Source organism: Taudactylus pleione, unplaced genomic scaffold (genome assembly GCF_031769625.1).
Source record: "Taudactylus pleione unplaced genomic scaffold, aTauple2 ptg000707l, whole genome shotgun sequence".
NCBI lineage: Eukaryota > Metazoa > Chordata > Amphibia > Anura > Myobatrachidae > Taudactylus > Taudactylus pleione.
In genome coordinates this window covers 466,644-755,001 of record NW_028285109.1, presented here as the reverse complement: position 1 = coordinate 755,001, position 288,358 = coordinate 466,644, and the positions used below count along the sequence as shown (strand labels likewise).

The following is a 288,358-nucleotide window of genomic DNA, read 5'->3' as shown; positions in this document are numbered from 1 at the left end:
ACCCCTGCAGTCTCTCTCACAGTCCCCTTCTTCACCCCTGCAGTCTCTCTCACAGTCCCCTTCTTCACCCCTGCAGTCTCTATCTCAGTCCCCTTCACCCCTGCAGTCTCTCTCTCAGTCCCCTTCTTCACCCCTGCAGTCTCTCTCTCAGTCCCCTTCTTCACCCCTGCAGTCTCTCTCTCAGTCCCCTTCACCCCTGCAGTCTCTCACAGTCCCCTTCTTCACCCCTGCAGTCTCTCTCACTGCCCCCTTCTTCACCCCTGCAGTCTCTCTCTCAGTCCCCTTCACCCCTGCAGTCTCTCTCACAGTCCCCCTTTTTCTTCCCTGCAGTCTCTCTCACTATCCACTTCTTCACCCCTGCAATCTCATTATGATTTATATGTGACATAATTCAAAAATGACCTCTTACATACAGTAGCCTTCATCCATTTTGTTTTTCATTCTACAATAAATTAATATTGTTGCTCTGTAGTTTTTAGATCTGTGTAAAACAATCATTTCCAATACAGCATGTTGGTTCTAGAAAAAATTGTCTTTATTAAGACACTGTTGGCCCCTTCACACTACCAGTGGCGTACGTTTATCCCAGACGCCCGGAGGCAAGTTATGCCTCCCTCCCCGTCACAGCCGCTGACACTGTAATGTAGCAATTCGCATGCAGACAGGTTATAGATAGACAAAGGCAGCAGCTGATGGTGGAGCTCTCCACTAGTGTATGGTGGCTTCTCAGGTGTCGGAAAGGGGTGCCATGTATTGGGAGGCTGTGACGGTTCACTCCGGGTACATAGTTACAGCCCTAAGGGGGTGAATATGTTGTGGACAATGGAGGAGGTGCCCCTTCAGAGCTGGAGCCCGGCGGCAGGCGCCTCCATTGTCTCCCATAGTTCTGCCCCTGCTCACTACTGTGCGGGCATCTGTCAGTCACCTGCAGAAAAATTACACACCCAGTTGTACTAGACTTTGGAAAACACACACAAGTGTGGTTTTATGCAAATTAATTGAAAAATGATATTGTGGAAAAAGGGGCGGCAATGTGGAGCTTTGCCTAAGGCGCAAAGAAACCTTGTACCGGCCCTGGATAGGTGATGATCTTTACTACGAACTTAGGGCCCGATTCTGAGCCGCTTGTAAAAAGCGAGCGCTCAATCTGAATCAGGGCGGCCACTTTAAAAAAAAAAAAACCTGGCCCCCTGGCCGCTCGCTAAGCTGTGGGTGACCACCCACAGCTTTTGCGAGCGGCCAGGTGATGGTCGCGACCATCGGGCTTGCGACAAGACCCTAGGGGTAGGGTCTTGTCTGCCGCAAGCCCCAGTTAGCTTCCGGCTCTAATAGAGCTGGAAGCTCACTACTGACATCACTGGTGATGTCAGTAGGGCCGCCCACAAACGGCAGACGTTCCTTCAGGAACACCTCCGTTTGTCCAGCCACCCCCCCACCCCGCCTACAAAACAGGGCGAACTGTTGATCAGCATCGACAGCCGCCCCGTTTGTAGCGAGTCCCAGAGCAAGTGATTTTCTCACTCACTATGGGGCTTGCGCACACCACACGTGCGCAATGCACAACCATCGACCCACTTGAAAGCGGGTCTGAATCAGGCCCTTATTGTACTACAGTCTGTTGCTTATTTCTCATTGGAATACATGAGGCACTTAAAAAATGTTATTATTCCTTCACCCACTCAGATATTGTTACATTAAATATAAGTGTTACCTATGGCAACAGTGGCTGTTAAATTCGTTGCGGTTTTGAATTTACTCAATATTAGCAAACTGTGTAAAGGTGCCCATACACTGTGCTATGAAGCAGCCGATCCAACGGATTGGTACGATTTAGCTGCTATATCGTACCATGTATGGGCATGATATCAGCCAGTGCGCACACCCGTGGGGTCGTACCTCGCACCCCCAGACCTTACTGCAGGTTCAGTCGATCTGGGGATGTGATGTATGATCCCATGCAGCGCTATGAGGGTGGGGGAGGGGGAGCCGGCGTTTCAGGCAATTGGCCACCCGATCACACTGCTGTCCGATATGTCGGATCCCCGGTCCCGTCCCACGGTGCATATCGCACCGTGTATGGCCATCTTTAGGGCCTGATTCAGCAAGGAACACAGTTGCACGCAATCAGTCAATTGTTGCGCTCTTTGTATGCATATGCATCGCAGTTTGCGAACTAGTAATTGCGATGGAAACTGCGTTTTCGGAGGCTACGCAGACCCAGAGCAGAGTGATTGACAGGAAGTGGCGTTTGTGGATGATGACTGGGGGTGGTCGGGCGAACGCAGGTGTGCTGGTGCGTTTTAACGCTGTTACATGGGCGTGCATAAATTAGTCACTGCGATACCAGACGCCTCCTGAGGTCTCATAGTGTGCGCTGAAGTTAGCAATGCCTGTCTGGTCTTCCTTAACTGTGCGTATGGGTCAGATATTACTCGATGTTATGGATTGTTTTGCTATGTTGCCCTAGTATACAGATGTAAGGGGAAGTGAGCGTCCTTATGTCAGGCTGCGTACGCAATGTGAATGCACACATTTACATAGCACCGCTGATATTAGCAATGCAGTTGCGTGCGTATAAGCAGAATAGCGATCCATGCTGGATCAGGCCCTTAGTTTCTTCTATGTGGTATACTATAGTAATAAATAAAGATCAGAATATGTAGTAATCACATTTAAATACTCCAATTCTGATTATACCAATGTTATGCAGCTAAAATCTTGCTTTAATAGCATGATTGAGAAATGGACTCATTATGTGATTGCATATATTTGCACTATAGGCCTTATTCAGCAAGGATCACAAGTGCCAAGACGCACGCAGACGATCGGTTTTCACGAGCTGCACATGCATCGCTGTGCGCGTACTCGAACTAGCCACTGCGATTGGGAATGAGAGTGCAGTGTGTACGCAGACCCATTGCAGAATAATTGACAGGAAGTACTGTTTGGGGGTGATCGGGCAAACGCAGGCGTGCCAGTGCATTGGGATGGCATTGCAGGCCGTGCATAAATTAGTCACTGCAATACCATATGCAGCCTGAGGCCTCATAGCGTACACTGAAGTCAGCAATTCCTGAGTGAGGTCGGACCTATCTTAACTGTGCGTATGGGTCCGATGTTACCGATTGTTTCGCTATGTTGCCCAAGTGTAAGGGGAAGTGGATGTCCTTATGTTAGGCTGAGATCACAATGTGAATACAAACATTTACATATCCCCGCTGATATTAGCAACTGCATTGCGTGCGTATAAGCAGAACAGCAATCCTTGCTGAATCAGTCCCTATATCCTTAATCTCTCCACATACATGCTTTGGAGCAAACGGCAGTTCATATTATGCCCAGTGGCTACACACTGTGATGAAATACATCTGCATAGTGTCAGTAGTCCTATTGCTGGGGTTATTATCTGAGGTTTGCCCTCTATCCAAAATCACATATCCTACTGTGATTTATATTTGCAATCCCTGTCCCTACAATGTTGCACAATTAGTTTTTATATTTAACAACACAACAAAATAGAGGCGAGCTGGACGTCACAGACAACGTACGTTTCACTGAAAATGGTTTTATCAAAGTAGCACAAAAGGTGATATGGTTAGCATTACTGCCTCAAAGCACTGAGGTTGTGGGTTCGATTCCCACCACAACCCTACTAGCAAGGCGTTTGTATATTCTTCCTGTGTTTGCATGGGTTTCCCTTGGGTAATCCGGTTTTCTCCCACACACCAAAAATATACTGGTAGGTTAATTAGCTCCCTATAAAAATTAACCCTAGTGTGTATATGTGCGAGCATGTGATATGGAACATAGATTGTAAGGTCCACTGGGGGCAGGGACTGATTTGAATGGCAGTGGCGTCATAAGGGGGGTGTGGGTCGCACTTGGGTGTCACCCGCCAAGGGCTCCTGACACAGTGAGGGCGCCCACTCTGCTCACAGAGTAGTCCCCAGGGACAGTCCGCACCTCCGGGACCCCCGGAGTGACTAGAAGGCACTCCCTACCCATGAGGCCATGCCCCCTGTCTGTGCAGCCACACCCTTTTTAGCAGGCGCATGACCTTGCACCGGGTGTCACGACATGTACTGATGCCATTGGTGAATGGCCAATTATTCTCTGGAAAGCGCTGCGGAAAATGTGTGTGCTATATAAACAACTGGTAATAAATTATTCACTTTAGTTCCACAGGGTTAATCATTATATAATTGCTATATATTGTACATAATTATATTTGTATGCATCTATGACTGCTCCCATAGGAAGTAGGTGTAGAGGAAGGAACAAGAGACTCCTGTTATAAACTGTAAACTGTCTTCTGCTTTGCAGTGCAGTGAACAATGAATGACAGAGGTGAAACAGTTATCGGAGAGTATAAATATAGAAAGAGGAGATAAGTAAAAAAATATATATCAATAACAATCAGCAGAGTCATCCGTTTGTGACCTGTTTTGAGAATATAAAGTAGTCTACAGTAGTAATTACTAAATCAATGCAGAACCGTGGTCCCGTGGACACAGACTCAAATACAGCTATCCAGTCAAAGGTACAACTAATATATATATATATATATATATATATATATTTTATTTTATTTCAAGATGTATCTTAACACAGTAATTCATACTTTGAAATTGAATAGGAAGAAAAGGTAATGTAAAGTTGCCTGTGTTCTAGTCAGCTTCGCTCTGCTTTCCACCATTTGTGGAACACTGCCTCTCATCCACCGTTCACTGTGCCTCACAAACTTGTTAGTCTTGTTTTGTTTATAGGGAGTAACTTTTAACTCTGCCACGACTAAAGCAATAGTAGTAGTGGTTTAAAAGCCTGGCAAAGATTTAAGTTCCTGCATTAGTCATTTCCCTCCTTAATACGGCCTTAAATCTATTTGCTGGCTCTTTGTCTTAGGCCCTCATTCAGAGCCGTTCGCTATTTGCGGTCGTTCGTTTAAAAACAAGGGGTGGCTATTCAAATGATCCGTACGCACATTGCAGTCTGTTCACACCTCTAAGTCTGAACGAACGAGCAAAACATACGCTCGTTTATTTGTTAAAAACGCCCCCTGGCCGCTCGCACCATACGTCATGTCCGCTATTTATTAGATTAATCGAGTACATCGATCAGCGTATGAACTGCTCGCTATTCTTGTGGTTGGTGTTTGCTACCACAAATTTGCGAGCAGTTCTGGCTCTAAAATAACCCAGTGACGTGGTCATTGACGCTGCTGTTTTAAATATACACACCCATAAAACGCCCGTTTTGACCTTTAAGCACGCCTGCGTTCAGATCTCCACTCCCCGTTTTCAAGCACCTTCCCCTGTTACCACCCACATACGCCTCATTCTGTCACTCAAAATAGCTGGCACTCGCTATATAGCGTACAAACGATTTTCGGCCGCACTGACTGGTTCGCACATGCGTACTAAAAAGCGTACGCATGCGCAGATGTGCAAACATCGCTCGGAACGAGCGTACTGCCGCTAACGAGCGGCTCTGAATGAGGGCCTTAGTGCTAACCGACTGGCACAGATTCACCCAGACTAGGTGAGATAACACACCCTTGACAATAGAAGATGGACAACAGATCTAAATCATGTTCCAAACAAAGACAAACTTTAGTTGTTGATTTTATGATTAGACACAGAAAAAGCCTTTAATAGCATGAGCTGGCTCTTCATGAGGCACACTCCTTTATGGAAGTACTTCCAATTGTCCTCGTTATCTGGCTTGACAAAGCTGTGCTACTGACAACTCAGAATTACTTAATTCCTGAACCTGGAAAAAAACATTTACATTTTGCAAAATGTTATGTACTGTTATTCTCCAAATAAGCAATGGCAATAGTGCTTCAAATGCATATCAGCAGCTCAGAATAGAGCCCATTCCAAGGAGTTAAAAGAGTGTGTGAAATTGTTACATCCAAGTGATAGTGAGGAAATAAGGAGAGTTATGGTAAAACTTAACTTTGTTAACTCTCTTTCTTCGAAGTCCATAGGGCTCCACAAGTAGGCAATGGGGATGTCCCAAAGCAGTTGTTCAAGGGCGGGGACGCTCCTGAGCTGAGAGGAGAACCCTGTGCCCTAAGGAAGCATCATGAGAGGTGAATGTATCAAAGGCATAGATCCTAAGAAAGGTGTAGACAGAGGACCATGTAGCCGCCTTGCATAGTTGTTTAGCAGAGGCGCCATGTCGGGCTGCCCACGAGGGACCCACAGAGCGAGTAGAATGAGTAGATACTGAAGCCAGCACAGGAAGGCCAGTATGCGTGTAAGCTTTTGAGATAGTCATGCAAATCCATCTGGCCAGAGTCTGTTTGTTAGCTGGCCATCCCTTCTTATGTAATCCATAGAGGATGAAGATGAAGTCAGATTTCCTGATGAAAGATCAAAAAGGAGGATCGACATGAAAGCGCCCCTAAATCTGATACCCTACGGGCAGATGATATAGCCAGAAGAAACAGTCTTTGCAGTGAGCCACTTAACATCTACAGATTCCAGGGGTTCGAATGGAGGTTCCTGAAGTGCATGGAGAACCACTGACAAATCCCACGGAGCCACAGGAGGGATGAAGGGGGTTGTATACGTAGAACACCTTGCAGGAAGGTGTGAACATCCGGTAAAGGAGCAATTCTGTGCTTGAACCAGATGGGGAGAGCAGAGACGTGCACTTTCAGAGATGCTAGGCGGAGTCCAAGATCCAGGCCAGCCTGAAGAAAGGCAAGTATTTTAGAAACCTTAAAAACTTGAGGATCGTAGTTTCTAGGAGCACACCACTGAAAATATGTATGCCATATCCGGTGATAAATTCTGTCCTAGACCGGTTTACGTGCTCTGAGCATGGTCTGGACCACAGAGCTAGAAAATCCCTTAGCCCTTAGGAGGGATGTCTCAAGAGCCAAGCTGTTAAAGACAGACGGGTCAGGTCTGGATGTAGACAGGGACCCTGAGACAAAAGGTCTAGTCATAGAGGAAGTTGAAGAGGAATGTCTATTAAGAGACTTTGAAAGTTGGAGTACCACTGGTGTCTGGGCCAAGCCGGAGTTACCAACAGGACTGTGCCCCCTTCCTGTTTGAACTTCTGAAGAACCTGAGGAAAAAGGGATATTGGAGGGAAGAGATACGCCAAATGGAAGGTCCACTTCACAGATAATGCTTCTACGAAGGCCGCATTGGGATCCCATGTCCTGGCTCCATACACTGGAAGTTTGTGGTTGTGTCTTGAGGCCATGAGGTCCACGCCCGGTAGACAGCATTTGTCCACCAGGAGTTGAATGACTCCTGCATGCACGTCATGACGGCTGAGGAAATCAGCTTCCCAATTGAGAATTCCTGGGACGAACATTGCGGAGATGGCTGAGATGGCGTTCGGCCCATGTGAAAATGCGGGACACTTCTGCCATTGCTGTTCGACTTCTAGTGCCTCCTTGGTGCTGTGGCATTGTTGCAAATGATAGGTTAGAACTGCGGTCTGCTGTATGGGCAGATGGAATGTGAGATGTATTGTTCGTGTCGGGGTGCTGCACTTTCCTAAAAGCAGGAGTACCGGGTCCTGTGTAGCAATAGAATGGGGTAGAGGGTGCAGAGGGTGTGCTCGCCCTATGGGTGTAATGCTGGAGTAATAGTATGTCATGGTCTTTTGTGTTCGATGTTGTGTGTGGAGTGATGGGGTGTAGGGAGGGAAGGGGGTCGAATGGACTGGAGGTGGTGGGTGAGAAAATGAAGACAGAGGCAGAAATGGGGGCCAAAAGGTTTATTGGAAAAAACACAAAACTAATCCTGTTCGGTCCCAGGCACCCAGGTGGGGTGAGCGATCCACTTGGGGGTGTGTGTGGGTGGAGACTTGGGAGGTGAGTGGACCCTTTTAGGGGGCTCCTTTCCGTGCAGTTCAATAGACCAGCACGTTACCCCTGCTGGACCTTTGGTCAACAGTCTTAGGATGTCTCGGGGGAGGGGAGTGGTGGGTTGGCAGCGGGTCTGGCGGTTGTGGATGTACACCCTGGCGGCGTCCCACGCAGGGGTATAAGTCTCGAAGTCACTTACCTACCGGTAGGATTTGTTGGTGAAGATAGCTTGGGCTGCTGGTAGCTGGTGTTGGAGTTTCCTTTTGCAGATGCGGTGTTGGATGGCTGCTGCGATTTCAGCGGTTGGAGGAAGCTCTGTGTGTGGTGGTAGCTTGCTGGTGCACTGTGGGGCTTGGTGCACCACGTTGCTGGCGTTCTGCTCCTGCTGCCTGGTAGGTGCCTGTCATACTTGCCTACTCTCCCGGGACTGTCGGGAGCCTCCCAAAAATCGTGTGCCGCTCCCGACACCCCGCAAGACTAGGCAAGTCCCCCGGAATGGATGCCGGCACCCCGCTAACCCCCGCGCCAGCAGCAAAAGTGGACGGTGTGGGGGTGTGATGACGCGATTCGCGCTGAATTGCGTCATCGTAGCCCCGCCCCCTGCCTTATGCCAGTAATACTGGCATTATAAAGCGGGGGGTGGGGCCACTATGACGCGATCGCGTCAGCACGCCCCTGCTCCACCTATTTGACACGCCCCCATCCTCCCTGCTGGACGGACTTGCCAGCCCCCTCCCGGAGTTCCCTGCCGAAATGTCGGCAAGTATGGTGCCTGTTTGTGTGGCTCACTTAGGGATTGCTGCTGGACGAACAGCTGCGAGTGGAGCTGGTGTTGGTTGCTCCCGGGGGGCGGTGCGTGGTCGCCTGGGTCAGGCAGGCGGAGTGGTGATCAGGAGGGCTTTACTAGGTGTGATGCCCGGCGCGGCCCTGCGGGTAGTGGGTAGAGAGGGTTCTGGAAGCAGCAAGGCCTTGCTGCATCCAGAACCGCAAACAATTAGAAAAGTGATAAAAATATCTATTATCATGTAGGAATTAAGTATTTTTTGTTGATTTAGCTAGTGTGCTGGAGGGCAAATTCCTTTTTTTCTGTGTTCAGTGTAAACCCCGCCCTTTACAAGCACCTGTGCTATGTCATTAAGCTGATATGAGCAACCACCATACTGTTTGTATCCATAGTCAGGATAAAGAGCAGAGGGTTTCCATACGAAAACTGGGCACCCTGATAAACTTGTTCAGAGACTTGAGGTTGAGGATAGGCCGATAAGACCAGTTGGACTTCTGAACTAAGAAAAGGGTAGAATAATAGCCCTTCCCTCGCTGTGAGGGGACTGGAATTATTACTCCTGAGAGCTGTAAGGACTGAATGGCCTTTTGGAGCAGCAGGGCCTTGCTTGGGTCCGATGGAGGTCCTGTGCAAAATAACTCCTGGGGGTGTCACCTCAGGAAGGAGAGGGCATATCTCTTACCCAGGCATTTGATGTGGTCTGATGCCAGAACTGGGCAAATTGAAGAAGTTGGCCTCCCACCCTGGGAGAGGCTTGCCCAGTCAGGCTGAAGGCTTGTCCTCAGATTTGGTAGGTTGACGCAGGGGCTGGCTGGCAACTTTCAGCCTGGGGGCAAACAAGGGCAAGTGGCCCAGCTTTTCTACCAGCAAATGCAATTTTAAAATGGGTGTGACAATAATGTTGGGGGTGTGGATTGCGTAATGTGGCGCTGCAGAGCAGAAAATATTGTTTTTTTTTTTGCAGGGGTCCTATCTATATGTGATAGCTATTTATGGGATGGGATGAAATATATTACAGCTGTCCCGTGTGTTTGTTACTTATGTTATCATGCACATTGACATTTATGTAGGGGGCAAATGTAGTCATTATTTAGGTGACATGCACATGTGCAAGTACAACCTATATAAATATCAATGTGCATGATATATAAGTAACAAAGACACCTACACTATATATCATTCCATCACCTAAATAATTACATATAGTATAGGAGGACCCCTGCAATATATAATAGTAGTCCTATGTATTTGTTACTAATATAAAATATGCTGGCAGTGGCACTTACATTGCACTTGCGTGTGTAGTCATTATTTAGGTACATTCACATGTACATGTCACCTAAATAAATACATGTGCAAGTGCAACATAAATGCATATTATATATAAATTAGTAAACACATAGGACCCCAGCAGTATTTATACAGTGTACATACAGTATGCACAGGGCTGGCAACAGAAACCTTGGGGCCCGGTACACTGATATCTCTGGGGCCCCCAACCCCCCCCTTCCTCGGGATCCCGGCGGTCAGAATCCCGACAGGGTTAGTATATCGACACCTGTCAGTCGGTATCCTACCCTCCCCCTTCTCCCTACTCCTCCCTCCCTGATGCCTAAACCTTACCGTCCCCCCTAATGCCTAATCCTAAGTGGTGCCTAAGCCCCCCACTGTGGTTTCTAAAGCTAACCCTCCCTGCCCGCGACTTACAACTAAGGCGCCCTGCTATACCTATAGGATTCCAGCATCGGTATCTAAACTGGCGTCGGAATTTCGACGCCTATGTTTAGCTACAGGTCAGGATTTCGACACTGGGATTTATCAGCTGGCATCCCGTCTGCTGGCAAACTGACTGTATCCTCTCTATCTAGCTCATGTATGGGTTAGTGTAAAAAAAATAAAAAAACACAGTGTATATGTGTGTATATATATATATATATATATATACACACACATATATACATTCACATACATACATGCACACACACACACAGCAAGAAAGAATGGCAGCGTCAGAATAAATTAGAGTATTTCTGAAATCGCTGAGTGCCGTCATTCCTTCTTGCTGTGTGTGTACGTATGTGTGTGTATATATATATATATATATATACACACATACACACACACAGCAAGAATGGTGGCACTCAGTGTCTTCAGAAATACTCATATATATATATATATATACACACACACACACATATGTATATATACACATAATAGCTGATACATATACATACACCTATATATACATATATATATACATACACAAACACATATATATATATGCATACACATAATAGATAATATATATACACACACATATATATATATATATATATATATATATACACACACATACATACGTATATATGATAAAAAAATTACAATGACAATTACTTACCTGGCCTGAGAGACTTTACTTGGAGTGTGTGGGTGGGGGACATCGGGGGAGGTGTAGGTATGCAGCCCATTGCCATTATATAAAATAAATGTGTGACAGTGACACACTCGAGTGCCACTGCCCTTACCTGTTTGCTGGAGTTGTTGCTAAAGTCCACCGGACATGGATGGGGGCGGAGCCGTGAGTTGTGACTCACGAGCTCCGCAAAGGCCCATGGGAGGAGCTGCTGCAGCTGGGCATGCGCGGCAGCCCTCCCGCAGCCATTTTAGTATAGGGAAGCCTGGAGCCAGGACTCTGATGCCCGATCGGAGCTCCGCTCGGGGTAGCTGCGGCGCCATGCGGCCGGGTAGGTAGTGTGGGCTGGCCCGGCATAGGGGGACATGGGACTGGCCGGTGGCCCAATCTTCTCTCTAGCTAGGCAGGGAGCAGGAGCATCCGCTGCCTGCCTGCTGGAGCCTGGCGGCCCGAGAATACTAAAATTGTACCGGCCTGGGGGGCAGATGGCACCCTGCCCCCCAGCCCATCCCGCCACTGGGTTGACGTCTAGTCGCCCAGGTCTGTTTGGTCATAGGCTTGGAGGACTTAGTTGATGCCTAATGCCTTGGAAAGGACTGACCTTTAGCTTTTCCTTGAGGACGAAAGGATGACATTCGAGGTTTCGCTTTATATGCAGAGCGCAGGAACACCATCTTGGAAGCTGCCAAGGTAGTCACAATTTTGTCTAATTCTGGACCAAACAGGATATCCCCAGAATAGGGCAGAGACTCTAATGCCTTTTTAGAGTCCAAATCTGCCTTCCATGAGCAGAGCCAAACAATACGGCGGGCTACCACAGAAGTGGCAGATACCTTGGAAGCTAGAGAGCCGTATCCAGAGCTACTTCACCCAAATAGGTGGCTGTATCTCTAATGTGAGATATGTATGACAGCTGTTCCCTTTGAAGCATCAGAGGGAAATGACTCTTCTAGGGCCTCTACCCAACTCTTAATGGCTTTTGCCACCCAGGCCGTAGCTCTGGCAGGACGAGTAATAGCTCCTGTAGCATAGTATGTAGATTTCAGGCAAGCTTCAATCCCTCTATCCGTAGTCTCCTTTAAGGAGGTTGCAGTATGGATGGGTAAGGTGGCATTCTTAACTAGGCGTGTCACGTGGGAATCCACTGCTGGGGGAACTTCCCATTTAGTGCAATCAGTAGCGGGAAGAGGGTAAAAGGAACCTAAATGTTTAGGCAGCTGAAATCTTTTACTGGGCGTATTCCATGGCTCGCTCTTATGATCAGATAGCTGATCAGAGTGAGGAAACTCTGGCAAAACTACCTTTTGTCGTTTAAAGGATGGCTGTTTTGCCTTAGGAGCAGGTTCTGTCTCTTCTATTTGGAGAATAGATTTTACAGCTCTCACAAGTGCAAGGATGTTCAATTTAGAGAACGGTTCCTCGTCTCCCGTGGGAGAATCAGAGTGAGAGAGATCTGTCTTCTGCCTCCCCAGATGATTATTCAGAATCTGATAGTTGGGTGGACTGACAAGATAACACAGCATGCTTAGTAGGTTTACTAGGTAAGGGTCTTTCATTTTGCAGCATTTGTTGAAAGGCTGTAGAGGTATCCACCAAAGTCTGTGCTGAAGTAGAAAGTACATCTACCCATGGGGGAGGCAAAGGATTTGCAGGGAATACCTGCTGTGGCCATCCTAGAGGGGGAGCTACCACAGGGACTGCTAGGTGGTCTGCAATTTTTGCCAGCACCTGTGAAAAAGTAGCCCAGGGTGGGTCCTGAGGAGAGGATACCGGGGCTGATGGGCCCCAGGGCAGTATAATAAGATGCACAAATGCCATCCTGAACTAGGTCCTCTTACAAGACTCCCACTCTGCTCCCACTCTGGGCTGCTGCTCCCAGAGTGGGAGCAGCAGCCTGCTTGTCATTCTTGCCTCTGCCAGAGATAGCTGCAAGAATAATGTAGCACACAATCTGACACAGTGCAGTGAGCAACCCAGATGTATGTGTAACATGGCACAGTGTAGTGCACAACAGCGATAAATAGTATGTGATAGCCCTCACAAATATAGGGAGATGTGAGGTACAATGAACTCCCTATAATCTAGTATGCCAGGGTTATAGTAGAATAAAGAGAAAGGTATAAGCTGACAGTCATAGGAAAGAGACAGCAGTACTAGCACAACTCACATACAAATGCAGAATATACAATATAACTGCAGTGGACACTAAAATCAACTACACAGACCTCAATCGCTGGGTGGATATAGCGCTGTATAAATCTGGGAGAGGTATACAAGCAGACTGGACCCAGCGTTCCCGGAGACCTGAATGCAGAAAATGGCTGCCGAGAGTCTCAAAGGGGACGGAGGGTGAGGTAGGAGCAGCTCAGGGAGCAACAAGACCACAGTGGAATAGCGCTGAGCTGGGGGAGGGGCCGCAGGGAGAGCGCCTTCTCCCCTATGCTGACATTAACCACCGGGTCCCCTGGTTTTAATCGTTACCCTGCACCAGTAATTGTAGTGCCCTGGTGGTCTAGTGGAGTATCAGACGCACTGGTGTCCACATCAGCGCCTCCAGTCTGTCGGAGACCGGAGGCTAGACTGTGCATAGATGTAGGTCCCCGACAGCTGGGATACAACTTACCTGTCCCCTTGAGTACCAGCTGCAGTCTGGGGAGCCCTGCTAGCTAGGTCCCCCTTCGAGCCCCACCGGGAGTACCTAGCCGAGGCTGGTGCCACAGCGCAGTGGAGGGGTGATGGAGCAGCAGTGCAGACATACAAATGACTGTCTCGCGCTGCTGCTCAGTTAGAATAAATGAAAATATTATTAAATCATAAAAATAAGCTTGGGCTGATTAATAGCAGCCTGTTAAAATGGTGATCCAACTCCTGCCGGACAACAACGAAACTGAGTTGCCCTCTGGGTGTGGGCAGGGTATAAAGGGAAGGACCGGAGCATCCTGGGATTGAAAAGCTTTGCTGTCGGTGTCCGGTCCTCCAAGTTCCACCTACACCCCATTGTCACCCTGTGAAGCCCTATGGACCCTGAAGAAGAAAATACTTTTTTAGAGTGAACGGTATCAGTGCTAAACTGGCAATAGAGTAAAGAAATACAGAATTCTAATAGTAGTTAAACCATTAGTCTATCTAATCCAGGCCTGGCCAACCTCTGGCTTTACAGCTGTTGTGAAACTACAAGTCCCAGCACACAATTCCGCCAACCAGCTAGTAATGCATGCTTGTAGTTTTGAAACACCTGGAGAGTCACAGGTTGGCCATGCCTGGTCAACTCTGTTTATAGTACATATTATTGGTTTAGTATCAGAACAGACGTGCTTACTTCAAGTATGTTTAAAATAATGTGATCTCATTTTCCCACTACATTTGCTGGGAACTTGTTCCAAATATGTTTTTATTTAATTAAATCTAGCAGCGCAAAGGCATTTCCCCAACATGCGTAACACAGTGTCACGGTCCTGTGGCCAGACCCTCCAGATATGCCAATCTGAGTATTGCCGCCCGTGACTTTTACAGGTTACCTCAGCACGTGTGGTTAAATAAACTGGGTGACTTCCACCAGCAGAAGGAAATTGTAATGCTAAAGCATGAGGTGAGCTTTTGCTCTCCTTTGCACACACAATTATCAATACTTAGAAAAATAGGTAACATGAGCCATATGATGCCTTGGGTCATAAAAACACAGTTCCAGAACTAGAATTAATGACACATTTGGGTAAGTAAATGGACCGGTGGGCTCGGGACGCCGCCCCTCCAGAGTGTTTCACCCCCACTCATTAACATTGGACTATTTTTTCATAACCTTCCTTATTGGATATCTTCTTTCATTGACTGCCATTCATTTTCCTTATTTTTTCCCTAATTGTATATAAGAGAGTACCATTATGTCTCTTGGTTTGGATCAGTAGCACAATACTATTAATCATCACTTACCTAGGAGCATTGTGAATCCATTCTTAAAGTTATTAAATACACATTACTTTACTCCCACTATTTATGTGAGACCATTATATGTTACACCTGTAGAGTGATTGATAACTTGACACAACATCTTATATAATGGGATACCACTCATGCTAAGCGCACACACATTATAATCCATGTTGTAATTCAAGAACATCTTCGAAGCTTAGTTACAAAAAGTTACAAGAATATAATAATGGTAAAAAAGGAATCACAATTACTTGCAAGTTCAGGAATAAAATAAAATGGAATAAACAAACCACATCAAGTGGTTCTGGGACAAGGCAGTCCCACTGGCGAACTCCGGATTATCTGTACCTTTCGATAGCCTCTCTCAGAATGAACCCTGAACTACCAGTGTATCACATTTTTATGCCTGCTTTTCCAGCATCCCCCTCTCACCCCCCCTCCCTTGTCAGCTCAGAGTGTATTGTCCCTCTAGCTGGAGCTCCAGGGTCTCCCAGTCATTTGGGCAGGGGTTCTTTTATTGTACCCTTCAGCCCTTTGTGAAGCTGAGAGGTTTGGGATCACAGACTTGTGTCAATAAACATACCCATGGACTTAGGGGGGGGGAAAAACACCTTTCTACTTCAGGGTCCATAGGGTATCCACAGGATACCTTGGGGTATAGGTGATGACATCAGTCACGGGCACCACAGAGTTAAGTTTCTCAGCCTCCCAGGATGCACTGGGGTTCCCCTCCTATACCCTGCCCCTGAGCCAAGGCAAATCAGTTTTCGTTGGTGCCCGGCTCGGACTCGGAGCGCCTCAACAGAGTGGGCTGTTATGGCCCCTGAAGTTTTTCTTCCATGCATCTGTGGCTGCACATCTGAGTTGTACAGCATGGACAGTCACTACTGATGTCCATGCTGTCACTCCTACACCCCGCCGGTACCAGAACGCCGGTACTGATCCGGGGATGCTGGTTGGTATCTGGGGGCACAGCTAGCGGTGACCCCAGATACCTGGACTGTGGCTGGATCCAAGGGGGGCAGGTAAGCAGCGGGGTCCTGCATAGGGTCCCCGCCGGACAAGACAGTCCCAAGTCCCCAGGCAGAGGGCTCCCTGGGGACTGGCTGCAGCGTGGAGCCATGTACTAACCTGCACTTCCACTATGCCCCTGGGGCAGCGGGCCACGGCTGTGCGGCAAACGTCCAGCATCCTGGGGGTTAAATGCAAGCCAAAGGAGCGCGCCTTCCCTGTTTACAGCCGGCGCCTCCCCCGCTGCACACGGCCTCTCCACAGCGGTCTGGTCCCTCTGTGCCAGCGCTCCGGTCCCTCTGTGCCAGCGCTCCTCCCCCGGGCCCGCCTCCTCTCTGCTCCTCAGTGGCCATCTTCCTCTGAGTGACTTGGCAAGCGCTGCTGGACACTGATCATCAGTGGCTGTGTGGTCCGGGTCCCCCCGCATACCTCTCCTCCGCTGTAAGGCCAGTGTATGCAGAGCTGTTTCCTACCAGACTCTGTCTGTGTAGTTGAGCTCAACGCTGATAGTCAAATACAATGCAGAAGAAATCCCTGCACTAACTGCTAACGCTGCTGCCTGTACTTTCACTTTCTGTCAGTCATTTTTACTATCCCTGTCCTCCTCTGATAAAGCCCTTGCAGTGCAGTGTTGCCTCAGGTCAAGCTGACCTGAGGAAAGTATTGCCTAAGTTATATAAAAATGTATCGGCTCCAACTAGGGGCATGCGTACCTTGGACCAGGTGTATACAAACCTCAAGTCAGCTTATGAAACTGTTGTTTGCCCCCATATTGGCAGATCCGATCATATGTCCCTGTTTCTCATACCTGTTTACAGGTCATTAGTTAGGAGAGTGCGACCGGTCAGACGTCTGGTAACTATATGGCCGGAGGACGCACTGACTAGATTACAGGATATGTTGGAATTCACAAACTGGGATTTGTTTATTGATGAGAGTAGGGTAAATGGCGATATAGATATTGACTCTCTAGCATCATTGATATTAGGTTACATCGGTTGCTGTACGGATAGTGTTACAGTAACAAAGAGTATTAAAATATTTCCCAACGTGAAGCCTTGGTTGAACGGGGAAGTTCGATCTCTACTCAAGGCTCGTGATAGAGCGTTTAAATCTGGTGATTTAGAAATGTTGAAATCTTCCAGGTGTGAATTGCAGAAAGGTATTAGGAGGGCTAAAATTAGTTACTCCGCAAAGATTGAAGCTAGAAGTCATGATAACAGGAATCCGAGAAGCCTGTGGCAGATGATCCAGGATATTACTGGTTGTAAAATAAAAAAGGAGGTGATTAGCAATGACAATAATCTATTAGCTGAAGATTTGAACCTGTTCTACTCTAGGTTTGATCAAGAGAATAGTTTTTCTGTTACGCCCCAAATTCCCCGGGTGGGGGAGTCTCCTCTTATGTTGGAGGAGTATGATGTGATTAAATGTCTACGTCGGGTTGATTTGTGTAAATCAGCCGGCCCGGATGGGATTAGCGGTAAAGTCCTCAAGGGGTGTGCAGACCAGTTAAGTTGGATATTAACGGTCTTATTTAATTTGTCCCTTTTTAATTGTGTAGTGCCGAGATGTTTTAAGAAGGCAAATATTGTTCCAGTTCCAAAAAAGGGGGTAGTAAAATGCCTTAATAATTATCGCCCAATTGCACTAACTTCATTGATAATGAAATGCTTTGAAAGGCTGGTATTAGGACATATTCAATCTTTTTTCCCAGTAGATTTTGATCCTTTTCAGTTTGCATATAGGAAAAATCGTTGCACTGATGATGCGGTACTTACAGCACTTCACTCTATTTTAGCTCATTTGGAAGTGAGGGATTCTTATGTTCGGATACTCTTTGTTGATTTTAGTTCTGCTTTTAATACGGTTATTCCCATCTCACTAACATCTAAGTTGTTTGACTTGGGGTTAAGTGGGTCTATTTGTAACTGGGTTTTAAACTTTTTAACTGATAGACCACAAGTAGTTAGAATTGGAGGTGCTGTGTCGGGGGAAGTGTTGATTAAGACTGGTGTTCCCCAGGGTTGTGTTCTCAGCCCCCTATTATACTCGCTATTTACCCACGACTGCATGTCGACTTCTGATTCTGTGAAAATCATCAAATTTGCTGATGATATTGCAGTCTTTGGGTTAATTAGCAGGAATGATGAGTCCCATTATAGGAAAGAGATCAAAAATTTGGTTTCTTGGAGTGGTGATAATCACTTGCTCCTAAATGGTGACAAGACAAAAGAACTGGTAATTGATTTTCGTAGGAGATGTTTAGAGCAGAAATTGCCAGTGTCTATTAACAACCAGGATGTTGATATAGTTGAGTCTTTTAAATTTCTGGGTATCCAGGTTGCGGCAGATTTGACATGGTCTTTAAATACACTGTCCCTAATTAAAAAGGCGCAACAGCGTTTGTTTTTCCTAAGACGTTTGAGGGCCTCGGGAGTTAGCAAAGTAACTATGCTAAACTTTTACAGATGCTCAATTGAGAGCATTCTGACGTTTGGTATCATTATCTGGTATGGCAACTGCACAGCGAGTGAAAGAAGTGCACTGGAACGGGTTGTTAGGACCGCCAGCAAAATCATTGGCGTGCAGTTGCCAACTATTCATGATGTTTATGGGCTTAGGGTTCTAAAGAGAACCAAAGGTATCATATCGGATCCAAGCCATCCATTTCATGAATTTTTTGATAAGCTCCCATCTTTAAAGCGGTTTAGAGTACTTCGGGCACGTACGAGTCGCTTGAGGGTTAGTTTTCTTCCATCTGCTGTGCGCATGTTGAATGCTATGATTGTATCTCTTTAGTTAATTTTAATTTTATTATTTTTGTGAAATTGTTTGTGATAACCTTTACCATGGATTGCTATTCACTGTTTTAAAAAAGTGCAATGTAATTTCGTCTGTCAAACTTGTTTTGCTGATGACAACAATAAATACAATACAATACAATGCAGGGTGTTCATTGCCTCACTATACAAGTATTTGTCTGTGAGGTGTGTCACATACACTCCATTACACTCATCATGTCAGAGTGAACGTGATTTTCCTCTCCAACTAAAGTGTACCACATGTAATGTACCAGTAGCGGAGGGTGATGGAAACACTGAGGGGTTATGTAGGGCGTGTTCTTTAATGTCACGCCCGATTTCTGTCACTGCGCCAGTTCAGGAAATGCCCTGGGTTTGTTTTGCTAAGGTACTTACAAACCTTGTGGGCCAGCTAGCGATGTCCCCTGCGTTCTCCCAGATGGGGTTATCGCAGCAGTCAGTGGTGTCGTCACCCCAGACAGTTGATGGTACCCCAGTGTCTCCCCCTGTCACGCCTCCCAGGTCTCACAAGAGCCTGCGTGGGTTAATTCCTTGTCCACTATGGTGCAATACCTGTCGGACATTTTACAGGGGGAGTCATCAATGCGGCCGCATAAGCGACCTTTAGCATCTCAGACAGCTCAATATGATGAGGATGAGCTGTCGTCTGACGATAGTGAGATATTTGACCTTTCTGACCAGGAGCCCCTCCATAATAGAGAGACAGAGTCTAAGTCTAAGGTCTATATACCTGGCCTTATACGTGCAGTCTGTAAGGCCTTGGTTATTGAGGATGACAATCCCCCTGTGGCCAAATCCAAATATGCCTTCTTTAAGGATATTAAGGGTGATACCACTCTATTTCCTCTGTCTGGTTAGCTAGTGGATTATTTAGAGGCGGCGTGGAAAAATCCGGGTAAATGGTACCAGCCTCAGAAACATTTGGCTTTTGCATACCCCTTTGCGGATAATTACTTCTCTAAGTCGGAATCTCCTCCGCAAGTGGATTCTCATGTAACACGCCTAGTGAGGAGTGCTACATTACCCATGCCCTCTATGTCCTCCTTAAAGGATGCTACGGATCGCAAGGTTGAAATATGCCTTAAGTCCATTTATTCCCTTGCTGGAGGGGCATCCAGACCGGCTATGGCCGTGTGTTGGGTGGCCAGAGCCATGGAGTGCTGGGCTGATAGTTTGGAGGCGTCTCTGGACTCTGACTCCTCTGCGGAGCAGGCGTGGTTAGTTGGCAATCTCAGAGACTCAGCCACTTACATCAATGAGGCAGCCTTGGATATTGGTCTCCTCACCTCCAGGATCTTCTCTGTGGCTGTAGCCGCTCGTCGCACCTCATGGTTGCGCTCTTGGAAAGCGGATGCAGATTCCAAGAAGGGCTTGGAATGCCTACCATTTAATGGACAGGTCCTGTTTGGCCCTGATCTAGACAAGATAGTGGCCACTCTGGCAGCAGCCAAGTCTGCGTGTCTCCCATCGGCTACAGTCCTGTCAGGGTCTGGTACTTCGTCCTTTCGGCCCTACAGGGCCAAGGGTAGGTCCAAGTGCAGTCTTTTCCAATACAGGCTGGCCCCAAAAAGTCTACCAAGTCCAAGAAACATGCTTGGAGTACAAGACGCCCTGCCCCCAAGTCAGATGATAACACTGCGGCCTGACGCACCGGGCTTCCCTTTGGAGGATCGCAGAGTGGGAGGCCGTCTGCTTCGGTTCACCCAGTGTTGGTGTCTGGCCACAAAGGACACTTGGGTACATGAGGTGGTCTCTCGGGGGTATGCCCTCTCCTTCCGGCGCAGGCCCCCCAGCAGGTTTTTTACCATAGGTCTTCCATCACATCAGACCAAGGCCCTGGAACTACAGAAAGTGTTGCACTCTATGCTCCAGGCTGGAGTTCTAGTGCCTGTTCCATTCTCCCAAAGTGGCATGGGTTTCTATTCCAATCTCTTTCTGGTGCAGAAACCCAATGAGTCCTACCATCCAATCCTCAACCTCAAATCCCTCAACAAGTCCTCGAGGGTGCCTCGGTTCCGGATGGAGACCCTACATTCCATTGTACTGTCGTTGGACATCCAGGACGCTTACTTGCATGTCCCCATTGTCTTAACACATCAGCAATTCCTCAGGTTTGCAGTGCTCGACAAACATTTCCAGTTCCAAGCCCTGCCCTTTGGTCTGGCAACAGCACCTCGTGTCTTTACCAAGGTCATGGCAGCCCACCTGCGGATGCAGGGGGTCCGCTTGTTGCCTTATCTGGATGACCTTCTGTTAGCAGGGTCTCCAGAGGTTCTCCAGCTTCATCTGCAAATGACAATCTCAGCATTGCAGAATCACGGCTGGTTAATAAACTGGAAGAAGTCCACCCTGGTTCCCTTGCAGAGGATTCTCCATCTCGGGGCCTTGTTGGACTCTCAACAACAGAGGATCTTTGTGACGGAGGAAAAGATCTCTGCATTGCAGTCAAAGGTACGCAGTTGCCTTCAGAGCCACCAAGTGTCTATTCACTCGGCGATGAGGTTACTAGGCTCCATGGTGTCACTCTTCGACATAGTGGAATATGCCCAGTTTCACTCCAGACCTCTGCAGCAGTTGATCTTCTCCAAATGGAATGTGTTGCCTCAGCAGATAAAGATGCAGACCATGGTGCTTTCTCTGCAGGTTCATCTGTCTATGGCCTGGTGGTTGCAAACGACTCACCTGAACAGGGGACATCCCTTTTGGGTAGAGAACTGGGTCCTTTTGACAACGGATGCCAGTCTCAGAGGCTGGGGTGCAGTCACGGGGCCACACTTGTTCCAGGGCAGGTGGACCCCTGCAGAAACCGTGCTTCCAATAAACATCTTGGAACTTTGCGCGGTGTTCAATGCTCTCCAGCAGGCAAAACAGGTTTTGCACGGCAAACCCGTGCAGGTCCAATCGGACAACGCCACCAAGGTGGCTTACATAAACTGCCAAGGAGGAACCCGAAGTCAGGCAGCGCTGCCGGAGGTGTCCCGCATCCTGACTTGGGCAGAGGGCAATCTCCCTGCCATCTCAGCGGTGTTCATCCCAGGAGTCCTCAACTGGGAAGCGGACTTTCTCAGCTGTCAGGACGTACCTCTGGGAGAATGGTCTCTTCACCAGGTGGTGTATCAACTCCTGGTGGACAAGTGGGGCCTTCCAGAAAAAGAACTCATGGCCTCCCGACACAACATTAAACTGCTGGTGTACGGGTCAACAACAAGTTACGTGAAGGCATTTCTGGTAGACACTCTGTCGGTCCGGGGGACCTTCCAGTTTGCGTATCTCTTCCCGCCGTTCTCCCTTCTTCCTCGGGTAATCCAAAAATTCAAGCAAGAAGGCGGTACGCACCTGCTGATAGCTCCAGCGTGGCCCAGACGTCACTGGTTCTCAGACCTTCGGAGTCTCTCCGTAGACACTCCAATGCGGTTGCCTCTATGTCCGGACCTGTTGTCACATGGTCCTTGTCATTACCCGGACCTGAAATCATCTGTCTTTGACGGCTTGGCTGTTGAGACGGCCCTCTTGAGGTCCAGGGGTTTATCCAGCTCTGTGGTGTTGTTACATAATAAAACCTTTGGTACAATCCTTCCTATACCTTCTAAACCTGCCTATACCTTCTAAAATTTATGCTATTTGCGTACGCAGTCATACAGTAAAATAAAAGCCTTCAGACCTTGAACATGTTTTTCCAAAGCACAAAGTATATTATTCAACATAAAACAGTAGGTTACACGCTGTGATCTAAAGACAATTTAGCGCAAAGAAATTATACAGACCCAAGGTACAGTTATTACATATGCAAAAAAACAGTGATTAAACTTCAAACAATGAGCGAGAGGGAGGGAGAGATGTCTGCGAGAGAGAGAGAGATAATACAACCATACAAAGAGAGAGGGAGAGAGAGAGAGATGTCTGCGAGAGAGACAGAGATAATACCATACAAAGAGAAAGGGAGAGAGAGAGATGTCTGAGAGAGAGAGAGAGATAATACAACCATACAAAGAGAGAGGGAGAGAGAGAGAGAGAGGGAGAGAGAGAGGGATGTCTGCGAGAGGAAGAGAGAGAGATGTCTGCGAGAGAGAGAGAGAATACAACCATACAAAGAGAGAGAGAGAGAGAGATGTCTGCGAGAGAGAGAGAGAGAGATGTCTGCGAGAGAGATAATACAACCATACAAAGAGGGACAGAGAGAGAGATAATACAACCATATAAAAAGAGAGGGAGAGAGAGATAATACAACCAAAGAGAGAGAGAGCGAGAGAGAGAGATCAAAATACAATGAGAGAGATATAAATGTCTGCTGAGAGCACATGTCCAAGATGGCTGGTGAGGTTGTGTGTGTGTGGGGGGTTGGGAATGATACATGCCCTATTGTCCAAACCGCATGGTCTCTAGACAAACTCCATTTTGAAAATAAGAAAACTCACATTAAGTTGTAACTCTGCAAATCATTATATCCATTAATGATCACAATTATAATAACTACAACAACCTATTTGACCTATACAACACCAAAACTGGGTAGAATTATAACTATAATAACAAGACTATTAATTCACAACTTCCATGAATCAAGCACATGTTTCAATGGGGGGGAGGGGAGTATCACATGTAATGCCATTGTCTAACCCACTTGCTGGTAGCCATCTTTAAAAAAACTGCAGTGTCTATCTTACACATGATTATTACTTGTACTATTCAAAGCTGTTATTAATTAAACTTCCATAATATAACACTGATACCAGCCTACGATTACATTCATGAGTATACAACACATACTAAGCCTATCTCTCCCAAGCAGTGATATTGTTCAAGCACATGGGAAGGCCCTAACACAGCTCACCAGAGGATCTCAAACAATTATATCAACCAGCATCAATCATTACAAATATTACAAAAAGTCCATAATCAATCCCTTTCCTGCATGCTGCTAAAAAAACCAGTATGAACAGACTATTGTACACTACAGTGTAGATGATAACATTACAGACTAGATCACATTATATCATCCACTGTATGCTAACACAGACTTATGAATTCCCTTACCAAACTTACCATACCCCATGTTCCCGGGGTATAGAGTCCCATTCTTTTGGTTGTCTTGTGAGAGAGAGAACCTTTCTCCTCCAATTCCCTTCTCCAAGTGTGTCTGCCAGCCTGTGTGTTCTCAGAATCCCATACTCCTCCCCTCTCCTGTGAAAAGGGCCTCCCAAACCCCCACTTTGAAACTCCTATCCCAACAGTGTGATACAAATGCTAAACAGGTCACTTTAAATGGACACAGATCAGCCTCCAAAAGCTTGTTGTCTCCTTATTCCTCCCTGCATGCATAACTAAGCTGCTAACATTTTACAAGGTACATTTTGGTGTTTTAACTTTCTACGGTCCATAAGTTGAGAATGCATGTTGCGATCTTCACCCCGATGATACCGGAAAGCTGTTGAGAAAGTGTAGATCAGTACAATATCAAACACTATTTACTTATCATGTATTAAACCTTAGATACTAAATAGTCTCTATTTCACAGCAATAGTAATAAATGAGTAAACTTTGAATATTACACTTTGGAGCTATGGAACCTTTTATGTAAGTGTGCAGTGTATGTATGCGAGGAGAAACAACACTAAATAGCGTTGTGCTTCTGGGGGGTACTTAGCAAGCAGCACTAAGCTGGAAAGGTATCACTGAGTGTATGGGACTAGGGGCCTGATTCAGAGCCGGACGCAATCAGCCGTTCGCCCGCAGTAGGTACGACCGCCTAAATGTCAAACCAAGCGCTCGCACGTGTGGTCGCTCGTAGCGAGTCTTCCGCCCCATATTTCCACAACCCCTCCTCTAGCTAACGAGCGTCCGAAATAGTGAGCGCACTACTCATTTTTGGATGAAGTGTTCGCTCGCACAAGTACGACCGGAAGTAGGCCTGTCATTTGTCGATTGCCTTGTTTCTCCTTCGTCAAACACCCGTGAATCGATTGGTGCCAATCATTACCTTAATTTACTTAATTGTTGGTCGAAAGTTTTCAATCTTGTTTCTTTTTTGAATGTCAATAAACTTTATTGTTTGTTTTGTGTTCATTTTGGTCCGTAGAATCCGTCTGCTTTTAACGGCAAACTTGTTTTTTTTCAATCCAAAGGCTGTTTGTTTGATTTTTTAATAGCTTTTATTTTGGTTTATAATTTAGAAATTGTTTTATTTCCGGCTTGTTGATAACGCATCCAAATGCAGCAAGCCAATCATAAGTCACAATATATTTTTAGGGGTTGTTCACATGACTCACACATTAACCAATAGAATTCTTCATGTTATTTATGAAAGTACATTAGCCAATCAAAATTTAGGGGTCCCTGTAATAAAACTGATTTGTGTAAAAAAAACAAACATTGCCATCATGAGAGCCAGTGCTTTTACACAGCGTGAGCTGCTGGCGCTCACTGAAGTGCTGGATCGCCGGATTACTGACATGCCGCCCCCCATCACCAACCAACGCAAGCGCCGGACGTACGCGGAGGTGCGGCGCAGGCTGCGGGCCTTGGGATTTTGGAGGACCATCGGCCAATTAGAGCGCCGGTGGTCGGATTTACGCCGCCGGGCCCCACACCTGCTTGCGCATCTTCGGATGAGGATCCGTCGGCGTAAGTGGATATTTGAATGTTTATATATCTATGACAATCTGTTGTTACTTTTTGTCTTTGCTAATGTAAATTTGCATTAATGCTTGTGCATGTGTGCAGTATGCGTTTTTTTCGGGCTAAATGAGACCTTGTTAATGTTGTTTTTTTTTAATTAATATTTTCTTTTGGGTTAATGTTTTACATTTTAAATGTTTTTTGGTATACATATTTGCAAATATTACAAACTATACATCATTTAGGTCAGGAGCGGATCCATAGACGGAGACGGAGGCCTGCCCGACCCCTCTCCCCCAACTCCCACCATCTCCTCCCCTGCCCACTCCTCCCAAATTTCTCCACCCTCCCCTGACATCCCTATTTCCCCTCCCTCTCCTGCTCCCCAAATCCAAATAACCCCTCCCTCCCGTCCTACCCATCCACATTCCCACACCTTCCCCTGATGCACCCACTCCTGATTCCAACCCCTCCCCTTTATCCCCCCCGGACGTTTCCCCACCTTCTTCGCCCATCCACTGGCCCACTTCTTCAGAGGAAGAGGATCTGGGCAAACCTGGCCCTGAACCTGCAGGTATTTTGTCTTTCATGTTTGCAATTATTGTGTTAAAATGTGCCCTATATGCATACACTGTGGTATCCCTGCTTACAATCTAAGGGCAGTCCATTGTTTTTATTTTGCGTTATTTTTATTTTTTTTTTTTCTTTTGGGTGTTATTTTTTGAAAAATTTTGGGCAAAATTTATTCTTTATTTATTTTTTAAATCGTTTTTATTTTTTTAAGTTTTTTGGAGTTTGTTTTCCAAAATTTTTCCCAAATTTATTCATGTTTCATTACAAAATAAACTTTACAATAACCACATATGCCAGAGCCAAATACAAGTTTCATTGTGCTTTTGTAAATTTCTACACTAAAATCAATATACAAATTGTGTAAGGATTATTTAAGATCCCAAAGTGATTGTTGAAACCACTATTCTCATGTTCATGTTTTGTTAAGTTTTTTTTGTGCCAATTGGTAATTTAGGCAAATTCATGTTACCACTATATTTTAGCACAAAAATTACCATGGTATGTAAACTTTTTTTAAGTGTAAATCATACTGTTTTTCTTTTGCTTTATTTTAAAAATTCACATTAAAACACATATTTGTCTTTCAACAGACCCAAGGAGGCGGGATCAGGTGATCTTGGGCCATATAATGGCGATGAGGGGCCATTTGGTCCAGCTGCTGGTCTCAATGGACCATTTAATTGTTTTTTTGCGCAATTAATTTTTTATGTTATTTTATTTTGTTAATAAAAGCGGTTTATTTAAACAAATCTCATTTATTGACTCAAACATTAGCTCACAAGGTCAATCAATGTTTTTTTGTTTTTTTTTAAACATTTGGGTTTATGGAATTTGCATATGAAAATGCAAACAATGTGGCAGACTTAATTTTTGGAGTAAGTATTCTTTAAAAATGTAACTTTAAAAAACAAAGAGTGGTTTCCAAGACTTTAAAGACATATTCTGACAATCAACTAATTGGGACAATTGACATTAACTCCATAATGTTTTGCTAAAATACCCTTATGTAATTATTTAATTTATTCAAAATTATCCATGCAACTCCCAAAATAGGAAAATAAAGACGAAAAAAGGTAGGGCAAACTATGCAAACATGTTATTTGTTATTTTGGTTAAAAAAAAAAAAAAAACACTTTGAAATTAAGTTATAAGGTACTGTCCATTTGCTGGATTTTCATGTAAAAAAAAAACGATTAAAAATAAAATTTGTTTATTACACATTCTCACAATACAAAAAAAAATACACACAAATATCTGAATAAAAAAATCAAGAACTGGTTGAAGATGGTGCATGCCAACATGTTGTCCCGAAACACATTTGTCCAGGTGTAAAGGTCATTTGTGAGTCATTAATGTCACAGGCGTTCATTTTCAGGAAGTAAGAAGGTTGTTTTTTGTTTTTTTTGCAAAATCCAAACAAAAAGGTTAAAATTCAAAACATAGGATAGTAAACACACATAATTTTCATTAGTCACAATGTCAACAAATGTAAAAAAAAGGAAATTCAAATACCTGAAAAATCGTGTAACAACCTCATCACGTATGGCCCCCCCTGACACTCTCCTCCGACCAACCTGGGGGGGGCCATCCTCAGGCAAGGCATCCTCTGGCTGCATTGGGACACCACTCCTTATGGCGATGTTATGAAATATCCCACACAGGACCACAATTTTGGAAACCATAGCCGGCAAATACATGAGGTCGCCACCAGAGCGGTGGAGGCATCAAAATCTGCCTTTTAAAAGGCCAATACAATGCTCCACCACCTGCCTGGTGGCAGTAAGTGCGTAATTATATTGACTTTGTAGCCCTGGTGTAGGAACCAAATAAGGAGTGAGCAGCCAGGGCGTGCAAGGGTAACCACTGTCTCATGTGAAAATAAAAAAACATTCAGTATCATTTCTAAGTCAACAGTGTTTGCTTTAAAAATTAGGGGTACCACATACCCAGAAGCCACGCATCACCAGCTTGTAGGTTGTTTAATTTGTGCCAAAGCCCTGATTGCCGGATGACAAATGAATCATGTGCACTTCCTGGAAATTTGGCATTAAGGGACAGGATCTGGAGGGAGGCATCACATACCACCATTACATTCATTGAATGGAAATGTTTACGGTTCCTCAATATTGCCTCCAGCACTGCTGGAGGCTGAAGTGGTATGTGAGTGCCGTCCACAACCCCTATGATGTGTGGGAAGCCTGCAATTTTGACAAATTTCTGATTCACCACATTAAGGGACCCCATATCCAATGGCATATTAATAAAATGATGGAGGTGCTTAAAGAGTGCATCCATTACCGCCCTCATGATCCTTGAAAAGGAGGATTGGGAAATGCCAGCAACGATCCCAACTGTGGTCTGGAAGGATCCTGAGGGCAAAAATGTAACACCGACATTAACAGCGTAAGTGGTGGTATTGCTGTTGGATTGTTAATTTGCCTTTCAAGATCACTCTCTATTAATGAAAGAGTGTCTAGGATTTTGGGGTGGTAGGCGATAACGCCGTAAAACCACATCATCAGGCATTCCAAAAAGGGTGACACATGCTCTAAATATCTGGGGCCTTGCACGCCTACGATGCCTACGCCTAGGAGGATGTTCAGCTTGGTCGGGGTCGTGGACCATCGCCACTATAATTCGCCCAACATCAATCTAAAATGTTAGACAATGTAGTTATTTAAGCATTTAAAAATGTGAAAATATACTTATCTTTTTGACACATTAAGAAGAATCTTACAGGGTCAGGCAGTGACATCTTGAATTAAACCTACGAATTAGATTTACCATAAAAATAATGTTAAAATTAACACAAAATAAAGACAGGCTAAGGCAAAAATATAAAGAATGCATGCACTACACAGATGATGTTGTTCTTCTAGGATTTTCATCGAAAATTAAAATGTACGCTAACGCCACAGACAGGAGATGTGCAAAATATACGCAATACAGGTTACAAAATAACGCTAAATGGTATGCTAACGCCACAGACAGGAGATGTGCAAAATATACGCAATAGAGGTTACAAAATAACGCTAAAGGGTATGCTAACGCCACAGACAGGAGATGTGCAAAATATACACAATACATTTCACATTTTTGATTGCCAAATAATCATTTGGCCCCCCCCAAAAAAAAAAAAATGCATAGTGTGACCCCTTAAAAAAACATGATAAATTGTGAAAAAAAAACAGGGTCTAATGTATGTCAAGAAACACTTACCGCACAAAGACGATCCCCAAGACGAAAGGAGAGAGAAATAAACTAAAAAAAAAGTATTAACATTAAAAAAAAAACAAGTTTAAATCGACCCAAAAAGCGACCCAGCCAAACTTTCCTCAACACAAAAAAAAAGGCTTAGGGAAAAAACGCAAAAATGCTAACAAAAAATAATTAGAAATCAACAACTCGCACCAAATCCAAACAACTACTTCACAAACCACTACTCCGCACCTAACACAACATCCTACCACTTCAATCAACCCACCCCGAAACAAGGCCACAAAAAAGCCTTAAATAGACCGAACTTTTCCGCTCAAAACAATGATGGACAATAGATGCGCCCGTATAATGCACACGCATCTTTAAAAACGTCACGAGAGCACATAATGGGTCTGCTGAATTCAAGGCTTGAATCATGGCCACTGAACAGCAGCAAAGCCAAAATCCTGGACCACAAAGTAAGTAACTCCAAAATGAAAGTTAGCACCCCAAAAAAAATAAAATAAAAAATTATTTCTTTATTTTTGTAAGGTGTTGAGACTGACAATGAGGAGGCTGCGGGGCCTAGTACCCAGGCCAGGGCCAAAAGAAAAAGGCAACCGCAATTCACAAGAAAGGAGATGGAGGCTTTGGTGCAAAAGTGCATTGACAACCTGGCACAGGTGCCACGAAATATGGGTGCAAGCCAGAGATGGAAACTGTGGGAGGAAATAGCCAGTGCTGTCAATGGGTTTGGTGACTTTGTCCGTTCAACCAAAGAGGTCAAACACCGGTACGTAAATGCTCTCACCTAATTCCCAAAATGTGGAGGAACATTTAAAATCTAAACTTACGTTTTTTACCAACAGATGGAGTGACTTCAAATATCGGCTAAAGCAAAAGTTAGCTGATAGGGCTAGGCATGCAGGGGGGACAGGTGGTGGGCCAATCCGTGTCACTGGAGCTGACCGATTTGGAGGAGCTGGCACAGGGGTGTGTGCCGGAAGAGGAGGTGTTTGGCATGTCCAACATGGACACAGACATGCCAGACTTTGCGGCTCCACATGCTCCCGCAGGTAATTGAGATACTACTGTTTAAATTTGTTTTTTGTGAAAACTAAAAAATGTACTAATATTTGTATGATCTCTCTTTTTCACACAGGCACAGAAGAGGACGAGTCTGCTCCAGAACTGAGGTTTGGCCGCAGTAGATCTGCTGGCTCTGCAGGGGAGGAATCAGTATTTCCAGCTGGGGACCCTGTGGCGGACAGTCCAGGGCCTTCCCCCTCGCAGGCAGTGGCCCTTCTCTCAGATCTCAATGAGAAAACTGATAAAAACACAGAGATTCTGATGAGGATGGACGCCAATCTGCTACGGGTGGCGGATGCCCTGGAGGAAAACGCTGCAGCCAATGTCAGAATAGCTAATGCCCTGGAGCAGCTTGTCCGCCTGCGCATGTTGGAGCCGGCCTCCCTTCCTGCCGGAACATCAGGGCCCTCCACCTCTGGCGCAACATCGGCCATCCCTCCAAATGTGCCTAGCCCTATGCCTAGGCCAGAGGAAACACCAGCTACCTTTGGCCAGGCAAGGCATACGACCAGACGGACAAAGTCATGCTCCCTCCAACATGAAGCCAAGCGGGGGAGAAGGCGTTGACAGCACTGGCAAATTTCCCCAAATTCCATCTGTGTTTGCCCCATATTTTTGCACCTCAAAACCTCCCTCTCCTTTCTTTTGAATTGTTTTTTTTTTTTACATTACTTTATATTTTTGAAGCCAAAAAAAATAAAAATTGGACAGAAAAAAAAACAAATTTAATACAAAATGTGATCATTTATTTTTTGAAAAATAAAAAAAAAAGAAACAAAAAATTGTCAAATTCATTTTCAAATGGCAAAAAGGGACTGTAACAAACATACTTAAATACATAACAAAGGTCATATACTTTAAAAAATGTTTATGTAAAAAAAACATAAGGTAACAGGTAAGTAAACAATAAGACAAGCAAAGAAATTAGTAGCTGATTGTATTTCTGTATAGTAACCAAATTTAAAAAAAAAATGGTGTTGGGCTTTTTAAAAACCAAAAAAATCAGACAACAACATGTGTACGGAATATAGCAAAAACATCAAACATTTTTACCTTTATTTAAACATTTATTTTGTGATTGCTGTGATTTCAAAAAACAAACAAATAGGAACAGAACATGTGTTTCAAATTTAGCTAATAAATCATGGCCATTGCAAATCACCTTCTCGCAAGTGATCCAATTATTAGGTGATTGGTCTTGTGCCTTGTAAAGGAGAATAGCAAAACATCGATTCGCTAAGGGAGCTACGAAGAGACCATCGTCTTTGCGAGATCCAATACCCTACCACAAGCTGAACGAGCAGTCATAATGGAAACTGGATCACACAGTGACGTATCCAAAAAACCGTCCAAATTGGACGTTCGCACAAGATAATACATGTACGCCCACAAAACGGCTTGACACGCCTGCATTTTCTCATCTCCACCACCGTTACCACCCATAAACGGAACATTCTGTCAATCAAATTACATAGGTCACTTCCTGTTCGCTGTGTATATGAGCGAACGAAAAATGACCGCAATGATCCAGCCGCACATGCGCAATGAAAACCAGACGCATGCGTGGTTTAAAACAATCAAATGCGTACGAGCGAACGGCTGATTGTGTCCGGCTCTAAGTCGGTATTGGTTGTGTAGGGATCGTTCAAAAGCTGAACGTGCCACTAATTAGCAATTTAGCGCTGTGTTTTGTGTACTATGTGTTTTTTGACAAAATGGCGCTGTGTACTCTATTTCTAAAATGGAGTCTTCTCGCCATTCGCAAGATGGCGTAGTGCAAACCCTGTATGCCAATCATCCGGCTTCGACAGTGGTTACCACCATGGTAAAAGCTCAGAAGCCTATGTCTGCAAGAATTTACCATCAAGTATGGCATACTTTTTTTGAGTGGGGTCGCCCTAGAGGCTATTATCCTCAGGTGTTCCAGATATCCAGAATCTTGGCTTTCCTACAGGCAGGCTTAGATCACAGTCTTCGCCTTGCTTCTCTGAAGGTGCAGGTTTCTGCCCTGTCAGTATGGTTTCAGCGTACGATTGCTACTCTTCCTGATGTCCGAACCTTTATGCAAGGTGTACTCCGTATTCAGCCTCCCTTTGTCCCACCAGTGGCTCCTTGGGATCTAGCTGTGGTCCCAAGGGCTCTCCAAGGACCGCCATTTGAACCACTCAGCTCAGTGGATTTCAAATGGCTTACAGCAAAGACTGTATTCCTTCTGGCCATTGTTTCAGCCAAAAGGGTCTCAGAATTGGGGGCTCATTCATGTAGACCTCCCTTTCTCATTTTTCATAGAGACAGGGCGGTGCTTCGCACTCGCCCTAGTGTCCTCTCGAAGTTGGTATCGAGTTTCCACATCAATGAGGAAATCATGGTGCTGGCCTTTAATTCACCAGACCTCTCGGTTGGTGAGGCCGCCTTGGATGTAGTGCGGGCGCTAAAGATTTACGTTGACCGCACCAATTCTTTTACTAAGTCGTACTTGTTTGTCCTTTATGGCTTCGGAAGGATTGGCCTGCCACTAAGCAAATGTTGGCAGGATGGATTCGGATGGCAATTTTCGGAAGCTTATATTCATGAAGGGCTTGCTGTTCCATCCTCTGTTAGGGCTCATTCCACTAGGTCGGTGGGCCCTTTGTGGGCAGCTCGATGTAGTGCCTCAGCGGTTCAGCTTTGCAAGGCAGCCACGTGGTCTTCTGTCCATACTTTTGTAAGGTATTATGCTTTTGACACCTTCGCCTCTCAGGATGCTTCCTTCAGTCAGCAGATTCTCCTTTCAGCACAGGAGTGTCCCCAACCTTAAAGGATACTGCTTTGGGACATTCCCAAGGTATTCTGTGGATACCCTATGGACCCTGAAGTAGAAAATAAGAGATAACGTAAGAACTTACCCTTGTTATCTCTATTTCTACAAAGTCCATAGGGTTCCACAGGACTCCCGCCCTGTCGCACCTGTACTGCAGATGGGCTTTCATCTGTTTCATCAGTTTTTCCGTCTCCTTCTGGTGAGAATGTGATTCTTGTGTGTTCCAGATCTTTCTTCTCTCGCTTTCCTCTCCTCCTCCTGCCTGGGGCTTGTTACATAACTGATTTGCCTTGGCTCGGGGACGGGGTATAGGAGGGGGACCCCAGTGCATCCTGGGAGGTTGAGAAACTTAACTCTGTGGTGCCCGTGACTGACATAATCACCTATACCCCAAGGGATCCTGTGGAACCCTATGGACTTCGTAGAAATAGAGGTAACAAAGTTAAGTTCTTACCATCTCTCTTATTTTCAAGACTGTCTCTCTCTGATATAAGCAATCCTTCTTTGATCTTTGACCCTAAATAGAACACAGGGCTCTTAAGGACTGGTTATCAAAGGTCTGGGCACATGTCATGTAATTTCCCTGGACATCTTTCTTACATGCTATATACATTTTGACATAATTATGGCTGAGGCAGGAAAGCAGAACCTCCTAAAACTCTCACAACCTTTCTGCCCATCTTCAAAAGGTTTGTCATTTCCTATACACAAATAACATTACATATACATTTACAGGGGAAAGCCACGGGTTTGCCGACGCAATATTATGTGCCGTTATGCCCATGCAGACGCAAATTCGCTTGTTCGCTACACACAGTATGCCAGTGGTTCCCAAAAATTTTTAAGTCATGGCACCCTAGAGTATCAGCATTGTTTTCACTGCATCCCTAAGCCAATTTTTTTATTGAGAAATTCAGAAAAAAAATTGAGTAAAGTGAAGTAAATTGTCATCTTTAGGTTCAGTTATGTGGTGGGGGACAGGTTTGTGCTTCACATATTTACATTACGTTGACCACAAATAATTTGATTTGGTGCTGGACCAACAAGAGGCACCCCTGCATGCGTGACAAGGCATCCCAGGGTGCCACAGCGCAGTTTGGGAACCACTGCAGTATACCCTTATTCTTCAATTCAACCAACTCTGGAATATGTCAAACTAACTTCCGGATTGTCTAAAATGGCATGCATTATGTTCCCTCTTTCTATAATGATAAGTTTTGTGCTAAAGACCCTGAAATATCTTATCTATATTATATCAATATTCTCCTGATCATGGATTCTTCAAAAACAAACCCTATCTTCATAATAAGCTCTTAAACTTAACAGCTGAATCAAGACTGCCTACCTCAGAACTACTATGATAAAATTGTCTCATAAAATTTGAATAGGATACACGTGGCTGTTTTCCACAGTTGTTATAATCTATCTTTATTATTTATATTTTCTGGGTGACATATTCTACAAAGTTTTTTCAATTTGTGTAATTGGAGGTTTTCTCTCTGCAGACATGTGTTTATCCTAGTCCAGTGGTTCCCAAACTTTTTTAAATCATGGCACCCATGCGTATCAGCATTGTTTTCACGGCACCCCTAAGCCAAATGTTTGTTATTGAGAAATTCAGAAAAACATGTAGTGAAGTGAAGTAAATTTTGCTGACCTGTCATTAGGCTCAGTTATGTGGTGGTGGACAAGTTTGCACTTCTGCATATTTACATTACATTGACCATAAATAATTTGACTTGGTGCTGGACCAACAACCTGAGGCAGGGTGTCTAGGTGCACAGTTTGGGAGCCACTGTCCTAGTCTATAAATAAATGGATTGAGGGCATTCCCAGCAAAGCAATTTAAATCAAGCCGGGTGGCACTAGCCAACCAAGTCATATGTTTAAATGAACAGAATCTTAACTGGTTTGTTCATCTCTTATAAAAAAATATTATTTTGTTATTATCATTTATTTATATGGCGCCACAAGTGTTCCACAGCGCCTTACAAAGTACATGAACAAATAAGTAACCAGTGACTTACAATACAATACAAAGCAGGACATGGACATGTATAATAATCATTGCTATATTAGCGACCTTTAAGCCCACATAAGCAGCCGAGTGTTGGTTGCCCTATTGGGGAGTAAGAGATAAATTAAATTACAGTAGGGAGAAGCACAAGAGGGTAGAGGGCCCTGCTCAAAAGAGCTTACATTCTTTAAGGGAGGGGCAGACAAACAGGAGTGACACAGATGGGGTAGGCGGGGAGGAAGGAAGATGTAGCAGCAAGTTAGGATGAGAGCTGGAAGGCTTTAATGAAGTAGTGGGTCTTAAGAGCTCGTTTGAAAGATTGTAGAGAAATGCAGAGTCTGACGGGGAGAGAGATGGTGTTCCAAAGGTGGGGAGCAGCGCGGGCAAAATCTTGGAGGCGGGAGTGGGAGGAAGGAATCAATTGGCATGAAAGGCGGCATGTATTAAGTGAACGAAGAGGGCGGACAGAAGAGTGAAGGGAGAGGAATGGGTGAAGGCTTTGTAAGTGAGTGAGAACCTTGAATTGGGTTCTGAAAGGGAAGGGGAACCAGTGGAGGGCTTGTAAGAGAGGGGAGGCAGATGTAGAGCATTTGGAGAGGAAGATGAGCCGAGAAGCAGCATTGAGCACAGACTGGAGAGGAAAGAGATGGGATTTGTGGAAGCCAGATAGGAGGAGGTTACAGTAGTCCAATCTGGAGATAACCAGTGAATGTATGAGGGTTTTGGTGGCATCCTGGGTGAGAAAGGGTCTGATCTTGGAAATATTTTTGAGATAGAAACGACAGGACTGCAAGAGGTTCTGAATATGTGTTTTGAAGGAGAGGGAAGAGTCCAGGATGACTCCAAGACAACGCACTTTGGGACTAGATATGCCATCTTTGGGAGTTATGCCATCTATTAATAAAGAAATAGTGGGACATGATGTTATGTGGGAGGGTGGGAAGACTATCAGCTCAGTCTTAGACATATTAAGTTTGAGAAATCGCTGGGACATCCAGGAAGAGATAGCAGAGAGACAGTTAGAGATACGAGTCAGTCAGCATAGAGATGATAAGGGAGGACAAAAGAGCGGATGAGTTTACCTAGAGAGGACGTATAGAGAGAGAATAGGAGAGGCTGTGGTGGGGATGAGTTGTCGTGAGAGGAAACAGAGAAGGAGCGGTCAGAAAGCTAAGAGGACAGCCAAGAGAGAGCAGTGTCACACAGACCAAGGGAGTGAAGGATATGCAGCAGTAGAGGGTGGTCCACAGTGTCAAAAGCATCACAGAGGTCAAGGAGAATGAGCAGGGAGTAGTGGCCCTTGGATTTGGCAGCAAGGAGGTCCATGCTGACTTTTGTGAGGGCAGTTTCAGTGGAGTGGAGAGAACGGAAGCCAGACTGAAAAGGGTCAAGAAGGGAGTGGGAGGAAAGAAATGTGGTGAGGCGGTTGTAAACAATACGTTCAAGGAGTTTGGAGGCAAAAGGGAGGAGAGAGATAGGTCGGTAGTTAGAGAGAATGTTAGGATCAAGGTTAGATTTTTTAAGAATGGAGGTGGGCAAGATGGGAGCAGGCAGACGAAGAAAGGTAGCGGAGGAGATGGGAGAGCATAGGGTCGAGGTGGAAGGACTGTATAAGGGCCTTAACTTCCTCTCCAGTCACAGGGGAGAAGGATGTCAGAGTCAGAAAAATCGATGGGGAGGAGAGATCCAGTAAAGGAGGAGGTGGAGAGCTGGGGGACTGGTTGGATATGATGTCCTGACGTATGGAATCAATTTTAGATGTAAAATAGGTAGCAAAGTCAGTGGCAGAGAGCAAGGAGGGGAGATGAGGAGGGGGTGGGCAGAGGAGGGAGTTGAAGGTGGAAAAGAGAGTAGCTGGGGATTTGAGGACTGGGAGGAGATGAGATTCTTGAAATATGACTATTTAGAGAGGGAAAGAGCAGCACTGTAGGATGACAGCATGAATTTGAAATGGAGAAAATCTGCCTGAGAGCGTGATTTTCTCCACTGTCGCTCGGCGGTTCGTGAACATTTTTGCAGGTATCTGGTGCATTTGGAATGCCAGGGTTGAGGTGTGGATTTGCGAGGGCGAGTAGTGATCGCCGGAGCAACAGAGTCACGAGCAGAAGTAAGGGAGGCATTGTATAGGAAAGCAGCTTGTTCAGCGCAGGAGAAAGAGAGGATAGGGGAGAGAAGTGAGTCAAGTAGGGAAGAAAGCAGTGTCGATAGCTTCAATGTTCCGCTTAGTGAAGTGCCTCTCGGATGTAGAGGAGGAGAAGAAGAGAGGGATAGGTTAAAAGAGAGGTGATGGTCAGAGAGGGGGAATTGGGAATTGGAGTAGGCAGAAATATCACAAAGGTGAGTGAATACCAGATCACGCAAAGGCCCACTTGCATGGAAGGGTGAGGTCCATTGGGAGAGGCCAAATGAGGAAGTGAGGGTGAGAAGTGTGGAGGCAGTGGATTCTGTGGGGATATCAATTGGAATATTGAAGTCACCTAGGATAATAGAGGGAAGGTCTGAGGAGAGAAAGGGAGTCAGCCAGGAAGCAAAGTTGTCAAGGAACTTGGAGGGGGGGCCGGGGGGACAGTAGATGACAGCTACTCTGAGGTGTACTGGTTGGAAGAGGCGTATAGCATGAATTTCAAATGTGGAGAATGTAAGGGATTGTTCTGAGGGTAAAAGTTGGTATGAGTAACCAAGGGCTAGAAGGACCCCAGCACCACCCCCATGGTGACCCCCAGGCCTGGGGATGTGGGAGAAGGTGATGTCCCCATAGGAGAGAGCTGCAGGAGAAGTGGTGTCAGAGGGTAAAATCCAGGTTTCAGTAATGGCAAGGAGATTCAGGGAGTTGGAGATGAAAAGGTCATGGATTGGGGCCAGTTTGTTACAGACTGATCTGGCATTCCAGAAGGCACAGGATAGATTGACAGAGTTGATAGGATAAATGTGAATGAGATTGTCAGGGTTGCTATAGCGTGGAGAGGAGATTACTTTGGGAGACCAAGGTGAATAGAGTGTAGGGATCATTCGGGCTCCTGTGCTAGGGGGGGACCCTGTAGAAGGTGGGCAGGGATGGAAATTAAGGAGACATGGATGAGGTGGGGTAAAGTGACAGGGAGAGAAGTGAGGGAGGAGTGATTAGCATTGAGGTAGTAGGATCCTTGGGGGTATAAGATAAAGAAAATTGAGTAATGGGGGAAGAGGGGGAGGAAGGCAGAGAGAGAAGGGGAGATAGGAGGAGGTGGAGACCAGGGGAAAAGGATATAGGTGGAGTCAGAGGGGAGGAGTTGAAGACAACATGGTCATGGTAAGGATGAGGTACAGTATCAGCACATCAAAAATATATTATAGAGTTTAGAAAAAGTGGAGATTTGATGGGAGCAGAAATTGAATATTAGAGTAGACAGTGGTAGTAGTTAAATGATGTAAGACTAGGCAAAAGAGCCAAGGTAAAAATACATTATTAGAGAGATAAGCTGACATTAACAGTGTTCATTAAGATTATCTGTTAAGCACAGAGACAGCACAAATAGTAGAGAGTGACGCACAAAGTTTGTGTAGCAACCAAAACAGAGTCCAGTGATGACAGTCCAGGCTATGCAGTCAGCAGGCTCATGTAGCAGTGTGAATGTGGATTCACCTTTGTTGATGTTATTTTCTTCAAATCTAGATCAAGTTGTTAGAAGTGTAGATAAGTTGTTTCCCTTCCGTTTCCCTTCGGTTCAACGCCGGTCTAACGCCAGTATTAATCTTAAACTGCACTTTTGATTGATTTTGATTTGTGCACTTCTGATACAGGGCAATTCCAGCCTACTAATGACCCATACATAGGAGACCTGCCATGTGAAAATATGTAGGACTACATTTTTATTACCTCTGTTTTAAAGATTCAATACTGTAGCTCATACTTTTTGTTTTAAACTACAAATATAGTACCTTTATAACATGAAACTGAAATCATGTTTCCGAGAAGGTTCCCCAGAAGCAGTATTGCCTCACTCTGTGGGTCACATTTCTATGGATGCCAATGCAAAAATAAAAAAGTTTGCATTTCTCCAGGGAATGTTGAGTTTTGTGTTGTTCCCAGCAGTGTAACATGAGATCTGGTCTAAGCCAGTTATTCATCAAGCTCCACAGTAGTTGCGAGCCTGCAGGTGGTGGAGCTTTACGCTATGAACATCACTGCTGATGGATTCCTCTAGTGTTTTCAACCCAAGTCCTCTGAGCTGTGGTTAATCTCGATGTTCTGTTGATGTGTTTGGGTCTCTGCTTTCTGTGTAGATCATCTCTCCTCTAATAAGACTGGCTAAAATGAGTTACCAGGCCTTTATGGGGCCTGCTAATACACTGGAGTTTGTTAGGACATTTTTGTGGTACGACCTTGTTTCCAGCCAACTATGTCCATTTTCTTGTCTTAGAAAGAAGAAGGCAAAAGGTGGTCCTCATACTCGTCTTGTATATCCTGGTTTTGACGGTTAAGCCTGTGCCTGCATTGACCCAATTTTGTTGCGGTTGTCCCTTGTTTTTCAGTTATGGATACTCCCAAAGGCAAAAGTGGTACTATAGGCCTAGAACTTTAGTAGTAGTCTGCGTGAACAGGTTCTTCTATTCCTTGTATTATTCCTGCCACAGTCTAGCATGCGTGTTTTGTTCTCATTTGACCCTTAGATATATACACATACAGCAAAGGCTCCTACCCTCTTGGATGAGGGGGCTGCCGCCACCCTATTGCCTGCACTGTGCAGCACAAGTCCAAGGAGAGGATTAGACAGTCCCAGGTCGACCGAGTCCCGGCGTCTGCCCAATGGTGGCACTTAGACCAGTGCAAGCGTTGGTGGGGCCATGCCAGTGGAAAACACCGGCTTCTAGAAACTGGATTGTCTGCAGCCCCTAGTAGCCGGGTAGGGCTGCCTGAAAGACAGAGGAGCAGCTTTCCAATGGAAGCACGCTCTCTGTTAATTGCAGGCCGGACTGGCAGTCCAGGGGAAGAAGACACCTCCCCCTGGGACTGCCCGTTCAGTGTGTGATTCGCACATAGCGCTTGCAATGGGATGTCACTGCCAGTCACAGTGTAGCCAGTGTAGTCATGGACTGCAACTTGCTCACTGAAGTGGTGGATTATACTTGGGGGGAGGATGCAGCCCTGAAGCCTCTAGGTAAAATCTGCCACTTTACACATACCCAGTGGTTCCTAAACTGTGCGCCGCGGCACCCTGGGGTGCCTCGGGACACTTGCAGGGGTGCCTCAGGTTGGTGGTCCAGCACCAAATCAAATTCTTTATGGTCAATGTAATTTAAATATGTGCACAAAAAGAAGCACAATCCTGTCCACCACTATATAATCAAACCTAAGGATGACAGGTAAGCACAATTTACATCACTGTACTACTTCACTGCATTTTTTTTCTGAATTTCTCAATAACAAACTTTTGGCTTAGAGGTGCTGTGATAACAATGCTGATGCACTAGGGCGCCGTGATTCAAAAAAGTTTGGGAAGCACTGCACATACATAACCTTTAAAGCAGAATGCTCCTTTCAGGACCACTATTTCTACTGACATTAAATATGAGAAGACACAAGTAAAGAGAATAAGCTGCAGACTATAGTATGTATTAGGGAGCATTCTCACTTAGATGACAATTTCATGTTGATGGTGCAACACATCTAAGATTATTTTGTTTTCAAAATAAGAACTGTATTAAACACAGCAAATGGAATAATTGCAATACTGAACTCAATTGTTTGTATAGCTCTGTCGCCGACTATAAAGACACAGCACAAATTGCACTGTTTGTCTTAATAGCACGTTAAAACACTGGATGTTTTTCCAGAATATTTTTTATTGGAAACAGATTCAATGAAGTACAGTACATTGTAACAGAGGTAAACATTACAGCATAGTGAACATACATTAACTCTTACTGTCAGTTTAAATCCTGACAGTCTCTTTTTAGACCTTAATGCTAACTTGTTAATGCTCTAATGGACTTTGGCTTAACCGTTTTCAGTCAGTTTCAATATACTGTACTAATCTTTTAATATAGATTAGTGTCTTAGAGCCACATTCTGAGCAAAGCTGCATCAATGCTTAAAGATGTGTGTCCTCACTAGTTTTGTTACATTGCACTACAGATATATGCAACCTGCTATGCACTGCAAGGCGCCCAAGCACTCTACAGCTGTCCTAGTCCTTGACTTGATAATAAATTATTTTGAATGCTGTCAGGGACCCCAGTAGGTATGCTTGAGTTTGCATTCTGTCCATGGTCGGAGCAAATAATTCATTCTCTTTGACTGGTATTACACAAGCGTCAAGATTATGATCATGCAGATCCAAAAGATAATACAATGAATATTCTACCGCTCTGCCCGTTATACCATACACCTCTCTACTGCCACCTCCCGTGGTAATTACGAAGGGCCACAGGTCCACTAACACTGACAATTGCGCATGCTCGGCGACACAGATTACCAGGGCCGGATTAATAATGGGGTGGGTGGAGCTACAGCTCCAGGCCCACCTTGAAAATAGGGCCACAGCATCCCCTGCAGTGCAGTGTTGACAGGAAAAAAATAAAATAAATTACCTGTCAAGACTGTCTGCACTGCACTTGAAGGATCCGGAGCACCGATCATTCACTGTCCCCCCTCCCCACATCGGCCTTCCAAAGCTCCGCCCCAGACCGTCTGAAGCTCCGTCCCATGGCCAGCCAAATAGTCTCTGCATGCAGTCCGAAGCCCCGCCCCCATGTAGTACTAAAGCGTCCCTGTGTGTTCCCTAGAAGCTCTGGTCCCCAGGTCATCCCCCAGTGTCCCTACCTGCCTCCCTCGGCAACTGAGTTGTGCACAGACATGATTAGAAAAGTCAGCCCTGCGGGTGAAGCGCAGAGGCTGAGCTGCAGCCACCGCCAGCCATAAGAAAAAACCAGCATGCATGCACAACCAAAGTACCTTCCCACACGTTGGTGTGTAAAGTCTGGCACCTATGTATGTATGTGTATATATATATATATATATACTGTATACGTGTGTGTATGTGTACTGTATATATATATATATATATATATATATATTATACATACACACACACACACACAGTATATATGTGTGTGTATTTGCTTGTATATACATATATATACAGTCAGGTCCATAAATATTGGGACATTGACAGAATTTTCATATTTTGTCCTCTATTCACCACCACAATGGCTTTGAAATGAAACAAACAAGATGTGCTTTAACTGCAGACTTTCAGATTTAATTTGAGGGTAATTACATCCAAATCAGGTGAACGGTGTAGGAATTACAACGGTTTCTATATGTGCCTCCCACTTTTTAAGGGGCCAAAAGTAATGGGACAAACTAAACAATCCTAAATCTAACTTTCACTTTTTAATACTTTGTTGCAAATCCTTTGCAGGCAATTACAGCCTGAAGTCTGGAACGCATAGACACCACCAGACGCTGGGTTTCATCCCTGGTGATGCTCTGCCAGGCCTCTACTGCAAATGCCTTCAGTTCCTGCTTGTTCTTGGGGCATTTTCCCTTCAGTTTTGTCTTCATCAAGTGAAATGCATGCTCAATTGGATTCAGGTCAGGGGATTGACTTGGCCATTGCATAACATTCCACTTGTTTGCCTTAAAAAACTCTTTGGTTGCTTTTGCAGTACGCTTCGGGTCATTGTCCATCTGCACTGTGAAGCACCGTCCAATGAGTTCTGAAGCATTTGACTGAATATGAGCATATAATATTGCCCGAAACACTTCAGAATTCATTCTGCTGCTTTTGTCAGCAGTCACATCATCAATAAATACAAGGGAACCAGTTCCATTGGCAGCCATACATGCCCACGCCATGACACTACCACCACCATGCTTCACTTATGAGGTGGTATGTTTTGGATCATGAGCAGTTCCTTCTCTTCTCTTCCCATCACTCTGGTACAAGTTGATCTTTGTCTCATCTGTTCATAGGATGTTGTTCCAGAACTGTAATGGCTTTTTTAGATGTTGATTGTCAAACTCTAATCTGGTCTTCCTGTTTTTGTGGCTCACCAATGGTTTGCATCTTGTGGTGAACCCTCTATATTCACTCTTGTGAAGTCTTCTCTTGATTGTTGACTTTGACACATATACATCTACCTCCTGGAGAATGTTCTTGATTTGGCCAACTGTTGTGAAGGGGTTTTTCTTCACCAGGGAAATAATTATTTTGTAATCCACCACAGTTGTTTTCCGTGGTCTTCCGGGTCTTTTGGTGGTGCTGAGCTCTCCGGTGCGTTCTTTCTTTTTAAGAATGTTCCAAAGAGTTGATATGGCAACACCTAATGTTTTTGCAATCTTTCTGATGGGTTTGTTTTGATTTTTCAGCCTAATGATGGCTTGCTTCACTGATAGTGACAGCTCTTTGGCCCTCATATTGAGGGTTGACAGCAACTGATTCCAAATGCAAATGTTACACCTAGAATCAACTCCAGACCTTATACCTGCTTAATTGAAAATGAAATAATGCGGGAATAGCCCACACCTGTCCATGAAATAGCTTTTGAGTTGATAGTCCCATTACTTTTGGCCCCTTAAAAAGTGGGAGGCACATATTGAAACTGTTGTAATTCCTACACCGTTCACCCGATTTGGATGTAATTACCCTCAAATTAAATCTGAAAGTCTGCAGTTAAAGCACATCTTGTTTGTTTCAATTCAAAACCATTGTGGTGGTGAATAGAGGCCAAAATCTGAAAATTCTGTCAATGTCCCAATATTTATGGACCTGACTGTATATATATATATATATACACACACACACACACACTGTATATGTGTGTGTGTATGTATGTATGTATATGTATGCATTGCTTGTCCGTAGTTTATTACGTGTGTTCACCACTTATTGCTCTGTCTCCGTCCGTGAGTGCCGCACCATATGCAGTGTATCCATTTGATTTGTGGGGGCACCCGGCAAAGCTAATCATATTGCTTGGAGTGCCGGTCCGATTCTGGACTATATATATATATATATATATATATATATACACACACACTGTTTATGTATGTATGTATGTGTGTGTATATGCATGTATGTATGTGTGTTTATATGTATGCATTGCTTGTCCGTAATAACAGGGTGACTCTCAAAACGTTGGAAACCTAATAAAGGACCATTTTAAATTTATTTGAAAACGGCTTGAATGCCTCCTGATTTTTATCTATCCATGTGTGTGTGTGTATGTATATATATATATATATATATATATACACACACACACACACACTGTATATGGGGATGTAGTCGGGATCGGTTTAGGCACTAGAAGAGGAGGTTAGGATTAGGGTGCGGGGAGGGGAAGGTTAGGGTTAGGCACTAGAGGGAGGGTTAGGTTTAGGCACTGGGGAGGGAGGGTTAGGATTAGGGTGCGGGGAGGTTAGGTTTAGGCATCGGGGAGGGTGGGTTAGGGTAACGGATAGAAAACTACTCACTGTTAGCTTTTATGGGTATTGGGATTCTAGCTGTCGGGATGCTGCTGTCGGTATTCTGACCAGCGGCATGCCGACAGCCGGGATATCATACCCAACACTATATATGTGTTGGATATGATATCCCGGCTGTTATATTATAATATATATATATATATATATATATATACACACACATACATATATATATATATACACATACATACACACCCACACAAAGATCAGTGAAGGGTGGTAATGATGAATAATCATCACCCTTCAGAGGTGTCGCAGACCGTGAACGGCAGCTGTGTCAGCCTCCTAAATCAGCTCTGCTACACTACAGCACAGCCGCAGGCCCAATGTGTCTGTGGTGACACACTGGCTGCGGTACAAACAGTATGGAGGGAGGCGGGAGTGAAGGATGGAGGAGTTAGGCGGAGACAGGGCTTTGCTGCATTATACAGATCTGCTAGCAGCTAGCTATCTGATTTATCCCATTTCAGGGACCATAGTGTATGGCTCTGATGTCCTCTGTATTTTGGGGTGGTCGTTGGTGCGCTCTGTATTATATGGCATTCATGGCAATGTTCTTTGTAGTGTATGGTGGTCGCTTGGACGCTTAGGGGCATATCCAATAAGCCGCGGGGTTTCACACGCGTTTAATTGCCGGGCAAAAGTCCCGCAACGCTGGGATTAGCTATTCAATTAAATAGCTTTTCCCCGCGTCATTAAAACGGGACTCAAGCGTGAGAACACACTGATTCCGCGAGAACTGCGGAATCAGTGTTTTATACCCTCTCGCACGAGGCCGAATAGGCCGGCTTCACATGGATTTTACCTCGCTCCTACATGAGGTGCGAGGTAAAGTCTGATAGCGGGGACTCGCGCACGAGATCTAGGGGACACCCGTGTGTGGAATCCCCGCTAATTGAATCCCGACCAACGCGATCATTAGTCGCGGGTGATACCCCACGGCTAATTGGATATGCCCCTTAGTGTATTATATGACACTCACCGCAATGCTCTCTGTATTATATGGTGGTCACTGTGATGCTCTGTATTATATGGCTGTCACTGTGATATTCATTGTAACAGAGGCCATGAATTATGAGTTATGGCCGATCTGTGTAGTTTATATGTCCCTCATTTTCGTTTGTATGGGTTTCGCCACAGCGCTTGTCACATCCCCTGCTGCGGCACACAATAGGCCCTTCCTAAATTTCAGCTCCAGGCACATGTGGACCTTAATCTGGCACTGCAGATTACCATGCAGTTAGCTGGTTTCCCCGTGCCTCTAGCACTAAATAAATTATAGCATAATCTTAGTGATCTAATAAATTCTTCAAAGATTGGGTACTGGAGCATATATGAAATAGACTAATAAAGGAACACTTTATTTACAAAAGAAAGTACAATGCTTAGTTACTGGAATAATATAAAGAAAAGGGGTTACAGATTAGACAAGCATGTGTTGTAATTTCAAATAAAAAGTAAAATTTACAGAATACAACATGCATCCTATTCTGGCTGGGGTTACAACTGGAAAATGAAGGTGCAGTCATTCTATTAGATTGCTATCCAAAGTCTGACATAAAACAAAAGACTCCATACTCTCCCCCCCCCCCCACCCCCCACCCCAAGTTAGGGCATAACCAAGTCTCTGCTGACTGGATGTCCGGTCAGATAATTAAATCAGGTTCCATAACAGGACTGTCCATGTGAATTAAGCACATAATTTCTCCTGTGTAATAGCTACGTGACATATGGTATGATCACAATAAACTCTATTATTTACGATATCAAATTAATGTAAACATGGCATCATTGCGGTGTGATTTGTTAGATACCCAATTTCTCCCATCCCAGATATTCTCAAATCACACTGGAACTGCATACAGACCTCTGGTATATGTCTACGATTTTAGGAACTAGCTGTCATAGAAATATAAATTTTACATTAAAATAGGTAATATATGGCTTTGGTCTTTGATCCTGTTAGTCAGACTGCTGTTTGTTTACCCCTACCCCACACACACTGTTTTAAGAGAGAGTCAAGCATTCTCACGTCATCTATATATGTAGCCCTATTGTCACAACTCGTGCAGTTTCTCTTCTCTGCCTGGGGTGTCGCTCTCTGCCCTGGTGCTTCAGCACTCTGCTCTGAGTATCTGCAACTGAGTAATTAGTTGATACAGCAGCTGTGAGCTGCACCAAAACTTCCTATTTAGACCAGCCACACAAGCTTCCTGGTTCCAGTTCATCAAGTCAAGACTGCCTCAGTGTCTGCACTGTGGATCATACTTTCAGCTAGTATTCCTTAGATCCAGGTCCCTGCAACCTGCTATACTCGTGCTTCTTATGCAAGTTGTCTGGGACATGAATTCTGCTTCACCAGTGCTCAGCTCTCCAGCTATCAAGGACTTGTCCAGTTATTGCAACCTATCCTCTTGCTTCTCATAAAAGTTGACTGGCACATTAATCTACTACACCAGTGCTCAGCTTTCCAGGACTTGTCCAGTTATTGCAACCTGCTTCTTGGGAATTCTTCCAAGTTAGCTATTTGAGGCACCACACCGCATCTCCAGTATTACCTTTATATACCACTTGGGACTTTATTTATTACATTTATCAGTCATCCGGACTCTGTTTATTTAGTAAATATACAGCATCTGTCTTCTGGGACCTTGTTTTACCCCTGCTTGACAAACCGCACTTACCAATACAATCCAGGACTGTGCTAGTATTGCTCTCTAATGTCTGCCGAGGCATATTCTTAAGAACTACTAGTGCCTTCCAGATTTCCTGCACTACTCTGCAGCATTCTAGACCAGTGCATTCTGGTTAATCAAGTCCATAGTGTACCAGCACTTATCAGTATATTCTGGACCTTTCAGTCAACACCTCAATTTATTAGCCAACCAGGACTTTGTGTATTCATATACTTCATCCACCATTTCTTATCTTCATCCTAAATTCTGTTTCTAGTCCCTAAATTATCCTGGATTGTATTATCAGTATCATTGCATACCAGCTACTCAGAAATGCCTATGTGAACACTGTTACCCGTTTGCTTATCTGCATGCTTAAATATTGGACTACCCTGTATGACAATAAATCGGACTAAATCACCTTAATCAAAGTATTGTCTCATGCAAGTACGATCATACAGGGGAAACCCCACATGAATCCTGCACCAATATGAAAGTCATTGTTTACCAATGTACTGTCCAGGTAATTTCCTGCTGACAGGATTCCATTATTTAATGTACATTTTAATGAAACTACACTAGAACCATTCTGGTTTCTTGAGTGTGATGTAAATGCTAATGAAAAACCTCCCAAAAAGGCATTCAGATTACCTGCCTTTAGCAACTTTATCTTTAAAAAAAAACAGAAAAAAACTGTTAATATATACAGTTATCATTTGAGCAATAGCTGATTATTAATGCAAGAATTTTCCGCTCTACAATGCCCTGACAGGCCTACAAATATCTATATTTAGAATATGATTACAACCACATACATTTAATGTTGAAGGAGCAAAACATTTCTTACATGTTTTTTTTTTATTTAGGAGGCAGTGGCCTACTCCTAGGTTGTAACTTTGATCCAAGTATTCTAAAAAATTTCCAAAGAAATGTTTTCCATTCCATCACCACAAAAGAGCATAGGGTGTACACAATAAAGATCAGCCCATTTGAGTTACATAAGTCTTGTGACATGGGCTGAGCTATTTGGGCAAAGTACCTGGGCCTATCAGGGGGCACAGGCCAGCCAAATAGGCCGCAAGTTTTCTTTTTGTGTGATGCAGATTCTCTATAGCATAGCATCTACCTTGGAGCTCAATATACACAATGTGGTGTGACCAAAAATCCCTCCAAGCATCCTATCCTCCTTGCAATAATGAGCAATGGCAGCCCTGATTATTGGTGATTAGCACTTTAGCAGGCTTAGTTGACACAAAGTAGAAATACAGCTGTAAGCTTAAATAATAGAGATGCGCTTTATTAAATAAAACCATAAACAAATAAAAACATCTCAAAAAGTTTCAAAACTCTACAGCAATACGGTCCAAAGAGAAGCTCTGATTGGTTTTTAGTGGTAAGTAGACATTACAAAGTTGACATTTAATTTTCAGAATGTCAACATGTGAAATGTCGACATTATCAGAATGTCAATATTATGGTTGGACTGTGTGAAGGGAAGGTTAGGCACTAGGGGGGGGGTTAAGGTTAGCCACTAGAGGGAAAGTTAGGCACTAGGGGGAGGTTAAGGTTAGCCACTAGAGGGAGAGTTAGGCACTAGGGGGAGGTTAAGGTTAGCCAATAGAGGGAGAGTTAGGCACTAGGGGGAGGTTAAGGTTAGCCAATAGAGGGAGAGTTAGGCACTAGGGGGAGGTTAAGGTTAGCCAATAGAAGGAGAGTTAGGCACTAGGGGAGGTTAAGGTTAGCCACTAGAGGGAGAGTTAGGCACTAGGGGGAGGTTAAGGTTAGCCAATAGAGGGAGAGTTAGGCACTAGGGGGAGGTTAAGGTTAGCCAATAGAGAGAGGGTTAGAGATTACGGGAAAAATACTTACTGGAACACTGGAGCAGCAGATGACTCTGCCGGGACTGACAATAACAACATGCCCGCCGGGACCTGGAAGCAGCTGCAGAGGATGTCGCTGCTGCCGGGAGAGGGTAAGTAACCGTTGGGCCACAAGGTTAGATAAATCGACATTATAACATGGCGATGTTTCATCAGTGTCTACATGATGAATTTAGGTATTATGACTGTCGACATATTATAACACACCCATTTTAGGAGCCGTTACATTTGCAGACAAATTGTACACACTGCTATTATTATAAGAATTGTTTTTTGTATTCAGCACACAAAAGCAAGCAGCCGTCTTGAAAGCAAATGTTTGGACAGCACATCACAATATAATGAACTGCTTGGGCTTTTCTGCTAGCACAGATCATAATGCCAACAAATTCTATAGGTCACATCCACAAATTAGAAAAATAACTATTTTGTATAACATTACTATACAAGTCAGGGACTTCCTACTACATTAAGTTCTGCAATAATTACAGGCAATAATGGTTACTTCCCCCTCTGCTGGTATATCCAATAACTGACATGATACAAATATATATCCTTCAGATATATGGTTAAAATGTCAAATAGTCGCAAACCTAGTCGTTTAGGTGGCGAGCTGAAAGAACAGATTTCACAATGATTCTTATCAGCCAATCACCGCCCACATGGGCTGATCTGGTCAACGGTTGAATGGATTTAGTGTATTTCCTCAACAAGAATAGATTTAAGTCATTTTAAACAGATTGGGAGGTCAAAGTTTCTGCAAAGTTTAGAAACCAATGATACACTTTAATGTTACCAATGGACCATGCGGGAACAACAGACACTGACCAGCACTATTCACCATTGTTTCTAATATAGAATGCATATAAAAGAGGTTACGAGACTTTTAGGACTGCATAATATGCACAGACATTTTTCACCTTAAATAATACCTAAAACGTCTAATAATGTTCTTAGGAGAATGAGGCCCCAACTTCTCAGCCTGGAGATAACATTGTCCTGTGCCTCGCGCCACATACATCAGATGCTCACTACTTGATGATTAACAGATTATTTCTGTAGCCCTTATACAAATGTCTTCATTTTTATCTGATGTGGATAATTCCCCCCTCCCAATTAGGAGATTCTGCTCATTATTTCTTGTGCAATACTCATGTATATCTTGGCCTGCAAAACAAAAATAGGTCTAGTTAGTCCTTAATAAGCCAATATGCCAAATACACCATTGCAGGCATTTTATGTGCCAGTTCTGCTGCAGTGCCCACCTCATTGCTCTCTGGATCAGACACCACCACGGGCTTGCCTAAGTCACAGGTTTCTCTAATGGTAATATGTAGAGGGATATCGCCTGAAATTCACAAAAGTCAAATATATGAGCTGATGGGACAGACCCGGGGTTCTTGGGTTCTGCCATTTATGTTGCCCAACTCTGTATATGGAGGAATATCTGCATTTATTTATATATTTATATAAAGTATTCATGATCATACAGAGTACTGTAACACTACCCTGGCTGTCTGAAATAAACAATTTATACATACATACATAAGCATGTATGCATGCCTGTATATTGCAATTCGAGCATTAGGAGTATCTCATTAATAGAAATATCTCATACATTTTTGCCAACTCTCCCCTCAGTAGCCATTACAGAGAATTAGATGGGCTAAATAGTGCAGAATTTACTTGCAATCAATCATCATAGTTCAATAAGCATGTGGGTATACCGCACTAATCTGGGCTCGGACGGGGGCTTCTTCCTGTCAAAGTTCATGCAGCTGCTAACAGCGGTTGGTTATGGGTTACAGTTTTCCTACCAAGAATATCCAGCCCCATGGAAGCAGCAAGTTGCCGTGCGCCATCTGCTCCAAAGATATGGCTCTCATGATTGCATTTCGGACAACGGAAAACACTCATGTTCTGCACTAAGCCAAGCACCTGACAAGCAGAAAGGGTATTCAGTTCCAGAAGTACTCATTAACACAGATAAGTTTCATACTCCCATGTAGCCTACATGATGTCTTTATGATCTAATAGTTGCAGCTGTAAGGAGCAAATTTACTGGGTTGCTGAAAAGGTCAACTAAATCTAAAATATAAGCAGATCTGACGTTCTCTTTACCATCCACAAGTGTGTGTAAAAGATTAAACAATACAATAAGAATTTAGATCACAATAGCTTTTGTCTCCCTAGTTGTTGTGGAACTACAGGTCCAAACATGATCTGCAACTTTGGAATTTAAAGCTTGGTTTGTGTTTTAGATGTATGGCACTGTAAGTAACCTTATCAACCTTGCAGTAAACTATTCTATTTCAGATCAGCGAGGAGCCCAGCAGCACTCAAACCCTCACTGATGGGTGCATAAGGTTTAAATGCCTATCCCATGATCACAGTATAAAAAAGAGCCAGTACCCACTCACTTAATTATTTCCCACCCCTCGTCATAATATACCTACCCACTTGATATGCACAATGAGGGGAGATGCATCAGGATTAGGAATATTTTATTTATTAACAATTATTTATATAGCACAGACATATCCCGCAGCACTTTTAGAGAGTATATTTGTCCATTCACATCAATCCCTGCCCCAGTGGAGATTTATAATCTATATTCCCTACTACCACATATACACTAGGGTTAATTTTTCGTCAGGAACCAACTAACCTACCAGTATATTTGGAGTGTGGGTGGAAACCGAAGTACCCAGAGAAAAACCACGCAAACATGGGGAGAACAGACAAACTCCACACAGTTAGAGCAGTGGTGGAAATCAAACTGAAGACCTCAGTACTGCAAGGCAGTGATGCTAACCATTACACCAACCGTACAGCCCATATGACAGAGGGTTAGAGAAAAAACATTAACTTAATATTTACTGTTTCTTTACTAAAACTAATCTTCTTATGTTAGTTCCTTGTTAGTTCCTAAACCTTTCCCATTGACTAAAAACCTTTCAAGGCAAAGAACACCCTAATAAAAACAAAAAATTTCCATAAAAGTCCAGACAGTTTTGGTTTTCTGCAATTATGTGTCAAGACCAATGGGAGCTACAGCTTTGCTTGTCCTACCCATAGAAAAGAAATATCCCCCAAAAATTAAAAGAAAAGTAATCTGAGTGGCCAAACAGCATCATATGATATAAATTATCCTAAAGGTATCCCTCCTTTGCTCAGCATGGAAAAGATCTTTAACTATTTAATTCAGGATAATGCTCTTCTAAGAAATACTACAGCAAGTTTCTGGATAAGAGCAATTATTTGATCCATGAGTATAATGTGTAACTTACAGGAACATTGACTTTCTGAAACATTTCAGCCCCTCTGCGAGCATCCAGCAATGCAATATCCTGAGGAGTTGAGACTATCACAGCCCCTGGGAAGATAAATCATTTAGTTACTGTGCTCCCACTCACTGACTGGAATGAGTTCTTGCTCCCACTGCCTCCTGCTGAGAACATGCAATGACCAACACAGTGGGCCAGGGGAGGGGGAAGTCACAATGGGCTTTTTAACCAAATGAGTACTTTAGTGGTACTGTAGAGAGAACATTTATACATGCCACTTCACCACTAAAGATCACTTCCTAAGTCAATTACACATTTTAACAACATTAAATGAATCGATTAGGCCGCTGGAGAACAATGAGTAGCAATAGGAAGACTTTCAAGCATTGCTACATGGCAGCCCTGTAACTTTTCTAACCTACATCTGCAGACAGATCTGCCCTGGTGCATCAGTGCAGGACAAGTAGTTCACCCGTGGATAAACTTATATAGCTAGATTAATACAACTGCATTTAGTAAATACTATAGTATAACAGGATGATAAATTAAACTCATTCCTGCCAGTGTAGACCTATGAATGGACATAACTGAATAGGGGGAATCATCAACTTAGTCACTCTAAGAGAAGTTAGAAAAGAATCTTCTTAGTTCATATCCTGAGTATATTTTTGTCTACTGACTAATCCAGACAGACACAGTGATTCAGATACTATTCTTTTAGTGTTATAGAATATGCTAATGGGTACTAATGAGCTAACTCCATACCAGAAATTGGGATGTTCTGAGAGATAGACAACTGCACATCTCCAGTTCCAGGTGGCATGTCTATAACAAGGTAATCCAACTCCCCCCAATCTACCTGTACCAAGACAAGAAACATTTCCATAGATTAAAACAAGTAAGTGCAGCAAAACCTTTTTGTCCGTGAATATCAGTGATGAAATAGGGTTTCTTTTTATTTTGTTGTGCATGTAACATTCACCTGTCTTAGTAATCGTTCGATCGCAGACATGACCATCAACCCTCTCCATACAATTGGAGCCGTCTCTTCCACCAGGAATCCCATGGACATGCTGGTATGGAAACACACAAAGGGATCAGCAGACTGACTATGTCACCCCACCAATGGAGCACAATTAGAGACTGTCTAGTCAGTTATTATCTGTGTATATAAAATAATACATCTCTGACTCAGTTTGTGTGTTTGTTTCTGCTAAGATCATACTGAGTGCATCTGTTCAGCAAATGTGTGGGTATGAATTATTGGCTGCTTATAGTGGCCAATGAATCACTGTGTTTATTGGTTTATGTGATGAACTAATGAAATGTGACTTGCTGCATAGGAGAGGGATTCAGAGATATGGAATAGGATCGGCTACCAAAAGTTTAAATATGATGGTTAGGCACCAAATTATTCACTCTTTTGTTACAAGACAAAGGAAAACTCTAAAGGAAAGTTGCTAACTTAGAGCTGACAGTGAAAAAAAAAAAGATTAAAAATGGGATGTATTCTCACCTTCCTCTACCACGTTATCTGACCCTCCAAAGAAGTAGAGAGAGAGAGAGAGATCACTTATTTGGAGATTACTGTCCTTCTCCTTTCATGCCTTTTCTATTTCCCATCTTTCCACTGATATAGCCCACTTTGTCCTTGGGATGAAGTTATGAGACCGGCGGCCGCGATGCCGCTGGTCTCAATCCCGACACTGAAAGTCACACACAGGACTTAAGATAAAAACCGATGCCTATCTTAAGTCCAACGCCGGAACACAGAAGGACGTAGTAAATCTGGGGCGCCCATAGTGCTAGCCGCAGGGTGGGGGTTAGGTTTAGATAGCATATCGGGGTTAGCGTTAGTTATTTGGGGGGAGAGGTTAGGGTTAGGCACTAAGGGGGGACGGTTAGGTTTAGGCACTAACGGGGAGGGTTAGGGTGCAGGATACCAACCATCGGGATGCCACTGTGTGTATTTTGATAGGAGGCATCCCGACAGCCGGCTTTTCATACCGTTTCCTTGTCCTATAGCTCAGAAGTTCCCAAACTCCACCATTACAGTCCAGGGTTTAAAGATATCCATGCTTAAGTCCAGATGGTTAAATCAAATTGACTGATGTACTAATTAAGTCAGCTGTGCTCAAGCATGGATAGCCTTAAAACCTGGACTGTAATGGTGGAGTTTGGGGAACTCTGACTTAATTAATACTTTCAGGGATGCCATCAACCTGAATCTACAGTCATCAAGTTCTGCTTGAAAACAACTAATGAAAAGTGAAAGAGAAAAATATGACACAACGTACATCACGCCACTGAGGAACTAACGTATGCTCTTTGGTAAGGTGTGTCTGTAATCTCATATAACATAAAGAAATAAACTGGTTGAAGAGAATGATGGTGCATTAGTTCGGACTGAAGCATTAGAGCCTTAGCGGCAAACTGCCAAAAGCCATATTTGTCAAACATGTGTACGTAAGTTCTTCCCGTATCCGAAAATGTTTTCTACCAATGTCCAGTTGTTAAGTTAATGAGTTTCTAAATAAAATGTATCAGTGTACTTGCATACTTGTCCAAATAGATTGTCAGGTCCATTGAGCCCAAGATTATTTAATAAACAAACATTTTGGGGTTGATTCCGAGTAGGATCCATCTGCGATCACTTTTCTATACGGCCGTAACAGCCAGTAGGCTTATGCTAATGCGAGAATCCGTCCGTGTATTCTAAACATCCAAGCTTCAGCATGCGGGATGCCATTCCGCCCCCCGTCTTTCCATCTGCAGCAGTCATCATTAGTATCTGGACATGAAAAACATCTGTCCATACAGGCGTCACACCTCCGTCCGCATGCTACTGAAGATGGCTGAAACGCCCACATGACATTCTCACTTGGTTGCTGCCCGGTTACCGCCCAGAAATGCCATTTTACGGAGATATGCAGTCGCAGATTTCTTTCTACAACGCATGCGCAGTATGTGGAAACCTGCAAAATGCATCGGCAAACCTAGCGTCTGACTCAAAATCAGCCCCCCATGTACAGAGCTGTATAATAATGTTATTAATAGGATGCTAACCTAACAATAATGTTAAACTTGAATCAGTAGGCATGTAATAAAGAGCAATCAACTAGTATTGTCATTCATCTCTAATTTATGTGCCATTTAACTAATTGATAATTGTCTCCTTTGATGATATGTGCATTTCTGTATAGTTTCAATAACCACTAATATTGGATATTACCAGTGGGGAATATTACCTAGAAGCTGCAGTCCCCTTAGTCAGATCTGTCACCTCAGTGAACCAGTTGCAGCCCGTGACTGCACTGTGACTGGCAGTGGCTTCCAACTAGAAACGCTACCTGCCATTCACACACAGGACAGGCAGCCTTAGGGGGAGGGGCTTACTCTCCCTGGGACTGCCAGTCCGGGCTGCAATTACCAGAGAACGTGCTTCCAGTGGGAAGCCCTTCCCAGCTTCTATGGGCTGCAGCCAATGCAGTCCCTAGAAGCTGGTGTTATGCGCATGCGCTGTCCCGTTAATACTTGTGTACATGCGCCAGTCCTGGTGCCTGCCAGATCCACTGCACAGACGCCGGGACCAGGCCGCCCGGCCTGGGACTACAGTGTATCTTCTGCATTACCCCCCATCTAAGAGGGTAGGAACCGCTGTTGCATATAACTGTATCAAATGTCTTGGTTTTGTGCTTTTGTACTTTGTTATTTCACATGTCAGACTGCTATGTGTTGCTTCAAGAAAAATATCTAAAGAAAAATACTCTTGGTCGGTGTTTTAGCACTTTGCAAGAAATGTTTATTTCCTCTAAAGCAATTTTAACTTATCCCATGAAAAACTGCGGCAGAAGTCACACTGACAATTAAACTATATGACAGAAAGTCACTCTGCACAGTTAAAACAATAGTTAAAATGCAAACTGAACAAAAACTGTGGAGCTTATTCAGATCCACTCGCTAGATGCGTTAGCTCGCACACTGCCTATGCAAATCTAGCGCACGCCTAGCTAGGTAGGCGATCGCACGGCAAGGCATTAGCACGCCCACTATGTCTTGGCGTGCGATCACTATGTGTATGCAGACGCCCACCAGACATTCACAAGACGCCCACTTGCACAGGTCATCTCCTGGACGTGCTTGACACCAATGGTACATCGAGCACCATCGGATGTGATTGCAGCGCTTGAGGTTGACTATACCCTGCCGCAAGCACTGCGATCACTTCAGAGTGAAATACAACCAAGTGACGTGCCCTATGATGCTGCCTTTCAATTATGCACGGCCCTGAAACGGCGTTGAGACACTCAGGCACCCTTCGTTCGCACCTCCACTCCCCCGTTTCTAGTGACCTGCCCCTGTCACCCCTGCCCCTGTCACCACCCACAAACGGCTTCTCCTGTCACTCATTCAGATGGTCTGTGCATGCTCAGCGAGCAAACGCTTCCTGATCTCTCACACGCACACTGCGATGCATACGCAGATTGCAAATATCGGCCAGCTACGAGCGATCGCATCTTAGTGAGCGGGTCTGACTCAGCTCCTGTATTCATAATTTGTAAAAAAAAAATTATTAATGTAATCAAACATTTACCAAACTATTAAGTGTCTTTTGATAGAAGAAACAGCATATATGTTTAAATGTGTATTACAGCTGTGATTCAGCAGAAAAATCAGCACCAGTGTTTTCAGAATTACATCTAGTGGACATCTAATTTAAAATAAGTTTTGTAAGTATATCTCTTTTATTAAGCTTTATTGACTAAGGGACTGATTCAGCAAAGCACATAAGTGCAATGCTGAACACAGAATCCAGATTATCCATGCAGCCCCTGCTATGCCTCTACTTGATTGACAGGCAGAGGCATTTAAAAGGCAGAGCGGGGGCGGCCGGCATTCCAGGAAACGCGGCCGTGTCGGCCCCATTTCCCGGGAGTGGCAACGGACGCAGTTTCAGGGCCTGGCAAGCTGGCCAGCCTGCATAAACTGAGACCTACTCAGCCGGCCAGCACCGTCCACCATCATGACCGATGGTCGTGATGGTTATCCCAGCCTGCGACCTTATGCTAAGATCGCAAATGCAGGAGAGGGTGTCAGACACCACCCACAGTATTTGCAATTTGCAAGGACGGAAATGAAAAGCTGCCTGCGTGCAACTGTGCAATTCCATCCTCAGCTGAATTAGCCCCTAAATTATGCAACTCCACACAAAGAATAACTGAAAGGGGAGGAACATGAAATTCACATTAACAACAATAGCTTCTAAAGAGTAGAATACCAAATATGCAAAGATTAAAAAAAAGAAGCATAGAAATAAATAAGGACAACATTTTATTATTATACCATCTACAATTTTTATAATAATTGATCTTTAAAAGAAATGCCACATAATGTGTTGCTAGAACATAGGGCTCGATTCAGACCCGCTCACTAGATGCGTATGCAAATTCGGCTAACTAACAGCAAGGCAGACGATCGCACAGCAAGGCATAAGCACATCCACTATGTCTTGGCGTGCGATCGCCCTGTGTAAGATGCCCACTTATAAACGTCATCTCCAGGAAGTGTATGCAACTATCGGGAGTGAACGGAGCGCTTGTGGTTGACCATACCCTACCGCAAGCACTTCAGTGTAAATCCAGCCAGGTGACTGACGCTGGGTCTTTATTATGCACGCCTCTGAAACGGCGTTGAGACGCTCAGGCACAGTTGCATTCGCACCTCCACTCGCCCGTTTTCACAGACCAACCCCTGTTACCACCCACAAACGGCTTCTCCTGTCACTCACTCAGCTGGGTAGTCTATGCGCAGTGAGCGAACGCTTCCCGATCGCTCAGACTGGTTTGCGCATGTGCATTCTATGCGATGCGTACGCATGTAAGCATTGGCAGTCTGCGTGCGAACGCTTCCTAGCGAGCGGGTCTGAATCAGGCCCATAGTGCTATGTAACAACTAGTAAGAGTAATAGGATTTGCACTAGAAGCGTATAAAATGTCTTACCATCGAATTCCATAGTTGTTAAGAGGGAGCATGAAGTTCTCTGGAAAAGCAAAATACATAGCATGATATAGTGTTGTCTACTGCCCTGACCAGTCTAGTGAAAGCACACAGCACATCATCACTCTCAAGCCCTGTTTATCATATTGGTCCTATATCCTTGTAAATTGTCCATTAGAAAGAATGTTACTAAAATCACTTACTGCTCGACACCTCTGGGTTTCCCTTGAGATTCATCATTCTAGGAATGGATGGTCCATACACATCAGCATCCAGAAGACCCACTGCATTTACCTTGATTTAAATATATATATATATATATATTTTATGTCCACTGTTATACTATGCAACTAACATATAATACAAACACAAGAGAGAAGTTTAAGTACATGCTTTTTACATAATGGCAAATTCAGGCGAATGTAAGTGTACACAATGATTATACATTTTATAGAACATCTTTTCCCAAGTGTCCTTTGTGTACGTCCCAGGGCTAACCACAATGGAGGAAGGATAGCTGGGCAATGTAGCATGAGCAGGCCAAATTCACAATGACTTATTTGGCACTGCTACTGCAGCTTCCTACACATTTATATATAAAGAATAAATTGTACTGTGTAACTAATGCTGGCCTTGTGATCTCTACCGGTGTTTATATGAGAACTCTGTTTGTACAATACAGAAACAATGGAGTGCTCCTGATTGCCATAGGAAGTTCCAGTGATGTCACCATGTCAGATCACCAGGGACTTCCCCAACAGCCAGCCCTTCATACTGCATGAAATAACTCTTATGAAAAGCAGTGCTAATAGATCAATGCTGACATGTATTTAGTAGTAACCATTACTAAGTAACAAATCCAGTTTATATTCACCTATTGACAATTAAAATAAAGCGGACCTATGCATGTCTCTAATGGAGGGGATCCCAACCACTGTCCTCAAAGTTTACTAACAGTCCAGGTTTTAAGGATAGCCATACCTGAGCACAGGAGACTTAGGGCCTGATTCAGAGCCACTCGTAAGCGGCCGCTCGTTCGTTCCGAGCGATGTTCACACATCTGCGCATGCGTATGGGTTTTAGTACGCATGTGCGAACCAGTCAGTGCGGTCAGAAATCGTGTGCTCGCAATATAGCGAATGCCTGCTAATTTGAGTGACAGGATGAGGCGTTTGTGGGTGGTAACAGGGGAAGGTGCTTGAAAACGGGGAGTGGAGATTCGAACGGGGTGTGCATAATTAACAAAGCAGCGTCATCGACCACATCACTTGGTTGTCTATTACCCTTTACTGCTCGCATGATTGCGGTAGGAAAATGCTACCACAAGAATAGCGAGTAGTTCATACGCCTTTCGATGCACTCGATTAATCTAATAAATAGCGGAGATGACGTATGATGCGAGCGGCCAGGGGGCGTTTTTTTCAAAATAGCAACCGCATGTTTTGTTCGCTCGTTCAGACATAGAGGCGTCAACAGACCGCAAGGAGCGAGCACTTAATTTAAATATCCGGCCCCTTTTTCAGAACGACCGTCCGCAAATAGCGAAAACACAAAGATCTCGCACCAACCGAATCTATTTATCTTTAGACTACCGTAATGTAATATGGGTTATATTCCCATACCCTAACACTTCATAAATATAGGTTCAAACAAGGTTATATTATATATGAAGGTGCTACCTGACAATCTTAGCATAATTGGACAAAAGCAGAGAAAAAAGAAAAGATCTCCGTCTGGTGCACTAAAGGGATCCCAGTAGTTAGTATCAATAACTAATATCCTTACTAAAACTTTTATTATTAACACTTAAAATTAGGTCCTAGAAAATAAAAGTCGAAATAATTAAAATGATAGAATAAGTATGTGTGATGTGTATATATATGTATGTATACACAAATACAAGTAGAAGGAAAAGTGGTGCTTAAAATAACATCTGTCGTTGGTCTGTTATACACATAGGTAATGTGGATCAGGATGCATATAATGTACTGATTGTCCTTTATTATCTTTATTTATTTCTTCAGTACACTAGATATCATAGGGAATACACTCCCAGGCACTGTTTGTGACAATATGCTGATTAGACTAGTAGCTTTTTATTAGCAGTTCATGTCTCCAACTACTGTAACAATGTAATAGATCTGAAAATTGTTAGTTGGTATCATTCACAGAGTGCAAAATGTGTCAGTTCTCACTTCTTCCCAAGAGTTTAACAATCACGTCTTGGTTCTATCTGTTATGGAGTCACTGTACTGCAGTAATATCTCTGCTTCCAGTTACCAACACATTCCCAGATATTGGCACCCCTTCGATGCTAGGGCAACTATTCTATCTGCGTATTCCTATTGTTACTGTTAAAATGCTTTGATAAAGCCATTCACTGGCGAAACGCGCGTCAGCACCACACGCTGCCGCTGGTCTCAGTAGCGCAATTGTATGCTACGATACACTGAACACATGTTTATGTTTTAGAATGGATGTATAAGTACTGCTTGTGGCTATACGTGGTAATGATAAACGGCACAATGCCAACATGAGATTATAATAACGTATGCACGGAGCCACTTTGGTGATTAGTAGTAGCGAGTAATACAGCCTGTACACGGAGCTAGATGGATAAGTGATAGTAGCTCTTGATATGCAATAATAGAATTTGTGAATTAACATCAATTAATATCTCACTATAAATATAGTAAGTTCCGAAGGGAACCTAAGTACATAACTGCAACGTGTATATGCATGAATTTAGTAACAATAGGAATACGCAGATAGAATAGTTGCCCTAGCATCGAAGGGGTGCCAATATCGGGGAATGTGTTGGTAACTGGAAGCAGAGATATTACTGCAGTACAGTGACTCCATAACAGATAGAACCAAGACGTGATTGTTAAACTCTTGGGAAGAAGTGAGAACTGACACATTTTGCACTCTGTGAATGATACCAACTAACAATTTTCAGATCTATTACATTGTTACAGTAGTTGGAGACATGAACTGCTAATAAAAAGCTACTAGTCTAATCAGCATATTGTCACAAACAGTGCCTGGGAGTGTATTCCCTATGATATCTAGTGTACTGAAGAAATAAATAAAGATAATAAAGGACAATCAGTACATTATATGCATTCTAATCCACATTACCTATGTGTATAACAGACCAACGACAGATGTTATTTTAAGCACCACTTTTCCTTCTACTTGTATTTATGTGTATACATACATATATATACACATCACACATACTTATTCTATCATTTTAATTATTTCGCCTTTTATTCTCTAGGACCTAATTTTAAGTGTTAATAATAAAAGTTTTATTAAGGATATTAGTTATTGATACTAACTACCGGGATCCCTTTAGTGCACCAGACGGAGATCTTTTCTTTTTTCTCTGCTTTCGTCCGCAAATAGTGTTCGGCTCTGAATCAGGCCCTTAATTAGTACCTCAGTTATTTTGATTTAACCATCTGTGCTTAAGCATGGATATCACTAAAACCAGGACTGTTAAGGTGCCTTGAGGACAGAGGTTGGGAATCACTGCTCTAGTGACTTCTAAAAGGTTTCACAGGATAAACATATACATTGTAAAAATCTAATACTGGGACTACTACAGACACAGCTGGATTAGAGGATCGCAGGCATGTTAAGATACTTTTTTACTTTATCTCACATAATTTCACCCAGAACTAGGGAGGCCAATCCCGGGATCGGCGGGACCCCAGGAATGTGGCCTAAAAATGGCCGGGATTGCATCCCAGGATTGAAAGCCTCCTATCCCGATATTGGCCATAAATGTTATTTTTTTAAATGCCGGGCAGTGCTGAGTACCTCCAGCAGAGTGCTCAGACACTGCCTGGCTCCCCCAGGGTGGCCTGGCACTGCGCAGCATGAGGACAGAGGTCATGCAGCACAGCCCGATGCCAGCTGGACTGCCCACGTGACCCATTGCTATACAGCACACAGACAACAACAGAACTCCCGTGTAAGTCATTGTGGGGGCTTGGTGGGGGACATTTTATTTTTTAACCAGGTCAATCCTGGGTATCCCAGGATTGAGTTTTTTTCAATCCCGGGATTGGCCTCCCTACCCAGAACTAAGTATTGCGCTTAGGTGGATATATACTTTGTAGAAGGCAATAAAAATGTGAAAAACTAACCATGGCTGTAAGCTTCTAAGTAGTCAATAGAGGAATGAGCTGAGATGCAAGAGCTCTGACCACTACCCAATGATACTTAACTCATACCTCGCAGTTTTGTCTCTGTAGCAGAATGTAGCTGTGAATGAGCACCTACAGGCATATGTATATACACAGACAACATCGGCGGCACTTGAGTAAACAATCTGGATGCAAATACAGGCAAGTATACCAACATTTCGAAGCTTTAATGCTTCATCAGGGATGAACTATATATACACATACATACACAAATACAGTCAAGTGCATAAATATTGGGACATTGACAGAATTCTCATATTTTGGCCTCTATTCACCACCACAATGGCTTTGAAATGAAACAATCAAGATGTGCTTTAACTGCAGACTTTCAGATTTAATTTGAGGGTAATTACATCCAAATCAGGTGAACGGTGTAGGAATTACAACGGTTTCTATATGTGCCTCACACATTTTAAGGGGCCAAAAGTAATGGGACTATCAACTCAAAAGCTATTTCATGGACAGGTGTGGGTTATTCCCTCATTATTTCATTATCAATTAAGCAGGTAAAAGGTCTGGAGTTGATTCTAGGTGTGACATTTGCATTTGGAATCAGTTGCTGTCGACTCTCAATATGAGATCCAAAGAGCTGTCACTATCAGTGAAGCAAGCCATCATTAGGCTGAAAAATCAAAACAAACCCATCAGAGAGATAGCAAAAACATTAGGTGTGGCCAAATCAACTCTTTGGAACATTCTTAAAAAGAAAGAACGCATCGGAGAGCTCAGCAACACCAAAAGACCCAGAAGACCACGGAAAACAACTGTGGTGGATGACAGAAGAATTATTTCCCTGGTGAAGAAAAACCCCTTCACAACAGTTGGCCAAATTAAGAACACTCTCCAAGAGGGTAGGTGTATATGTGTCAAAGTCAACAATCAAGAGAAGACTTCACAAGAGTGAATATAGAGGGTTCACCACAAGATGTAAACCATTGGTGAGCCTCAAAAACAGGAAGACCAGATTAGAGTTTGCCAAACAACATCTAAAAAAGCCATTACAGTTCTGGAACAACATCCTATGGACAGATGAGACAAAGATCAACTTGAACCAGAGTGATGGGAAGAGAAGAGTATGGAGAAGGAAAGGAACTGCTCATGATCCAAAACATACCACCTCATCAGTGAAGCATGGTGGTGGTAGTGTCATGGTGGGGGCATGTATGGCTGCAAATTAAACTGGTTCCCTTGTATTTATTGATGATGTGACTGCTGACAAAAGCAGCAGAATGAATTCTGAAGTGTTTCGGGCAATATTATATGCTCATATTCAGTCAAATGCTTCAGAACTCATTGGACGGCGCTTCACAGTGCAGATGGACAATGACCCGAAGCATACTGCAAAAGCAACCAAAGAGTTTTTTAAGACAAACAAGTAGAATGTTATGCAATGGCCAAGTCAATCCCCTGACCTGAATCCGATTGAGCATGCTTTTCACTTGATGAAGACAAAACTGAAGGGGAAATGCCCCAAGAACAAGCAGGAACTGAAGACATTTGCAGTAGAGGCCTGGCAGAGCATCACCAGGGATGAAACCCAGCGTCTGGTGAAGTCTATGCGTTCCAGACTTCAGGCTGTAATTGCCTGCAAAGGATTTGCAACAAAGTATTAAAAAGTGAAAGTTAGATTTAGGATTGTTTAGTTTGTCCCATTACTTTTGGCCCCTTAAAAAGTGGGAGACACATAAAGAAACCGTTGTAATTCCTACACCGTTCACCTGATTTGGATGTAATTACCCTCAAATTAAATCTGAAAGTCTGCAGTTAAAGCACATCTTGTTTGTTTCATTGCAAAGCCATTGTGGTGGTGAATAGAGGCCAAAATATAAAAGTTCTGTCAATGTCCCAATATTTATGCACCTGACTGTATGTATGTATGTATGTATGTAAAAAAATATAAATCCAGTGTTTACACATATGATAAGGGAGTGCGGGAAAACTTTTTAGGGTATGTCACCATTATGGTGGCCATCTTGAAGTCGACCATCTTAGATGCAACTCATTTTTTAATTGGGTCGGTAGTCATTTGACATATCAAACATATGCAGAATTTCATAGGAGAAACAATGGTGTTTGTTTTAACATATCTTTATTCATTCTCAAGTTTTAACAAAGTTTATAGGATATATTCGAAGTGCTGTCCACCATGTTGCAGTGGTAAAGGTATTCTCTTTTCCCATTCCTGATGAACCTTGACCTACATGTCTGGCTGAATATGAGAATAAGCATCAACAATTCGTTGTTGCAGATGATAACGATCTTGTATCTTCAAAGCAGAAACACGTTCCTTCCGGTAACACCACAGAAAGAAATTTAACAGAGTTAAATCGTTAAATCAGGGGGATCTTGGTGGCCACTGGACTGGACCTCTATGGCCAATCAGCCTTTGGGGAAACTGCACATCAAGATATTCCCTGACAATGAGTCCATAATGAGGGGGGGCACCATCTTGCTGGAAGAAATTAAAATATGACCCATCCTCTGATAACAAAGAGGGAAAAATCTCTTAATTTAAAAACCTCTTGTAACATGCTGCTGTTAATGTTCCCTTAATGAAGAATGGTCCTACAATAGGCGTACTCCATCGGTACGAGCCGGTGGGAGAGGACCCACGTGGGACGCAGGGGAAATAGTGACACAGCCGCCTGGAGAGATAGGCAGGACGCTGTTATTGGAAATATAGTGAGCAGCGACCGTCAATGAGGCAGGCCATCGGGACCCGCCGCAGAAGATGAGAGGGGACACCGGTATCCCCCGGCATGCCAGAACAAGCTCCTAAGAGGTAAGTGGCGGGGTCTGATACTGGAGTCTCCGGCTAGGATTGTGAAAGTACCCACACCCTATTGCGAGGGGCCTCTGGACTCTTCTTGACCTCGTGAGGATTCTTGGGTTGGAGGTTATTGACCAGCTGAGGAGCATGAACATCTTCGGAGAAGACCCAAGATCTCTCCTCAGGACACATAATCCTTCCAGTATAAGAGGTACTGGACACGACTGTATCGTAAACGAGAGTACAGGATCTTTTTCACCTCAAACTCAACACCTCGTTGGGCTCGTACTTGGAACTTCAGGGAAGCCTGAAACCAATCGAGGATGAGTGGTTTTAACAAGGAAATGTGGAAGACATTTTGGATGCAAAGAGAAGGAGGTAGCTGAAGCCAATATCCAGCCCTGGATTAATTACCTTAATAATCGAGAAGGACCCGTAGTGCATGTGGACAGCCAAACTTTGTCTCCATCTTGGAGATTAGGAATAGCTCTTCTTTTTCTGTCTGCAAAGACTTTATAGTGCATAGAACACTTCTTTAGAGCAGAAAAAAAACCCTCTCCAAATTTTAGTAAAATCCTAAAGGGATGCATTAGCAGCTGAAACATCAAATAATGGTAAGGATTGGAATTCTGGTACCCGAGGATGATGACCAAAGACTGTGAAGTAGGGTATGGAACCAGAAGAGAAGAGGAGCGGTACGTGTTGTTATGAGTGAACTCTGCCCATGGCAGCAGCTCAATCCAATCATCTTGAGAAGAAGAGATGTATAATCGTAGAAATCCTTCCAAATCTTGGTTGACACATTCTATTTGTCCATTGGTCTGGGGTGTTAAGCCGTGGAGAATTTTAGCTTAACTTGGAGTACACAGCAAAGAGTCCTCCAGAATTTGGCAACAAATTGAACCCCTCTGTCACAGATCATCTCTGAAGGGAGACCATGAAAGCGGATTAATTGAGAGATGAACAGTTGAGCCAATTGTGGAGCGGAAGGTAAGCCTACCAGGGGTACAAAATGGGCCATCTTGGAGAATCGACCTATAATTACCCAGATTCTGTTGTATCCCCTGGAAGGTTGGTCACAAAGTCCATTGATAAGTGCATCCATGGACTGGTTGGAATGGACAGGGGACATAGTGTAGCAGAAGGCTGGCGAGAAATTATGTGTTGAGCACATTTCACACAGGAGGCAATGTAGGCCTGTACATCAGACTTCATGGATGGAAACCAGAATGATCTTTTGATGAATTCAAGGGTTTTCTATACTCCTGTATGACCTGAAAATCAAGAGCGTGACCCCAAGAAAATATGAGATATGGTAAGAACTTACCTTTGTTTTCTCTATTTCTACGAAGTCCATAGGGTTCCACAGGATACCTTGGGGTATAGGTGATGATGTCAGGCATCGGGTACCATAGAGTTAAGTTTTCAGCCTCCCAGGATGCACTAGGGTCCCCTTCTATACCCCGCCCCTGAGCCAAGGCATCTCAGTTACGTACCAAGCCATAGGCCGAAGGAGGAGAAGGAAGAGAGAGAAAAAAAAGATCTGGACACACACAAGAATCACATTCTCACCAGAAGGAGACGGAAAAACCGATGAAACAGATGAAAGCCCATCTGCAGCACAGGTGCGACGGGGCAGGAGTCCTGTGGAACCCTATGGACTTCGTAGAAATAGAGACAACAAAGGTAAGTTCTTACCATATCTCATATTTTCTACATCAGGGTCCATAGGGTATCCACAGGATACCTTGGGGATGTCCCAAAGCAGTATCCTTCAAGGGTGGGGACGCTCCTGTGCTGAAAGGAGAATCTGCCGCCCGAAGGAAGCATCCTGAGAGGCAAAGGTGTCAAACGCGTAATACCTCACAAAGGTATGGACAGAGGACCACGTGGCAGCCTGCAGATCTGGACTGCAGAGGCACCACTTCGAGCTGCCCACGAAGGACCCACAGACCTAGTGGAATGAGCCCTCACAGAGGATGGAACCGGAAGGCCTTCATGAAGATAAGCTTCTGAAATTGCCATACGAATCCAACCTGCCAAAGTTTGCTTTGAAGCAGGCCAACACTTTTTACGGAAGCCATAGAGGACAAACAAGGCGTCCGACTTCCTAACGAAGAAGTGCGGTCAACATAAATCCTTAAGGCCCGCACAACGTCCAAAGTGGCCTCACCCACTGAAAGGTCGGGTGAGTTAAAAGCCGGCACAACGATTTCCTCGTTGATATGGAAACGTGAAACAACTTTGGGAAGAAATTCAGGATGAGTGCGCAGCACTGCCCTGTTCCTATGAAAAATCAGGAAAGGGGGTCTACAGGATAGAGCCCCTAAGTCAGAAACACGTCTGGCCGAAGCGATGGCCAAAAGGAAAATTGTTTAAGCTGTCAGCCATTTAAGGTCCACTGAGCCCAGTGGTTCAAACGGCGGTCCCTGAAGAGCCCTCAGTACCACAGCTAAATCCCAAGGCGCCACCGGTGGAACAAATGGCGGCTGAATTCTAAGAACACATTGCATAAAGGTGCGCACATCAGGGATTGTAGCAATCCTATGATGGAACCAGACGGACAGGGCAGACACCTGCACCTTCAGAGAAGCAAGGCGAAGCCCATGGTCTAGTCCCGTCTGTAGGAAAGCTAACACTCTAGACAGACGGAACTCCCGAGGTGCATAACCTCTCGGCCGACACCACTGGAAGAACGTATGCCACACACGATGGTATATTCTTGCAGAAGAAGGCTTCCGAGCTCATAGCATAGTTCGTACTACAGAGCTGGAAAACCCCCTGGACCTTATCATGGCCGTCTCAACAGCCACACCGTCAAAGACAGCTGAGTCAGGTCCGGGTGAAGGCAAGGAACCTGCGACAGAAGGTCCGGTCGTAGCGGCAACCGCAGAGGCCTGTCCACGGACAGACCATGAAGGTCTGAGAACCAGTGTCGCCTGGGCCACGCGGGAGCTATCAACAGGAGCGTCCGTCCTTCCTGTTTGAATTTCCGGATAACCCGTGGAAGAAGGGAAAACGGAGGAAAGAGATAAGCAAACCGGAACGTCCACTGGACGGACAGAGCATCCACCAGAGACGCCTTTTCGTCTCTTGTGCGAGACCCATACACCGGCAACTCGTTGTTGTGCCGTGACGCCATGAGGTTGATCTCTGGAAGACCCCACCTGTCCACCAGAAGTTGAAAGACGTCCTGGTGCAGAGACCATTGCCCCGGATGAACGTCCTGGCGACTGAGAAAGTCCGCCTCCCAGTTGAGAACTCCCGGGATGAATACTGCTGATATAGCCAGGAGATTGCACTCCGCCCAAACCAGGATGCGGGACACCTCTACGAGTGAAGCCCGACTTCGGGTACCTCCTTGCAGATTTATGTAGGCCAAGGTGGTGGCATTGTCCGACTGGACCTGCACGGGGCGACCTTGGAGAACCCGCTGTGCCTGCTGGAGAGCATTGAAAATGGCGCAGAGTTCCAAGATGTTTATCGGAAGCTCCTTTTCCGCCTGAGTCCATCTGCCCTGGAACAAGTGTGGACCCGTGACCGCTCTCCAGCCCCGAAGGCTGGCATCCGTTGTCAATAGGACCCAGTTCGCCACCCAAAACGGACGACTCTTGTTGAGATGGGTCGTCTGCAACCACCAGGCAAGGGACAGGCGAACCTCCGGAGTGAGCACCATCGTCTGGGATTTTAAACTCTGAGGCAGTCCATTCCATTTGGACAGGATCAATTGCTGCAGAGGTCTGGAGTGAAACTGGGCATATTCCACCATGTCGAATACCGACACCATGGAGCCCAGTAACCTCATCGCCGAGTGTAGAGACACACGGCGACTCTGCAGACAACTGCGCACCCTCAACTGCAAGGCAGAGATCTTTTCTCCCGTCACAAAGATCCGCTGCTGACTGGAGTCCAATAAGTCTCCGAGGTGCAGAATCCTCTGAGACGGGATCAGGGTGGACTTTTGCCAGTTTATCAACCAGCCGTGCCGTTGCAGTACTGCAATCGTCAGATCCAAGTGGCGTAGAAGGAGCTCTGGAGACCCTGCTACCAAAAAAAGGTCGTCTAGGTACGGCAACATGCGGACTCCCTGCAGCCGCAGGAACGCCGCCATGACCACCATAATCTTGGTGAACACACGTGGTGCTGTCGCCAGGCCAAAAGGTAACACCCGGAACTGAAAGCAATCGTTGCGAATTGCAAATCTGAGGAACTGTTGGTGACGCAAAAGAATAGAGACATGCAGGTAAGCGTCCTGTATGTCCAACGACACCATGTAATCCCCAGGTTCCAGCGCCAGAATGATGGACCGTAGGGTCTCCATCCGAAACCGCGGCACCCGCAAGGACTTATTGAGGGCCTTGAGGTTGAGAATCGGACGGTACGACCCATTGGGTTTCTGCACCAAAAATAGATTGGAGTAGAAACCCTGGCCCCTCTGGGAGAATGGAACAGGCACTATAACTCCAGCCTGGAGCATAGTGTGCAAAACCTTCCGCAGTTCCATGACTTTGTTCTGGTCTAAGGGAAGACCCATGGTGAAGAATCGGGATGGGGGCCTGTGCCGAAAGGAGAGGGACCACCTCGTGAACCCAAGTGTCTGTCGTAGTTGCCGACCAATACTGGGCGAACTGCAGCAGGCGGCCTCCCACTTTGGGCCCCCCAAAGGGAGGCCCGGACCGTCAGGCCGCAGGCTTGTAATCTGGCTTAGGGGCCGGACGTCTGGTGCTCCAGGCCTGTTTCCTGGGCTTGGCCGATTTCTTGGGGCCAGCCTGTCGGGGAAAGGACTGTGCTTTAGGCCTATCCTGGGCCCTATAAGGCCGAAAGGACGACGTACCTGAACTGGAAGGGACCGCAGCTGACGGGAGACATGCAGACTTGGCTGCCGCCAGCGTGGCCACAATTTTGTCCAGATCCGGACCAAAGAGGACTTCTCCATTAATGGGCAAAGCTTCCAATCCCTTTTTGGAATCAGCGTCCGCCTTCCAGGATCGCAACCATAGGGTGCGACGAGCAGCAACAGCTGCCGAAGAAATCCGAGATGTAAGGGTACTAATATCCAAGGCCACTTCATTGATGTAAGTGGCCGAATCCCGAAGGTTGCCTCCCAACTCGGCTTGTTCAGCCGAACAGTTGGAATCCAAAGACGCCTCCAAACTATCAGCCCAGCGCTCCATAGCTCTGGCTACCCAACATACGGCCATAGCCGGTGTGGATGCCCCCCCCGCGAGGGAATAAATGGACTTTAGGCAGATCTCCACCTTACGGTCTGTAGCATCCTTCAAGGAGGACAATGAGGGCATGGGCAATGTGGCACTTCAGACTAGGCGTGTCACATGAGAATGCACCTGAGAAGGGGATTCCCACTTAGAAAAATCATTGTCCGCAAACGGATAAGCCACCGCTAAACGTCTTTGAGGCTGATACCGTTTACCAGGATGTTTCCACGCCTCCTCTAAATGGTCTACTAACTGACCCGAAAGAGGAAACACTGTGGCGTCACCCTTAATATCCTTGAAAAAGGCATATTTGGATTTGGACACCGGAGGATCATCCTCAATAACTAAAGCTGTGCGGACTGCACGAATAGGGCCAGGAATATCAAGCTTAGACTTAGCGTCCGACTCTTTAGTACGGAGAGGTTCTTGGTCAGAAAGATCTGGAATCTCCCCATAATCGGACGTCACGTCGTCATCCTCATAAGGAGCGGACAGAGACGCCACCGGCCGCTTGTGAGGCCGCAACACAGACTCCCCTTGTAACACATCCGACAAATGCTGTACAGAACTTGGCAGTGAATTAACCCACGCAGGCTCCTGAGAGACCTGAGGAGGGGAACAGGGAGACTGTGGGGTACCATCAGTTGTCTCGGGAAACCCTGCATGGGTGACGACACCACTGACTGCTGGGACAATCCCATCTGTGAGAACGCAGGTTGCGGAGCTAACTGGCCAACTAGGGTTGTAAGTGCTTTGGCGAAACAAGCCCAGGGTGGTTCCTGTACCGGAGCCGTGACAGTAATTGGTCGCGCCAATAAAAAACACTGTCGACACTCCGCGTTACCCTTCCCTTCCGCTCTTGGTACCTTGCACGTAGTACACAGAAGCTGGAGAGGAAAATCACTCTCAGACATGATGGTAAGTATGTGACCCCTCTCACTGATACTCTTAGTATAGTGGGAGAACCACCCTGCAATCACCGCACCGCAAGGGCTTTAGCAGAAGAAGAGCAGGGACAGTGAAATGGCTGACAGTAGAAAGTGAAAGTACAGGCAGCAGACGCTAGCTGCAGTCACATGCAATGCAAAGAAATTAATCCCTGCACTATCAGCGCTGATCCTCAACTACGCAGACACAGATCCTGGTAGGACACAACGCTGCATACACAGATCTGTTCCAACGGAGGAGAGGTATGCCGGGGGACCCAGACCACGATGCCACCGATCAGCAGCTTCCAGCAGCGTTCACCATGCTTTTGCAAAGATGGCCACCAAGGAGCAGAGAGGAGGCCAGCCTGGGGGAGGAGCGCTGACACAGGGCCAATCGGCAGGTGCAGAGAGGGCTGTGTGCAGCAGGGGAGGCGCCGGCTGTGTACAGGGAAGGCGCGCTCCCCTGGCATGCAATTAACCCATGGGACGCCGCAGCACTACCGCTCAGCTGCGGTCCGCTGTCCCAGGGGGGTAGTGGAAGTGCAGGTTGATTACCTGGCTCCACGCTGCAGCCAGTCCCCAGGGAGCCCCCTGCCTGGGGACTCTGGACCATGTTTCAGCGGGGACCCACCACGGAACCCCGCTGCTTACCTGCTGCCCCCATGAATCCGGCCATGGTCCAAAACATCTGGGGTCACCGCTAGCTGTGACCCCAGATGCTTACCAGCATCCCCGGATCATTACCGGCGTTCTGGTACCGGCGGGGGTGTAGTGAAGACAGCATGGACGTCAGTAGTGACTGTCCATGCTGTACTTCCAGATGGGCAGCCACAGCTGCCATGAAGAAAACTTCAGGGGCTATCCTTAGCCCCCCTCTAAACAGGTGCTCCGACTCCGAGCCGGGCACCAACGAAACTGAGATGCCTTGGCTCGGGACGGGGTATAGGAGGGGGACCCTAGTGCATCCTGGGAGGCTGAAAACTTAACTCTATGGTGCCCGATGCCTGACGTCATCACCTATACCCCCAAGGTATCCTGTGGATACCCTATGTACCCTGATGTAGAAAGAAGTTTCTGTCGTAATTTGGTATCCAAAAAGGTTTTCCCTGGCCGAGGATCCATGAAAGGATGAGAAGAAGCAAACACCAGGATTTAGCAAGGGATAATGGTCTGTCACGATTGGGTCTACTTCAGAGCACATTGAGCGAGTCAGAGCATCAGCCTTCCTGTTTTGAGAACCAGGTCTGAAGATCAACTTGACGTTAAAGCGAGAGAAGAATGATGGCCAGCGAGCCTGACGAGGTGATAGGTATTGAGCAGTTTTTAGAAATAGCAGGTTCCGATGATCGGTGTAAACTGAAATGGGAAGATTTGCTCCTTCTAGTAGATATCGCCTCAAAAGCCAGTTTACTGGCTAGAAGAACTTTTCTCCATTGGAGTAATTTTTCTCAGCTGCAGAGAAGTTCTTGGAGAAGTAACTGCATGGAAGAATTTTATTGTCACTTGATTTTTTGTGAAAGAACTGCTCCAACTCCGTCTGAGGATGCATCTACCTCCAAAATAAAAGGACAATCGATCTCTGATGATGTCTAGTGTGTACGACATTGGCAGTGGTGGGACCCGGCATCGACAAGTGCATACACACTTACTGCTGCTGGCAGCGACTGAACGGCGGTGGGGGCCATGCTGCATTCAGCAGCATGGCCCGGACTAATGATATCGCCCAGTGTACCTGCAAATTGCGCAGGTGTTGCGCAAATGACTGAGAACTTCCCTGACTTGCTATCGATGAGAGGAATGAGGGAGAATATAAGAATATTGTCTAGATAGACGATGACTGAATTATAGAGAAGGTCTTGGAAGATTTCATTCATGAAGTGTTGAAATACAGCGGGGGCATTACTTAACCCAAAGGGCATCACTAGATATGCGGATTAAATGATAAACTCCCCGGAGATCTAACTTTGTAAACCCTTGACGCGGTCGAAGAGCTTTGTGATGAGAAGCAACAGATAATGATTCTTCACTGAAATATCGTTTAGGCCCCAATAATCGTTACAAGGGCGAAGTCCGCCATCTTTTTTTTTCACAAAGAAGAAGCCTGCTCCTGCCTTTTATGTGGATGGTCGGAAAAGTCCTTTCTCCAGGTTTTCAATGAAGAATGCAGACATGGCTGCAGTTTCAGGGACAGAAAGAGTATAGGTACGACCTTGTGGAGGTATCTTCCGGGAATCATGATAGGGCAATTCCACTCTAGATGAGGATAGATACGACCTTGTGGAGGTATCTTCCGGGAATCATGATCGGGCAATTCCACTCTAGAAGCTGATCAGCCCCTTGCTTACTAAAAACATCCAGGTAGGAAAGGTATTGGGGCGGAAGTGTCTCCCTTATGGAATTCTCCGTTATATGAAGGGGAAAAACCTTTTGGAGGCAGTTGTCGTGGCAATGCTTACCCCAGGATAAGATTTGCATAATAGACCATTTAATGTGGGGATTATGTTTTTGAAACCATGGGAGTCCCAGGACGACTGAATGAGTAGATTTAGAAATCACCAAGAAGGAAATTTCTTCTGAGTGCAGAGCTGCAACACACAACTTTAAGAGATAAGTTCTGGAGGACACTATATCCTGAGGTATCAGGATGCCATCTACAGCTGCAAAAGAAATAGATTGGGGCTAAATCCACAGTGGGTATTTGAAGTCTGTGGACGTAGTCTGAAGAAATAAAATTCTCTGCGGCACCAGAATCAAGTAAGAGACTGGTATTAACTTCGAGTGTGAACACCCCAGAGAAACCAAAAAGACAGACTCAGATCTTTGAGGAGAGTGGGACAGGACTCCTAATCTGTTCTCTCCATTGCAGACTAGGAACGACCATTTCCTGGCCTCTTAGGACAAGAACTCAAGATGTGGTCGGCAGCACCACAGTAAAGACAGAGGTTCTCTTGGCGGCGTTTAAGATGTTCCTTGGTAGTGAGTCGGAAGCAATTGACTTGCATCGATTCTTCTGCAGGAGGAGAACTTGGACAAAGAGGAGGACAAACCTTATATCGCTCACTCCTGTTCTTTTCAAAGGATCATTCTCGAATCACAAAATCGATTTTATTACAGAGCGAGATTAAGTCATTAAGGTTCTCAGGCTAGTCACCGGTAGTTAACCAGTTTTTGAGCTTGTCTGAAAGACCATTCCAGAAGGTGGCTAGGAGTGCCTCCTGATTTCAAAGCAACTACAAAGTCAAAGTTTGAAACTGGACCACATACTGCGCCACCTATCTAGTGCCTTGCCGAAGTCTCAATCTCTATGGAGGCCATAAAGTCGGCGAAGTTAAAAAGTAGTGGGTCTGACCTTTCCCAGAGAGGTGACACCCAATCAAGAACAGAACCATTGAGCAACGAGACAATGTATGCCATTTTTGTTTTATCTGTGGGAAAATTTGCGGGTTGTAAAGTCAAAATGGACGTCACACTGGTTGAGGAAGCCACGACCCAATTTAGGACTTCCATCAAATGTATTTTGTGTGGGCAGTCAGAGGTTAGAAGCCAGTGGAATCGAAGCAGAAGCTGAATTTTGGAGCTAGATGGTTTGGATAAATTAGGAGCCTGTAGACCTGAAACATTAGTTTGAAGGTTATCTTGATGAGCCGAGATTTCTTGCAGAACCTGTACCAATTGTCGCCGAGATGACTCGAGACCTTTGGAGACGACCCACAATGCTTTGCATGAGGTCCGCTCCACGAGGGTTCAGGAGCAAGAGCTGAGAAACTGGATGGTTTGATGTAATTCCAACTCATGGAATGTGTTACTAAATTGTAGGAAGCTAACCAGTATCAGAGGATTTGGCTGGGACCCAAGTCAGAGGTGCAGAGTCAACACGCTGGTGGTTTTCATCAGTGACCCATGCAAGGGGATTTGGGCTTAGCTGTGCCCGACATCCAGGTCACAGTGCCCTGCTTGCGTTTTCCTGTACTAGCAGCTGACTGACACAGATGTGGAAATCACAAGATGAAATTGACTAGGTTAGGACCGGAGGAGCCAGTGGTGCAGCGAGCTGGGAATCTGCACTGAGGATAAACAGAAGATACTACAGGAGCTCAAATGGTATCTCACAGTTAGGCTGAGAACAACATTGCACTGGCAACTGACTTAGTGCTCAGAACATCCTTAAATACCCCTGGCTAACCAGGGATTGGGTGTTGGGAGTCAGGTGAAGGCAAATAGGGAATCCGTTGGCTGCAAGGTAGTCACCTGATTAAGAACAACATGGCTGCGCCCAGCAAGTGGAGCAGGCAGGAGAGGACCCACGTGGGACTCCGGGGAAATAGTGACACAGCCGCCTGGAGAGAGAGGCAGGACGCTGTCACTGGAAATACAGTAAGCAGTGCTCTGTCCTGCCGCCACACCTGCTAGTGACCGCCAATGAATCAGGCTATCGGGACCCGTCGCGGCCGCAGAAGATGAGTGGGGATGCTGGGATCCCCCGGTATGCCAGAACAACCTCCTAAAAGGTAAGTGGCAGGATCTGATACTAGGGTCTCCATCTAGGGTTGTGACATTATGGAATACTCTGTATATATACATACATATATAACACGTTCAATTAAAGGGCGTTAACACAGGTATCGGGGGGAAAAGGGCAATAAAGCCCATGGTTACCTCCCTTTTTCACCCCCGATAATTTAATTGGAGCTAAATTAATCTACCCCTAATTGCATTTGGAATTTTCTCCACGCGAGACACGAATTACTCTGGCCACTGTTTGATCTAACGAGTTACCAAGATTGAAGAGTATGCATCGTAAGTCCTTAGCGCACTTCACCTACTGAAGCAGCTAATGGTCACTATCTTGGGTATCCCTTCACCCAAACAGTAATGAAATAATAAAAAGTAATGTAGTGCTATCAGCGCTGCTGGTGTGGTAATGAAAACGCTGTCTTGATAAAGAGCAGCTAAAGCTCGAAACGCGTCGGAAGTCTGGATGTGCAGTACCATATCTTATCTATGACTTCAAAGGAACTTGCATGTGAGTGTCCAAAACAGGGTGAATCCGGAACCCCTGTTTACCAAAAACCTGAAGTGACACTCACCACTACCTGATGGTAGGAATTATTTGCAGCACCATTTCTGTACACCTCTGTACACTTGTGTATGTTTTCATTGCTTCCATATGTTTTTATTGCTACCATGTGGAGCTAATTCTATTTACCTGTTTTACACATACTATGTGTAAGAATTGTATGTCTTTTTTGCATTTTATATGTGATTGATGATATATTAAATTTGATTTTTAATCTTTCCTATATCTTTTTTCATTACCACACCACAAGCCCTGATAGTAAATAATAAAAATTAATGTAGTGCTAAGATTATTTTATTATTATATATTTGCCAAATCCTATTTACATCACCTTTAGCCTTCCATTTGTTATTTATATTAACTCATCTACTTATATTCTACACTTATATGATTGTGATTACCTTAGTTATAGAAATATATATTTTTACACAATTTCCTATCCCACTGGTTTCCACATATTCCTCAATCCCACCTCTCTACATTATATTCCTCATCCTCTCTATACTTTTAGCTGTACTAGATGCACAACTTTAGACCGACACCAGCTGCTTTCCCATTATCACCCTTATATATTTATTTTCTATATAGTTTAACAAAAAAAATTTCAAAAATGAATGGTGCCATTAGAGCCACATATCTATACTTCAATTGAACAGATATCGCCGACACAACAGAACTACTCTATTCTATACATCAGTCATATTGCCCTTCCACTCTACATTTTCCCTCCATGCTCTCTCTCACCCTTCCTTCCTTACTCACTGCTCGCTCTCCACAATGCTTCATATATTTACCAAACACCTAACGTTTCATTCGCTTTATTCCATACCCATATACTTTTTCTATTTACATTTGTTAATTTATTCTTATTCTACAGTTATCCATAAAAAAAAAATATTTTATATTATATATTTTGATTCACACAGGCTAACAATCTGTATATGAAATAGTTTATTTTAATTATTTTTTATATTGGACTTTTTAATTTTATATTAAATTTCATATACATGTTCCTTCCTTTCTTAGTATTATTAGCCTACTTCATTATTATTTTATAATGGTCTTAGGGCCTCATTCAGTACGGATCGCAATTGCGATCGCATTTGAGAAATCGCACACAAAGCAGCTGTGAAAATATGCTAATGCCTGCCACAGCTCAGCCAGCATAGAGACGCACACTGCTGCTTTCTCATATCCATTCATATCCATATCGGTATCACCGATGCACATCAGCCCGTCATGAGGCATTTACACCAAGTCTGGCCAGCGCAGACACTGCAAGTCTCTTCGCACGCAGCGAGTACTCAAACTGCGTATGCCATAGCGTGGCTAATTTCCGCACGCCCATTAGTGTTCAAACGGACAGACATGCCTGCATATTTCTGACCACTCCCTCTTCAACACCCCCAAACACTGACAGCCCGTCATTCACTCTGCAATGGATTCCTTTGTGTACGTAATAGCAATGCGATTGGTGCACACGTGCAGTGTGGCTTGTACACATGTACAATGACAAACAATCGCTCGACTGCATCCGTAATCGCTATTGCATGCGCTACTGGATCAGGCCCTTCGTTCTAAAAACTTTTAAATATTTTCACGGCTTTGTGCAATTTTAAATGTATTTTTAATTTCTATTTATAACCTAATTTTCATTCCGATTACTCTTTTCATTTATACCATTATTTGCAGACTCATCTCTGCAGGATAGGTTATTCTCCTTCTATATAATTATGCACAGGTCCATAGAATGCCTGAATTATTAACACTGACTGTTATATTTTCCCCTCAGCACTTACACCTGTTGTTATTCTAATGTACCATGTAAGGGGCAAACTAATTAGCCGCGAGGGGTGCGAATCGGGTGAGTTTTGCTTTTGCCATGGAGTTCAAACGCCAGCAATGCCACCGCATCTCACACCCCTCGTTCAGGGTAAACTCACTCAATTTTGTACGAGTTCAGGCTACCATCAAGTGCGACCATTGTCGCGATGACATGCACCTGCGAGTGCATCGTGTAGAATTGGATTGACCCCTATAACTCCTCTCCTCCTAAACATCAACCATTTGGAGCCCACAGTTCCTGTGCTACACCAGCACAGCGATCTACAAACCGGACATGATAATACCACACACTGTTCTCCACAGGGACAAACAGCTAAACTATCAAAAGAAACCCCCAGCTGCCAAGGATAAACACAATGTGGAATTTAGTAAGGTACACATAGTAAGTAAAAAGTTATTCTGATCTCCTTTTAACTGATACATAGCAAAACTGTATAATGTGGCCTGGTCACAAAGGCATACAATTGTCTTGAAGGGTTAAGTTTTATCAAAGATGAAATATATCTGAAGACAATAACAATATGAGTGTGGATGACAGATATTCAGGATCTAGGTAAACATACCTGCTGGAATTTCACTTACATGATTGTTTGCTGCTAAACTCAAAGCCAGATTAACTGTTGAAAAGAAAATAAAAACATTAGGATATCTGGACTAGATCGATCTGTCTATCTTTTAAAAGTCTGTGCTTCTCCTTTGAAAGTACAGAACTTATACTATAGTAATCTAGTGCAGCTCCCATGTGTCAGTTATCCTTCTGAGTAAGCTGATCTGTAAACGGTATAATCAGGAGTACACAATAGTGAAATAATTTAAAACAAATTAAAAAAAAAACAGATTAAAAACATGTACAATGTGTTTTCTTTGTACAAGTGCATATCACCAACTTAACGGCTCTCTGTGGCTTCCCAGTGTCAACTTCGAGGCCGACCTGCACTCCCAGCTCTCAGACTTCGCCGAGCCTTGGTCTGGCATTGGTTTACTGCGAATGTGCAGTATTTCCGATAGTTATGAAACGCGTTGAAAATTTCCAAGATGGGGGCGCAGGTCGGCCCAGAAGGTGAAGCCGCAGAGAGCTGTTGGCTGTAAGCGCATTTAGAGACCACCAGACTCGCACATTTCTGTTTGCAGCCCTTTGGGAGGGCGGGGGACTGCCTGATCACAACTAATTGGACAGAACCCATAGTACGTGTTCTTAATCTGTGTTTTTTTTGCAAATGTAACAGTTTTAAGCACTTTCATTATTATGCACCCCTGATTATACTGTTTGCATATACACATACACACACACAAAACACAATATATAGTGTGTTCCCAAGATATATTATTACTGATCGTTAAAATTTTATGTAATTGACCATTTGTGAAACATTTAATCCAATATATACCAATAAGTGACTACTTGTAAAGTTTCTATGGAATATGCATGGAAGTATGCAAACATCACTTGAAGAAGCTATGCATACATATATTTACACTAAGTATGTGGGCTACCTAAAAATCCATTTTAGTACAGGATTTCACTAATATGATCAATAAGCATGTAGTAATAACATGTTCTCCTCTGTTCCCATGAAAAACAGACAGTCCTGCACAGGTTGGCTACGGGATGCCGTTGTTCAGAAACCTAACTGGGTTACAATGCCGACACCCACCGGTAAGTAGGCTAACCCTACCCTTAAGATAAATGGAAGAAAAGGAGGCGCAAAAATAGAATTCATGTACATTTAATGCAAATTTAAATAAGAAAATAGTATAGAGATGGAGGACCACATGTAAATAAAATACACATATAAATACACATATAAATAACACAGTAATGATAAAATTCCAACTCAGCCTCAGACAGTTACATGAATGAGGACAGCAACATTTAGATAGTTTGTATAGAGCTGTGCCAGTGATTCAAAGGATAGTAGACACTGTAATTGGTGTCCTTAACAGGAGCGTAATCTGTCCAATAGCAAATGGAAAAATAGTTCAATTGCCCAATTGGGGTCATTCAGACCCGCTCGTGAGCGGCAGTACGCTCGCAAGCGGGTCGATGTTCCCCCACTGCGCATGCGCACGACGGAGGGAGCTCCGTCGTGCGCATGCGCGAGACCCGGCGAGTGACGGGCTCTCCATCGCTCCGGGTCTCGCACCAAAGGGGGCGTGCTGTCGATGTTGATTGACAGCACGCCCCCTTTGGTGGGCGTGCCGGGGGCATGCCTGCCAGACGGAGGTGTTCCCATGGGAACGCCTACCGTCTGAAGCCGGCCATCACTAGTGATGTCAGTGGGAGTGATTTTGGCTCTGATAGAGCCAAAATCACTCCTGGGCTTGCGGCAGCGAGACCCTACCGCAGGGTCTCCGTCGCAAGCCCGATGGTCGCGATGGTCAAGACCATCGCGACCATCATCATGGACGCTCGCATATGCTGTGGATGGTCACCCACAGCTATGCGAGCGTCCAAGAGGACGCTCCATTTTCAGGGAGGAGGGCCCTGATTCAGAGCGAGCGCTCTGGTCAGAGCGTTCAGCTCTGAATCAGGCTCAATGTCCCCCCAACAAAAAAAAAAAAAAAAAAAGGGGGAGTTCAAGTTCATAAACCAGTGCTATCCTGACTGATATCCCTGCATAAGGGTGGAAAAAATGTCCCAAAGAAGACTGGTTAGTAGCAGGGGGTTAACCCAGAAAGGTAAGTGAACCTTAGTGATGAAAAGCAATTGGTGCAGTACTTAGCTGATTCGTGGTATGGCCAGACCGGTCTGTGCACAACCGGTCAGTGTTCTTCCTGGTCCCGGCATTCCGGACACTGCCAGCTTCATGTAAGAGGACCGGACCAGGAGGAACACTGACCGGTTGTGCACAGACCGGTCTGGCCATACCACGAATCAGCTAAGTACTGCACCAATTGCTTTTCATCACTAAGGTTCACTTACCTTTCTGGGTTAACCCCTGCTGATAACCAGTCTTCTTTGGGACATTTTTTTCCACCCTTATGCAGGGAACTCAGTCAGGATAGCACTGGTTTATGAACTTGAACTCCCCCTTTATTTTTGGGGGGGGACATTGGGCAATTGAACTATTTTTACATTTGCTATTGGACAGATTACGCTCCTGTTAAGGACACCAATTACAGTGTCTACAATCCTTTGAATCACTGGCACAGCTCTATACAAAGTATCTAAATGTTGCTGTCCTCATTCACGTAACTGTCTGAGGCTGAGTTGGAATTTTATCATTACTGTGTCATTTATATGTGGTCCTCCATCTCTATACTATTTTCTTATTTAAATTTGCATTAAATGTACATGAATTCTATTTTTGCGCTCAATTTTCTTCCATTTATCTTTCTTCTCGCTAGGGGCTAGCCACCTCTGTAGGTGAGCTGCATTTAGATTTCACTTCATATACCACAGCGCCTGGCAATTTCTCTATTAACCCTACCCTTAAACCTAACCCTCCCCCCCCTGCAGCCTAAACCTCACTCTTCTCTCCCCCTGGAGCCTAACCCTCCTTCCCGTGCCTAACCCTAACTCCAACACTTACCGTCAGGATGTCAGCGGTCAGGAAGCTGGGGCCAGGATTATAACTGGTGTCGGGAGTCCGATGCCGGCATTCTGATTGCCGGCATCCCGACTGCTGGGTTCATAACTACATCCCTTCTGGACTATACGTAACAAATTTTATGTGGACACTACATCACTCCGATCACACAGTATTAAATCTGGTACTTGTGTACATTACGGACTCATTGCAGAGAGAACCCAATGAATGTTTTAAATGGTACTTGTGTACACAAGTACCGAAAGTTGTCCCCACCTAAAGAAGAAAGTTGTCCGCTCGCCACAAATCAGACTCGTGGTTATATTCCCCCTCAATACCCACTTGGATGGTAGGGAATGACGCTGGACACAGGCTGATGATGTCAGGGTCCTCTCCGTGAAGGGGATTTAGACATTACCATGATTGATAATAATAATGAGTGTAGGACACGGGTTCTCTCTGCAGTGAGTCCGTAAAGTACACAAGTACCTTAAATCTGATTGGGGTATGTCACGAGAAGGGTAAGCAGTATACCTGCAGTTGTTGATTTGCCAACACCTCCTTTGCCAGATGCTACCACTAACACATGCTTTACCCCAGGAATTGGCTTCTGCTTTGGCAAACCACGGGACATCACCTGGGCCTGTCTGTCCTTGAGCTTCTCTTCTCGCGATCCTGTTGTCTAAATGAAGAAAGCACCAAATGGTCATGCTTAATGCACACATAAAAACACAAATACTGCACACTGCTAACTGTTAAACAATGCAACAGGTCTAATGTCACGGGCCTATAATAATATCTGTATAAAACAAGAAGAACTTGGGGCCTGATTCAGTAGAGGATGCACTAGCTATTGGGAAGCTGCACAAAAAGCTTCCCTGCGTACTCTGCTGAATCAGGCCTTAGTCTGCAACTAGGACAGTATTTAATGTGCACAATACTGGAAAATGTCTATTTAAATGGATTACCAAATTATTAAGACCATGCTTTGTGCTATATATTCAGAAATGGAAAACGATCTTTAACGCTCATTTTGAACACTATGGGGGGGGGGGGATTTAATTAGCTGCGGGGTTTACCCCACAGCTAATTAAATGCGCTGCCAGATTCAATGAGCTGCGCATTTTTGGGGGGAATTATTTACAACTAGTTTAACGGACCCTGCATATTTGGGTCACATCAGTCCCTTGCCTATGCTTGATCCTGCCCCCACTCTGGCTGGCCCAGTCCTCTATCTGCTGTCCCTCACCCCCTTTCCACCACCACGTAGGACAGCATGTGTGCAATGCCCTTACTGTACTCAGGGTATGCTAGCCTGCCCTATGCCTTCATGTTCACTGCCTCTTTACTGGAGGAGAGGTGCAATGGACAGATACCTCTAAATGGGCCTATCCGGTAGCAGATAAAATTAATGATTGAACGATATATCGTTCATTATATCTGCTAATGTATAGGCCCTGTACAATGACAGATGCGCACTCCCGCGGCCGACAAATTGCATCTATCATCTCTCCAACATGTTGGACAATAATCGCATATAGCTGTACGATATTAGCAATATTGTGCAGTTTCTATGCGGTAAACTACGAATGACGAAAGATATTAGCAGCAGCTACAGAGCGCTGCAGAGAAAAAAATCCACTCCGTGAATGATGCAATCCGATATCGTTCATCGTTTGCCAAAATCTGTCATGTACATGACAGATATCGTTCAGCACAGCCACCGGAATTTTCAAGGGCTATCTTTTGTCTTTCATCGCTCAGAAATACATCTGCTAATGGATAGGCCCCTTTAGTCAACTTAAAAATCTAGACGTACACACTTATTATAAATGGGCAGTGTGGAAAAGCAAATTTGTGCTTAAGAGTTGGTCACAGGTTGAACTTCTCATGAGCCCCTCTATGTGCAGGGCATGCATGACTGACAGCTCTGACAGACTGATAAATGGGCTGTTCTACAGAGTTTCAGTTTGCCTTTGAGGTCATTAACAGGTACTGGGGCAGATGTATGAAGCTCTGGAAAGTGATAAAGTGCAGAGTGATAAACGACCAACCAATCAGCTCACAATTGTGATGTTACAGGCTGTGTTTGAAAAATGACAGGTGGGAGCGGATTGGTTGGTCGTTTATCACTCTCCACAGCTTCATACATCTGCCCCAATGTGTGAAGGAGGAAGAGAGTAGAGATTCCTGAAGAACACCTGGTATGTGATATACATTACATCCACACGTTTGGCATATACATTACAATAATGGGTTTTCATTTATTCATGTTGTAAACATTTTACGGCAAAATAAAGCTTCTCCGTCTAATCACCTGAAGATGCCTCAGGAATTATATTTAGTTACCCTACCAGGTCTTTCATGCTTTTGTTGTTTACCAACAAGTTAGATTATGGCACTGGGCACGCTTGTACATATTGTTGGTTTTTGCATTTTCTATTCATTTGAAACTTAAAAAAATAAACAAAGACAACAACACACTTCACAACTGCAGAAAAAATGCATCACTTATTCTTTTTCCTAAATCCCAGAGAGAGCATTGGCTTCCAACCCAAGTTTCATTTTAATACATTCATTTTAGTAAAAACTAATTTTGTTCATTACAATATGGAATTTGTGGAACTCAAAGTGGCTTTCATAGTAACACCTCCATCCCTTTACTGTCTTCTACCCACCTAGAGAAGGGAGCTTCCTGAAGACTGAACTGTCTATGGACTCTAGGAAATAAAGCTGGGTGCACACTAGGTCGGTCCATCATCCTATCTGACGATTGGTACGTGAATACACACTTACCAATCTTCGGCCCGATGTGTCATGACTGACGTCACAACTGGATGGGCATTTACATGAGCCTACCTAGTTGAGCTGTCAGTCACCGGCGCCCTCTGCAGGCCGTATACACAACCAATGCACCAGTATATCTGCAGATATATTTGGCATCGGCGGTGCTGCACAGCTAATGCGTTATGTCTGCGAACGGCGTCGTTCACAGACATATCGTCTGTACACACTGACCGAAGCACACGCGATATATTAGCCATTCAATTGAACGCTCGATCTATCGGCCAGTGTGTACCCAGCACAAGACTGTCAGGGGTATATTTACGTAGAACACATTAGTATAATGGAAACTAATGATTTGCACCACACTGGTACAAGATGAGTTACCATTACTGTCCCCTCATGAAAGGCCCACTGGTAGAGTGTGAGTTTTCCAGGTTACCCTTTAAAAACAGAAGCAGTACGCATATGCTGTCATCCCCATCATCCCATGTAAGAGAAGCTTAATGTCTGAATTTCAGTGACAATCTAGCTCAGAGCGAAATGTCCTCCTAACACTCCTATCAATACATTACAGAATGCAGAAACCTCCCCCACAACAAGTTGCATGGAATATGGAATTTACAATAGAAATAAGGTAAGCCTTGAGTCCCTCCCCAAATGGGTACCCAATACAAGTGCTGTTTATGGCCTAGCCACAGGATAAATCAGAAAGAGAGACACTGGACCTCTAGCTACCGTGGAACTACAAATCCAACCATGCTCCACTGGCCATAGGCTACCATGGTATGGAGTTGTCACTCCACAGCATCTGCGGTGTGCTGGGAGATGACAAGGAAATTGTGGTTGTCTAGTTTCAAAATAGCTGATGTGACAGGTTGGCAGTTTCTTTTAGGAGGTCATGAAGAGGGAGCTGGTGCGACACTGGGTACCAGGAAACTGAGCTTCGGCGTCTCCTAAGGCTCACAGGGCGGCTCTGCAGTGGATCGGCTGGCATCCTACAAGCCAAATACAGGTGCCACAGGGAAGCAATAGCACCACCCCTCAGCTCTGCGCCCTAGCCAAATGCATTGGTCGCACTTCCTAGGTTAAGACCCTGCTGGCAGAGCATGCTGTACTACAGGCAATGGGGGAGATGTATTAAGCGCTGAAGCGGTATCAGCGCACGTTATGTGCGCTGAAACTGCTTCTCCCCGATGTATGATCAGGGGGGTTGGCGGTAAATGACAGGAGCGCCCTTGTCATTATCGGCGCTACTATCTACAAGTCGGCAGCCACCGCAGCAGGGACAGCGCTGTCCCTGCTGTGGGGATGGGGCATCGCCAAAGTGTAGCTGTCGATATCGAAAGCTACAGCGGGCGGAACGGTGAGGCGATGTGACTGTTCATAAATTGCCCAGGCTATCGGCGCTGCTATCTTATAGATAGCGCCAATAAATACAGGGGCAACTAATAAGAGGACCAAAAACAAATATATAACAGTCATGCTGGATTTTTAACAAATCTCAATACACAGAGGTCACTAACAAAGAAAGAGACAACTTCAGGGGTAGGTAGAACTCTGCCCAGCCCTGATAAACAGCCTCTCATATGCTGGTGTAGAGCAAGCGAAACCTAGTAATACCCTCCAAACATGACCCATTCTATTAGGTACAAAATGCTCTGCTCCTGGACGTCCCTCTTAATGTATTGTTGAAACACCTGTCTCATCAATTACCTAGCTCATCACAGGTGTCTGCAATCATACATTAGGTGGGACGTCCAGGAGCAGAGTGTTTTATACCTAATGGAATGGGTCATGTTGGAGGTAGGTAATACGCCAAACATTGCAAGGTCACAAACACAATTTCACACACTTACCGAGCTAAGGCAGACTGCAGAGACAGGGACATGTCGTCCCTGTTGGAGAAACGTCCGGAGCAGAGCTGCTCTAACCCTAACCCCATGCACGAGGCCTCTGGCGGCGGCCATCACCGTCACTTAGCAACGCGTGCTCGCTGTGCAGTGTGTACTGACTGCAGGGACGTGATCTGACTGCAGACCGAAGGCGGAAGTGTGCGTTCCAAATAATTTCGGAAGTCTCTACATTCCAATGGCGGAAGTGTGCGGTCCACCCCTCCCTGTCACAGATCCAATGAATGAGCTGCGAGTGTATGGTACGTGAAGTGTTCCAACTTTCATGCAAGGTTTGGGTCTGAGTAAATTAAAACCTGTCGGGATCAGTAGGGTAGGCATTTAGCCTGGAGCTCTTCAGGCACTGTTGTACTACAAGTACCAGCATTCCTTGCCAGAGCTTGTCTCTTCTAGGCATTGGTTACCTAGGTGTGTTTTTATAATTTGTAGTAATGTATGGCATTGACACATTTGTGGTCATGTGTGGCACAGCACTGGCATGTCTGTGGTATGTATATCACTGGCACGTCTGTGGTGATGTGTGTTACTGGCATGTCTGTAGTAATGTATAGCACTGGCTCGTCTGTGGTGATGTGTGTTACTGGCATGTCTATGGTAATGTATAGCACTGACATGTCTGTGGTGATGTATGTTACTGGCATGTCTATGGTAATGTATAGCACTGACATGTCTGTGGTGATGTGTGTTACTGGCATGTCTGTGGTAATGTATAGCACTGGCATGTCTGGTGATATGTGGCATTGGCACGTCTGTGGTAATGTTGCCGATATTAAAGACAATAATGTGTACGTTTATATAGACTGTATATTGATATGTTATTCTGTCACACTGTGCCCCCACCCCCCATAAATAATTCTTACTAGAGACACTGGTAAGTATAATATTATAATTATATTTATTTTAGGGATATAAGGTTCACCACACGTATAAGGGGGTCTGTCATATTGCTTTGGATGGGTGAAGTGACTTTACAATTATGATGTTTTGATTATTATTGTGACAAAATGCACACTTGGTATCACCAGGCAATGACTCATTCAAAGCATTCCTGATACGTATGTTTAAGGTGTAATGTCCATTTGCAATGTCTCTTTTTTTTTTTTTTTATGTACATGAACCACAGATGGCAGCACTTGACCGTGAGGTAACTGCCCGCATTCTTCTTCAGCAGTGTTTACATGCCAAGCTGCAGGTCAAACCTAAGGACAAAGACTCTGATGCTGCATGGGTGGAGGTAGGTAGTTCGTGTGTGAAAATCAAAGACTGGAGGGCCTTAAGCTGGCCACACACTAGACCAACTTACATCCAACCTTCCAACTAGTTGATTGGTTGGAATGAAAATCTGGTAAGGAATGAAAGCAAATGACAATCAGCAATTTGCTCCCAAACGCCAGAAAATGGACAAAAACTGTTGTTTGAACAAATTGTTTTGATCAAACATTTAACAAACTTGTCTGACGACCATTCTCATCTGTTTTCTGGCATTTAGGAGCAAATTGCTGATCATCATTTACTCCAATACGTTACCAGATTTTCATTCCAACCAATCAACTAGTTGGCTGGTTGGATGAAAGTTGGTCTAGTGTGTGGCCAGCTTAAATCAGTGTCCTATAGTAACAGGGTATTATATAAATATTTTCTATAAGTGATTTGTGCACAGTTGAACTATACCAATCTTTTTTTTTTTTTCTCTTCAGATACAACAGGGTATGGTTATATATGTATGCTTTTTTAAAGGTTCAAACAAAGATGAAATTCCAAAAATAGGTAAGTAAATAACTTAAATAATGATTTTTATTAACTAGGAAGAAAAGTAACATTTTAATTTGGAGGAGGACAAAAATGATGCATCATGCTTTCTGTATCAGGTTAGATTGCATGCCTTCCTGTACATAGGTGTTTCTTCAGAGTAGGGGCAGTCTCAGTGCAGAACACCTCCTCATGCTGTAGCATGCACTTTGACACTCTGGTACTGTGCCAGAAATCTGGAAAATGGCGCCGGCACCATTTTCACAGTGATTTCTGTGGCGGAAAGGTAAGTATAGCCAATGGATGAATGAGTGGTGTGGGCCTCCATTGACGAAGGGGCATGTGTGCACCGCACAATCTGCATGCAATAGAGCTGTTTCTTGTAGGACAGACCTTGAAAAAATCTGGAGGTATGCCATTTTGTTGAAATAGCTATAGTTAAAATTAATTCACCATAGTTAAAAAAATACAGAAAACTTTTGTTGATTACTTTTTTGGGCAATGCCATATATATCTAAAGGACGAGCAGGGGCTGTTTTTATTTTTATTTTAATTTAACCTACCAACAGAGTGGATGGCGTTAGATTTAGTCAGTGCTATTTTGCTAGAAAAATTGGTACAGAAACAACATGGGGGGGCGGTGCGTTTCTTTGGTTTACAACTAGTTTAATATATCCTTATGCATCTGCTTCAAGTACTGGAATCTGTAACACCTGTCTAAGCAAGATAATAATAAAAATGGTTAAAATTGAGTTAACTTTATTTTAACTAACTTTTGTTTTAAAAATTAAATTAAGCTTCAGAATCCTATTATTTCTCACTGGAATGCTCTCATTTTGGGCGGTTTGCTACGTGACAGATTTTCAGTCCTTGCAACAGTTTCTCAGCTGCCCTAGATCTCTTACAGCCCCAGGAATCAAGGGCTATCTGGACTTGTAGTTCCAAGTTGCTGAACAGCAACCAGAGTGGCGCGATCTCTGGGGTTATAATGTCTGTGTCCGGTGTCCGGTTAAATTCTCAGAGTCTGTTCCTGATTAAGTAATTGTTGAAGAAAACGTCTAGAACGGCATACCTGTACATTCCCCCTGAAAAATAGCAGTGGATTTATTCTGGTTTATTAGATTTGCTGTGCATTCTTTGTGCCCTACACTGATAAGTGTATAAGGTTCTTTTTACTCTACCACACATTAAGCAGGAAACTTACTAAAGTGTGGAGATTGTTTTTATATAAAAGAAATTTATACAGCTGGGATTTCACAAACCACCAGAATAAAAGGTGTTTGTCAGGCGGTATTGCTCAAATCTGATCATAAGAAGAGGCGCACAAAATGTTTCCATTATGAGGGCTATAATTATTTATTGATAAAGGGAGCAAACACAATAATTATCTCCTGTGGGCAAATTTATTCTATGACTATAGTAGGGAGGCCAAGTTATTGCATGATTATAGTAAGAGAGCAGTATTATTTTAAGATATTAAATACTATTTAATTGATAATGGGGGCAATACGGATTTATTTGACATGGACAACACTTATTTCTTGTTGGGGGCACCATTAATAGTGCCCACTTGGGGCACTACAAGTGCCAGAATACATATACTGTAGATATCCAGGCTAAGTAATACTGTATATAATAATGTCACTTAGGGGCTTTTTTTGCTCTTTAATCTCCTTGGATTATCTACTTCATCGGTCTCTTCACCTTCTTTGCATGTGTATAAACATTACTACATTTGCTACATACACAACTATAATATGTTTCTAGAAAAGAAAAGTAGCATACTGTTCACACAGTGAACATTGTACTAATATAGAAGGGTCAATCAAATTATGTTTGAATTGCTCACACATGTGGGACTTAAACATTTCTCTTCACAGTCCCATACGCTGTGAGCAAAAATGTTTAAGTCCGGGGTAAGAGCTGGCCATACCCTTATATCATCTTCTCTGGAGAAATTAAGTATGACTGGTGGTAAAAATGAATTTAAATCTGCTTGGATAAACACAAGTCCGTCCTGGGAATGAACCATTAACTTGTACCCCTTTTACACCAAAGTCCCCGGGTCTGACCCGGGATTTGGAACACGATTCCAACCCGGATTAGACCTGGGACAACCTCCTTTTACACTGTGGCGCCGACCCGGGCTATGCTGATGATGATGTCATCGTGTTATGCTTAGAGATGATGTCATCTCTAAGCGCCACTGAAGCCGGCCAATCAGGCGGCATGCAGCGCAACCCGGGTCATCGTGAGCGGCGCCGTTTGCATTGCAGGGTGACACGGGAACAACCCGTGCTCAACCCTGCAATCAAGCAGGGTCGGGTCCCTGGGTCACTGGACCCGAGTTGATCCGTTTACACTGACTAAAATCCTGGGGTTATGCGCGTTCACGTGCATCAACCCGGGATACTTCAGTCGGTGTAAAAGGGGTATAAGAAAAGAGACCTACTGTATGGGATAGACCAATTGTCTTATATATCTATGTTTCCCTGTCCTATGTAAATGGCACTACGGGCTAAATGTAATAGCCTGCGAGCCAGCGCCACTGTGGGAATACATGCGAGGATGCCCGTATATTTATGATTCCTCAGTGTTCGATCCCCTTTTGTGTAGTCGAGGTTGAATTGGGAGCCTCCTGTGTATATCTTATTTTTATTAATGTGCCCCTTGCCATACTGTAGTAGGTATGATATAGACAAATTTTGATTTCTTTGTCTATTGATTTTATATTCTCTATGTTAAAATAAACAAAGTAGAGATCGAAATAGTTATCGTCTTACGTTTTGATATATAGATTTATACGTGAACTATGGTTATAACCCAGATTAGGGAGATCACATATTGCATAACACAAATAATGTTAGATCTGCATGTATGTATGTTTATGCGGGGTGAACTATCTCGGTTCCTTAGACCAGTGGGTCTCAAACTCGGTCCTCAGGACCCCCACACAGTTCATGTTTTGCAGGTCACCCAGCAGGTGCACAGGTGTTTTCATTACTCACTGACACATTTTAAAAGATCCACAGGTGGAGCTAATTATTTCACTTGTGATTCTGTGAGGAGAAATGGAAAACATGCACTGTTTGGTGTCCTGAGGACCGAGTTTGAGAACATGTGCCTAAAGCTGGCCACACACTAGACCAATTTACATCCAACCAGCCAACTTGTTGATTGGTTGGAATGAAAATCTGGTAAGGAATGGGAGTAAATGATGATCAGCAATTTGCTCCTAAATGCCAGAAAACAGATGAAAATGGTCGTTCAGACAAGTTTGAACAAATTGTTTAGATCAAACATTTAACAAACAACAGTTTTTGTTCATTTTCTGGCATTTGGGAGCAAAGTGCTGATTGTCATTTGCTTTCATTCCTTACCAGATTTTCATTCCAACCAATCAACAAGTTGGCTGGTTGGATGTAAGTTGGTCTAGTGTGTGGTGAGCTTTAAGGTGGCCACACATCTAAAGATTATCTGTCCAACCAGCCAACTAGTTGATTGGTTGGAATGAAAATCTGGTAACGTATGGGAGTAACTGATGATCAGCAATTTGCTCCTAAATGCCAGAAAACAGATGAAAATGGTCGTCAGACAAGTTTGTTAAACGTTTGATCTAAACAATTTGTTCAAACAACAGTTTTTGTTCATTTTCTGGCATTTGGGAGCAAATTGCTAATTGTCATTTGCTTTCATACCTTACCAGATTTTCATTCCAACCGATCAGCTGGTTGGATGTAAAGCTGGCCACACATCTGCAGATTATCTGTCCAACCAGCCAACTAGTTGATTGGTTGGATTGAAAATCTGGTAAGGTATGGGAATAACTGACAATCAGCAATTTGCTCCCAAACGCCGGAAAATGGACAAAAACTGTTTGAACAAATTGTTTAGATCAAACATTTAACAAACTTGTCTGACGACCATTTTCATCTGTTTTCTGGCATTTAGGAGCAAATTGCTGATCATCAGTTACTCCCATACGTTACCAGATTTTCATTCCAACCAATCAACTAGTTGGATGTAAGTTGGTCTAGTGTGTGGCCAGCTTAAGTTGGTCTAGTGTGTGGCCAGCTTTAGACCATTAAATGTTTTTACCAATATTATTAGGCTTTGATCTTTTATTGTTTATTTTTTACCTTTTATTAATTTTTTTTTTTTACATTTTTTTTTTACCTTTTTCATGCTGTATTAATATTCTTATACTGTTCTAGTATGTCTATCTGTATGATATTTCTTTTATATGTGTTCACTGCTAAAGAGCATAATCAAATAGTCAGGTCTATGGGTGCAGTAGAAATCAATCTTCCCAGGTTGCTACACAACTGGTGTTTAATATCAGACTAAAGGTGCGTACACACTGGGCGATTAAAGTGGACGATTGAACGATAACGTTATCGTTCAGTTGTCCACTTTATCGTCCATTTTTAACACCAAAACGATGAACGATACGCGTTCCCGCGGGTCATTCGTCATTATCGTTCATCGGGTAAACATGCAGGCCAACCTGACAATATTGTCAGGTTGCTGCATGTTGGGGAGTGGGGGAGAGAGCCCAACGCTGATTGATATCGGTAATGATATCGTTCAGCGGTTGTGCTTAATGTCATGAACGACATTGAGCACACCCTGCCGGGGACACACTAGACGATATCGCTCAGGGAGCATATCGTCTAGTGTGTACGCACCTTAACAGACACCAGCTAATGTCTGAAGAGAACAAACATACATTGCTTTCTAAGTGCAAAGGATAGAATACAAAGATAATAAAAGAAGAAGCAAAAGGGAGTCAATGAGTTACAACATGCCGTCAACTTTATTTCCCCATAGTGGATATTATAAAAACAGGATCTGATTTTTCTAAAGGATTGCTCCTATACTGTAAATATTAACTATGCAAATCTCGGCACTAAATTGACTTTACTTGATTCTCTGTATACTTTAGCTACCACCTATGCACCTACTGGACATAATGCAGTTTTTTTTCTGACCTTTATGTTACATTGCAAGATTGAGTGGAGGGCTAACTCATTTTGGGAGGTGACTTTAACTGCGTACAATCCTGAGGTTTAGACAGGACAACACCTTCCGTTAAGTGTAGGGGAGTCTAGCCTCCCTTTTTAAGGTTGTTAATAGATTCTCTGCAACTCTGTGATCCCTGGAGGTGCCAACATCCTATATCTTGTGAGTATACCATTTATTCTCACCCTCATCACTCCTCGTCTCGTATTGACTATTGGTTGGTTTCTAATACACTTCTCCAACGGGTATTGAACTTAGGATGGATTCTGATCATGTCCTGGTGTGGTTCACACTTACCTTACATTCACATATATCCTTATCTTACAATTGGAGGTTTCCAGCCCATCTGGAAAAGTGTACTGACTTTCGTACTCATCTGGAAAGGGCCTTCCTTAATTATGTAGATGATAATGTGGAGCATTTGGATGATCTCAATTTATTCTGGGCTGGCTCTAAACCGGTATTACCTGATCAGGGTATGGAATATGTGGTCAGGAGAAGCTCTCTGAGGCTTACGATGCAATCCTATGTAGCTGCAAAGCACTTATATGACTCATTATGCACTGAACTTGCCCAGTTCTCCTACAATATTCAACGTAATACGTTTTTTCATGGTGGTAACAAATCCGGTAAATTTTTGGCAAATTTAGTTCAATCCTATTAAGCTCAATCCCACATTTTGCAACTGAAATCTGATGCTTCGCATTATATTACCGATTCGTTAGTGATCTCCGAGGCATTCTTGCATTACTATTGAACGTTGTATACAGCTCCAGATGCCCCGGCTTTAGGTATGCAATTTATTAGAGATGCTGGTTTACCTATTTTGACTGATGCTGAGAGAGAGTCATTAATGGAACCAGTACCAGAACCTGAACTTCTCTCCTTAATTAAGTCCTTGAAGAAAGGGAAGTCACCAGGTCCAGATGGTTTCAGAGCTGAACATTACCAAATTTTAGCTCCACACCTAATACCTCATGTACTATATTTATTTAATTCATTCCTGGAAGGTAATTCCCCTCCGCCTGATTTAAACGCAGCTAGAATTGTTGTTTTTCCGAAACCGGGTAAGGACGCTAATCTGGTACAATCTTACAGGCCTATATCTCTCTTATATCAAGATTTGAAATTGTTTACTAAGCTCATTGCCCAAAGTCTTCGATGTATTCTTCCTCGTATCCTCCACCCTGCGCAAAATGGGTTTGTTAAAGGTCGGACGTCTGTGCACAATATTCGTGTGTTAATTCGTTCACAACAAATAGCTAATCAGGAGGCTATTATAGTTGTGATGCGGATAAGGCCTTTGACCCTGTCTCCTGGTCCCATATTTTATGAATCCTCCATCTCCAACAGTTTGGCCTGGAATTTATACGTATTTTTCAGATGCTTTATGCTCAGTCGACTGCTTTCCTTACCATCAATGGTCACAATACCTTTCCCTTTACATTACATCGAGGATACAGGCAGGGCTGCCCGCTTTCTCCTTTACTCTTTAATTTTGCTTTAGATCCATTGATTCGAACCTTTGTCCAAGATATATCTTGGAGGGGGGTTTCGATCAGGGCTCATGATATTAAAGTTTATGCTTTTGCAGATGATCTCTTATTGTTCTTTAATGAGCCCCGGGTTGCACTCCCTGATTTAGTTGCTAATCCTCTTCTTTACACACTGTGTCATGTCTGGCGTACACTCCATACACTTGGCTTGGTTTACTTCCAACTCATTCATTATTTTTGCCACTGGTTTCTAACGCGGTTTTTCAGTGTGGTGAGCCTAATGCAGTGATTTGATCTTGGCACCTCCAGGGACTCAGGTTGGTGTATAAATTTTTGGATCTGGAGTGCTCCTCTGTACATTATTATTATTATTATTATTATTATTATTATTATTATTATTATTATTATTATTATCCTTTATTTATATGGCACCACAAGTGTTCTGCAGCGCCTTACAGAGTACATAAACTAATAAGTGAACAAGAAGCAAGTAATTTACAGTACATTACAGTGCAGAACAAGGACATGGTTTATATACATTGCAATAGCGATTAAAACACTCACAATAAGCAGCAGGGAGTTAGCAGTAAGGTGTTAGGTGCCCTTGTGGGGAGTAAGGAGTAGAAGAAAATGTAAAGAGAAGCACATGAGGGAAGAGGTCCCTACTCGTGAGAGCTTACATTCTAGTGGGTTAGAATGAGAGCTGGAAGGTCTTGATGAAGTAGTGCGTCTTGAGAGCCTGTTTGAAGATTTGTAGGGAGGTGGAGAGTCTGATAGGGAGAGAGTTCCAAAGGTAGGGAGCAGCACGGGCAGAATCTTGGAGGCGGGAGTGGGAGGAAGTAAACAGTTGGCAAGAGAGGCGGAATGCATTTGTTGAGCGAAGTGGACTGGGGTGGGAGTGTGATGGGAGATGAGTTCAGAGATGTAAGTGGGAGAGGATTGGGTGAGGGCTTTCTAGGCGAGTGTAAGAACAATGAATTGGCATCTGAAGGGGAAGGGAGCCAGTGTAGGGCTTGAAGGTGAGGGGAAGCAGATGTAGAAGAAGATGGAGAGGAAGATGAGCCAAGCAGCTGCATCAAGGACTGATTGTAGTGGAGAGAGGTGGGAGACTGGGAGACCAGCTAGGAGAAGGATACAATCTGGAGTTGACCAGCGAGTGGATGAGGGTTTTAGTAGCATCCAGGGTGAAGAAAGGTCTAATCCTTGAAATAGTTTTGAGATGGAAACGGCAGGACTGCGAGTGGTGTGGTTTAAAAGAGAGGGAGGAGTCTAGGATAACTCCAAGACAGCGCACTTTGTGGCTTGAGGAGATAGTTGTGCCATCAATAGATAATGAAATTATGGGAAGTGAGGTAATGGAAGATGGTGGGAAGATGATCAGCTCAGTCTTAGACATGTTAAGTTTAATAAGCGCTGGGACATCCAGGAAGGGATAGCAGAGATACAGGTGAGGGGAGAGGTCAGGGGTGGAAACATAGATCTGAGTATCATCAGCATAGCAATGATATTGGAGGTCAAAAGAGTTGATCAGTTCACCTAAAGAGAACGTATATAGGGAGAATAGGAGGGGTCCAAGAACAGAACCTTGGGGAACTCCTACTGTTAGTGGAAGTGGGGGGGGGGGGAGAGGAGTCAAGAGAGGAAACAGAGATGGAATGATCAGAGAGGTAGGAGGACAGCCAGGAGATGGCAGTGCGATGTACCAAGAGAGTGAAGGATTTGCAGGAGGAGAGGGTGATCTACAGTGTCAAATGCAGCAGAGAGGTCAAGGAGAATGTGCAGGGAGTAGTGGCCCTTGGATCTGTCAGTAAGGTGGTCATTGTTTACTTTCGTGAGAGCAGTTTCAATGAAGTGGAAAGAACGGACCCAAGATTGAAGTGATTCAAGGAGAGAGTGGGAGGAAAGAAACGCTGTAGGGCGGTTGTAAACATACGCTCAAGGAGCTTGGAAGCAAAAGGGAGGAGAAAGATGGTTCAGTAGTTGGAGAGTATGTTAGGATCAAGGGTAGGTATTTTAAAAATGGGGAGACAAGTGCATGTTTGAGTGCAGAAGGGACAGTGCCAGATGATAGGGAGAGGGGAGGTGAGCAAGATGGGCACATGCAGAAGGAGACAGATAACAGAGGAGATGGGAAGGGATAGGGTCAAGGGTGGAGGAAGGAGGTAAGAACCGGATGAGGGCCAAGACTTCCTCTCCAGAAACAGCGGAGAAGGATGTCAGAGTTGGTGAGACAGATGGGGAGGGGTGGTCAGGGAAAGGAGGGGCAGGAGTGCTGGGGTCTGATGGGATATGATGTCCTCATGTATGGAGTCAATTTTAGATGTAGGTGGCAAAGTCAAGGGCAGAGGAGAGAGTTGAAAGTGGCAAAGAGACACCGGGGGTTTGAGGATGAGGTTCTTGAAATATGATTGTTTGGAGAGGGACAAGGCAGCATTGTAGGATGAGAGAATACATTTTAAATGTAGGAAGTTTGCCTTATGGAGCATACACACGGTCAGATTTGTCAGATTTGGTGAACGACTTGAACTATGAACGATTTTTGACTGCAATAAAATGAATGGAATTGTCCAAATCTGACTGCAAACACATCAGATGTTAGATATCGTTATCTGACCATCGGGAACGCGCATCGTTCATTGTTCAGACATGTCAGATTTTCCTTCAGATATGAACGATTGAACATTTTTTTAAATCGTTATAGTTCAGATCTGAACTAAAATCTGACCGTGTGTATGCACCATAAGAGCGTGATTTCCTTCACTGACGCTCTGCAATTTGTGAACACTTTGGAGGTATCTGGTGCATTTGGAATGCCAGGGTTGTGGTGTGGATCTACGAGGGTGAATAGTCATTGCCGCAGCAACAGAGTCAAGAGCAGAAGTAAGGGAGGCATTGTACAGGGAATTGGCTTGTTCAGGACAGGAGAGAGAAAGGATAGGGGAAAGAAGTGAGTCCAGCAGGGAGGAAAAAGCAACAGTGTCAATAGCCTCAATGTTGCGCTTAGTAAAGGTAGCTTTAGGAGGTCGAGGAGGGGAAGGAGAGAGGGATAAGTTAAAAGAGAGAAGGTGATGGTCAGAGAGGGGGGATGGGGAAATGGAGTAATCAGAAATATCAGAAAGGTGAGTAAAGACCAGGTTGTCACAAACTCTCGGGCAGATAGTGGACGCAACCCTTATTCAGGGAATTGGCTAGCCCTATTCCTGAGGCGCGGAGTCTAATATGCCGGCGGTATTCACCAGGGACCTTCGCAAGCAGGTATGAACTTGGCTGTGTCCGACACACAGGTCACGGCCCTCAGGTTAGGTTTCCCTATACAGGTGCAGGTGAACTTAGTAGGAGTGCAGTAGACTTTTTAGCGTAGTCGACAAGCCGTGTCAGAACCAAACAGACGAAACGGTACCAGGGAGTTGGCGTAAATGGGTCACGGTGAATAGCCGAGGTCAGAACCAAATAATCAATGCAGAACCAGGGATCAGGCAGAATCAGAGTCACGAACAAGCCGAGGTCAGAACCAATAATTAGGATATACGCAGGAACGCTGGAGTATGGTAATGGAGCCTATACTCCATTACCATGGAGTACTCCCAGGAACTTCCTTATATAGGTCAGGGTTTAACCCAGCCCCAATCAGCAACCCCTTTCCTGACCTGTCTCTATTTCTACTTGCAGAACGGCGCGCGTGCCCCTAGGGGCGCCGCGTCCGTCTGCACACAATCACAGAGGAAGCCCGCAGCAGCAGGCGCTGGGATCTCCCTGCCTGCCGCTCGCCGGAGGACACAACAGGAAGCCTGAGGAGTCGTCATCAGCAGCGGGTGCCATGATCTCCCCCCCCCTTCCCCCGCTGCCCGTCAGAGAACCAGTGCTGCTGGACCCAGTCAGTGATGACCGGTGTCCGGCACACTGTGACATTACCCTCCCCCTTTCTAGGGGTGGGCACCGAACACCCCACAAACGGCTTGTTAGGGAACTTCTGATGGAACTTTCGAAGGAGTTGAGATGCATGCATGGATATCCGGAGCTTTAACCCAACAACGTTCTTCCGGCCCGTATCCCTTACAATCCACCAGGAAGTGAACTGCACCTCGGGACATTCTGGAATCTAAAATCTGTTTGACTTCATACTCCTCTTGGTGATCCACTGGTATTGCAGTGGGAGTGTTGCACTGTCTCGAATATCGATTAAGCACAAATGGTTTCAGAAGAGAGGTATGGAATACGTTGGGAATCCTGAGAGTACCAGGAAGTTTTAAGCGAACAGCCACCGGATTGATGACCTGAAGAATCTGGAAAGGACCAATGAACCTGGGAGCAAACTTCATGGTGGGAACCTTTTAATCATAAGTGCTTAGTGTATAACCATACTTTATTACCAGGGTTCAGTACAGGACTCCCTCCTCTTCTTGTCTGCCATCCACTTATACCTGGAAGAGGCTTTACACAAATTCTTTTTCACCTCCCTCCAATTCCTGAAGAACCGACTCGCTGTGCCACCTACACCTGGGAGAGATTCTGACTGAAGAGTAGGTACTTCTGGTATCACGGGATGTAGCCCATACTGAATGAAGAATGGAGAATACCCCAATGACTCACGGTACAAATTATTGTGAGCAAATTCAGCCCATGGCAACAAGGAAACCCAATCGTCTTGATTAGCTGAGACATATATCCGAATGAATGTCTCTAAATCTTGATTTACATGCTCCATTTGACCATTGCTCTGAGGGTGGTACGCAGATGAGAAACTCAAGTTGATATTAAAGCATTTACATAACGCTTTCCAGAACCTGGAAGTAAATATACCCCACGATCTGAAACAATGTCTTTAGGAAACCCGTGCTAGCTTGAAGATTTCCTTTATAAATGTTTCAGCCAACTTCGGAGCTGACTGTAACCCTTATAATGGGAGAACCTAACCACCCCTACCCAGATAGTATTGAACCCCTAGCAGGAGGGTAGATCTGTTCAAAAGTCCACGGATATATGGGACCAAGGACGATCAGGTACTGGAAGTGGACATAAAGACCCTGTAGGGAGTTGAGAGGGCACTTTATGCTGAGCACAGATGGTACAAGCTGCCACAAAATCCTTGACATCATGACGTACAGTCGGCCACCAATAACTCCTAAGGATTAGTTCCAAGGTTTTCCCCCTTCCTACATGACCTGAAAAACGTGAAGCATGAGCCCACTGGAGTAACTTAGATTGGAGTTCGGGTGCTACCAATGTTTTCCCTGGTGGGATCTTGACTTTAGACACTGCAACAAAGCACCCAGGATTTAAAATTGGTTTATCTTCCTTTACTTCGTCTTTCTGGGCAGAATTGAATGCTCGAGACAGGGCATCAGCTTTAATATTCTTGCAACCTGGACGACAGGTAATAACTAGGTTAAAATAGTCAAAAAACATCTACCATCTGGACAATGAGCAGTTTTGAGATAAGTGAGGTTCTTGTGAACTGTGTAAACTGTCACCGGAAATTTTGCCCCCTCCAGCAGATATCTCCACTCTTGCAATGCCAGCTTAGTAGCTAACAACTCCTTATCCCCAACTGCATAATTCTTCTCTGGAGCAGGAAACTTACGGGAAAAGCAGCCACAAGAGTACCACTTGCCCCACTCGTCCTTCTGTGACAGTACAGCCCCAACTCCAACCGTGAAAGCGTCCACCTCCAAGAAGAAAGGCAGATCGCAGTCAGGTTGTCTTAGAATAGGAGCTGACATAAAGTACTGTGTTAAAAGAACAAAGGCCTCTTCAACTGCAGAAGACCATCTCCGAGTATCTTGTCCTTTTTTGGTAAGCGCAGTGATTGGAGCTGCTATGGTCGAGTAGTCTTTGATGAACTGGCGATAGAAATTGCAGAATTCCAGAAAACGTTCCATTGCCTTTAACCCAACAGGACGAGGCCAGTTAGTAATGGCAGCTAGTTTTGCCGGATCCATCTGAAGGCAGAAACCAGAAATAATGTATCCCAGAAACGTTAGCTCTTTTTGCTCGAAGGAACATTTTTTAAGTTTGCAAAACAGCTGGTTGGCCCGGAGTCGTGTCAGCACGATGACTTGTTACATCCTTTGAGAATATCAGGATGTCATCTAGATATACCACAATGTTTTATAGAGCAAATCCCTGAAGATGTGATTCATATATTTTTGGAAGACAGCTGGAGCGTTGCTTAACCCAAAAGGCATGACTAGGTACTCGAAGTGACCATCATGAGTATTGAAGGCTGTCTTCCACTCATCTCCGGCCCGAATCATGATCAAATTATAGGCCCCGCGAAGATCCAGCTTGGTAAAAATCTTGGCTCCCTTAATTCGGTCGAAAAGTTCAGATATCAGAGGTAATGGAAACCGGTATTTTGATGGTAATAGCATTCAGGCCCCGGTAATCTATGCATGGTCTCAGACCTCCATCCTTCTTTTTGACAAAGAATAGACCGGCACCCACAGGTGATTTGGACTCCCTGATTAACCTGCGCTACAGATTCTCCTGAATATACTCAGACACAGATTGGGACTCAGGAAGTGAAAGAGGGAAGATTCTCCCACAAGGTGGCTCTTTCCCAGGTAATAAGTCAATAGCACAATCACAGTCTCTATGAGCAGGAAGAGTCTTGGCTACTTTCTTACGAAAGACATCTCGGAAGGACTGGTATGAAGCTGGAAGCTGAACTTCCGGAGAAATTACTGAACGCCTAATGGCTCGCTGAGGAGGTTTGACGGATGACAAACAGGAGCCATGGGATTGAGAGCCCCACGACCGAACTTGAGGTTCCTCCCAATCTAGCACAGGAGAATGCTTGCTGAGCCACGGAAGACCCAGGATAACAGGACTCTCGGCTGATGGAAGTCTATAGAATGCTATCGATTCCAGATGGAGAGCCCCTACTTGCATCTTAATCTCAGACGTCCGAGAGTGGATGGTCGCTGTAGGAAGTCTGGGCTTCATTCAGAGCCGCTCGTAAGCGGCCGCTCGTTTCTTTCCGAGCAATGTTCGCACAACTGCGCATGCGTACGGATCGTAATACGCATGCGCGAACCAGTCAGTGTGGCCGAAAATCGTTTGTTCGCTAAATAGCGAATGCCTGCTATTTTGAGTGACAGAATGAGGCGTATGTGGGTGGTAACAGGGGAAGATGCTTGAAAACGGGGAGTAGAATTCAGAACGCAGGCGTGCTTAAAGGTCAAAACGGGCGTTTAAAGGGTGTGCATAATTACTAAAGCAGCGTCATCGACCACGTCACTTGGTTGTTTTATAGCCAGAACTGCTCGCTAGATTGCGGTAGGAAAAACCAACCACAAGAATAGCGAGCAGTTCATACGCTGTTCGATGTACTCAATTAATCTAATAAATAGCGGACATGACGTAGGATGCGAGTGGCCAGGGGGCGTATTTTTCCAAAAAACAACCGCATGTTTTGTTCGCTCGTTCAGACCTAGAGGCGTCAACAAACCGTAAAGAGCGAACGGTTCATTTGAATAGCCACCCCTTTTTTCTGAACGAGCGAGCGCAAATAGCGTCCGGCTCTGAATCAGACCCTCTATTCCCATCTACTCCGATGACACTGAGAGCGTTTGAAGTGGCATAATTAGAATTCCTAGCTCTTGAACTTTTTCAGCCATAATGAAGTTGCCATCGGCACCTGAGTCCAGAAAAGCCCTAACGACTTCAGAGGATTTTCCCAGGATCAGGGTCACATCTATGGAGAACTGGGGAACTACACTTTTTTTGCGGTATGTTGAAATGTACCTAATCTGACCACCCCTCGATCAATTAGGCCTTCCCGTTTCCTGGACGTTTTGGACAGACGGAGAGAAGATGACCTGGTTCACCACAGTATAAGCAAAGTCTGCTCTTATGCCTCCTTTCTCTCTCCGCGACGGGATTTTCCAACCAGCATGGGCTCTTCTGGAGGTTCCACAGGTGCTGTGAAACGAGGAATGTGAGCTTAAAGGAAAACCGACAAGACTTTTTTCCTTTTCTCTTGCTCTGTCCCTATGGCGAAGATCCACCCGGATACACAGGGAGATCAAGTCATCCAGAGAAGTTGGCAATACCCTGGATGCGAGTACATCTTTGATCTGATCGGACAGACCCTGCTTGAATGCGGCAACTAAGGCTTCGTTGTTCCACCCCAATTCTGAGGCAAGGGTTCGGAACTGCACAGCATACTGTCCTGCGGATTGATTGCTTTGTCTCCGTTGTAGAATAGCCGATCCCGCAGAGGATACTCGACCAGGCTCGTCGACCCTTTGGCTTGTGCAGCCACCGTAGGAGGTGGAACCGATTGTACCGGTGTCGGCTGAACGGTGCTGACTTGTTGCATTAAGGTCTGCAGACAATGCATAATCTGAGCTGGATCCTGTTCTTGTTACTCGACTCTAGCAAGTAGATTCTCGAGCAAGTCTCGGGGTGATTAGTTACCAGTAGCGTCCATGTTTTTTGGGCCAGAGTATTCTGTCACAAACTCTCGGGCGGATAGTGGATGCAACCCGTATTCAGGGAATTTGCTAGACCCATTCCTGAGGCGCGGAGTTTAATGTGTCGGCGGTATTCACCAGGGACCCTCGCAAGAAGGTATGGATTTGGCTGCGTTCGACACACATGTCGCGGCCCTTAGGTTAGGTTTACCTATACAGGTGTTGGTGAACTTAGTAGGAGTGCCGGAGACTTTTTAGAGTATGTAGTCGGGAAGCCGGCGGACCTAATCCCGACTGCTTAATCCCATCGAGGGTTAAATGACAGGCGTCTAAATCTAGATGCCTGTCTTTTTACCGATGCTGGGAGACCGAGCGCGGATAGGATTAGGATTAGGCACCCCCCCGGGAGGTTAGGTTTAGGCTAGGGGAAGGGGGGATTAGGGTTAGACATCCCCGGGGGGAGGTTAGGGTTAGGCACCCCCGGGGGGACTTAGGTTTAGGCAGCGGGGAAGGGGGGGTTAGGTTTAGGCACTGGGGGGGTAAGGTTAGGGTTAGGCACCCCCTAAGGGATGGTTAGTGATAGGGGGTGGAATTAGGTTAGACAATACTTACCTTGGACGATCGGGATTTCCTCCTCTGCCGGGATGCCGCTGTCGGGATTCCAACCGCCGGGCATGGGTCCGGCAGTAAATCCTACCGATTCCTTTTTTAGCATAGTCGACAAGTCGGGTCATAACCAAACAGACGAAACGGTACCAGGGAGGAGGCGTAAACGGGTCACGGGGAATAGCCAAGGTCAGAACCAGATAATCAACGCAGAACCGGGGATCAGACAGAATCAGAGTCACGAACAAGCTGAGGTCAGAACCAATAATCAGTTTATACACAGGAACGCTGGAGTATGGTAATGGAGCCTGTACTATGGCACTGAGGTACTCCCAGGAACTTCCTTATATAGGTCAGGGTTCAACCCAGCCCCAATCAGCAATCCCTAATCCTGACCTGTGTCTATTTCTACTTGCAGTACGGCGTGCGCGCCTCTAGGGGCGCCGCGACCGTCTGCACACAATCACATTGGAAGCGCGCAGCAGCAGGCGCTGGGATCTCCCTGCCTGCGCTCGCCGAAGGACACAACAGGGAGCCTGAGGGGACGTCATCAGCAGAGGGCGCCGGGATCTCCCCGCCCGCTGCCCATCAGGGAACCAGTGCTGCCGGACCCGGTAAGTGATGACCGGTGTCCGGCACACTGTGACACAGGTCTAGTGAGTGTCATGGCTCCCGGGGGGAATTAGGGTTAGGCATCCTCCCGGGAGGTTAGGGTTAGGCTAGGGGAAAGGGGGGTTAGGGTTAGGCACCCCCAGGGGGAGGTTAGGGTTAGGCACTCCCCCTGGGAGACTTAGGTTTAGGCTGCGAAGAAGGGGGGGTTAAGTTTAGGCACTTAGAGGGGGGTTAGGGTTAGGCACCCCTAATGGAGGGTTGGGGGGGTTAGGTTAGTTTATACTTACATGGAGCGAGGTTGGTTACCGGGCTATACCCCTACAAACATGTAGTATATGCACATATAGATGAGGTTGTACACAAAAAACAACCTCATCTACAGTCAGGTGCATAAATATTGGGACATTGACAGAATTCTCATATTTTGGCCTCTGTTCACCACCACAATGGCTTTGAAATGAAACAAACAAGATGTGCTTTAACTGCAGACTTTCAGATTTGAGGGTAATTACATCCAAATCAGGTGAACGGTGTAGGAATTACAACGGTTTCTATATGTGCCTCCCACTTTTTAAGGGGCCAAAAGTAATGGGACTATCAACTCAAAAGCTATTTCATGGACAGGAGTGGGCTATTAACTCGTTATTTCATTATCAATTATGCAGGTAAAAGGTCTGGAGTTGATTCTAGGTGTGACATTTGCATTTGGAATCAGTTGCTGTCGACTCTCAATATGAGATCCAAAGAGCTGTCACTATCAGTGAAGCAAGCCATCATTAGGCTGAAAAATCAAAACAAACCCATCAGAGAGATAGCAAAAACATTAGGTGTGGCCAAATCAACTGTTTGGAACATTCTTAAAAAGAAAGAACGCACCGGAGAGCTCAGCAACACCAAAAGACCCGGAAGACCACGGAAAACAACTGGTGGATGACAGAAGAATTATTTCCCTGGTGAAGAAAATCCCCTTCACAACAGTTGGTAAAATCAAGAACACTCTCTAGGAGGTAGGTGCATATGTGTTAAAGTCAACAATCAAGAGAAGACTTCACAAGAGTGAATATAGAGGGTTCACCACAAGATGTAAACCATTGGTGAGCCTCAAAAACAGGAAGACCAGATTAGAGTTTGCCAACCAACATCTAAAAAAGCCATTACAGTTCTGGAACAACATCCTATGGACAGATGAGACAAAGATCAACTTGTACCAGAGTGATGGGAAGAGAAGAGTATGGAGAAGGAAAGGAACTGCTCATGATCCAAAACATACCACCTCATCAGTGAAGCATGGTGGTGGTACTGTCATGGCGTGGGCATGTATGGCTGCCAATGGAACTGGTTCCCTTGTATTTATTGATGATGTGACTGCTGACAAAAGCAGCAGAATGAATTCTGAAGTGTTTCGGGCAATATTATATGCTCATATTCAGTCAAATGCTTCAGAACTCATTGGACGGCACTTCACAGGGAAGATGGACAATGACCCGAAGCATACTGCAAAAGCAACCAAAGAGTTTTTTAAGGCTAAAAAGTGGAATGTTATGCAATGGCCAAGTCAATCCCCTGACCTGAATCCGATTGAGCATGCATTTCACTTGATGAAGACAAAACTGAAGGGAAGATACCCCAAGAACAAGCAGGAACTGAAGACATTTGCAGTAGAGGCCTGGCAGAGCATCACCAGGGATAAAACCCAGCGTCTGGTGATGTCTATGCGTTCCAGACTTCAGGCTGTAATTGCCTGCAAAGGATTTGGAACAAAGTATTAAAAAGTGAAAGTTAGATTTAGGATTGTTTATTGTAATTGTCCCATTACTTTTGGCCCCTTAAAAAGTGGGAGGCACATATAGAAACCGTTGTAATTCCTACACCGTTCACCTGGTTTGGATGTAATTACGCTCAAATTAAATCTGAAAGCCTGCAGTTAAAGCACATCTTGTTTGTTTCATTTCAAAGCCATTGTGGTGGTGAATAGAGGCCAAAATACGAAAATTCTGTAAATGTTCCAATATATATGTACCTGACTGTATATATACATAAACTACATGTTTGTAATATTGTGCTTTAACTTTTACAGTTTCTTATCATAATTATGTGTATAACTTCTTTTACATATATGTGATACAAATCTGTGGTTAACAGTGTGTTTAGCCAATAAATAGATTTTCACTAATATCCATCTCTTTTTTTAGACTTACGTACATACACCACATATAGGGGTATAGTGCGTTAACAAACCTCGCTCCATATTATTAACCAAGAGGTTAGGCACCTCTATCTTACCTGCAGCAAACCCCGCAACCCTTATTATCCAGTGCGCAAGGAACCCGGTACCATTTCCATAGTTAATACTTACCTTAGCTGCGGTCGGGATCTTCACTGGTGCCGGTCTTTGAATCATATCGATTCCGGCTTATTATTATACTCCTAGACTTAGGTTTGTCATTGGAGTCTATGATAATTCTAATTGTTTTAAGTGTTCCACCACTGACGCTGATATCCTACATTGCATATTGGTGTGCTAAGTGGTGCAGACTTTTTGGATGGATGTGCAAAATTACATTAATCAAGAGTTAGGTATACCTTTCAGGGTCCATATGTCCTGGGCATTTTCGTACCAATATACTCTATCAAATACAGTTTCTAAGGGAGTTAAATTACTATTGTCTCACATAGCAGCAGCTTCTAAGAAAACAATCTTATTGTGGTGGAAACCCTCTGCCCCTATATCAATTTCCCTCATGCTACCCCGCTTAGCTTTTTATACCAGATGGATTGGACTGAGTGTTCCATTGATGTAGAATTTTTTTTCATGATTTGGGTCCCCTATTTAGTCACTCTTCCACCATCTACTAGAGATCATGTTAGAAAAGTGGTTAGTTTGTCCACATGGTATAACACAGAAGTGCTTGCTAGAGGGTCTCCCCCATTGCCTGTTGACACAATTTTCTCAAATGTCATTTTCTTCCTACTGATATTTATAATTCTCTTTCTTTTTCTGTTTTGAAATTTCTAATTGGATAATGTATTTTATGTCTATTTTTCTTTTTCTAATTGCCATGTTGTATTTTATATATAATACCAACTGTTATTGTATGATGTGTATTTTCTTCATAATAAAAACACTTAAAAAAAAAAATCATACATTTAGTTAATTGCGCAATATTTTCTAACTTCAAAACTGGAATCTATGCTATGAAATATTCTGTAGATGTATCGTCAGTTACCATTTTAGAGTTAACACGCTTGTTGTACAAAACATCAAAGTACTGTATGGCTAAGCTTAAACTATCTACAGAAAAAAGAGGGATTTTCCCTCCAGCACACTGCAGCAATATCAACAAAAATACTTGAATCTTAAGCTATGCCTAGCAATATAAATGTGTTGTAAACATTACTGTGTGCGCGTACATATCTGTATTATGTGCATTGCTTATCTTGGGATGAGTTTGTATTACATGATAGAAAAACAAAAGTTTATGTGTGTGTGAATATAAGTAATTTAGGAGAATGAAGGAACACACAATTCTGAAGACCAGAGAAAATATTAGTTATGCAGGATCTAGAACATTGTTACATAGCACAGTCACCCAGAGATGGGAAGGGCTGTACTAACTCTTCATAAAGTCGCCTAAGACTGAAACAGATGTTGGGCATTTTAATGTGATATAACATCTACAATAAAATAATTTTTTTTAATGATCGGCAAGAATGTATCTTGTCCATCTCTGTTTAACTGGGTGAGCATGGTATGTGTAAAGCAGCCCAGACATATGCACCTTGTGACGAAACGTGGGATCCAGCTTCCGACATATCGGGGGGTCCCCACACACGGTCACCCGATATGCCGCCACAACCTGCACATCGCAACCCCAGATCAACTGAACCTGTAGTAAGATCTGGAGGTGCGATGTATGACCCCATGGGTACGCACACTGATTTCATGCCCATATATGGTACGATATAGCAGTGATATTGTACCAATCCGTAGGCTGGGCTGCTTTATCGCACCGTGTATGGGCACCTTATGAAATAGATCAGATATTATTTAATATAGTGCTACAAGTTTATCACTAATAGTTACAGACTGAGTATGTCTTCCCTTCCTCTACATCATCATTACCATCTGCACTACCTGGACAGAAAAATGCATAATTCAAAAGTAATGGACAATTTCTAGATATTTATTTTCCTTTAATGGAATGCAGTATATTTTTTACTGCTGTCTGAAAATACATTTTGCAGGCAACAAACTGTTTCTCATACACAGTTATTGTAGCAACGACGACTGCCAGTAATAATGGTAAAATCAGAACACATTGTGCATATGTACTTATAGCATGTAATATGTAGTGTTAGTATTTCAGCAGCTAATGACACATTCAGGATGTTTAATTATATAATATGTCTTTTTTTTTCTTGTTGTTGCAGTGAGTGCCCTCCTGAATGTGAAACTGAGTGAGACAGATACTGGGAAGCATGTGTCCATTGTTGAACTCCCAGGAGATGTCCTTGTTGTCCCGCAGGCTACGCTTGGGGGTAAAGCAAAGGGCCGCTGCATGCAGTACCATTCAAACGCAGGCAAGGAGCTAGGCATGGAGTTGTATGCTCTTTTTATAGCTCAGTGCCAGCAGGAATTAGAGTCTCATCCCAAATGGGCAGAAGCTGGAGCTGTGCTACGCTATGGAACTTATGGAAACAGACAAGTTTTGCAGCTGGACACTAATGGACCTTACACGCACTTGCTGGAGTTCTGAACTCTTCCTATAATTTGCACCATAGGACAGGGACTGCACTTCCATTATTTACCTATTGAGACAGAGGTGATTCATTATTGGTACGGCAATTGGTAAATACATTTAACACATTGGCTTCTTAGTATTTGACTTATCCTACTTGAATCCTCTATGTTGGCTGATTACGTGCCCAGTTCTGGATGCACACTTCTGCTTATCATTGGCTTCAGGCCTGGATTATTTCACCATATAGTTTCTCACAGTGTTACAGAAATGGCAACACTGAGTATAATACCAGTAGTACTACTCTATATAAAATGCACAGAGTTTGTCATAATTCAGCTGCTCTCATCATGAGATTTTGTAAGGGATCTCAGGGAAATAGGTTACTACACCTTAGATGTTTTTAAATTATACACCAAGGGGTAAATTTACTAAAGTGAGAGTTTTTAGAAGTGGAGATGCTGCCCATAGCAGCCAATCAGATTCTAGCTATTATCTTCTAGAAGGTGCTAGGTAAATGTTAAGTAGAATCTGATTGGTTGCTAAGGGCAACATCTCTACTAAAAACTCTCACCTTAGTAAATTTACCTTATCATGTAAATGTTCTGCTATGCCCAGTTTTCTACTATGTGACCGTTTAACACTACCCTGGTAACATTTTATTTTACTCTTAAGGATCATTAAAATTGTGTTTTATGTTTATGCACAGATGTGTTTTGTCTGTATTCAGCAGCATGGACCTCGCTGATGATGTCACCCTTCGGACCTGCAAGCGGGAGCGCACATCGTCAGTGATTTTGGAGGCACACACTAGACGATGTGCCCGATATGTCATCCAATCCGGCCGGATCAGACGCAGACAACATATCGTCTAGTGTGTATCCGGCATTAGCTTGCTACTGTTAATGACATGCAAAATGAAAGTCAACGGATGAATAGCACTTCACTTTCTGAAAGTACAAGCAATGCTCTGAGAGGTAGATTCTGAGTTGGGAGCAAAGAAAAAAAAACATGCAACTTTGCACCAGGAACCAACCATGTTTCAATGCAAGGGGTGCAAATACTTTTTATTTTATTTTTTTAAGCATGCAGGGATAATAATGGCTACTTTTGCATATAGCCCACAAATGCTGGACAGCTTTATTTTTCCACTGCAATTTAGATTTCAGTTTGGACAGTTTTTAATTTGCCTCAGCTGCAGTGCATCATGGTTTTACCCAAGTGCAATATGGCTTGCTTTTTTTTTTAGCTTTGCTGTTACTCAGAATCAGCCCCTGAATCTTAAGAGAAAGCAAGCAAATATGTTTATTAACCACAAGCCTGGCACGGTCGCATCAGATGCGACTACACCAGGCTGGACTTTCTCTGACATAGTCGCATCTGATGCGACCAGTCAGAAACGCCCACTAGGGGGCTGCGGGAAGCTAATCTTCCTGCAGCCATCTACAGTATATCAGAGGGTAGGGATGGTCATCGGTATGGTTACCATCCATGGCAAAATAGAAACACACACACACACCCCCCCCCCCCCCCCTTAGGGATGGCCACTGACCATCGAAGGTTTTCAAACCAACGATGGTCTCACCAAAACTAGTGGTTTTGCCATCGCTGACAGGCACCGATGCTGCACAGCTATGGCAGCCCCCAACCGATGTTAAGGAAACATTGGTGGCTGCGGTTTTAAATAATCAATGAATTTTTTTATGCCCCATTGACCATCGATGGTACAGCTGTCAATAACTATCATTACAGTATACTATTGTGATAAAAAAAATAAAATCATGTTGGATAAGTTTTAAAAAGATTTTCTTGACCTAATACAATCATAAAAAAAAAATGACAATTTCTGAGCGGTTTTGAAAAAAAAATTTGGTCAGTTAAGTGGTTAAAGAATATACCCCTCTTTAGCGTTCATGATAAGCACACCAGTATGAAACTCATATAGAAGAGAGCAAGATAAAGGTTTAACACGATCCTAGAAAAGACCTTTGGTTCAGTCCTCCCAATATCCACATTTCCTTTGTATTATCATTTAATGTACAAAAAGTGAGCACAACCTCCCTTGCTAGCTGTAATTGCCCAGGATATAGGAGATTCTAGTCCTGTGTCTTGGCAGATGCGCTGTTTGAGCCCCTTAATTCATTTCCTTTGGAGGGATAAATTATATTTCCTCTAGCCTTTGTTTTCACATCTCTTGTTTATTTTGTCTACTTGTATGTCGCTGTATTATGTATGCACTGTTTCCCCCATTGTCCAGCACTGTAGAATCCTACAAAACAGTAATTCAGTAACAGTGTTTCTCAAGGTGGTGCTGTAACAAGAACTCTGGGCTCCCTGTACCGCCCCCGGGGGTGAATGACGCCATGATGTCACGCATAGGAGGGCAGGGCCGACCGGAACTGGAGCAGTGCCTGGAGCTACTTGAAGATGCTCTGGACAGCTGTAATTATGGCATGATAACAGGACATTTTGGCCGATATCATCTGGCAAGTCTGGCAAATTAGAGTATTTAAGGAGTTTTGGTGGCGTTTTACCATCTTATCGTTGAAACGCTCATGCCTACACACTACCCGGTAACACAGGCTGATCACCTGATTATTGCCAAATCAGCCCAGTATTTGCATAGTTTGTATGCTTTTGACAGAACCTATTTAAGCTTTCACTTACATTTTAATATGTACCAATGTGATATATAGAAATGTTTGTGTATATAAATATAAATTATAGTTGTCTAAAGGTATAGCAATTTACATTTATCTCCATATAGGTTTCACATTATTATCAGCATATGATACTTGTGGAATTTGCCTTATACAGATGTAAAATCTTCGGAATGAACCCTTATACAGTCATCCGCGGTTCATAGATTATTTTATGAGTCGGTGTGAGTGCTGCCGTATTGAGTCAGGATGTCATATCACTACTTTGGTCATCTCTGAGTATTAATGTGTCATTGTATCATTCACCATGCATTGTGAATCAGAGACTTTGCCCCCGTGATGCAATGTTAGCAAGAAAAATATCCCTTTGTTGAAATAGAGCTGTTTTTGGGGGGGATGGACCTCTTTACTGTTATACCTTAATGGCGAAATGTCCTGTTTCAGACAGTGTCATGTATAAGGCACTACAAGCATGGGCATAAATACCATAGGTGCAAGGGGATCAGTTTCTATGGGGTCCAGAGTTTAGGGGACCCATCTTTGTCAAAGATACATGTGTTATATAAATTTTTCACCATTGGGTGGTGCATAGGGGCCTTAAAATACCTACTTACGCCCCTGACTACAAGAATTCTGTGGCACATATGAAAAAGAGACTTGTAGCCATATGCAATTTGAGGCGAAATGTCGGAATCGGCAATAATTTATCGGCGATTACGTCATTTTTGCCTATTTCAATTATCCCCGTATCCAATTACATTGACTTTTCGCCGGTACGAAAAGTCAATGTAAAAAAACGGGGATAATTTTTCGCCAGCCTATTGCTGCCAAAACAAAAAGCAGAATTGAGGTTTAGGGGTGCAAGCTTAAAAAAAATAGCCTGCACCCCTGCGAATGTCCCTTTAAAATGGTTCTGTGTGGAAAAAAGTTAAAAAAAAAAAAAAAATCAGGACACCCCCCTCCCAAAAAAAATGTTCAATTTTGGGGTGAAAAAAAAAAACATGAAAAAGCACTTGTAAAATAGGTAAATTTAATCCAGAGGGGGTCGGAAGTATCCGGCAGGTGTTTTCTTCAATGCGGGTGATAGCGGCAGGTGCATTTTTAGGGACTTAAAAATATGCTTGCACCCATTTTCATGTACCCCAAAATTGATAGGAATATTTATTTAAAAAAACCAAAAACATCTAAATGCATTTAAATGCTCTTCTGCATCACCTTCTTCAAAGTCGCATTTATGCACCTGCCGCGGCTATTTAAAAACCCGACTTTCTTCTAAAGGCAAAAATGGGGGTACCCATAGTGATCCCCCAGGTCTGGACATCTTTAGGGGGGTCCTACAATTATTTCCTGAAAAATCCCATATTTTTTTGCCGATCCATGTTTCGCCTGATCCCGATTTCGCCTACTTTAAAATTGAATACGGGGAATAGCGGGCACGCGCACAATACTTTTCCACCTGGAAAACAGGCGAAGGAGGCGAAAAGTCCAGCAGGCGAAAAGTCTGGACTTTTTGCCTCAAATTGAAGATGGGCTTTGATGTTGATATTCTTAGTAGAGCACTATAAGATCCGGGCTTCTTCATACAAGATCTATGCAATGTGGTCAGAAATCTGCCTAAACTGGCTTTACTACAGGCTCTTGAAGTTGACAATTACGGAGCAACTCCATTATCCTCAATGTGTGACGGCTGTGCACATCATGGATAATTATGGGAGGCTAACAACACTAATTTCACTGTGCAATAACCTTGGTTTTCAGACGGTCTGAGATGAATCGGGGGGCCAGGGGAAAATGGCTGCCTGAAGAGACCATGAGACAAGATCGCAACATTTAACATAAGGTGGTACTTCAGATTTAAGAAAAATGAACACAGGACATTTGGAATGTGACGTCTTTATGACTAGGATGTTGTACAGTTCTGAAGCGATATGATTTTCCTTTTTTAATGTAACATTAAAGTGAATGGAAATACTGTTCCTGTCACACAGAAGTGTTTTAGTGCTGAGTGCACATTTGTCCACTCTCTCTCTAGTTTCTTTTATTTAATTAGTGATCACAGTATAAAATATTAACATAATAGGTTTACATATAAAAATATACATCAGATGAAATAGCATACATATGAATAAAAGACTAAAGGTGCCCACACACTGGACGATTTTAGGCACGATTTGCACGAAAACGATACATTGTTTAAAAACGTGCAAATCGTGTAGCTTCCAGGAACGATAACGATCCAATGCTCTGTTCTGCGGGTCTTTTGTTGTATCTTTAGATCTTACCTACTGCAGGTAAGATCTGACAATCTCTGTAACGATGCACTGGTAATCATTGAGGACGCACGATAGGTGGTTAGTCACATTGCACAGTTTAGCAAGATACCGTCTGTCCAGGAGTACCGGTGAGTTGCCTGGGGAGTTCAAGGGAAATTGTTGATGACATCGCACTTTAAGATCCAAACTTAATAAAGGACTTTAATGTCCGAAACACCCCGTGCAGATGCCAAGATTATTTTTAACTGAGAAGATTCTATTGGCCCCCTTTGGAAGGACTCTGTAATCCAATGAACCATCCATCTGTGCTGCTGTGTAATTTAAGTATCCAGGACTTATTTTGCAAACCTTTGCGCACTTTAATCGGTATGAGTTTGATGAACCCCCCTCTCTTTTGTCATTTATTCATATGTTTGCTATTTAATTTGATGTATATTTTTATATATATACCTTTTCATGTGAAATTGCTCTTTGTATTAAGAACCTCTTTTTCTATGTAGCCTTCTGAAATCCCAATGATATTTGGTAAAAAAAGGTTATTACTAGGTTCAAGAAAGGACATGGCACTTTAAATTGGTATGCATTATGTTTATCTATTTAATGGTAAGATTTTAAATTAATCTGTACCTCTGCTTCATTCTTTTGAAATATTAGCACCAAATACAATCATCCCCTTTTTTTACTGCATATTATGTTCTCAAGAAAGGTGTTCCTTGAGTCATGAAAGTATAGTCAGCTTTTTTTTTTTTTAATTGCGCGAATTGTGTAAGTTTCCTTTTATATCACTAGTGTCAGCTAATTAGTACCACTTCTCTTTTAATGCAGGGCGCAGTACCCCCTACCTCCCAACATTAGGGCGTAAGTTACTTGGGACCATGGCCACATCGAGGAGGTGGTATGTCTGTGTGACAGCTAGGATGCCCCTTATCTCTGTCTACTTACCCTCCTACTATACTTTCTATGCTGCACGCGCCAGTGGTGGGTGTCTACGGCACCAGTTAACTGCTGCTCTGCTATATTAAATGTTAATGTGTCATGTGGAACCTGTTAGACAGTTGACAGGTATGATATAGACTATCACATCATTGCTATTACAGGCATTGCAAAGCGCATGCAGGGGTATGATGATGTGATTCAGCACGTAATACATCATCACGGTGTCTGGACCAAGCACTTTACTCATGAAGTGGAAGGTTACAAGGGGGCTTTGAGAGACTTACCTACTTTTCCAGGAGAGTAGGCAAGTATAGCCTATATGAAGCATTAATATTTAATGTGTACAAATTATTGGTATCCAGAATATAGATAGGCAGTAAAAAGGTCGACAATGTCTAGATAGACACTAGATGTTATACCCCTTTTACACCAGAGCAAAAACCTGGGTTTTTGCTGGGTCTACCCGGGTTGCAGCTCAGTGTAAAAGGGTCCCTGAAAAATAACCTGGGTCAAGTGACCCTGCAATTCAACCCAGGTAGCTACCAGGGTTGGACCCAGGATGGACCCAGGTAATGGTGCAGTGTAAATGGTGCAACCCAGGTTATCTGATCTGGATCATGCCTAAAACGAGCAGATTGGTGGCTGTGGAGCAGTCACCTCCCACTTTTAATGACCTCACAGGTTTAGCAGGGCAGACCTGAATTCAGTGTGAACAGGGCTGACCTGGGAGTAACCCAGATCAAAGGTGCAGTGTAAATGGGTCTGACCAGGGTTGGAACCATGTCCAAAAACCCAGGTCGGACCTGGGTTTTTGGTGGAAAAGATGTATTAGACAGACAATAGGTCGACAGGGACAACATGTCAACACACTATAGGTCAACATTGAAGAAGGTTGACGGCCAAAATGTCACACAAATGGTCGCTGCATTTTTTCTTTTGTTCTCTTTAGAGTTAGGCACTTACCCCAACGGTTAGCAATAGACACCAGGAGGGAGGGTTAGGCACTTAACCCGACGGTTAGGGTTATGCACCAGGAGGGGAGGGTTACGGTGAAGATTAAGGTAGAAAAAAAAATGTGTCGACCATTTGTGTGTTGACCATATTGGTATTGACCTTTTGTCTCTGTCTAATGGTGCGTACACGATACGACTTTTATGAGCGATTTGAACTATATCGTTATCGTTCACTTTTTTGCAGTCACCAACCTGACAACGACCAACGATGAGCGTTCCTGCATGAACGATAACGATATCTATGGTCTTTCATGCATGCAGGCCAACTTGGACGATTTTGTAAAGATTTGCCTGTAAAAAGATAGCTTCACTGGCATATCTATCATAGATATCTATCGGTGTGTACAACCAAAATCGTTTGACCTGCACTACAGAAAGCTGGAGGGAAATCTAGTTGTTCTGTGTGTATGCAGCATAACATCTGGTGTTTATCTAGACCAGTGATTCCCAACCTCGGTCTTCAAGGCACACAAACAGTCCTGGTTTTAGTGATATCCATGGTTGAGCACAAATGGTTAAATCAAAATAACTGAGGTACTAATTAAGTCACCTGTGCTCAAGTATGGTTATCCTTAAAACCTGGACTGTTAAGGTGCCTACACACTTGGCGATATTTTACCCGATCTCGCCGATTCCGATGCATCGGAACAACAGATCGTGTAAAATATGCCCAAATCATGAGTCCCTACTCGCGATCACGATGCGATGCGCGTCTCCGCTGGTCGTACATCGTATCGTCAGATCTGCTGTGCTGTAGGACAGATCTGCCAATCTGGGACACAATGCACTGGAGAAAGTCTGGATGCACGATAGATCGTTTGTAAATTGGACACTTTAAACACCAAATCGTGTGCAGAGCTGCCGGGGAGGAGTTTCAAGGGAAATCGTACACATCGTGGGATCATGTGCAGATCGCTAAGTGTGTAGGCATCTTAAGGGTGCCTTGAGGACCGTGGTTGGGAACCCCTGATCTAGACATTGCCGACCTTTTAACTGTCTGTGGGGTCTATTTACTAAGCAGTGTTAGGAGACAGAGTGAAAAGTGATAAGGTGCCAGCCAATCAGCTCCTAACTGCCATCTCACAGGCTGTTTGAAAAATGACAGTTGGGAGCTGATTGGCTGGCACCTTATCACTTTTCACTCTGTCTTCTAACACTGCTTATTAAATAGACCTCTCTATCTTTTATTGCCACACCCCAAATTATTATATTTTAAACAGAGCACATTTGTTGCACTGTTTGAAGGTAATGACCAGACAATTGCCACAATCGACTTAAAAAGGGAAAGATTTTTATACACAATCGATTGCAAATTGCACGATTGCTGCAATCAATCTCTGATGTATAGGGGCCTTTAGTTATGCAAAAGAAAGATAAAATAAGCAACCATAAGGACCAATAAGCAATTGTGCAAATACCACTCTGTCTATATCGGCTTAAGGCCCCCATACATCAGCGATTGATTGCAGCAATTTGCAATCGATTGTGTATAAAAATCTTTCCCTTTTTCAATCGATTGCAAATTGCAATCTCTGATATATGGGAGCCTTTATTTTGACCTGACATAGATAGTTCCAAGCTGATTTTCAAACATGAGCTTTCTATATATTAAAAAAGAAAAAAAAAACATGCATTTGGAAAAACTTCTGATGTCTGTTAAAGTTTTATTATTAGATTAGGTCACAGTGCAGCCTGTTAAAAATATTCTCTTGATCAAATCCATTACATCAACGCTCTACAGTCTGTTCTGGCTGCAGCTCTGAGAACAGATTGCCCAGCCTGAGATTGGCACTGGCAGAAACGCCTTCGAGCCGATTGCCGATAGCAAGAAGACTGGCGGCGGCCCCGGCAGACCTGTGCATAGAGCCCAGATGTTGGAGCTACGGTTCGGTTCTTGACCGAGGAATAATGGAGCCGTCCGGTCGGCTGGTCATGCTAAATGTTGCTGGGCTGGAAGAGCCGCAACGGGGTCTGCGTATATTAGAATGGCTCCGTTACCTGAGGATAACACTGCCCGTTACTGCCCGGGTAATGTGACGGATGGTGCCGGGGGCATGAATGTGTATATCAGTCCTGGTATTGGGGGATGAGTGAAGATCAAATGCACAGTAACTGGGTAGTAAATAATAATCACTAGGATGATCTTAGTGCTGAATATTAGTTACGTTATATTCTCGGTGCAAAAGTGTTTCTTGGCTAAGCTGTTATCCACCTACAAGGGTGTATGTATGGGAGGTGATTATCTGCCCCAGGGCATTTATTGACAGATGGTGATTGTAAAGGTCTGTAGTATCCAAAAACTATCTTTGGAAAGAAATAACAATGAGATCACTGGGTCCTGATCTCTGCACCTGCTGGCACGCCTTTCCTGATGAGTGTAATTTACAATTTGAGTCAATTTGACCTGATTCTTTTTAATTATAAAATAATGTCATTGCTATTAGATCATTTTATTTTGTTATTTCCGTCGTCTGATGTAATCCTGACATTGTGGATGGCAGCTCGGTTAGGTGCAATGTCGCCTTCTGGCACATTGTGCGATCCCTACATTGCTGATTTTGCTTCACTGCCATAAAGATGCGCACAGAAATCGTATATAACAAATATATGCATGGTGGATATCCCCGCTAATAGAATTAACATAACACTGGGTACAGTTCATGTATCTATAAATATTTGTACTTTATAAGTTATAGGTAGCACATAGTGCTCAGAATTGTGTTGAGGTGGAATAATTCTGTAATGTAAATGTTAGCTTTGTATATTTAATGTACTATTTCTTTCTGTCTTCAGGCGGAAGTAAAGCTGAATCAGAAGCAGTTGGTTGAGCAGCTGACCTTGGTAATGATGGGCTCTCCTGGTCCCCCAGTTCGCCGATTGCTGGCCCACAATCTTGCTGTTGTTTACAGTTCAGGAGACACTTTTTCAGTTTATGAGACGATTGATCGATGCAATGAGCTGGTCCGCAGCAAGGATGATTCTCCCAGCTACCTCCCTAACAAGCTGTGTGTATTTGTGTTATGTTTTGCCAATTGATGTGTTTTCTCCCCTTGTATGCCTGCTGTTTACTCTTTTCCCTCTGTGGCGTGATGAGTCTTTCCTTATGACCTCCTCTTATTTATTTGAGCTATTTTTGTCATTTAGCTCACCAGCAGCACATTAGCAAAAAAAGTGTCCATAATCTGAAATCTCACTTCTGGCTCTTTGTGCAGCGCTGCTGTTGCGTGTCTTGGAGCTCTGTATCAGAAGATGGGGCGTCTACTTGGAAGCACATTTAGTGACACTGTTGCCAACCTACTAAAAGTTCTCCGTAATGCAGAGGTGAAGTAATGTTTACTGCATACACTGATAACAGAGAGTCCATTTTAACAGACTTTCCCTAAAGAATAAAGCCTCTAGGTTCAAAATCTTAGATTAAAATTTCATCTCCTCACCTAACAATATTTACTGCGTGGGGAAAATACTATATAACTAATGAGCGTGTCCCTGCGGCTAATTGAATTTTCCCATATGGGACAGAATGTTGTGCAATTACTGCGTTCAGAGCATTGTCCCCCTAATACAGATAGGCCAACAAGCTTGATTTCATAATGTAGATATAGAACTAGTCACACATTGTCTGCTTATATATTTCTTTAATTAAATCTACCTGGTATCGGGTAACTGACTGATGTGCAGCAAGACTTTTACATGAGTTAATTGAGTCCAGATTAATTAATAAAATAGGTGATCAATGCTGGATCGGGTCTCATTGATAAATTTTGCCTCGCTGACCCTGTATGTAATGACCATATCGACTTTCAGAATGTCAACACTGCAATGTTGAATGGTTCGTAATTCGTATTGTTGACCTATTTGGTCAGAAAGTCAACATGCTCAAGATGTCGACATTATGCATGTCTACAATATGAATATGTGGGTTAGGCTGTGTTTAGGGTAAAATAGTAATGTCAACATTCTCACTGTCAGCCTGCATAATGTTGACATGTTGAATGTGTCGACATTGTCAGTGTCAACATTCAGAGTGTCGGCATTCAGGTCATGTTGATATTTTCGTGTCGACATCCTGAACGTCAAACTACTGTTGATCTGATTTTGATGCTTTTAAAGCTCAGAAGTTCATAATGCTTGTGAGCACTGAAGTTGCATAGAATGGAATCTGCTCTGGTCACACAGAAATAAGCAACATTTTAGAATTGGTTACAGTTACTTATTTAAAATGCTTAAAATATACATGTATTCGCTCCCCTGGTTTTACTTTAAGTTCCGTTTAATTTCTTCACATTTTATCTAAAAAAGGAATACAATATTTTGATGCCCTATTCCCCACTATCAATCACATAGTTGTCAAATGGAGTAGGTTGATCCCATTTTGGTGTGGATTGTGGGTGTGATCTAATTTGCCCCCAATTTTCAAATGTGGCATGTTGTAGTGTCTTCTTACCGAGTGCGAGTAATCTGTGCTTGCTTTCATAGTGCAAAGGTTACAGGTTCTCCACCTCTTCTAGTTCTTGATGCACGTGACCGTAAAATATATGGCTGCAAGACCCATTTAATTTATTTTATTTTGTAGCTTGTTTTCTCACAGCAATATGTTCTCATTTCTCCCTCTTTATGTGCAGTCTCAGGGACGCTCAGAGATAATGCTGAGCCTGGAAAGCATTGTAGCTGGTCTTGGGCCCTCTGCCTCGCCCTGTCATCGGGACATCTACAAGGCAGCTCGTTCGTGTTTGACGGACCGATCCATGGCTGTGCGCTACGCAACTGCACAGGTGCTTGCTTTCTAAAGTGAAAAGTTAATATTGGAAAACATTGAGGGGCCTATTTGTCAAGCCCTTCAGCCCTAGTAATCATGCGGATAACACATGGATTATTACTAGATTAAGTAAAAAGGCTATTTTATTAAGCCTTGGACACAGAAGACTTTGCAGATATCTCCTGTGTTACTGTAAGCATCAGAGCAGACTCCAGTCCCTGTTATGCTATGTATCAAGTTTTGAAAACTTTGGTGGCTAATACTGTCTTCATATTGCATTATCCCACAATTACCTATTGGGAAAGGGTCTGGGGGACAAAAAGGGATCATATGGACCTCTCCACCTCCTACTGCCCACACAGTGCGCATTTGTGAGCTAAGGGACACAATCAGGCAGTTGAAACTTTTGCAGTTGCTATTAGCAGCAAATGTGTAGCTGTTGTTAAGCTGCCCATACACCTGCACGATTTCGGGCCGATTGCCCGATTTTCGATGAGTCATAAGATGGATCTTGTGAAAATCGTGTATTATTTAGTAAGATAAGATCCGATGCGCGCTCCCGCAGCTCCTATAATTGGATCTTATGATCAGATGTGCAGCACATCTTGTCCATCGTATCGTGTGCAGATCGTGCCGTTTATTTTGTTCATGTGATCCATCGTGTGTAAATTCAAGTCATTTCAATGACTGTTTCCCTTATGAGCCAATGAGACACAGGATCGATCTTACGACAGATCGTGTGCTAAGAAAAACAACAAACATGCTGCCGAGACTGCCAGGGGGGGATGTAGTTTGGAATCCGACGGTCTAAATCCCGACCTCCAGCTTCCAGACGTTCTAATCACAGCGTGGTACTAATGGCAGGCGTCTAAGTCTAGACGCCTGTCATTAACCATATGCCGGAAGACCGACGCCCAGCATCCCGATCGAGGAGATGCCGGGCGCGGACAGCCACGGGGGGAGGGTTAGATTTAGGGCTCCCGGGGGGGACTTAGGGTTAGGCCCCCCCCTGGGAGGTTAGGTTTAGGCTAGGGCAAGGGAAGGTTAGGGTTAGGCACCCACAGGGGGAGGTTAGGGTTAGGCACCCCCCCAGGGGACTTAGGTTTAGGCAGCGGGGAAGGGGGGGTTAGGTTTAGGCATTTAGAGGGGGGATTAGGGTTAGGCACTTGGGGGGGAGGTTAGGCACCCCTAAGGGAGGGTTAGGTGGGGGGGGGGGGAATTAGGTTAGCGATACTTACCTTAGGGATGATCAGGATTTTCACCCTTGCCGGGCTGCCGCTGTCGGGATTTCACCCCTGCGTCCGGCAGTAATACCTACTACACCCCTGCCAGGGTGCTCAAGGGAGTCATAGGGAAATCGTATGATGAATCTGATCTTATGCTGGTCGCGTAGGTGTATGGCCAGCATTAGGCTTATTGGAGGAGCTGTCCTGGCACGCATTCATTAATCCCATAGTTTAAGTTTTCTCCTCGCAAATCGCGGAGAGTTTGACTGAAACGGTACACTGCCAATTTGAATGCCTTGATAAATAGGCCCCAAAAACTCATCCCCATTATTTGACTTATTACTTTATATTACTCAATACCTACTAAAATGTACTGTTCACTTCTTCTGTTACTATCTTTACAGTGTCTTCTGGCCCTTCAAAATGAGGCATCCTTCATGTGGGGCTCTGACCTAGAAAGCCTGGTTTCCCTCTGCTTCAAGGCCTTTGAAGGCAGCAGTTATGACGTACGCCTGGGGGTATCCCGTTTATTGGGGAAAGTACTAGCTAGAGCCGTGCAGGGAACATGTGAGTGTAATGGCTGTAGAAACTGTTCTAAACCTTAAACTGTTTAAACAAGTATATCACCTATTTTAAACCCCTCCATTTTGTTTTTACTAGCAAAGTAGCAAATAAAGAGAATACCAAACATTTAGTATACTATTACAGTTAAAATATAATTCCTAATGACCACTACACAGAAATTCCTATGGAATTCTCTCTTCCTCTGCCATGTTTGATATAGGATTATATAGCCTAACGATAGATTGTATTATTGTATTGTACCGTATTTGTGTTGTGGAGTTTTGCTGCCTTTACATTTATATGTTTATATTGTGCCCGGGTTTCCATGTGGACAGCTCCCGCAAGGCAAAACGTACGTAGACTTTCGCATCAAGACGCTCTTGGCCTGCTGTCTACTGGATTTCTGCGAGGGAATTCTGGGTTTCTGAGAGGGAGTGGAGACCTGCTGGGAGGAAATGGCAGCACAACACGCCATGTGCGGCTTGGAGCTACTCAGGTACATCCTTGGATCAGAAATACTTTTATATCTAGCAGTCTATGATCAACTTCAACAGGACTTCTGTTTGATTATGGATTTTAACGAGAATTATGACTAACTTTGACCATGTCTACTCATCTTATTCCCATAGGCATACATTGTATTTATCAGTACACTTGGAAGCCAGTGGCTTGCCAGAAATGTTCCTGTGCTTTTGTCACATGTATTAGACCTGGTCTCCCATCACAAAACAACACAGAACCCTATAGAGGCTGCCTGTGCTAGACGTTGCACCTCCTACATTCTCAGAGCTACTTTAGGGGAGCTGCTGGGAGAGAAGGCTCAGCTGGAAGCGGCTCGAGAGATTTGCGATGTCATCAAGAAACTCATGAAGTCTGTGGGTATGTAAAAATGTGTATCACCTCCGCCACTCATCACCACATGCTTTGTATTTGTCTAATGTGTAACTAGATCTTTTGCATTTGTTTTCGCTTGAAACAATGTAAAGAAAAAAATCCTACCAAGCAGATGTTATATGTACTGTGTGTACATTTGCATTCATAAGTGAAATGATGGTGATCTTTTTCATGTTCCTCTGATGTGAAGTTACAGGATTGACCAACTTCCACACTTAAATTATCCACTTAGCATATTTTAGTAATTCAGTCCATAACTGCTCTCTCTTACTTGTATATAAGAAGAACCTTATGTAAGCTCCGAACACGGAATTTTGGAACATAATCAAAACCCCACGGTAGGGCTTTTTAAAAACCTACCACAACAACAACCCAAAAAGCTTTCACAGGTATACAGCTGGTGCAGAAAGACTGGAGGGGCAGGAATTGCAGCAAACCTCTTAACTACACCAAGGCAAAATGAGTTGCCAATTAAAAAGTTTTTTTCCCATTGAAAGGATGTGCTAATGGTACTGAGGAACTAATAGCGAAGCAAATACACTAGTGATCATTTAGTAAGTCATTTGACTAATTTAATTGAATAGGAAAGGCCGTTTCCTATATAGTAAAAAAAAAATTCCTTTTCTACTCTAAACTAACTCTGTGTTAGTTGTATATATGTGTCACTATGTATATTTTTCAGGCATATCATAGCTGATATCCCAGACGTGGTATGTACACAGTACATATTAATTTCCTTCCAGCCACTTCTACCTAGATTCTGCTATATATTCATTCAGTGTGGATAGATAATCATGTACACTTGGATACATAATCACATCATAAGGACAGTAATACGTGTATCAGAAAAGAACTCATGCAGATGTATCTTTGAGATAGATATATTTTTGAGAGAAGGAATTGTATGTTAGCTATTGCCAAATAGGCTAGGATATATTTTTATATTTTGAGCTATGAAATAAAACTAGCTGCAGATACTTGTGCTATGCCCATGGCCGCATGTGCTACTAAATACTAAAATAGCAGTAGCTTGCTTCAATTCTTTTAAGGTAAGTCATTCTATACCTCACACACACAACCACTCTCTAATTTTACTGCTTCGACACATTTACATTAATAACGTAAGTGGTACTTCTGTTGTAATGCAATTGTATATATTATGTTCCATTCACACTGTTGGCATTACTTATTTGTTTAATTGAGTGTATGCAAAATACAACATTCTGACACCAGCCTTATGAACCCTCGAGGAAGTTGTTAAAGGTGAAACGCCAAGTGAGTGCTAATTACATTACTGACATTGACCACAAGTGCTGGAAGTCCCTTTCTGGGTGTTTTGGGCTTTTGTAATTGCCATGCAGCAGAAAAGGAGGTGAGAGGAAGCACTAGAGGAGGCGCCTTCCTACCACTTATACTCACACAGGACTGTTTTACCTGTGCATGTTGCTGTATGTTACCACCTACACCATATACTTTAAGTGAGTATTTTTCTCACTGATTTACATGATTGAAAACTTACGATTTTCCCATCTGACAAATTCCAAGAAGGTACCCAAGCTGCCTCAGAGCTGTACCAAAGCTGGGTACACAATTGTCCAATTCTCAGCCAATCCGGCATACATGTTGGTCAGACATTGGTAGAGTGTGTGTGTGTGTGTGTGTGTGTGTGTGTGTGTGTGTGTGTGTGTGTGTGCTCACACAACCTCTGGTTTCAGCCAATCCTGGTCATCTGGTCTTGTCAAAAGATTATTTAAACCTGGTAAAAAATCAGGAGACCAGATCGCCAATCACCTGATCAATATAGAAGTGTGTACGCTGAGGCAACTGGGTTGTCTAATTGTTTTCCCGATTCATAATGAGAATGGCAGCTGGTCTGCCAAAGATTGGAAGTGTGTATGTACATAGATAATCATTTCAGCAGATGGTTTCAGCAGATGCAGATTGGAGATGTATGTAGGCATAGATTGGATGTTGTATCTGCAATCTTGGTCTGCAGTAGGATTGTTTCAAGAGTCTGGTGGGGAGTTGGATCGTCAGGAGGATTAGACAAGTGTGTACCCAGCTTAAATCCTTCTCCCAATCTATATTGGTCTTCCCCGGAAAGATTGACCACGGTCTATATTTTAAACACTGCATCCCCTTCAATACTATTATTTTTTTTTTTCAAACTGGAAAACTATGTTCATTATTTTGTACCCTTATTTCTACTTCAGGGTCCATAGGGTATCCACAGGATACCTTGGGTATAGGTGTGACGTCAGTCATCGGGAACCATAGAGTTAAGCTTTCAGCCTCCCAGGATGCACTAGGGTCCCCCTCCTATAACCCGCCCCCGAGCCAAGGCATCCCAGTTTAGTTCGGTGCCCGGCCGGAGTCGGAGGCACCTGTTAGAGGGGGGCCATGAAGAGCCCCTGAAGTTTTCGTTTTGCAGCTGTGGCTGCACATCTGGAAGTACAGCATGGACAGTCAGTTTTGACGTCCATGCTGTCTTCCCTACACCCCCGCCGGTACCAGAACGCCGGTACCGATCCGGGGATGCTGGTAAGCATCTGGGGTCACAGCTAGCGGTGACCCCAGATGTTTAGGACCATGGCCGGACTTAAGGGGGGCAGCAAGGTAAGCAGCGGGGTCCCGCGGTGGGTCCCCGCTGATACATGGTCCAGAAGTCCCCAGGCAGGGGGCTCCCTAGGGACTGGCTGCAGCGTGGGGCCAGGTACTAACCTGCGCTTCCACTACCCCCTGGGACAGCAGGACCGCGGCAGTGCGGTAGCGCTGCGGCGTCCCAGGGGTTAAATGCATGCCAGGGGAGCGCGCCTTCCCTGTCTCACAGCCGGCGCCTCCCCCGCTGCACACCGCCCTCTCTGCACCACGCCGACTGGCCCTGTGCCAGCGCTCCTCCCCCAGGCCAGCCTCCTTTCTGCTCCTCGGCGGCCATCTTCAGAACGCATGGTGAACGCTGCTGGAAGTCTGGACGGAGGCATCGTGGTCTGGGTCCCCCCGCATACCTCTCCTCCGCTGTGGTCAGGTCTGAGTATGCAGCGCTGTGTCCTACCAGACTCTGTGTCTGTGTAGTTGATTTATCAGCGCTGTTAGTGTTAGTGCAGGAATTGAGTTTCTTTGCATTGTATGTGACTGTGCTAGCGCTGCTGCCTGTACTTTCCTTTCTGACTGTCAGCCTTATTACTGTCCCTGTTCTTTCTGCTAAAGTCCTTGCGGTGCGGTGCGGTGCTGCAGGGTGGTCTTTCGCCTTTTTAAAAAAATTGGTGAGAGGGGTCACATACTTTCTACCATCATGTCTGAAAGTGACTTTCCTCTCCGGCTGCAGTGTACTACGTGTAAGTACCTTTAGCGGAGGGGGTGGGTAGCGCGGAGGGCCTATGCCGGCAGTGTTTGTCGTTGGCGCGGCCTATTACGGTTACAGCACCGGTACAGGAGCCGCCCTGGGCTTGTTTCGCTCAGGCGCTTACAACCTTAGTGGGCCAGTTAGCTCCGCAGCCCGCGTTTACGCAGAGGGGTTTGTCCCAGCAATCAGTGGTGTCACCCATGCAAGGTTTCCCAAGACAATTGGTGGTACCCCGCAGTCTCCCTATTTCCCCTCTCCCGGTTTCTCAGGAGCTGGCGTGGGTTAACTCCCTGACGAGTTCTGTACAGCACTTGTTGGATGTGTTGCAAGGGGAGTCTGTGATGCGGCCACATAAACGGCCGGTGGCGTCTCTGTCGGCTCCTTATGAGGATGACGAAGGGACGTCTGATGATGGGGAGATTCTGGATCTTTCCGATCAGGAACCTCTCCGTACTAAGGAAGCGGATGCTAGGTCCAAGGTGTATATTCCTGGACTTATTCGGGCAGTCCGCACAGCCTTGGTGATTGAGGACGAAGTTCCCCCAGCGGCTAAATCCAAGTATGCCTTTTTTAAGGATGTGAAGGGTGACGCCACAGTCTTTCCTCTTTCGGGTCAGTTGGTGGACCATTTAGAGGAGGCGTGGAAACAGCCTGGCAAGCGATACCAGCCGCAGAGACGTCTGGTGGTGGCTTATCCGTTCGCGGATAATTATTTTGCTAAGTGGGAATCCCCTCCACAGGTGGATTCTCATGTGACACGTCTTGTCCGTAGTGCCACATTACCAATGCCACCCATGTCCTCCCTTAAGGATGCTACGGACCGCAAGGTGGAGATCTGCCTGATGGCCGCTTATTCCCTTGCGGGGGGGGCAGCGCGGCCGGCTATGGCTATTTGCTGGGTTGCCAGAGCTATGGAGTGCTGGGCGGATACGTTGGAGGCGTCCTTCGATTCCGACTGTCCGACTGAGCAGGCGGAGTTGATTGGTAATCTCCGTGATTCGGTCACTTATATCAATGAGGCGACCTTACACATTAGTACCCTGGCGTCTCGAATTTCTTCAGCAGCGGTGTCTGCTCGTCGCACCTTGTGGTTGCGATCCTGGAAGGCGGACGCTGATTCCAAAAAGGGTTTGGAGGCGTTGCCCTTTAACGGAGAAGTTCTCTTCGGTCCAGATCTGGACAAGATCGTAGCCACACTGGCGGCAGCCAAATCGGCATGTCTCCCGACGGCCGCTGTCCCTTCTGGTTCAGGACCATCGTCCTTTCGGTCTTATAGGGCCCAGGGCAGGCCCAAACCACAGTCTTTTCCCCGACAGGCTGGTCCCAAGAAATCGGCCAAGCCCTGGAAGCAGACCTGGAGTACCAGACGTCCGGCCCCTAAACCAGATGACAAGCCTGCGGCCTGACGGTCCGGGCCTTCCTTTGGGGGATCCCAAAGTGGGAGGCCGCCTGCTGCAGTTCGCCCGGTGTTGGTCGGTCACCACGACAGACACTTGGGTTCTCGAGGTTGTCTCCCACGGGTATGCCCTCTCCTTCCGGCACAGACCCCGGCTCGATTTTTCACCACGGGTCTACCATCAGACCGGAACAAGGCCACGGAGCTGCGGAAGGTCTTGCACACTATGCTCCAGACTGGAGTTATAGTGCCTGTTCCATTCTCCCAGAGGGGCCAGGGTTTCTATTCCAATCTCTTTTTGGTGCAGAAACCCAATGGGTCGTATCGTCTGATTCTCAACCTCAAGGCTCTCAACAAGTCTTTGCGGGTGCCGAAGTTTTGGATGGAGACCCTACGGTCCATCAATCTGGCGCTGGAACCTGGGGACTACATGGTGTCATTGGACATACAGGACGCTTACCTGCATCTATTCTTTTGCGCCATCAGCGGTACCTCAGGTTTGCAATCCACAGCGACCACTTTCAGTTCCGGGCGTTACCTTTTGGCCTGGCGACAGCACCACGGGTTTTCACCAAGGTGATGGCGGTCATGGCGGCTTCCCTGCGGCTGCAGGGGGTCCGCATGTTGCCATACTTGGACGACCTTCTATTAGTGGCAGGATCTCCGGAGCTCCTTCTGCGCCACTTGGACCTGACCATTGCGCTACTGCAACGGCACGGCTGGTTAATAAACTGGCAGAATTCCACTCTAATCCCGTCTCAGCGGATTCTGCACCTCGGAGCCTTATTGGACTCGGGACAGCAAAGGATCTTTGTGACGGGGGAAAAGATCTCTGCCTTACAGTCGAGGGTGCGCAGTTGTCTGCACAGCCGCCGGGTGTCTCTACACTCGGCGATGAGGTTACTGGGCTCCATGGTGTCGGTGTTCGACATGGTGGAATATGCCCAGTTTCACTCCAGACCTCTGCAGCACCTGATCCTGTCCAAATGGAACGGACTGCCTCAGTCTCTAAAATCCCAGACGATAGTGCTCACCCCGGAGGTTCGCCTGTCCCTTGCCTGGTGGTTGCAGACGACCCATCTCAACAAGGGACGTCCGTTCTGGGTACCGAATTGGGTCCTGTTGACAACGGATGCCAGTCTTCGGGGCTGGGGAGCAGTTTTGGGTCCACACTTGTTCCAGGGCAGGTGGACTCCGACAGAAGCAGAGCTTCCAATAAACATCTTGGAACTCTGAGCGGTTTTCAATGCTCTCCAGCAGGCACATCGGGTTCTCCAGGGTCGTCCAGTGTAGGTCCAGTCGGACAACGCTACCACCGTGGCCTACATAAACCGGCAAGGAGGAACCCGAAGTCGGGCGGCTCTCGTAGAGGTGTCTCGGATCCTGGTATGGGCGGAGCGCAATCTTCCGGCTATATCAGCTGTCTTCATCCCGGGAGTGCTAAATTGGGAGGCGGACTTTCTCAGTCGCCAGGAAGTTCATCCGGGGGAATGGTCCCTGCATCCGGACGTTTTTCAACTTCTGGTGGACAAGTGGGGTATTCCAGAGATCGACCTCATGGCGTCCCGGCACAACAACAAGTTGCCGGTGTACGGGTCTCGCACAAGAGACGAAAAGGCGTCTCTGGTGGATGCTCTGTCCGTCCGGTGGACGTTCCGGTTCGCTTACCTGTTTCCTCCGGTTTCCCTTCTTCCACGGGTAATCCGGAAATTCAAACATGAAGGAGGGATGCTCCTGTTGATAGCTCCCGCGTGGCCCAGGCGGCACTGGTTCTCAGACCTTCGTGGACAGTCCTCTGCGGTTGCCGCTACGACCGGACCTTCTGTCGCAGGGTCCTTGTCTTCACCCGGACCTGACTCGGCTGTCTTTGACGGCGTGGCTGTTGAGACAGCCATGTTAAGGTCCAGGGGGTTTTCCAGCTCTGTAGTGCGTACCATGTTAAGAGCTCGGAAACCGTCTTCCGCGAGGATATACCATCGCGTGTGGCATACTTTCTTCCAGTGGTGTCGACCGAGAGGTTATGCACCGCGGGAGTTTCGTCTGTCTCGGATACTCGCGGGCCTTGAGGACTTATGTTGACCGCACTTCTTCGTTTAGGAAGTCGGACGCCTTGTTTGTCCTCTATGGCTTCCGTAAAAAGGGTTGGCCTGCTTCAAAACAAACTTTGGCAGCCTGGCTATTTCTGAAGCTTATCTTCATGAAGGCCTGCCGGTTCCTCCTTCTGTGAAGGCTCATTCCACTAGGTCTGTGGGTCCTTCGTGGGCAGCTCGACGTGGTGCCTCTGCAGTCCAGATCTGCAAGGCTGCTACGTGGTCCTCTGTCCATACCTTCGTGAGGTATTACAGGTTTGACACCTTCGCCTCTCAGGATGCTTCCTTCGGGCGGCGGATTCTCCTTTCTGCACAGGAGCGTCCCCACCCTTAAAGGATACTGCTTTGGGACATCCCCAAGGTATCCTGTGGATACCCTATGGACCCTGAAGTAGAAAATATGAGATATGGTAAGAACTTACCTTTGTTATCTCTATTTCTACGAAGTCCATAGGGTTCCACAGGACTCCCGCCCTGTCGCACCTGTGCTGCAGATGGGCTTTGCTCTGGTCACCGCTTTTTCCGTCTCCCTCTGGTGAGAATGTGATTCTTGTGTGTATCCAGATCTTTTTTCTCTCTCTTCCTTCTCCGACGACGACCTATGGCTTGGTACAAAACTGAGATGCCTTGGCTTGGGGGCGGGGTATAGGAGGGGGACCCTAGTGCATCCTGGGAGGCTGAAAGCTTAACTCTATGGTGCCCGATGACTGACGTCACACCTATACCCAAGGAATCCTGTGGAACCCTATGGACTTCGTAGAAATAGAGATAACAAAGGTAAGTTCTTACCATATCTCATATTTTCATGGGCCTCCACTTTTACATGTACTCTTATTACTTTAATTATTGTTAAAATGTTCATTATTTATCTCATACATATTAACATTTGTATTCCTTTATTGTTACTATAACAAATTCATATAGAATTCTTTCATTTATCTATCAGTGTTTTTTTCATCTGTACAATCATTAATCCATGTAGTTTTGAATAATACTCTGCATATTTGTCATATCCCATCAATCCAGCCCATCTTGCCTAAAGATTATATTTACTATTACAGTTAACCATATTTATAGCTATATTATTCATCTAGTATGGAAAATATACCTGCGGTCTACATGCAACCAGCTGGTTAGACTTCACTTGCCACATACCAATTTGAATCGCAAACCTCAACAACATGTTCCACTACGATCAATCTCACCTGCACTACATTTATTTGCATCCAACCACTGTGCGCCAGACACCACACCATCCCTGTCATGAGCTGTATAGGGATGGACATTCCCTGTTAGGGGTTTCTAAGGCAGCAGCTGCTCTCCTGCCCTTACTAGAATTGCTATTTCCTTTTTCTTCTCTATGGATGATATTGTTTTATGTTTTGCACTACAGCTATTTGGGGATTGTTGTGATTAAAAGGCTGTTTTTACTAGTGTCAGTTGATGTGTGACAGATCCAGTCATAAAGACGTTGGAGTTTGATGAGTGTTACTGATGAATGTCTTGAGTCATTTACTACAAAAGCATTAGGTATGTATGTTGTAATATGCTTGGTGTATTTTAAACATCGCAGATGTTAGCAATTTCTTTATATAGATCTTGGTAGTCAATGATGAGTTGAATGTGTACAGCTTTGTTCGAACTCCTGCAACCATTACCTAGTAGAGGGCCTGATTCATCACTGATCGCAATTGCAATCGCGTACGCAGATCGACCAATGGTGTGGACTGCATATGAATTGCAGTGTGCAGGTCAGCATTTCGATCACGTACGCAGATAAAAAGCCATCGCAGAGTGAGTGGCGGGACATCAGCGTTTTTGGGTGGTGACTGGGGAGTGGTTGGAGAAACGCAGCGTGTCTGTCCGTTTGAATGCCGTTTCCTGGGCATGCATAAATTAGCCACTGCGATGGCATACACAGTTTAAGTACTCACTGCATGCGACCTAATTCTGCATGAGGGTCCGATGTTACCGATGTATACGCAGGATGTGAGAGGTCTTATGGATGTGAGAAAGCTGTAGTGGGCGTCTCTATGCTGGGTGAGCAGCTGCAAACATTAGCATATTTTCACAGCCGAACTACGTGCGTAATCGCATCTGCGATTGCAATAGCGATCCGTAGTGAATCTGGCCCAGAGTACATATAGGATTTAGCTATTCTTCCATCTTGTAATTGCTCTTCTAAATGAGCCCTCTCCCTAAGTCTGACTGCTTCCACTCATTGTCAGATTCTACTTGCGCGGCTCACTTCATACATATGAGCTCCCTGTTTTATGATGTGAAGGAGGATACAGGCTGTCAATAAGGTTATTTGTGCACATTTAACACCTAATAAATAACAAAAAATTAATGAATAATTTTATGTTAGGAATTGCAAGGAAGGTATGTTGTGTGATCAGTAAGCTTCGTGTAGTTCATTTAATTAGGATTGTAAATGAGATTTAAAACTTAATGATATAGACCAACGCTGAACATATTCCTGGAGCTTGGTTGCTTACAAATCACTACGGGCTCTTAACATTTTGGGGTAATTTTCTAGAATATGCTCCTATTTTCTGGTTTCTATAATTGTCTGGTTATTTAGCTCTATATTGTTTTATTCTTTACCTGACACAAATAGATCTCTTATTGGAGATGGCGGTGACAGCTTTTCTGATCAATGTGGTCTTCGTTCTGGACAAAATAGTTCCATACATAGCAAACATGAGTTCATATCTCACTAATTAGATTACATTTTTAAGTTCTGGAATTCAGACCAAGTGAGGGATAGCAGGATATTAGTGACCAGGAAGAGCCCTAACACCTGTTGTTCATAATTTGTTTCACAGCTGTTTCTGGTTCTTTTTTCCTCCAAGCTAAAGCTTATTCACTTTGGATGTTGTTTCCTTATGCAGTTAATGTAGTGTAGAAATTAGAAATGAGTGGTTCGGTTTTACTTAGTTATGTTCGGATCTCAAAAACAGCATCATATTGGCTATCCGGCTCTCATGTGTTTTGGATAGACCATAAGATAAATCAGAACTTGTGCTAATTTGTGGAAAATAACCGAGTCATAACCGAACCGCTCATCTCTAGTCTAAATGAGTGAATGGGAAAAAAGTAATGTTCTGTTTTACTGGGTTGTTTTTTTTTTCCATTTCATTCTAAAGTGACAATAAAAAGCTGCTTTCACATAAGATTCCTATTAATTAGCATAAAAATAGTTGCTGTAGACACGTTACCAATGACAATTTTCATAATTGTATTATTCATTTTATTCGCTGGTTTGTGTCCACCATGGTCATCATGCAGTAATCAATAATTCTTGCAGTTTTGCTTGCAAAGATATACTGTGAGCAACAGTGGTATTTCAGCTGCTGCAACATTGTCATTCATGTAGAGTCTTCAGGAGTCACTAGATGCCCCAGGCAGCTAAGCACCACAGCCAAGCTGAAAGAGCTCTGGTTTCTGCAGTAGGTAGACTGATTCCCTGGGGGCCTGGCTACCATCTCTCTGCCACCAATTACCAATTGGAAAGTATGCTAAACCCAGGGCAGGTCACCTAAAATATACTTTAAGTGGTAGAACTTGTGGCTCCAGAGGAAGCTGAGCCTTCCCTCATCCAGCCACCATCTTCCCTGACTGAATGTAATGTTAGAGGTGTGAACAAGGTTAGAGGTGTTACCGATTCACTTGTAAGTGAATTAAATGATGGCTGGATTACCCCGGCAGCTGTGTATTAAGAAATACCTGCATTGAAAGAACAGCAAAGCCATGTAAATGTTCTTCATGTGTTGTGTATGGCACTCCCTTTTTAGTGTTTCACTTCTCATATAAGGGTTTATTATTAAATAAGGTACTCACACTCCTTTTCCCCTTCATTCTGTTTCCTCCCATCTCCTCTACTCTTTTATTCCCCCATGCTTGCTTGCCCTAGCACACCTCTGCAACCTGTCCCTCTCCACTGGCAGTATCATCTTCAGACTTGTGCTCATCTCTTACATCCACAAAAAACCATCTGTTGACCCTAAAGCTAGGTACACACTGTGAGATGGGTGCCGCTGAACTTGTAAACACTCCGATTTGACGTTCCACCAACCTGGAAGTTGCAGGTGCATTTGGAGCCTCATGCTGGCCAAGTCAACTTTAGCAACATTCATTATGGGGGAAGGGGGGTGTGCCGTAGCTTAGGCATGCTTCAGGCACCATAGCTCCACGCTACACCTCTGGCTTCTACCACCATTTTACAGACAACACCGAAATCTTCCACTCATCCTTCTCTTTTATTCTGTGTTACCTAAAGCTCAAATTATTCCCTTATAGTATCACTACCTCTTTAGTCTCACTCCTTGCTGACAGTTCCCCTTTTTCCCAAGCTCGTAGTCTTGGTGTCATCTTTGACTCCTCCCTTGGCTTCAACTAGCACAACCAGCCCCTTGGCATTTCTTATTCTCAGACAATGAGTTCCTAGTGAGTAGCTCTAGTATGATGACTGTAAGAGAAACCCAATAATAAATCTGTAAAATTCCTCTCCTGACAGGGTGGTAAAGTAAGCGCATGCTGTCACAATAGACCACTTGTATTCTTTATTGCCAGGGAATTGGTTTCAGCTGAATTGTTCTATTTGTAGCCAAACTAGGCTGTGTTCTAATTTCTATAATGCTAGTTAATTAGATAATGTACTTTATTTTGCCTAAGCGAGTGTGTTATCCAATAGGGTTGGTTAACAGAGTTGTTCCAACATAGTATAGATATTGTGGATGAGTGCCCATTACATATGTCCTGTGTTCATCTGCCACAGAACCCCTGGCAGATGAGATTGGTGAGTTGACATTGATCTGTCTTGGACAAATCCCAGAATAAATATGCCACTGCACTTATTTTATGACGTCTAATCAAAGGATCTTTTCACTGAACAATATCTACGCGCATGCACGCACACCTGTGGAATGATCTTAATCTGATAAATTTGATCCATAAACCATGAAGAGAGTGCTTATTTATTAGGAATCTGTCTTCCCCAACCCCATAGATGCCTTTTTGTTTTCCAGTAATGTTCAAACTTTGATGATCATATTTCTGAAAGATGTTTTTGAGCAAGATCTTCTTTGTCCTACATGTAACAATAATAATAAAATTATCCTATTGAATATAAATTGTGAATAAAGGTTATAAATAGCCAGACGCCATTCCAAGTGGTCCTTGGATGGGAAGTTTTGGAGAGGACAGTGTTTTGCTGCACATAGAGGGGCTGTTTTGTAATTGGATGCTGCTGTGACCGCGTTAGTGTTTTTGCTGTAATTGCTCAATGCTAATGCTGGTATGAGCCCTTCTCTGGTGTACAGGGGTGCACTTGAATGCGGAAGGGCTGGGGCGCCCACTTTTAGCTGCTGCAGTTGCAACCATTGGAAGCACCATTGAGACTCGCACCAGCCCAATGCTAGTGCAGAAGCTCTGTTAGAGTATGGCCTCCAATGAACGCGATTAAGCACCGGAGTCCAAAAGCACTCCTGTGACACTCCCATAATACGCCATCAGACGGAACATCATTATGTATTTATGTAGGTATGTCCCAGTCACCGCCCAGTACGTTCCAGAGACTGTACGGCTCAATCGTTCCTGCGACTCTGAGTGTACACACCATGGGACGCAAATGCCATACAACTTTTTAGGGATTTAGTTGTAGTTTTAAAAAAAAAAATGCTAATTTACGTGAACTACATCTGAATCAGAATGGGGACATAGCTGGTATAATGTGAGTGGGACTTGGCACAGTGCAATTATGTGGGTATTGCTGAGACCAGTAAAATAATATATAGTCTATAATCTCATGTCTGGTATGCTATGCAGAGGTTAGGGGGCATCAGATTTGTATATTATGTGAGGAAGGGCACTTTTTGGTGTTTGTATATGTATTGGACTTGGAGAAGTCCCTTGTGGATGAAACTCATTGGGAAGCTGCCTCTTGCCTCAACGAACTATTAAGATAAGCGCCTGATGACATATCGCTTTTAAACCTTTGCTTATACTTTTTAAGTGTTATTTGAACATTTTAAATAGTAGTTTCTCCTGTGCCTACTTTAGCAGATACTATTTTATTATACTGTATATCAATTTATTTTTATATGCCTTTTTACTACATTATATGTTTTTACCCTGTAATTATCACATGTGTATAAGGGACATATAGTATATGTATTGTTTGCAAACTTTGCACTTTATTACATGCACTACTTGCACACATGCACTACTTGCCCAAGGGACTAGTGAGACGTATGGGTCACTGACAGAGCCTGTTTGAGCATTTGGAAGCTCAATACTCAATTTGTGTTTGTTTTGTCATTGTTTAAACTGATTAAAAAGATAAACTTATTATGCTATACTGACATTTCATTTCTATGGTAAACCTTCTGCACAAACACTTTCCTGCATATCTTTAAGTTCTTTTTTCTCACATTATTAATGCGTTAGTTGCTAAAGACCTTATACACTCACGTATATATAAATATATATAATATATATATTAAAACATAGTCCAATGCTCCTGTACTCCACCACTCAGTGTAACTGGACATTCAGCCCCAACTTGCTCCGGTGTCCTAAGGGGACAGCACCCCCAAATTAATATCAAAACAATATCAAGGTGGCTCTCGGAGACAGATGAAAACAATACCCTCACCAAAGGGATTTTATTGGTGGGTCAACGTTTCGGGGTCTTCTACCCCTTCCTCAGTTGTCCTGAGGAAGGGGTAGAATACCCCAAAACAGTGACCCACTAATAAAATCCCTCTGGTGTGGGTATTGCTTTCATCTGTCTCCGAGTGTCACTTTGATATTATTTTTATATATTGATGACTTGGGGGTAATTAGCTCGGTAGATGCGGATTGCAGTGTTTAGGTGCTTGAATAAGGATCCACAAACAGACAGCTTCCATGGTAAAATCAAATAAATGGAGCTTTACTCGTCCTCAAGAATCAAAATGGTAAACACCAAACAGCGTAGCCCCTATTTAGGGCATCTAACTCTCTTCTTGTCCCCTGACTACCTTTGGGCAGCTAGTCTGCAAATAAAGTCTCTGCTTGCTTCTCTGCAGGTCTATCATCTGCTCCAGCCTGGCTTGGCTTGGCTGCCACAGCTACACAACACAGTCAGTTTTGGTGTTTTTCCTTGTCTCCTTCAGGTATAGGCTCTGGCTTCCTCAGCCTTCAGCTTAACTACTTCAATGTATACAGTCTTTTGAGTTTTTCGGTCCTCCCTGCCTCCTGCAGGTCTGGACTGGCCCCCAATGGCCTCCAGGCACACTGAGCTATGTAGCTATCAGTCCTCCTTGGACTGCTTCCACATGCAGCCTGACTGTAGGTCTGCCTCGTTAGCCCTCACCTGAGCTCTCTCCACAAGGCAACCATTAGGTGTGACAAAACCCAGTATTTCTACCATGTGGGTGGACCTCTCCTGCCCCAAACAGAATCTGCTGCTCACCAGCGACATCTCTGGTGATATTGCAACATAAACCCCCTCCCCAGCTTGAATCCCCTGAGTTCAGTGACATGGACGAGGCACTTTCATGACGATGTGCTCATTCACTTTCCTCATGAGGGAAATCCACCACATCCATGGTCATACAGACGCTTGTAACCTCTGGGAGTCTCATCCTCCAGCTTCCAGAGTTTATCTCCTCCTATCTTTTTTTTTTTTTCTCCAATTTATGATACCATTTGTACTTTTTGCTTTCTTTATGCAGTACTTGAGGCTCATCCCTGGGTACCACGTCAGGCATTAAGAACTTGAAGTAACTTTTCCCAAAGTGACATACTTCATCTTCATATTTGTCAACTGCAAAAATACCCAGCAAGCTATTTTCCTTGGAATTTTCTGGTTCAGACCAAGCTTTTCCTTTGTTTATTTTTTACCAGATATAGGGCCTGATTCAGACCCACTGGCGAGCGGCTGTCCGCTCGCAAGTGGGTCGATGTTCTGCACCGAGCATGCGCACGACGGAGGGAGCTCCGTCTTGCGCATGCGCCAGACGCGACGAGCGAAGGACTTTCCTTCGCTCGTTGTGTCTGATCAAAGGGGGCGTGCTGTCGATGTTGATTGACAGCACGCCCCCTTTGGTGGGCGTGCCGGGGGCGTTCCTAAGGGAACGCCTACCGTCAGAAGCCGGCCCACTGACATCACTAGTGATGTCAGTGGGAGTGATTTTGGCTCTGATAGAGCCAAAATCACTCCGGGCCTTGCGGTTGAAAACCTCAACCGTAGGCTCCGGCTCGCAGTTTCGATGGTTGCGATGGTCAAGACCATCGCGGCCATCAAACTGCACGCTCGTATAGGCTGTGGGTGGTGACCCACAGCTATACAAGCGTCCAGGAGGACGCTCCATAGTTATGGAGGACGGCCCTCATTCAGAGCGTGCGCTCTGCTCAGAGCGTACGGCTCTGAATGAGGGTCATAGGTTTCTCTTAAATTTCTTAAAGGCACACCTTTTGCCCAACTTCTGTTTGTCACATCTTTAACCTTCAGCCTTGAAATACTGTATTGGCTTTTGGCATACTTCACTGGCATCTCAACTTCTTTCAAAGTGCCACCCTCATCCTGCGAGTCATTAGCATCAGTTTCCAAGCTGTATGTCATCAGAGCATGTACTGCCACTGCCACCATCAGATTCCGGACTCTCATGTCCATGTAAAATACTTGAATATTTATTCCACTGCTCTTATAAACTTCAGGTTGATGTTCACTCTCCACAGAGGTCTTTATTTTCAAATACTGTTTAGCTGGCTTTTTAATGTGAGACCACTCCACTTCCCTACAGACAAATTCAGCAGCATTGCAAGTTCCATCCTGCTTGCATGAAGGCATTGTTTCACGTACATAAGTATTAAGCTGGCCATATACCTACACGACCAGCATAAGATACGGTTCATCATACTATTTCCCTCCGACTCCCTGGCAGTCCCGGCAGCATGTTTGTTGTTTTTCTTGGCACAGAATCTGTCGTAAGATCGATCCTGTGTCTCACAGGCTCATAGGGAATCAATCATTGAAATTACTTGAATTTTCGCACGATGGATCACATGAACAAAATAAACGGCACGATCTGCACAGGATACGATGGACAAGATGTGCTGCACTTCTGATCATAAGATCAGATTATGGGGTCTGCGGGAGCGTGCATCTGATTGATTCTTGATAAAAAAAAATACACAATTTTCACAAGATCTATCTTATGACCCGTCGAAAATCGGGCAATCGGCCCAAAATCGTGCAGGTGTATGGCCAGCATTGCTCTTCACAAGACTTTCAGTATTAGCTTTCTGTAAGGTTCGCTTTGCACTGCAAAACTGTGTGATTGAGTCACTTTCATATCACTCTGAACACACGGCAACAAGAGAATCTAGTCCTTTGAAGCCATTACTATCTCTGTAGACTTCTGTACCTTTGCTTCACAGGATTTGCGATCATCATCTGTATACGTCACTTCTTCATCATCAATTTCAGACACTGTTTTGCAATCTGGACCTGTGTCCCTTTTGGAGGACTTCACACCCTCAGCTATCATTGTAAGCTGAAGGACACTGCAAGGAATCTCATCCACTTTTATAAGACAGTTTTTTAGGGAGTTTCCCACCTTTAATACCTTGTTTCCATCTTGGACACTGTGACATTTAATGGGAACATCTTCAATGGCAAATTGCTGCTGACAAACCTCATTCTCCTGAAACCTCTTACTTTGTTCAAGTACCTCACTGCTCGTCCGCTACTCATCACACAAGACACTCTGTACCGGTAGCATATCACTCTGCGCCCCAGCCTTTTCAGAACCAACTTGTAATAATTGCTGCTTGTGTTTATATACTTCTGTCACACTGGGTTCAGCGAATACATCTGACGCCATTTTGGGTCCAGAATCCAATCTTAGAGTGCCATTCAGCTTCCCCTGCTTTTCTGCTTTTCCTACTACCATGTGGAACTTTTTCTAAGCCGCCGACAGCTGCTTTTCCTGCTGGGCAATTTTCGCCATGGCGCCTTCCAACTTGCGCTCTGACTGCAGAAGATTGCTCTCCACAACTTCAAACTCAGCAAGTCTCAACTTTTGTACAGCTATTTGAGACTCTGCCACGTTTAATTTGGATTGCAACTCCAGTTCTTTGGTATTCCTTTCCATTTGGAATCTTTACAGCTGGTACTGTGTACTTAGCAGACACTTCTCAAGGTTCTCACTCTGTTCTTGCAACTTCCAAGCCCTGCCATGGGCAAGGTTAAGCTCTTTCTCCAAAACTTCAATGTGCTCTACTGTTGAATGCAGCCTTTCCTCCATATATAAATTTCTTTCTGTCAGACCCTCTGAAACTGCTCTGGCAACAGCTAAATTGGATTGGAGAGTTTGTACTTGATCCTTACAGCTAACTTCAAGACTGACAATCTCCATCTCTATTCTTCACAAAACGTTTCAGCCAGAGAACTTTTCTCCCATTCACAATCTTTAAGCTTTACTTATGTGGACACAAAGAGTCTTTTTCTTTTAACAGCAGAGTCAGATCTGCATCACTCTGATGTCTCTGGACACATTCTTTCAATCCCCCACCTCATGCTGAAGGACTACACTTGATTCAATTCAGCAATGTCTTGCTTTAATACTTCATTCTTTGCTAGCAGCATATCATTCTCATACTTTGTAATACATTTAAATGCTTCAGCCTCCTCAAGGTGTTCAAACTTAACCACTAATTTGAGGTCTGTCTCTTTAAGAATTGTAAGTCTTTTTATTTCCTCCTGCTCAAAAGCTATTTTCAAAGAGGACAACTCACTCTAATATTTTTTAAATTTGTGCATGCAAAAGCTTCTCTCTTTCGTTTACTTTTCCACTAAAGCTGGCCACACATCTACAGATTATCTGTCCAACCAGCCAACTAGTTGATTGGTTGGAATGAAAATCTGGTAAAGTATGGGAGTAACTGATGATCAGCAATTTGCTCCTAAATGCCAGAAAACAGATGAAAATGGTCGTTCAGACAAGTTTGTTAAATGTTTGATTTAAACAACAGTTTTTGTCCATTTTCCGACGTTTGGGAGCAAGTTGCTGATTGTTATTTGCTTTAATACCTTACCAGATTTTCATTCCAACCAATCAACTAGTTGGCTGGTTGGATAGATAATCTTTAGATGTGTGGCCAGCTTAAGTCACTTATCTGGGCACAATAGCGTAAAAGTGTTTCACGCCAAACTTCACACAGTCAAATTTTTCTATGCTGATATAGTCCTCTTCTAGTGGGACTTGCACCTTACTACACATGTGTTTTTAATGGGATGTTCGACTGGCGCTGAGTTACAGATAAGATAGGATCCAGTCAGATATGCAGCCATGAACAGCAGGGGCTTTCCAACAGAGCTCCTCAAATTAATGATAGATAAAGAATAAATTGGTTCCGGCGCTTTCTTAGGATCTAAAATTGTCTTGATATTCCCCTCATATAAAAAAGGGAAAAAAACAATATATGGTGTGAACCTGCAAAATTAAATTGCAAATCAAAGATAAGAATCACACTCACCCTATTCAAGTGAGTGTATCGCATTGGACCTAATAGTCATCGTGGTCCTACGGTGGTTGCCGATTGCAACGATGGTATCACAGATGGTTTATCTTGATATCCTCAAATGGTCAAATGAAGAAAGACATAGAATACACTTCCATTTCTTTGGAACACTACTCTGTGCCCCAGCATTTTGAAAAATTCCCCATAGAGGATTTCAAACCGTTTTAAATCGCTTCTTTGTATCAAGGTGCCCACACATATACCGATGTGCTCACGATATGATTTTATGACCAATTTCCTCATGAACTTTCACGGGAGCTCCCTTGCCGTCGTGATCACGATTTTGGAAAAAAGACACCTAATCTGTCTTACGATCTCACGATCTATCGGATCGTACGCATCGTGAGATTGGACATAAATCGTGAGTTGAAAAAAAAAATAAAACAGGCTCTTGACTATTGGAGGGAAATTTAAATAGTCATAACAATGGGAGGGGCTAGCTTGGGAGTATAAAAAAGCAGGCACCCTAAACTCTGTGTACATTCTGCTCTGCTACTAGATGAGGCTAGGTGTATTCCTGCTGAATCCTGTACATTGCTACTGTGCTCTTTGTATTTGGCTTGCCTTATACAAAGTTTATTCTACCTGCAAGTGTGTGCTACCTACCTGCATTCTATCCTGTTCCTGAATTCTGTACTGATGCGTCCCTATCAGTATAAAGTGTTGGTTGCTGAAGCCGGGGTCCAGGAGATTAGGAAGAGGGCCCAGCGAAGAAGGACGAGAGCATGCTGGACCAAGGAGTGGCTGCTACAAAGGGATACCCGCTCTCACATGTCCCTGCTGATAGGGATCAAGGAGAACAACCCGGAGGACTATCGGAACTACCTGCGCATGGATGACGCCAGCTTCCAAGAATTGCTGCATCTGGTGACCCCCCACATCAAGAGACAGGACACAAGGTGGCGGAGGGCAATCCCTGCTGAAGACAGACTGGTGGCTACCCTGAGATACCTGGCTACAGGAAGGTCACTGGAAGACCTAAAGTTTGGAACATTCATCTCACCTCAGTCCTTGGGCGTCATCATTCCGGAGACCTGCAAAGCCATCGTAAAAGTGCTACAGTACCAGTATTGCAAGGTAAGTTTAAAAAAAACACCACACATTGGTTTCTTGTGCAAAGAAAAATTTTTATTTTTATTTTTTACTCAACATAAAGCAAAAAATTGCCTTCTTTTACTACAATGTGCACTGACCTGCAGAAAACTGAAAGTGTGCACTAAACTGTGTGCAAAATACTTTTTTATTACAACTTTACAAAAGAACATTATCACCAAATTTTATGAATCCCAATAGGTAGCCGGCTGTATGTGATAGGGTGGGTCAGACGCCAGTTTGAACAGGCCAATACACACATGGCACAAGTACACATTGTGGCCCCGGCTTCCAGCTATGTGTACTTGTGCCATGTGCGTAGTGACCTTGTTCAAATGGCGTCATCACCACCCTATCCCATGCAGCAAGCACCGATTGGAATTCATAAAATTTGGTGATATTACAATATAGAAAAAATTAACATCTGTGTATATTGGGGCGACTCATCTGCTGCATCCAGCAGAGCATTATACAAGGTGGTGCTGGTGCTTGGGGGGGCAGTAATATCTAACTGGGCAAGGGTGGGGCGGGCATACCTATTTGGGGCAGGGGAAAATAGCATTGGATCTGCAATGTATGTCGAATTTGAGATATTTTTGCTCATACAGCGACTCAAGAGGTCGTAGTTTAACCTTAAAAAATTTCGTTGGATATCTGCATCCAGATTTCTCAATGTGCTGTTCACATGAGCTGTGAAATCATCAATTGCATCTGGGGGTTTCTGCAGCAGCCGTTCTGCGTTTTGTAAAAAATGGTCCTCTTGTTCAGTAAAATTCTGCTTTCTGCCTTTTTTTTTTTTCTTTTTTTGGGGTTGTTGCGAAGATGAGGATCCAGGTGGAACTTGACTTTTCACTTGTGTGCTATTCTCCGGATCACTGTCGCCACCGAGCAGACTGAGGTCCGGTGTTGATGTTAAATCAGGGTCTTGGGTGGGAGTCTATATAGGGAAAAAAGATATAAAAAATGTTTTAACATCTTTTTTCTTATTTTTACAGTTTCCTAACACCGTGGAGGAGTGGACCAGCATCGCGGAAGATTTTGAACAACGTTGGAATTTCCCTAACTGCGGAGGAGCCATCGATGGGAAACGCATCCGCATCAACCCACCTGCCAACACCGGATCATATTACTACAACTACAAAGGATTCTTCAGCATCGTTCTCATGGCAGTGGTGAATGCCAACTACGAATTTCTGTTTGTGGATGTCGGCAAGAATGGGCGTGCTTCGGATGGTGGGTCCTTCAAAAAGACGGCTTTCTACCAGAGACTCGCCAACAAAACCCTCAACCTGCCCTCACTGGACCAGACAAAGCACGGCCTAAATTACGTTTTCGTTGCAGACAAGGCTTTTGCATTACATGAACATGTGATGAAGCCATTTGCACACAGGGGCCTGACCAGAGAGAAAAGGATATACAACTACCGTCTATCAAGGGCACGGCGCATTGTGGAAAATGCGTTTGGAATAATGAGCAACCGCTTCCGCATTTTCCACACCACCATCAATCTACATGTGGAGAAGATAGACTTGGTCGTGATGGCGTGCTCTGTGCTACACAACTTTCTGTGAAGAAAATCTACTCAACGAGGACCAGTCCCAGCTAGACCAGAAGATGTAGGACCCCTGGAGGACATTGGACATTTGACATCTGTGTCTGCACCAACAACTACAACAACATCCACCGCACGTGCCAAAGAAGTGAGGGAGGAGTACATGACCTATTTCAATGGACCAGGTGCTGTACCATGGCAGGAGGACTGTCTGTGAACTACTGACTAAATTGGACATTTGGGATTTAACAACAAAAACATTAAGGATTTTGGTTTAAACTGTGTCACTACTTACCAAGACTTCTGCAACCTCCTCATCTCCCTCACGCTCAGACATCAAGATGATTGATTCCCTTTGAGGCTCTTGTTCACTGATGAATTACATAATTTGGTAGTACCACAGCGCAGGAGTATATATTTCATCTGTAGCCGCTCCTGATTTTTTGGAGTCATCCACTTTCTTTTTTTCTTTGATGTATACTGTCCTGAGATTTTGTATCTTTTGCCGTACAGTTTTCAGGTCTGCATCAGATATGCATTTTTTTGTATACACCAACAGTTCCTCGAGTGCGGCCAACTTCTGCGACTTATTGTGGTACTTCCGAGAAGTGATCTTCCACAGACAGTCTTTCGAGTGCAGGATTTCAATGAATCCTGTAACGAATTCACGTTCTGAATCCATGGACATTATCTATGAATAAGAAAAAAAAGGACATTTAAATATTTGTGTATATAGTTTTGTAAAATGTAATGTTGTTAGTTCACATTTTTAATGTTTTAATATTTTCTTTTTTACAGGTTTTTAAAGGTTTGTTATGGTATTCTAATCATGTTTTCTTTTACAGGAATGTTATGTGTTTATTGCTTGGTAATATAATGTTTTTCTTTGTTTGACAGTATGGGTTTTCCACCTTTGGGCCTGTCGTTGTGGTAGAACTACAGATCCCAGGATGCCCTAAAAACAGTTTCAAAGGTGGGTGGCAGGTCATCCTGGGATCTGTAGTCCCACAACAGCTGGAGACCGAAAAGTAGAAGACCCCCAGCTTCAAATAATGTGTGTTTTTAAATGTAATGTATGGTGGGTTTTTTTTGTAAAAAACGTGTTTATTCAGGTGATATTTTAAATCACGTTTTTTCTTTCTATATTTCACTTATTTCTCATTCTATGTATTTTAAACATTTCGCCTTTTATTTTCTTGGACCAAATATTACCTTTTTAAATAAAATAATAAAAGTTATATTTTAATATATAATTAGAGATAAGAAACCAATTACTGTGATCCCCATAGTGCACCAGACAAGATACCCTGCTTTTTCTTTGTGTGTTTATTTATTTATTTGAGGTATTACACACATTGGTGGGCAGTGGGGGAGCTTAATGCATGACCCAGCCACCGCCCGCCTCAATACGGCGGGCGGTGGCTGGGTCATGCATTTATTGCCTGGGGGCACACATTGGTGGGCAGTGGGGGAGCTTAATGCATGACCCAGCCACCGCCCGCCTCAATACGGCGGAGGGTGGCTGGGTCATGCATTTATTGCCTGGGGGCACACATTGGAGGGCAGTGGGGGAGCTGCATGACCCAGCCACCGCCCGCCTCAATACGGCGGGCGGTGGTTGGGTCATTCATTTATTGCCTGGTGGCATACATTGGTGGGCAGTGGGAAGCACATATTGGTGGTCAGTGTGGTTGCAAACTGTACAAATACTCACCAAATATACAACAAAACAAGACTTCAGTGTGCAGGCTCCCAAAGTGCGACTGTCTTGCTCCATACACGATGCTGCACAAGATGGCGATGGGGCGTGTCCAGGCTTCTGTCAGTCAAATTCCGCATTGTGTGATGAATCGTACGATTCATCGTGAGGAAAAAAAACCCTCACGATCGGCGTCCATCGGGTTCATGGTTGGCTAATCTGCCCTACAGCACGGCAGATCAGAAGATGCGATATACGACTAGCGGGGACGCGCATTGGCATCGTGCTCGTGAGTATAAACTCACAATTTGTACTTTTTTTACCCGATTCGTCGAAATCGGCCAAATCGTGTAAAATGTCGCTATGTGTGTGGGCACCTTCAGACTTTCAAATTGGACACTCCACTCCTGGATTTGCAAATCTCCAGCTTCATGCTGGACCATTGTAGCAGGCCTTCAGCCTTTAACACATTTTTTTTTTTTTATTTCCCATAATTCTTGGCACAAAATGCAAATACACAGGTTCAACTTGCTTTTGTTTTCACTATATCACACTTTGCCATCAAAAGTATTTTCAAAACAGCAAAACATCTTCCTTCAAATGGCACTACAATTACCAGCATGTATCAAGCAGTCTCCACAGCCTTTCAATAGTAATCTCTGCTCCACACCACACATTACTAGCCACACCTGACTTAACGAGCTTGAGCATTTCAGCAAAGTAAAACAAAACAATTTCTTTTAACCCCTTCCAATGCTGCAAAGATCCAAATGCTTTTGCCTTTTCCTGCAGGAATTTCAACATGTGTGCACATTTCTCTTCACAGACACAATATATATTTCAGAGGTGGCAAATCCCAAACATTGGCATGTGTCATAATGGTTTTCCATAAACTGTATGCAGGCAATTTGCAGATAAATAATACTCAAACAACTTTTGCTTCTGGCAAATCTTGCATCTCCCAATTTGCTGACAATTCACTTCAAACAGAACTTCATAATGACTTCTCTTCACTCACCAGTCTGATGAGCATTGCACTGTTGAGCTAGATATAGATAGATAGATATAGATACATGTGGATTCGGCGCCAGTAATATTTTTCCACAATACAAAGTGACAGTGAGTGATACCAGACTTAAATAAGTGTTTGCGGATAAGCCCAATAAGTGGGCGTCAGCTCCGTGTCAATAAGTGTAGTATTGGTGATATACTACTAAATAGCTAAACAAGACAGGGGGATTCACTGTGGGCGACAATTCCGCTTGTATGCAACGTGACGTTGCATACAAGCGGAACAGTATGCTGTACTGGAGCATACCTTAGCTGTGGGAGACGTGACCGCAAAATACAGCCTAAGGAAGTTGAAGCTAATAGGAAGTACAGTTGAACTTTGAACCCCTAAGTAATTGTCCCTACTGAGCTATGAAGGGGTATAAAGAGGTGGACACTACACCATAACCTTCATCCCCATGAAGAAGTCAGCAGACGAAACGCGTTGGGGTATTCTCTCCTTGTCCTAGAAATAACCATTACCTTGATTCAGATAAGCCTATTTTATTGTTGTTTTTATTTTTCTGCAATATTTATTTCCTATCTTATTTATGACCTGGCTATTCATTAGGGATGTGCAGGCTCGGATAGGTTCGAGTTTGCACGTTGAGTTCGGATTTTTCCCTCCAAAAAAACGGAACTCAGAAAGAGGCAAAACGTCATCTTGCATGGACGAACATCATGCAAGATGACGTTTTGCCTCTTTCTGAGTTCCGTTTTTTTGGAGGGAAAAATCCGAACTCAACGTGCAAACTCGAACCTATCCGAGCCTGCACATCCCTACTATTCATTGAGTGCAAGTCCCTTGTTTAGCAGTTTCATTGTTTTTATGAGTTTTTAAATCCCTGAAGTAAATTGTGTTTTAAATTTTATCCGTATTTATATATTTTAATTTCACGGATTTATGTTTTTTTAAACGGTGGTATTTATTACTATGCATTGATTAGCACTTTGCATATTTATGCTTATCCCATAAAACTTGGTGGGATCTATATTGCTATATTATATCCGCATACAGTTTGAAGCATAACCTTTACACCACAAACCACTGACATGAGTTGCAATTGTATATATTAAAGTCCCAATAAATTCTCACCCTTCAAAATCACCTTTTCTGTGTTTGGAGTTGTTCACTGATAACCGTCAGATGTACAAACGGTGTGTAAGTAGAAAGGACTTGCCTGCTTAGTGGCTATTACCATGTACTTCTGCCTCTAATGTAGGCATAGCACAATAAGGGCATGTTTGTGCAAACACATGCAGACTGGGACACAGAGGCATGTACTCCTGAGAGAGCCATATTATTTGCAATGACCACAAGCAGCACCAGGGAACTGCTGCTGGTAGTGAATGCTATGTGCTCTCTGCATTGCCTAGGCATAGTTTATTATTTTTTGTGTGCAATTTAGCATTTCTTTTTGTTTTCCTTAATGCTCAAAACAGAATTGTTTATGCTGGTTTCATTGATGCCTAATAGCTAATGCCAGTTTTGCAAACAAAACAAATGCTTATAAATGTAGGTGGAAGTGACTTATCCCTAGTGTAAATCGGGTACATATGCTGATGACTTAGCGCTATACATATCATATAAAATGTGGGTACGGCTCAGCTGATTTGTGTAAATGTTTGTTCCTGGGTTCTTTTTTGACGTTAAATACTAACTGTATCAGTCAAATATTGGCAAATTGTCCAATTAAGTGAGTCCTGTGGGCATTCTGTTATCACAGTTAAAATCCACAAGACTTCACATTTGTTTCGGAGGCTGGATAGATCCCTCACCTCTGCTAGGTACATTATCCTGTCTTGGTGATGAATTGTTTGAAAATGTGGAACTATTTGAGATGCAGAGAGATGGTTTAAAATCCAGTCTCACATGGGGCTTTGAGTGCGTCCAGCACATGGGACCTTGCATTTGGCTAATGTAATTCAACAAATGACAGACTGTGTCGCAATTTGCTAACCATGTATTTGTCATTGTGGGCAGTATGATCTACTGTTGAATGATGTTTGTATAGCTAATGTGCATAGCTCGCATTTTCGCTAAAACCTGCTATTTGTTCATATCTGATGTATGCTTAATGTCGGGTTCTGCTCATCTGTTGTGTGTGTACCATACACTATGGAATTGACACCAAAAATTTGCATTTTTGACAAGTTTTCTTGCCTTAGTGACCCCTTATATAATGTCTGCGACGCATCCATGCCTCATCCTGTTTTATTTCTCAATAGATGCTGTGCTCAGTGACAGTAACTTGGAGACTCGGTTCTATACCACTGATATCACTGCCAGTCAGCATGTCTTGGTCTGTGCCCTGCAAGAGCTTGGGGATCTTATTTTAGGACTGGGTACCACAGTTGCTCCTTTACTGCGTGACTCCAGTGCTGGTAATCTATATGTGTCTGCAGATATGGGGCTTATTGTCATGTCTGTGTAACGTGGCTATTACTAGACTAACACATTTCTTCATTGCTACCTTCCCTCTGTTTTGTAGGGATCCTGGACACTGTGATCTCAGTAGCTCTCCACCCTAGTCTAAGTGCCCGCTTAGCCTCCGCTTGGTGCCTTCGCTGTGTGGTTGTGTCTCTGCCTTCTCTAGCAGCTCCTCTCTTAGATCGTTGTGCTGAACGCCTGATAGCCCTGAAATCCTCTTCTGAGGCAGTGAGCGGGTATAGTCTGGCAGCAGCTGGACTGCTTGGGTCCATCAGACTATGCCCACTTGGTGTACCACAAGGGAAAGGCAAGGTAAGGATTGCTGTGCAGTGATGGCCACCGTCATTTGCTAATACCATTGCAAGTTTTGCACATGGCATAATTGCAGCTACTGTATGCACTGTAGTTGCATGCATTCTTTGCTATTTTGCAGCCTATATAGCACATATTGTGTGTAAAAAATATATATATATTTATTTATTTTTTTTGCATTGATGCCAATAGCGCACTTCTATGCTCAGTAAATTACACTACTATATTCCTGCAGTTAGTCATTTTACAACATGCAAGGGCTTTAAACCTTTGTTGTTATTTAAAATTTTTACTAGTTATTTTTATACCCTCACTTGCCATTTACGTGACAAGCTGGAGGTCCCTACAATACGACCTCCATAGTTTGTATGTAGCAGGTACCAGTTCTTCTCTTACCTGTGACCTCTGCAGACCAGCTTTGGTAATGCTTTGGCATCTCCAGACTTGTCAGGCATTTGGCTCATCAATTGCATATGAAAACCAGCTGTTGTTTGAAGACGTTGGTTGGCCTTGGTTTCTATACGTCAGTACTGGGATACTGCTCAGCTCTATAGAATAATGCTGATCGTGTCCCAAGCAAGGGAACATTGTCATTTAAAGGGAACATCTAAAAAAAATTACATTATGTGGATGTGACTTAATTTGCTTTTAAAGTGAACAAAAAAAACATTCTGACACTGTTGTTTTTTTTTATCACAAAGCAAAACAATTAATGATGTGCTCCCATCTCTAATCACTTGGTAATGCACATTAACAAGTGATGTTACCCCACACCACATAGTAAGACTATGTTCTGCTGTCAATTAACATGTTTTTGTTTCAGGTAATAATGACCCTAGCAGAAGATCTGCTCTGCTCAGCCACCCAGAACAGTCGCTTTTCTACGCAGAGGGTGCAGGCTGGCTGGCTCCTTATTGCAGCTCTTATGACTTTAGGTAAGAACCAGCTGGTGTTAATGTTTAATTCACACTCCTTAATTAAACCTTCCCCCTACTTATGCCAAATTAGATGGAATTCTTTAGCCTGTTACCTGGAGGTGAGAGCAGGCTCACGCAGCCGTTCTCCTTACTAGGGGACTCAGTCAGCCTGTGGCACACAACAGAACTCCGTCATTCTCCCCCGAGCTCTTGTGTCAGGAGAAAGGGGGGAGGCATATCAATATGTAAATATATTGGGAAAGTTAGATTAAGAAGAGTTTGTCTAAAATTGGACAACTCCGGCAACAATATGCTGAGCGGACATACTCACACGTTCACTAATGCAACAGCATAAAGAGAAGATAAAAATAGCGTAACACGTTAAAAAATAGTCACACTTTGAACATGCTCTGATTCTGCGCAAGTGATGGAGTACATGGCAGCCATATTTATGTTATAGGGGTATCGGTCCAACTTCATGCATATCTGTCGCTCCACCCTCTATTATTCCATCATTAATATCGGCACTTGCACCCACACCTTGCTAGTGCAAAGATCCATTTGAAACGGGCATCTCATGCCTGTGTAACAGACCGGGAAGTTGGGCCGCACACCCGTGACACTCCCATGAGACGGATCTGTTCTGTGCTTCTGCATGGCTGCCACCCAGAAATGGCCAATTTGTTGCACGGAGCCATTTAATCACTGTTTTATCCTCTCGCAGTGCAGCACATGCGCCTTCTTCAGTTACTTCTTGCGGCTCATGCGCATTCTGCTGATAATCACGAGCAGTGTCTACTTTTGGACATACATCTGAATCAGGCACTAAGGGGGGTATTCAATTAGGCTGCAAAAAAATCGGAATCAGCGATAATTTATTGCCGATGACGTAATTTTCGCCTATTTCAATTACACCCGTATTCAATTTCAAAGACTTTTCGCAAGTTTGAAAAGTCTTTGAAAAAAAAAAACGGGGATAACTTTTCACCATGTTTTATATGGCGAAAAAAAGTGCAGAATTGGGGTTTAGGGGTGCAGGCTTAAAAAAAAATAGCCTGCAGCCCTGGGAATGACATTTAAAAATAAACTGTTAATTAGTTTTTTTTGGGGTGTCCCTATTTTTTTTTTTAAGAATTTGGGGTGAAAAAAAAAAAAGGGGGGAAAACCGTGTTTAAAAATAGGGAAGTAGGATCAGGGATATTCTGGAAGTATGCGGCAGGTGTTTTCTAGAATAGGCTATTAGTGGCAGGTGCATTTTTGCTGAATTTTTAAAAAATGACTTAAGGAACTTAAAAATATGCTAGTACCCATTTTCAATTACGCCAAATTTGATGGGACCACTTAAAACCTAAGTGCTCTTCTGCATCACTTCTTCAATGTCGGGAAAAAACACCTGCCGCCGCTATTTAAAAACACGACTTTATTTTGCAGGCAAAAACGGGGGTACCCGTAGTGAACCCCCATGTCTGGACATCTTTAGGGGGGTCCTACAATTATTTCCCGAAAATTCCAGGTTTTTTTTCGTATATCCCAATTCCCGTTCTTTTTCACAGATCCCAATTCCTTGGTTCCCGTTTTCGCTGATTTTAAATTGCATAAGGGGATAAAGCGGGCACGTGCCCGATACTTTATCCCAGTAAAACCACCAATGTGGAGCGAAAAGTCCAGCATGGACTTTTCGCTCCCAAATTGAAAAAGGGTCTAAATCTGCTCACCTGGTATAGGGGATTAGCATGCATTGTAGGTTAAGGCCCCTGTTGATTCTGTGTGTATATGATTCATACTGTTTACTCGATCGCTGTCTGCAATTATTAGCTTAATTTCTTATTTATGTGGAAAGTCACAATTATACATTACTATAAAACTTGATATATGTCAAAGCGGCATCACTCACAGGAGATAGTCAATCCTTACTTCTGCTTTGTGGTATCAGAATGAAAATCTAAGATGGACAGTTCTTTGTTCCTAGAGTAATCCGATAAAGAAAAATAGCCAATTATTACGTGTTTTTTAACCCTCATTCACTTCCTCAGATACACTGATGTCAAAGATTTAAAAATAGTTGTTTGTGGTGGTTTCCTTATTGGTAATGAAGGGAGTATTTTCTATACCAGCGCTGGCAAACTGCTACTTTTTTTTACTAAGAGTATTTCTAGGCTGTAATTTTCTTCAGAAATGCCATAGCCTCAGTAATGGAACTTTTTTTTTTTTTTTTAGATATGAAATAGGGAGCGCAGATGGGAATTGAGGATGAATTAATTATATTTAATATAGCATTAAAATAACTATAAATAAATGAAAAAATAATAATGAGCATGGAGTAATAGGCAATATCCAATAATTAATAAATGATAATACAATTCACATAGATATCAATGTCTCAAAATCCAGATGTATGTACATACAATTAAGAATAGTTAATAATAAAGATAGATATGATGAACATGTAAAAAAGGAAAAAAAATGTTATGGCAATAAATGATCGATCACTGTAAAAAATGGAAAAATAAAAATTCCACAAAAAAAGAATATATAGCCTCGGCGCTTTAAAATAAGATACAAATAATAAAAAGTATATAGATTAATTGGTAATAAATAATGGATAATGATATTAAAAATATTACTAATTCTAGTTGGTAATATTCCCTTTAGCTGCAGTATTTAATGGATGCTACCCAATTTCAAACAGAAAAATAAATAAAGGTATTACTGCGCTTAAGAGTTACCCAATTTCAATGATAATCGACTGAGCATCAAAAGTAAGTGCCAATTTAGTATAATGAAAAAATAATAAGTTAAAAAACAGAAATATTTTAATGAAAAATGGTATATATCGTATTAGTTACATACAGATGCAACACAATATCACATTTGACAGTAGAGAAATTTCTCATTCAAAGCGCATGTGAACTCATAAACAATTATAAAATTGCAAAAAATTACTTTAATATAGTACAGCCGCGTCCAGCTAATAAAAAACACAATAAAACCGTGTTAGTATGAAAAATATATTGTTGTCATTTTCCCTCAATAAGGCTTCATTGCTGTAACAACTAAAAAATAAACTGGTAGGTCCAACTGTTCAAGATGTTGTTATATTGATTTGTATCCAATGATGTGGTTGGATTTCAATTAAAATGTAGCAAGTTTCCTTATAAGATGATACCACTTGTAGTTATCATATATATTTTTAGCAGCTTCTATCACAAAGTCCACCACGTATATATGTCTCTGTGTTAAAAACAGTCCACAGTCTTTTGCAACAATAATGTATATCAAGGAAAAAGACATTTTAATGTGTCTAGCACTGTGTAGTAATAAACAGTAGCTATTTCTCCCACTCAGCATGAGACAAAGCCGTCAATACAACTCACTGTTTAGTTGTTAGTCCTTTTATCCATAAGCGTAGCCTTGCAGGTGTAGGAGACAATATAGTAATGGGGGACTCAGCGAAGTGTAGCTATATGCCGTCTCTTGCCTGGGTGATCTCCTGCTTAAAGGTGTGATCTCCAATAGGGGTTGTAGCGGCTACTGCACCTGGACGTCCCGTCTATCAGATGTGCGAGAGCTGAAGTCTCTCCTGACTAAGTCTCCGAAGTCAGCGGCTGTGCTGTATGCTGGTGGGTTGATCGATCACACAGGTAATCACTGTGGCGGTCACGATCAATGCAGAGGTGAGCGGAGCTGCTCACCCCCTGGGCATCCCCCTGGGCGGCTGTGCTGTATGCTGGTGGGCTGATCGACCACACAGGTAATCACTGCGGCGGTCACGATCAATGCAGAGTTGAGCGGAGCTGCTGGTGGTTCACCAGAGCAATGAGCATAAATGAGGTGAATGAGATAGCAGTCCCTAACACGTTTCTTCCATTAGGATTTCTTCAGAGGGGTGTGGTTGTGAGGTAGAATTGTCTTCCTCTTTATATACACACTTAGATCTTAAAAAAGTGGATTGTTCACATATGTAGGTAATTCGAAAACTAATCAAGGTGCAAAGATAAACAATTATGTTGTTTTTATTTAAAGAGTATAAGTTAGTGCATTGTTTATATTAAAACACATAAACATATATTTTAATTTACTCTTTATGTAGTATATGATGGTACATAATACTTTATATTCTAACATCTATTATTGTTCACACTATAATAAATTGTACTTACTCTATATATATATATATATATATATATATATATATATATATATATATATATATATATATATGTATGTTGGTACATTATACTTAATTATTCTAACTCCTATTATAATTTACTCTATATGTACTATGGTAATGTTATTAGATGGCAAAAACTTTAAATATAGATCATAAAAACATAAATCAAAAATCAATATACTAATATAACCAATAAAATTAAATACATAGTCTATAATATTTTTAATGTATCTAAATATCAAAAAACCATTAATATAGATCTACATTTTCATTTTGGTGGCATCTTGATTCTAAAACATCTTGATTTTAAAAACATCTTAATTTTAAACATCTTGATTTTAGAAACATTTTGATTTCAGAAAGGCTTACTTGAATATAGATAGAGGCTTATTTTAACTATATTAGTCTAAACCTAGTCCTATTTTATATATATTATTATATTATACCAGATCGTACTATTTTTTCAGTAATCATTGGTAGTACAAATGATATTCAAAGGGTGGGTCAATAATCAAACTAAAAATAGAGTCCACTAAATACCCAAGCATAAATGAAGAAAGGAGAAACGTAATTTATATATGTTACTATACTGCATGTCTCAGTCTAACAGATGTGTTTATATGTCCATATAATGTTAGATATAGTCTCATAAGCATGCATCTTTAGCTCGCTAGGGACCTAGCGTCGCCAGGAGGAACGACAACGAGACAAAGCGCAGGCACATCAACCTTCCATTGTGCATCAGTTGAATAACTGTAGCACAATGGACATAGTGAAGATGGTAGCAGAGTGAGATAAACCAATACCAAACGGGAAAAGACGAAAATGTGATGACTAAAGAGCAAAACAAAGACCATACAATCTAGAGGCGCTCTAGGATTAATATACAAGTATGTATACATGCTGTTATAGAACTAAATTTAAATCTATAGTCTCATTGAGACCATCAGGGAATAAACAATTCAATTCATGTATCCAGAATACTTCTCTTTTACATAACTTCTTATACCGATCTCCCCCTCTACTGGTCAATTTAACATGTTCAATACCTGTAATTGTTAAGCTTTCTGGGTTCCCATTGTGACACTGGGAAAAATGTCGGGATACACTGTGTGTCATGATTCTATTGTTAATATTTCTTTTATGTTCCCCAAATCTGATTTTGAGTTTTCTCGTGGTTCTACCAATATATGCTAAATTGCAACCACAATGCAATAAATAAATAACATATTGTGTGTTGCAATTAATGAACTCCTTTAGTTTATATATTTTGTTCGAAAAACACAGATCTACTACTTTTGTTTTATTCATGGTATATGGACACATCGTGAAACGTGTAGCTCCACATTTATAAAATCCCAGAGGACAAGTAGGAAGCCAGGAAGTGTTCAATTGCTTATTTCTACTTCAGGGTCCATAGGGGGTCCACAGGGTTGACCTTGGGGTATAGCTGGATCTGGATCCATGGGCACCATGCAGTTAAAGCTTTGCTGCTCCCAGGATGCACTTGGGTCCGTCCTCCTCTATACCCCGCCCCGGCCACAGGCACCTCTGTTTTAGTTGGTGCCCGGCCGGAGTCGGGTCACCCTGCGCAGTGGGGCTGCATAAGCAGCCCCTAAGCTTTATTCTTTATTTTTTTAAAAAAAAAGAAGATTTTATTACTTTATTTTTACTGTCTTCAGAGCGGCAGCATCAGACTGTCCATCTGGACGTCTATGCTGCCGCTCCAACAGCCCCGCTGGCGCTGCGACGCCGGTACTGATCCGGGGATCGCAGCGGGACCCCGGAGTCAGTGCTAGCGTGGCTCCGGGACCACCTAAGGACTGCTGCCGGACTGAAGGGGCCAGGTAAGCCGCGTGCAGCGCTGTCAGCGCTGCACGCGGGGATAATGCAGTCTTCATGCCGCCGGGGTCTGGGGACAGACCAGCGGCGCTAGTAGCGGCGGCGGGCTCCCCCTCTTCAGGCATACCCCGCGTGTCCGCTGGCCCCCGGGGTTTAGTACTAGCAGGGGAGGCAGCCTTCCCTGCTTCAGCGCTCCTCCCCTCAGCCCAGCGCGCCTTCTCTCATGTGTGCTGGCGTCGCTGGGCTGTAATCTCCTGGCCACTCCTCCTCAGAGCTCTCCGGCGGCCATCTTCCACAGGCAGCATCGCAGAGCTCCCAGGCAGGCTTCCAGTGGACCAGTCCCCCTGCGTACCTCTCCCCCTGCAAAGGACAGTGTTCAAAGCGCTATAGCCCTCCCAGACACTGAATCTGGGAGGTTGATTGTAGCGGAAGGTGCAGTGAGTATAACTTCTCTGCATGGTATGTGACTATTGCTAGTGCTGCTGTCTGTGCTTATTTTCTACTTTCTGTCAGCTTTTTACCTATCCCTTTCCTTCTCCTACGGCCCGCAGGTGCGTGGGGGAGGGGTGTTCTTTCTGTGTACCTCACTTATATAAATTACGTATTTGTGAGGTCCGTCACATACTGCGGTGTGCTCCTCAGTACCAGTTTGTGGGCTGTTTGGGTTGCATACTTGGGAGTGCGTGGGTGTTATACGCCTTTCCTCGTTTCGGTGAGACACTTTTTTTGAAAAAAAGTTTGTGTCATGTCTGATGAGGGGAATGAGCGCTCCGAGGCTCCTGTGTTGTTTTCCTGCCGACGCTGTTCGGCAGGGGTTGACGGGGCAGAATTGTCTGAGGACTGTCTGTGCGGGCGGTGCCAGTTGGTACCTGGACCCTCTAAACCCCCAGTGGCGCAGGATACTCCGTGGGCAATGTTTACGCAAGTGCTGGCGTCTATCGCGGACCGACTTGCGGTCCCGACTGCGGCCCCTTCTAGGGCGTTGCCCCAGCCTACCATGCCCCGTTCCCCGGGTGTGACTCGTCTGGTGCAGTTTCCTCCCGGGTCTCAGACTGTGGGTCCTTATGCGGGTTTGCCGGTATACGTGCAAACCCCCACCGTGCCGCAGCAGTCGATGGTACCTTTTCAGGGGTATCCTCAGGCAGTACCCCCGCCTTGGGTGGACGTCCTCTCCAGCTCTGTTCAGAGTCTGGCGGCTTCGTCCTCGGCTTTTCAGCATATGTTGCACAGTGATTTGCCCCCACGGGCGTCCAAGCGTTCCGCTCCGGCTTCACCGGCGGCTCAGTTCACGGACACGGACGTGTCTTCGGATGACGGGGAGATCCATGATGACACTGACTCGGATGCCAGGGCCCAGGAGATGGAGGCTAAGTCTTCCATTAATGTGCCGGCATTGGTTAGGGCGGTGCGGGCCATCCTTCACATTGAGGAGGATGTGCCCGCCCCCAGGTCAAAATACCCTAATTTTAAAAAGGCCAAGGTAGCTTCGACGGTTTTTCCCCTGTCCGATCAATTGACGGATCATATGGCAGGGGCCTGGCAGTTGCCCAGCAAGAGGTTCCAACCGCAGAAGCGGTTGGCTTCGAACTATCCGTTTCCGGAGGCTCATTGCAGGAAGTGGGAAACTCCTCCAGCGGTGGATTCCCACGTTACCCGCTTAATTAAAAGCGCTACGCTGCCTTTGCTGTCGATCTCCTCCCTGAAGGATCCCACGGACAGGAAGGTGGAGACTTGTTTGAAGTCTATTTACTCTCTCTCGGGGGCGGTGGCCCGTCCGTCCATGGCCATCTCTTGGGTGGCTAAGGCCATCGAGAGCTGGGCCAATGCTTTGGAGGATACCTTTCCGGAAGATGCTCTGAAGATCCAGAGAGCGTTGATAGGTCAAATGAGGGATGCGGCTTCCTACATTGGGGAGGCATCGTTAGACTCAAGCCTGCTAACCTCTCGGGTGTCGGCTGCAGCTGTGTCAGCGCGTCGGTCTTTGTGGCTGAGGTCTTGGAGAGCTGACGCTGACTCCAAAAAGGGACTGGAGGCCTTACCTTTTAATGGGGAGTTGCTTTTTGGTCCAGACTTGGACAAAATTGTGGACACTCTGGCTAAGTCTAAATCAGCCTTCCTCCCTTCGGCTTCTGCTCCTACCAAGGTACGGAGCTCTGCTTTTGGGCCCTTTCGGGTTCAGGGCAAGGCAAAAGGTCAGTCCTTCCCGAGGCAGTCGACGACCAAGGCCGCTTCTAAGCCCAAGAAGCAGCCCTGGAGTGCCAGGCGCCCTTCTTCCAAGCAGGAAGATAAACCTACTGCCTGATGGGACGGGCCTCCCTCTGGGGGACCCCAGAGTGGGAGGCCGACTTCTTCTATTTGCCCAGTGCTGGCACAATACCACCACGGATGCCTGGGTTCGAGAAGTGGTCTCCCAGGGGTACGCCCTATCTTTTCGGCACAGACCGCCCCACCAGTTTTTCTGCACGAGTCCTTCTCAGGATACGACGAAGTCTTTACAGATTCAGGAAGCTATAGAGTCCTTGCTGACAGCAGGGGTCATTGTTCCCGTTCCTCCATTACAATGAGGGACGGGGTTCTATTCTTCTCTGTTTCTGGTGCGGAAACCCAATGGTTCTCATCGCCCTATCCTCAACTTGAAGTCTCTGAACAAATTCCTCAGAGTTCCCAAGTTCAGGATGGAAACGTTACGTTCCATCATTCTGGCGATGGAACCGGGGGATTACATGGTGTCCCTGGATATCCAGGACGCCTACCTCCATGTTCCGATAGCACCTTCGCACCAGCGGTATCTGAGGTTCGCTATCCTTCAACACCATTACCAGTTCCGGGCGCTACCCTTTGGTCTCTCCACGGCACCGAGGGTGTTCACGAAGATTATGGCGGTCATGGCCGCACATCTTCGGAACCAGAATGTACGGCTACTACCGTATCTGGACGACCTCCTGTTGCTGGCGAGTTCCCCGGAGATACTGCTTCATCATCTCCACTTGACGGTCGCTTGCCTGCAAGCGCACGGGTGGCTGATAAATTGGAAAAAGTCCTCCCTGATTCCATCTCAGCGGATGGTTCATTTGGGAGCCCTGCTGGATTCTCGGCAGCAAAGGATCTTCCTGACCCCGGAGAAGGTCTCCTCCCTGCAGCTGAGGATACACAGTTGCCTGAGCAGTTGCCGCCTGTCGGTCCATTCGGCTATGAGGGTTTTGGGCTCCATGGTGTCAACATTCGACATGGTGGAATTTGCCCAGTTCCATTCCCGGCCTCTACAGGGGCTGATTCTATCGGAATGGAACGGGTTACCTCACCGGATCCGCTCTCAGTTGCTGGTGTTGTCCCCGGAGGTTCGGCAGTCTTTGGCTTGGTGGCTTCAGACAGCTCATCTGATCGAGGGGCGTCCCTTTTGGATCCCGGACTGGGTCCTGCTCACGACGGATGCCAGTCTTCGGGGTTGGGGGGCAGTGACCGGCTCGTTGTCACTTCAGGGTCGTTGGTCTGCGGAAGAAGCTCTTCTTCCCATCAACATTCTGGAACTGCGGGCGGTTTATCGGGCCCTGCAGTCGTCCGGTCCCGCTCTTTACGGACGGCAGGTTCAGGTGCAGTCCAACAACGCCACCACGGTGGCGTATATCAACCACCAAGGAGGAACTCGAAGTCGGGCAGCAATGTCGGAGGTGTCTCGCATCCTTGCTTGGGCGGAGTGTCACATTCCAGCGATCTCGGCAGTCTTCATTCCCGGAGTCCTCAATTGGGAGGCGGACTTCCTCAGCCGTCATGACGTGCATCCCGGGGTATGGTCGCTTCACCCAGAGGTGTTTCAGCTACTCGTGGACAGGTGGGGGCTGCCGGAGCTGGACTTGATGGCCTCCCGTCACAATCACAAGTTGCCCGTTTACGGGTCAAGGACAAGAGACGCAGGCGCCAGTCTGGTAGACGCGCTGTCGGTGAAATGGACGTTTCACCTGGCGTATCTGTTTCCTCCGATATCCTTACTTCCTCGGGTTCTGCGGAAATTCAAGCAGGACGGCGGCACGCTCGTGCTGGTTGCTCCGGCGTGGCCCAGACGTCCTTGGTACTCCGATCTGAGGTGTCTCTCCATCGACGCTCCGTATCTTCTTCCTCAGCGTCGGGACCTGTTGTCTCAAGGGCCCTGCCTTTACCCGGATCTGGGTCGGCTGTCTTTGACGGCGTGGCTCTTGAGACAGCCGTCTTGAGGTCTAGGGGTTTCTCCAGTTCAGTCATTGGTACCATGCATAGGGCACGCAAGCCTGCCTCCGCACGGATTTACCACAGGGTGTGGCGCACTTACTTTCAGTGGTGTGAATCCAGAAACTATGATCCTCAGGTGTTCCGGGTTTCCAGAATCTTGGAGTTCCTTCAATCAGGTTTGGACCTCGGCTTACGCCTGGCCTCTCTGAAGGTTCATGTGTCTGCATTGTCCATGTGGTTTCAGTGACGGATTGCTACACTACCGGATGTTTACACCTTTTTCCAGGGTGTTCTCAGGATACAGCCTCCCTTCGTGCCTCCTGTGGCTCCTTGGGACTTGGCGGTGGTGCTACGGGTCTTGCAGGGTCATCTTTTTGAGCCTCTTGAGGCGGTGGACCTCAAGTGGCTGACGTTCAAGACCGTTTTTCTCCTAGCAATTGCTTCTGCCAGGAGGGTGTCAGAGTTGGGGGCGCTTTCCTGTCGCCCTCCTTTTCTGATTTTTCATCAGGACAGAGCGGTGCTCCGCACTCGTCCTGAGTTTTTGCCCAAAGTGGTCTCGAAGTTCCACATTAATCAGGAACTTGTTGTGCCAGCTTTTCAGTCGCCTGATCTTTCAGCTGGTGAGGCTTCCTTAGATGTAGTCCGGGCACTTAGAATCTATGTGGATCGGACTGCTTCGGTTAGGAAGTCGGATTCTTTGTTTGTCCTCTTCGGTTTTCACAAGAGGGGTTGGCCTGCCAACAAGCAAACGTTAGCCCGTTGGCTTCGTTCCGTTATTTGTGAGGCTTATGCACAGGAGGGTTTACCTGTGCCAGCCTCTGTTAAGGCTCATTCCACTCGTTCTGTGGGTCCCTCTTGGGCTGCTAGACGTGGCGCCTCCGCTGTTCAGCTGTGTAAGGCGGCCACTTGGTCTTCAATTCAAACGTTTTTGAGGTTCTATGCGTTTGACACCTTCGCCTCCCAGGATGCATCCTACGGGCGCCGGGTACTCCTTTCAGCACAGGAGCGTCCCCGCCCTTAGTTGAACTGCTTTGAGACATCCCCAAGGTCAACCCTGTGGACCCCCTATGGACCCTGAAGTAGAAAACAAGAGATATGGTAAGAACTTACCTTTGTTATCTCTGTTTCTACGAAGTCCATAGGGTCCACAGGGCGCCCGCCCTGACGCACCTGGCTTCAAATGGGCTGTGTGGCTGGTCACCGGTTTTCCGTCTCCCATTTCTGTGAGTATGGTTTCTTGTGTGTTCCAGTCTTCCTTCTCTCTGTTTAGTCTCCTCCTCCGGCCTTAGCTGCTTACCAACTGAGGTGCCTGTGGCCGGGGCGGGGAATAGAGGAGGACGGACCCAAGTGCATCCTGGGAGCAGCAAAGCTTTAACTGCGTGGTGCCCATGGATCCAGATCCAGCTATACCCCAAGGTCAACCCTGTGGACCCTATGGACTTCGTAGAAACAGAGATAACAAAGGTAAGTTCTTACCATATCTCTTGTTTTATTGTATTGATCGGTTTTAGAAAACTAGGGGCCAATAGATTTTTCAGATTTTGATTCTTTTTGAAGATCACTAATGGTTCTTCGGCAATGATATCTTTTAGAATAGGGTCTCTTTTCAGTAATGCATAGTTCTTCTTAATTACATTTTTTTATCTGATAAGCTGATTTATTATATTTACATATATAAGGTATATTTTGTGGTCCCTCATCATTATCTGATAAGTATTTGGTAGATTTATTTGTATTAGTTCTCAATGTTGGTCCTAAAAGATCCTTTCTACTTCAGGGTCCATAGGGGGTCCACAGGGTTGACCTTGGGGTATAGGTTGGGAACCAAATCCGGGCACCACGCAGTTAAAGCTTTTAGCTCCCAGGATGCACTGGGTCCACTCTCCCTATAACCCCACCCCCAAGCCAGAGGCACCTCAGTTTAAGTTGGTGCCCGGCCGGAGTCGGGTCACCGTTAGCGCAGGGGGAGCTGATTAGCAGCCCCTAAGCTTATTTTATTTTTTTAGGGACAAAGTTTTTTCCATGGACTTTGGACTCTTCAGAGCGGCAGCGTCGGACTGTCCATAGGACGTCTAAGCTGCCGCTCCGTCACCCCGCTGGCGCTGAGACGCCAGTACAGATCTGGGGATCTCAGCGGGACCCCAGAGTCTGTACTAGCCGGACTCTGTGGGCGCCCAGGACTGCTGCCGGATCCACGGGGAGCAGGTAAGGTCGCGGATCACCGCTTGCGGTGATCCGCGCATTTCAAATGCAGTCCTGTGCCTCCGGTCTCAGGGGACAGACCGGAGGCGCCGGCAGTGGCGGCGGGCCCCCCATACCCCGTGTGTCCACTAGACCACCAGGGACTTAACGATCGGTGCAGGGAGCCGGCGTCCCGGGGGTTAATAGCCGGCCAGGGGAGGCAGCCTTCCCTGTTACAGCGGCTCCTCCCCTCAGCTCAGCGCGCCTTTCAGTATCCATAGTCTGGCGTCGCTGAGCTGCTTCCTCCGCGGGCCACGCTTCCTCTGAGGTCTCCAGCGGCCATTTTATCTCTGTGGTGCAGCAGAAATCTCTCAGGATGGCAGTGAGTCCAGTCCCCCTGCGTACCTCACCATCAGGTCAGTGTACACAGCACTGTAGCCTTCCCAGACACTGAATCTGGGCAGTTGAAAGCAGTGTAATAGTGCAGTATATTATATGACATGTTTATGTATATATGTATATATCTGCATTGTATGTGACTTATGCTAGTGCTGACTGTACTTTATTCTCTCACCTGTCAGTGTATATCTATCCCTTTTCTTTATCTGCCCTAATACAGCTGTACTTAGGGTGGTTCTGAGACCTCACATTTATATACTTGTTAATATTTGTGTGGTTTGTCACATACTGTTGCGTGCTGCACGTTGCCATATTTTAGATGGAACTGTGTGTTGCATACGCTGAAAATGGGTCCCTGCAGCTAATTTTTGGCATCAGTCAGGACCAGTATAGCGCTGCTTAATATTTCCGCCAAGATTGGTCAGATATGTCTGACCAGGAGATAGAGCGTTATACTGCACCCATTTTTACTATCCTGCAAGTCATGTGCTGCAGGTGTTAGTGCGGAGGATTTGACTCATAAAGGGTTCTGTATGTGGCGTCATCTGGTGCCGGCCTCTTTCACGACCCCCTTGGGCGGTTTGTTTTCTCGGGATCCTCTCAATTGCGGATCGCCGGGCGGGCCCCATTGTTGTACCTCACTTGGGGTTACTTCACCATACTGCCCTTTTCATCTCAGGGTATCTCGCAGCTTCTTGCTCTCTTCCCCTGTGACACAGACTACCGCTCCCTGCAGGGGTTTTTCGCAGTATATGAATTCCCCCTGGTGCCACAATAGTCTGTCATTCCCCTTGCAGGGATTACCACAACAGCCACCCTGGGTGGATGTCGTTTTCTACGAAACGCTAATTGGCGTGGTTGACGCCCTGTGGTTACTTCCCAGTTGGCTCTGCCGTGAACTGGGTACTGTTCGGGGCTCTTTCCCTCTTACACGGGGGGAAGCCTATTTCAGGTATTATTATCCCTGCTTTAGGGCTGGTAGCAGGTCCATTCTGGTTAGAGTGAATGTTGACCTGCACCTGTATCATACACCCTCAGTATTGCGTGCCTTCGGGTTCCCTGTTGCTGACTAGCGGGTGGATCGCATAGCGGGACTCTGGCTGTTGCCAGATAGGAGGTGTTACAACAGTGTTTGGCCTCCTGTCCCAAATTCCCTGAGGGTCATCACGAGCCCCTCCTGGGGGGGATGGGCGTGTTACTCGTCTGATTACAGACGTTACTACGCCTCCCATTCCTGCGTGGTCGGATTCTTCGGATCCGTAGGTGGTAACTCTGCCTGAAATCAGTATACTTGCTTTCAGGAGTTGTTATCCATCCTACCATGGCTATAGCATGGTTGGTTAATACTATTGCATATTGGGTTGATGCATTTGTAACGTTTTTTCCCCTCCAACACGTCGGGGGTTCAAATGTATTTGGTCGCTCACGTAATATATGCTGTTGTCATAGGTGGAAATGCCTATATTGGATACCAGTCTCCTAACTTTCAGAGTTCCGGCTGCGACTGTATCCTCCGTAATACCCTATGGCTGCGCTCTGGGAATGCAGAGGTGCAGATACCATCTTTAGGGTTGATATTGTTTGGTCCTGACCTTGACAAGATTGTAGTAACATTGGCAGTATTACTAACGACAAGTTTACCGCTTTCAGCTATGCCCACTACAAGGCCTCAGACTAAGTCTGTTAAGTCTTTTTTGTCCTCTGGGTCAGCCTAAAGGTCTGTTTCTTCGTAGACTGTTGGCATCTACAAGGGCCGACATATCCAGTACCGAGCAGGCCTGGACTGCCAGCCGATCCTGCTTCTGAACCTACGGATATCTCTTCAGCCTGACGGGACAGGCCTACAACTGGGAGATACCGATTTTCTCAGTTCGCCCGGTATTAGTGTCAAGTTGCCGCGGCTACGTGGGTAGGAGGGTACGCCCTCTTTACAAGGGCCTTACAGATCCAGAAAGCTATGCAGTTGTTGCGGTAAGCGGAGCTAATTAGGCCATCCCCACTATCTCAGTGAGGGACTGGTTGTTCTGCTTTCTTTCTGGTGCGGTAGCTGAATGGTCCTCTTTGGCCTATTCTCTGTCTCAATTCCCTGAACCAGTTCCTAAAGCTACCTGGGCTCAGGAGGAAATCCCTATGCTCCATCATACGATGTTTGGAACCTGGGGACTTTATGGTATCACTGGATATACAGGACGCGTGCCTACGGGTACTTACAGAGACCTTTCCTCAGCATGGGCTGAGGTTTGCTGTATCACAGCAACACTTACAATTTTTCGGGCTCTGCCTGTTGGGACTGTCCTCAGCCCCACAGGGGTTTACCAGCGTTTTGGATTTTCTGACAGTTCTTCTGTTCAGTATATCCCAATGCTCCTGTACCTGGACGGCCTCCTGCTCTTAGCGGGATCACCGGGGTACTTTACGGCCAGGTCAGGATGACTGTGGCTTCTTCAGGGTGCAGACGTTTAATCAACGGGGAAAAAGTCCTCCCTGCATCCCTCTCTGGGTATTCTTCATCTAGGATCCCTGCTGGATTCTCAGAATCTGAGAATTCTTCTGGCGTAAGACGGAATCTCCTCTCTTCCATTAGGAGTACATGGTTGTCTGCGCAGTCGACAGATGTCTTTACACTCTGGGATGCATGGTGGAATGGGCTCAGTTCCATTCCAGGCCTTTCCATAATTGGCTCATCTCCAGATGGAATGAGTTTTTTCTGTCGGATAACTGTTCAAACGATGATGCTCTCTCCGGAGGCAAGTCGGTCCCTGTCCGGGTGGCTATGGCCATCTCGTCCAGGGTTTTCTTTGCTATGGACAGTGTCTGGATCGAATCCTTTTCAGTGCAGTTGGACGTCTGTCGATTCCACCCTGTCAATTAACTTACTCTGGCATAACTCTTGTTTCCCGGTGAACCTGAAAAGGTTCAGTCCGACAGGGTCAGGACAGTGGCTTCCTTTTTAGCAACACTGTTCGTTGGGTGGCAATGACAGGTATGTCACATATTCGGACATAGTCCGAGGGTCTCCTCCCGACCATCTCGGCAGCGTTCATTTCAGGAGCTCTCCATTGGGAAGCGGGAGTCCTCAGCCGTCACGACGTGCATCCCGGGGACTAGTCTCTTCCCCAAGAGAGGTTTCATCTCCTGGTGAGCAGGGGGGGCCCCCCTGAGGTGACCCTCATGGCCTTCTGACTTTATCACACTATGGTGTTACAGTTCAGCTTTGGGGATTCTGAAGCAACCTTCAGCGACTCTTTGTCGGTGAAGTGGTCCTTCCACTTTGTGTACCTGTGTTCTCCGGTCTCCCTTCTTCCTCAAGGTCTTTGGAAGTGTTTTCAATCGAGACGGAGATGCTTTCCTGCTGGTGGCTCCTGATTGCCCCAGATGTCAGGGGTACTTGGATCTTCGGAGTCTCTACATCGATACTCCATCCCTGATGCTTCACTGCCCGGACCTGTTGTCTCAGGGTTTTTTGTTTTTGCCTTGGACCTGGGTCGTTTGTCTTTGACTGTGTCCTTACAGTGGTCTTACGGCTTCCCTGGCTTTGTCATCGTTGGAATGATTAGAGCACATGGATCAGCTTTTGCTGGGACCTACCACAAACTGTGGCAGCCATAAATCTTATGGTATTGTACCTGTCGATACAATCCTCCGGTGTCCAGGATTTCCAGATATTCTGGCATTCCTTCCGGCTGGCTTGGGTTTCACACTTGGCCTGGTCTTCCTGACAGTGCGGATCTCTACACTGTCAGTATGGTTAAGATATGGAATTGCTCCACTCTGGTATCCAGTTCATCCTTTGGAGTGTTTTCTTGATTATGCCTCCATTTGTCCTCCCTAGGGACTCCTGGGGAGTAAGTAGTGGTTCTTCGTTACCTCCGGGGACAGTCAATGGAACCGCTGGTTGTGATAGCCATTACATGGTCTATTGCTTAGGCTCTCTCTTTCTCTCAGGGTGTTTATATCAACCAGGAGAGTGTCTGAATTGGGAGCGTTCTCATGTGGCTCCCTCTTCTGGAGGGCATCATGTCAGGGTGGGAGTTGCTCTCGCCCTGTGTTGCTTCTTAGTGGTTTTCAGGTTCCATATTGTTCTGGAACTTATGGTACGGCCATTCTGTCCCCAGTCCTCTCGGCTGGTGTGGCCTCATTGACTGTGGTCTGGCCTCTTTGGATTTTTGTGATCCGTTCAGGTTCCTTACGGAAATCGGACTCCTTATTGGTGGTCTGAGATTTCTGGTTTTCGCAGGAAAGGATGGCCGGCCTATAACCAAATGTTGGCTGGATGGCCTCGTAGGTCTTCCTCAGGGGCCTACCCATGGGTAGGCCTTCCTGTTGTTGATGCTTGTTTTTTCTCGGGCCATGTGTGCGGCTCGCTGTGGCGCCTCGGCTGTTTTACCTTACTAGGTGGCCACGTGGTCTTCTGTCCACACCTTTTTAAGGTTCTAGGCATTGGTTTCCTTTGCCTCTCAGGATGCTTCCTTTTTGGCGACGGATTCTCCTCTCAGCACAGGAGCGTCCCCACCCTTGGTTGAACTGCTTTGGGACATCCCCAAGGTCAACCCTGTGGACCCCCTATGGACCCTGAAGTAGAAAACAAGAGATATGGTAAGAACTTACCTTTGTTATCTCTGTTTCTACGAAGTCCATAGGGTCCACAGGGCGCCCGCCCTGACGCACTTGGCTTCATATGGGCTGTGTGGCTGGTCACCGGTTTTCCGTCTCCCATTTCGGTGAGTATGGTTATTGAGTGTTCCAGTTTTCTCTCTCTTTTTCTCTCCTCCTCCGGCCTTTGGCTACTTACAAACTGAGGTGCCTCTGGCTTGGGGGTGGGGTTATAGGGAGAGTGGACCCAGTGCATCCTGGGAGCTAAAAGCTTTAACTGCGTGGTGCCCGGATTTGGTTCCCAACCTATACCCCAAGGTCAACCCTGTGGACCCTATGGACTTCGTAGAAACAGAGATAACAAAGGTAAGTTCTTACCATATCTCTTGTTTTCTATCAATTTGCCTAACTTCCAATAAAGCTTTTTCAAGTAAATCAGCAGGATACCCTCTTTCTAAGAAGTTCTTAATCATTTCTCAGGATTGTTTCAAAAATGTAGACTCTGAACTGCAGTTGCGCTTAAGTCTTATAAGTTGTACCTTTTGGTATATTATTTCTCCATGGTTTATAGTGCGCACTTTTATAATGGAGAAAAGTGTCAGCATCAACTTTTTTGCGATAGGTTGATGAGATTATCTCATTGCCATTAATCTGTAGGTTCAAATCCAGAAAGGAAATGGAGGTGCTGTGAAACTGGTGTGTGAATTTTAAAATATACGAATGGCTATTTAGTGAATCAACAAAAGAGTGCTTGTGTTTCGTTACCATCCCAAATAATAAATAGGTCATCAATATAATGGCCATAGAAGACGAGGTTCGCACCAAAGTCACCACCCCAAATGAGTGACTCCCCCAAGTCCCCCACATACAGGTTGGCGTAACTCGGCGCGAACCTCGTCCCCATGGCCGTTCCCATTACCTGTAAAAAATGTGTGCTGTCAAACAAAAAATTATTGTGAGTGAGAATAAATCTAATACCATCAAGAATAAATTTCTGGTCAGCAACTGGTATTGTACTATTCTTTTCTAAAACTTGAGACATAACACTGAATCCCATTTCATGAGGGATGTTAGTGTAAAGGGACTCCACATCTAGAGTCAAAAAATTATAACTGGATTTCCATTCAAAAGTATTGATAATATTTAATATTGTAGTGGAGTCTCTAATATATGATTTGAGTGACAAAACTAAAGGTTGAAGGTGAAAATCAATATAGTGAGATAAATTACTAGTGAGTGATCCTATACCCGAAATAATGGGACGCCCAGGGGGTGAGGTGAGGGACTTGTGAATTTTGGGCAAATGATAATAAGTGGAAATAACTGGAAAAGGAATATATAGAAAACTCCATTCCTCTCTGGAGATGACACCTTTTTGTACTGCTTCATCAAGCAGAGATTTTAACTCTTTTTGATAAAGGGTGGAGGGATTGTGATCCAATGTGGCATAAAACATGGTGTTGAATAGTAATCTGTGTGCCTCAGCTTTATAATCCTCCATGTTTTGGATGACAACCCCCCCTCCCTTATCAGCAGGTTTAATAATGATGGTAGTGTCTCTCCTAAGTTCTCCTATAGCTTTCATTTCACCAGATGACAGGTTATAATGTGGGTCTGTTTTTTTATTATTACAGATGATTTTTAGATCCTCAAGGGTACTTTGATAAAGACAGTCTATATATGGTCCCTTCTCCTTTAAAGGAAAAAATTCTGACTGTAAACTAAACTTGTTTCTCTTTTTGTTGGCCACTGGCACTGAATAAGGGGATCATTGTATCTTAACAATAGAATCATGACACACATATCCCGACATATCCCACATATCCCGACATTTTTCCCAATGTCACAATGGGAACCCAGAAAGCTTAACAATTACAGGTATTGAACATGTTAAATTGACCAGTAGAGGGGGAGATCGGTATAAGAAGTTATGTAAAAGAGAAGTATTCTGGATACATGAATTGAATTGTTTATTCCCTGATGGTCTCAATGAGACTATAGATTTAAATTTAGTTCTATAACAGCATGTATACATACTTGTATATTAATCCTAGAGCGCCTCTAGATTGTATGGTCTTTGTTTTGCTCTTTAGTCATCACATTTTCGTCTTTTCCCGTTTGGTATTAGTTTATCTCACTCTGCTACCATCTTCACTATGTCCATTGTGCTACAGTTATTCAACTGATGCACAATGGAAGGTTGATGTGCCTGCGCTTTGTCTCGTTGTCGTTCCTCCTGGCGACGCTAGGTCCCTAGCGAGCTAAAGATGCATGCTTATGAGACTATATCTAACATTATATGGACATATAAACACATCTGTTAGACTGAGACATGCAGTATAGTAACATATATAAATTACGTTTCTCCTTTCTTCATTTATGCTTGGGTATTTAGTGGACTCTATTTTTAGTTTGATTATTGACCCACCCTTTGAATATCATTTGTACTACCAATGATTACTGAAAAAATAGTACGATCTGGTATAATATAATAATATATATAAAATAGGACTAGGTTTAGACTAATATAGTTAAAATAAGCCTCTATCTATATTCAAGTAAGCCTTTCTGAAATCAAAATGTTTCTAAAATCAAGATGTTTAAAATTAAGATGTTTTTAAAATCAAGATGTTTTAGAATCAAGATGCCACCAAAATGAAAATGTAGATCTATATTAATGGTTTTTTGATATTTAGATACATTAAAAATATTATAGACTATGTATTTAATTTTATTGGTTATATTAGTATATTGATTTTTGATTTATGTTTTTATGATCTATATTTAAAGTTTTTGCCGTCTAATAACATTACCATAGTACATATAGAGTAAATTATAATAGGAGTTAGAATAATTAAGTATAATGTACCAACATACATATATATATAGAGTAAGTACAATTTATTCTAGTGTGAACCATAATAGATGTTAGAATATAAATAAAGTATTATGTACCATCATATACTACATAAAGAGTAAATTAAAATATGTTTATATGTTTTAATATAAACAATGCACTAACTTATACTCTTTAAATAAAAACAACATAATTGTTTATCTTTGCACCTTGATTAGTTCTCTAATTACCTACATATGTGAACAATCCACTTTTTTAAGATCTAAGTGTGTATATAAAGAGGAAGACAATTCTACCTCACAACCACACCCCTCTGAAGAAATCCTAATGGAAGAAACGTGTTAGGGACTGCTATCTCATTCACCTCATTTATGCTCATTGCTCTGGTGAACCACCAGCAGCTCCGCTCACCTCTGCATTGATCGTGACCGCCGCAGTGATTACCTGTGTGATCGATCAGCCCACCAGCATACAGCACTGCCGCCCAGGGGGATGCCCAGGGGGTGAGCAGCTCCGCTTACCTCTGCATTGATCGTGACCGCCGCAGTGATTACCTGTGTGATCGATCATTCCACCAGCATACAGCACAGCCGCTGACTTTGGAGACTTAGTCGGGAGACACTTCAGCTCTCGCACCTCTGACAGACGGGACGTCCAGGTGCAGTAGCCGCTACAACCCCTATTGGAGATCACACCTTTAAGCAGGAGATCACCCAGGCAAGAGACGGCATATAGCTACACTTCGCTGAGTCCCCCATTACTATATTGTCTCCTACACCTGCAAGGCTACGCTTATGGATAAAAGGACTAACAACTAAACAGTGAGTTGTATTGAGTGCTTTGCAGGGTTGGACTGGCCCACAGGGGTACAGGGGAAATCCCCGGTGGGCCCCACTGCCTGGGGGCCCACCCTCCTCATCTAGGTGTCAGGTTCCAGACCTAAAATTATATATTGTTACTCTATTAGATTGTCAGTTACCTTGTGTAGTACCACTGATCAACATGGGTGCTTGGTTCCTTTCTATAAAAACTACACCAGTATTTGCCTATTGGTTAGCCAAGTGTCTGTGGTGGTTGGCCACACCCCTTAAGCATGGGCCCCTATCACTGCATTCCCCCGGTGGGCCCTTCATGCCCCAGTCTGACACTGGTGCTTTGTCTCATGCTGAGTGGGAGAAATAGCTGTTTATTACTACACAGTGCTAGATACATTAAAATGTCTTTTCCTTGATATACATTATTGTTGCAAAAGACTGTGGACTGTTTTTAACACAGAGACATATATACGTGGTGGACTTTGTGATAGAAGCTGCTAAAAATATATATGATAACTACAAGTGGTATCACCTTATAAGGAAACTTGCTACATTTTAATTTAAATCCAACCACATCATTGGATACAAATCAATATAACAACATCTTGAACAGTTGTACCTACCAGTTTATTTTTTAGTTGTTACAGCAATGAAGCCTTATTGAGGGAAAATGACAACAATATATTTTTCATACTAGCACTGTTTTATTGTGTTTTTTACTAGCCGGACGCGGCTGTACTATATTAAAGTGATTTTTTTGCTATTTTATAATTGTTTATGAGTTCACATGCGCTTTGAACGAGAAATTTCTCTACTGTCAAATGTGATATTGCGTTGCATCTGTAATAATAATAATAATTTTATTTATATAGCGCTTTTCTCCTAAAGGACTCAAAGTGCTTTACATTTACAGTACAAAATACAAAATAAGCTTAAACAAGGGACATTAGTGAAATGCTTGGGTGAATAGGTGAGTTTTGAGTCTATTTTTGAAGGATTCTAGAGTGGAGGCCTCTGTATGTAACTAATACGATATATACCATTTTTCATTAAAATATTTCTGTTTTTTAACTTATTATTTTTTCATTATACTAAATTGGCACTTAGGGCCTGATTCAGAGCCGTTCGTTAACAGCAGTACGCTCGTTGCGTTCCGATGTTGAGAAAGCGCGCATGCGTCGGTGTAACACTGCGCATGTGCGTACGGCATATTGCGAGCTTTTTTTGTCTCGTTCGTCAAATAGCGTACAGGAAGTGACATGTCAAATGTGATTGACAGAACAGGGCGTTTTTGGGCGTTGACGGGTGTGGAGATGGAAAAACGCAGGCGTGGCGAGGCATTTTTTGGGCGTACATACATTATCAGATGCGAACGTCAAATGTGTTCGTACCAACTCATACGTCACTGGATGATCCTCTTTCCGTTCAAAATGCTCGCACAGCTTAGGGTCTGGATTACTCGACCACATTGGCGATGGCCTTCTCCTCCGTACCGGCACTCCACGATGTTGCATCGATTAATCACGGCTTGTCAGAAAATCAATTAGTGTTGTATTGAAAACCGGCTTGGAATGTGTTTTGAAAGCAGTTTTTTGGGTTAGCACAAAACCGTACCGCAGGTGGAAATCATAGCTGCTAATGTCAGGATTACACAATCAATTAGCGTACATTTGTGGGTGTTTTGTTTTGGGTGGGTGTTTTGTTTTTGGCCTATTGTAACAATAATGTCATCATGTTTGTGTGTTTTTTTCCATTTTGCTTTTGCCTGGAGAATTTGCATCCTTATGTAAATTTAAAAACGTTCCTTAAAGAGCCCCTTTTTTTTTTTTTCAGGTAAAATTTTGGGGGAGTTGTTTTTGCCTTGTGGGCCAGGATTAAATGTAAACCATTTCTACAATAATGTCAGAATACAATGTCGTACATTTTTTTCAAATTTATTGGAAAATAAAAACAATTTCATGCACATTTTTAGCCCAAACATTTTTTGCAGTGTTCTTCCCAAAAAATTTAATAATTGTGCAAACATAAAAGGTATGGAAACGTAAAGCTAAAAATTTAAAACAATTCACAAGAAAGGAGAGGGAAGTTTTGGCCAGAAAGGAATATGGTGCAAGCACAGAAGGAGTGTGGGAAAAGTAGCCAGTGCTGTCAACGTTTTTTCCCCCGTTTGGCAGGGGGAGGGAGGGCGCCAGACCGGGTCCGGGATGTCATCGGGCTGGCCCGTCCAGAGGCAGATGTTGTGGCCTCTGGACTAGGCACAGGGCTAGGCACATTTGGAGGATTGGCTGATGTGCCAGAGGTGGAGGATCCTGATGTTCTGGCAGGAAGGGAGGTCGGCTCCACCATGTGCTGGCGAACGAGCTGCTCCAGGGCATTGGCGATGCGGATGTTGGCCCTGGTATTTTCCGCCAGGGCCTGACCAATGGTCACGTTGGCCGCAGCATTTTGCTCCAGGGTCTCAGCCACCCGTACCAGACTGGCGTCCATCCTCTGCAGAATCTCCGTATGGAAATCCGATTTAAAATTGAGTTCTGTGAGGAGGGACACTGCCTGCGAGGGGGATTGCCCTGGACTGGCTTCTGCAGGGTCCTCAGCCGGATGTACTGGTTCCTCCCCTGCAGAGCCAGCAGAAATTCTGCGGCCAAGGCTCCCCTCTGGAGCAGACTCATCCGCCTGTGTCTAAGTTGGAAAAATTAGAAAAGAGTCACATTAGAATCTACATATTGGCACAATAACATTTAAGAGTTGGTGACATCACAATATTTACCTTGGACAACATGAGGAGCCGCAAAGTCTGGCATGTAGGTATCCATGTTGGACACGCCAAACACCTCCACAGCCTGCACACACCCCTGTGCCAGCTCTTCTAAGTCATTCAACTCCAATGACACAGGGGTGGGACCCCCACCTGTCCCCCTTGCATGCCTAGCCCTGTCCGCCAGTTTTTGCTTCAGGCGATATTTGAAGTCGGCCCATCTGTGGGTGAAATTGGAACCATTATCCTTTTGATTTAAATGGGTTTTGGTTTTAGGGGTGGTCAAGTTTTTACTTACCGCCGTTTGACATCCCGGGCTAGACGGACATAATCACCCACCCTATTGACAGCAACGGCTACCTCCTCCCACATTCTCCACTTCTGACTTGCACTCATATTCCTGTCTGCCTGTGGCAGGATGTCTACACACTTCTGAACCAAAACCTCCATCTCCTTTCTTGTGAATTGTGGCTGCCTTTTCTTTTTTGGCGCTTTGGCGGGAAGACTGGGCCCAGCAGCCTCTTCCATGTCATCCTCCTCACCTATTTGTTTACATTTTGAGAATTTTAAGCTTCACAACTTGCCCAATCTTATGTTTCAAATTAATCATTGTTTAGAAATGCCTGAAATACTTACCGCCAGACTGTTGCCCATTGTTTCCCTGGTCTGTAGCCATGTCTTCTCTCCAAACAAGAAATACACCAGAACTTTTTTGTTGGCTCGTGACGTATTTATACATGCGTCCTTATATTCCGGCCGCATCATTGATTGTGCGTTCCTATGATCCCTCCTTAATTTTTGCGGGAAACAACACTATTTATGGCTTGGGGCGTCTCGAGTCGAGGTGGCGATTGTTGAATGTTGGAGGTTACGTTGGTCGGAGTGGATTGTTGGCGGGTTTTGGATTTGGCGTTGGTGGGAGTTGTTTTTGGTTTGCCTTTTTCTTTTTTTCTTTTTCCTTTCGCTTTTTTTCTGGTGGGTTTTTTTTTTTTTGCCATGTATTTATTTGGTAAGTTTTTGGCCGTCTAACTTTTGTTCAATTTGTGTCTCCTTCTTTTCCTGAATTTTGCCTCGTTAATGTTTCCAATTTTCGCCTTTGTTAGGTTTCTTTTGGCTCTGCCCCAACGACCTTTTGATCCGGAGACTTATATATTATCTATTGGTAAGTTGTTTTTTTTTCACTTGGTTATTAAATGTTCATGTTTGTATTTACGCAACTTTGTTTGACCTTACACTTTTAACCTTTGGTTTTATTAGTCAGAAATGTTTCAAATAATTCGTGTTTTTCTATCTGCGTATTTTTGTACTTGTATTTGCGAACTAATTAGCGCATTTTTAACTGTTTCTATTGTGAATGGTATTTGCAAACTAATTTGCACATTTTTAACTGTTTCTATTGTGAATGGTATTTGCAAACTAATTTGCGCTTTTTTAAATGCTTATTTAGACCCGTTAAATTGGTTGTGTTTTCCCTTTAGCATTTGTTTATTACATTTTGGCCCAATTTGAGGTAGTCTGCGCACTGTCGTTTTGCTATTTGGCCAAATGTGTGTTTCTCCCCTTTTATGTTTTGTCTTGCACCCAATTTAGATTCCTAAATGCCCACCCTAAATTGTTGCATTTTTATATTGTGATTATTTAGAGTTTGGGCCAATCATGACAATACCCCGGCATGTAAGCATCAATGGATTGTATCATCAAGCTAAGTAAAATTCCTTTTTTTGGGGGGGTAAAAAAGCCTTACATTCAAATCTTGCCATTTCAGGTTGATCTTGGTCGGATTGTTCTGGCCATGCTCCCGGAAGCCGACCAACCTCAATCTCGTCCCAGGCGTAGGCATCGTAGGCATGCAAGGCCCCAGATATATCGAACACGTGTCACCCTTTTTGAAATGCCCGATGATGAGGTGTTAAGACGCTACCGTCTTCTGCCCAAAATCATCATAGACACTCTCTCATTAATAGAGAGTGATCTTGAGCGGCAAATTGACAGTCCTACAGCAATACCACCACTTACGCAATTTATGGCGGTGTTACATTTCTGTGCCTCAGGATCGTTTCAAACAACGGTGGGAATAGTGGCGGGAATCTCCCAATCCTCCTTTTCCCGGATCCTGAGGGCAGTGATGGAGGCACTTTTCAAGCACCTCCATCATTTTATTAAAATGCCTTTGGATATGGGTGCCCTTAGTGTGGCCAAGGCCAATTTTTACCAAATAGCTGGCTTCCCACACATCATAGGGGTTGTGGGTGGTACTCACATACCACTTCAGCCTCCAGCACGGCTGGAGGCAATATTTCGCAACCGTAAACACTATCACTCCCTGAATATAATGGTGGTATGTGATGCCTCCCTCCAGATCCTGTCCCTGAATGCAAAATTACCCGGAAGTGCACATGACTCATTCGTCATCCGGCAATCAGGGATATGGCACAAATTAAACAACCTACAAGTTGGTGATGCGTGGCTTCTGGGTAAGTGGAGACCTTTAGTACATAACAATGGTAAGCTTGATACACAGTGATCCTGATGTTGTCACTTCTTTTTCACAGGAGACAGTGGCTACCCTTGCACGCCCTGGCTGCTCACTCCTTATTTGGCTCCCACACCAGGGCCACAAAGTAATTTTAATGCCGCACTTACAGCCACCAGGCATGTGGTGGAGCGCTGTATCGGCCTTTTAAAAGGCCGATTCAGATGCCTCCACCGCTCTGGTGGCGAGCTCATGTATTTGCCAGATATGGTTTCTAAAATTGTGGTCCTGTGTGGGATATTTCACAACATCGCCATAAGGAGTGGTGTCCCAATGCAGCCAGAGGATGCCTTACCTGAGGATGGCCCCCCCGAGGTTGGTCGGAGGTCAGTATGATGATGTGGTGGCCAGATATTTTAGGTAATTATTGGCAACACAACAGTGTTTAGACACAATGTGGTAAGGTTTTTTTAAGAACATCTAATTTTTTTTTTTTATTTTCTCCATCTTCTGTTTGATTTCATAATCTTTGGGACTCCAACGATGACTACTTCCTGCTACCCTAAAAAAACCTTCATGGGGACACATTGGAAATATATTCTGGAACCCATATTGCAATGCAACATTTGTGGAATCATGTTGGCATGGTCCTTCGTCAACCAGTTCTTGATTTTTATTTTTTATTTTCAAATGTTGTTGTATGGGTTGTATTTTTGTTTATCACTGTGTGTATTGTTTGTGAGTGAACACTTTGTTATTTTAGTTATGTTGTGAATAAATGTTTGGAGAGTGTAATTTTGGTCATTTTATTGCCCATTACAAGCAAGTGTAACCAGGTTCACCCACGTAAAAATTTACTAAGGGGTAATCCTGTAATGACGCAAGTTGAGCTAAAATTTAAGATGTTTTCGGGGTCCAAACCAACACCAAAAGGAATCCTGTACAATCAGTTGGCTTTGTAATATCGGCCTAAGCAGGTTGCCCCCCAAATTGGAACCTGTAAAATGTAGTAATATATAAATTGTCAAACACCAAAATATGGCCTATCAGATTGTTACTGTTAAGTGTTTCTTGTGCCTGTTTTCCATAAAAATACTACACACAATCTTAGTGACAATAATTGCAAATAATTGCTGGAAGAGTCTACTTATGTCAGTGTAAACAATCTCTGATTTGGAAACAAGGAATGAGACAGAACGTTAAGATTATTGTTTTAATATAGAAAACTTTTTAAAAATTTAATAAAAAAATTAGTGACGCAGGATGACCGACATATGGTCAAGGACCACCAGCAGCCCGATGACGTGGGCACGCATCCGTCCAACACATCCGGCTAATTCCGCCATACGCCTCTGTTCCTCTGTGGGTTAGAAAAGTGTGGGGCTTAATACATCAATAATGAAACCACATTAAAAAACAAGCCAAACAAAGCTAACCAAAAAATGTCAATATTGTGACCCAAAGCAGAATTACCACAAAAATACCAAGCACCCAAAAATGGTCCCCCAAAAATTACAAGTAAAAAAATCAGATTCTGACAGGTGTGATATGTGTATGTGGAAATCAGCAGTAAAAGGTAAAGACAAACCGAAAACTACAACAAATTCTCACAAACCACACAAAAAAAGGCACAGACACAGGATTACATACAAACAGTTTTTGCAAAAAACAAAAACAAAAAACATACCGTTCAAACTAACGCCCGCTCCAGAAGCCACTCCCTCGTCCTCCTCGGAGGTGCCTCCATTCCCCAACGAGGTTGGCGGGGTGATTTGGGATTCAGGGGAGGGGGTAGTTACAAGAGGGGTGGTTGGAGGAGAGGGGGAATTGGGATGGAGGGGAAGGAGCCCCGAAACATCCTCCACAGGGTATGTGCAGGCTGGGGAGGAGGGGGAAATACGGGAATTTGGGGGTGTTGAGGTTTGGCTTGGGGTTGGGGAGAGGGGCCGAGAGCGCCGTCTTTGACGCCGATGACGCCGTAGTCTTCGCTCTGCCCCTAAAAGATGGGAAACAAATTGTGGTTAGTTTCAACCAAAACCTAGTTAAACACTAATTTATGACAACACAAATATGTAAACATGGCCATGCAGATATGAATACAAAGAATAAATAGGCCATACATGAAAACATGGCCATGCACATATGAATACAAAGAATAAATAGGACATACATGAAAACATGGCCATGCATATATGAGTACAATGAAGAAATAGGCCATACATGAAAACATGGCCATGCAGATATGAGTACAATGAATAAATAGGACATACATGAAAACATGGCCATGCACATATGAGTACAAAGAAAAACATGAAAACCACTGTCACAAAAACTTACTTTCCGCGATCTGCATGCGAAAGCATGCCAGCAAGCGGGGCGTCTGCCGTTGCAGGTCGGACCACCTGCGCTCCAGCTGGCCGATCTGGCGGCGTGAGCCGAAGGAACGCAGGCGGCCACGTACCGCCGCATATGCGGAACGCTTTTGTCTATTGGTGATGGGTGGAGGCTCTAACATGTATTTTGACAAAGAAAAGCGAATGTTTAAGCCGTACGTATTCTGCGGGTAAACACAAACACGGACTAGAGTAAAGTTTATTGCATTGTCCCAAAAAAAAAACAATTAAGCTAATTGATATATTGATTGGCATGATACGATTGAGGGAGGTAGGCAGAATAAACGAGCAGGTAATCGGAATCTGACAGTCCCACTTCCGGTTTGTACTTGTGCGTGCGTTCCCTTCAAGCCACATTGGGGATGTACGCTCGCTATTTGGCACGCTCGTTAGTTAGAGGAGGGGTCGGTAGAGTTTTGGGAGGATGTTTAGCTGCGTTCGAAAATACGAGCGAGTGCTTGAATTTACATATGTTTGTACGTACGCCGAACGTACGAACGGCCACTTGCGTCCAGGTCTGAGTGAGGGCCTTAGTTTTGATGTTCAGTCGATTATCACTGAAATTGGGTAACTCTTAAGCGCAGTAAAACCTTTATTTTTCTGTTTAAAAATAAAAATGCAATTGCAAGTGGTTTAAAAAACCAAATTGAGTTTGTTGAAATATAGTCAATTAATAACAATTGATTCCTTAAGTTGTATCCTGTTGCAAATTAGCAGTAGCTGATAATGGGAACACAGTATTCAATACCCAAATATTCACCAGAATTATTAAGAATAGTCACTTATCTGGTTAGTAGTTGTGTATATATATTTTCATTTTCTCAAACACATGATGATATGAGCAGAGGGCAGTGTCCGGATTGCCACTCTCAAGCCGTGTGGAGGCAGGCTATTGCCTGTAAATTGCTAGCAAGTGTCTCAATCTCCAAAGTGTCCTGGAGAGACAGACTACGGGAAAAGATTCCTGCTGGCAAGGTGTCCCGCTCACCGCAGTGAGTAAAAGCCTGCTGTTTGCGGTCTCTGTAGTATCCTGGAGAGACAGGCTGAGGGAAAGATCTCCGCTGGCAAAAATGTCCCGCTCACTGCGGTAAATGAAAGCCGTCTGTGTGCCCGTAAATGGCTATTAGGTGGCTCAGGTCTCCGATGTGTCTAGAGGAGACAGGCTGGGGGATGAGGTCTGCTGACCTCGGTATCCCGCTCACCGTGATGTACGAAAGCCGGCACTTGGTCTCCCGCTCACCGTGGTGTTTAGAAGCCGGTACTTTGTAACTTGTTCAGCAGTGAGGCTAGTGAGACAGCAGGCGATGGTGATAGCAAGAGAAGTAGGCTAATCTAACGCGTTTCTCTGCCTAACCGTCTGGCAGTTTCCTCAGAGGTATAATGCCTTACTTCTCAAAATTAACCAGATATACCCATGGTAATTAGTGTGTCTGGACTGAGGTGTGATCTCTGCTGGAGACCATGAGTATAATTACATAGTCAAAGTAATAGTTTACAAAAGGCTTAATAGTCTTAAGACTTAGTTAAATATATATATATATAATAACAAGAATCCATAATTTATCAACACCATGGTCATCAGATGAATTATAACCAATAATACTCATTAAATTGAAAATCACACATTACAAAAAAAATGATAAATAAATAATAAGAAGCCAATATTTTAGTATAGTAATCATAATATTATATAATCCAATAAATCAAAAATAAAAATCAATAGATAAATAAGGAAATATTTTTTTTAAATTAAATACATTGATAAGAAGGAGAGAATACATAAATATTAAATAAATTAATACGAATTATGTTAGTATTAATGTACATAAATACATAAAACTTCGCTAATTATTACTATCATACAAAATATGATAATGTTTAATGTATTTGAAAAAGGCTAGTGTCACAAACACATGCTAATGTAAAATCTTATATGTAGAAGAAAGAAGATGATTGACGAAGATTTAAAAAGTTGGAATATATGACTGGGTAAGGAAATGTAATACATAGGATCTGCCCCACATTAATGTGTACTGTAGTGTTTGTCCACACCCTAAGCATTGTTTTGGTCCAAAAGTGTTCAATGACGGCATGACATAGTCAATGTATGGAATTGGCTTCCAGTTTTAAAGTGTCTTGTTGAAGTTAATATTTGTGCTCTACTTTCTTTTAATAGGATGCTTTTTCAAAAACTTATGACAGTACTAATATTCTCAGCTTTGTTTCTGTTCTGGCATTGTTGTCCCTTCTCACTTGTGTTCCTTACCCATCTACTCTCCAGGTCCAGCATTGGTCCAGTCTCATTTAGGCAGATTGCTTCTTCTTTGGCGTAGTGTATTCCCGCAAAGCCCCAAGGAATTGGATACTGAGCGCACCAGGGGAGACGTCTTCACCTGGCAGGTGACTTTGGAAGCACGAGCAGGTGCTATTAGTGGTGAGTGATACCTTCAAAGAACATTACACAGTGCACCACTTGTTTGTTGGTCTGGGTCACTGACATCATCAATATTTAGAAACTCTTTACAATTTATGCCCTTCGGTTTTACACAAATCAGGGCCATAGCATATTAGTCTTGGAGATATACTGGAACAATGGAACAGAATAGCGTTACCTCTCCACCCTCCCAATTTGTCCAGCAGCTAAACCACAAGACAGCTGCAGCTCAAAGTATGACTGGGGACTCTACCAGTCCAGTTCTAATCAGTAAAGCCGAATTGATTACTTCTGTACTTCATATCAGAGTGGACAGACAGAGGGCATGATTCAGAGCCGCTCGTAAGCTGCCGCTCGTTCGCTCCGAGCGATGTTCGTACATCTGCGCATGCGTATGGGTCGTAATGCGCATGCGCCAGCCAGTCATTGTGGTCGGAAGTCGTGCGCTCTCAAAACAGCGAGGGCCTGCTAATTTGAGTGACAGAATGAGGGGTTTGTGGGTGGTAACAGGGGAAGGTGCTTGAAAACGGGGATTGGAGATCCGAACGCAGGCGTGCCAAACGGTCAAAACGGGCGATTAATGGGAGTGCATAATTAGTAAGGGAGTGTCATCGATCACGTCACTTGGTTATCTTTTAGCCTGAACTGCTTGCAGTGACTGCGGGAAGTAAAACCTACCACAAGCACTGCGAGCAGTTCAGACGCCTTTCGATGTACTCGATTAATCTAATAAATAGCAGAGATGACGTATGATGCGAACGGCCAGGGGGCGTCTTTACTAAATAGCAAGCGCATGTTTCGTTCGCTCGCTCAGACATAGAGGCGTCAACAGACCGCAAAGAGCGAGCGCTCAATTTAAATAGCCTGCCCCTTTTTCTGAACGAACGTTCGCTAATAGCGTCCGGCTCTGAATCAGGCCCAGAGTCCTGTGGTGAGCTGCAGCGACTGCCATCACATAGTTAGATGGTCCAGCACCTGGCTGCAGGTAATAGTGATTTCTCGAACTTGCTGTATGGTGACTAGATCGTGGGGAAGGATTATTTGTGTATAACATAATTAATTTAACACCGTCAATTTTAATGCATTTTGCCTAATGTTGAAAGTATTTCACATAGATCCTAATTCTGACAATTATGATAGAGTTCTTCCCATTTCTGATCATGTGCTTTCTTCATCAGCTATACAGAGCTTTATATTGCACTGCAGGGAGCTCATGACAGAAGATGTTTTGCACAGGCTCCTTCCTCTTCTTCCATGTGCTGTGGCTTTGCTCAACCAGTAAGTATAGACATAATATAGCCTTATCATAGCAGATGAAGCCTGTAAATATTACGCATGCGCTAATTTCTATTTCATTCAGGGGGACACTTGAGAAACACTGGGTGTGCTAGTGTTGTGAGGAAACTTTGCACTTTCAGAAATAAACTGCACAGCAACGTGGCTTCTCCCCATCCATACTGCTGCAACCTATCCTAGCAATTAGCTTTTTCTAAATGCCCAAAGGAGCTGAACAATGTGTCCAGGACACCGAGCCCCTCTGTAACCACCTAGTTGAGAGGGTCTATGCCTCACACCGTAGCTGGTGCAGTGCCTTTTCCCAGTGGTTTCCCCCCCCCCCCCCTGGTGAGGGCAGAGCTCAGCCAACATCGACGGCTGCGGCACTCCTCGCTGTGGAGAACTAGAGTTTTAGTTCCGAGTCCTGCGGTTTGGGTTTGCTTCTGCTCCACATTTTTTTTTTTACCAAAGGGTGATCATAAAGGTTGTGATTGTGATGACAGCACATCTTCAAGATTTTTTTTTTTTTTGGGCAGGAGGGGAAGGGGGCAATTTTTTTTCTGCTCTCAGGATTGGATATCATCAAGAATCAATCCTTATGCCATCTCGGAATGTTGTTCTTGTGAATGATACAGAAGATGTTCCAACCTTCGGAGAAGATTCTTCAGACCATGGTGCATCTACTGTTAAAGCACGGGACAATTTCTGTTCACCTGTGTATGAGGCTTGCAGGACAAATGGTGGTGGACTTCGACGAGGCGGTTACGTTCTTCTCTCCTCCTTTGTCTGATGCAGAAGTTTTGTTTATTTTCAAAAACTCCTATCTCCCTAACATGGTGGTTACAGATAGTTCATCTGTCAAATGTTCGCCAGCCTCAGAAGCTGGGGGGCGGTTACTTTTCAGTCCGCTTTCCAGGAAAAATGGGCTTGGCAGGAGTCAGTTCTCTCAATTAATGTTTTAGAAATCTGGGCAATTTTTTGGGTGTGATGCAACCGCTGCAAGGTCAGTTTTCCATGAAGACATGGTGTTACTGCGAACAACTCCACATTTTTTTTTTACTGAAGCTGATGCCTAAGATTCACATTAATCAGCCTATTGTGGTCCCAGCACTGCCTCCGTCTACTCCAGGTACTGGGAAAGACTCCCTTCACTGGTCAGATGTGCTGCGAGCTTTAAAAACCTATGTTCGCCGGACCACAGATTTACAGAATCATATTGTCTATGATTCTTGCAGGCGTGGTTGGCCGGCTACTAAAAAGACCCATCGCTCGATGGCTTCTGTTGGTGATCCACCAAGCTTACATTTCTTTGGGACAACTGGTTCTGGCTTGAGTCACGGTGCATTCTCTTCGTTCGGTGGAGGCTACCTGGGGCGTCAACTTTGACTATAAGGTGCTTCCCACTATGCCAGAGCACCTGAATGACTGCTTTGGGATGTTCCTAGAGTTTCTCCAGTGTCCCCCATGAATGAAGGAGAAAGTAGCTAATTGAATCTGCCCCTATATGACCAATAACAAAAATATGCAGAGAACTAGCTGTAATTGATGGAGGCATATGCATTTGTTGTTGGAGGCGTAGTGTATGGAGGCATGTGTACTGTGTCTAGTATAAAGGCAGTTGTACAATCTGGTACCATGTGTGAGGACTCTGATAAATACCATAGTAATGTACAGATGTGTCCACATACATCTATCCTCCGTGCACTCAAGTAGCGTTACACATAAAGCGTGAGCACCATGCGACTCTGTAGCGCTGAGCAACTTTTTACTTACTGTGCATCTTATTCGCAAAGTAATGCAATAGAACGCACAAGCAGTTTCTGCTTTTTAAAATGATATTCCCACCTGCCTATATTCTATGGGTGTATCTGCATGCGAAATGCTACTTACAGTGTCAGTGGCTCTGTCTCTAATGTAGCATTCGCATGCAGATACAGCCGCAGCCGCACACAGAATATTGGCATTTCGCATATCATGTTAATCAGCAAAAGCTTTGCAAATAAGACACACTGTAAGGAAAAAAGTTGCATTAAAAGACAATTGGCGCTACCCAGTCGCGCCTTGGCATGGCGCGACTAGAAAGGCTGTTTAATGCACAAGGAGGCTGGATGTATGTGGACACATCTGTGCCAGAAATGTATTACAGCATAGCCATGTCTCCCTATGTGTGTAGCCCCATCCCTTCTATTGGTACATTTTCCATGGCAGTGGTTTCCTTTAAAGATGGCTACTTTATGTGCTGTATAGATTTCCTATCTACAGTCAGGTGCATAAATATTGGGACATTGACAGAATTTTCATATTTTGGCCTCTATTCACCACCACAATGGCTTTGAAATGAAACAAACAAGATGTGCTGTAACTGCAGACTTTCATATTTAATTTGAGGGTAATTACATCCAAATCAGGTGAACGGTGTAGGAATTACAACGGTTTCTATATGTGCCTCCCACTTTTTAAGGGGCCAAAAGTAATGGGACAAACTAAACAATCCTAAATCTAACTTTCACTTTTTAATACTTTGTTGCAAATCCTTTGCAGGCAATTACAGCCTGAAGTCTGGAATGCATAGACATCACCAGACGCTGGGTTTCATCTCTGGTGATGCTCTGCCAGGCCTCTACTGCAAATGTCTTCAGTTCCTGCTTGTTCTTGGGGCATTTTCCCTTCAGTTTTGTCTTCATCAAGTGAAATGCATGCTCAATCGGATTCAGGTCAGGGGATTGACTTGGCCATTGCATAACATTCCACTTTTTACCCTTAAAAAACTCTTTGGTTGCTTTTGCAGTATGCTTCGGGTCCTTGTCCATCTGCACTGTGAAGCGCCGTCCAATGAGTTCTGAAGCATTTGACTGAATATGAGCATATAATATTGCCCGGTAATACTTCAGAATTCATTCTGCTACTTTTGTCAGCAGTCACAACAATAAATACAAGGGAACCAGTTCCACTGGCAACCATACATGCCCACGCCATGACACTACCACCACCATGCTTCTCTGATGAGGTGGTATGTTTTGGATCATGAGCAGTTCCTTTCCTTCTCCATACTCTTCTCTTCCCATCACTCTGGTACAAGTTGATCTTTGTCTTATCTGTCCATAGGATGTTGTTCCAGAACTGTAATGGCTTTTTTAGATGTTGTTTGGCAAACTCTAATCTGGTCTTCCTGTTTTTGTGGCTCACCAATGGTTTACATCTTGTGGTGAACCCTCTATATTCACTCTTGTGAAGTCTTCTCTTGATTGTTGACTTTGACACATATGCACCTACCTCCTGGAGAGTGTTCTTGATTTGGCCAACTGTTGTGAAGGGGTTTTTCTTCACCAGGGAAATAATTCTTCTGTCATCCACCACAGTTGTTTTCCGTGGTCTTCCGGGTCTTTTGGTGTTTCTGAGCTCTCCAGTACGTTCTTTCTTTTTAAGAATTTTCCAAACAGTTGATTTGGCAACACCTAATGTTTTTGCTATCTCTCTGATTGGTTTGTTTTGATTTTTCAGCCTAATGATGGCTTGCTTCACTGATCGTGACAGCTCTTTGGATCTCTTATTGAGAGTCGACAGCAACTGATTCCAAATGCAAATGTCACACCTAGATTCAACTCCAGACCTTTTACCTGCTTAATTGATAATGAAATAACGAGGGAATAGCCCACACCTGTCCATGAAATAGCTTTTGAGTTGATAGTCCCATTACTTTTGGCCCCTTAAAAAGTGGGAGGCACATATAGAAACCGTTGTAATTCCTACACCGTTCACCTGATTTGGATGTAATTACCCTCAAATTAAATCTGAAAGCCTGCAGTTAAAACACATCTTATTTGTTTCATTTCAAAGCCATTGTGGTGGTGAATAGAGGCCAAAATATGAAAATTCTGTCAATGTCCCAATATTTATGCACCTGACTGTATGTGCTTTTGTTTTATGTTTTATTTGTTGGGTTTGTTTTTAATTCCAAATGACTCTCATCCGCTTTCATCTACTGTGTAGATTGCCCTGTCTACAGAAGTTGTATGGAGCCCCACTGAAGGCTTGCTCTGTGCTGTTCAGACAAAGGCTTTACCAGTTGCTCATGTTACTTCCTCCCAAAACCTATGAAGGTATTTTCCTCCCTATATTAATGTGCTGTCTATATTTGCAAATGTGTGAATTATTATTAATGTTGATAATAATGGCTCACTGCCTACCTGCTATTAGCAAAATAAAAACATTCATGAAGTTTCTATTTCTCTAGTATATGCTGCTTGTTACGCTCTCCAAGAAACCTTAAAGCGTTTACATTTCTGCATATTCCCAACAGAGAGTCTCTGTGCCATCATGAAAGAACTGGTTGCTGATCTATCCTCCCCTGACTACACCCCTAGTGCGGCTGCGTTCTTGCTTCCGTCCCTCTGTCATCCTGATGACCTAGTACTGTTTGGACCTTCACTGCAGGAGACTGGCCACAGGGTTTTAGAAGAGCAGGTAAAGGTGGATTGATTTATTGATGGCCACTTAATAGTCAAGAAATATCTATGATGCAAATGTTTTTTACAGAATAAATCGGCTCCAATGTTTTTGTTTTCCTCTTGCATCCATCTGGGGGACTCTGGTAATTACGTTGGGTAGAGGGGCTGGTGCAGGGGTATAGGCACTAAAAGGTTGATCTGGCCCTTCTGCTGCCTCCCTTCCTCCCTTTATTCTTTTTCGCAGCCGGCTGTGGTAGTGCTGGCTGGTCACCGCGGGGACTGACACTGCTGCACAACTGGAATTGGCTTCCCAACCAGCTCTGGGCGGCAGAGCATGTAAGGAGACTCCTGCTCCTCAAACTCTGGTTCCCAGGGAGGGCAGTTCTGTAGAGCGCAACCTTCAGCTGTCTCCCGGTTTGAAAGTTTGACATCTGGCGCACTTGAAACAGTTGCACTTGGTGCCAGTTTTGAACATATTTAAACTTGCTGATGGTTTTGTTATACAGCCGCCATCTTGGAGATGGTTATTACAACCAAATAACCCCTCCTTCCTATACCTCTGCAGTTATACTCAATGGGTATTCTGTGTTCAGTATATGCTAAGGATATACTATATCTTTCTAGGATGAATAAACATCTGGTATACATTTTATCATTAAGGTGGTATACTACACATATCTATAATATTTGGGATGAACAGACATCTGGTATACATCTTTTGGATGATACATGTTTATACATTTCTGTGGTGGTAGGCTTATCATATGTATAATATCTTACATAGACCTGAAGTATTATTATTCTCCTACTGGACAAATTGGCATCTGGCATACATATTATGGATGATGCGTGTTTATATATACTAAGGTGGTATGCTATACATCATATGTACGAGTTACATATATACGTATAATGTGTTACATACGGCTGAGGTACTGTTTCTCTTTCTGGACAAATTTATACAGAATAAACCGCTGGGGATGTACTCTCTCTTTTCTGCATGTATAGACATCCAGTATGCAATATATGTATAACACAGGGTTATATATCACTTAGGTGGTACACTATAATCATATATATAGTATGTTAGGCAACACTGAGAATGTACTATCGCTCCTTTCTGAAGGACTAGATCTCTGGTATACATTTTCCTGCCGCCGCTGTCCCTCTAGAGAACGCAGCCAAAACAGAAAAGGCAGCTGAAGGCTGCAGATAAATACAGGGAGCAGCGTGGGACCCGGATGTCTTGCTGCAACTGGTGATTAACACCGGGCAGAATAGAGAGTGTGTAACCGGGGACACACTCCAGGACGGCTGTAGGAACCAGAAAATAAACACCGGAGAGCGGATAAGGAGGAGAAACAGACTACAGGAACAAGGTAAGTTAACGGACCGATATTAATATACTAGAGGAACCAGACCGTATACTTGGTTGCTTACACCGAACTTTAAATTACTATCTGGTCATTGAATAGAGATCACAGAGAGACACTTTTATACAAAGTTGACGTTCATAGCAATTTAGTAGGAGCTGTCACGCCTGAGGGTCGGTGTGGGTAGGAACAGGCATGGGAAGCTGAAGGAGAGATACGGCAGTAGATGATGGGCCCGAAGGCGAGGAAAGAAATAGAAAGTCTTTATTAAACATCAGGTTGAAATGGAACTGAATATATAATAATGAATGAGAAGAATCAGATTGTGACCGATTATGATGGATTGAGAGCTGGATCGGTTTGAGACCGATGTTAATGATTTGAAGAACTTCATGTAATTGAATCCGATGTTGAAGAATTGATGAACTTGATCGGTTGGGACCGATGTTAATGAATTGAAGGACTGGATTGGTTTGGAACCGATGATGATTTGCAGTACTGGATCTGTCTGGGACCGATGGTAGGAGATATCGGCAGGGACCAATGGTTGTGGTTAGGAACAATTCTCAGTGGATAACCCAGACTGGAGCTTAGATGGAATGGAGACTTGGAACTGGAATCACAGGGACTGGAGCAGTGTGACTCCACATATTCTTATGAATAAAAGATTAAGATACTGGTCAGTGTTCACAGGTCTTTTGTGATGTTTTATAGTACCATATACCCTTGCCTTGAATCACTGTCATTAACATAGAAACAGGACAATAGCAGAGCGCAGGCACACCTACAGAATTAGTACAGGTTTGTACTATCTCTTCCTGACTGCATAGACATTGATATTCCCCATATGGCTGGTGCATGTTTATATACCATTGAGGTTATACGTTATACATCCTATGTATACTAGCTTATGTACTGCTGATGTCCTCTTTCTCATTCCTGAACAGCTAGACTGCTTAGAAGACAGGATGATGTACTGTATACATCATGGGTATAATATGTTTCTAAAATATGCCTATATAAAGCTGATCTCTCCCTCCACAGTTATTAGGCATCAGGCTGGCATCTTCTGTAGGACACGGGGTTGCATAAGACCGATGAGATATGGTATACATCATATAAAAATAATGCTGTTAATATACTATCCCTCCCCCATTAGTGGTTAGACATTATTCTAAGTCTAGGTTACTGTAGGTTTCCAATGCTATGCAGTATCTTATACTGTGAGGTCCTGTCTCTCTTTAATGATTCTACATGCCTGTGGCTGCGTAGGACCAGATGACCTGAGTGCAGTTTATGTGGGGGATTGCACTTATCATGCGTTTCGGCATGATCCTACAGGGAAGCAGAGTTGGACGGCAGTGAGATTGTCTTTCAGGTTTCCTGGCAGGTCATAGGGACACGATTCATTTACCGGCATTGATATCGCACCTGCGATATTTTCACCGATGTTATCGCATCGGTACTATGCACCCCTGTCGTTATAGGCGTTGCTATCTACAAGACAGCTGTCATTGCTCTATCACCACAGCAGGAACAGCACTGTCCCTGATGCAGCGGCTGCCAGCTCCGGAGTCTACACGCGGAATCTTGAGATGCTTGCGAGATCCCGCGCATGCCCAGGGAGCCGGCTGGGAAAATACACACTGCACATCAGCACTCAGGCAGGGGTCACCGGAGGGTGGAGTTTTCACTCCCCCACTCCAGAAGATGAGATGTTAATACATCTCATCGGAAGTGCTTCCTGCTGCGCCTCTGTAAAGATGTGAAGCAGGAAGAGTTATGGCAGCACGATGCGTGCCGCTATAATACATCTACCCCAGTGTCTGTATAGCCTGTGCAGCACAAGGTAATTCTGGTGTTAATTACAGGATAGCAGGTGGTTGTTATAAGTCCAGAGACCTGATTATCCTAAACAAAACTGGTTAAATAAGCCAGAATAGATGTTTCCCTGGGATGGTGTCAGTCATAATATACGGTGCTTGAGTTCCCCTTTTTCCCACAATCCGGATAGCAGCGATAGTCCTGCTGCTACTACATTTCCTCTGCCTGGCGTCGCTGTGTACTTCCTGGTTGCTGGACTGCACTATGGAACGCACAGCAGCTACTTCCAGTATCTTGTGCAGCTGTTTCCGGCATTCAGGGTCTCTGCAGTGAGTAAGATTCCTCCAACTAGTTTCACTCTTCGGGATAGGTAAGCGCCGAGATCATCCCCTACATGATATCTATTTTCTATTAACTAGGAAAGGAACCTTGTTGTTCGCAGGCTGAGACCTATCACATAAACGCCATTAGATTTGGGCAGATAGTTTCAATTATTCCTAACATTTCCATATTCAGTGCTGTCCTTAGCTCTAATAGGCAGAATGCTACTGACTATATCAAAGCATTGGGAGATTGTTACCTTTTCATGCATTTTACCATGTGCAGCGCCATATTTTCCCCCAACAGTAGACTTTTTAACTAATTTTTTAATATTTTTTTTATTCACGGAATCCTTCCATGCGTGTTTTTAACCACTTAACTAACGATTTTTCCAGCAAAACTGGTCATAAATTGGTGGGTTTGCAGGAAAGTCCAAGGAGTCAGAGGAGATCCATTATGCACATGTGTAGAACAAATTTCAAATTCAAAAACACAGCAGGGCGCAGTGCTCGCACCTTGTCAGCTGAAGCACAGCTAGCTGCATTCGCATCCCATACGACTACGTCAGTTAAGTGGTTAAATAATATACCTACTAAATTTGGCGGCATTCCACCTGGTAGTTAGAGCTGCAGACTGCTAAATAGATAACCTTTAGTTTGGCCACATAGGGGGGAATTATATTAGCCCCAATAATTTATAGTGGGTGAAAAATGGTGGCAGCCTCTGGCTTTAACACCTGGGGCTATTCAATTACAGCCCTTTTTTCTTCTTGCCCGATGATGATCTGTTATCATGCGTTAACACACAGGTCTGGGAACTTTCCCCGGAAAATGTTTTAACCCACTGTTTTCCCCCGATAACAGGCTAATTATCGCGTATATCTTGCTCAGACCCGAAAAGAAATACTCGTTAAGTGCATCCTGCGGGCTGACTTTGGGGCTTATTGATATCCTCGGGGGATCTATTAGCCCACAGTAAATTACTTTGACTAATTGAATTCCCCCCCCCCCCCCCCATATAGTATTTACTCTGCTGTCCGTGGTCACCTGTCTTTGCCATTTTGATCCAATTTACTCATGTAAGTTTGACTTTTTCCAGTGTTCACCCACAAGGCGTGTAATGTCCAGTAGCCACTTTGATGGAAAAGGGAGTTTGTGAGTAGCTCCCAAATGTCGGAGGTCCTGGATATGGGAACCTTGCCATTCTGTCGTTTTTATGCAGAGTAGTAATATTAGATACTTTCTTTAAAGACAGAATGTAGAGACGTGAATTTAAATGATACCAACCTGACCAAAAACAGTTGAAGAAAAAGACCAGGCTAACTTCTTACTGTCACAAAAGTGAAAATACAGATCAGTGTTTCTCTTGTCTGATCCATGTTGTTGGGATTTTTTTTTTTTAGACCTTTAAATCCTCATCACTGTGTACCAGAAGTTGTAAAGACAAAAAAATACAGAAGTGAAACACTAATAAATTGTTTTCATTATTACACTTAAACTGTATAATAATTTCATGCTTTATTTGTTTATTGCGTTTGTAACATAATACAAAACAGAAGAAACAGAAACATACTGTGTGGTAAATTCAGTTATCCATGAGGGGGTGAATTGCTTTTTCAATGGCATTAGAATGCCGACAATGCCACCTCCTCTCGCCCCCCTCATGCCCCAATCTCCCTGCCGATTTGCTGATTTTGTCTGCAGCCCCGTGAGGCTGCAAACAAAAATCAGGGAGTATGAAGTTAGCATAAGTGCGACATTTATTTGCACAGACTTGCAAGGAGGGGGAATAGAATTGACCCCTTAGTGTCTTCTAGGTTTTGTAGCGATGTTTGGGTACAAAAGATCAATTGGACGAAACTCATGTATGATGTTAAAATTATTTGTTTTTTCATGTTTTTTTTTTTAATCCTTCTTTGTACAGCTCCTCTCTAGCAGTGGGTTTCCGGGTGGTAGTTTGGAATATGACCCTCATGCCATCTTCCAGATGCCCTCTAAAGGATTATCTGTGCCAGCTCCCCTGCCTCCAGCCTTCACTGTCATACAAACTGCGGCCTCACTCTTTGGTGTTTTGCTATCTAATATACCAGAGTCACAACGGTAAGATCTGAGAATATGACCTATAGGATATTTTTGCGCACTTTTTTCAGATTTTTAAATTCTATATCCAGAGTACATGAATCTCACCCCATATAGGTAATGTTTACATTTCCCTCTTTATGTTTGTAGAGCACAAATATTGGAGCAGTTGGTGGATTCTGTCAAGCAATCAAAGGGCTCCCGTCAGCAGAGCTTGCAGCTATCTGCTCTGTCTGCCCTGTGCTGCTTCCTTAAAGTAAGTTGTGATGCTGGGACAATGTCAGGTCATCAGGAGTTGTATATAATGTTACATAAAGATCAGTTTGTCCTGCTTTAGGTTCAATATTCAGCTTCTCTGGTGATTCATGGAGAACAGCCTCTGCCATTTTGTTGTGTGAACATGATAGGTGGTGATGATTCCCCCTGACTTCCAGCACAGAGCTTAGCCAAAATCAACGAATGAGGGATGTAGGAATGTATTCTAAAATCTAACCTTGGTAACCAGGGAGACAATTGTTCATGCGTCTTCCAGCCATATTTCTAAAACTTAGTGTGGGTGTATTGCAGGTATTGTTATCTCTATATGGCCCCACCAGAAGCTGTGATCTTATTGATGATCCACTATTTGTAACTTACATTAATTGATGTTTCTGCAGCATCTGGCTTCAGATCACATTAACTTAGGGCCAGAGGAAACCCGAAGACCCTGCCTCTGCCTGATTTTAGGAGCACTGGAGAGCAATAACCCAGGGTTGCGCTGTGCAGCTGTAGAATGCATGGCCAGGTTTGTCCATGTAGTGGCTGAACCTCTGTATACTTCTGGACTAGCACAAGCGAGCTTTGATAAGTAAGTGATTTCTGGTTAACATAATATAGCGTTTATTTTACATTGCCCTTCAGCTAACCTCAAACTTAACATTGCTTGTTCAGGTAATCGCTTCTACTTCTGTGATTTTCAGATTGAAGGTGGCCAGAGATGTGGTCGCTAGAACGGGGCACTCTCTAGCTCTGGGGTCATTGCACAGATACCTTGGGGGGATCGGCTCATCCCAGCACCTTGCATCTTGTGTAGCAGTCCAACATTCATTGTCTCAGGATACCACATCCCCGGAGGTTCAGGTGAGCAGTGAAGCCAGTGATAATGTCCTATACTGCATTGTCAGCATCATTATTAAGAAAGGTGGATTTGTTATGGATAAAGAAAAGTGAAATTCAGTCTTAATAATGTGAACAACATTACTAAGAAAGGTGGATTTGTTTATGCAAACATTGTATAATCTATTATTAAGGCATAATGCTGGAAGCTTTGCATAGATCGTAATATCTGTTTGCAACCAATATAATCCTAACTCATTTTGTTAGGCTCTTCCTAGGTTTTGGGATAATAATTATTATACCTTACAGAATTAGGGCAGTAGGAGCATGAAGGTGCATCTTATACATATGGCCAGGAGGTTTCAGGTCAGACCTTCAGGAAAATATTTATTTTTTTAAATCGACAAGACCCCGAGTTTTACAGGAAAAAGTGGATCCCGTGGACAAGATTTCCTGTAATTAGTTTATAGAAATACCAGTCTAGTGACGCTTCTCTTCGCTTAATTTGTTTTTAAAGATATCGCTAATCACTGACCATTATTTCAAGAGGAATCTCTAGTCTTATAATTCTAATGCAAAATCTAATAAAGAGTGTGTTTAATAGATAAAGTTATACAATTACTCTAGAGCACAGGTTCTTAAACTCTGTTCTCAGGACCCCAAACAGTGCATGTTTTCTAGGTTTCCCTGCAGAATCACTAGTGAGATATTAGCTCCACCTGTGGGTCTTTTAAAATGTGTCAGTTAGTAATGAATGCACCTGTGCACCTGCTAGGTGACCTGCAAAAAGTGAACTGTGTGGGTTCCTGAGGACTGAGTTTGAGAACCTCTGCTCTAGAGCAATTGTATAACTTTATCACTCACCATCGACAGCACGCCCCCTTTGTAGCGAGACCCATAGTGACGGCTTGGCCATCGCTATCCGGGTCTCACGCATGTGCACGATGGAGCCGGGTCCGTCGTGCGCATGCGCACTGGGCCAACATCAACCCGCTTGCGAGCGCACAGCGCTCGTGAGCGGGTCTGAATTAGGCCCAGTGTTCCAAGAATTTCAATAGTAATTTGCCCATTTTCCATGTAAACTCTATTGTGGGGTATATCTAGCATGTGTGTATCAGATTGACCAAGCAAGCACAATAAGTGTTGTATAATAATATCATATCTGGAAAGTTGTTTTTTTCAATTTTCTCTACAGACCTGGGCCCTGCACTCTCTGTCGATCATCATTGATTCCTCTGGACCACTGTACTATGTGCATATAGAACCCACACTCTCCCTATTATTGACTTCGCTGCTTAGTACACCACCATCACATGCAGAGGTCCACCGCAGCCTGGGTCGCTGTCTGAGTGCCCTTCTGAATACACTGGGACCAGAACTCCAAGGTTGGTTTAATATATCAAATAATTTGAGTGTTCTTTTTGTTCAGCTGATGCTAATAACTCTCCCTCCTGTGGTCTTAGACTCAGGCAGAGGTACTTACGTAAAACTAAAACCCCACTAATTTTTAATGTTTAGTTAAGCGTCATCACTTACATGAAATATATGTGATAGTTTAGTATTCGCAAAATTTCCGGCTCTGACAATGATTTTTCTGGGGCTTCTCTTTGACGAATCTTGGCTGCATTTTTTTTGTAGAATTCTAAGGTGTTCGTGAAATTGCTTCTTGGCCTCCAAACAGTACAAGAAACTGCCATCCTCAGGCAATCTTAGTGGACGCTCTGATCGCCAGGTGTTGGTTTTTTTTGCTTGTTTTTTTGTTAGGTTACCTGGACCCTTCCATCTCCCTACTGTCTCAGGTGATCCGCCGCATCAGAAGGGAGTAGGGCCTACATTTCCGACTTGCTGCGGGGGGCATGGTATTGGGATCTTCTCACTCTGTTGGTTCAAACTACGTTACAGCGGGATGATCTCAGCGAGTATGGAAAGCTTACATTGGGTGTGTGAGCGCAGTGTATTTTTGGCTTCTCGGTTCCTATTGCCGCGTCTCCGTTCCTTTTTACAGGCTGGGTTGTCGCAGGAGCTATGGTTTTCTTTGTTAAAGGGTCATTTTTCGGCATTGTCTGTCATGTATCAGAAGTGCCTGGCCTCTTATACGGACGTTCAGACTTTCATCTAAGGGGTTCTGCGTATACAACTGCCGTATGTTTTGCTTGTCACGCCTTGGGACCTCAATTTTGTCTTGGAAGCGCTTCAGCTGCCTCCTTTTGAGCCTCTGGAGTCAATTGACCTACCTGAATGAAGAGTTTGTTACCGACTTTTCATCCTTTAGATTCTAATAACCCTCTCTGCTTCTTGGATATTGTCCGGGAGATAATGGATTATGTGGACCGGACTGCAACCGTTTGGAAGTTTCTTGGTCCTCTTTGACGCTCACCGGTGGGGCTGTCTGCTTCTAGGAAATTTGTGGCTTGCTGGATCAATTCTGCTATCAAACAGGCTTGTCTCTTTGGGTAAGCCGATGTCTGACCCTATCTGGGTGCATTCTACTTGTGCAGGGTCCCTCGTTTGAATAACTGTGAAGCTGCTACCGAGCCCTCTGTGCACACCTTCACCAAACTTTATTGGTTCCATATGCTTGTGGCCAAAGAAGCGAGTTTTGGTCTATAGGTTTTGCGCACTGCTCGGCTTCTGCTTGCATTGCTAAGTCCCACAGTCATCAGTGTCCCTCAGATAGGAAAGTCGATTTTCTTGTGCTCACCATAAGATCAATTCCTCTGAGTCCATCTGGGGTCAGTGCGTTCCCTCCCTTACTAAATAGAGATTGTCAAAATGACTTTTACAAACAAAGGTCGATAGGTACAAAAGGTAGACGGGGTCAAAAGGTCGACATGAAAATGATCAACACAAAAATGGTCGACATGTTTTTGTATTTTTGTTAGGGTTAGGCACTTACTGGAGGGTTAGGGTTAGGCACTTAACCAGACTGTTAGGCACCAGGAGGGAGGGTTAGGGTTAGGCACCAAGGAGAAGGTTAGGGTAAAGATTAGGGCTAAAAAACAAACAAAAAAAATTGTCGATCATTTTCATGTCGAACTTTTGACCCTGTCGACCTTTTGTACCTGTTGAACTTTTTACATGTCTAAAGGGGCCTATCCACTAGGTGACCTGAAGGACTAGAGTTCAGACCTTCAGGTCGCCGAGGTGCGGTGCCTGCACTGAACGGCGTTCACTGAACGTCATTCAGTGTAGGAGCCCGACTTCCTATCTCTTAACATGCCGAATTTGACGATCGTTGTCAGGTTGACGGGCATGGTCAGTAGATAGTCTGGGTCGGCAAGCACCCAGCGTGCGCGCGCATCGCTGTTCCTTGCCGGCTATCCATTACACGACTTTCTGTACGATGCTACCAAAACCTCCTGGTTTTGGTTGGATCGTGCAAAAAGTTGTGTAATGGATAGGCCCCTTAACTTTAGTGTGTCTGACTTTTGTCTGTGTCAAACTTTTTTTCCCTGTCTAACTATTGACTGTCTTTCATCTGGTGTCTATCTAGACATTGTCTATCTAATTACTGTCTATCTCTTATACACACCCACTCGTACTACCCGGCGGCAGTGTGTTTGTTTTAGCAGCCAATGAGAGTCAGACAGACTCTGATTGGCTGCTGCATCCACGGAGGGAGCCAGGCTGATGCTCACTCATGAGCTCCCCTTTCCGGGTCCCACAGTGGGTGATGGGAGAGCCGTCATGACGATTATGATGATCCTACATGATCACTGTATTTTTAATTATTGGTTTAATTTTTATAGGTGATATATCCAGATATTAAATAGGGTAACTGGAGTAATATAAATATATTGCATAGGAAGATAATTATATATTTTTTTAATTCAAGTTAGTTAATGTTTGTAAGTATGACATAGGTTTATGAGGTCATTTGAGACTTATAGAGATACTATATTAAAACTTATATTTGGTAAGTCTTTTATTCAATTATATTTTATTTCTGATAGGCTCCCTAGTATCATTAAAGCAGCGCTGGTCAGCACAATCAGGTTGCCTTGAAAAACTCTGCTAGTGAAACGTACCTCGGAGTTTCTCCGCTCCCAAACAAAATGATATTCTAATGATAGAATGTGCTTGTTACTCTCTCTCACTGGAATAATGTTATACTTATCCCTGAATGTAATGTGTATAATGAAATAACCAGAGATAGATATGCTAAGAGGTATACCAGGGGTTTCAGAGCAGTGTCGAACGTAGTGCTACCCCTAAACACTGTAACTGATCTACCTGGGTCTGTATAGGAATAAACATATAGCCACCCAGATATACTGAAAACTATCTTTCTGGGGCTGTATACAGTATACTAAACTACACTGTTATAATCACATGCGTTAAATGGGAACATTAGTTAAAATGTGATATAGTTATCATGCCGCCAGTCTGAATCCCGACACTGGAAGTCCAACGTGGGACTTAAGATAGGTGTTGAAATACCGACGCCTATCTTAATCCAGATGCCGGAATCCAGAAGGACGAACGAGGTAGGTTCGTGGCGGCCTTAGCGTTAGCCGTGCGGGGGAAGTGTTAGGTTTCGGCAGTGTAGCGGGGTTAGGTTTGGGGGGGGGGGGCTAGTTAGGGTCAGGCACCCCCAGGGGGGAGGGTTAGGGTTAGGCACCACTAGGGGGGGTGGTTAGGGTTAGGCACTAAATGGGAGGGCTAGGATGCGTGATGGGGAGGGTTAGGGTTAGGCTTACAAGAAGGGAGGGTTAGGGGGAGAAGGGGGAAGGGTAAGTTTACTTACCCGACCCCTGTCGGAATACCAACCATCGGGATGCCGCTGTCAGTGTTTTGACAGGAGGCATCCTGACAGTCGGCATTACATACCAATTCCGTTAAAATGGCTCATGGTTATTAACCTCAAGCAATCTCATGAGAAAGAAATAATCAAAGAATCAGATTATACATGGGCAGTCTATGAGATAGTGGAAACATATTAACAACTAGAATACCTGTCTCTAATAGAATGTACACAGCTATAGGGGCCTAGTCATTATTACTTAAAACTCTGAAGATAATTAGGTTTAGAACTCACATGGAGTTCTACCTAACTACCGGAGGAATTCATCATTCCTCCTCTCCATAAGTATATATTCTGAAAAGCTGTCATTTTTGCGATGACAGCTTTTCGGAACATAGATGCTTTTCCCTGCCTACATCCCCTACCGTCCTCCGTCTCCCCGCTCCTTCACCCACCTTTACACTGCACTGTCAGCTCTGTGCATGGATCTGTCCCCCGGCGGCGTGTCTGGCTCCCCTTCACTGCCTGCTCCATCCACTGTTACAGCCGCAAACCTCCCCCCGATCTTCTGTCCTCCGAAATGTAGCAGCTGTAGACCCCCTCCACCGGTCTACCTGGCTGCTACATATAGTCAGGTGCATAAATATTGGGACATTGACAGAATTTTCATATTTCGGCCTCTATTCACCACCACAATGGCTTTGAAATGAAACAAGATGTGCTTTAACTGCAGACTTTCAGATTTAATTTGAGGGTAGTTACATCCAAATCAGCTGAACGGTGTAGGAATTACAACGGTTTCTATATGTGCCTCCCACTTTTTAAGGGGCCAAAAGTAATGGGACTATCAACTCAAATGCTATTTCATGGACAGGTGTGGGCTATTCCCTCGTTATTTCATTATCAATTAAGCAGGTAAAAGGTCTGGAGTTGATTCTAGGTGTGACATTTGCATTTGGAATCAGTTGCTGTCGACTCTCAATATGAGATCCAAAGAGCTGTCACTATCAGTGAAGCAAGCCATCATTAGGCTGAAAAATCAAAACAAACCCATCAGAAAGATACCAAAACACTAGGTGTAGCCAAGTCAACTGTTTAGAACATTCTTAAAAAGAAAGAACGCACCGGAGAGCTCAGCAACACCAAAAGACCCGGAAGACCACGGAAAACAAGTGTGGTAGATGACAGAAGAATTATTTCCCTGGTGAAGAAAAACCCCTTCACAACAGTTGGCCAAATCAAGAACACTCTCTAGGATGTAGGTGTATATGTGTCAGTCAACAATCAAGAGAAGACTTCACAAGAGTGAATATAGAGGGTTCACCACAAGATGTAAACCATTGGTGAGCTACAAAAACAGGAAGACCAGATTAGAGTTTGCCAAACAACATCTAAAAAAGCCATTACAGTTCTGGAACAACATCCTATGGACAGATGAGACAAAGATCAACTTGTACCAGAGTGATGGGAAGAGAAGAGTATGGAGAAGGAAAGGAACTGCTCATGATCCAAAACATACCACCTCATCAGTGAAGCATGGTGGTGGTAGTGTCATGGCGTGGGCATGTATGGCTGCCAATGGAACTGGTTCCCTTGTATTTATTGATGATGTGACTGCTGACAAAAGCAGCAGAATGAATTCTGAAGTGTTTTGGGCAATACTATATGCTCCTATTCAGTCAAATGTTTCAGAACTCATTGGACGGCGCTTCACAGTGCAGATGGACAATGACCCGAAGCATACTGCAAAAGCAACCAAAGAGTTTTATAAGGCTAAAAAGTGGAATGTTATGCAATGGCCAAGTCAATCCCCTGACCTGAATCCGATTGAGCATGCATTTCACTTGATGAAGACAAAACTGAAGGGAAAATGCCCCAAGAACAAGCAGGAACCGAAGACATTTGCTGTAGAGGCCTGGCAGAGCATCACCAGGGATGAAACCCAGCGTCTGGTGAGGTCTATGCGTTCCAGACTTCAGGCTGTAATTGCCTGCAAAGGATTTGCAACAAAGTATTAAAAAGTGAAAGTTAGATTTAGGATTGTTTAGTTTGTCCCATTACTTTTGGCCCCTTAAAAAGTGGGAGGCACATATAGAAACCGTTGTAATTTCTACACCGTTCACCTGATTTGGATGTAATTACCCTCAAATTAAATCTGAAAGTCTGCAGTTAAAGCACATCTTGTTTGTTTCATTTCAAAGCCATTGCGGTGGTGAATAGTGGCCAAAATATGAAAATTCTGTCAATGTCCCAATATTTATGCACCTGATTGTACATGAAGCAGGGGGTATGGAAGTCACACGGGCCAGCGGGGAGATGCTTTCTTTGCATCGGCTGTGGCTCCGTGTCACAGGTGAACTTTGGAGCTGGGTAGGCTGGGGGCAGAGGAGGCTTCTTATACCTTTTTATTTTTAAATACTTTCCTATGTTCACCCCGCTGTAATGCTGCTGCTGCCGGGAAGCGTCTCCCCTCTGTGTGTTCCCCGGTGTCACTTGTAAGTGCTTCTTTATTTAACTGTTTATAGCAAATAAACAGTCAATTGGGGAGACGCTTCCCGGCAGCAGCAGCATGCAGGGGCGGGAAGAACACACAGTCCAGCCGGAGCTGGAGGACAGAACGACTGAAGGAGCTGGAGGAGGGAGCGTCAGAGGAGGACCTGGTCACGCTAAAAGCAGGTAAGCATGTCCATTTCCTACACAAACTGCTGCTCCAATAGTTTTAACTATTCAGTGCCTACTCAGCCTCCCCTCAAAACCCACAGTCGTCAGTGTCCCCCAGATGGACTCGGAGGAATAGATTATATGACCAAGGATGATGATGATGTTGGGAAACCGAAAATTATTAGTGGTCCAATTTGGAAAAAGCTGAGGGAGTCCAGGAGGAAATTGTGGATTGTTCCACAGTGGGACCAAGTTTGGATGGATGGATAAAAGTTTGAATACTTTGCAATTGTGGTTCATAGTATGGGAGGAAAAAGTCACATTGTCCTGCCAATGAGGATTTCTTAAATAATCTGAAATCCATAGTTGAGATTAAAGCAAGTTTAAGGTGAGGTGACTTAATATATACCCAAAGCCAAAACACAGTGGGTTTTATTTTCCTTCATTTATTTTTTTTGTTTCATTGTCTTTAATTCAGACACCCTTTTGGATGACCTGTTACGTGCTTGTGTTTTTATTCTGTTTACATCTCGTTTGCGTGTGTGAGTAAATGAGCTTTGCTTTATATGTCTTTTATAGGCAGCGGGGAGTCGGTGGCATCACAAAGGAACTACTGCTTGCTGGCCTGCTCTGTCATGCAGGAGAACCCTGACTGCTTGGTTCAGGCCCAGGGCATCTCGTGCCTACAGCAACTACATATGTTTGCTCCTAAACACGTCAACTTGGCTAGCCTGGTGCCAACCTTGTGTGTAAGTAATGCCTTCTTTTGTCCTCTATATATATTTAGCAGCATTTTGTGACGTGATCCTGTTTGTGCAATGGGCCTATACATCTACGGCCCTGATTTCCCGTTCTGCCAATCCAAGATCCAATCGGAGGTCATTTTGAGTATGGATCCGTCGGTATATTGGGAAAATTCAACATGTAAAAAATCCTTGACTCTCCACATTCCGAGCATTTTTGGGGAAATGAGATTCTTCAACATTTTGAATATCCCGGATTTTCCCCAACCCCACAGTCGGCATACTGAGGAATTGCAGCAATCATTCGCAGATGTATGGGCCCCATTAGGCTTTGTATCCCTTCCCACTTGTCAAAGTTGGAAATCAGAAGTGTTACTTAAAGATTTCCTCCTACACTTCCAAAAACATACTGGTAGGTTAATTGGCTATTGACTGTACACTACAATAGACCAAGGACACTGCGGCCTATGGGACTGATTCAGCAAGTAATGCAGTTGCTAATACTCACGCAATCGGCTGATTGTTGTGTACTGCATTGCAGTGCGCGAACTAGCCATTGCGATCGGAACTGCGGTCGCAGTGACTATGCAGACCCATCACAGAGTGATTGACAGGAAGTGCCGTTTGTGGGTGGTAACGGGTGGTGGGTGGTCGGCCGAACGCAGGCTTGTCAGTGTATTTGAACGCCGTTGCAGGGGCGTGCATAAATTAGCCATTGAGATGCTCTATGCAGCCTGAGGACTCGGGGCTTATGCAAGTGAACAAGAGACTGCGATGGTACTCGGTTGTATCGATGTTTTCGCAGTCTTGCTAAACATTACAGCTGTTTGTAAGGTAAGGTGGGCGTCCTTATGTAGTGCAGCGGCTGCTTTGCGATCAAATTAATTAGCATACTATTGCAGTAGAACTGCGTGCATAATCGCTATTGCATTCGCAGTTGCGTTCCCTAGTGAATCAGCCCCTATGAGTGGAACGGTGGGACTGTGCACGAAAATCAGGGCTGTTTTGAGGTCACTCACTCACCTACTGCTCAAGAAGAGCTGGGCATGTACCCAGCATGATGAACAGCAGGAACATGACCACGCCCCCAAAGTGATACATAATCAGGGCGTGACATGCAGCCACACCCCCTTCTATGCACAAAGACCTCACTTCCCCTTAGGTAGATATGTCTCTTTGTGTAGTAGATCATTTAGACTGAAAGCTTCAATTGAGCAGGGACTCCATTGTAAATGACAAACAGTCTCTGTTCAGCTCTGCCTAATTTGGTGGTATTTATATAAATAAACAATAATAAATAAAAGACCTAAAACATCACAGGGTGGCTGTGTGGCTTTCCTAGCAAATTTTTGTAAGGACCGAAAATTTGTTAATCATTTTTATGCAATTTTTACAAAGTACAAAGCACAAAAAAAAAAAAAACCAGAATAAGACCTAAAAAATACTATAAATTCAGGGAAAAAACAAGTATATGAAGGATCTGTTTATTTCTAGCAAATATATGTTGAGTATGAGAGTATGTTTCTGCATCGTATGAAGCAGAGCACAGTGATCAGCATTGGAGCCTCAAGTCATAATCTGACTACAATCTGTGGGAAGTTGAACATTTAGTAATAGTCCAGGACTGAGTATTATGTTGGCACACTGTTAATCAATAATAAAAAAAATATGAAAATGACCAGTTAAATGTTGTTGAATGTAAACAAAGGAAAGACCAAGCCGCAGTGCTATACCAAGTACAGTTTATATGGATGGAGACTATAGGCCCATTTTTATAGCATGGGCTAAAGTTACTACGTCATTCATTGGTGCATTGTTGGAGGAGTGGATTCTATCTATATTCATGTAATAAGATATAGCTATCGAAACATTCAAGATGTTATTGGAAATGCAGCTAGCTAGCTAGCAGATTCCGGACCCCTGAGAGCCTGCAGGGTGATTGTGCTTCGAGGGTATAGATAAGAAAGCTCCTTGATTGGTAGGTATTACTGTCAAATATATAGAAAAATGTGAAGACCAATGCAAAGCCAAAGTAGTAGTTGAATGATTGGGAATTAGCTGCAAGTAACATACCAGTTTACCAAGTACTAATATAGGAATTCTCACTTATCCTTTTATGGGTCTATGTACTAAGCCTTGGAGAGAGGTAAAGTACCAACCAGCAGCTCCTAACTTTCATTTTTCAAATACAGCCTGTAAAGTTAGTTAGGAGCTGATTGGTTGGTACTTTATTTCTGTCCACTTCATCTCTCTCCAAGCCTTAGTACATAGACCCCTTAGTCCTTGTAGATGGGTTGTCAAGAAAGGGACCAATACCCAAGTCACGAGCAGATGGGTTTATTAAACCCAGTGAAGGCTTTTCACACCCTATTTGTCTGGATAAAGGTGTCACCGTTAATCGATAGGCCACAATATTTATCCCACCTAATCTACAGTATGGGTTAGGACTTCCATAATAGAGCAAGAGAAGTGACATCGCCACAGAGATTCCCCCTTTGTAGAACTCAGACAAAGGCATTAAGGACGGAGATCATGCAAATCATTATCTGACCTTAAGTAAGGCAGAATAAGACTGAAGAACGGCCTTTAGAATACCCCTGAGCCATGTTAGAGGAATAAAGGATCTGCTTGTAATATGTCACGTTTGGGGTTTTTAGATCCGAGTCAGGACCCATGGCCTAGGCTGACGAGTCATAGTGGAATAGTGGTGAATGAATCAGAGTGCTACTCATGGGTGAGACCTAGGTGGTAAATTCCTGGTTCCTTCAGAAAGGTCATTGACACCTGGAAGGCTCCAAGTCTGTCCCTAGAACCAAAGTGGAACTCAAACTCTTACCCTGAATATAGGCATAAGGGGCCAGAACCAGTGTTTCAGAACTCGGGGAACAGAGCTGGAGTAATACAGGTAATCGGCAATCCATCTGTAATCTGCTGACCGATGCTGCAAACTGATTACCAGAGCTGGGCCACTAGAGCCTAAACCCTCAAAGAGAAATACTGATGCAGTCCTCAGCAACCGGAGTGAATACTGAAGCAAAGACTCAGCATGAACCCCAACACTCTGAGAGGGCCCCTAGGGCAACAACCACTAACGATAGTGGTACTGATGGTGTGGTGTGTAGAGAGTCTCAGGTGGTCAGGAGCTGCGATGAGCAGAGTATAAACAATGCAACTGCAGAGCAGAAAGATAATCTTGAATCGTGAAAGGAAAGTCCACTTGAACCCGCAATGAGCTGGAGACATGTACTCAGGGGACTTTCTTGTAGTCAAGATCACTGAAGACTTGGCACTTGAAAGCACTACGCACAAGAGACCTCAGACTACTATGCAGACTGGAGTCAAAGTTAACTAACATGCTTGGACCACTTTAACCAGCTAGGAAGCAGAGGTTGCAGACGTAGAACTGGAATGGAACCGGAGACTTGATCCGGACTGGAAGCAGAGGTAAACAGCAATGGAACCGGACTGGACGTAAAGAAAATAATGGTATAGAGTCCTGGGAGCTAATATAGGGTAAGGAATGGGAAAATAAATTAAATATACTTCTCTTAGAAGGTGATTTCACTAATAAGTAGGATATATTTTTCAACATGCAGAGAAAAAAATTATATAGTGTGAGCCTGTTATTGGTAATATTTCCTTAATTAAAACAAATGAGTGATAATAGTAAAATGTGGATATTTTTACACACAATATTAGCTCACAATGAGCATATGTCCAAAAAGCCAAAAGAAAAATATTAAGTGCATAAATAGGCAATAATACAATATAATAAGCCCCAAAAAGGAGCAACGGTATAAAACTTGTGACACAAAATGCAAATATGATGGAACTCCATGGATGAGTGATACTGACCGAACAAACTACACACAGTTGAACCAACTGCCTGCCAGAGGTATCTCCCTATCAAACAGATTTGGATGTAACTGGAAAACACAAGGCAAATGTACCAGGTTTTTTATGCCTAATGTAGACTTCCCCCATGTCACATGGGAGAAGCTTCCTTAACCATATGCATTTAATGTATCCAGACAATGTTTGGTAAAATTCCAATAGAATGGTGGAATGTGAGACTCAAAGTGAAGAATAATCATCCGAATATAAGGAAAAACTAATTTGGATGTAATTTGAAAACACAATGATAAAATGTGGAAGAAGGGAAGATCAGTTTAACCAAGGCTGGTGACTGACCATGTCTAGCCTTGAAGAGATGTAATATTCTCAGAGTAACATGATATCTGGGAAACATTAGGATACATGTGATTTCATGCAAAAGCAGAAGTTTGGGCGACACAGAGTAGTTGAACCTTTTGAGTGATTTATGCCATAGTGACTTAGTTCCTCATCCAAAGGGAAGGAATTTTGGGGAAGTGAGTCATGAACAGGAAATCTTTGTCTATAGTGGTCTTCAGTTAAGATGTACACAAAAAATAACTGTTTGTATTACTATTAGGGGATAACTGCAACCTACTATTAGGTATGTTGCTATCTACAAGGTAAATTATATGCCAGCAGGTAACATCAGACAAGTGCAATTTGGGTATTAAATCAGGATTTTGCACTTACCTTAAATCCGAGGTTCCCAAACTCCACCATTACAGTCCAGGTTTTAGGAAATTCATACTTGAGCACAGGTGACTTAATTTTTACCTCAGTCAATTTGATTTAACCATCTGGACTCGAGCATGGATATTCTTATAATCTGGACTGTAATGGCGGAGTTTGGGAAACTCTGCCATAAATATATTTCCCTGAATCCATTGGTGGACAGTGTTCCCGGAGTATAGGGTCTCATATATGGATGATGGCACATTAAATATTCCAACATTTTTGAGCTCCTCCCTCTTGAAAAACAAAACTAAAGTGTGTGAATACCCCCAACACTAAATTCAACTCCCAATGGATTAGTTGAAGACTGAATGGTGGTGGGAAAGGTGCCACACACTGAATTAACTCCTGTCCAAACTTTGGCAGAACCCTTTTGTTCTTCAGGATCATGGTTTCAACTGCCACACCTTTTAAGGCCAGTTGCATTTATCCTTGATGGTGATTGGGTTTCTGCGTTAGATCTCATCATCCATGAAATTGCAGTTTCGTAGAAATGCGTCATGACTGATCAACTGTTTCTGGATCCTTTTGAACTTTGTACTACGTCTTCACTAAGCTGATCGGTGTTATATATTGTGTTGACGCTGCTGTTATACAGGACTGAGAGGAGAAACAGCTTAAGCAAATAACCTGCAATCACAGAGCCAGAGCTGGATGTAAGAAATCTGGGTAAATCAGAAGAACAGGGTAGATTTGATGACAATATCATGGAACTGCTCTGGCATTGCCAAGGAATGCATGACTGGTCCATGATTCTTGAGCAGAATTACTTTACTTTCTGGTTGTACTGCGATGCCATTATGTCGACATCTGGCTGACGCCATCTCTCCACAATCTGTTGGAAGATGTCTGCGTGGAGGGACCATTCTAAGGAATGCAAGACGTGGCCTCCTCCTGACATAAACACAACAAATATCATTGGAACATTTTGTTTTGCCCAGCACATGATACATCTGGTTTCCTTCATTGCAATGGAGCTTTCTACTTCAGGGTCCTTAGGGGGTCCACAGGGTTGACCTTGGGGGTATAGCTGGATCTGGATCCACGGGCACCACGCAGTTAAAGCTTTCACTGCTCCCAGGATGCACTTGGGTCCATCCTCCTCTATACCCCGCCCCCGAGCCACAGGCACCTCAGTTTTAGTTGGTGCCCGGCCGGAGTCGGGTCACCCTGTCGCAGTGGGGCTGCAGGAGCAGCCCCTAAGCTTTATTTTAAAAGATAATTTTTTTCTTATTTTTTTCTACTTTTTTTACACTTTTAGAGCGGCAGCATCAGACTGTCCTTTAGGACGTCCACGCTGCCGCTCCTTCTCCCCGCTGGCGCCGCGACGCCAGTACAGGCTCTGGGGATGGCGGCGGGACCCCAGAGCCTGTACTAGCCGGGCTCTGGGGACTCCTTTGACTGCTGCCGGACGCGACGGGGATCAGGTAAGCGCGGATACTTTATATGCAGTCAGAAGCCTCCGGTCTCTGGGGACAGACCGGAGGCGCTAGCGGCGGCGGCGGGCTCCCCCTCTATAGAGGAATACCCCGCGTGTCCGCTAGACCACCAGGGTAACAGGCTGGTAGCGGGACCGGCAACCCGGGGGTTAATTGCTAGCCAGGGGAGGCAGCCTTCCCTGTCTAGCGGCTCCTCCCCTCAGCTCAGCGCGCCTTTCAACTAGCAGTCTGGTGTCGCTGAGCTGCTCTTATCTCTCGGCCACTCCTCCTCTGAGGTCTCCGGCGGCCATCTTTACTGGCAGGCATCGCAGACTCCCAGGCGGTATCAAGTGGACCGGTCCCCCTGTGTACCTCTCCCCTGCTAAAGGACAGTGTACACAGCGCTATAGCCCCCCCAGACACTGAATCTGGGCGGTTGATTGTAGCGGAAGGTGCAGTGAGTACTAACCTTTCTGCATTGTATGTGACTATTGCTAGTGCTGCCTGTCTGTGACTTATTCTCCTTACTGTCAGCTTATAACTATCCCTTTCCTTCTCCTATGGCCCGGCAGGTGTGTGGGGGAAGGGCGTTTTTCTGATACCCTCACTTATATAAATCACGTATTTGTGGAGTCAGTCACATACTGTTGTGTGCTACACAGTACCATATCTGGGCTGTTGTGTCGCATACTGGTGAGTGCGCGGGTGTTAAAACCGTAATTCCTCTGGTGATACGTATTTCTTGTGTATTTACGGTATCATGTCTGATGAGGAGACTGAGCGCTCTGTGGCTCCTGTGCTATTTTCCTGCAGACGCTGTGCTGCTGGAGTTGATGGGGAGGACTTATCTCAGGATGGTCTGTGCGGGCAGTGCCAGCTGGTACCGGGCCCCTCCAACCCCCCTGTGTCACAGGACCCTCCTTGGGCGATGTTTTCACAGGTGCTGGCGTCTATTGCGGACCGGTAATCGGTCCCGTCAGTCCCTTCTAGGGCGTTACCCAAGGCCACCATCCCCCATTCCCCGGGTATTCCGCAGATATTGCAGTCTCCCCCGGGGCCCAGACTGTGGGTCCTTACTCGGGACTGCCTGTGTATGTGCAGTCTCCCCCAGTGACGCGTCAGTCTGTAGTGCCTTTGCAGAGTTTTGCTCCGACGGCTCCTCCGCCTTGGGTGGATGTTCTCTCCAGCTCCGTACAGAGTCTGGCGGCTTCATCATCGGCGTTTCAGTCGATGTTGCAAAGTGATGTGCCACCAAGGGCGTCTAAACGTCCGGTTGTGAGTTCACTAGCTGCGCAGTTGTCGGACTCGGAAGTGTCCTCAGATGATGGAGAAATCCATGAGGACTCTGACTCTGATGCCATGGGGCAGGAGGTGGAAGCTAAGTCCTTCATTAATGTTCCAGCCTTAGTTAGGGCGGTGCGGGCTATCCTACATGTTGAGGATGATGCGCCGGCTCCTAGGTCGAAGTTTCCTAATTTTAAGAAGGCCAAGGTGACTTCAACTGTGTTCCCCCTGTCTGATCAATTAACGGATCATATGGCGGCGGCCTGGCAATTACCCAGTAAGAGGTTTCATCCACAGAAGAGGTTGGCGGCGAACTCTCCTTTTCCTGAAGCTCATTGCAGGAAATGGGAGACTCCGCCGGCGGTGGATTCCCACGTTACCCGCTTAATCAAAAGCGCGACGCTGCCATTGCCGTCTATCTCCTCTTTGAAGAATCCCACGGACAGGAAGGTGGAGACTTGTTTAAAGTCCATTTATTCTCTTTCCGGGGCGGTGGCTGGTCCGTCCATGGCTATCTCCTGGGTGGCTAAAGCCATTGAGGCCTGGGCCAATGCCTTGGAGGATACCTTTCCTGATGAGGCTCCGGATATCCAGAGAGCGTTAGTGGGACAGATGCGGGATGCAGCTTCCTATATCGGGGAAGCGGCTTTGGATGCCAGCCTGCTCACTTCTAGGGTGTCGGCGGCAGCGGTGTCTGCTTGGCGCTCCCTGTGGCTGAGGTCCTGGAGGGCTGATGCAGATTCAAAAAAGGGTCTGCAGGCCTTGCCTTTTAATGGTGATTTACTATTTGGTCCGGATTTGGACAAGATAGTGGATACTTTGGCTAAGTCCAAGTCGGCTTTCCTCCCTTCGGCCTCTGCGCCGGCTAAAGTGAGGAGCTCTGCCTTTCGGTCCTTTCGGGTTCAGGGTAAGGCCAAGGGCCAGTCCTTCCCGAGACATTCGGCGACCAAGGCCGCACCCAAGCCCAAAAAGCAGGCATGGAGTGCTCGGCGCCCTTCTTCCAAGCAGGACGATAAGCCTGCTGCCTGATGGGACGGGCCTCTCTCTGGGGGACCCCAGAGTGGGAGGCCGACCTCTCCAATTCGCCCAGTGTTGGCACAATACCACCACGGATGCCTGGGTTCGAGAAGTAGTCTCTCAGGGGTACGCCCTGTCTTTTCGGTTCAGGCCGCCCCACCTGTTTTTCTGCACGAGTCCTTCTCTGGACAAGACCAAAGCTGGCCAGATTCAGGTAGCTATAGAATCCTTGCTACAAGCAGGGGTCATTGTTCCCGTTCCGCAGTCTCAGCGCGGGACGGGGTACTATTCTACTCTGTTTCTGGTGCAGAAACCCAATGGTTCTCATCGCCCTATCCTGAATTTGAAGTCTCTGAACAGATACCTCAGAGTTCCCAGGTTCAGGATGGAAACGTTACGTTCCATCATTCTGGCGATGGAACCCGGGGATTATATGGTCTCCCTCGATATCCAGGACGCCTATCTCCATGTGCCCATAGCTCCGGCACATCAGCGGTATCTGAGGTTTGCTATCCTGAACCATCACTACCAATTTCGGGCGTTGCCTTTCGGCCTTTCCACGGCTCCGAGGGTGTTCACCAAGGTGATGGCATTTATGGCTGCCCACCTTCGGGGTCAGGGTATACGACTGTTGCCGTACCTGGACGATCTTCTGCTGCTGGCGAGCTCCCCGAAGGTGCTTCTTCGACATCTCCACCTGACCATTGCTTGTCTTCAAGCTCACGGGTGGTTGATAAATTGGAAGAAGTCCTCTCTGGTCCCATCTCAACGGATGGTCCATCTGGGAGCACTTCTGGATTCTTGTCAACAAAGGATTTTCTTGACTCCGGAAAAGGTGTCCTCCCTACAACTGAGGATACACAGTTGCCTGAGCAGTGGCAGGGTGTCGGTCCATTCGGCAATGAGAGTCCTGGGGTCCATGGTGTCGGCATTCGACATGGTGGAATTTGCCCAGTTCCATTCCAGGCCCCTGCAGGGGCAGATTTTATCGAAATGGAACGGGTTACCTCACCGGATCCGATCCCAGATGCTGGTGTTGTCCCCGGAAGTGCGCTGGTCTCTGGCGTGGTGGCTTCAGTCAGCTCATCTCATCCAGGGCCGCCCCTTTTGGATCCCGGACTGGGTTCTGCTCATGACAGATGCCAGTCTTCGGGGTTGGGGGGCAGTGACAGGCTCGTTGTCTCTTCAAGGCCGTTGGTCGGCGAAGGAAGCCATCCTTCCCATAAACGTTCTAGAGCTGCGGGCAGTGTACCGTGCTCTACTGTCATCAGGCACCGTTCTTCACGGAAGAGCCGTTCAGGTGCAATCGGACAACGCCACCACAGTGGCGTACATAAATCACCAGGGAGGGACTCGCAGTCGAGCTGCGATGTCGGAGGTGTCTCAGATCCTGGCTTGGGCGGAGTGCCACCTTCCGGCGATCTCTGCAGTCTTCATCCCGGGAGTCCTCAATTGGGAGGCGGACTTCCTCAGCCGTCACGACGTGCATCCCGGGGAATGGTCGCTTCACCCAGAGGTGTTTCAACTTCTCGTGGACAAATGGGGACTGCCGGAGTTGGACCTGATGGCCTCCCGTCACAACTGCAAGTTGCCCGTGTACGGCTCAAGGACCAGAGACGCAGGCGCAAGCCTAGTGGACACGCTGTCTGTGAAATGGAAGTTTCACCTAGCGTACCTGTTCCCTCCGATCTCCCTGCTGTCTCGGGTGCTCAGAAAAATCAAACAGGACGGGGGCACGTTTCTGCTGGTGACTCCAGCGTGGCACAGGCGTCCTAGGTACTCCGATCTCAGGAGCTTGTCCGTAGACACCCCGTTCCTTCTGCCTCAGCATCGGGACCTGCTGTCTCAGGGGCCCTGCCTTTACCCGGATCTGGGTCGGCTGTCTTTGACGGCGTGGCTCTTGAGACAGCCGTCTTAAGGTCCCGGGGTTTTTCTACCTCTGTCATCGGTACCATGCTGAGGGCGCGTAGGCCTGCTTCGGCACGGATTTACCACAGGGTGTGGCACACTTACTTTCATTGGTGTGAGTCCAGAAACTTTGATCCTCAGGTGTTCGGGGTTTCTAGGATTTTGGCATTTCTACAGTCCGGTCTTGATCTGGGCCTACGTCTTGCTTCCCTGAAGGCTCATGTGTCGGCTCTGTCGGTTTGGTTCCAACGACGGATCGTTACCTTGCCTGATGTTCACACCTTTTTCCAAGGTGTGCTTCGGATTCAACCTCCCTTTGTGCCTCCTGTGGCTCCATGGGACTTGGCGGTGGTTCTTCGGGTCCTGCAGGGACCTCCTTTTGAAGCTCTTGAGTCTATTGACCTCAAGTGGTTAACACTAAAAACTGTGTTTCTCCTGGCAATTGCTTCGGCCAGGAGGGTATCTGAGTTGGGGGCGCTTTCCTGTAGTCCCCCCTTCTTAATTTTTCACCAGGACAGAGCAGTGCTTCGCACTCGTCCTGAGTTTTTGTCGAAAGTTGTCTCTAAGTTCCACATTAATCAGGAACTGGTGGTGCCAGCTTTTCAGTCACCTGATCTTTCAGATGGTGAGGCTTCATTGGACGTTGTCCGTGCTCTACGAATTTATGTTGATCGGACTACTTCGGTTAGAAAGTCCCGATTCCTTGTTTGTCCTCTTTGGTTTTCATAAGAGGGGTTGGCCTGCCAACAAACAAACGTTAGCCCGTTGGCTTTGTTCTGTTATTAGGGAGGCTTATATACAGGAACGTTTACCTGTTCCGGCCTCTGTTAAGGCTCATTCCACTCGGTCTGTGGGTCCTTCTTGGGCTGCTAGACGTGGTGCCTCCGCTGTTCAGCTGTGCAAGGCAGCCACTTGGTCTTCCATTCAGACATTTTTGAGGTTTTATGCGTTTGACACCTTTGCCTCTCAGGATGCCTCCTTCGGGCGCAGGATTCTCCTTTCTGCTCAGGAGCGTCCCCGCCCTTTGTTGAACTGCTTTGGGACATCCCCAAGGTCAACCCTGTGGACCCCCTATGGACCCTGAAGTAGAAAACAAGAGATATGGTAAGAACTTACCTTTGTTATCTCTGTTTCTACGAAGTCCACAGGGCGCCCGCCCTGACGCACCTGGCTTCAAATGGGCTGTGTGGCTGGTCACCGGTTTTCCGTCTCCCATTTCTGTGAGTATGGTTTCTTGTGTGTTCCAGTCTTTCTTCTCTCTGTTTAGTCTCCTCCTCCGGCCTTGGCTGCTTACCAACTGAGGTGCCTGTGGCTCGGGGGCGGGGTATAGAGGAGGACGGACCCAAGTGCATCCTGGGAGCAGTGAAAGCTTTAACTGCGTGGTGCCCGTGGATCCAGATCCAGCTATACCCCCAAGGTCAACCCTGTGGACCCTATGGACTTCGTAGAAACAGAGATAACAAAGGTAAGTTCTTACCATATCTCTTGTTTTTTGTGTCTCCCTAATAGTTGATGTAGACACTATGATGGTGTTCTCTGACTGATTCCGTATGAAATTCTATCGCAGCCCCTTGAACTAAAACGTTTATCAGCATTTATTAAACATTTATTGGAAGTTTTGCTCCTACTGGGTTCCACAGACCCCAAAACCGACTGTAAAAGATGACATCCCTCCCTTCCCGCACAGAGCGTTGGAATCTTTCATCATAATTGTCCAATTAACAGCTTCTGTTTTTGGCTGTTGTCCAAGGTGCGTAGACACTGTACGATATTTATGAACGATAACTATTTCGTTCAACGATATATCGTTAAGTTTTATGCAGTGAATGAACAACGATGCGCATTCCCGCATGAACGATAACGATATCTACGATCGTTCTTACCTGCAGGCCAATTTGGACGATATCGTCAACTTTGCCTGTTCAGAGATGTGGCAGGATGACTTCACTGAAAGATTTCTTTGAAAGATATCTTTCAAGTCGTTGGTGGTACAGATCGTTCCGTGTATACCCAGCATAAGCTTGTCTGGTCAAGTGATGGTACTCCTCATGACATTTTGAGAGGAGTCCCCTACCCAATCCAGTTCTAAGGTAGCCCAGCTCTGTAGCAAAGTATAATGATGAAAAGAAGAAGAAAAAAAATCATCAGGCTGCTGCAGAAACCTAATAGGAGCCCTATGCTGTGGGCTCTCTGGTCAATTTAAATCTGAATGTCCAGCAGGAAGGTGATATAGAAGGAGGTGCTCAAAACTTCGTAATATTTAAAATACCAAAGGCCTATAGGAGATTCTATATACCCATAATCCAGTGTCTCCCATAGGATAATCTAGAAATACAGTTGTAATTGTCACAGGGATAATCAACTTACTAACATTTCTTACACTCTTAAGAAAATGAGTATTTTTAAGGAATGGAAATAAGGTTTCATATAACAGTGGACCAAACAAGTGTTGTTTGATACACAACTATTAAAAGGGCATAAGATACAAAAAAAGCCAATCAGCCCTTGTCCTTATACGACATTAAAGTATAATACCAAATCTGGAAATAGAAACACTTATGCATGTTCTATCCAAGATTTATGGTCTAAAACAAAGAGTAGCCAAACCAAGAACTAGACTCTAGAAGCCTCTCCCTCACTCGTCTGTTATTTTTATCTCCTACAGGAGGTCTTGCTGGATAATTCTATGTTGGTATGTCACCCCCTTTCCCATTGTTTGCGCTGTTTCTTGCATCCCTCTACTTTGCATTCATAGCATACTGTGTGCATATTCCCAGCCACCAGAGCATTGTTTGACCATTGTGTGAGAGAAATAGGCCACAGGAACTGGCTTGCTAATCTGTTGTTTGACAGCAAAGCTATGTCTAAAGTGTAAGATACTAGACAAAAACTTATTTTTATTTTATAAGAGACCCAGATAATGATACGTTGCAACACGTGTCAAAATATAAGTCTCTGGTGGTGCCACACCTAACCTACATTCGGGGAGTTGTATTAAGCCTTGGAGAGAGAGAGAAAGTACTAACCAATCACATCCCAGGGCCGTAACTAGGGTAGTGCGACCAGTGCCATGGCGCAGGGCAGGGGGCGCTGTTTGGGCGCTGTCACTTTTCCTGTTTATTATCATTGTCACTTGTAGCTTCCTCTTCTTTTATCCCCAGCATCTCCTGGCCTCCTCTATCTCTTCTCTGGCCCTTCCCCATGTGGCCATGGCCCTTTCTCAGGTGCACTATCTTATGTCCCTCTTTAAAAAATGTTTGGGGGGGAGGGGGGGCAAAGCTCTCTCTGGCACAGGGCACCAAAAAGTCTAGTTACGGCTCTGTCACATCCTAACTGTCATTTTACAGGCTGTGTTTGAAGAATGACCGGAGCTGATTGGTTGGTTCTTTATCTGTCTCAACTTTCTCTCTCTCTCTCCAAGGCTTAGTGCATCTACCCCATTGTCTGAATGCAAAAGAAACAAAAAAAAGTGTTGGTATTATGGGGGCACATCATCTCTTTATAACATCACTTTTATGAAGTTTTGTTTCAAATATATTCAGCTAATATTGTTAAGAAATATGTGATTTAAAAGAAAGGGCTGTGTGTGACCTCACCTGTCACACAATTCCCGGAGTTTACGTATAGTTAGGGACAATAAATATCCTTCCATAATAATAATTATTACTCTGTATTCATTATATTAAGGCAGAGTATATCAGAAACAACAGTGAAATGCATGTCGGCATGTAGCTGTGTGCTTGTCAGCCTGCCTCCCTGCATGAATAGTAATGTGCGTGAGAAATTGGGGTAACTCGAGAGGAATTATCATTATACCCTACAGCAGCTTTGATCCCAGTGACTGTCTACCGATCTTCCCATTCGGAGTCTGTCACTAAGTTGCTGAGGCTGTTAGACATCCATAGCGACGCATGTTACAGCCGACTGCAAGCACAATAGCAATATACTAAGAGGAATTGGCACTATAGTTCATTATACTGTGCACTATACTTTTGATTCCACATTGATCACATTTATATTTCTTTCACCTCTATTCTATTGTTTTTTTAACACTATTCGCTGAATATAATTTAAATAAAACGTAATAAGTTATGTTTTAAAGAGACAACGCACACCCATAATACCTACTGTCTAAGAAACATGGCGATGTAATACTCATTTGTCAAGAAGATAAATGATTCCTGTTCCAGTTGTTACAAGAAGGCGTAAGTAAGAATCCCTTCATTGAAATCATTTATCGTCCTGATGGGTGAAAGGTAGGACATTTTGTGTTTCTGGGGCAGTCCGTTGTGTGAGCATTTATGCTTTGAATCTAGGGTTTTTCAGAAGACCTGACTTCTTTTGACCTTTCACAGAATGAATGCAGTTGAGCTTAGCAACAAATAACCTATATTATGCCCACAATGCCAGCTTCTCCTCCTTGCTTCATTTTATCATGAATGGAACAGTCTTCAAATGCATTGACGTTTGTGGTTCTGGATCATAAATATACTGCTTTATCTCCTGCATTTGTGCATGTGATAGGACATCTTCTGGTTTGTTCTTACCACCTGTTGCTTGACTCATTTTATCGGCTGCTTGTTTTCATTTGATTCTATTGTAGCTGTTTTAATTTACATGTCTGTTCTTTAAACTGTATAGTTATATTGTACTGCATATATAGTAGCAATGTGGCTCTGTCCGTGTGAATTTTGAAATACTTAATTTAGATCAGTTTTTCTTCAGCTTGTCCTCAGGTCTCACCAATGGTAAATGTTACTTAGATATCACAGGATCATACGTGAATTGATGTGATTGTTTCGACCAGTGATTAAAAGCTTTCCCTGTTCTCTATGTGTAAGCACCTTACTTATTCCTGACCCAACGCATTTCAGCCCTGAGCCTCCAGGCAGATACCAGCTCTTACATGCAGTTCGATAGAATGTCCTATATGTATAATAATGGGTAATTGAGGAAATTCAAAGGTAGGGGAGTGTGTATAGCCATGCTAGCAAGAGTTAGGAGTACATAATATGTCCTTCCAAGGGGCATTGGGTAATATTTGTGTGACCTCCCCGATAGGATGTCAGACATACAAGTTTACGTTTTAGTCTTTCATTCATCAAAATTAGTAGCCTGATATAGTCCACTTCTGACATTAGTCGCAGCATATACATATATGGTGTATTCCATTTTTCACACCAACTTCTGTATTTCATTTCTGTTCCACCAATCTCCTCCCATTATTTGTTTCCAAACACCCTCACATGTCATTTAATTCTCCCCCACAGACCTTTCTAGTAATACTTCCATCTTTCTTTCCTATTTATATTAATTTTCCACCTTCTCCCTACAATTTATCCCTCCCTGCCGCTTCTTACCTTGTATACAAGCAGCAGGTAGAGCAGTGGATGTCCCTGGCCAGTGTCACACACCATATTACTGTTCCAGGTCATTGATTGGTTGTGAACACCAACAACACGGTGATGACACCTAGTCAGACAGATGAACATTATGATATGTGATTGTAGGGACATCATTTTCTTTACCCCAGTGATTTGGAACCACATTACTGATCCCAAAATGCCATTACATGCCCCTCACTTGCTCCAAAATGCACCAACATATACTCTAAAACTCCCCACCTGCCCCATCAGACATCACCACACGACCCTCACATGTCCATCAGACCTCCCCTTCCCTGACATGCCATTGTATGTCTCAGCAGCTCACTTTACACTGTGCCTGTAAGGTATTACAGCTAGACAGATTGCCTATAGCACTTCTGCATTCTTGCAGCAATAATTTGTGACCTAAACTAGATATGATTCTGTAGATAAATATTTTCTAATGCAAACATTTACTTCACTTTTTACATTTCCGTCCTAACTGCAGAGGATATGCCCTACTGCTCTGGTGTGACCTCGCGTTGTGCAGAAGAGGTCACTGACCTTTAAGTCTACTATTCTCCAATATTATTCCCTACTATATAATTAAAGAGAGAATTAGCTAGGCAGGGTACACATCAGAGCGACCTATAAAAGACGTGATCGTCGTTACAATTTCCCTTCATCCCAGAACACACAATATAGAGCGTACACACACTGCAATCTTTCGAATGATGGCACAATGTATCATGTCTGAGCATTATATCCAATTAATTTTTTCTTCTGTACACACTATGAATCATCGTATAGATCACTGGCAGTTCTGGTGATGTCTTCAGAGGGAAGTTTGGACCAATATATCTTGTGATCTTCCGATTGAGCGTACACACTGCACGATGTGCACCACATCGTTCACGACATCTTCCCATCTGACGTGCAGCACATCAGCTGAGAAGATGCAATGAACGATTCAAATAAATGTGCTACTGAGCATACAAGCTATGCGATCCAATTTGCCCCAAAATGACATATTGTCCAATATATCGCCTAATGTGTACCTGGCCTTAGATCAGCTGCAGGTGACAATTCACCGAGCTGCTGATAGTCCATTGGCTTCCTGTTGGCCTACTGCTTGTATACTAAGTAGGTAGAAGTGCACATGAAAGTAGTAGGTCTGTAACTGAAAAATGCACACACAAAATAAATAAAACCATACCAATTTTATAATGGAGAAATTCTCCAAGCCACTTTTACTCTTGAGAGCAGTGCAAAACTTGTATTTTGCAAGGCCAGAGAAGAGGTTTGAAAACCACCGTACACCAGGCTTTTACAGTTAAGTGTATATTATGTTATTACAGCACATTGAAATAGCTGCACCTTCGCTAAAAAGAGAGCATGTTGTATCATCTACAATATGTGAACAATAGTTCTCATTCCTTGGGAGTTGAAAATGTTCCTCTCTACCTCCCACCTTGATGCTTCTTTCTGTCTTCAGAGAAATGAATCAAACCAGCAAGCACACACTTCTACATTTGTTACATTCACTATCAGTGTATTTGTGTGTGTGTATATATATATATATATATATATATATATATATATATATAGATATATATAATATGTGTGTGTACAGTGCCTTGCAAAAGTATTCACCCCCTTGGCTTTTTACCTTTTTTGTTACATTATAACCTGTAATTTACTTTTTTCTTTTATCTGATTTTTATCTGATGGATCTGCACAAAATAGTCTAATTTGGTGAAGTGAAATGAGAAAAATATATATAAAAATGTATCTTTATAAATAAAATTCTGAAATGCATATGTAATCGCCCCCTTTGCTATGAAGCCCCTCAAAAGTTCTGGTGCAACCATTTACCTTCAGAAGTCACATAATTAGTAAAATGAAGTCCACCTGTCTGAAATCTGTGTGTCACATGATCTGTCAATATAAACGCACCTTTTCTGAAAGACCCCAGAGGCTGCAACACCACTAAGCAAGAGGCATCACACCATGAAGACCAATGAGCTCTCCAAACAAGTCAAGGACAAAGTTGTTGAGAAGTACAATTCTGGGTCGGGTTATAAAAACAAATATCCAAATCTTTGATGATCCCCTGGAGCACCATCAAATCCATCATCATCAAATGGAAAGAACATGGTGCCACAATAAACCTGCCAAAAGAGGACCACCAACCAAAACTCACAGACCGGGCAAGGAGGGCATTAATCAGAGAGGCAGCACAGACCAAAGGTAACCCTGAAGGAGCTGCAGAGTTCCACAGCGGAGACTGGTGTATCTGTGCATGTGACCACAATAAGCCGTACACTCCATAGAGCTGGGTTTTATGGAAGAGTGGCCTGAAAAAAGTCATTACTTAGTGATAAAAATAAGAAGACACGATTTGAGTTTGCCAAAAGGCATGTGGGCGACTCCCCATATGTATGGAGGAAGGTGCTCTGGTCAGATGAGACTAAAATTTTAGTTTTCGGCCACCAGGGAAAATGCTATGTCTGGCACAAACCCAACACATCCTATCACCCCGAGAACACAATCCCCACAGTGAATCGTAGTGAATCGTGGTGAAACATGCTGTGGGGATGTTTTTTAGCAGCATGGACTGGGAAACTGATTTGAGTCGAGGGAAAGATGAATGGTGCTAAATACAGGAATATTCTTGAGCAAAACCTGTTTCCGTCTGCCTGTGATTTGAGACTGGGACAGAGGTTCACCTTCCAGCAGGACAATGACCCGAAGCATATTGCTAAAGCAACACTCGAGTGGTTTACGGGGAAACATTTAAATGTGTTGTAATGGCCTAGTCAAAGCCCAGATCTCAATCCAATTGAGAATCTGTGGTCAGACTTGAAGATTGCTGTTCACAAGTGGAAACCATCCAACATGAAGGAGCTGGAGCAGTTTTGCCATGAGGAATGGGCAAAAATCCCAGGGGCAAGATGTGGCAAGCTCATAGAGACTTATCCAAAGCGACTTGCAGCTGTAATTTCCGCAAAAGGTGGCTCGACAAAGTACTGACTTTAGGGGGTGAATAGTTATGCACACTGGAGTTTTCTGTTATGTTGTCCTAAATGTTGTTTGATTCACAATATAAAAAAAATACAACTTCACAGTTGTAGACATGTTCTGTGAATGAAATGATGCACACCTTCAACCAATCCATTTTAATTCCAGGTTGTGAGGCAACAAAACATGAAAAATGCAAAGGAGGGTGAATACTTTTGCAAGGCACTATATATATATATATATATATATATATATATATATATATATAATATATATAATGTGTTTAATTGCAATTTATTTTGAGGAATGTCTGTTACAGTTCACTGAAATCTTGGAATTGCTAGACCTGTGTAATATACAATGCAATAGACATTACTTACTCTATACTTTTTCTTGCATTTGCTCTGATCACATCTAGGATGCAGTAATCACACAGACTGCTTCTATGCAAAGCATTCTAGGAGGAAATTGTATATTGTTTTTGCATCTTTCATCCTGCAAACTTTAATTAGGATAACTGCTTTATTCTATCATTCACATCATGTATGATATAGACTTAGTGATTTTATGTGACTGATGCAATATGCTCTTTTGTTTAAGATCAATTTATAGTTTGTATTATCATTTGCTATAAAGTGGAAATTTGCATTTTTATCATTAAAGTGTGAAATGTTCTATAATACTTTGTATTTATGAGCTTGGCTGAAGTATCATGTAAAAAATGTAATAATAGATTTAGCTGCCAGTCACACCTCCTATCATATTATTTTCAGTATATGTCCACTGTGGTACTTGTCACTTTGCCCGTATTACCCAGGTTCATCTGAGCAGCCCTCACTTTGTTTTATGCCGGGCGGTGTTGGCATGTCTACGGCAGCTTGCACAGCGGGAAGCAGCAGAGGTTTCCGAACATGCCATGACTATGGCCAAAGATGGGCAAGAGGACTTTAAACTGGGTGAGTCTTCATCTTTGTCCCACATTAATAGCTTGGTTTAGACAGCGATTCACAGAATGTGTAACGTCCAGCAACCTTTTGCAAATTATGTATGCCAAGAAAGTATATGAATTGGATCAATGCACACTCAGAAACGCTAAAATACTCAATCAGTTGGTCATCAGACAATGACTAAAGCAGTAAACAGAAATAACTTTTTCTACAGATGGGGGGACTTAAAGGTCAGATTTCCCCCATATTGTGTCAAATAAAAATGGGGTCCGCTCATTTGATTTGGTAGGTTTTCTAATTTAAAAAAAATGTTAGGGCTTGTAGGGCTACCATATTATTCTAGCACACTGTAAATATTTTAATTGAAATGGCAAACTATAGCAAAAAAATAAAAGTTAATACACTGATGGTGTTGCGCTAATTGGATTTGTAATTACAAATAAATACTTAACGTGGCAGAAATGAATTCAAGACACCAAATAAATCTACCATGAATTTAATAAAATACACAATAAGCATATCAGTAATGGTATACAAATGACATATAACAATCACCTTAATATTGTAAAAGTCTGTACAGTCTATCATATATTACCATGGAACCTCTTGATTCCTAATAGAAACCTGCATAACTGACAGGTTTACTAAAGAAAACATAAAAATATAAAAAAATTGTATATTTCATGTAAACTGTGACCAATCTTAATCTGACAGTTCTCACCCGATCATAGTCCACATATGAGAGTCCTAATAACCCCTTTGATTTTACCTCCGGGTTTTGACAAGGGGTAGCGCTGGAATGTTTTCCAAAGGTGTAAACAATACAATGTTATTTAGGAAACACGGACTCCATGCTAATTCGAAGCGCACATATAATCCACCTGTATATCCTGAAGAGGTGTAGCGGTTATTGGTATCTCCTACCGCCTGGCCAATGGACAAGGTTATCCTCTGACGGGGAAATCCTGAGGCTGTAATATGGTCAAAACATGACCCCGCCTTGAATCCAGCCAGCGGGCACCATCACCGCAATGTGTAGCGCTTATGGCTCTCCGTGGAAATAAACGGGTATCCAAAGTCAGCAAAACGACTGTGTCACTTGATGAAAATCCTCTATCTAGTTTCGCTTCCACTACATGAAGCTTTATCAAAGAGCATGAATGGGGTAAAATATATTCTCCCCCCTTAAGCTGTATAGCTTCCTTTTACCTGATAGGATACAATGTTGTTTAATCAGTCTCCACATGATACCAATGTTCTGATTGTCATTCTTAACACATGTAAAACCATTTTGAAACACAGAAAATAAAATCAACTCTTCACTTGGTGTCTTGAAAACTCAAATGTATATGAATCAATACTCACAATGTATCTTTAAATCATTGAAGCAACATATCAATTAAAAAGAAAAAAATATAAGAGATATTACCATATAATATAATAAAAATTAACCTTTGTTAAAAATGTATTAAATCCACCTGTATATCCTCTTCAGGATATACAGGTGGATTATATGTGCGCTTCGAATTAGCATGGAGTCCGTGTTTCCTAAATAACATTGTATTGTTTACACCTTTGGAAAACATTCCAGCGCTACCCCTTGTCAAAACCCGGAGGTAAAATCAAAGGGGTTTTTAGGACTCTCACATGTGGACTATGATCGGGTGAGAACTGTCAGATTAAGATTGGTAACAGTTTACATGAAATATACAATTTTTTTATATTTTTATGTTTTCTTTAGTAAACCTGTCAGTTATGCAAGTTGTAATTACAAATCCAATTAGCGCAACACCATCAGTATATTATCTTTGTTTGGGATCATCAGCAGGTGATCTTTTATTGGGTTTACACAGACCCATAGGTGTTTGCAGCTGTGGTCTATTATTCAATTGTAGTTTATTAGCGCCAGGCTGTTTGGTGTAAAAAAATAAAAGTGCATATATTTTTTTATGAAAATCTAGACGTAGAATCCTGCTTTTTTTTCTGTTTTTTCAAAAGTGGGTTGCTACTGAAGCAAAAAACAAAAGGATTTTTTTGTAACTTTTTTTTTCCTTTTTTTTCATTTGATTTTTATTTACTTAATTGAAATTTAATTTAAAAAAATAATAAAAATCACTTTTGGGGCATTTTTTCTATATTTTTTTTGCGTTACACTGAGCAAAAAATTATAATTTTCTGAAAATGGGGAAGGAACAGTGTGGGCTCTGCATATATAAAATGAGTTATGTTAGAATGAGACAAGCACAAATATAAATAAAATGGGCTCTGCACAGGACTGAGAGAAGCGTCGGCAGCGAAGGGGTTAGATGAAATTAAATTGCTTCCTTTATTTTATATTTCGCACACAATGTAACATCCCCGCAGTCAGAGAAACTACAGTATGTAGGAATCACTGGCTATTACTTAAAGTTTATGAAAGGAGTATTTACATTTTATTACGGAGGCGAGGGAAGACTTAGGCCAGATACACAATGAGCGATGTGTACTGGTACTACATGACAGGCCGACATATCGCCCCGCAGGTACACATTAGAGCGATGTAATGAAAGATGAAACAGTCCCTCGTTCTGTCCTTCATTACCTGCAACGTGGCTGCATGCACCACCGTCGGCCGCACCATCAACACTTGCACCAGCCATCGGCCCACTGCTTCCTATGATTGCGGCTCTACGTCTGTGAATGCAGTCAGTTGCCTTGACACTCCTGTGACCAGTGCTGGATTAAGGGGGGGGCGACGGGGGGTCGTCCCTGGGCCCCCACATATGGAGGGGCCCCCACTAGCAGCAGTGCGCTGTCTGCACCCACCACTAGTGTCCCCGCCGCTAGTCTAGTGTAGACCGCAATGAGCGTGGCCACACTACACAGTGACAAACACACTGCTGCCGCCGGCAGATGTGTGTTTGTTATAGCAGCCGATGAGAGTCAGACAGACTCTCATTGGCTGCTTCATCAACTGAGGGAGTCGGCTGGAGGTCACTCATGAGCTCCACCTTCCGGCTCCCCCAGCAACGGGTGATGATGGGAGAGACGTCATGACGCTGACGTCTCTACCATAGTGCAGGAGAAGAGCAGGGACTCGGAGCAGACAGCTGTGGTTGCGTCAGGACCGGAGATTCAGGTAAGTTGGGTTTTTTTTCGTGTGTATAAGGGGCACTGGAACTTCATAGGGGGGCTACTATAGGGTGGCCGATTCATGGGCACGGTATAGGGGGGCGCTACTAGCGGCAATGCATAGAAGGGACTACTACTGGGGGGCAATGCATAAGGGGGGACAACTACTGAGGGCACTGGGTTTTATTACGGGGGGCACTGTATGGGGGGGATTACTACTGGGGGCACTGTATAGGGGGGGACTACTGGGGGCATTGTATAGGTGGGGACTACTACTGGGGGCATTGTATAGGGGGGGACTACTACTGGGATGGCATTGTATAGGGGGGACTACTACTGGGGGCACAATATAAGGGGCACTGCATAGGGGGGGCACTGTATAGGGGGGACCACTACAAGGGGCACTGCATAGGGGGGACCATTACTGGGGGCACTACTACTGGGGACATTGCATAAGGGGCACTACTACAGTGGGCATTGCAGGAGGGGCATTATAGTGAATAGAAAGGAACATTTTTTTTTTCCTAGGATTGCAAGAAAGTTGGTAAATAGGGGCCCCCACAAGTTTGTTGCCCAAGGGCCCCCACGGACCTTAATCCGGCCCTGCCTGTGACACACTCACAATACGCCCAGGAACACCCATCACTTTTCCACTACCTTTCTTATACCATGGGGAGAATTCAATTAGCAGCGGGGTTTAAAGTCCACTAGAAAAAGGCACCATCAGGGGTTTAAAGTGCGGGGAAACCCATTGGTTCCGCAGTTTACGGTGAAACAGTGAGTTTCCTCGCATTAACCCCTAATTTACTACACAGGGAAAATGCTATTAATTGAGTTGCATTTTTCCGTGCGGTGCGGGTAATTAGTAAACCCCATGACTAATTAAATTCCCCCTATCTGTCTCAATCACAGCAACACCTTTGTGCATACACTCTGTGTAAGTAAATAAAGAGAAAAAAAAAAAAGGAGAAATGTCCCTTGTGGTGCACTAAACAAAAATGATACATAAAATATTAATTATATTAATAAAAGTTATATCTGAGGACTAAAAAGCGAAATATTAAAAAGGGGAAAATTGTGTGTAATGTAAATGAAATGTGTTATAAAAAATGCGTACGCTCCTGTTACACTGAATGCCCTGATATTGATGTCAATAACCAGTTAGTATAAGTACATATAGAGAGATTATGATGTTGCTAGAGAGTGTATATATATATATATGTAAATATAAGATGGCCACCCCTAGATACAATGTGTGGCCCCTATTTAGTACAGAGTTTATCTCAATCTGAGTGACGTCAAAGACATCATCCTTTGGTGATTGTCATATTATAAATTGTTCCTCACATCACATATATAAACAGATAATAGTAATATACACTGTTGTAATTACAGTGTTAATAAACAATAGAATTTATGTGATGTGTATTCACATATGATCAGTAGTATTCTCTGTACATAAATATAAAGTTTATTTATTTTTGTTGTTGAACCCAATGCTATCATAGCATATCCACTGTGTAATTTTTCTCTATAGTTGTCACTCTCAAGGTGATGAAGTCCAACGCTTATATCACGGACATTCCACCATATGAAATATCTCACAGTCTCATATAGGACTCTATATCCCTCCCACACCAGACTTTATAGCTTGATTTTATATATCCCATATCAAGTATATCCCATCATATGTGTGGGGATGTTCATGGGAAATGGTTTATGCAAATTCTGGACGTCTCTATTACCACTATCTTGTTTATTACATAAATCTCTGTGTGCTAAAGTGTCTGTCCGCAGGGGTCCCTGCGTAGCACAGCACTGCACTGAGTTACTATATCAGTGGTAATTCAAGTAATGGGTGATATAAATACATAATATTCTCGTTTGACACAGTTTCAGATAAAGAGGTTAAGCAACAGTAGCTTCTTATTACTTGTGCTATTGTACACACTTCTCTATATGTTAGCAAACATTCACGCTGTAGTATACATATATAAGGTAAGTATTCCACATAATGCTGAGCTGACTAGCAGAGTATTAGGGCATAACAGAGTCTGGAGCGCCGCTAACCGACGCGGCGTTTCGCTAGGTAGCTTTATCAAGGTAAGCCGAGCCACTTACCGGAAGTGTCTTATATACCATCACATTTGTCTCATGGCCAATCCGGGACTCCTAAAGATAGATTCATCCAATCGGATTGCTAGATGTCTCATGATACCGCCCCTCCTTTCTCTGACTGACAGATTTTTTCTAACTAGACAGATACTCATGATTCACGTCTTTCAGACTAAAGTAGTCGAATCATGATTACTCAATCCATATATTATACTCGAAATCACAGAAATACCATAATTTAAACAGTAAGATGATGAGAGGAGGGTGTATATGATGCTGCTTGTATATTCTCATTAAATATTGGATAACAGTGCGGGAGACAAAAGGGGGAAGATTGATATTCCACCATTTGTTACAGTATAGGGTCTATCCAGGTTGATGGAACGATTTCAGAAAAACGGATTCAAACCCATTTAGGGAGGGAGATTTGGTGCACATATAATGGTGAGATCTTAAAAAATAGAATAAATACAATATAGTGAGTTGTCTCAGGGTCTTAAGGACATCAAAATATAATGTTAAAAAATAAATATAAATAAATAAAGATTTCAAAATATAGTGTTATATCCATATAAATTTATATAAAGTGTACAGGTAACCGTATAAATAGATAAATACAGTTCCGTGCAAAAATGTGCAAATTTGTGGTGAACTTACTGATATTCTATTATCAGTATTATGTGTGTCTACATAATTATAAATCTATAAAGTTCAAAAATACATATCCCTCAATTAAAAGACAAATGGAATTGTTAGACAAGTGCATATAATAAAATAAAATAAAAAGAAAGTGTATGTGATAGATTCAAGTGAATAAGAGAGGAAAATCATAAAACCTAGGTTCCCCATGAAATGTGTGATTAAGGAAGGTAAATATATTCTTGAATCCAGGAGATTAATATTATTCAAGTTTCATAATATGGAGATATATTATCATTTCACAAATTGATCTTCACACATTAACTAATTATTATATTACTCCCAAAATGGTCTAATATATGATCCTATTTGTGACCCTTAGATGTTATTACTGCGTCACTCCCTTAAAAAAGGTACATAGCTATTTTCTTCATTTAAACCCATAGGTGTCGGTATTCATAAGAAAAATTAATCGGGTTTCCTGCCTCAGTAGTTCCCTATCTACATCCCCTCCTCTGATATTTAGATTAATCCTCTTCATCCCATACACTCGTAATCCATTCGGGTTTCCTCCGTGATACTTAAGAAAATGTCTCGCTATCGGAGTCAGAGGTTTGAACAATCTACGATCTCTTTCTGCATTTCTTATGCTGTATACGTGTTCAAATATCCTCTTTTTAAAAGATCTTTTAGTCTTCCCGATATAATTCTTATGACATGGGTATTGTAGGTTATAGATCACTCCTGTGGTATTACAAGTGATGTATTCATTAATATGCCATTCCTTGTTGAATCTGTCCCGGTACGACTCCATCGGGATCATAATTGGACATGCTCTGCATGTTCCACATTGTCTGGATCCCTTTTTGAAATACAATTGTCTGGTCGGTGGTTCCAAATGACTTCTTGTTAGAATATCTTTTAAATTCTTAGATCTTCTCCAGCTCACTGGTATTCTTCCTCCAATAATGGAAGCCAAATCATTGTCTGTGTCTAATATACTCAGATGTTTTTGTAAGACATTCTGGATGTATCTCCATTCTTTGCAAAAAGTCCCTATGAATCTGACAGTCTCATCCTGGCCGCTCTCCCTTTTGGGTGTCAATAATTGGTCTCTTGTATATTTGTGAGTTTCATTGAATCCCCGTTTGATCATTCTATTACTATACCCCCGGCATCTCAGTCTCTTGGTCAGTTCTTCCGACCTTTTCAGAAAGGTTTGTTTTTCAGAACAATTTCTCTTCATACGTAAAAACTCCCCTTTCGGTAGGCCTTTTAGTACTGGGGGAAAGTGTGAGCTCTCCTTGTGTAATATACTGTTTGTAGAGATCTTTTTACGGTATAAATCTGAGGAAAGATGTCCATCTTCCTCTATTTTCAGAGTGACATCAAGGAAGTTAATGCTCTTTGTACTTGCTTCATACGTTAGTTTGAGGTTCAAATTGTTGTTATTTAATTTGATTAGAAATTCATGGAATGATTGTATATCTCCCTCCCATAGTATTAGGAGATCATCGATATATCTCAACCAGAGTATGATCTGGCTCGTATATACATCATTCGCCTCACCAAAAACTATCTCTCTCTCCCACCACCCCAGGTAGAGGTTAGCGTAAGTGGGGGCACACGTAGTCCCCATCGCAGTCCCTCGTACCTGGAGGTAGAAGTTGTTGTTACACACAAAATAGTTTTTGGTGAGGACGAATCTCAACAGGGATATCAGAAACTTGTTGAAGTCTGTTTCTTGACCCATGCTCAGGAAATAGTCAACCGCTTTTAGACCGTATTCATGGCTAATGCTTGTGTAGAGACTCTACATCGCAGGTGATGAGCCACGTATGTTTGTTCAGTATGACATCTTGTATTTTACTCAGGACATCAGATGTATCCCTGATGTACGATGGTAAAGCTAAAACATGTTCTCTCAGGTGTGCATCCAAGAATCTTCTTGCGTTTTCTGTAAGGCTTCCCATTCCTGAGACAATGGGTCTCCCAGGGGGGGTTGTTTCATTTTTGTGAATCTTGGGAAGCAAGTATAAAGTTGGTATTCTAGGGTTGTCTTTCTTTAAATATTCATAATCTTTCTTGGAGATTACCCCATTCCTCCTCGCTATCCCTATCATATCATTATATAAATCAAGAAAGTTCTGGGTTGGGTTAAACGTTAATTTTTTGTAACACGAGGTATCCCCCAATTGTTTATTCAGTTCATCTATATATTGGTCACAAGGCCAAAGTACTATATTACCGCCCTTATCCGATGGCTTGATTATTATATCATCCCATCGTTTGGTTTCCCTTAGGGCTTCCCTTTCCTTTCTTGTCATATTGAATTCAGATTCTTTGGTTTCTTTAATAATTTCAAGATGGTTCAGATCCTTACTAACCAGATCCATGTACACCTTAATTTGTGGGCATATTGAAAAATCTGGGCAAAATATGGATTTCTTTTTCAGTGCAACTTGAGGAGTATCAATCAGTCGTTGAGAAAGATTATTTTCAGACAGTTTTTGGGATTCTTGTACAGATAGATCCCTTAAATCCTCCAATATGGAGAGGGCTTCAGCATCATCTTGAGAGATGCTTATCTCATTTGCGCATGGTTGCAAATTAGTGGTGAACTTACTGATATTCTATTATCAGTATTATGTGTGTCTACATAATTATAAATCTATAAAGTTCAAAAATACATATCCCTCAATTAAAAGACAAATGGAATTGTTAGACAAGTGCATATGTGTTTCATAAAAATAATAAAATAAAATAAAAAGAAAGTGTATGTGATAGATTCAAGTGAATAAGAGAGGAAAATCATAAAACCTAGGTTCCCCATGAAATGTGTGATTAAGGAAGGTAAATATATTCTTGAATCCAGGAGATTAATATTATTCAAGTTTCATAATATGGAGATATATTATCATTTCACAAATTGATCTTCACACATTAACTAATTATTATATTACTCCCAAAATGGTCTAATATATGATCCTATTTGTGACCCTTAGATGTTATTACTGCGTCACTCCCTTAAAAAAGGTACATAGCTATTTTCTTCATTTTTTATAACACATTTCATTTACATTACACACAATTTTCCCCTTTTTAATATTTCGCTTTTTAGTCCTCAGATATTAATTATATTAATAAAAGTTATATTTTATGTATCATTGTTGTTTAGTGCACTACAAGGGACATTTCTCCTTTTTTTTTTTTTTCTCTTTATTTACTTGTGATATGATTCTTGTCCGTAGTAGCACCCCCATTCTTCCAAATGAGAAAGAGTGATTATTGTGGGGTTCTTTGAATGAATATACAAGGGCATATATGGTGTCTGGTGCAATCTGAAATCCAAAATTGTGTTACACTCTGTGTAACGCATGCGTTGTAGGGGCTTCGCAGAACTTTTTGCGCATGCTCAGTGGCAAATAATTGTCCAACTACATGAACATCGGCAATGTGACCAACTCAGAATCAGGCCCTTATGGTGCATACACACGGTCAGATGAACGATTTGCAAACGATTGAGCGATTTTTCACTGTATTAAAATGAATGGAAATCGTCCAAAACTGACTGCAAACACATCAGATGTCAGATATCATTATCTGACAATCGGGAACGCGCATCGTTCATCGTTGCACACATGTCAGATTTTTCTTTCAGATATGAACAATTTTTAAAATGGTTACTGTTCAGATCTGAAGAATAATCTGACCGTGTGTATGCACCATTAGTGTTTCTAAAAGTACATACAGGGGTGTATCCACTTAGCCCCATAACCCATTTTTTCTTTTCACCACCCCTGAGCAGGTGATAAGTTGTGCAAAACCTCTATATTCAGCTATAATTGTCAGGATTTGAGGCCTGATTCAGAGTTGGGAATAAAGTAAGAAAGAGCAAGTAACTGTGGGCCTGATTCAGACCCGCTCGCAAGCGCTTGAGCGCACGCAAACAGGTCGAAGGTGGGCTCTGTGCACGCGCAGCGACCATACTGCGCGCACAAGCCCCGGAGCGAGAGTGAAATTCTCTCGCTCCGTGACTCACTACAAAAGGGGCGGCTGTCGATGTTGATCGATAGCTCGCCCTTTTTGTAGGCGTGGCGGGGGTGGTGGTGGTTTCACAAAAAAAGGCGTTCCCAAGCGAATGCCTGCCATTTGTGGGCGGCCCCACTGACATCACCAGTGATGTCAGTGGGAAAGCTTCTGGCTCTATTAGAGTCGGAAGCTCTCTGGGGCTTGCGGCCAAGAGACCCTACCACAAGGGTCTCGTCGCAAGCCCAGATGACCGCGATGTTCTTGACCATTGCGACCATCATCCTGGCCACTCGCAATTGCTGTGGGTGGTCACCCGCAGCTAAGAGAGCTGCCTGGAGGCCGCACAAAAACGCCCTGATTCAGAGCGTCCGTCTCTGAATCAGGCCCTATGTACCTTGGTAAATCTATGCCGCACTGCAGGAGGACCAGATGTAAAATGTGCAGACACTCAGATTTGGGAGGGGTGTGTCCAAACTGGCATCTAAAGTGCAGTGTAAGAATAAAGCTGTGCAGTATTTGTGGGCTACATGCAACAGCAGCCAGTATTTACCCTGCATGTAAAAAAAAGCAATGCATGTATGTGCACCCCTTGCATTGCAACATGGTTTGTCCAGGTGCACAGTTACTTTCTGTATCTTACTCTGTTCCCAACTCTGAATCTGGCCCTTGGTACAGAACCACGTGGATTATCTTAATTTGGCCAATAATAACATGCCATTTTTTGGGTGAAAAAGTAAAGTGTTGGAAAATTGGTTTAAAGTAGTGGGACAGTTGTATGGATGGGACATGTGTGTTTTAGGATTGCTGGTGCAAGTGACAGGTGTATTTTGAATTTTTTTTTAAAAAACCTTCCCTTTGACACAAAAATATACTTACACCCATATTAATGTACCCCTATTTTAACTATAGTATTTATTTTGGCCAACAAATATTGATTTCTATCATTTTTTCACTGTTAGAAAAAATATAACAGCCAATTAACACACGATAAGTACTCCAAACCCTGGGATTATGGCCACTAACACACTTCTATACCATTACCCTACCTTAGTTTACTTTTTTAGGGGGGTACAGGCTGATTTCCCATTTTCACCTGTACTTATCGCCTGCCATCCATGCAGGAATTATCGGGCGAAGGTGTGATTGCGCCTTTTGCAATAGAATAGCACGATAAACAGGAGCACACAAACATGCGATAAGCAACATATTCGGGGGAATGGTCTGAAAAGTTTTCTCCAGAGAAAACGTATCGTTATCGCGGCTAATGGGATACCCCCCATAATGTACTTGGTGACCTCTGGCCACGAAGTACATTTTATAAAAACTGAACATATTAATCTTATAAAAGTGGGCGAAAGCTAATTTACATTATCGGGGCTAGATGGATATGAGAAAAGCTCCTGACTGCTATGAAACAGCCAAATCAAATTTATTAAGGGGCAAAGAAAAGGAAAGAAATAAGTGTATAAAGTTCTGTATGTCTGGGTAGTTCCTCATATACTGTATGTTCTCCAGCTTCCGATTTGTCTGTCTTTTTTTTTTTTTTAAACAATAATTTTGTAGGAAGTATCAGTTGTGTCTTGTATTTTGGGTGTTCTAATTTTATATACAATATGCTTTTATTCTGTATTCCCAGACAATTGTCTCTTCCTTGTTTGCTGGATGCACTTAAGTTTTTGTTCTAATTCTGTGCTTTTGGAGAAGTGCACAGTGATGAGCCAGATTCACAGTTGTACTCTGTTAACATTGTCCAAAGACTTAAACAAATTAAACTAGGCGCAATCAGAACTGATACAGACTATCTAAGTTAAAACAAAGCAGCCTCCCAATAAATGTATCTGAAGTTACAATTGAAAATAGCTAAAACAAGTATAAGATTTGTCTAATGGCATATCATAGGGGGCGCTTACAAATTCCAAACGGTATATTTATTTATAACTAGGGCTATGCAGGCTCGGATAGGTTCGAATCTGTAGGCCGAGTTCTGATTTTTCCCTCCAAAAATTGGGTCTCAGAAATAGGCAAAATGTCATCTTTCATGGACAAACATCATCTTCCATGGTCTTTTGTCCAGGAATGATGATGTTTGTCCATGAAAGATGACGTTTTGCCTCTTTCTGAGACCTGATTTTTGGAGGGAAAAATCCGAACTCAGCGTACAGATTTGAACCTTTCCAAGCCTGCATATCCCTATTTATAACCATAAAAACAACAAACTAGCACTTGGCTAACTGTAAAATCAAGAGCATTAAAAGGCTTATATACCATTGATCCCACTGTAAATAAAGAACATAGTAATAGATGTTTGGGATTAATGGAAATGTCAATCCTATATAAAGATCTAAAAGCGATCACCCATGTCAAGGTGGATATAAATATATATATATATATATATATTGTATAGAGGAGTAAAGTCCCGTAGCGTCAGCAACAGTAAAGGATTATAGATGTCCCGGTGTAGACCCCAGCTTACTCCCAATTTTTGGCTGGGGTATTGCTGGTCCAGTCTTTACCTTTGTATAAGCTGCGGTTGCCTGATAGCGGGTAATGAGTGACGCTCCTTGGTTAGCTCACTCTAGCTGCAGTTTAGTAATCTCCGGGCAGCGGTGATGTCAAGAACACTGCTTCCTCCGGTAATTTAACAGCTTAGCTCCTTCTCACTTGGAGGGTGTAGATGGAATGCAGGATTGAAAATTTCACAGTCTTGTGAATCCAGTGGAAGGTATAACAGCAATTTAAGCTATCCGTAACGCGTTTTGGAGCTAAGCTGTTAAATTACCGGAGGAAGCAGTATTCTAAAGACCAGACCACCAATACCCCAGCCAATTATTGGGAGTAAGCTGGGGATCTATACATATAGATGCCATAATAACTCTTTAGATGCACTATGTTGCCTCCTCTCTAAAGGTGCCATCAGAGGCAAGTTAGTCACCTCTCCTTATGTTACACATTGTCATAATTAAACATGGAAATGTCTTTTCCGACATTTACTAACACTGCCTTACAGTTGGGTGGCACAAGTCTCAAGACGAATGGATTGGCCTAAAATGACCATACGTTAAAATTTTGAATATTAGTAGCTATGCAGTGGAAAAGATCCTGCCTTTCATCAAAAGATAACGGCGTAATGCTCTTACTGGTTTCTGTAGAGGAAATCCTAAAAATATAGCTGATGTATCAGGCCTTCTAAAAAGTGGAGAGGAGGACAAGTGGAGAAATTGTCCATGGCAACTAATCAGCTTCTAGCTAGCATTTATCAAATACATTCTATAAAATGATATTCAGAAGCTGATTGGTTGCTATGGGAAACTGTTCTCTGTAGAAGGCTAAATACATGTTCCACATAGTGCTTAAAATTGTGGCAAGATACATTTATAAGAATAACTGGTGTTGTAGTGACACCCCCGCCCACCCCCTCCCCTCCTCGGCGTGTCCGTCGGACATTTGCAAAAGCATTTAATTGTTACTGTTTACTTAGCAGCATTAATGCTCCGTCCTATGCACTCTGTGAGAGTCATTGTAGTATGAGAGCTCCTTCCTGCTTCTCTTCTCTTCTCGACAGCATCATTAGCTGATCAGGACCCTTTCAGGTACATGGCGCCCTGCGCATCAGAAAGATTAAGTTGTGCTGGATTACCCAGTAGGGTAGAGGGTTTGGAGGCGCGACTGGCATCTCTTAAGTCCTGTGTTTGTAGGCTGCAGCCTGATCAGACTAATGGTTGGTCAGGTGCTGTCAGAGATGAAGCAATGCTCAGATAAGTCATTTTGTCTGAGGCATAGATCCAACAAAATAGGGAACTACTCTGTAAATGCACCTTCAGTCCTTTCACCTCGTGTAAATCCCTACTGCTAAATTAAATGTACTATTTCCACTTCAGTTGCAAAGTAGATGAATTTGTGCCTAATCTGCCTTTAACAAGGAAGACCTGTATTCCGCCCAATTCCTCCCCACGGAAGTCCTGCTGACACTGCAAGCTCTATCTGATAATCTTTTTGTGTTTGCTAGAAATCATCAAGCACTAAGAAAATATAACATTGCATGTGGATTATTTGGCAAATATAAATAAAAGGAGTGGTGCTAAAAAATGTAACTAGTTCGATTGTGTGTTATATAAACCATAAACACATATTCTTATTTGAAAGATAATAAAAAATTACATAGAGCCGTGTGATCTTATATAAAAATATTTCTAATATTTAAAACACATACAGTGAATTATGATATATACAAAGTATTTGTAGCTCTCAAAAAACTTCCTAATTTCTGGAAAGTATTTTTCTCTTAACACCTGCTACTTCATTCAAGATACTAGTTATGTATAATCAGCGGCATGGAATGACTCAAACAGTGCCTGCTGTTATTCTGTTTACAGTTAGTATAGTTACCACAGTTGGTATTACCTGGTCCCAGTAGTTTTACAGCGGTGTAAATAGTGATGGTATTGTTGCTATATATCACAAAATAAAGTCCAGAACAACGTTCATCATAATACTTTAGAGGAACCTACCCAATGGTATGTAGATGCTGCAGCTTAGTGCATGATGAGCTGGAGTGGATTCATCCACTATGGAACAGGTAGACAGCTTGATACAGGTTGTATTAAAACCAAAGGCTTGTGAGAGTAACAACAGTTCCTCCGTGGTATCAAGAACGGGTCCCAATAGCAGTGTCAGTGTGTCGATTAACGCGTTTCCCTGTCGTAAGACAGCTTCCTCAGAGGCAGAGTTCCATTGCTGCAGCATCTACATACCATTGGGTAGGTTCCTCTAAAGCATTATGATGAACGTTGTACTGGACTTTATTTTGTGATATACAGCAAGAATACATCACTATTTATACCGCTGTAAAACTACTGGGTCCAGATTATATAAACTATAACTATACTAACTTTTAAACAGAATAACAGCAGGCACTGTTTGAGTCATTCCATGCCGCTGATTATACATAACTAGTATCTTGAATGAAGTAGCAGGTGTCAAGTGAAAAATACTTTCCAGAAATTAGGAAGGTTTTTGAGAGCTACAAATGCTTTGTATAGATTATAATTAATTGTATGTGTTTTTAACATGTAGAAATTAAGTATTAGAAATATTTTTATGTAAGACCACACGGCTCTATATGTCATTTTTTTTTTTCATTATTTCTTTCAAATAAGAGTGCGTTTATGGTTTATATAACACACAATCAAACTAGTTAAATTTTTTAGCAACACTCTTTATTTATATTTGCTATATATGTTGCAACCAGGGGACTGCCTAGTTTTTGAGGGGCAGCTATAAGTGATAGCTCTTATATATATTATTACAATTTATTGGTTACTAAGAACATACATTTAATCCTTTGCATTCCTATAATCATTACTAGAGTTTCCCAACACAGCGCCTTTTTTTTCCCCCTTTTATAACCTATGTGGATTATTTGCTGTCTTTGGTAACCGATTAGCCGTCATCTATTTATTACTAAGCATTGTTGAACAAGCAGTGCCATAAAACCTGTATAATCTGATGTGACAAGCCACCTGTGCGGCCCCATTGGACAGTGATGCTGTTACTTAGGACAAGCTGAAAGATGCCTCTGTGTGTAGCCAGCCTTATTCCTGCCACTCTTTGCATTTTTCTGTGGTTTTTGTTTGTCAGCTTTCATGACAAAATCACTTTTTTGCTGCTGTATTATAAGTTGTTTGATGTTTCTCTTGGTGAGCAGATATAAATATGCGGGAGCTTGGTTTGGAAGGAGTCCTGCTGAGCCTTCTGGACAGGGAGACTGACCGGCAGCTGCTGCAGGATGTGAAAGAGACTCTGCTACACATGCAGAGCTGCACAGGCCTGAGGCGGCTTTCCTTCTGGCTGCGGCTGCATAAAGACATTCTCTCCGCTTCTGCAGGTAAGCAAGAGTCTGGTATGAACATCATGAAGCAGCAACTAAAGGGACACCTTTCCGTCACCCTCTGCACAATCTAGTAAAAGATGTTTTTGTACTCTGGCTCATAGTTGTGTTCTTCTTGGCTTTAATAAAATGGAGGTGTTTTTGTATTTTGCCCCCTTCAGATTTTGCAGCAATGGCCTCAGTGGATACTACTCAGGAGGATGACTGTGAACAGTTTTGCTCTGACTCTGTACTAACATCTCAGAAGGAGGAGGCCTCGGCCCTCTCGGTTAGTCCTCGCTGGCACACCAGAGTGTTTTCCATGGAGTGCGTTTGTCTGCTGGTATCAGAGTGCGTGGAAGAGGGAGGTGCTCACTTCAACATGGTGCAGGCTCAGGAGATGAAGCACAAAGAGCCAGATAGTGAGTGATACAAATAGAATAGATTCTCAACTGTATTGTAGCGTTCTTTTAACAGTTTTCCTCAGCTATATTAAAAAGTGATCCATCATCCCGAATGATGGAAGTTATTTGTTTCATCATACTAACAAGTGATTCTAGTGCTGACTGCGGGTTGAGCAGACACTGCATAGTTCTGAGGGCTCGATTCAGACCCGTTCGCTAGATGTGTACGCACGCACCCAGCGTATGCAAATCCAGCACACATCCAGCATGGCAGGCGATCGCAAGGCATAAGCACGCCCTCTATGTCTTGGCGTGCGATTACTTTGTGTATGTAGACGCCCACCGGCCTGTCTTAAGACGCCCACTTGCGCACATCATCTCCAGGAAGTGTATGCAACCATCGGTACATCGGGTACCATCCGATGCGATTGCAGCGCTTGTGGTTGACTATACCCTGCCGCAAGCACTGCGATTACTTCAGTGTGAAATACAGCCAGGTGACGTGTACAATGACGCTGCCTGTTAATTATGCACGCCTCTACAACGGCATTAAGACGCTCAGGCACGCCTGCATTCGCACCTCCACTCCCCCGTTGTTAATAGCCAGCCCATGTCACCACCCACAAACGGCTTCTCTTGTCACTCACTCTGCTGGGCTGTCTATGCTGGGCTGTCTATGCGCTGCGAGCGAAGGCTTCCCGATCTCTCGCACTGGTACGCGCACTGCGATGCGTATGCATGCGCAGAATGTGCAAATCGGCCAGCTACGAGCGAACACATCTTAGCGAGCGGGTCTGAATCAGGTCCTGTGCTCACACCAAGCATGTAAATGATTTGACAGGTCTTAAGACCTGTGTTTCCTTGCAGCTTTTCCTTCTCCCTTAAACTGTTCTATTCTATGCTAGATGTTGCTCGCCAGCTTCGCCAACGATGAAATTGCTGCTGCCAACATTTTTATTTTATTTGAGGTGTTCTAGTTATATTACTTTGGTTAGGGGCGCTGTCGCCGAAGTGGCTCACGTGCCCAGCAGCACTATACAGACTGGTGGCAGCAGTGCCTTCACCCACCACTCACACCAATGTGTGCCCTGTGCACAGACTGCAAAGCACCTCACCCCTTACCGGCCGCGCGCATGGTGCCACACCTATCTCTTGCATTGATGATGTCAATAAATGTTGCTTTTGTTATTGCTCAGCTTTAACTTGACGGATCGAGATGAAACAAAGTGCAGATTATTTCTAGGAGATTCCACTTCAATATGAAAATTCAGTGGTTTTTGCGCCAACTTGGAGCAAGCCAACAGACTAGACATTCTTATTATATTAGCATAGATTCAGCAGGGACCTTAGGGCCTGATTCAGAGCCGCTCGTAAGCGGCCGCTCGTTCGTTCCGAGCGATGTTTGCCCAACTGCGCATGCGTACGGATCGTTATACGCATGCGCGAACCAGTCAGTGCGGTCGAAATTCATGTGCTCGCAAAATAGCGAATGCCTGATAATTTGAGTGACAGGAGTAGGCGTATGTGGGTGGTAACAGGGGAAGGTGCTCGAAAACGGGGAGTGGAGATCCGAACGCAGGCGTGCTTAAAGATCAAAACGGGCGTTTTATGGGTGCGCATAATTAAAACAGCAGCGTCATTGACCACGTCACTGGGTTATTTTATAGCCAGAACTGCTCGCAAAATTGTGGTAGCAAAAACCAACCCCAAGAATAGCGAGCAGTTCATACCCTGGTCGATGTACTCGATTAATCTAATAAATAGCGGACATGACGTAGGATGCGAGCGGCCAGGGGACGTATTTTTAAAAAAAACGACCACAAGTTTTGTTCGCTCGTTCAGACCTAGAGGCGTGAACAGACCGCAAAGAGCGAACGGTTGATTTGAATAGCCACCCCTATTTTCTGGACAAGCGAGCGCTAATTGCGTCCGGCTCTGAATCAGGCCCTTAGTTCCTTGACCTGGGTAATCTTTTTGGTTATTGACAATGTTTTTGTAACTTTTTCCTGTTTTAATGCTAATGTGCAGTTTTATGCTATATATATAATTTCAAATAAATGATTATTACAGGCTGAAACCAAATATGTTAATGTGGAGAACAAGTAATGCGTCAGCCTTGTTTTCATGCACTGAATGTACAGTAAGTAAGCACTGGTAATAAGTAAACCTCTCGTTTCTCAGGGGATTTCCTGGTGCTGCATTTGCAAGATCTGATTCGCATGTCCTTCATGGCTGCCACAGATCACAGTGAACAGCTGCGTCTGGTCGGGCTCCAGGCACTGCTCTTGGTCATACAACGATTCTCCTCTGTTCCTGAACCTGAATTTCCCGGGCATCTCATTCTAGAGCAGTACCAAGCCAATGTGAGTTCCTGGAACAACTTGCACAATAGCGTTCACCCTGAATTTACATTAACAGCAGCAGAATAATACCTGTACATCATGTTAGTTATTTACTGCAGAAAACTTGTCCCATGTCACTTTTCCTGTTCCTCTCCTTTTCTGTGAGTTTATTCCTAAGCCACTGACCTTTAGCAATAGAGCACAGATTTTGCTTTGTCACTCTAGTCTGGAAGAGGAATAGCATGGTGACTCTGGAAAACATTTTCTTTTCAGCATGAAATTACTCATTTAAAGGTGTTTCCAGCTTCAGACTTTAAGCCTGTATGTTTAGGGTTTCCATCTGCGCTTTTTACCTAAAGTCTTTGTATTATCTATGCAAAGTTGCTATTTTCATGGATACAACAGAAAACTATTACCCTAAGCATAGAGCTGACCTGAGCTATTAATCCAAAGGTTAATGCAAATAAACTATTCTGTCTAGATCATATTATTATTATTATTATTACTACCTTAATTATATGATGCCATAAAGTGTCCACAGCGCTGTACATATGGGGGTGGAAGGGACACATTTACAGACTTAAATTACGAATACACAGTACATTGTTATACTATGAGCAAACAGCTACTGAAAGTTAGGATAATCCTGAGAACAGTGAGCATACTGTGTAAGGACATGGACACTGATTAGCAGAATAATAAATGCATGGATGAAATTCATACAGAAACATCTGCATAAGACATGAAAGAAAAATACAAGGAGGACAGACGTGAGACATTAGCTAGAGGGCCCTGTGCGTGAAGTTTCCATTCTAGAGCAGGTCTGGCCAACCTGTGGCTCTCCAGCTGTTGTGAAACTACAAGTCCCTGCATGCTTTACCAGTTGATCGGTGGGAGGGTTTGCTGGGACTTATAGTTTCTCAAAAACTGGAGAGCCACAGGTTGGTCAGGCCTGTTCTAGAGGGAGAGGGTGATGAGAGACCATAGGAGCTAAAACGACATTGATCTTAGCAGTGTAGGAAGTTAGCAGAGGAGGTCGAAGGGGGGTGGGATGAAGCGTTGGCAGGGTAGGCAGAAGGGGGGTGGGATGAAGCGTTGGCAGGGTAGGCAGAAGGGGGGTGGGATGAAGCGTTGGCAGGGTAGGCAGAAGGGGGGTGGGATGAAGCGTTGGCAGGGTAGGCAGAAGGGGGGTGGGATGAAGCTTTGGCAGCGTAGGTGAAAGTAGGTAAGGACAGGCAAATTGGTAGGAAAAAGGGATGCAGAGAAAAGAAGCAGGATAAGAGGGAGGAGAAGATGATGGGGCACAGTGGAGTGTTGTGAAAAGCAATCAGTGTGGGGGGAGGGGGACACACAATAGGAAGCCAGATAGATAAAACAGTGGATTCAGTAAAAGTTATTACTGAGTGTACACAAATCAGTATAGTTGTCTGAAGGTTAAAAGCCAAATGCATTTACTGAAAATATGGTACAAATGTATAACTTTCCTTTATTAATAAAAAGGTGGAATTCGATTGTTCTGATCTTTTGCCTTATTACATTTGTCATTAAGACACATTATTAAATAAGCTAAACATAGTTTACTTCTATGTTTTATGAATGTGTCTAGTTTTCTGTGACTCGATCCTGTTGTTTCTTGAGTCTCGTACAAAATGTATAATGTTTCCTTGCACTCTGAAGTCTTACCTGAAATCACAAGGTATTGTCACAGGTGATAGGGTTTTACAACTTGGATGTTGGTGGTGCAGCATACATAAGACAGGAGTATGGCTCATCACATATATTAGTTGTCATGATAAGTTTTCAGTTTTTTACGTTAACGAAATGTAAAATTAAATGTCACAAAATGCATTTCAGACCTGTGCCTCCCAGGAATCCTCTGCTCTGTCTGTTCCCCGGCTGTTCCTGACCAAAGTCCTGATATTTGAGAAGTTTGAGAACAATGACTTGTTTAACAAGACATTTGAAGTCACAGACTTAATGCTGGATACACACCTGGCGATATATTGCAAGTGCATAGGCGGGTGTGTTTAGCTGATATGTCTGTGAATGACGTCATTAACAGACATATTGGCCCTGCAGCACAGCAGATGCTGTGTGTACGGGCAACCTGCCGGCACTGACATCTCAACTGGCAGGCAAATTTAAATGACCATCCAGTTGTGATGTCAGCCCAGACACATCGAGCGGACGATTGGTAAGTGTGTATAGCTTACCAGTCTGATGTGTGCTGAGCTCAGGACTGAAGAGGAGCTTTACAGACTGGAAGAGTAGCTGGTGCATGCAGTATAGGAGCGAGAGAACCTAGAGGAGGTGCTTCATAGAAGAGAACCAGAACTGGCAGATTGAAAGATTGACATTTGTGAGCCGTAGCTATACATCATAATGTACCAGATGTATTAATATTATTATAATTTATTTATATGGCGCCACAAGTCTTCAGCACCTTACAGAGTACATAAACAAATAGGTTGACCAGTGTCTTAAAGTACAATACAATACAGGATGAAGACCAGGATAATATACATTGCTACATTAGCAACCCTAACACCCAGATAAGCAACAGAGCATAAACAACCAAGCGTTAGGTGCCCTAGTGGGGAGCAAGAAGTACATGAAAGTAAAGTAAGGGGAAGCACGAGGGTAGAGGGCCCTGCTCATAAGAGCTTACATTCTAAAGGGGAGTGGCAGACAGGGGTGACACAGATGGGGTAGACAGGGAGGAAGGAGCATGTGGCAGCAAGCTGAGAGCTGGAAAGCTTTGATGAAGTAGTGGGTCTTGAGAGCCCGAATGAAGGATTGTGGAGAGGTGGAGAGTCTGATGGAAAGAGAGAGAGAGTTCTAAAAGTGGGGAGCAGCGCGGGCAAAATCTTGGAGGCGGGAGTGGGAGGAAATAGTTGGCATGAAAGGCGGCCTGTATTTGCTGAACGAAGAGGGCAGACAGGAGAGTGAAGGGAGATGAGGTCAAAGATGTAAATGGGAGAGGAATGGCTGAGGGCTTTGTAAGCGAGTGTGAGAACCTTGAATTGGGTTCTGAAAGGGAAGGGGAGCCAGTGGAGGGCTTGTAGGAGAGGGGAGGCAGATGTAGAGCGTTTGGAGAGAAAGATGAGCCGAGCAGCAGCATTGAGAATAGACTGGAGAGTAGAGAGATGGGATTTGGGGAGGCCAGATAGGAGGAGGTTACAGTAGTCCAATCTGGAGATGACCAGTGAGTATGTGAGGGTTTTAGTGGCATCCTAGATGAGAAAGGGTCTAATCTTGGAAATATTTTTTAGATGGAAATTACAGGACTGTGAGAGGTTCTGGATATGTGGTTTGAAGGAGAGGGATGAGTCCAGGATAACTCCAAGACAGCGCACTTTGGGGCTAGAGGAGATAGTTGTGCCTTCAATAAAGAGATGGTGGGAAGTGCGGCTATGTTGGAGGGTGGGAAAATGATCAGCTCAGTCTTAAGCTGGGCATCCACTATACAATTTTCTGTCAGATATCTGTCCAATCTGGCTGGTTGGAATGAAAACCTGGTAATGTATGGGAGCAAATAACAATAGTCCATATGCTCACAAACAATGGAAAATAGCAAAAAATGGTTGTTCAGACAAATTGGGTAAAACACACAAATGTAACCAATTTGAACAATTATTTTGTCCTTTTTTCAGTTTTTAAAACCATATAATGGACTGTCATTTGCTCCCATACATTACCAGGTTTTCATTCCAACCAGCCAGATTGGACAGATATCTGACAGAAAACTGTATAGTGTATGTCCAGCTTTAGACATAGTAAGTTTAAGAAATCGCTGGGGCATCCAGGAAGAGATAGTGGGGTGACAGTTGGAAATACAAGTGAGGAGAGAGGAAGAGAGGTCAGGGGAGGAAAGGTAGATCTGATTATCATCAGCATAGAGCTAATGGAGGTCAAAAGAGCTGATGAGTTCACCTAGAGAGGACGTATAGAATGAGAATAGGAGAGGGCCAAGAACACCTTGGGGGAACACCTACGGTAAGAGGCTGTGGGGGGTGGGAGAGGAGTCATGAGAGGAGACAGAGAAGGATCGGTCAGAGAGGAAGATGGATAACCAGGAGAGGGCAGTGTCCCATAGACCAAGGGATTGAAGGATTTGCAGCAGGAGAGGGTGGTCCACAGCAGAGAGGTCAAGGAGAATGAGCATAGAGTAGTGACCCTTGGATTTAGCAGTAAGGGGGTCATTGCTGACTTTTGTGAGGGCAGTTTCAGTGGAGTGGAGAGAACGGAAGCCAGACTGAAAAGGGTCAAGGAGGGAGTGGGAGGAAAGAAAGGTGGTAAGGCGGTTGCAAACAACACACTCAAGGAGCTTGGAGGCAAAAGGGAGGAGAGAGATGGGACGGTAGTTGGAGCGAGTGTTAGGATCAAGTGCCATCGAAGCTGCTTGTAAGCTAAGGGTAAACCTGACCCTGCCGCAGAACTTGAGAGATTCCTGCACGCAGAGAGACGCCCGACTGCGTGCGACACCGCTGAGATTAATTTATGCACGACCCTGTAACGACATGTGAACCACCCACAAACGGCACTTCCTGTCAATCAGGTCCAGTGCCAGATGATAGGAAGATATTTAGGAGGTGGGCAAGATGGGAGCAGGCACAAGGAGAGAGGTAGTGGAGGAGGCCGGAAGGGATAGGGTCAAGGGGGGAAGTGGAAGGGGGTGAGGTCCGAATGAGGACCATGACTTCCTCACCAAATAGAGGGGAGACGGATGTCAGAGTCGGTAAAATGGATGGGGAGGGGTGATCCGGGATAGCAGGAGGTGGAGAGCTGGGGGACTGGTGGGATATAATGTCCTGATGTATGGAATCAATTTTAGATGTAAAGTAGGTAGCAAAGTCAAGGGCAGAGGAGGGAGTTGAAAGTGGTGAAGAGACGCTGGGGATTTGAGGACTGGGAGGAGATGAGGTTCTTGAAATATGACTATTTAGAGAGGGAAAGGGCAGCACTGTAGGATGACAGCATAAATTTGAAATGGAGAAAATCTGCCTTAGAGCGTGATCTTCTCCACTGTCTCTTGTTCATGAACACTTTTGCAGGTATCTGGTGCATGTACCAAGTAAACCCAAGATCATGAAAAGGCACATGCACATGGATAGAAATCAGATCCGTTTACTGTAAGGGTTTGAAAACAAGAAGATCACAGTAGAAGCATCTCTAACGTTGGACAAGTGTTAAGGAACAAGGTTCAAGCAGCTAAATCCCACCAGGAAGTCCCCTGATCATCTCCAGACTCCAAGCCATCCGATGTGCGTCCTTTCCATTCACACTTTGGTTAGAGCCGCACGCAATGCCGATGTTCATGTAGTTGAGTCATTATTTACAACTACACATGGGAAAAAACATTTGATAACCCCGGCAAAGCATGCGTTACACAGAGTGGGCAATAAACCAATATTTACACAGTTCAGTGATTATCGGTAGACTGCACACGTGCCAAGGTACCTTACCGATGTCGCTCACAGAGAGGATTTCTTTGCAAAGTGATTGACACTTAGGGACCTTTTGGAGGCAGTTCTGGGGAGTGGCGGCAAAAACGCAGGCATGACATAGCCGTTTTTGGGACGTGTCTCAGCATACTACTGCGACCCGTATGCAGAAAATTCTTTAGTATACTTTTGTACAGCAGCTCTGTACATGATCGCAGTTGCCATTGCATTAGCGTTCAAGTGTGAATCGGGCCCAGTGAACGCACAAAGGTGCTGTTGCGATTGATTCAAATGGTATCAGAAATGTGGCGGAATAGAGATGGGCGGTGACTAGGGGGGTGCACGCTAAAATGGTCCGTTCACTGGGTATATTATGGGAGTGTTCTGGGAGTGTCAGTACAAGCAGCTGCGTACACAGACACACAGCCGCAAGCTTATTAGGCCATGGTCAGACAGAGAAACTGCACCTTGTATAGGACTGATGCAGTTTTCCATGGTGAGACCGATGGTGACATACCATATTAGGATGCATCAATCAGTATTACAGCGTGCACGGGCGGCTTGGCCCTTGCACTTTTGGCCACATGGATCTACACAAGGGAAGGAGTTTGCAAGCAATTTGCATAAACTCGCAGACGGGTGATTGACCATAGACACTGCTACGTGCGCTTTTGTCTGCAACTCAGAATCTGCCTATTAGCCACTTACATACAGAAAATAGCCAGATCATATAAACTGCACAAAAGTGAAAATTTTCAAGCACCATCTGAGATTGTTTCCGCTATGTTTAATGTTAAATGAAAGGATCGGGGGCTGATAAGTCTTCATTTTAGAAGCTGTTTAGGGTAATAATTACCCGTATTTGGATATGGTACGGATATTGTCCAGTTATGCAAAGAGTCTAAGGATGGGATCTCATGATGTGGACAAGAGACTAAAGAAAAGCGACAATGTATCCTTCTCTCCTTTTATTCTCCATCTCACGTTCTTTTTTTCTATGAGTTTGCATCTCAATGCAGCGTATTCACCCTGAAAACCAATAGCGGCTTCCACTGAGGAAATTGACTTGTACGATTCCAAGGTAACTAAGGGCCTGATTCAGAGCCGGATGCTCTGACCAGAGCGCTCGCTCTGAATCAGGGCCCTCCTACCTAAAAATGGAGCGGCCTCTTGGATGCTCGCATAGCTGTGGGTTACCACCCACAGCTTATGCGAGCGTCCATGATGATGGTCAAGACCATCGCGACCATCGGGCTTGCGCTGAGACACTGCGGTAGGGTCTCGCTGCCGCAAGTCCAGGAGTGCTTTTGGCTCTATCAAAGCCAAAAGCACTCCCACTGACATCACGCCAAAGGGGGCGTGCTGTCAATCACCATCGACAGCACGCCGCCTTTGGTGCGAGACCCATAGCGACAGCTTGGCTGTCGCTATGTGGGTCGTGCGCATGCGCACGATGGAGCTCCCTCCGTCATGCGCATTAGGGCACCATCGACCCGCTTGCGAGCGTCCTGCGCTCGCGAGCAGGTCTGAATTAGGCCCTAAATGCGGTCACTTAGAACTCAGTCAGGTGCGGGTTAGCAGTAATGTAGTCTAGAAGAAGCTTCTCCCAAAGGGCAGGGATTTAGGATAGGGATACCCACTACATTACAATGCATGAATGTCTATGGTATCACATGTAGATAGAGGTATGAGTTGACATTGCACTATTTACAGTACATACAAGGTAGATTTTCAAACAAAGCATCTGTTGTATATCCTGGCTGGCTTGGTGGTAAAACTATATGGTATAAATTTTGTCTATTAATAAATATACTATGCAAGCAGTAACAGAGCTACTATATTTAACTGGAAAAAATAATTCTCCATTTAAATAGCAGCAGTGTCTCCTCCTTGCACCAAACACTTTGCTAGCAAGTGATGAGGACTGGGCGCCAGTGTCCTAAGTTCAGTTTATTTTGCTGCATTTAACACCTGCATATAATGGAAATGCTTATGTATGATCAGATTTTTTTTTTTTCTTGAAAACCACTGGCAGTTTGTTTTACTATATGCTTATATTTATGTACATTTAAATGGCTAACTGCAATCACTCAGCTGGAGAAGACATAGCACATATCTTCCCTGTTCAAGACTATCATCCTTATCAGTGTATGATCACCCCGGCCATATTTATGTACTCTGGGATTACGTTTATCATGTAAATGGTTTCCTTTTGTCTCTGTAAATATTTACATTTATATATGTATCATTGTGATGTTGTGATATGTGGTTCTTATCATCGTGAGAATCTTCTTTCCGCCTACTGAGAGTGACAGGATCAATGTCTAATTTGGTCACATACAGTACATGGATCAGCAGATTGATTCTGTGAAGGCTGTTGGCACTTGTTTTATGAGGCTGGATCACTTCAGGCTGTTATAGTACTATTACAGTAATGCCTGATAATAAACCTATAGTTTTTACTAGGATAATTATAAGGAATTGCCTACACTTTGGATTCACACATGCTGCAGTATTTGTCTATTTGACTGATTTGGCAGCATGTGTTAATCTACTGTACTTGGGATATATATACTGTATACTTTGTGTCATGAGTTTCTCTGTACCAACAGGTGGTCGCCGCAGTAAGACCAGCTTTCATCACCGACACCCCACCAGATGTTACTGCCAAGGCCTGCCAGGTAACTTATACATTCTCTGATTCATTACTATATAGAATTATATGCTTTCATGTTTGGTTTAACATTATGAGAAATCTTGTTAACATTTTCTATAATTATTTAAGTGGAAATTATGGTAATGATGCAATAAAATCATAATGTAACTATCGGATGGCTCAGTTTTGTTATCAACCGCAATTTATGGGAAGAGGATAACGACATACAGTACTTGTTTTTTTGCAAATGCTAAGTATGGTGTCTTTCTCATTCTTCCAATGGGGGGGGCATTGGAAACTCTGGGGTGTTTTCCTAAATAGCCTTTGGAGCATTCATTAATTATTAGCTAGATTTGTTTATTGAGTTTTCAGGAGTAACTGAAATGTAAAATGTAGAAGCTTTGAGGGGCATTGTGTAGCTGCGCACACCACTTGGAATTACTGTTGCCGAACATCGCAACTTTTCCTGTACAGCTCTATGATAAATCTGTGATAATGCCCACGAGATGCCCACAAAACGGTCAAAATGCCAGCAGCTCGCGCCCATTGTGCAGAATTGAATTGCCTCTTTACTATTATAAGGTTCAGAAGTGTAGTCGACAGAGAAGTAAAATAAATAATATGATGAGCAGGTTTGGAGCATCTACTACTGCTGTGTTGTAATGTGGAGCACTGGACCAATAGCACATGGGGCAATGAGACTGCTGTGGTAAGGTTTAATTAGTGTTGGGGATACTGTGCTGGGCTTAATGTAACAATAGGAGTGTTTCAGTTGTAGGTCCACAAAGTTCATGAACATTGAAAAATGGGTATAAAATTGAAAAAGTTATTTCCTCCGTTTTGCCTGAACGCTAGAAGGTGGCAAATTATTTTAAATGCTAATGCTTAGTATTTTAAGACTATAATTTATTGACTGATGGTGAACCCTGAATAAAAAACTGCATTGTTTAGCAAATGTCGGTGGTTCATGGCTCCTCGTCGATGGGGGGAGGGGGTTTGGTGTCTGATGTTGTTCCATTATCATTGGTTTTACCCCGATGGTGACGCTGGCAATGTCTTTTTGTATTTCTCTCCAACTTTATGGTCTCTTCTTAACTCAATAGTCTATACTAAGCAACACTGGATGAAGTCTAATCTTATATAGTCACCTACTGCTATGTGCCGGTAACTATTGCGCACATTCCAGAGCATACATCCTGGTACCTATGTGATATCCATTGGCAGATACTTGGGCTTTAAGGTGACCGGATGGAGAAGAGTGGCACAGTGTGCAATATAAGGAGACATGGGACTTAAAATTAACTTACAGAAAAAAATTAGAGACCTTTGGCCTCCTGTCAGAACATATTATAAGACAGCCATTTTAGTGGAACCATGCCTGCATTTTGCTCTGCTGTCAATGTAAAAAGAACCATCGAGCACTATGCAACCTGGCAACTCCAAAGGAACACCCACAGATGCCAGAACCAACCAAACGGCATCATATTTATTATAGTTATTGTTTTTTATTGTCCAAAACCTTTGTCATCACATTAAAATATCAAAATGTACAGATGTTTTTTTATACTTCTTATACTACTATTTACTACAATCTGCTTACAGCTAGATGGAAGGGTCACTTTTCTGTTCTCCTAATACTTGACCACTGTGTGGCTTTCAATACAATTGACAATTCTCTCTCTTCCTGTACACCCTTCACTCCCTAGTCCTTTGCTTACCTCAGGGGTTCCCAAACTCTTTTTTTACTTATGGCTTCCTAGAGTATCAGCAGTTTTTTCACAGTGCTCCTAGGCCAAAAGTTTCTTACCAGTCATCCTTAGGCTCCATTATGTAGTGCTGCTTGTCTACATCATTTCTGATAGCTGAAAGCACTGGTTTTGCCCATCACTTTGACCAGAAATAATTTGATTTTGGTCCTGGACCATCAAACCAAGTTTGGGAACCACTGGCTTACCTGTTTAGCTCCTACCTAATAACTCTTCATCCTCCCCCACCACTGCCAGTATCTGTCAGGGTATTTCAATGTTCAGATATTGGACCTCTGCTTTTCTCTCTTTATACCTCTAATATGCTTATTTGGCCTGTGATATCACCTCTACACAAATGATACCCAAACTGACTTCCCCAAGTTTCCCATTTTACCCATTGTTGCCAATTACCTCTTTTCCAACTCCACTTTGATATCCTTATGATGCTTAAAGCTCAACATGTCACATACTGGGCTCAGTGTTCTCCACGTTAGTCCCAGTTTCCTTAATGTCATTCCTGACTCCTCCCTCTGCTTCATTGCTCAATCCTGTCTGCTGCTGTAACTACTGCACCCTCCTCTTATCCTCACCTGTCCTCGCTCCAATTCAAACTAATTGCTTTTTCTTCTTACCATTCCAGATCCACTGCACCACTCTGCAAATCCTTTTACTAACCTCCATAATCCACCATCATCTCCAAAACCCATACTGTCCCTCACACCCTCTTAGACCTGTTTCTGATGTTCAGCTTTCACTTCCACATGTTTACTGTAGCCTAACCAACTCTATCCTGATGTTATTCCTTCTGTGCAGTAACGGCTCTTACCCCGTCCCCACTAGTTCCAATTGCCTGACCCTCTCCCTCTACATTGTAAGCTCTCACAAGCGAGGCCCTCTCTACCATCTGTGTCACATCTGCACCTACTCATTCAAATATAACTATCTATATGTATGTATATATATATATATATATATATATATATATATATATACATACATACATACATACATGATGTCTGTCCTGATGACGGGGTAGCAGCCCCCGAAACGTCGATGTATTAAAGACCCGGCTTTTTATACCTTACAAGTCTTGGAGTGACGCCTTTTGTTTGAAATATATATATATATTTTTTTTTATTTTATTTTTTACTCTTTGGAGCATTATCCTGCACTGTCCAGTTTTATGCCACCTTATAATTAAACATTGATGAGGAAATGATAGTTGTGCTGTTCTGTGGTGGTGATGCTGTTGAGGAGGAGAGGTATGTTCCAGAAGGAGAAGTTACAGCTATGTTTATTTCTCATACAGGTTGCCAGTGCGTGGCTGGCTAGTGAGGTTGTAAAGGACCCCTCAGACTTGCATAGGGTTCAGCAGCTTCTCCTCTCTTCTCTGAGCAAAGTGCAGGTGACAAAAGAAACTTCAAGTGTATATAGTGAGAGCACTACTACAATGGAGACCTTGGCTGTACTGAAGGCCTGGGCAGAGGTAAATAAAGCACAAATCATACATATGTAAGAATATACATATTACAGCCAGTATTTACAGGTACCGGAGCGAGAATGTTCTTATTGTGTGATATAATTTGTATTCACTGCATAATTTTGTTTTTGTATGTTTTTTTTCTTCAATATTCTAAAATGTGTTTTTGTAATAGTTACTGTTTTTCTTGTTTTTTATAAAAAAAAGAAACCGCTTGCGATAAAATACAGTTACTTTGTGGAGCAACAGAGAAAGTAATGATAAAATAAGCAGGAGTAAATTGCACAGAGCAAAAAAAGAATATGTTAAAAGAAGGGTGACAACCAAGGGGCATGGGGATGTTATTGAAAGGGGGTGATTAGAGCAGGGTCTGGTAAGTAGAAGTTAGTCAATGGTGCCGTTTTCCTTTCACTTTCCTGTGATGTGTTGGTTAAAAATCTCCTTATTGCATGCTGGTTTCTGCCAGCAGCACAATATCAGGAAATGTCCTTTAATATTTTCCATAGTTCCTATTTTACACCCCAACGACAATTCTTGGCAGGAATGTTGACATCACGTAATTGTCTACGCTGCCACACTCCACATGCCGACTTCCTACACTGCTTCTGGTCCTGCCCACTCCTTCATCACTTTTGGCTTTCAGAGAGATGATTTTTTCTAGACCACCTAGTTAACTACGTACCTTTCTCTGCAGAATGGGCTATTTTTGGGATGTGTTGGGAGATATGATTGGATGTGCAGCAGTTCTGTCTTGCTTTAGTATACTCTTCTACATTGCAAGTTGGAGAAAGGTCTAGGTTACTGCCGCGTTCTCCATTTGGTAGCTATCATAATGGTGTAAGTGTTCCAACAAAGGATGTTCCACATTAAGGCCCCCTTATGTGATAGTTTGCCCAATGATAACTCCATTTAGTGTTATGGGCCCCCAGCTGCTGTCCTTTGAACCCTTGTGCTATTTTCCCGGTCATCAGTTTGGCTAAAAGACCAGCACGCAGGTGTTGAAACTGGATGCTTTGGCTAAATATTCTTCCTTTGTAATATTTTGGGAAGAGAAAGTAGAATAACACTCAACACCTTCTTCTCTGACAAAAGTGGTTATGACTTTTCATGTTAACCAAGAGCTTATCCTGTCTTCCCTTTGTCCTCCAGGCTCATATATATATATAATATATAATATATGACTTTGCAGGGCTTAGCAAAGTGATCTTATTGTGCATTCCTGATGCTGCTTTGTTTTGTGACTATGCAGAGTAACAACCTAGTTCTTCGCATATAGTTTTTTTTTCAATTATATTACATTATTGTAACTGCCTCTGCTGATACTCCCTTTAGTAACAAAGTAGTGCAGGCATTAGATGGCCATTCCCTTCTTTTCTGTGAACATTGTGAGATCCATTGGGAGAACATTGGGTAGTACAGACGATGTAATGGTTAGCATTACTGCCTCACAGCACTGAGGTCGTAGGTTTGATTCCCACCACGGCCCTACATGTGTGGAGTTTGTATATTCTCCCTGTGCTTGCGTGGGTTTTCTCCAGTACTCCCGGTTTCCTCCAACATTCCATAAATATACTGGCAGGTTAATTGGCACCCAACAAAAAATTGACCCTAGTGTGTATGTGTGTGAGCATGTGGTAGGGAACATAGATTGTAAGCTCCACTGGGGCAGGGACTGATGTGTATGGCCAAATATTCTCTGTAAAGCGCCTTGCATAATATGTGCGCGCTATGTAAATAACTGGTAATAAATATCCCATCCCATCATCGCAGGCCCCTCTACTCCTGCTCAGGATAAGAGTATTTTTCACTTAACTGTTCTTCCCCAATACATGGAATGCTTAGCTTGTGTTTGCACAACTAGCTCTTATTATTGTGCCTTGCTTGGCTATTAATAAGCTGGACCGTAACTGAGACTGCAGAGGATTATACTGATTAGGATTAATGTTGTTTTATTTTGCACCTGCTTCCTAGTTTGTGGCTTTTAGTTCATTGTTTGTTTTTTCCTACACTCATGCTAGAGATTTTACAGTAAGGTAACGATCCTCTTTTCTAGATACATCTATCATGAGATATGATCATCTACATATGTTCTTATGAATGGTTCAGACTTTATTTAGTCATCCTATACTATTATGTGCTTACAAATATAGTATGATCTTTAATAGATCAACATCGCCATTGAGGAGAGGAAGTCACCTGAAGGAGGGGATTGTGGGAACTCTGGGGACAGTCTCTTTTCTATGATGCAAGCTGACATTTCAACTCTGAGCAAGTTATGGTTGTCGGCTCTACAAGATCATGCACTGCTTACACTGACTGCAGAGTGCGACCATCAGCTCCCGCCACAGGGTAAGTCTAGCCAGGACAATGGTAATTTACTCTTATTGAAGGCTGCATAATCTAAAATGCAGCAATTTTACATTTCTCTCCTTTTTCTAACTTTGCTGCAGCTGCACCCAACAGCCTTTTTTTGGCACGCCAGGTCCCCTGCAATTTGGCTTGCGTCTGAGTCTGTATCTATATGAAGTGCTACGATGCAGTGGTCATTGTTTGTTTCCATGCCAAGTTCCATTGTGCTTCATTTACAGACTCATTCGCACACAGATGTACAGTGTCACATATGACATTAATCCGTGCAGTCTTGTGTAGTGGTACATCACATCTGTTTGCGACTAATGCACTTTCATGTTGTAAAGATGCCTAGCGCAAGCCAACTCGCACAGGACATGGCGGCTCACTCGTGCCAGGCGTCTCACGCCACAAGGCATATTAATGCTAGGTGTGTGCGGACACATCTGACGTTGTCATTATTAGAAAGAACTGAAAAGCTTGATGTTGACCATTTCTGTTGTGTTTAAGTTTTTATGATAGGGCTCAGACAAGGTGTGAATTGATGATAACCCATAAAGTGTGAATCTAGTACTTGGTAAGAATGCACGTAGGGATGTGGACAACATAAGCGCCTACTATACTCTCCCTATGCTTGCCCGTCCTGTTTTGCATTTTCAATAGCAAGTTGACTCAAGTCAATGATGCACTTAAGTTAGCTTACATACATAAGCATTCACACCTTTGGTGCACAGTTGCAGTATGGAAATGTGTATGTTATGTAAACAAAACAAACACAACCTGACAAACGTCTAACTTAAAATGAATCCTATTATGTTAATTATTGATACTTACTCAGCTATTGTCTTCTTTCACCCAGACACCGAACGTTGTTGTTCAGTCTCTGGTGATTCAGATGACAACAAGAAGAACTTAAGCCGGATACACACTATACAAAATATTATCCGACCTTGCGATCCTCCAAATCCACGCAGCTCATCATTGGGTGTTTGCATCTTTCCATCTAATGCTCTGCACATGAGATAGGACGATGTGACGGACAGCACTGTGTATTTACATTAAGCATGTAACGATATATCGTGTTGTACGGCAGATCATGCAACATGTACTGCGATGCGAATGTAGCTTTAAACCTGCCGCTGGGTCGGCCATCGGTCAGGTGTGTACCCAGCCTAAGACAAGTACATTTTAGCCTCATTCTGAGCAGATTTCACAGACATAGGGATGCGTGTTTAGGACATGGAAATTTGGCTTTTAACCTGTAACTTACTTAGGGGTAAAAGCTCAATTAAGAATGACACTTTTAGCCATTATTTAAATAAATGTTGGCGCAGCTTGTGTTTCAGTCACAACACCTGGTGTGAGTACAGGATGTGTCTAATCACCATGGTCCTGATTGTGGGTGGGACACTGCAGGGTACGTGTCTGCGTCTCTTACCAGTATTACTTCTGCGACTACATACAAATACAGAGACAAGCCCTTCCCTGCTGTACATCTTTACATGTTCAATTACTGCTTGGTGCGTCTTTACACTCAGTCATCAGTCACGCCACCTAAACTTGCACCCTCCCAATGCTAGGTACAGATTGTCCATTTGAGTATGGCCTCCAATGTGTGTCTGAGTTCACAACCACTTCACAACACACACGCACAACACTTCCATAACGCACACATAAGTCCATACCTGTGCCTCCACCAAGGAATGCCCAATACATTTTCATGACATTACTGAGACCATGCGGCTCTGTGTGCACAGACTCTGGACGCATGCGCAGTAGCAAACAAATCGCTGGACTGCGTGCAACATCGACATTACGTCTGATTCCGAATCAGGCCCCATGTCTACAGGATAAAGTTAATATCGACTCTCTCATAATATAAATATATATATATATATAATATATTAGGGATGTGCAGGCTCAGATTAGTTCGGATTTGCACGCCGGGTTCAGATTTTTCCCTCCAAAAAACGGGGCTCAGAAAGAGGCAAAACGTCATCTTTCATGGACAAACATCATCATTCCTGGACTTTTGTTGTCCAGGAATGATGATGTTTGTCCATGAAAGATGACGTTTTGCCTCTTTCTGAGCCCCGTTTTTTGGAGATAAAAATCCGAACACGGCGTGCAAATCCAAACTAATCCGAGCCTGCACATCCCTAATATATATATAATAAATATATATATATATATATATATATATATATACCAGTTATTGCATAAGTGAGTACTAATGTTACTGTATGTTCTTTCAAAATTTTTTTAGTCTTCTACCTCCCCAATTTATCCTCCTGTGTCGCTGCCTTTCAGGGGGAGCATTTTATACTGCGGAGACCAGCGATGCTGCCAGGCCTCACTATCTTAGCTCCTGGGCGCCGATTCTTCATGCTACTTCTCTGTGGCTTAGCAGCTCTGGTTTTCTACTTCCAGACCAGGATGAGGCCGGCAGCCGGCTCTCCCGCCCTGTCACCCCAACCACCATGGGGCAGGAGCGGAGCACATGGCCACTAACCAAGTCACCAGAAGATCTGAATTCGGAGAGATTTCATCTAATTCTTGGTATATGGCCAGTTCTTTGTTTCATTATCCATTCATTTGTTATGTACTAGTACCAACATATCCAGTGTCTATAAACCACTCTTACTATCAAATGTAATACAGTTTTGTATATAAAACAATCATAGTGTAATAAATAAAAAACAAGGATATTTAATAAAAAATCACCCTAACACTGCACTACAGATAATGAAACTAATATTGGCCTAATTATATAAAGAAGAGTTTTAAATCTTGCATTTCAAAATTAGATTCTACACAAAACCCCACTCAGGTGGTCACCCTACCCTCCTTCAAAATCATTAACATACAAATATATAGTGGGTTTTGACACAACCGTCTAGGTTAAATATATTACTACTGTTTCAAATGGTTGTTCTCCAAATAAACACCTAAAACTTGCACAGTTGCTGACTTGAGTTAAGATATACTTTTCAAAGATGCAATCCAAAGCTAAATATGTCTAGATCATCAAATATCCATCACTAGTTCCTTAGTGTTGTATACTCCACTTCTGTATGGTATCACTTGGTTTCCTTAATCTCCCAGAGATTTTTTTGTCTGCATAATCAACATATAGGGAGAAAAAGAATTCCAAACATGGTGAAATATCGTTATAGTGAAATAATGCAAATCAATATCAATTTTGAATCCAACAGACAAAAAGCGGCGTGCCATATATGGTACTGTACAAAGAACACCTACAATCGCACGAGCATATTACTCCAAGCGCCTCCTGAGATATAGGACCTGGAAAAGATGTTCCTGATGTGCATAAGTCCATCCAGATGTCACAATGACCGACCTGTTGTTCTCCTCCACCTACGTGTTTCAACTCATTGAGTCTTTCTCAAGGTGTCCTTGAGAAGGAATCATAAGGAGTTGAAGCCGGTTAACGGGACTTCTAGGTGGACTGATGCACATCTGCTTTTTGTCTGTTGGTGGTGGAAAATTGATAATGATTTGTATTTTTTCACACTTACTGTCCACCCCTGCACTAGAGGGAGGGTTAGTGTTAAGGTGCGTACACACTGGGCGATATTTTGGACAACAGAACGATAACTATATCGTTATCGTGCAGTCGTCCAAAATATCATTAATTTTTTGCGCAAAAACGATGAACAAGAACGACCAGCGATGCGCGCTCCCGCAGGTCGTTTGTCTTTGTCATTCATCGCTCGAACATGCAGGCCAACCTGACGATATTGTCAGATTGTTGCATGTTCTGGAATGAGGGAGAGAGCCCGGCACTGAACTATACCCTTCACTATATAGTTCAGTTTTTGTGTTCAGTGTCGTTAATGACACTGAGCACACCCCTGCCGGGGAAACACTAAACGATGTCGCTCATGGAGCAACCTGTCTAGTGTGTACGCACCTTTGGGGAATAGGGCAAGTATACTTTCCGGAATGCCGGCTCACCAGATCAATCTGCCGGAACTGACAGTCACATGATCATCGGGACCCAGAAGAAGACACTGGAGACGCTGCTGCCTCTGGGACGTTAGGTCGACATTTTATCATGTCGGCATGTCATCCGTGTAGGTGTGGTCACTGTTGACATGCTAAGAATGTCGACATTTCAACCATGTAGACATAATGCATGCTGACATGAGAACTGTTGACCTAACATCATACCATACCCATCACAGGCTTCTAATTTGGCCTTGAGTGTTTCACCTTACCCCAGCCACACCACCACACAGCAGAATTAATGAATTGGCCTGGATTATCCCAGTTCTATTCAAAGATTATAAATTCCACTAAATAAACTTTACAACCCTGCTAAATAGCATTCTTGCAAGACAAGTCATTTGTTGGGATATAGGCTTAAATATCAGTTTAAAAAAAAAACGGTTTAAATATCATTTTTAACTTGTGAAAGTGGCCATTATAACTGCTGTGGTAATTGTCCCCTCTCTCTGTACATATAGCAACTGGGTTTTTTTCTGCTTCTGTTTTTTGGGTGCTCTCGGCAGGAATCTGTGTGGAATTTCTCAGCTGTCCCCCTGTGGATGCTCCTATGGAAAGAATATCTGCCTGTCTGAGGGCTATGAGGGCACTTCTCAGAGGTGCATGGCCTTGGGCTCAAATAGGGGCCAATCAGGTAAGTGCTATTGTCTTTATCAGTCTGCGCATTAACGTTGATTATTTTCTTGCCTAGTCCATTAACGCACCATGAGGATTAAACCTAAAGTGAATGAGTTTAGGGAGGACTCCTTCCCTATGGGCATACCCCTGTATTCCCCGATGAACTATACCAGAAAATCATTTCACTAAACAAATAAAGAATGTTTTCATGTTGTACGGGTGAGAATACACAGGACATGACACAGCAACATACAGGTATTTCAACACAATTCTAAGTGTGGATGGAATCTGCCTAAGTGTTAAAAAATAGCTTGAAAGGAGCCCTAAAAAAAACGCTGGCTGCAAACATTACATACTGTACATAAATACATACTGTACATACATACATACATACTGTACATACATACCTTCACAGTTTGAGCCAAGTGGTGACATTGCAAAGTTGTTTACCAGTGTATGCTGGTGAAATGTCCAGCATTTGCTGCAAGACTTGGTCCTGCTCAGTGTCACTCATGTTATGTGAGATATCCCATAGGGTGTAGGAGAACACGTCCAGTAAGCAATAGTAATATGATGTTACCCTGCACATGAGAACTGTACCTCTCTGAGAGTCACAATAGGGAACGTCACAAGCAGCAGGACAGCATGATAAAGCAGAACATCACATCCAACGATAGGAAGAGACACATTTCAAAGTGAAGTCCTGGTTCAGATAGAACTTGGTGACTGCGTTCAGTAGAAATTGTTGAACAATATATATAACTTCCTTGTACTGTAGATGAGGATAAGAATAGGTTACAAAGAGTCTTATGCAGCTAATACTGAAATGCATGTAGGAAGGAAGATCTGAATTTGAGCATATTGGTTGTAGGGAAACCATTGAGTAGGGAGACATCAGTGCCTGTATGGTAACGGTTTGATGATAATTCTGAAATCCTGTTGATTGTAGCTCTTTTTTTATCAATATTTGGAGAAATATAGAATCTGGCAGCAGTAAATAACCTAATGGTCCATCTAGTCTGTTCATTTCAGCTCTCGGTGCATATATAAATGAGTAAAACTAGGGAGTGGGGAATAGCATAGACCCAGTCAATGAAAATCTGGGATATTGGTGGCTGCAAGTTACCAGCGAAACAGTCTGAACACTGCCATCTATATAAATCAAGTAAATGTATTTATATTTTACAAACATTATCAGCCATCTAACCATAGACGGGCAAGAATGTAAGCAATATGTAGCACCTCTAGTGAAACCATGGGGCTGGTGCAGAGATGGATGTATACCCACTTACGGAGCTCATCTTGCATGTTTTCACACTGCGCATACTCCGGAGCTAAGTGCACTAAGTACAGGTGATGCAAAGTCACTCAATCGCATCTCCAGCCCAGACTGAGGAGGTGTAACTGGGCTGTAATGGTGCTGGCTATGCAGAGTCTGGATGTTTCCTGCTTCTAGGCTTAACATTTGTACCAGAAGTATAGACTTTTATAAGTGCACACGGATGACGGTGATCATTAAGAAACCACGTGTACGGGTAGGGGGGCTGGGGGGGGGGGGTCACCACAAGATGTGTACAACTTCACTTGTGTGTGAATATATTTGTACACTGCAGTGGCACCTGTGGCCAAATTGCATTCAACTCTGCATCAGGCCCCGAGCTCTTAACCTGTGGGAGAGGAATTTAGTGCGTATCCAGGGCCACTATACAGTAAGGAACAGTAATCAGTAAGTCAAAGAGCTGTAAGCTTTGGTAGTGAGTGATGCATACATGCATAAACACTGCAAAACCATGAAAGACTGTTGTGGAACAGGTTTTCATATGGACATGACCATCCTGCTAGTTCTAGGCTCATCACTCTTCTTATCCCTGCATTCCCCAGGAACTTGCCATTGAGTTGGTCTCTGTACTGCATCGACTGCTGCTCATGAGAGAGTCCTTAGAAGTGCAACTTCTGGCCTTAGAGGTTGGAAGACAGATCCTGAGTGCAGCTCAAGAACACATACAGGAGAGGAGGAGGAGTGCGGCAGGTAGGAGATGTAGAAGAATGCTGACTTCAGCAATGTACAGGAGGAGTCATACTGTGGTTTCATTGGGGTAATGTAAACCACAAACATATGAGATTAGATAATAACAAGGAACATCAAAGGTTCATTACGAACTATGCTATTCCAAGTGTCCTTATTTCAATGTATATTAATATATTTCCCTTTTGTCTAGTTGATGATGGAGCTGAAGAAAAGGAGACCTTGCCAGAGTTTGGTGAGGGACACGATACTTGTGGCCTGGTGCCTGGGCATTCCCTGGTACTTGCTGCTTTGGAGTTCTGCCTTTGTATCCTCATCAGACAATTGCCTCAGCTTAGTCCCCGTCTGTCTGGGAACTCTACTGGAAGCAGTGTAGCAAAACAGCCCCTGTCACATGACGCCAGCCTGCTGATCTCTGCTTCTCTGGGCATCCTAGCTGAGCTGCCCTCCCTCTGCTCTCCAGAAGGTGAGGTTAGGCACTTTCCTACAGACATGACTATGGGATAACGCAATGCATGTTTATTTTGCAGCTTGTATTATTTTCTTGTATAGACAGATTAATGTTTATTCTTTATATGTGATCAGTGCTCACCTGATGCATCTTATACTGTATATTTTATTGTAAAGTTCTTACTGTTGTGTAAAACTTATTAAACTGTTCTTCATGCTACTGTTTTTTTTTTATTAATTCCACCTAGTTTTTAATGCAGATTTATGCTTTGTTAGTTCTGTCTAGTTTATATGATGTGTTTGCTTTCACTTAACATACACTGTCTGCAAAGAAACATGCATTTATTTGCATTTACTAATATGAATGAGTGCAGCCATATCTCTTGTTTCTCCTTCATCCACTAGGGGACACTGGAGTTCAAGACAGTGGGGTATAGACGGTGTTAGAGCAGAGCCTGGCACTTTAAATAATTTAGAAGTGTGACTGGCTCCTCCCCCTCTATGCCCCATCAGACCCAGTTTTTAGAATGTGCCCGAGAGAGTCGGTTGCACATCAGGCTGTCTCCAGCCTTTCTTATTTATTAACAAGCACTGAGGACAGGCAGGCTGCTTACTGTGGCAGTCTGCCTGCTACGTGGGAGCCGCCGGGAAAGGCACCACACGGCTACTGCAGCCTGTGTCCGGTGACCTAGAGGAGGGACACACACCTGGAGTCATCGGACTCTGCGAGGACCCGCCACTGCTGACACCGGCATGTGTCCGGGTTCCTTGCCGCCCCCTCAGCCCAGCATCCCGGCCGCAGCAGTTGTAAGTATAACCACTGCTCCTGATAGCAGGAGCAGTGGATGCATAGCTGGGCTCAGTGACATAATGTCACTGTTAGGAGACCCGACCATCCCCCCGCACGCACCAGAGTTCCTTATCGGGTAACAGAAGGTGCTAAGTGGGCCAGAAGAACGCGCTGCAGTGGCTGTCGCGACTTATTGGCTCCTTCCAGCACCCGCCGCTGCTCTCAGCAGGCAGCGTCCGGGTCTAGGGCTTATCCATAGTCGGCCAGTTACTAATGTAACGCTGACAGGACATCGCGGTCCCGGCTAGCGGGGGTGGAGCTTATTACCGGCGGCCATAGCATCAGCCGCCCTTTCCGAATGGCGCGTCCTGCTTATCTAGCGGCGCCATTTGCAGTCGGGCTCTCCCTCTTCTGCCATCGTAGCTGAACCCGGCTGAGTCCGGGTCCTCCTCGCTACAGAAGGTACATGTGTAGCGCTGGGTTAGGCGCGCTGAACGCCTGCCGCATGCGGACGCCTACCATTTCCTCTATCAGCAAGGAGCTTATTGAGAGAGACCCACCACGGCTTATAGTGGTCAGTGTCCGGTTCTCTGATTATGGGGAGTGTCGCGATGGCAGCGCTTAGGTCCCCGTTGCACCGCTCACCCTGTGCACCCGCTATGCAAGGCTTCTGGATTTATTCTCCGGCTAAGTGCACTCCAACTGGGCTGTGCCCACTATAACAGGCGGGCTAGGGTATCTCCAGCTTAGGAGGTAGGCAGGCACAAGTGTGTCCCATCAGGGAGAGATTACACACAGCAGCTGCCTGTCCTGTGCAGCCGGCCAGTCCTGGGAGGTGTCCCTATGCTACAGCTTGTTTTGCAGCACATGGAAGCATCCACAGTAGAAGAACTACAGGTACCAGCATAGCATGTACGCCGCAAGGGAGGAAGCATAAGCACTGCCTTGGCTATTTAGCAGCTCTCCTCAGAGCAGGCTTCCCTGTTATCTAAGTCTATAGTAACAGGCTAATAGTACCAGCGCAAGGCTCGTATCCCGCCGCGGCCCTTTCTGTGTGGAGTTTGTATGTTCTCCCTGTGCTGGCAGCACTGCCTTAGCTATTAGCATCTCTCCTCATCTAAATATCAGGAGAAGACACCGCGTCCCGCAGCTCCTGGCTGGGCTGAGCAGGCTTCCCTGTTAGCTACTGCATAGCATAGAGCTAATAGCCTTACGTTATACAATGCAGCGCTGTATGACGTCACGCTGCTGCCACAGCAGCACAACTTCAGTGCTCCCGTGAGTTAGCCCCTCTCCTGTCTTGCAGGAGAGACGTTGGTTTATGCGCAGTTTTGCGTCAGGAGCCTTGACTGACCGGACCTTCAACTACTCCGCTTATACGATTAAGGGGCCTAGCTGCGCTATGCTGAGAAGTGTAGCAGTTTGCGCGCACTCAGCACGGTATTTCATGATCAAACAGCGTCCCCTGCTTCCCTTTTAAGGACAGTAGTTACTACTGCACACAAGCAGTATATCTCAGGCACTACCTGCGGCAGGAAATGCTTTAGCTTGGGTCCCTTATGCCTACCACACTGCGAGTGCTTCAGCAAGGGTTGCCTGTCCTTGTATGACAGGAGTTTAGTGCTGGCTACAGTGGATAGCTGGTTGCTAGCGGTAGACTAGCCCTATCCCGCTTTTCCACTATGACACCGCGTTAAGCGGTTCTGAAAGGGGCCAGTTGTTCAGCCTATGTATCACGGCTAGAAGCGATGTACCGACATTACTTCCAGGACCGGTGCACAAACGCAGTCCTGCCAATTGCAGCGCCGCTTGGTTTACCCAGTCAGACTCCCCTTCTTTCTGTAACATAGGGCGCCTAGATTAATCTAAGGGCCTGATATCTTAGCCTGTTAAGTTTCATAGCCTCATGGTGTATTAGCTCCACTGTTCTGGTGCTGCTGTCAGAACTTATGGTCATAGCATACCCTTCACCCAGGGTTAGCACATTTTTGCGTCCCATCCCCAGGCTTATGCCTCAAATTGGCTTCCCATGCATATGTGGATACCATTATAGGCTGCTCTTAAAACCTTTCTCACCAGTTTTCTGTGCTTACCTTAGAAGGTATGCATAGGTGCATCTTTCTATAGCTCATGTTTTCCCTTTGGCAGCACATACAGGAAGAGGTTAGTGATGCGCAGCTAGTGTGGTTGTTGGCGTTGCTGCCTCACAGCGCTGGGGTCTTCCTGTTGATTCCCACTTCAAAAAATGGGTTCATCTGGCGCTAAGATGGCTCACCTGATAAGGCGAGTACACCAGTAACAGAAGGGTCCCAGGATCGAAACCAGTCTGGGACAGCACACTGCTAAAATATCCTGTCCCTACGCCGTAGCAGAATGATGGCCACCCGCGGCACATGAGCAGTCTATGTATGTATATTGTATTTTATACTAGCCCTGCTGTATAACACACATGCTGGAGTGATTTTGTCCTTGGGCTCAGTTCCTTCCATGGCTTCAATTATTGCTCATGTTCTAATTTTAAAATGTTACGTCACCTACTAAATTTGTATGTAGGTACGCGTATCCATTTGTGGATATCGCTTCTTATCCTTACCGTAGGAGCAGGGGTAGGATCTGTTCTTATCAATTTATGTCTAATACCTAGCATATTGATAAGAAGGAGGCTGCGATTGGAGGCTGGACTCTCCTGATGCTGTAGTTTGTATAATGACTACGCTTTACACTATCTCTCCCTGGGGATTGGGTTGTGTGTGCATATACATAAATATATTTGTGTATATGGGTAGAATGCCTATACTTCCACAATCATTAGGTTTACCTATAATCCACACAAGGGAAGCCCCCTGGGATTACCAGAAGCTGTAGGCTATATCCCTACATATTAATATTATATGGTGGCTCTATATACTAGAGTCATGTGCTGCAGCTTACATGGTGATAGTCCCAATTCTCTAAGGCATTGCTTCTAGTATGGATCCTAGAAATGTCACATGTATATAAAGTTATGTACTTCCACCCTCCTGGAGTTCTAGTTCCATTCCTGCCAGTTTATACGGCACCCCGTTTCGGGGGACCTATTATCATTACAGTGATGCACTGGGTAGTAAACTTGTAAGACGCCCATTCCTTGTATGAATATTTCCTAATAATTGGGAAACAAAAGCCTGTTTTCTACTTCAGGGTCCATAGGGGGTCCACAGGGTTGACCTTGGGGTATAGCTGGATCTGGATCCACGGGCACCACGCAGTTAAAGCTTTGCTGCTCCCAGGATGCACTTGGGTCCGTCCTCCTCTATACCCCGCCCCGGCCACAGGCACCTCAGTTTTAGTTGGTGCCCGGCCGGAGTCGGGTCACCCTGTCGCAGTGGGGCTGCAGGAGCAGCCCCTAAGCTTTATTTTAAAAGAGAAATTTTTTATTTTTTTCTACTTTTTTTACACTGTTAGAGCGGCAGCATCAGACTGTCCTTTAGGACGTCCACGCTGCCGCTCCTTCTCCCCGCTGGCGCCGCGACGCCAGTACAGCTCTGGGGATCGCGGCGGGACCCCAGAGCCTGTACTAGCCGGGCTCTGGGGACTCCCTTGACTGCTGCCGGACGCGACGGGGATCAGGTAAGCCGCGGGTCGCCGCGTGCGGCGGCCCGCGGATACTTCAATGCAGTCAGGAGCCTCCGGTCTCTGGGGACAGACCGGAGGCGCTAGCGGCGGCGGCGGGCTCCCCCTCAATTGAGGAATACCCCGCGTGTACGCTAGACCACCAGGGTATCAGGCTGGTAGCGGGACCGGCAACCCGGGGGTTAATTGCTAGCCAGGGGAGGCATCCTTCCCTGTCTAGCGGCTCCTCCCCTCAGCTCAGCGCGCCTTTCAACTAGGAGTCTGGCGTCGCTGAGCTGCTCTTATCTCTCGGCCACTCCTCCTTTGAGGTCTCCGGCGGCCATCTTTACTGGCACATCGCAGACTCCCAGGCGGTATCAAGTGGACCGGTCCCCCTGTGTACCTCTCCCCTGCTAAAGGACAGTGTACACAGCGCTATAGCCCTCCCAGACACTGAATCTGGGCGGTTGATTGTAGCGGAAGGTGCAGTGAGTATAACTTTTCTGCATTGTATGTGACTATTGCTAGTGCTGCCTGTCTGTGACTTATTCTCCTTACTGTCAGCTTATAACTATCCCTTTCCTTCTCCTACGGCCCGGCAGGTGTGTGGGGGAAGGGCGTTTTTCTGAGACCCTCACTTATATAAAACACGTATTTGTGGGGTCAGTCACATACTGTTGTGTGCTACACAGTACCATATCTGGGCTGTTGTGTCGCATACTGGTGAGTGCGCGGGTGTTAAAACCGTAATTCCTCTGGTGATACCTGTTTCTTGTGATTTACGGTATCATGTCTGATGAGGAGACTGAGCGCTCTGTGGCTCCTGTGCTATTTTCCTGCAGACGCTGTGCTGCTGGAGTTGATGGGAGGACTTATCTCAGGATGGTCTGTGCGGGCGGTGCCAGCTGGTACCGGGCCCCTCCAACCCCCCTGTATCACAGGACCCTCCTTGGGCGATGTTTTCACAGGTGCTGGCGTCTATTGCGGACCGGTTATCGGTCCCATCAGCGGTCCCTTCTAGGGCGTTACCGCAGCCCACCATCCCCCATTCCCCGAGGGTTCCACAAATGTTGCGGTCTTCCCCCGGGGCCCAGACTGTGGGTCCTTACTCGGGACTGCCTGTGTATGTGCAGTCTTCCCCAGGGATGCGTCAGTCTGTAGTGCCTTTGCAGAGTTTTGCTCCGACGACTCCTCCGCCTTGGGTGGATGTTCTATCCAGCTCCGTACAGAGTCTGGCGGCTTCATCCTCGGCGTTTCAGTCCATGTTGCAAGGTGATGTGCCACCAAGGGTGTCTAAACGTCCGGTTGTGAGTTCCCTAGCTGCGCAGTTGTCGGACTCGGAAGTGTCCTCAGATGATGGAGAAATCCATGAGGACTCTGACTCTGATGTCATGGGGCAGGAGGTGGAAGCTAAGTCCTCCATTAATGTTCCAGCCTTAGTTAGGGCGGTGCGGGCTATCCTACATGTTGAGGATGATGCGCCGGCTCCTAGGTCGAAGTTTCCTAATTTTAAAAAGGCCAAGGTGACCTCAACTGTGTTCCCCCTGTCTGATCAATTATCGGATCATATGGCGGCGGCGGCCTGGCAATTACCTAGTAAGAGGTTCCATCCACAGAAGAGGTTGGCGGCGAACTATCCTTTTCCTGAAGCTCATTGCAGGAAATGGGAAACTCCGCCGGCGGTGGATTCCCACGTTACCCGCTTGATCAAAAGCGCGACGCTGCCATTGCTGTCTATCTCCTCTTTGAAGGATCCCACGGACAGGAAGGTGGAGACTTGTTTAAAGTCCATTTATTCTCTTTCCGGGGCGGTGGCTCGCCCGTCCATGGCTATCTCCTGGGTGGCTAAAGCCATTGAGGCATGGGCCAATGCCTTGGAGGATACCTTTCCTGGTGAGGCTCCGGATATCCAGAGAGCGTTAGTGGGACAGATGCGGGATGCAGCTTCCTATATTGGGGAAGCGTCTTTGGATGCCAGCCTGCTCACTTCTAGGGTGTCGGCTGCAGCGGTGTCTGCTCGGCGCTCCCTGTGGCTGAGGTCCTGGAGGGCTGATGCAGATTCAAAAAAGGGTCTGGAGGCCTTGCCTTTTAATGGTGATTTACTATTTGGTCCGGATTTGGACAGAATAGTGGATACTTTGGCTAAGTCCAAGTCGGCTTTTCTCCCTTCGGCCTCTGCGCCGGCTAAAGTGAGGAGCTCTGCCTTTCGGTCCTTTCGGGTTCAGGGTAAGGCCAAGGGCCAGTCCTTCCCGAGACATTCGGCGACCAAGGCCGCACCCAAGCCCAAGAAGCAGGCATGGAGTGCTCGGCGCCCTTCTTCCAAGCAGGAGGATAAGCCTGCTGCCTGATGGGACGGGCCTCTCTCTGGGGGACCCCAGAGTGGGAGGCCGACTTCTCCAATTCACCCAGTGTTGGCACAATACCACCACGGATGCCTGGGTTCGAGAAGTAGTCTCTCAGGGGTACGCCCTGTCTTTTCGGTTCAGGCCGCCCCACCAGTTTTTCTGTACGAGTCCTTCTCTGGACAAGACCAAAGCTGGTCAGATTCAGGTAGCTATAGAATCCTTGCTACAAGCAGGGGTCATTGTTCCCGTTCCGCAGTCACAGCGCGGGACGGGGTACTATTCTACTCTGTTTCTGGTACAGAAACCCAATGGTTCTCATCGCCCTATCCTGAATTTGAAGTCTCTGAACAGATACCTCAGAGTTCCCAGGTTCAGGATGGAAACGTTACGTTCCATCATTCTGGCGATGGAACCCGGGGATTATATGGTCTCCCTCGATATCCAGGACGCCTATCTCCATGTGCCCATAGCACCGGCACATCAGCGGTATCTGAGGTTTGCTATCCTGAACCATCACTACCAATTTCGGGCGTTGCCTTTTGGCCTTTCCACGGCTCCGAGGGTGTTCACCAAGGTGATGGCGGTTATGGCTGCCCACCTTCGGGGTCAGGGTCTACGTCTGTTGCCGTACCTGGACGATCTTCTGCTGCTGGCGAGCTCCCCGGAGGTGCTTCTTCGACATCTCCACCTGACCATTGCTTGTCTTCAAGCACACGGGTGGTTGATAAACTGGAAGAAGTCCTCCCTGATTCCATCACAGCGGATGGTTCATTTGGGAGCCCTGCTGGATTCTCGTCAGCAGCGGATTTTCCTGACTCCAGAGAAGGTCTCCTCCCTGCAGCTGCGGATACACAGTTGCCTGAGTAGTTGCCGCCTGTCGGTCCATTCAGCTATGAGAGTTCTGGGGTCCATGGTGTCGACATTCGACATGGTGGAATTTGCCCAGTTCCATTCCCGGCCCCTGCAGGGGCTGATTCTATCGGAATGGAACGGGTTACCTCACCGGATCCGCTCTCAGATGCTGGTGTTGTCCGCGGAGGTTCGGCAGTCTTTGGCTTGGTGGCTTCAGACGGTGCATCTGGTCGAGGGGCGCCCCTTTTGGATCCCGGACTGGGTCCTGCTCACGACGGATGCCAGTCTTCGGGGTTGGGGGGCAGTGACCGGCTCATTATCGCTTCAGGGTCGTTGGTCCGCGGAAGAAGCACTTCTCCCCATCAACATCCTGGAACTGCGGGCTGTGTACAGGGCCCTGCAGTCGTCCGGCCCCGCTCTTCACGGAAGGGCGGTTCAGGTGCAGTCCGACAACGCCACCACGGTGGCGTACATCAACCACCAAGGGGGAACTCGCAGTCGGGCAGCAATGTCGGAGGTGTCTCGCATTCTTGCTTGGGCGGAGTGTCACGTTCCAGCGATCTCGGCAGTCTTCATTCCCGGAGTCCTCAATTGGGAGGCGGACTTCCTCAGCCGTCACGATGTGCATCCCGGGGAATGGTCGCTTCACCCAGAGGTGTTTCAGCTACTCGTGGACAGGTGGGGGCTGCCGGAGCTGGACTTGATGGCCTCCCGTCACAATCACAAGTTGCCCGTTTACGGGTCAAGGACAAGAGACGCAGGCGCCTGTCTGGTAGACGCTCTGTCGGTGAAATGGACGTTTCACCTGGCGTATCTGTTTCCTCCGATATCCTTACTTCCTCGGGTTCTGCGGAAATTCAAGCAGGACGGCGGCACGCTCGTGCTGGTGGCTCCGGCGTGGCCCAGACGTCCTTGGTACTCCGATCTGAGGTGCCTCTCCATCGACGCTCCGTACCTTCTTCCTCAGCGTCGGGACCTGTTGTCTCAGGGGCCCTGCCTTTACCCGGATCTGGGTCGGCTGTCTTTGACGGCGTGGCTCTTGAGACAGCCGTCTTGAGGTCTAGGGGTTTCTCCAGTTCAGTGATTGGTACCATGCTTAGGGCACGCAAGCCTGCTTCCGCGCGGATTTACCACAGGGTGTGGCGCACTTATTTTCAGTGGTGTGAATCCAGAAACTATGATCCGCAGGTGTTCCGGGTTTCCAGAATCTTGGAATTTCTTCAATCGGGTTTGGACCTCGGCTTACGCCTGGCCTCTCTGAAGGTTCATGTGTCTGCTTTGTCCGTGTGGTTTCAGCGACGGATTGCTACACTGCCAGATGTTTACACCTTTTTCCAAGGTGTTCTCAGGATCCAGCCTCCCTTCGTGCCTCCGGTGGCTCCGTGGGACTTGACGGTGGTACTGAGGGTCTTGCAGGGTCCTCCTTTTGAGCCGCTTGAGTCGGTGGAGCTCAAGTGGCTGACGTTTAAGACCATTTTTCTCCTGGCAATTGCTTCGGCCAGGAGGGTTTCAGAATTGGGGGCGCTTTCCTGTCGCCCTCCTTTTCTGATTTTTCACCAGGACAGGGCAGTGCTCCGCACGCGTCCTGAGTTTTTGCCCAAAGTGGTTTCAAAGTTCCACATTAATCAGGAACTTGTTGTGCCAGCCTTTCAGTCACCTGATCTTTCTGCTGGTGAGGCTTCCTTGGATGTGGTCCGGGCACTTAGAATCTATGTGGACCGGACTGCTTCGGTTAGGAAGTCGGATTCTTTGTTTGTCCTCTTCGGTTTTCACAAGAGGGGTTGGCCTGCCAACAAGCAAACGTTAGCCCGTTGGCTTCGTTCAGTTATTTGTGAGGCTTATGCGCAGGAGGGTTTACCTGTGCCAGCCTCTGTTAAGGCTCATTCCACTCGTTCTGTGGGTCCCTCTTGGGCTGCTAGACGTGGCGCCTCCGCTGTTCAGCTGTGTAAGGCGGCTACTTGGTCTTCAATTCAGACGTTTTTGAGGTTTTATGCGTTTGACACCTTCGCCTCTCAGGATGCATCCTTTGGGCGCCGGGTACTCCTTTCAGCACAGGAGCGTCCCCGCCCTTAGTTGAACTGCTTTGGGACATCCCCAAGGTCAACCCTGTGGACCCCCTATGGACCCTGAAGTAGAAAACAAGAGATATGGTAAGAACTTACCTTTGTTATCTCTGTTTCTACGAAGTCCATAGGGTCCACAGGGCGCCCGCCCTGACGCACCTGGCTTCAAATGGGCTGTGTGGCTGGTCACCGGTTTTCCGTCTCCCATTTCTGTGAGTATGGTTTCTTGTGTGTTCCAGTCTTCCTTCTCTCTGTTTAGTCTCCTCCTCCGGCCTTAGCTGCTTACCAACTGAGGTGCCTGTGGCCGGGGCGGGGTATAGAGGAGGACGGACCCAAGTGCATCCTGGGAGCAGCAAAGCTTTAACTGCGTGGTGCCCGTGGATCCAGATCCAGCTATACCCCAAGGTCAACCCTGTGGACGCTATGGACTTAGTAGAAACAGAGATAACAAAGGTAAGTTCTTACCATATCTCTTGTTTTTTGTTTAAACTACTGGGGTTATCACTATTGATATCTCCCTTCTTTACTTGGGATAACCAACTCGTTCTATGATACAGGTACTCTTCTCAGTATCGTTTCCGGTACTCCATATTATTGTAACATATCTCAATAAAATGGGTCTAAAGTGCCCTTAGGTACAAATCATATCTGGTGGGCATAATACGCACTTCACCATTAGAAATTTTTATGCAAGGATACTTAAACTAGCAGACCGTTTTTGGGGTGTATGTATAATCTAACACGGCTATACAGATACACGTCTCTAATGGAACAGGCTCAGGTGTAGAGTCCTGTTCTACAACCTTCTTGTCTCGACTAAAATTTTGCTAGTTTCCACAGTATTTTCTACTGCACATCTCCAGACTGAAGTCCGTGCTGTAGAGCAGTGGTCTTGGCCCACTGAAGCTACTCTCTATACCTAATGTGGTGGGTTGCTGTGTGATTGTAAAGGTCAGTGACATTCTACATAGCGTCCAGAGGGCTTCTGGTCGCTCAAAGGTAAGAGCTTACTAATGCCTCGGATGATGCTCCTAATTCATGCAACCTGACATACATAGCATTATTCTCCCTTACGCACCCTAGCTGCTGTCCTAGCAGCCATCCGCTCTTTTAATCAGTTGGCTCTACACTTTAGAGTTTTCCTGGAGTGTGGGTGGTGCATAATTACAACATTGGATTGGCGACACTATTCTACTAGAACCTGTTAAGGTTCTGGACCGAAGCACACCTATAGGCTATTGCACATCTTTACATAAGTGTGATCCGCGCAGGGGACCTGGTTGGGTTCCTGTTCAGTATCTGTTGATATTTTTATCACACTCACATGGTTGTCCTAGTGCTCTGGCCTTGTTGTATGGGATGCTTCCCTGTATTGATAGATCTCCCTGGGTGGCTGTTGCATTCGTGCTGTTTTACTGTTAGGTTCCTGGTTGTTTTCATACTATGTTCGGGCCAGCAATTGGTACTGACTACACACTTACATCATGTTGGAAGTTGTCTGTTATTTTCTTTTTAACGGCAGCATTTCAGTTCCTGTTTTATCCCTGTTTTCAAAATGGGTTGTACTTCCGTCTGACCCTCTGAAAGGTATTGTAGTCTCAATCCTCTCTCTCTTTCGCCTCGCTCTCACGCCCAGTGGGATCTCTATGGTCTAGCCCTTCCACTGGTTAACAACTTTGTTGTAGTTGGACCTCACGGATGGTTCGGGGCGACTGTTCAGTCTTGTCTTTTGCCTCCCTGCATACTCTTGTTGGGAGTCTGTGGACAGGATCAGCTCTGTATCTGTAGTTTGGTATTGTTATACTTTTATATTTACGATTATGTCCAGCAGTGCTGGGATTCTGCTGTCTGCGGCTGCTGCAGCTGCCTGTTTAGACTCTAGTAAGGTTCTCGAGTTTGTGCTCGTTTACTGCCCTTCTATAGATTCTTGTTGGGGCTTTCTGCCGCCAACATTCCGGTTTGGTCTATTTCAGCTGAGATTACAGATTCTGACGTTTCTCTCCTGTGTTTGTTCTCTCAACAGCTGTTCTGTTCCTTTTGACTTGCGTTGTAAGTTGTGGAATTTTCTGTGACTGTTTAGTGTGGAGTAGTGTTTGTCTCCTGTGCTACAACACTGGTTCCTCAGCTTCCGCTGGGTCTCAGGTTCTTGGCGGTCCCTGTTTCGGTTTGGCCAAGGGATCAGCAAGTTCTCCGCGCTCCCACCCGGGAGGTTGGCTTTGGGACGTCCCCACTGTCTTGAACTCCAGTGTCCCCTAGTGGATGAAGGAGAAAACAGGATTTTGGTACTTACCGATAAATCCCTTTCTCCGATTCCACAGGGGACACTGGACGCCCGCCCAGCGCTGCGTACCTGCCGTTTTGTTTGGTTTCTATAGTTGTGTGACTGCAGGGTTCCCTGCAGTGGGTTCCTCTGTTCTCCTTCAGTCGGTCTTGTTCCGTTCTGTGGTCTTCTCCTTTTTCTCTTCTGTTGTCCTCAGTCTCCTCTCGGGCTCAGTTCTTAAACTGGGTCTGATGGGGCATAGAGGGGGAGGAGCCAGTCACACTTCTAAATTATTTAAAGTGCCAGGCTCTGCTCTACCACCGTCTATACCCCACTGTCTTGAACTCCAGTGTCCCCTGTGGAATCGGAGAAAGGGATTTATCGGTAAGTACCAAAATCCTGTTTTTGCCAAGATAAAATAAGCATTTATTTTAATGAAACAACAACCCATTTTATCTTTTTGTCTGAAGCTGGGTACACACTGACCGATATATTGGGCGATCAATTGATCGGCCAATATATCTGGTGCCAGTGTGTACCAGCAATATGTCTGAATGATGTCGTTCACAGACATATCGTGTTGGCCGTACTGCACAGCTGATGGACAGATATAGCTGCAGACCGCCCGTACACATGCAGCCGCGGGGAGAGGGTAGACGCTTCCCACCCACCCCCTGGCCAGCAGGACCTGCGGCTGCCTGGAAGGTGATGGTCGTTCAGTGTATATGAACGACCATCATCTACAGATATTTGCAGATACCACCTTTACTTTCCTAGAGTAGTGGAGACACTTGCTGAATGTGTTATTTTGCAGTACAATGGCTTCACAGAGCAAACATATTATTGTCAAATAGTGGCTAATTATACCCACAGTGTACAAGTTGTATAGTATGCCCCATTCACACGGAGAGTGGTAAAATATTAATGCTTTTTTCAGTATTGTGTTGCATATCTAGAAGTTGTTATACAGTCACCAGCTACCTAATCGTGTTGTGTGATTGATTTGCTCACTCTCATAGGCAGTGTGTCAATCCTCCCAACCCTGCTGTACTTGGTGATGGGGGTACTGCAACACACTGAGAAACTCCCGGATGGACGCTTACCCCTGACAGTAACCTCTGCCTTACAAGCTCTGAAAGTTATTGTGTCATCTCCCATGTCAAGAGTAGAAAAGACCAGAGGCCCATGGACCAGTCTTTTGCACAGCTCCGCTTCCTCTCTGCTTCAGACCTGGGACTCGGGTATGTGGTTTTGGCACTGATACACCATACACTTATCTCCAGCACTATGATCTCAGTGACTGACATCTCCCCCTGACATCTGTTACAGGTCAGAAGATGGACAGAATTTGCATGCTAACTGCTCTCACAATATTCTTGTTGTCTGCTAATCCAGAGGTCTTGTCTGAGCCTGGACTTCAGAGTGGCTGCTTACAGAGATTCCACTGCAGTATTGATAGCAAGGATCCCAACGTAAGGTCACACAAAGCTATGTGGCTTATGTAATAAGGATATACGTAGTGAAGAAAGGATAAATTCAGCTCTTTCCATTTGCATGGCTGACGGCCGGGGCTTGTCTGTAAGAAGAGTTGGGGTGAAGCATGGCTGCATATTAATTAATCATTACCATATGGTCTATTGTGCCGCTCTCTTCTGTACAACTAAATCCTCCATTACCGCGGCTCCCAGAGCTTATGTTGTATTTAAATGTCTTTCGGCTCATTGTGCCTTAGCACATAGAGCCCGATATATGGTGAATATGCTGTTATATAATGAGCTGTGCTGATAGTGTTCACAGTTAAGGGAAGGAGAACGCTCCTGATATCTGTTATCAGACATGTGACTTTATGGTCTCCAGCTGCACCTGCATGAGAATTGAGCTGTTATCTCTTAGACACTGCCACACCCATGAGGTTAGGAAGAGGGTCTCCAATCACCTTTATATAATAAGCCATGCAATCATACAAAATTACCCCCTCCTCTTTAGATTATGTGATCTATTAGACGTGCTCTCTAAGGGGGCGATTAAATGAATGATTGCATACATTACAGAGAATTACAGTACAGCTACTCTGTAAGGTGAGGATACAATCTGCAGTGTTAGTGGCTGTGAGTTACCAGAGAAACAGCCTGAACACCGCCATAGCACAGTCATCGCTAGCAACTGAATATACACCAAAGGCTTCTCCCGAATAAATATATATTTATATATAAAAAAAAATTCTAAATCAAGTAAATTGGCCCAGGCATCCCATACTCAAGTAGCAAATGTTGTCTTTTGTGTTAATTGTGCCATGTAGTGCCAAAGGTATTAAGCCACACTATGTAAAATTCATGATTGTAATTGTGTACTGTGAAATGTAAATAGCCAGGAATCGTCTCCTTTTCCCATTTTAGGAGCAGGTGAAATGCTACCGGCTCATCCTGTCCATTTTCCAGCATCCCGCTCATGATGTTGTTGCCCCTTATGTCCGTGGCTTGGCACCCCGCGTGGTTCGTCACTTGAGCCATGCAGATAGCAGGAAGCCTCAGAGTCAGGCCGAGCTTCTGGTCTTGCAGGAAGGTGTGCATCTGCTGCAGGCACTTATCATGGCTAGTGAGGAACAAAACCGTAAGTACTGTCCGTAGGAATTTGGTTTGTGCCTTGTAGCTGCATTTATTGTTAATTAACAGTTATGAATATAGTACACACAGATTACACAGCGCTTTACACAGAATACTTCAGTTGGTCACATCAGTCTGTCCGATTGGATCGTAGTTATGTCAGAAGCCAGTTAACGTACCAGTATCTTTTTTTTGTGGGAGGAAACCCACGCAAACATGGGGAGAATATGCAAACTCCACATTGATGTGTCTTGTCTGGGAATTGAACTCATGACCTTCGTGTTGTGGGGTGGAAAACTCAAAATAATGTTCAGCACCATTGGATCTTTTGAGATGTACAATGTCACAATGATCCGAACACAGGGGATTTTTGGGGGATTCTCTCCTTCCTCATTTTCTGTATTGCAGAAGGTACTATAATACAAAATATTATTGCAGTATTCAGGGTTATTCAGTGGAATGAGAAACATTGTATTCTATTCATTTCAAAGGTATAATGATGTATCATTAGAGACGTATTTTTATGCTCGTCTGGAAGTAAAGGAATGGCATGTAGTGAGACAGAACAAAGGGGAGCAGACTAAACACTGTAACCCAGAACATAACATAAAACAAGACTGTGTGCAATCATTTACTATCATCGTTGTTCAATTTGGCCATATACCCTTAGTAATATCTAGTTATGAGATCCGGACATGTCTCACTTTTCCAACAGCCAGAAATTGTCTGTCTTCATTTTGACCTGTTGATGCGATCAGAATGACCATGCACACAGAACACTGGCAGTTACCTTCAGACTGCATTTTCCTTCCGTGCCCATTAGTAATACTATGGATTGTTATGGGGCCACACAGTGATTTCAGGCTAGTTGCTTGATCGCAGATGCAATGTTGCAGCATGTGGTGCCAGCATTAGAACATAGCATAAAGCAGGCCTGGCCAATCTGTGGCTCTCCAGCTGTTGTGAAACTACAAATTCCAGCATACCCAACCAACCAATCAGCCGGTAAAACATGCTGGGATTTGTAGTTTCAGAACAGCTGGAGAGCCACAGGTTGGCCAGGACTGTGCTAAAGATAAACTAATAACATTTGTAGGGAATCATGTCTTGTCCCCAGTAGCCAGCGGCGGATTGGCCTTATAATTTACTGGGAAGATCCATCTGGGCCAAGGGAACTGTTGCGTGGCCCCACCCCCATTGTTGCAATCGGTGGGGAGTGGATGTATGCAAAATAGCTGGAGCCACTGGCCAATGACTGTCCTTGGAGCCCAGGTAGAGGGTGTGCCAGGGTTCGTCTCTGCCATGCCCTGCCCAGTCTCTTCACTTCTCCTCTGTAACCCCGCCCAGTCTCCCCATCTCCTCCTCCGGGTGCTCCCCCGACTGTCCCCGGCGAGCAGTGGCGGGAAAACGAAGGAGAAGCCGCAGACCGCGGTGAATGAGTTTCCGGCAGCAACAGGTAGTGATGTGAGTGCTGGGTGTGTGCGGGGCCCCTAATGCTGAGCAGGGTGGGCTGGAGACAGTATACGGTGTGCAGGGGGGGAGAGGGTAGAACACGGGGAGATTTCTGGGGCAGAGAGCAGACTGTTATTGCACTCAGCTGTGTAATAACAGTCTGCTCTCTGCCCCAGCATGTGCCGTATATATCTATGCCTATTATCTCACTCCCCCATTTCCTTGCTTGGAATCTACTCAAGTCAAAATCGCCCTGACCAGGGCCTCTGAGAGGATGAGGAGTACAAAGTACTTAGGCTCAGGAATGCCAAAGTAGGGATGGCCATGGGAAGCCGATGGTTAGCACTTTCTCCACCAAATACCGGGAATTCGATGGTTGCCAGCCATAGGATGCAGCTTTCCAATGCCCATCCGATGGCTGTCTGTGGATAGGGAGCAGCAGGAAGATAGATGCCATGTGCATGGGCACGCCCCCACAGTGTCGTGGAAGGGGGGTGCTACGAGGCTCCGCCCACTTTTCGGCTGCAAATATAACCATCGCGATGGTTATACTATTTAATGGTTGCGATCCAATGGCGAGTTGCCATCACATCGCTGGATTTGATGTTGGAAGCCCGGCAACCATCCCTATGATGATGTGGTCCTACTCCTTTCGCCACATTGCAGCACTTGCAGAGGGGCCATGATTTACAGTATACAATGTGGTGTGACCATTGCCCCACATGCTGGGTCATGTTCTATTTAGTACCAGGGCTTGAAATTTGTTATGGTAGCCCTGCCCCGACCATCTGTCCTGCTGCATCCTCATCAAGATGCACCCTCCCTGCTGTATAGATCCAAATCTCTAACTTCGTCATTGGTATTGATATATACTGTGACTGATGCATTAACTTATTCCAACAATCTATCAGTCTTGATGGCAGTATGCACACTTCACTGCAGGACTTGGTGTGGAACCCCCAGTGTCTCCCACCCAGCCAGCTCAGTGTCTCCCCCCTTCCCTCCCTAACCAGCCCTCTGCCTCCCCAACTAGAACTCCCCCAGCCATCCCAGACACAGTGCCCCCGATTTACCTCAAGGTCCCCCCTTCTCTCCTGGGGGGAGTGGCTTGAGGGCATGGCATTTCACATGAGGCCACTCCTTGCCACAAGGTCACACCCACTTTTACCTTCAGCGCACACATAGGGCCACTTTAAAAAAAAATAAAAAATGTTCCAGGGCCACTTTAAATTCCTAATCCGTCCCTGCCAGTACCTCATGACCGAACAATGAGCAGGTGTGAAACATAGAATCTGGGAAAGTGGCTTCAACAACAGGAAGTAGTAACAGATAGGAAGTCTGTATACCTGGGTATACACTAGACCAGGGGTCTTCAAACTTGGCCCTCCAGCTGCTGTGGAATTACACATCCCAGCATGCACTGCCACCTTTTTGATATAACAGCATGCTAAAACTATGTGCAGTGCATGCTGGGATGTGTAGTTCCACAGCATCTGGAGGGCCAAGTTTGAAGACCCCTGCACTAGACAATATGTATTGGACTTTTCTTATTCAGGGTCCATAGGCTCCGCAGCGAGACCTTGGGGTATAGGTGATGGCATGGACATCCACGCAGTTAAATTTTTACTCCCAGGATGAACTGGGCCTCTCCCTATACCCCACCCCCGAGCCAGAGGCACCTCAGTTTCGTTTGATGCCCGGCTGGAGTCGGGTCACTGTAGACAAAGTGGGGCTGTTCTCAGCTCCAGAAGAACTTTCAAGTTTTTTTCTTCAGAGCGGACAGCGTCAGACAGTCCAGTGGACGTCCACGCTGCCGCGCTGAGACGCCGGTACTGATCCGGGGATCACGGCGGGACCCCGGGGTCTATGCTAGCCAGACCTCACGGGACTCCCAGGACTGCAGCCGGAAATACGGGGAGCAGGTAAGCTTGCAGCAGTCTTTCACTCCTGGTTTCAGGGGACGGACCGGGGATGAAGGCAGTGGAGCCAGGCACAGACAACCTGCGCTTCCGCTAGACCACCAGGGACATATATTGGCGCGCAAACCAGCGTCCCAGGGGTTAATTGCCGGCCAGGGGAGACTCCTCTCCTCTGCTCAGCGCGCCTTTCCACTGCGGTCTGGCTTAGCTGAGGCAGCGCTCCTCCTACGGGTACGCCCCCTCTGAGGTCTCCGGCGGCCGTTTTCTTTCTCTGGCAAGTCGCAGATCTCTCAGGACGTCGCGGAGCCCGGGTCCCCCTACATATACCTCACTTCCTGGTCAGCTTATGCAGTGCTATAGCCTACCAGATGCTAAGTCTGCGTAGTTGACTTGTAGTGCCATTGTTCAGGTGTTTTTTCTGCATTGTATGTGACTATATGCTAGCGCTGCCTGTCTGTGTTTCTCACTCATTCTGTCAGCAATATTACTATACCTTTCCTTTTTCTAAGCCCTTACAGTACAAAGTGTTGTCAGGGTGTTTATTATACCTCACATTTATTTTAATATCTGTGTGGTTTGTCACAAACAGTGTACACTTCCTTCTCTACAATGTCTGAAAGAAAGTGGGGATTATGGGTACAATTCTGCTCCAGCCCTGCTGACATGCAAATCATGTGCTGCAGGGTTAGGTGTGGGAGACATGGTGTTAGAGGGATTATGTGTGAGGTGTTATAATCCTCCAGGCCCCTCGTTAGTCTCAGCCACCTCACAGGAACCTCCTTGGGCGTCCTTTGCTCAGGCATTGATGGTCATTGCGGGGCGTTTGGCGGTGTTTCCCCAGATGGGGTTCCCTCAACAGGCGGTTTTGCCCTCACTAGTCCTGCCTCTACAGATTTCACCCATGCAGGTTCAGTCTGTGCCTCCTCCATGGGTAGATACTCTCTACTACAGTGCAGAACCTGGCAGATACCTCTACTGCCCTCCAGGCTATGTTGCAGGTGGATAAACCCCTTAGACCGGCTAAGGCCTTTTCCGTCATCTCAGTCTACACTATATGATGACGATGACACTGATACCGTGGAGATTCTAGATGAGGATAACTCTGAGCCCTGTCAGTGAGAGGAGGAGTCTAAGATTAATATTGCGGCTCTGATACGTGCTGTTCGTTCGGCCCTAGTCATAGAGGACGACAAGCCACCAGCTCCCCGGTCCAAATATGCTCTGTTCAAGGACATAAAGGTTACTTCTGCGGTATTTCCTTTATCTTATCAGTTAGTGGAGCACATGGAAGTGGCTTGGAAATCGTCTTGGAAGCGATATCAGCCTCAAAGAGGCCTGGCTTATGCCTATCCCTTCCCTGAGGAACATTGTACCAAATGGGAATCCCCTCCTGCGGTAGGTTCTCATGTGACGTGCTTAATCAAAAGTGCTACTCTACCTATGCCGTCCATTTCTTTCTTAAAGGATACTACGGATAGGAAGGTAGAGATTTGTTTAAAATCAATGTATTCTCTTTCAGGGGCAGTCTCCAGACCTGCCATGGCTATCTCCTGGGTGGCCAAGGCTATGGACTTCTGGGCAGACTCCCTAGAGGAGTCTTTTACTTCAGATGCTACCACAGATCAAGTGACTCTGGTGGGTAACCTCCGTGATTCAGCTGCATATAGTAATGAGGCTGCTTTGGATGTCGCCCTGTTAACGTCCAGGATTTCGGCTGCTGCAATGTCAGCTCGCCGTTCCTTATGGCTGCACTCTTGGAGAGCGGACGTGGACTCTTAAGAAAGAATTAGAGTGTTTACCTTATAATGGTAAGATCTTGTTTGGTCCTGACCTGGACAAGATTGTGGATTCATTGGCAGCGGCTCAGTCTGCTTGTCTGCCTTCGGCATCAATTCTTCAGGATCCCGGACCGCATCCTTTTGGTCCTTTCGACCCCAAGGTAGGCCTAAAGGGCAGCCCTTTCCTAGGCCGTCAGCCTTCAAAAAGACTACCAAGCCCAAGAAGCAGGCCTGGAGTGCCAGTCGTCCAGCAGCCAAATTCGACGATAAGTCCTCAGCCTGACTGGACGGGCCTCCCCTTGGGGGATCCCAGGGTGGGAGGCTAACTTCTTCAGTTCGCCCAGTGCTGGTGTCAGACCACCACAGACACTTGAGTAAGAGAAGTGGTCTCTCACGGGTACGCACTCTCATTCCGCAGAAGGCCTCCCCAATAGTTTTTCTGCACAAGCCCTCTGTCAGACAAAGACAATGCATTACAAATCCAGAAGGTCATACAATCGTCCCTGTTGTCATCCCTTTCCTGTTACCTCAGAGAGGAACGGGTTATTACTCCAATCTCTTTCTGGTTCAGAAACCGAACTGATCCTATCAGCCTATCCTCAATCTCAAGTCCCTGAACAAATTCCTCAGGATGGAAACCCTACGCTCATTTATACTGGCTATAGAACCTGGGGATTTTATCGCTGGATATTCAGGATGCATACCTGCATATTCCAATTGCTTCATCTCACCAGCGTTTTCTCAGGTTTGCTATATAGCAACAATATTTCCAGTTTCAGGCTCTGCCGTTTGGCCTCTCTACGGCACCTTGGGTATGTACCAAAGTTATGACTGTCATGGCAGCCCATCTATGGCATCAGGGGGTTCGCCTGTTACCTTACCTGGACGACCTCTTATTGTTGGCAGGGTCTCCAGAAGTACTTCACCACCACCATCTACAGCTTACAATTTCTCTGTTTCAGACTCACTTGTGGTTGATCAATTGGACAAAGTCCTCCTTGACTCCATCCCAGAGGGTGCTCCATCTAGGAGCTCTGTTGGATTCCCAAAAGCAGAGGATCTTTCTGACCGAAGAAAAGATCTCTATTTTACAGACGTGAGTACGCAGATGCCTCCACAGTCGCCGAGTGTCAATCCACTCAGCAATGCAGATACTGGGGTATCGACGTTCGACATGGTGGAATATGCCCAGTTTCATTCCAGGCCTCTGCAGTAATTGATCCTCTCCAGGTGGAACTGATTACCTCATCAGATAAAAGCACAAACGATGGTGCTCTCTCCGGAGGTGCGTCTGTCTCTTGCCTGGTGGCTGCAGACGTGTCACCTCACCAAGGGGCGCCCCTTTTGGATTCCGGAATGGGTCCTCCTGACGACGGACGCCAGTCTTCGGGGTTGGGGTGCAGTGACAGGTCCACACACGTTTCAGGGGCGGTGGACAGCAGAGGAGCCTGCCCTACCAATCAACATATTGGAGCTTCGGCCGGTCTTCACGGCCCTACAGCAAGCCAGACTCGTACTTCACGGAAAACCCGTGCAAGTTCAGTGTGACAACGCCACGACTGTGGCTTACATCAGTCATCAAGGAGGTACTAAAAGTCAGGCAACAATGACAGAGGTGTCACGCATTCTGACATGGGCGGAAAGGTCATCTCCCAGCCATATCACCAGTGTTCATTCCAGGAGTTCTCAATTGGAAGTGGACTTCCTCAGCCGTCACAATGTGCATCCAGGGGAAAGGTCTCTTCACCAAGAGGTGTTTCAGCTCCTAGTGGACAAGTGGGGCCTTCCAGATGTGGACCTCATGGCCTCCCGACACAATCACAAACTGCCAGTGTACGGGTCCAGAACAATAGATGCCGAGCGATCTTGGTGGACGCTCGGTACAGTGGACCTTCCAGTTTGCGTACCTGTTCCCTCCAGTCTCCCTGCTTCCTCGAGTAATGCGGAAGTTCAAACAAGAGGGGAGGCGCTGTCCAGCTGGTGGCTCCAGTGTGGCCCAGACGACACTGGTACTCGGATCTTCGGAGTCTCTCCATCGACACTCCGTTGCTGTTGCCTCAATGTCTGGACCTGTTGTCTCAAGGTCCTTGCCTTTTACCCGGACCTGGTTCGTCTGTCTTTGACGGCGTGGCTCTTGAGACATCCCTCCTAAGGTCTAAGGGTTTTTCTAGTTCTGTTATAGATGCTATGCTCAGAGCGTGTAAACCAGCCTCTGCCAGGGTTTACCACAGAGTGTGGCATACCTACTTCCAATGGTGTCGTCCCAGAGGTTATGACCCCCTGGTATTTCAGGAGTGTTGGCTTTCCTTCAAGCGGGTTTGGATCTCGGTCGCTTGGCCTCACTGAAGTTGCATGTCCCTGCTCTGTCCGTTTGATTTCAGAGGAGGATTGCTCCTCTGCCCGATATCCGCACCTTCCTCCAGGGTGTCCTCCGGATTCAGCCTCCCTTTGTCCCTCCTGAGGCTACATGGGATATGGCTGTTGTACTTATGCCCTCCATTTGAACCCCTGGCTTCAGTGGATCTCAAATGGCTTACAGCTAAGACCATTTGTTTTTCTTCTGGCCATAGCTTCCGCCAGAAGTGTCAAACTTGGGGGCACTCTCCTGTTGCTCCCCATTTCTGATATTTCACCAGGACAGGGCGGTGCTTCTGACTCGCCCTGGGTTCCTTCCTAAGGTGGTTTTCAGTTTTCACATTAATGAGGAATTGTTGTGCCAGCCTTTCAGTCTCCAGATCTCTCGGCAGGTGAGGCCTCTTTGGATGTGGTGCGGGCCCTCAAAATTTATGTGGACCGTACTAGTTCCCTTCGGAAGTCAGACTCCTTGTTTGTCCTCTACGGATTCACAAGAAGGGATGGCCAGCCAATAAGCAGACATTCTACTTGGTCTGTGGGTCCCCCGTGGGCAGCTTGCCGTGGCACCTCGGCTGTTCAGCTTTGTAAGGCTGCCACGTGGTCTTCTGTCCAGACCTTTTTAAGCTTCTATGCATGTGATACCTTTGCATTACATTCCACATGATGACTGCAGCCCCATTTAAAAGTTTTTGTGTTTTTTTTTTCTTTACTTTTACGATGATGTGCTTTATGAGTGTAGCAAGAGTATTTATATGTATTAGTGCTTTAAACCTTAAGCAGTTAGTAATCGTAAAACAATTTTGATTTTTTTCTTTTTATGTACTGTTGGATAAATCGTAATCCTGGGGTGTCCAAATTGAATGAGATCTAGACATTTGTCTTTTCGTTTCAGCAATGAGAATACTAATTCATCCAATAAGTAAATAAGTGCAGAAAACTCTGAATGTTTCCTATTATAATTTTATATTATGTAACTTTGTTTCTGTCTACATAAATTTATTTTTTTTGTGTGTGTGTTGCCTAATGTTTTTCACTGGCAGACTCTAAATCCAGTCACCTGCTGAATTAAAAAAACAGAAGTGTCATTAATATGTGATGTGTGATATATAAGGGGGAGATGTATCAAACCACTGGGGAAGTTACCCAAGGCAACCAATCAGCTTTTATATGTCATTTTATAGAATATACTTAATAAATGATAGCTACAAGCTTTATTGGTTGCTATGGGTAATTTGTCCTTTTTTTAAGGTTTGATACATCTCGTCCATGGTCTGTAACCATCCCTAACACCTGTTGTGGGGGTATTCATCAGTGGAGGATGCACCATTGACTCCTTTACATTGATTTGCTATGAACATGAGTACAATAACACTGCCAATGCTACCAAGTGCAGGCAGGAATGGGGCATTGTAGCAGTAGGTGTTATCGCCATAGCTGTTTGCATGGTTTTACAGGCCATTTTATAAAACACTATTACAAGCAGGGTTTTTCTGTTTTTTTTTTTTTTTTTAACTCCTGTGGGTAACTGTCCTTGGTCAGGCAAAGGAATATCATGTGATTTTCTGTTACTCTCTGCAGGTCCTCCCATGGTATCTGTAGTATTCCATCTTTTAATTTCCTTCCTGCTGGATGAAAACACGCTCTGTTCTGCAACCCCATGTTCCAGGGCTCTTCACGACTTTGGCTTACAAAGCCTGACACAGTTTGGTGCTACTTACCCTGTCCAGTTTCGACAACTAATGGGTTCTTCCACAGCACTACGTTCTCGACTTGAAGCTGCTCTTCGTGGTAATCAAGAGAGTCTCAAACCTAAACCTCGCAATGTCAGAGGAGGAGGACAAAGCTCCCCAAGCATACAGTTGAAGACCAACTTCCTGTGAGGACTTGGCTACTTCCTGCTAACTCAGCTACTCTGTTCCTTGCAGCCTTATTGCCAGATCAACGTTTTCCTAACTCATGATGTCAAAAAGTGCCTGCAGCAGAGAGAACACATGCAGGCCTGTTTGTCAATGAAGTGATTGAGGTTCTCCATTAAATACTAACAATTCTCAGTAATCTTAACACAGATGCCTTAATGAATTGATTGCAAATGTATTAATATAACTTACCCATTACCCCAGTCGTCCTAACCTTGGCACCTTCCTATTTCTGTGGAGGGAGAGTTAAGACTGGATACCAGTGATTGTGGAAGGGTTATAATCATTTAAGGGCTGTTTCTGTGTAAAAGCACTATTTCTGTTTGGTAAGAGTAAAGTTAATAAAGATGAGAAATATTAGAAAGCATTAAATTACATTCTAGAATTGTTTTCTTATAAGGAGGATCAAAGATAAAAACTAGGTTTGGAGCGAATCTCCTATTATACCGTATTTCCTGCGAATTAACGCCGTGCCTCTCTTCCTTGAGCGCTGATTGCATTTCTGCAGCTGCATTCTAGAATTAGCACATGTGCAGCAAGAGAAACTAGTAATTGTTCATTTGGGACAATGACGGGATGAAGAATGCTCTACAATACTTCTGTTTTGCACTGCCGTACCGAATACTGTGTCTTGTTTGTAATACATTGTATAAATACTACTACTTGTTTTTTTTTTTTTTAATGCACTACTTTCATGACAATAGAACTTAAAAGGTAACACTATAAGGTGGAAAAATAACCTCTCCTCTACCTGGTTGTCGCATCCCCAAATATGACCTGAATTGCAATGCTCCTACATCTACCAATACATCTATCGCAGTCCCACAGATAAACCCGACCTAGTGGAGAAAGCCAGAACTGGCTCCTACTGTAGGTAAGTGCTCCATTGCTGAGCAGCAGAGTAGTTTATACAGGACTATGCATTATAATCTCCTTTCCATTATCCTCCCTGACATTAGGCAGTATAGTGGTCATTAAACACAGGAGCCGCAGGTGCATTGTGAAATAAGGCTTGCCCAGTAAATGGTTTTGACCTTTAAACTCTTTAACACTCTAATGATCAGGTTGACTATGTCCACAGTGTATGGATGGCATAACGACTCTGGGATTACAAGTATAAACCTTTTACAAATCCTTTATTGCAATGTAAATGTTTGCGAGAAATGCTTCCAAGTCATCGCAAATCTAGTTGGTACAGAGGATTACCTTTGCCAGTGTGACTGGTCGCATTTTTCCTTAGTATGTAAGATTTATAAGTAGGACCCTCTTCCCTCTTGTTGCCCCCCTAGCACCATCCGTGTCATCACTGCTCCACTCCGTTCTCTCCTCCCCTTCAGTAATTCTGGCACTGTGTGCTTGCCCGTATGTTGGGTACAGGATATTAAGTAGTAAATTGACTCCCCTTGTCCCTATTATATGTCCTACCCAGTCTGTGATGTTTTTATCGGTGCTATGTACTTTTGCTAGGGTTACCTGTTGTTTATTGTACTTATGTTTGTAAACTGTTATTTTGCAATCTTATTATGTTTACCCCCTGTTCGGCACCTTTGAGACTTTGTGGTGTCATGTACATATAAGATAATAAAGCAACTTGTATGTTAGGTCTTTTAGTTCCTTAGTCTCCAACAATTGTACCATCTATAGTAGCACTAGCAGGTGAATGTAAAGTTCAGGGTCTGGGGAACAGCAGTGGTCTTGCAGTTCTACTAACCACGATGAACGTGGACGTTTTAAATTCTGGTCACATTTTTTGAAAAATGACAAATACTTGGAAGGTATAATTCCGTTGAGTAAGATTGTAATGCACAAGAATCTAATAATATCACTAATGGCACTGTGAATTTACCACAGTACACTACAGATTTACCTAGTGTTGTGCATATAATTTCCTTAATCACAATCTGAGATTTATTAATTGCCTTTTTTTTTAATCTTCTAAATCAGCAAAATGAATTGTAATGTCAGTCTGTGTTTATTACTACCTGTTGTGACGTTTAGACAATTTTTTGCCTTGCATGTGGTGTGAACTTAATGCAGTATTATTCATCACTGTGAACAAAAAGCACTGTGTATGAGCATAAACAGAGAGATGTGGTTTGTCTGCATTAAACTTGTGTACTGTCGTTTTCGTTTCTGTATTTTTAATCTTTTCTGCTGCTTGCAGACAACAGATCGCAGTTACCTTATACTGATAACCAAAATTAATTCTCACTGTTTTCTAATGCTCAGAAAAATAAAATCTAATTTCTTCATAGCTTGTCTGCCTTTTTTCTTCTACCAATTGATGTATAACTATTACTGAAGGGCCAAGGTTGTAGGAGGAATTCTTCTAACTCTGACAATGATGTATCCATATGTGATTAACACATATCATATCATTAAGGTGTTTCAGAAATTGGACAATAAGACTTTTTTTTTCTATTGTAGATGTCTTTTCTAACAGTCAGTAGGAAGGGAGATCTCAGTTTCCCAGCTCTGATACTCAGGTTGCCCATGAAGGGTAATTTTTAAGGATTTTCTTTAATCCCTTCGCCTCTAAAGACGTGTGACTCGTCCTAAGCTCTACAGGGGTTCAAATAGAGGAGAAAACTTACCAAAAACTACCCTACTGAAAATTTATGTCACTCATACCTTGATAGCAGGGCTTGATTATGTCATCACACGGGTCCTAGGATTACATAATTAAAAGCCCTATTCCATCCAGAATAAACATTGCAGAATTTAGTTTAAAAATAAACCATGAAATAGGGGGGAGAGCATTAAATGTTTTTCTCTCAC

At 44.3% G+C, this 288,358-nt stretch overlaps 3 protein-coding genes across 11 annotated transcripts; 2 read left to right on the top strand and 1 right to left on the bottom strand.

The window, feature by feature from the left end:
* Window positions 1-48,510: 48,510 nt before the first annotated feature.
* NUBPL (NUBP iron-sulfur cluster assembly factor, mitochondrial) lies at window positions 48,511-86,841 on the bottom strand. 2 transcript variants are annotated; one of them, XM_088456614.1, is made up of 11 exons: window positions 86,392-86,440; window positions 82,519-82,666; window positions 79,037-79,071; window positions 58,604-58,694; window positions 58,404-58,443; window positions 53,386-53,476; window positions 53,169-53,262; window positions 52,407-52,492; window positions 50,934-51,054; window positions 50,382-50,464; window positions 48,511-50,283 (listed from the first exon to the last, which is right to left on the bottom strand). In XM_088456614.1, exons 1-11 carry the CDS (start codon window positions 86,407-86,409, stop codon window positions 50,233-50,235), a joined length of 858 nt encoding a protein of 285 aa, XP_088312740.1. In that variant the 5' UTR covers window positions 86,410-86,440; the 3' UTR covers window positions 48,511-50,232. The 2 variants fall into 2 exon arrangements, with proteins under 2 accessions (XP_088312740.1, XP_088312739.1); XM_088456613.1 differs by lacking the exon at window positions 86,392-86,440 and adding an exon at window positions 86,628-86,841 and having other exon boundaries at window positions 48,512-50,283.
* Window positions 86,509-110,028, top strand: DTD2 (D-aminoacyl-tRNA deacylase 2). 6 transcript variants are annotated; one of them, XM_088456616.1, is made up of 4 exons: window positions 86,509-86,574; window positions 87,805-87,915; window positions 88,379-88,448; window positions 109,015-110,028. In XM_088456616.1, the coding sequence occupies exons 1-4, from the start codon at window positions 86,554-86,556 to the stop codon at window positions 109,338-109,340; spliced, it is 528 nt and encodes a 175-aa protein (XP_088312742.1). In that variant the 5' UTR covers window positions 86,509-86,553; the 3' UTR covers window positions 109,341-110,028. The 6 variants fall into 6 exon arrangements, with proteins under 6 accessions (XP_088312742.1, XP_088312743.1, XP_088312741.1 ...); XM_088456617.1 differs by lacking the exon at window positions 86,509-86,574 and adding an exon at window positions 86,628-86,923; XM_088456615.1 differs by lacking the exon at window positions 86,509-86,574 and adding an exon at window positions 86,921-86,994.
* Window positions 110,029-117,973: 7,945 nt separating this feature from the next.
* Window positions 117,974-287,834, top strand: HEATR5A (HEAT repeat containing 5A). Of its 3 annotated transcripts, none has more exons than XM_088456610.1 (36): window positions 117,974-118,232; window positions 118,998-119,209; window positions 119,417-119,525; window positions 120,827-120,976; window positions 122,591-122,753; window positions 123,086-123,246; window positions 123,380-123,629; window positions 149,670-149,825; window positions 149,933-150,183; window positions 151,007-151,118; window positions 182,064-182,216; window positions 183,395-183,494; window positions 187,482-187,591; window positions 187,792-187,955; window positions 193,381-193,556; window positions 193,686-193,791; window positions 194,192-194,382; window positions 194,495-194,654; window positions 195,826-196,015; window positions 202,615-202,784; window positions 215,679-215,705; window positions 222,218-222,356; window positions 237,949-238,128; window positions 238,293-238,532; window positions 240,696-240,877; window positions 248,913-248,981; window positions 252,014-252,190; window positions 254,350-254,533; window positions 256,844-257,092; window positions 259,069-259,196; window positions 261,062-261,209; window positions 261,400-261,672; window positions 274,577-274,798; window positions 274,887-275,029; window positions 275,954-276,167; window positions 285,243-287,834. In XM_088456610.1, exons 1-36 carry the CDS (start codon window positions 118,113-118,115, stop codon window positions 285,542-285,544), a joined length of 6,081 nt encoding a protein of 2,026 aa, XP_088312736.1. In that variant the 5' UTR covers window positions 117,974-118,112; the 3' UTR covers window positions 285,545-287,834. The 3 variants fall into 3 exon arrangements, with proteins under 3 accessions (XP_088312736.1, XP_088312737.1, XP_088312738.1); XM_088456612.1 differs by lacking the exon at window positions 117,974-118,232 and adding an exon at window positions 118,518-118,581; XM_088456611.1 differs by lacking the exon at window positions 215,679-215,705.
* Window positions 287,835-288,358: the final 524 nt, after the last annotated feature.

What these genes read in the sequence shown, in the direction of transcription:
- NUBPL (XM_088456613.1), bottom strand. Translation starts at nt 86,738, where the DNA reads ATGGCCGCCGCCAGAGGCCTCGTGCATGGGGTTAGGGTTAGAGCAGCT. An exon ending in TTCAGAAAGTCAATGTTCCT is followed by an intron (nt 51,055 to 52,406) that starts GTAAGTTACACA and finishes TCTGCTTGTCAG; the next exon opens with GTGCTTGGCTTAGTGCAGAA. An exon ending in CTGATCCAGAGAGCAATGAG is followed by an intron (nt 50,284 to 50,381) that starts GTGGGCACTGCA and finishes TTTGTTTTGCAG; the next exon opens with GCCAAGATATACATGAGTAT.
- DTD2 (XM_088456615.1), top strand. Translation starts at nt 86,947, where the DNA reads ATGCAAGGTTTGGGTCTGAGTAAATTAAAACCTGTCGGGATCAGTAGG. An exon ending in AACCTGTCGGGATCAGTAGG is followed by an intron (nt 86,995 to 87,804) that starts GTAGGCATTTAG and finishes CATGAACCACAG; the next exon opens with ATGGCAGCACTTGACCGTGA. An exon ending in AGATGAAATTCCAAAAATAG is followed by an intron (nt 88,449 to 109,014) that starts GTAAGTAAATAA and finishes TTGTTGTTGCAG; the next exon opens with TGAGTGCCCTCCTGAATGTG.
- HEATR5A (XM_088456610.1), top strand. Translation starts at nt 118,113, where the DNA reads ATGGAGCCGTCCGGTCGGCTGGTCATGCTAAATGTTGCTGGGCTGGAA. An exon ending in GCTGTGGCTTTGCTCAACCA is followed by an intron (nt 183,495 to 187,481) that starts GTAAGTATAGAC and finishes TCTACTGTGTAG; the next exon opens with ATTGCCCTGTCTACAGAAGT. An exon ending in CCCTGTGCTGCTTCCTTAAA is followed by an intron (nt 193,792 to 194,191) that starts GTAAGTTGTGAT and finishes ATGTTTCTGCAG; the next exon opens with CATCTGGCTTCAGATCACAT.